General features: G+C 35.5%; 15 protein-coding genes across 36 annotated transcripts; 11 read left to right on the top strand and 4 right to left on the bottom strand.

Annotated features, from left to right (window-relative positions):
• The first annotated feature begins 35,750 nt into the window (after window positions 1–35,750).
• LOC120636632 lies at window positions 35,751–36,176 on the top strand. Its single transcript, XM_039908192.1, has one exon. It carries the CDS (start codon window positions 35,751–35,753, stop codon window positions 36,174–36,176), a length of 426 nt encoding a protein of 141 aa, XP_039764126.1.
• An 8,086-nt stretch (window positions 36,177–44,262) lies between these two features.
• LOC120636056 (sterol regulatory element-binding protein cleavage-activating protein) lies at window positions 44,263–76,058 on the top strand. Its single transcript, XM_039907325.1, has 22 exons — window positions 44,263–44,638; window positions 45,336–45,448; window positions 46,826–46,933; window positions 47,323–47,431; window positions 48,535–48,721; window positions 49,056–49,201; window positions 50,320–51,507; window positions 52,620–52,828; window positions 54,250–54,406; window positions 55,039–55,132; window positions 56,085–56,245; window positions 57,692–57,774; window positions 59,588–59,628; window positions 60,613–60,740; window positions 62,795–63,158; window positions 64,455–64,641; window positions 65,667–65,771; window positions 66,832–66,941; window positions 69,065–69,212; window positions 72,291–72,436; window positions 74,171–74,291; window positions 75,425–76,058. Exons 1-22 carry the CDS (start codon window positions 44,520–44,522, stop codon window positions 75,553–75,555), a joined length of 4,155 nt encoding a protein of 1,384 aa, XP_039763259.1. The 5' UTR covers window positions 44,263–44,519; the 3' UTR covers window positions 75,556–76,058.
• A 10,057-nt stretch (window positions 76,059–86,115) lies between these two features.
• On the bottom strand, window positions 86,116–90,643 carry LOC120636542. 5 transcript variants are annotated; one of them, XM_039908069.1, is made up of 3 exons: window positions 90,473–90,643; window positions 86,722–88,005; window positions 86,116–86,569 (listed from the first exon to the last, which is right to left on the bottom strand). In XM_039908069.1, exon 2 carries the CDS (start codon window positions 87,963–87,965, stop codon window positions 86,754–86,756), a length of 1,212 nt encoding a protein of 403 aa, XP_039764003.1. In that variant the 5' UTR covers window positions 87,966–88,005; window positions 90,473–90,643; the 3' UTR covers window positions 86,116–86,569; window positions 86,722–86,753. The 5 variants fall into 5 exon arrangements, with proteins under 5 accessions (XP_039764003.1, XP_039763998.1, XP_039763999.1 ...); XM_039908064.1 differs by having other exon boundaries at window positions 86,116–88,005; XM_039908065.1 differs by having other exon boundaries at window positions 86,116–88,005; window positions 90,477–90,643.
• A 2,874-nt stretch (window positions 90,644–93,517) lies between these two features.
• LOC120636407 (zinc finger homeobox protein 4-like) lies at window positions 93,518–122,005 on the top strand. 5 transcript variants are annotated; one of them, XM_039907876.1, is made up of 13 exons: window positions 93,837–94,012; window positions 94,107–94,245; window positions 97,491–98,115; window positions 99,476–99,536; window positions 100,253–100,344; window positions 101,493–101,574; window positions 103,190–103,352; window positions 105,425–105,478; window positions 106,324–106,401; window positions 109,973–110,132; window positions 114,377–114,643; window positions 119,554–119,684; window positions 121,381–122,005. In XM_039907876.1, exons 3-13 carry the CDS (start codon window positions 97,494–97,496, stop codon window positions 121,420–121,422), a joined length of 1,752 nt encoding a protein of 583 aa, XP_039763810.1. In that variant the 5' UTR covers window positions 93,837–94,012; window positions 94,107–94,245; window positions 97,491–97,493; the 3' UTR covers window positions 121,423–122,005. The 5 variants fall into 5 exon arrangements, with proteins under 5 accessions (XP_039763811.1, XP_039763810.1, XP_039763809.1 ...); XM_039907877.1 differs by lacking the exons at window positions 93,837–94,012; window positions 94,107–94,245 and adding an exon at window positions 93,518–93,801; XM_039907875.1 differs by having other exon boundaries at window positions 93,837–94,245.
• A 3,489-nt stretch (window positions 122,006–125,494) lies between these two features.
• LOC120636247 (actin cytoskeleton-regulatory complex protein pan-1-like) lies at window positions 125,495–152,281 on the top strand. 11 transcript variants are annotated; one of them, XM_039907627.1, is made up of 20 exons: window positions 125,495–125,691; window positions 131,771–132,011; window positions 132,615–133,245; window positions 133,564–133,618; window positions 134,928–135,028; window positions 136,897–136,975; window positions 137,638–137,800; window positions 139,374–139,430; window positions 139,518–139,595; window positions 140,346–140,402; window positions 140,662–140,715; window positions 141,379–141,435; window positions 142,171–142,227; window positions 142,505–142,561; window positions 142,829–142,885; window positions 143,297–143,353; window positions 143,816–143,966; window positions 144,673–144,957; window positions 148,319–148,510; window positions 149,289–152,281. In XM_039907627.1, the coding sequence occupies exons 3-19, from the start codon at window positions 132,618–132,620 to the stop codon at window positions 148,501–148,503; spliced, it is 2,178 nt and encodes a 725-aa protein (XP_039763561.1). In that variant the 5' UTR covers window positions 125,495–125,691; window positions 131,771–132,011; window positions 132,615–132,617; the 3' UTR covers window positions 148,504–148,510; window positions 149,289–152,281. The 11 variants fall into 11 exon arrangements, with proteins under 11 accessions (XP_039763561.1, XP_039763559.1, XP_039763565.1 ...); XM_039907625.1 differs by having other exon boundaries at window positions 131,771–132,024; XM_039907626.1 differs by lacking the exon at window positions 125,495–125,691 and adding an exon at window positions 130,465–130,796 and having other exon boundaries at window positions 131,771–132,024.
• Window positions 152,282–165,827: 13,546 nt separating this feature from the next.
• Window positions 165,828–197,377, top strand: LOC120636630. The gene is made up of 15 exons (XM_039908190.1): window positions 165,828–166,079; window positions 174,816–175,446; window positions 175,765–175,819; window positions 177,129–177,229; window positions 181,891–181,969; window positions 182,632–182,794; window positions 182,888–183,049; window positions 183,904–183,963; window positions 184,049–184,188; window positions 184,942–184,992; window positions 185,266–185,269; window positions 185,461–185,611; window positions 186,318–186,602; window positions 193,452–193,643; window positions 194,422–197,377. Exons 2-14 carry the CDS (start codon window positions 174,819–174,821, stop codon window positions 193,634–193,636), a joined length of 2,064 nt encoding a protein of 687 aa, XP_039764124.1. The 5' UTR covers window positions 165,828–166,079; window positions 174,816–174,818; the 3' UTR covers window positions 193,637–193,643; window positions 194,422–197,377.
• LOC120636631 (lysophospholipid acyltransferase 5-like) lies at window positions 170,250–171,810 on the top strand. The gene is made up of 2 exons (XM_039908191.1): window positions 170,250–170,604; window positions 171,221–171,810. The coding sequence occupies exons 1-2, from the start codon at window positions 170,250–170,252 to the stop codon at window positions 171,808–171,810; spliced, it is 945 nt and encodes a 314-aa protein (XP_039764125.1).
• Window positions 178,733–180,756, top strand: LOC120636249. Its single transcript, XM_039907637.1, has 2 exons — window positions 178,733–178,927; window positions 180,032–180,756. The coding sequence occupies exons 1-2, from the start codon at window positions 178,747–178,749 to the stop codon at window positions 180,736–180,738; spliced, it is 888 nt and encodes a 295-aa protein (XP_039763571.1). The 5' UTR covers window positions 178,733–178,746; the 3' UTR covers window positions 180,739–180,756.
• On the bottom strand, window positions 178,926–181,216 carry LOC120636248 (protein ALP1-like). Its single transcript, XM_039907636.1, has 2 exons — window positions 180,771–181,216; window positions 178,926–179,971 (listed from the first exon to the last, which is right to left on the bottom strand). Exons 1-2 carry the CDS (start codon window positions 181,067–181,069, stop codon window positions 179,086–179,088), a joined length of 1,185 nt encoding a protein of 394 aa, XP_039763570.1. The 5' UTR covers window positions 181,070–181,216; the 3' UTR covers window positions 178,926–179,085.
• A 2,295-nt stretch (window positions 197,378–199,672) lies between the features above and the next one.
• LOC120636191 lies at window positions 199,673–206,494 on the top strand. Its single transcript, XM_039907544.1, has 2 exons — window positions 199,673–200,807; window positions 206,356–206,494. The coding sequence occupies exon 1, from the start codon at window positions 199,887–199,889 to the stop codon at window positions 200,658–200,660; it is 774 nt and encodes a 257-aa protein (XP_039763478.1). The 5' UTR covers window positions 199,673–199,886; the 3' UTR covers window positions 200,661–200,807; window positions 206,356–206,494.
• A 5,239-nt stretch (window positions 206,495–211,733) lies between these two features.
• LOC120636695 (lysophospholipid acyltransferase 5-like) lies at window positions 211,734–224,283 on the top strand. Of its 4 annotated transcripts, none has more exons than XM_039908276.1 (5): window positions 211,734–212,037; window positions 215,746–215,876; window positions 216,301–217,014; window positions 217,169–217,303; window positions 217,631–224,283. In XM_039908276.1, the coding sequence occupies exons 3-5, from the start codon at window positions 216,306–216,308 to the stop codon at window positions 218,218–218,220; spliced, it is 1,434 nt and encodes a 477-aa protein (XP_039764210.1). In that variant the 5' UTR covers window positions 211,734–212,037; window positions 215,746–215,876; window positions 216,301–216,305; the 3' UTR covers window positions 218,221–224,283. The 4 variants fall into 4 exon arrangements, with proteins under 4 accessions (XP_039764210.1, XP_039764212.1, XP_039764211.1 ...); XM_039908277.1 differs by having other exon boundaries at window positions 211,735–211,904; window positions 215,746–215,872; XM_039908275.1 differs by having other exon boundaries at window positions 211,735–212,037; window positions 215,746–215,872.
• Window positions 224,284–233,774: 9,491 nt separating this feature from the next.
• LOC120636175 (alpha-enolase-like) lies at window positions 233,775–242,081 on the bottom strand. The gene is made up of 4 exons (XM_039907518.1): window positions 241,874–242,081; window positions 240,803–241,025; window positions 239,870–239,958; window positions 233,775–235,078 (listed from the first exon to the last, which is right to left on the bottom strand). Exons 1-4 carry the CDS (start codon window positions 242,041–242,043, stop codon window positions 233,797–233,799), a joined length of 1,764 nt encoding a protein of 587 aa, XP_039763452.1. The 5' UTR covers window positions 242,044–242,081; the 3' UTR covers window positions 233,775–233,796.
• Window positions 242,082–242,935: 854 nt separating this feature from the next.
• LOC120636645 lies at window positions 242,936–247,654 on the top strand. The gene is made up of 3 exons (XM_039908208.1): window positions 242,936–243,012; window positions 243,734–243,799; window positions 247,334–247,654. The coding sequence occupies exons 1-3, from the start codon at window positions 242,966–242,968 to the stop codon at window positions 247,602–247,604; spliced, it is 384 nt and encodes a 127-aa protein (XP_039764142.1). The 5' UTR covers window positions 242,936–242,965; the 3' UTR covers window positions 247,605–247,654.
• Window positions 247,655–248,659: 1,005 nt separating this feature from the next.
• Window positions 248,660–252,227, bottom strand: LOC120636173 (dephospho-CoA kinase). The gene is made up of 5 exons (XM_039907516.1): window positions 252,081–252,227; window positions 251,860–251,999; window positions 249,591–249,882; window positions 249,261–249,464; window positions 248,660–248,784 (listed from the first exon to the last, which is right to left on the bottom strand). Exons 2-5 carry the CDS (start codon window positions 251,969–251,971, stop codon window positions 248,694–248,696), a joined length of 699 nt encoding a protein of 232 aa, XP_039763450.1. The 5' UTR covers window positions 251,972–251,999; window positions 252,081–252,227; the 3' UTR covers window positions 248,660–248,693.
• Window positions 252,228–255,024: 2,797 nt separating this feature from the next.
• LOC120636565 (autophagy-related protein 9A) lies at window positions 255,025–282,928 on the top strand. Its single transcript, XM_039908101.1, has 15 exons — window positions 255,025–255,457; window positions 255,623–255,893; window positions 257,125–257,245; window positions 258,503–258,627; window positions 267,529–267,656; window positions 269,496–269,680; window positions 271,857–272,035; window positions 274,661–274,792; window positions 275,749–275,923; window positions 276,280–276,426; window positions 278,101–278,161; window positions 279,299–279,465; window positions 279,871–279,981; window positions 281,301–281,483; window positions 282,273–282,928. Exons 1-15 carry the CDS (start codon window positions 255,292–255,294, stop codon window positions 282,378–282,380), a joined length of 2,259 nt encoding a protein of 752 aa, XP_039764035.1. The 5' UTR covers window positions 255,025–255,291; the 3' UTR covers window positions 282,381–282,928.
• The last annotated feature ends 1,202 nt before the right edge of the window (window positions 282,929–284,130 follow it).

Here is a 284,130-nt window from a genome sequence, read left to right as displayed (position 1 = left end):
CATTCATGTTCATCACACAAACATTTTCCGAACCCACGGCATTGTACTCGGAAAGCACGGTCGCTGCCCACTGCGCCAATCGGCCGTCCATTATTAAATGACCTACAATTGCCTACTTAATTACTTTTGGTCGGAATCCGATTCATAAAATAGATTCTTTTAAAAATTAAGCTTCTTAAAATTGTTTTTTTTTTACAACCTCCCTTGCGTAACGGTGAGATTTTAAGTGGGAGGTCACTTATTCGTTTCCTGGCAGGGTAAGTATAGGAATTTATTATTTCTTAATTTTCTCTGGTCTGGTCTAATGAGAAGCTTCAGCCGTGGCTAGCTACCACCCTATCGATAAAAACGTTCCGGTACGATGTCGCGTATAGACCGATTAGGGAGGTTTAACATAAGTACAATACCCCTAATCTTAGACTACATCGTCGCTTACTAGCAGTCAAGGATTGTAGTCGAGGTCTGACTTGTTACCTTTTAACTTTTACTTCAGAACTAATTAAGTAAATTTACCGATACTTTCTTTTTTCGTTTTTATGTTTACTCCATGCTTCTGCAAAATTGATATTTCCACCCCTAAACTAATATAATCTTGTTACGGATTTTACTGTCAGCATGTGATATGTAAATTCCGCAGGAGTTAAAGGTTCGGAAAACGCTCATATTTATATTATCGGTGTTATTTATTTTCTCTGGTGAAGGATAAAATATAGCCGTATGGAAATGTGGGATTTGGCGGGTACGGTACTGTTTGACAAGATGACAGTTATAGGAGCGGGCGGCGAACGGTTATGAAAATGTAAGCCCGAGGTGAATATGTCCTGTTAACTTGTTTATTGCGATCTCGCTTTTTATGTTATGATGCTTTTAGATCTCTGGAGTGGCGTAAACGACTTGTTTTATGATAAACAACAATATCGGTACCCCTTAAATGCAATGCGACATCATTTAATTTATTTTATTACTAGCTGTTGCCCGCGACTTCGTCTGCGTTTGACTTTGTTTTTTGATGTGGCGATTAATTTAGTTGTAGTTGTAAAAAAAATTAAAGTATCCAGTAAGCCTTAAATGAGGGGTTTGCTGCTGTCCGCTGAGGAGTTCTGTCTTCTATCTCCAACCACAGTTTGGGCAAAATTAAACACATATTACAACCTCTATAGTGCAAAAATCATTATTTAAATGGGTTATAATTTGTCAGAGTTATGGTGTAAAATCGTCAAACACCTCCTCCCTCTCTCAAGGAACCGAGCTTAATGTCGGAATAAAAAGTATCCTCTATTACTTCTAACACTTCCAAGAATATGTGTACAAAGTTTCATGAGGATCGGTTGAGTAGTTTTTGCGTGAAAGCGTAACAAACAAACTTACATTGACATTTATAATATTAGTAGGGATAGGGATTGGGAGAGGGATTGGGATTATATTCGTGTGTAGCATGCGGTGGTAGCCTAGTGGTTAGTACTTCGGCTAACCTTTCGGGGTGCCGAGTTCGAATGCCAGCTTTTAACTCAAACTTTTTTAAGTAATTATTGTATTCCAAATACAGAAGTTGTGAATATAAATTAGCGTGTATTCATTATTTTAACTGTCAATTTCGACAGCCGGACAGCGCAGTGACCCGGCTTTCCGCGTACAAGGCCGTTGGTTCGATACCCACAACTGGAAATATGTTTGTGTGATGAACATGAATGTTTTTCAGTGTCTGGGTGTTTATCTGTATATTATAAGTATTTACGTGTATTATATTCATAAAAATATTCATTAGTAATCTTAGTACCCATAACATAAGCTACGCTTACTTTGAGGCTAGATAGCGATGTGTGTATTGTCGTTGTATATTTATTTATTTATTATTTATATCATCATCATCATATACTCCATTGCTGGACTATGTCTGTCGAAGTTCCATGATTTTGGACCGCTTGCTGGTTGGTGGGTTTTAACCATTATAACCACATGTTAGTATTATAAACTAAAATATTGATCAATAGCTAAACGTGCTCTCCCGGGCACGGTGACTAATGACCACCTACTTCCTAACTCCAGACTAGTACCTACAAAATGTTTTTGAAAGAAAAAAATCAATATTTAACTATCTACGCCCGACCTGTGCCCGAACTCAGTACCTCATGATCCGTATTTGAAGCTAGCCACTAGACTAACCACTAGACCATCGAGGCAGTTAGCAGTATCGAGTTTAAATATAAAGCGAATTATAAAATACATTTTAACGAGTTTTATTTGCCAAATGCAATATCAGAGAAAGAATGCAATACCGTTGAGGGGGTTGAATAGTTTTCTTTGTTCGCTCGCGCGTGTAATCGTATGCATGCTCAGATAAAACGTTTAACTGCCGAGCGTCATATTATAAGCTTAGGTTAGCTAGATAGGAACAACAAAAAGGTCGAAGAGTATTGCAATTTATACGTCGTAGATACGCTATTTTAAGTATAATATAGTATGTTTTATTTAGTAAGTAAAATCGAGGTACAAATTGTACCTTTCAACTTTCTGTACATTACATTTTCTGTACGAGGTTTTACACTGTATGAATTTGTATTCATTGTTTTTAGATTGAACTAGACACAACGGGCAACAATGTGGTAGTTCGACATACAGCAAGCAAAGAAAGGAAAAAAGAAAAAGAAAACACAGCTTTTGATTTTCAAATTCATAAAGTGTAAAACCTCGTTCAGAAAATTTAAAATACATTATTTAATAATATATCACTAATGACATAGCACTCCTTCTGTGGTGTCCGACGTCATCTGATAAGGTTTAATATCGACAATGATATATGCTAAAAATAGTTCTTAGCAAGCGAAAATAAACTTTACCTCCATAAAAACAAAGTGTTATCTGCATACACTACCAGCGTATTTACACACGTATGAATTGCACATTTGCTTGCGAGGGTGCGAAAACTTGTTGTTATCGCGAACAGGCCAATTTCACCAAATGGATACTAAGTTCTGAGTCGCCTATCTCTTTTATGTCGTGTGAGGCTGGCTTTCTTTTAAAATATCGACACACGGCATGTCGGGAGCTAGGCGACGCTCGACGTGTGAGTGCAAACAGGCAATTTAGAAGGGATTTGCTTTACGGCCGGGTTAAGTCGATCGTACAAGGTGGGATCAATTGGTAACTTTAAACATTATCCACATTTACGGATACGTGATTTTATGGTTTTATGATTGATGCTACGGCCTGGGATATAATATTGTAAGTATGATTAGCTACTTTGTAGCAAAAATTGTGGAGGAGGCCCGGACCCACAAAGGAGTCCCGCAGGATTAGATTGGATACGCTACTTTCAATGAATATTATTTAAAAATACAGCCGTACTCGTTGTTTACCGAAGATTTCTCCTCGTAGCTCTTTTTTTAAGTTAATTTTGTTATCATCTTCAAACTTTTATTTAGTTCACTTTACTAATAAATACTATCTACATATTTTTAATTAGGTCGCCGTCATACAGAGCAAAAAAATCACCATGTTTAATTTATAAACTCCATGTAAAAGTAATCCAAAGTGGAAATTTCCATCTATAATTACAATTTCCCTCTTGCTGCTGCAGTTCCATTAGGTTTTTACCAAAATTAATTAAATTACAATTCAATCAAATAATCATTTCATGACAAAATGCATTTGAGATTAATTAAATCGTAAAGATTTTGAAGACAAATTTACATTACATTAAAACTTTTTCAGCAAAATTCTAGTATAAAAATACAAAATCAATAAACACATTAACCTTATTACCACAATAACCTTATTTTTAATCCATGAATTTAAACTCAATATTGAACTTATATCAAATTAACCACATACATAATAATATTTTACTTAACTATTATATTATGCACATTTTCGCCGTAAAGCTCCTTATTCCGAGCAAGACTGGTAGTTACGTAAACCCCCATCTATCCGGAGGCCTCACAGTCCTGCCAGAACGAGACACATAATTATTCTCTATCGTACCTGTACGCATATTTTGAGTTTGGTAAGGTGCTACGTTAATATCTGTATTTAAGTCCATATCGTCATACTCAAACCCATAGTGAATCGTGTCTTGTCTTTCCGGCCTATCTACGTAATATGTCGCCTGTTACGAACGAATTTTGTGCCTTTTGAATTTGTAACTTCATACGATCTATTATTCAAAACGCGGGTTATTGTACCTGGTATCCATCTTTTAATATTTAAATCATAAATCCTTACTTTTTGTCCTACAATTAATTTTTTTAATTTTTTAGCATTCCGATCATAATAAAATTTTTGTTCGTCCTGTCTAGTTAATAATTTATGTCTTATGTTTTGGTGTACTTTTGGGTTTAACAATTTTTTTTGATATGGGCAAGATGCTTCTTAACTTCCTACTCTGTAGTAACTCTGCCGGCGAAGGTAACTCTAACGATAATGGTGTATTCAAATATTCCAATATAGCTTAACGGTAATCAGACCCCGTTTTAAGTTTTAATCATTATATTTTTTACCGTCTGAATAGTACGTTCTACTTGTCCATTCGATTGTGGATAGTGAGGCGAGGAAGTTACATGTTTGAATCCCCATTCCATAGCAAACTCTTTAAAGAAAGTTGAGTTATATTGGGGCCCGCAATCTGAAATCACCACAGTTGGAATTCCATAATGGCAAAAAATATTTTTTAAACATGTTATTATATGCATAGAATCAGTATACTGTAGTTCCACTATTTCAAAAAATTTACTATAGTAGTCTACTATAATTAAATAATTGACACCCTTTAGTTGGAACAGGTCAGTGCCAACTTTAACCCACGGACTATCTGGAATTTCATGAGGCTGCAATTTTTCTTTTTGATTCAATTTCTTATGCGCGAGACAAACATCAAAATCATTTATTACATTTACTATGTCGTTATTTATGCCTGGCCAAAATATCGTTTCTCTAGCCCTTAACTTAGTTTTTTCCAACCCCATATGAACAATATGTACTCTACTTAACATTTCTTTTCGTAACGATTTAGGTACCACAACCCTTTCATTTTTCAAATAAGACCATAAGCAAACGACAAATCCTCCTTATATTTCCAATATGGTTTCAATATATCCTACACAGCATTCTTTTCGACCGGCCAACCATTTTTAATGTACTTTGACAGCTGTTTTAATTCACTAACATTTTCAGTGGATTTTTGTAACGCAGCAAACTGTGCGTTTTCAAAATATTGCGTAAGCGCCGATGCCGCGTCCCGCGTGACGTCACACACCTCGTCATAAAGACTGTCTTGACTCGAGTGAACGGTCTCGGCAGGTTCATAAGCGCGCGATAATGCATCGGCAATATAAAGGTGCTTGCCAGGCTTGTAGACTAACTTAAATGTATAGCGTTGCAAGCGTAACAACATTCTTTGTAAACGGCCAGGAGCATCTGTAATTGGTTTCTTTATTATACTTATGAGTGGCTTATGATCGGTTTCAATAATAACATTCCTTTTACCATAAATGTACGCATAAAACTTCTAAAAATTTAAAACAACGCATGCAAACACACACGCAAACAGTTCTTTCTCAATTTGTGCATATCTCTGTTCAGCCTTAGTAAGCGCCTTGGACGCATAACATACCGGTAAATTATTTTGCATCAAGCACGCACCCAAGCCACTCTTACTCGCATCTACTGATATAACTATTGGTTTATTGACATCATAATATTGTAACACAGGGCGACTAATCAAACAATGCTTAATTTCCCTAAAACATTTCTCATGCCTTTCGTTCCAGTGCCAATCAGTTTCTTTTATTAATAACTCTCGTAATGGAAGTACCTTATCCGATAGATTAGGAATAAAATTACCTATGTAATTAACTAAACCTTTTAGGTTTAGTTAATTACATAGGTAATCTTTCCACCTCCTTTTTATCATTAGGGATCGCCATTTTTGTAATCTCCGTGATATGACTGTCATCAGGATACAGGCCATTTTTGTTATCCTGTGTCCTAAATATTTTATTTCTTCCAAACCAAACTTACATTTCTTTTCATTTAATTTTAAATTAATTTTCCTACATCTTTCTAACACTCTTCTTAACCTTTCATCATGTTCTTCTTTATTTCTACCATAAATTAGCAAGTCATCGATTTAGATGCACACTCCTTCTATGTCATCAAAATTTTCTATCATTTTTTTATGAAAGACTTCTGACGCTGAACAAATTCTATAAGGCATTCGCAAGAACTTGTATCTACCAAAAGGAGTGTTGAATGTGCAGTACAAACTACTCTGTGCATCTAAGGAGATATTCCAAAATCCTGAAGAAGCATCTAGCGTACTAAAATACCTAGCCCCTGATAGTCTCGATAGAATTTCATCCAAAGTCGGCAGTCTAAAATGTTCCTGTTTAATAACCATATTTAGTTCCTTGGTATCCAAGCATATACGCAGATCGCCATTAGGTTTTTTGACCACAGTAATACTGCTAACCCAGTCCGACGGCCCTTAGCAATAATTTTCTTAGTTTCCATTTCCTCTAACTTTTTCCTCACATCCTCCTTTAACCCACCCTCACAAATTGTATCTTTATTCACTGTTTTTTTATTCATAATCTAGATACTACAATTTGAGTATAGGTATATGAATCATCTAAGAGCAATAAAACTGTTACCTACATACAGTATCGCAATTAGGCGTAGCAGCGATGTACAATATCGCTTAACAAGTTTTATTGAATGTCATGACCGTTTGGCCGTCGATCGGGTGTTGAGGGCGAGTTCGCGCCTCAGTGACCGCCCTTTGAGGCCAAACCATGCGAGAAGTCATCCACTTATCGTCAGCGCGATCTCGTGCCGACGTTTTTCCCGTTTTTCCCCATCTTTTCGCCTCGGCGATTATACTCCAAACGTTAGGTAATTGAATCAGCCGACTCGGCCCGCCAGATTGTTATTAATTCATAATGACATACGTTAGGATGCGTTAACTTGAATCTGGGTAGACAGACGGTTGATTCCGATCGATCAGACAATTGCGTTCTAAACTTTTAAATTAAAAATTAATTAGATCTAAAATCTTTAGATGGCGGATTGAATTTAGTAGTGTTTTTGTTTTCTTACACTTACCCCGCAGATAGGGATAATAGCATTCCTTAATTTAATCGGCCAAATAGTCCTGAATACATGAGGAGACGTTGTGATCCCAAGGTACTGGAATGCACGCCACTGCCGCACCGGTATCCGCAGCGTTGGTAGTCCTCCAACTAGGTGGATCGACAACATCAACCGCTGGGAGTAGTGTTGCCCAAATTCAGTCTTGGTCTTGCAGTCTTGGTCTTGTTCTTGCGTTTTTGCAAGACCAAGACCAAGAACAAGACCGCGTATTTTTAGCAAGACCAAGACCAAGACTGACCGTGCAAGACTTGAGCAAGAACAAGACATAGCCTGCAAGACTCTTGCGTCTTGCAGCTAGGACTTAGCGCTATTTCACGGAGTAGTTAGGTGTAACAGTTCGGTGTATAGGTAGGTAGGTACGCTTAGGAATTCTATGAGACGCAAAAAACTATATCAAAGAATATGAAAAACTGGACCTATGCGCATTACGACTAATACCATAAACATAGCGAATAAAAAAATATCTATTAAAATCAAACTGAGTGCATGCATAGTTATGTTTTAACCATCGGCACTTTGATAATGCGGCATCAAAGGTTTTGTACTTATTTCTCAAAGAAATTTGCCGCTTTTCGGAAGTACATGGTTATGATACACGCGCCGGCGGCTTCTTTTGAAATCTAAAACAATCGTTGCCGCCGCGCCGAAATCATAACATTTGACACTATTCATGCAAAATAATTTCGAATTTTAAGAGTACCTACAGGTGTTCCAAAGAATAAATAAGTTTCAGAGTGCTTAGAATGAAAATGAATACATTATACTGATCACGCAAGTAGTATTATGATTAGGATAAAATGGTGAGGATAGGTAGTAGATGTCATAATAATTCATTCTAGTAAGTAATTATAATATTGATTACTTATATGGTTTTAAACTAATTACTTAGGTACTATTATTGTACATTTAGTCATTATATTTCTTAAGTTTTTACAAGAAAAAATAGCAAAAAAGTGTTCGAATATCTCTGAGAGAGATGATGAGAGTAAGTATTTACTAGCTGTGCCCGCGACTTCGTCCACGAGGAATAGTAACTTTGGAGGTATAGTGACGTTCAGGATTTATTTATTTATTTTAAAACTTCTGTCATCAAACATACAAACGAACTCTTCAGCTTTATTCAAATAAATGATAAATCGTAAAACTCTTTTATTAAATTTCTTATAAGTTGAGGGTTCAATCTCTTTCTAGACAGATAAGTATTGTTCTTTAAAATACAGTCAAGTTATTGTAATTAATTTGTTTTATTACATGTTTTAGCAAATGTAAGCTTATAAATCATAAATGTTTATTACAGTTACTTCCATGGAAAACGACATATAGGTCAGTTGATTTTTCGAATTTCTTATCAAATCTTCAGTTATTTATTAATCTGCTTGATCTTTACTATGGCTATGTTAATTCAAGCTCACAATGTTCCAATTCTAATACGTTTTTCTAAGATTTAAAGTAAACTTTAATAAATAGTAATAGACTAATAGGTAATTGCAAGACTTGCAAGACTCTTGCTGCAAGACCAAGACCAAGACCAAGACTGGGAGCGCAAGACCAAGACCAAGACCAAGACCAGGTGTATTGGCGCAAGACCAAGACCAAGACTGGCTAAGTCTCGTCTTGTTCTTGCATTTGGGCAACACTAGCTGGGAGCCGCTGGAAACAAAGTCCAACCATCTACGGAAATCGGTTTACGTGAGAATAATGATGATAAAATTATTCAAAATCTACCCTCAAAATCTTCTATGCTCTTAGGAATTCCTCGTAGTGCGAAGTTGTTGCCACAGTGTAACTTTATGTGGTATTACATGCCATTTTGGCTACTCTTTATTTTTAAATAGAAATAGCGTAATAATATTTTTTCTTTATTAAAAAAATAATAAAATATCACACAATAAAGAAATCTAGGTACGCAATCGAAATGCTGGCCGTTTGTATCGTCACAGTGCTGTCAATGATATAGTCCGGGCGCTCTGGCCTGGCTGGGGCCAGGCGGTATGACTATAGTACCGTGGTCGATGGGACGTGCGCTGGTGTGGGATGCGATCGGCGTTGATACGTCACTAACCGAGTACGTCCCAAAAAGCGCCAGCAACTGCCGAATCAGCTCAAATGCTTAAGCGCCGTAAATACTCCGTTATTTGTAATGACTACAAGAGCTGGCGCTCATTTAGCCCAACGGCTAAGTCTAGCAATTCAAAGGGGCAATAGGGTACCATGCCCATAAGTAAACAGTTAGACGACTTATATTTTTTGTAAATATTAATGTTAATTTGTGATTATTATCATGTGTTTCTAATTGGAATTTAATAATATAAATAAATAAATAAAACTAGGTACTTTTACTTTTACAACCAATGAATAGAAATGTTTGCCCTGTGTAGTATTAAATGCAGAGGACAGATGCTGTAATTACCTTTTCACAGCTACCTCGAGCAATAGGAAATAAAAAGGCCACAAGGCGTCACAGCTAAAGGAAAACGATTCAAGCGCTCGTTTCACGCCAACTGTAATTTAGTTTGAAGCTTACACGATTAGAAAGATTATTATAAAGAGAATAGATTCTCGAATAAAGAAACTATATTAGAGCAGTGAAAATAAATAGAACTAAAAGCTTTTTATGGATTTCTTATATTTTTAAAGTCTCAAAATAATATCACTGGAACTTTATAAAAGGCAGTTTTGTCGAAATCAGATACTTGTATATACGACTCTGAGAGGGCTTAGAGGCAAAACCCGCCACGCTGCTCCTGTGTAGTTTAGCGAGCATTAGCGAGTATAAATAATAAACGAGACCGAAAGCAGATTGCTTTTCGTATTTAAGATTATTAGCTGAGTTTAACCAAGAGAAAGCTTCTGCCGCAAAGTACAAACCTATCACATCAAATGACCTAATTTCATAAATTATCAATTTATGCCTATACCAATTATTGCTTAAATTGTTCTTATAATGATGATGTTTCTTACTAACGAAAAATTATTATAATTCTTCTTCATCGCAATATTTTCACTCCATAGTCACGTTATAAACAATTAAGATAGCAAAACGTCGCCTGAAAATACCCTTAACTGAAAATTGTTTGTTGAAAACAACAGAGCGCGTCAACCACAGTGACATTCCGAACAATATGTCCTGAAAATATAAAACGGGAAATTATTTTTGTCTATCTGCCGCAACTAATTGCGTAGTGGGTGCGATGGCGTCCGGTGCAGTTTGCGGTAAACTAGTGCAGGCGAGCCGACGCAACATTTTGTCAGGGTTTTTGCAGCAGTGGTCGACAGGGCTGCCAAACGTGTTGCCATTTTACATTTGCATTTTTGATTACCTCGTTGGCGCAGTGGAGGTGCTGTGATCTTACAAGCTTAGGTCTCTAGGCTGTGACAATTTGGAGATTTCATCATCATCATCATCATCATCACGCCAACCCATTACCGGCCCACTACAGGGTCTCCTCATTTTGGTATTTATGTATATCTATCAACACTCTTGGCACTATCCCGTTCTCTTGCTGTAAGTTCCATCTACAAAGGTTGCCTGTAAGAGATTGCTTGCAGCAATAAGGCCGCCTTTGTATGTCTACATTGTGTACTGTATACTCCTTACTGTTTCTTTTCCTATTATAACAGTTGAAGCAAGTGATATTTTAATTGCTTAAAACGCGCATAACTTAGAAAAGTAAGAGGTTCATGCTGGGATTCGAACTCGTCCCCTCGAAAGTAAAGTCGAAGTCCTACCCCCTGGACTATCACCGCTTCTCATTTGGAGATTTATTATATCTGAATATGAATTTCCTCTAGTCTGGACAGTCTACTCAGGCTTCTGCCGTTGCTAGATACTACATTAATGACTAAGACATGCCGCCAAGCTATTAAGCGTTCCAATACGGTACGGTGTAGCATCGTCTGATGAATCGTTGTTTAAAGCAAACATAATGATGGATTAATTGTCAAATGTGTCACGAAAGAGTTTGATGTGTGGGTATGTGTTTAATAAAACTGCCGTAGCGGCAACAGATTAGTCTGATACCCTCAAATTCAAATTCAAAATTTCTTTATTCACGTAGGTCTATCACAAGCAGTTATAAAGCGTTCATACATATATGTTTACATAATTGTAAGGGTATTGTGATAACTTCGTTCGCCAACTTAAACCTACGGCTTCCAAACCCGCCTGAACTAACAGGAGCCCACAACAAAAGCCGGGTATTTTTTTGTTATCACCATCTAACAGTAAATTAATATTAAGCAATGAAGTTAGATCAATTCATACCCAAGCTTTTTTATAGTTTAAGTAATCCTTAAGATTATAATCCTATTATCATTACTGGATTCATCTGGATGCTTACGTTTTATATTAACTTTGAACTTATGGAGAGATATCTCAAAGATTGCATTCGGTATTTTTTTACAAAATCCCTACTAATATTATAAATTTGAATGTTAGTTTGTTTGCTACGCTTTCACACGATACGTATTGAACCGATATTCATGATACCTTTTAAAAAAAATCTTGGAGGTATTAGAAATAAGATAGTATACTTTTCACTGAAAAAAAAATACGTAAGATAATTTTTTTTTGTGAAAAAATCTCAAAATCTCATAGTTTACTATAGGTGTAGATTATGAAGCAGTACTCTGCGTCCCAAAATTACGCGGGCGAAGCCGCAGGGCACATCTAGTAATGTATAATTGTCAATTGAATGAATTATATATAAAACATTAGCAATTTTATGAAGCCTAATAAACTGCGCAACGAGTTTATTTGTGCTTCTTATATTTATATTGTTACAGTCTATTTTCTTTTTAAATTTTGTTATATTTTTATTGATAAATTAAATTTTCAAATATGTACCTACTGACTATGCACCGTCATTATGTTAACTTTTTTAAATTGCTCCTTTAAGGGCATAGATATCTTAGACTCTTGTATTGCATATAAAGAAAAAATCATACTCAGCCTATTAATTAATCTTTACTGGGCACAGGGTTCGTATTATAGGAAAAATATTATTTAAACCAATAGCTACTCCGATGTGGGTTGGCAGATAAAACTAAACTATTAATATGACGAGTTATACTGGTAATACTTATCCGGGATGAACCGGTTATTCCTTTACAAAAACAAAACTTGTTGTGTATTGGGTATGCTTTATACTTTTTTCCCAAAATTGAAAACAAACCCAGTACAGTGTAAACCATAGTATAATGGCCGATACACGGCCGGTAGTACTTACAATCACTGGCTCACAAAAACACAGGCAGGGAGTGCAGGCGCACACAATCCACACCTTGTCCGTCAAAAGACTACTCGATTAACAGCTACCCCCTCCTACTTGTTTACGTGAAGTATGTATGTGTATCTGTTTAATAGATACAAACACTACACATCGTAAAACATGAAGTTTACAGTAAAGAAGATTTTAGCAAGAAGCCAGTTTAAGACTTAGGCAAAACTATTCCGCTCGAAATAAAAATGCATAGACCTATCCGAACTAAATCTGTTATCCCTGTAAGTCTAGGTAAACTAACAAAACGGGTTTTTTTCGGGGTTATTATTATATCGATCGAAATAATAGTATAACAGGTTGAAAAAGACCATTCATTTTGACTTGTGAAACTGACAGCCAATAATAAAACCAAGTTATGAAGTAACATTCCAGTTTAAACGTATAAACCGCAGATGTTTTTATGCAAAAATTGTCGTTATCGCTTTCTTAGTGATTCCTTCAGATACTAGTTTCAAGCATTTTGCATAACACAGCCGGGCTGGGTGTATGCCCAGGGGTACAATTATTGAAACACGATGCCTGCTATAGATATAGATCACTCAGTTCCAGTTGATCTGATAATTCCAATTGTTTATGTCAATTATATAATTCACAAAACAATGTTAATATTAAATAACTAAATGTTTTACATCCTGGATTCTGCCATTTTGTTGAGCTGTCAACCCTGCATGTCGCCCATATCCGCGCGGTATGTGGACAGCCGTCGCTAACCACGCCGTCCGCGTTCCCGGCGTACACTTGTCCCATGAATACATTTGGACCTGAAAACAAAGAGCACATACTCGTAGACCGACGTGCCACAAAGTTGTACCGAGTCATGAGTCGCTGACTGTACTTAATAGGGATGTCCACTGTACAGGTAGTAATGATTTATAATATACAATTTTTATCTTTATTAAAAAAAACTGCCTGATTGGTCTAGTGGTTCTTATATTCGACTGCAGATCACGAGGTCCTGGGTTTGATTCCCGGGTCAGGTCGATGAATAGTATTAGATTTTCCCATCAAGAAGTGTTTGGTACTTGGCTTGGTAATGTATACATACCCCCGTACCTAAAAGAGCACGTTAAGCTGACGCCTGATCTCGTCGGATCAATTATTGTCCTACCAGTCTATAAATGTGAAAAAACAGTGCACTATAACATTTCCCGCGTTGATGGAAAATCTCTCTGGAGATTGAGCACCGTGGCTGAAATCAGTACCTGAGTAGTAATATTAAAAAAAACTAATATTGAAACGTTATGGAAAGTTTCACTCTTGGAACCCTGCTAAATCTGTCGCTGTGACACCACCACCTGTGACACTCTATTTATCTAGACCATTGGGTTGGTTGGATAAAAAGGGTGTCACAGAATTAGTAGGTTCCAATGAACCTCCGGTACATCACACTAGCATAGAAGAAAAGTATTTATCTCCGGTAGTATGAATACAATTAAGAAATTGAGCACGAAGAGTGAAAATAAAATAAAATAAATACAAATAAATGTCCTACGACGATACACACATCGCCACCTAGCCCCAAAGTAAGCCTAGCTTGAGTTATGGGTACTAACATGACTGATGAATATTTTTATGAATAACATACATAAATACTTACAATATACATATAAACACCCAGACACTGAAAAAACATTCATGTTCATCACAAAAACATTTTCCAGTTGTGGGAATCGAACCCACGGCCTTGGACTTGGAAAGCAGGGTCGTTGCCCACATCGGCCGAAAATGTTTACTTTACAAAAGTTTTAAAATATTTAAAAAAAAATCCTTTCTTGGTGAGTGCTCGCAAACAGTGTATAAATTAAACATGCTACACTAAGTGCATATTAATTATACATCCTTCTGCTCATTAAAAGAATAAAACATCTAAAATATGTACAGCCTTGACGACAGTAAGTTATTTATTTGGATTTCTAAGAATTTCATGACAGAAAACCCATTATCCAACAATTGTTCGCCCGGCCCGGTAATCTGGAACTCCCTAGAAAATGCCCAATGTCATGCCCAGCAGTAGACATCTATCTATGATGATGTTGATGATACACCGAACGAAACAGGTATAATATAAAATATGTAATGATCCAAGCGCTATCAGAGGACAGGAAGTAGTGAGGTTGGTGAGACCACGCACCGGTTGTTAATCAATTACAGCATTGTATAAATATTAAGATTTCCTGCCATAATCTATTTCTTTTTATATTGGCTATATTTTGCGACAACTAAGACAAAACACCCGCTATAGCTGCTAAGAAGAGACTAAAAACACAGCCTACAATTTAGCTCAAATTGTATTTTATTAAGGCTTGCCAGCCGTCGGGCCGCCATTGTAATAAGCAACGCGTTTCGACGGGTAAGACAATATTATTTTCAATTTGAAATTTAACCTTTTTGCAATTAATGATTTGATATTTATTTATGGGATTTTAAAATAACTTCATTATTTCACGATTGTTTTAACTGGTCAACAAAAAGACCTTTATCTCGGTGAACGGTGATCTTATGGTTTGCCAAATACAACGATACATGAAAATTGAAATTTACCTGTTACATCTCTTTGAGCATAAAATACCTGAACGATGAACGCCCTGGCTTAGCGGTGAGTGCTGTGGTTTTAAGTTGGAGGTACCGGATTCGGTTCCCGGCATGGAATTTGGAAATTATTATTATACCCGGGTCTCTTTAGGAACCGAATCTCAGAATGACCATTAAATAAATTGGTCAACCACTGGTACAAATATATGGTCAACAACTGGAGTTTAGTGGTCAACAATGGGTACATTCACGTTTTTGGAATTCTATGTGTAATAACAAATTGACTTAAATAGATTAGACAATTTTTCTATTCGTTTATAACTTTCATTTAGAAAACAAATAATAAAAATTATAAAACAGTAGTAAACGTCGAAACTATTTTATAAAATGACACTATCCTTAAATGGTTTGAGACTGGCACATCCACCCTAGATACACTTGCAATTGATCGTAACTGGCATCGATTTGCAACTGGGTATAGAATTAATTATTTATTTAGTCACGGAAAGTAAGCTAACAATAGCCTAAACCTTTGGCTACTGAAATAAATCGATCAGACCATTAAATGGTAACTGATGCGAATTAATATCAAAATAATTCATCAGTAATATGCAAAAATTTGCATAAATATCGACAAGTTTTGAACTATTCCGGCTAGAGCCTGGTCCGGCGGTGACGTTATTACGTGTTTTGCGCCGGTGACACGTGACGGTGTAATTAGTGCGTGACCACCGCCCGCCCGCCCACGCCGCCGCCCTCACGTCGTCGACACATCGCGACATGACGCCGGCAACGGGCCTCTAATCAACACCAGCTCTGATTATAAAATTTAAAATTATTACAGTTAATAGTACAATTGCATCATCGTCATCAGCCAGCCATACTGCTGCGTACAAGCAAGCGTTAGGCATTTTTATTCTAAAGTACATGTCAGCCCCATCATTAACTTATCCTATCCTGTCCTATCCTATCCTACTTAATATTATAAATGTGAATGTAAGTTTGTTTGTTACGCTTTCACGCAAAAACTACTCAACCGTTTCTCATGAAACTTTGTACACATATTCTTGGAAGTGTTAGAAGTAATATAGGATACTTTTTATCCCGACATTAAGCTCAGTTCCTTTGGGAGAGGGAATGAGTGTTTGACGATTTTACACCATAACTCAGACAAATTATAACCGATTTAAATAATTATTTTTGTACATGATATATTTTAAGCTTGAATAAGTAGTACTAATAATTTATTCAAGCTTACACATTTTTGGTTAATTAACATAACGTTACAAACGCCAACAAAACATAGTAATAGAACTAAGAACAACGATATGAAACAAAAAACCTAAGTGCTAAAACGTATCCACCGTTACGCCACCACGTCCACCTACCTATATCACACTAGCATAGAAGAAAAGTATTAACTTATGCTAAAGTTTTCAAAAATAGCAGCCCCGGCGATGTCCGAACCCCGAACTCGCATGCCTCTCTCTAGAAGCCTTGACCAATGCAACACTCACTTCATCTCAGTCTCACTATTAATTTTCAACCACGTACGACCTGTTTCTATCGTACAATAAAGGTGAACCTAATTTGGCTCATTTTACGAATTGTATCAATTTTGAATTACAGCCTGTGCCAAAGAAATGATTAGTATTATAAAATGTTCCCCATCCCTGGTATACCTGGTATCAGAGTGAATTTTATTCCACCTAACTTTATATCTACTGGTAGTGATAAATGGAAATTCATTTACACTTATACTCGTACATACGGATGTCTGAACCCATTCTGGCAATAATAAGTATAGTTCTATTTCTTAATTTAAATTTCAAGGTTTGCTTTTTTGGGTGACAAAAACACCTGGAAGATACACCGGTACAGAAACAAGAAGTACATTATCCTCCTAATGATGCAGTCTATAGTAGTAGTAGTCTGTAAAAGTACTTTAACCTTCCCTCGATGTGGCAAAAGTATTTAAAATTCTAGAACGCACCTACTCCCTTAACCGTAAAGGTATCAGATGCGCCTCGCACAATCAATCCGCGGTAAATTATATAAAAAATACATTTCAAGCTTGAGCAGGCGGCGAGATGGTTTCTTTATTAGTTTTCCCGAAGGCAGCCGCGCTCGCGGGGGACGTGTGAAAAAATCTTGGGATTAAGGCCCGTTTATCGAGCTCGGAGGCGGACTTATTGCTGTAATACAATCTCTGTTATGTCGCGCTTGGATTATCCGTATCAGCGTGTTTTACGCGGAAACGTTTTTCTTTGATACGACGACGTAGTGTTAATATGATGTGTAAAATGTATGCCGTATGAGTAAAAATAAGTCTTTTGAAAAATTATGTTTTTGTTACCGTTGATAATAAAATGTTCAGTAATCTAGACAACCACAGATAAGTTGTGTGATGGAAGTTTGAGCGCTTGTGTCTGTTTGTCACATTGTAGCTTTTAAACAAAGGTAGTTATTTTAATTAAGTTTTTTACATGACGTGCTTATTTATGAATTAAAAATGTTATGGCGTCCGCTACTGAGATACTGAAAAACTTAACCAAGCCGCATTAACTAATGTTTGCCATAAATTTTACAAAAATAGAACTTTTACAATTTCACAATAACAATTCTGTAAAAAAATACAATGATCTGCTAATGTATTAATAAGGCAACAGCTAAAAATTAAAGTGGATGGTAAGAAATACTAAGTGGTCGAATTTTATACCAAACTTGCATTTAGGTAATTAAGAGTCGCCGTTTTCAAGAATTTTCACCGCCTCAATACGTTGGCTCATTTATTAATAAATAAATAAATAACGGACAATACACTCATGAGCATCTAGCCCTTAAGTAAGCGTAGCTTGGTATTATGGGTGCTAAGATGACTGATGTACCTTTATTTATAAATACTATTTATGTATACTTATAATACACAGATAAATACCCAGACACTGAAAAACATTCATTTTTATCAAACAAACATTTCTCAGTTGTGAGAACCTTACATCAAAAAAAAATTGTATTGTTGAAAACCATATTTAGCAATAACGATATCTTTAATACTCGCTCGTTAAATTCACATTACTATTCGTTCGTTTAAATACTACCTGTTATTAATCATAGGCAGCTTTTAATATATATTTTATGACTATACTGCTCACCTAGGTCGTTATAGTCTTATAATTTTAAAAAGAACCGCTACAAACAATTCTCTTGGAAATCGAATTACAAAGTATGATACTTTAAATCTTTTGAATCTACTATTGACTACCCAAATAACGCTGCAAATCCTTGCAAATTGAAAAGGCCATTATCGGGTGTAAGCAATTTGCACGCAGCTGGTGCGTAGCTCCGTTGCAACTTGAATGGAGCTCGGTGGTTGAGGAAATCAACAAAACTGATATTTAAAACTCGTTATAAAAGGCTTGTTGAAAAGGAGGTACAGTGCGGAAGAGGTATTACAGTGTTTATGATAATAATAACTTGCTACATAAAATAACCTACCCTACTACTAAAAAATAACTGTCCAATGTTGATGTGTTATGATACAGACATGTGTGTTATAACAATGACAGCTGTGTTATAAATATGGTTGACCATAACTGATACTGTGATTGTCACCGCCAACACGTAACCTCTCAAGAGAATCTTGAATGAAGCTACACTTAAGGTCAAATGGGGTCACGGATTACTATGGCGACAGTAAAAAGATAAAACCTTAGTAATACCAGAGGATATATATTAGTAATACCAGAGGATATATATTTTTCTGGTTCTTTGTAATTAGTTACTGTTAACAATTTTTGTAATATTTGTTCTTTTGGAGCGTTTTAAAAATCTTGAGTGAGTGAATTTTCCGAATCCAGTTATTTTTAGAGCTTTTGCAAATCTGCTTGAAAGCTCTATAGTACTCTAAAACACCTTCTACAGAGTAGAAGTAGTAAGAAAGTTGTAAAAAAATGTTTTTACCCATTTTACACGATAATTATATAATTATTGATAAATTATTTGAAAATATTGCTATGGAAAATTTAGATACAAATTTCGAGACAGTTTAAGGGCATAGACCCACCATGCTTCTCCAAAGCTACATGACGATTATCAAGCTGTTCAAATTTGTTGTATTAACGAATATATATATTCGTTGTTAGGAAGAACCAGATATCTATATATAAGCTATTTTTAATCATTAAAATAGATACTTTGAGAAAGTAATATTTTTCCTTTTCACATAACATTAGTCAGAGCGCACACCAGCTGAAGTCGTTAGGGTGCGAATCTCGTAAATAAGTGAGATGTTGACGAGCGTTTCGCGGGAAGAATTGAAATTAGGGTGCCCTACTACTTATGTCTGCTAGTTTCACTTACGTATCTATCTAATACTGCTATGATCCGTTTTTGTAAAAACTATTATTTTTACTTTATTTAATATATTACATGTTAGTACTTTTAATTCGTTTAGGCATTAGGTTCAGCCCACCAAACTGTATTCTCAATCTTATCCATTGAAAGACCAGGTTCGTGTCCAACAATGATACATTAATAAGAAAAGTTTGTTTTGGAAGATCTGTGTCTTGAGGGGTAAATATAAAAATACAAGGGAAGCGTTTGGCGACGATGACGCGTGTTCCATGATTTTTGTTCCTCCTTCTTGGGTTGTCCTAACGCGCCCAAAGAAGTTTTCACTTCAAGAAAGCTTGAAGAAATCATAAATTGCAAAGTGCAAATAAACTGCTTTCCCGGATTATAGCAAATTAAGCTAAATGCTCATTGGTGTCAGCTAAAAACTTAAACACCAACTTAGCACAATTCCATTGAATAGCTAACAAAATGTATGTTGGGATGTCGGTATTTTAAGTTATTAACGCATTACCGGCCCACTATAGGGCATGGGTATCCTCCCACAACGCAAAGGGGTTAAGGGGGGCCAGTGCATACTGGTGGACTTCACACACCTTTGAGAACATTATGGAAAAGTCTCAGGTATGCAGGTGTCCTCACAATGTTTTCCTTTACCATCGAAGCAAGTGACATTTTAATTGCTTAAAACATACATAACTTAGAAAAGTTAGAAATGCTTGTTGAGATTCGAACTCGCCTTTCCATACCGCTTTCGAAGTCCTACCCACTGGATTATTCCCGCTCCAACCTATAATGACGTAACAATTTTAAATAGGGCGTTTGTTTTGATATTTTACCGAGAAACTAAGTTATTTTCGTTTGTAATTTTTTTTTATTTTAATCTTTTATTTATGTATGGTATCATATCAGCTTTAGGCCTGTTCAGCAGCTAATAAATGTATAACATCTGTAAAACGAGCAGATTCTGTTAATGTTGTTTGGAAAGTTATGCGGGGAGAATTTGAGTTCACGTAAACCCGTAGTGTGGTGGCGGGAGACGATTAGTAACATCTGTCATAGCTCGCGAAATCATGTATTGACAAAATGTAGTGGTTACATGGTATTAATTTAAAAAAATCCCATGGGAATTTCTTGATTTCCCGAGAATATTATAAATTACTAGCGTACCCAGCCCGCTTCGCCGGGCTAGATTTTGCTTTATTTTATTTAAACAATAAACTTACATCATTAAATTTTTAATTTAAGTCTATATAATATAATATATTAAATCATTTATATATCTCATTCTATTCATTCTCTTCTATTCTCTTCTCGAGCGGGTGAAGATCGTTATCTACATTTCAGCAATAGATAAAAGCTGTAATTGACAGTTCAAAAATAGGAGTGCTCCGATCGTCACCAAACTTTACAGGATAACTTGCCAGGTCAATCCGGAGATTTCCTGAAAGTTTCATTGAAATCGGTCCAGCCGTTTCGGAGCCTATACGGAACATACCCACACATTTTCTCTTTTATATATATAGAAGATAGATGAATCTCACTATATTATTCCTCATTTCCAGCATTATCAACAGTTGTATGTTATATATTTTGTTACCGATAGGCTATTGCTTGACGACATTCATGCCTGATGGAAAGCAAATCTAGGCTGGAGCTCGCTGGCCTAGTTAACGCCATTCACTCTGACCTTTGAGGTACGCAAGTAATAAAAGCCAGAAGACACAATAAAAATAAACAGGACTAATCGTGCTCTTCGAAGTACAATGGAACAAATTTATGTCCAAATATGAACTTAAGTCTAAGAACAGAATGTATTTATATAAGTAAAATATACACCCAGTTACGGACTTAAACTTGGCTTTTCGAGCATATACAATCTATAGCACTATCGCGATAAAGCCAAATCACCCTCGCTCTACGCCTAGCACCATCATTAAATTAATAGGCAAGCGACAAAGTTCGTTGACTAATATTTGTAACAGCCGCGTCATCATAGCAAAATGCGTAGGCAGTCCGCGGCTGCACCTGTCAGAATATTAGATCGGCGACATTAATCTGCGGCCGTAACTGCTCGGCTGCCAGTTGCCGCCTGCCTCAGCTAGACAAACAATCAAAAAGCCCATTCTGGGGCAAAGTCGTGGTTTGCCATCAGTTTCATATCCGGCCGTAGACTAACATCCGGCGCTTGCATGTTGCTAAAGCAAGTTTGGTTGCAATATAGTGAGGCTACTCATCATTTATTGATTTTCAGTTCACACATGAACCACGATTTGTCTGCTAACATCGCGGTCATTATTTGACGACCACCATGGCGCACTGGTAAGCTCTGTCGTCGGATAAGTAGATTTCCCCAGCAGGGGCAATTTCAATTTTAGGTTTAGGTTAGGTAGTATTAGTGGGGGAATTCGGCCGTGGCAAGTAACCACCCGACCAGCAAAAACGTGCTACCAAGCGATCGTGCGCTCCGATACAATGCCACGTAGAAATCCATTATGAGTATAGGCATAATAAAACTGTCATAAATTGCCTACGTTCGACTACCACGAAATTTGGTACAGATATAGGTTGGATTCTGGAATCGAAAAAAGATTTTTTTTATCACTAGAAATCACCAAGAACCGATCGGGCGGGACTTATAAAATACGCAGAAAAAGTGGCGGGTAAAGTATATGACCCTGTTTGTCTGTCATCTTTTCACCCTTTAAATCACTGTAACTTACTCTGAATATTATTATATACTAAGAGATAGTCTGATCATCATCATCATCATCATATCGACCCATTACCGGCCCACGACAGGGCACGGATCTCCTACTACAATGGGGAGGGTTTAGGCCGTAGCCCACCACGCTGGCCCCGTGCGGATTGGTGGATTGGAAATAGTCTGATCCCGAATCTCATTGATAATATTGAATATGTCACTTTGTTCGTGTGTTCCTCACCGTATCATTTGAACTTGAGTGATAGTGCACACTATTTGGGTCTTTTTAATCTTTAACCGACTTACAAAAAAGGAGGAGGTTCATAATTTGGTTTTTTTTTCCATGTTGGTTAGCTCAGAACTCAATTATTTATAAACCGATGTTGAAATGCCAGGAGAACTCTTCAAGTATTTACACCACGTTTTCGGGAAAAGCAATATTTTCTAGAAGGTTATGAGCAGATGATATTCGGCTATTACAGCTTACTCGTATGTTTGAAAACCTACCTAATAAAAGGCGTGATTTTTTTTAGTTACAATTAATAGCCGACTTTTTGATACAACTAAATTTTTTTTTTAAGTTGGTGCTATGTAAATTTCTGGTAATGTCAGTGGTATAATATATTAAAAGGAATAAGAAGAATAGGATCTATACATAGTATCTTGAAAACATTTATCTCACTACCATTTAATTTCACTTTTGAGTCAGTTAATCGTCTTAAATAAATCCAACTGTAATATGGTTTCGAATCTGACAATGAATGGAATAAATAACATTGGCAGCACCTTTCAGAAGTCGGTTGAAAGAGCAAAAATAACATTGATGGATGGATTGTGCCTTTAGTTTTATATTCCCCGATGACGGGCATCTTAATACTTGGATAAACTTGGCTCGGCCTTCTTTTCGGGGGAACCAAGTTCGATTCCTGGCATACACCGAGTTGTGTGGGTTTTTAACTTACGCAATTAAATATTACCTACTTATAATTACTATTGCTTAAAGCAATAAAAAAAAAATAGGTGAAGAAAAACATTGTGTTTTTGACGTGATTAAAATTAAAATTCAGCCGTTCAAATTCAAATGTAGCCGGCTGCACGCACGAAAAAACATGACTTATGCGGCTTTACCTCGCTCTGAGGCGTTTCATTGAAGGTCGAGCGTAGCTATGATTTAAAAAAATTAAAACATAAATGTTAAAGTAATGCAAGTTGTAAATAAATGTTGTATAACAAAAATATATACATACATAATAAAAATAATAAATATTGCATTAACAAATAAATGTAACTGGATCAATTCAATTGTGTTTTCCATTTATCTCCTTCTCTTTATCCATACAAAAAATTTACGAAACAAATAAAATTAAAATTTTCTTTTAAGAAATACAACCATTCCATCAGTATTTTATTATGACGTTGTCACGTTCAACAATCGTCAGTAACAACCGATTTTTTTTTCTAATATAAAATATACCTCGATTATAATTTTACAGACTTGAGACACATCTTAGTATTTGTATAGGACACATCATCATCATCATCTACCGGCCCATTACAGGCTACGGGTCTTCTCTCAGAATCATAAGGATTTAGGTCGTAATCTAAAGTGGCCTTCCGCTGGCCAAGTGCGGATTGGTAGACTTCAAGCGCTGTTGAACATTATGGAGAACTCTCAGGCGTGCAGGTTTCTTCACGATGTTGATATATAAATTGGCAAGTGATCTATTAATTGGCTAAATTAAAAACGCACATAACTCCGAAAAATCAGTGGTGCGTTCCGGGGGTCGAATGCGGTCTCCACGATGGGAAAGCCGATGCCTTACCCACTAGGCTATCACCGCTTCACATATAGGACACATATTTCTTAAATTCTGTAACTACAACTTACTGCCAGCTCGTATATTTCATACACTTATCTAATATTTCTACTTTTATTGGCGACCAACTGGCGCAGTGGTTAGCGACCCTGCTTTCTGAGTCCAAAGCCGTGGGTTCGATTCCCACAACTGGAAAATGTTTGTGTGATGAACATTAATGTTTTTCAGTGTGTGTCTGTCTACTACGACTACGCACACATCGCCATCTAGCCCCAAAGTAAGCGTAGCCTGTGTTATGGGTACTGAGATGACTGATGAATATTTTTATAAATAATATACATAAATATTTATAAAATACATATAAACACCCAGACACTGAAAAACATTCATGCTCATCACACAAACATTTTCCAGTTGTGGGAATAGAACCCAAGGCCTTGGACTCAGAAAGCAGGGTCGCTGCAAACTGCGCCAATGGGCCGTTTATATGTATATTTTAAGTATTTATGTACCTATATTATTCATAAAAATATTTTTCAGTTCTTCATCTTAGTACCCATCAAACAAGCTACGCTTACTTTGGGGCTAGATGGCGATGTGTGTATTGTCATAGTATATTTATTAATTTAATTCTTTAACTACAACTTACCAACTCGTATATTTCATACTTTTATCTAATATTTCTACTTTTATTGGCTGTGACGCTTACAAAGAGAAGAATTTTGCAAACGGCCTTATAAAACTCGTAACGCGCAATATAAGATCTTTTTGTTATTTTGTGGGGTCGAAACTTATTCATCCCGCAAATCCGCTCATGTATGAACCAAATCCCGCCCGGTCACCGCTGATTGCATTGTCATGTCTAGTGGACGGTATCAAGAGAACCAATTCTGATCCTTTATAATATGGTAATAAAAGCTATAATAGAACGTCGATTTTGGCGAGTCACCGGAACCCACGTCGTATCGGTTTGTAAAACAAGCGAGCCAACGTGATTGGAATGTTTTATTTGGCCCTTAGAACATATGATGCCGGTATGATATATGTTTCTCTTTTGACGTGAAATTTATCGACAATATATTCGATAAAATTGTAATTACTTATAACATACTTGTATGAGATTTGTTTATATTTTACCAATTTTCGTTGCACGAGTTACCTCGATTTTTCCGGGTAACAACGATTGTATCTTAATGTGATGACAATGGGACCATCTTAAAAGTAAAACATTTAAAAAAAAGTGTGTGCGTGTAACTTTCACACGCGACTGAAGTAAAACTTTTATTATCATTTATTGATGAAAGAGTAAATTGTTCCTGGGACTCCGCCATTTCATTCAATATTCACTATTGCATTTTATATTCCATTTAAAATTCATTAATATCACTTTCACATTTTATAAATATTTTAATTTGTTAAATAGAATAATTTTGAGTAGAAAATTGAAGGTCATAGATCAGCACATAACCTTGTCATTGAATGAATACTTCATGAAATACAATACCGCAACCGTCAGAAAAATTATTAATAATTTATTTATACAAAAGCACTTAAATAAACAAGTATATTAGAGATTTTCAAAAAACATTGCAATTAAATTTTTTTGTAAACTGTTTTATTTTTCAAGCGTGGAGTTACATATATGACATATACTTACGACCAATCCACTTTATTATTTTTAAATAACGGAAACTACACAGAATAAAATCTGTGTGACTCCCTAGTCGCGCCTATAGAAGTTTTACTTGAAAAATATTTTTTTGGCTCCATTTATTAATGCGAGCGCGCGCGCTTGTGTGTTTGTGTGTGTGTGTGTGTGTACGGTTGTTTTTTAATTAAATGATAAAAGCAGACAATTATTTAACAGGTGGTACCATATGGAGAAGATAAATCTATAGGCAAATTATAATTTAAGGTTGGATTGTAAATGCATACAATTGGCATTTGTAGATAGTAAGCAATATAAGCGAAATATACTGACTACTGTATTAACTTGTATTGGTTACATAACATGTAGGGAAGGCACATCTATTGAATCGCGTGTTAATTATATAAGCCTCTTAACATGCTTGTTACTAATTAGTCTGTGATAATTCAAATATCCAATGCCTGTATAATTAACCGTGCCGTAAGTTAACCTCTGACACTTAATTGCGGTTAGTTAATAAATATCTTGAAAACCGCTATGTCCTGGCATTGGACATAGTTGTTTTTAACGATCTTTATTAACTTGAATATAAGCAGCAATTCCCTGTGATCCAAACAAACGAGACGCAGTTGTCCTGAGTATACTAGATCGTGTGAACACCTACATTAAGTAATGAAAGTAAATCTTACTCTGCAGTCTACCTCGAAATAATAACAAAAAGTACTATTAGAAAGATTTTCTTTAAATTTTTCTTAAATGTAGTTAATAAGGCATTAGAAAAAAAACTTCACCGGACGAGCTCTGGTTCAAAAAGCTCTACTCTACATAATATAGGTATACTATATCAATCCAAAATTTATAATTGATCACAAGTTTCCGATCGAGCTGATATTTTACGGATATTGGTGGTTCGTTTTTTTGTGGGCACTTAAAATACCTAGTAGATCAATCGTTTATTTTTTATATATTTCTTCACCTGCGTGACTTCGTCCGTGAATGAGTCAATTTCAAAAATAGTCATATGTTGTCACGGACTGTTTCATAGAACTTTAAAGAAACAATTTCGATATACTTACTACATATTTCCGTTGTTTGGCGTGACGCTTACCATTCACGCATCGCACGCCTAGGAAATACAGTCTTAATTGATACTACCAATTAATTTTCATCGCATTTCCCGGAGGAAACTAATTGTTTATCGGGGTAAAAAGTATCCTTTGTGTTGACCCGGATTATCAGCTACAACTACACAAAATTTTATTTGAATCCATCCAGTAGTTTTCACGTGATGCCCGGACAGACAGACAAACAGACAGACAGATAGACAGACACACAGACAAAAATTAAATAAAAATCTGTTTTGGACTCAGTATCGATTAATATATATATATCGATAAAGCATCCCCCGGTCAAAATTTTCAAAATATATTAAATATACAGAAATCTTCAAGTTAAAGATTTATTATTAGTATAGATTACTACCTGCCACAGTCTACCGAATACCTGAAATTTATTCGGCTATTTTGGTCTTCCAGTGAAAAATAAAATAATACAAGTTTCCCAATATTTTATAGGCACTTTTCTATAATAGACATAATGATAATTAGAGTATAATAGGTAAAAAGCTGTATATTTAAAAACTAAAGCTGTGAATTTAAAAACAATTCATCATCACCATCATCATCATCATCATATCAACCCATTACCAGCCTACTACAGGCCCCGGGTCTCCTCTCACAATGAAATTAATGCCTTAGTCCACCACGCTGGCTCAGTGCGTATAGGCGGTCTCCATACACCTTTGAGAACATTATGGAGAACTCTCAGATATGCAGGTTTCCTCACGATGTTTTCAATCACTGTTGAGCAAGTGATATTGTATTTGTTTTTAAAATGCACATAACTTAGAAATGTTAGTGGTGTGCTGGAATTCCAACTCGCCCCCACCCTGAAATGTAGTCAAAATTCCTCCCCATTGGGCTATCCACGCTTCCAAAAATATAAATTTTACCTAATATTATTATCACAAAGTCATTGAAACAAATATTATCTTATATTATTATCACAAAGTCATTAAAACAAATATCACCTTATATTATTATCAAAATGTCATTGGAACGAATATTACTGTATATTATTATCACAAAGTCATTGAGGTTTTACGATGTAGATACTTTATACATACAAAATCTGAATATCGGGATTTATTTATAGCTTTGTAGGGAGAGGATCAGCGGCGTTTCACCGGGCAAACATTTAAATTAATGTAATAAAGAGGCGTGAAATGCACGGCTTTCATGGATCAGGGGATTATGCGATTCGTAGCGCGCGCCGCGTAGCGGTTGACATGCTACGGTGGCGTAGCCCACTTGTAGTTTATACAAATTATCCCATTCTCGTTAATTAACTAAACTACTATTATTTATTTTACTGTTGTTAAATAGATATACTATCTCTTTTATTTATTTTTTTCTCATTGATACTAAATTTAAAAATTGAAACAAAGAAAGAAACTCCAAAAAAACTTTGCAGGTACTCTTACTTTTTGCGATGAACAGCAAAAAACTTACGTACACCAGACAAATCTGCACGGTGTAATTTGTGATTTCTTCATTCTTATACACCACACTGCACGGATGTTTCAAAATGCACAATAAACAATACACGATTGCTAAGCGATTAATCACTAGACTTATACTATTATTATAACAATTCAATCCAAAAATATAACAATCCAATCAAAATTTTCCAGATTCAAGAAGGCATTTTTAATGCGAACTTACTTTTAATTTCATAATTTTATTACATTTTAGTGACATGATAATGACAACTACATTCGTAAAGTTCGATATCTATGAGGCTTCTAAATACCCACCACCAACTTAGACGGCTAAATATAAGTATGGAAAAAATAATATTACAAAAATTAATATGCATATAAAAATTTCTGAACCATGCATTTTAAAGTTTATAAGTACGTACGACTACGTAGTAGTGCGCTTAAGAAGATGTTTACTACGTTTCGAAGTTTTTTTTTTTATATACGACAATACACACATCGCGATCTAGCCCCAAAGTAAGCGTTAGCTTGAGTTATGGGTACTGAGATGACTGATGAATATTTTTATGAATAACATACATAAATACTTGCAATATACATATAAACACCCAGACACTGGAAAACATTCATGCTCATCACACAAACATTTTCCAGTAGTGGGAATCGAACCCACGGCCTTGGACTCAGAAAGCAGGGTCGCTGCCCACTGCGCCAATCGGCCTTCGATGAAGATAAAAACAAACCAAACCAAACCAAACCGTATTGGCCAATTTAAACTACAAAACATTCAAAATATACTAATGACGCAATCTGCTGAATAGCCGCTGGTCAATAAGTGATCGGATAGGCATCGGCAAATTACACCGTCGCCATAAATCGAGCCCGCTCCGAGCTTAGCGTACTAAGCCGACCCGATAATAGGGTTAACACGTCCACGCCTCTTAAACGAGACTTTGCTTTGTTAATAGCCTGACACCACAATTAGTACCTTGAGTAAAATAATGGACCATTGCTTATATAAAATTATTGACTTTTACAAAACAATTCTTTTAAATCTTATGATACTTATTTGCACATATTTTAAGTAGCATAATTTTACAAGCCTTGACTTCCATAATATAAGGATTATGATTAGTTAATAAAAAGTAAGAAAAAAATTTTAAAATAGTGCTGCTTAAAACGATGATAGTAAGCCCACTTTGATAATTTAAAGTTATATTTTATCCGAAACACATTATATATTTTAATATGTATTCGAATAATAATGTAACGTCAATAGCAGATACCCTACCACCCAAGTCATACTTTATTACATATTCTAATTAATTTGCGATAATTATTGCTCGTCTTACAATTGATGGTGATCCGACGATATTTGAATCGGTTTGCAAAATTATCTTTTCCGTGTGGGTTTCTATTCGTATACGTACTTTAATATAACTTCGTGAACCATTACATAACAGGTAGCAGATGTCGCAAGAAGGCAGCGTGACGAGAAGAGTTCCATTATTGTGTAAGTTTCACGACGTGACGGTTTTCCCTCACGCGCTGTGAAAATCCGGCTACTTCTTATCAAACTTACGGATGTGTTTAGACTTTTCTATTATGATACCATAATAGAGGCTTTGATGCAAACATTTAGTAAAAATATGAACAATTCTTTAAATTTTAAAATTTTATATGGATAAACACCGCATGACTAATTCTATTATACTTATTTAGTTAAAGCATATAAAATCAATTGCTAGAAGGTGTCGTTGCAGAATGCTAAATCGCTTTTTGGTGACACAATTCGCACTGAGCCCTTCCACCAAATCATTGCTGAATTAGCTTATAATTTTTATTTTGGTCCACAGCCAAAATCACTTCGCATTAAGGTCAGGCAAACATATCTTTAATACGGTTTAAGTCTGTTATAAAATATAACCTCAACAACAGGACTGAACGCTTTAAAAACGCACACCAGTCGAAAAACAGCACAGTTTACCATTGCGGGCGATTTGCTGTTATCTGTTGAAAAATTGCGGCCACAATCTGCGAGTCTCCTTGTCAGATACATTTAGGACTGATTTGACAGGTTTTTCCATCTATTACAACCAGGTTATAAAAATAACCAGAACCCACGGCTTAAGCTGCTTTTCGAAGCAGGGTATGGCTACCGCTTATTTCCAAGCTACAGCTGTTTTTACGTTTTTACGTTTTAGTTCCAGCACTTAAATTTTGTGGCCCGATTCCAGGAATGGAACTCAGGCCCTTTAGATCCGTTGAACATGCCAAGTATAACATGACGTACCAGTTAAAGAGGCAAAAGACAAAACACACATACAAATAAAAAAGTAGAACCATCGGTTTAAAAAAATTCTAACCATTACGATGCATGGAAATGGTCTCAAAAGTAAATTGTAATATTTCAGTAAATATAGATAGGAAAAATAAAAAAATAATTACGTAGCGTGCTAAAAAGAATATATCTTCTTATTCACAACTCTTCTGTATTCTCTTCTATTTCCTCTGCTTAAAAATAATTTAATATTAAGAACTAATACGAATAAAATACTTCGCATAGATATTATAACAATCCTTAACAAGGTTTGTTATAATATCGGAAGATACCAATTAATTCCGACTATAGAACGTTGTGCCCATAACTGCCACAACAAGCTCCCGGTCGGATTACGTCTGTCAACGCACCTGTATTCACAACAAACGGCTCTAATTAGTCACGCTAAGCCATAGGGCCGCGGGCGAAAATATTTACTCGAATCGCAAGCGCTAAGTTATTGCACTATAATCTGATAAACAGAGATCACTCGCTCGAAAATTGTATTATCGACGCTCTAAAGCGTTCACAAGTCGCCGCTTTACGAGGGCAGGCGCCGGGAACCCGGCATGCAAACATAAAAATTCTCTATCGGGACTAATAGGAGCGAAACAAATAAAAGGATACGTAAATAGAAGCGTTGGATAAATTCCACTGGGGCTGGAGTGCGCGTAAATCCGCGCGATTTGTATCTGTGACAGGGGAGTGCGGGCCCCCCGGACCCCTCCGCCCGCATCGCTGTCCCCACTTTAACAATTAATTTGACAGATAATATTTCTACCGCAAACACAATAAGTGGACCAGCTCGCGCTGGTTTGATTTCTTTTCATGTCCTCTATTCTTTATAGTATTATTGCGGATATTTATTACGACCTGTAGGTAGACAAGTTTAACAGTTAAGTCAATAATTATTATAATTCTATACATATGTATACATTTATATATTTGCCTATATTTGTTTATATTTGCTTTATATATTTGTATATATTTGCCTTAACTCAATTTTTTTCACACTAGAAATATTGTTTTACCGCACTTAGCTGTAATCCCTTTTTACTAGAGTATTAATAGACTTTAGTTTTTAAACGTGTTTAACACCGGCAAGTCAAGTTAGTATCTGAAAACCACGGGGTAAAGTTTGCTCTTATGAACTACCGTGTACTAGGCAGCTTGTCGTTGATTACAAATTTAACCCGGCCGCCAATTTGATCGTGTAGTATCAAGTATGCAAATGATATTAAATTAGAAACGCTTAATACCAACTGTGGCACGCGGTTCTGTAAAGAGGTGCAATTACACCAATCAAAATGAAATTTCGCCGCACTAATTGCGCCCGACGTGTTTTATGAGTGCGATTCCTAATCCCGGCACAGGCTGACACTTGTGAGGGCAAACATCCATTTTACCCCATCGCTGAATGAGCCTTATGATATTGGGGTACCTAATGACAAATACTTTTGATAGAATAATGACTATTAGATTTATACAAGCTGACCGGCCATAGATATTTGATAGTTTATATTAGATATAAATTCGAAAAGAAAAGAGACAATTATATGTCTCTTACCCTTTAAATCCTAAGCCGCTAACCATATTGCACTTTAACATTTGGCACTTGCTACACATGCTTCAGATGTACCAACCCACGTGTCATAAAATCTTGACACTACACGTAAGTCAGAACGGAGTTTAATGTGAAACTTTTCAAATTCAAAAATTCATTCAATTCAATAAAAGTAAAAGAGAAACACAGGATATTATAACATGCTGCTGTATTGATTTGACAATTATACGAACGAAACATCCATACTTACACAATGCTGGAAATGCTGGTTGTTAAAATAATAGCTTTTGTTACCTTTGCGTAGCTTAATTGCTTGCATTGAAATAGTGGATGATACCCTAGACACGGCCATAGCATACCTTTTATCATTTATTTATCCAAGATAACCTCGCGAGCAACATCTAACGTTAAAAAAAAAAGAATGATAATTTGTCAAACAAATCTCCTTAAACCCAATCGGGGTCGTAAATCCGTGTAAGCTACATGGTATCAATAGTGGAGCTAAGTACACCGTGCACCTGCGACCACACGCTACCCGGCTCTCTCCAGCCTCTCACCACACTGGTGTACACAGTTAAAAGCTAAAAGCTCGTATTGGTTATTTAGGCTACTTTTGATACTTGAAGTTGATAACTCTAACCAATACGTTTTTTTATATACAATAACATTATGGACTCACACTTTTTTATTGTATTTTTTTTTATTGATAATGTAACAATTTACATTATTGATGAATAATACAATGTTAACGGCTGACTGGCGCAGTGGGCAGCGACCCTGCTTTCTGAGTCCAAGGCCGATTCCCACAACTGGAAAATGCTTGTGTGATGAACATGAATGTGTTTCATTGTCTGGGCGTTTTCTGTATATTATAAGTTATAAGTATTGATGTGTATTTTATTCATAAAAATATTCTTCAGCTATCTTAGTACCCATAACACAAGCAACGCTAACTTTACATTTATTGTTATTATTTTTCTTTTTTAATTTAATATTTACCTCAACTAACTACAGTACAAGTCATGCCCGCGTGGAATGGCGCAAGAATACCGGCTGCATTGCCGCGGTGAACAGCCAGCCTAATCCAAGATTTTTTTGCACTAAAACTCCATGGCACTCGTCCTCTACCTCCACCAAAAATCATACGAATGATTGATCGGAGGAATGTGTCCCCGAACACGAGAATTATAATATATTAGATTCGCCGCAGAGCTACGAGTAGGTTTGTTTATGAAAAATATATGATTGAAGTTAATTTTCATACCAGAACTTTCAAAAATTCGCTGCGTTTCGTTCCTTACAGATTTTTGTGCCATCACTCATCATTTAAATGTCCTAGTAAACAGAAATTTCTTAAAACTTCAACCCCATATTAAATGTATCGGCAGTGGGGTCATCTCTAGTTGGCCGCTAGGCCGAGCAGGGGGTACGGCCCACGAGGCATCGCCTCTTTACCCGGGTTGTATGAGACGAGTCTGGATTGCTATTTACGCAATATGATCACAGATGGCGTCTGGAGTTCATTGCGTCGCGCTATCGGTGTGTTCTCCTAAAATGTATAAGTTCGGTGCGAATTTTCGTACGGCCAAGCAATAATACTATGTAAGTCGTTTACCTAGTATGCACCATTATACGCTCAAACGTTCCCAATTTTTTGAAGGTGTGGATATAGATCACTCTATAACCCACCTTATTATTCCTAGCAGAAGGCTGGAAAATATATATGCTTAAATATATATTCACTAGAGCTCCCTCGCGACTTCGTCCGCGTGTGAGTACACCTTAAAAGATATCTATCTTTTAAGATGTACTCACAATGTTGTCGCGGACTGGTTTTTATAATTTTAAAGAGGAACAATTCCGTCATACTTACTTCAGTCGTTTTGGCGTAACGTTTACTGTTTAGGCATAGCACGCATCGGACTTTTCTCAAAAAGGATGTTTTCAGCTGTTTTTGCAACATTTCTTATTGAGTGGCGTGGTGGAGATGGTAAAATTACACAAGTTAAGCTGGATATTTTAAAATATTAATAATCAAACACTAAAGTATGAATTACGGAAAAAGGCGCGACGTCGACTCGATGAATGTTATTTACGCACGGATCAATAGAAGCGTTTGGTGATCCTAGAGCGGGCCGTTACCTTGGCCAACGAATTAGTTTGGCCATCCTAAGGGGCAATGCTGCCAGTATCGTAGGAACTGTGCCTCGCTGCGGTGGTTTTGAGGACGTTTTAGATTTTATTTAGTTTTAAATAGTTTATTTTAGGTTATATTTATATTTTATAGAAACAATATTACTATAATAAAATATTATAAACTAAACTAAATCATAGAAGTGTTTTAGAGTACCAATCCATCCATACATTATTTTCGTGTAGCTCCAACGGTTTATGCTCATTTAATTGGGCGCTCAAAAATAATATATAGTAGATAATTTATGCTCGTCATCACTGCGGCACTCCTCCCACAACTGCCACAGACCCATTGCCTGTGTGAGATGTGGGGGAAGTCACCCAGCTCGGGACTGCCCGTGTCCCTTGGAGGAGCCGCCGACGTGCGCCAACTGTGGGGAGGCGCACACGGCGAACAATGCAGCCTGCGCGGTCTTCCGTAAGGAGGCCCGCAACCGCCGAGCGGGTACCACTGCGCGCACTTTCACAGTTGCGCGCGCCACCACTGCTGCCACTCTGCGAGGAGAAGCTGACGCACCCGGCTCGCTGACGGCCGCTGCCAACCAACCAGGACAGCAGCAGGGTCGCAAGTGACGCCGCAAGCGTGGCGGCAAGCGCGTCAAAGCGCGCAAGCAGAGCGCGCCACCCACAACGGCGCCTCCCACCACGACATCCTCCGCAACGGTGCAGCCTCCAGCGCAACCCGCCGGACCGTCCAAGCCCACTGTGGTCGCTGCCCCCGAAAGGGGGACGAAGGCGAAGCGAGTGGTAGTACCGCAGTCGGCAGCTCAGCCGGCCCGCGGTCCTTTGGACCCAAGGACGACCCGGGTCATCGGTGCCCTGAACCAGGTCCTGATGGCGATCCAGGAGCAGCGCGACTCAGTCCCGCTTATCCTGGCCTGCATTATGGAGCTCTGCACTGGGTGAGCTCCATATTGCCCTCTGGAACGCCGATGGGCTTTCGAAGCACAAAGCCCATCTTCTCAAGGACCTACTCTCTTAGCGTCGAGTGGACATCGGCCTGATCAACGAGACCCACCTCAGACGAGTAGACAAGTTGAAGGTTCCTCCAGAGAACTCGCCGTCCTTTCGAGTGGAGAACCCCGCCGATGTCGAGCGTCTCGCCACAGACCTCAGCGCGATAATGTCCGCCGCGCTTCGAGAGTCCAGACGCCACTCGGCAACCGCTCGCAGACCACCCGCGCTCCCGGCCTACATCCCGGTCGTCGCGAGTCGTGGCACACCGTCATCGAGTGAGCCGGCGACGACTGTTCTGGCATCCACCGCCTCTGCCGCCGTCTCTCCGGGAAGCCTACTCCAATTAGGCCCCTCATGGCTTGTGATGGTACCCCCCGTTACCAAGCCGAGGAGCGAACGGAGATCTTCGCTGACTTCCTGGAGACGCAGTTTACACCGAACCCGACGTCACTCACGGGCCCACACGCTGCAATCAAGATGCAGCGAGCACTGGACGCACTTCCCACTTGACTAAAGGACTGGCGACTTAAGGTCAACGTGGCCAAAACTCAGGCGATCTCCATTGGACGGTCGGCATGGACCCCCGCACCCCCTCCGGTCTCGGTTCTGGGAGAAACCGTCGATTGGTCCCCCACGGCTAAATACCTGGAGTCACCATCGACAGGGGTCTCTCAATGCGAAACCATGTGAGGAATGTGATCGCGCAGTCGCGCACCGCACGCTACCTCCTCCGTCCCATGTTGGCATCCCACCTGCCTCTCCGTGCGAAGCTGTCCATCTACAAGATGTACGTTCGCACGCGACTCACGTACGCGGCCCCAGCGTGGTACGCGCTGGTCAGCGAGACGGGCCGCAAGTCGCTGCGAGCGCAGCAATCTTTAGCGCTCCGCACCATCTCCCGAGCACCACGCTTCGTACGGAACCAGGTCATCGCCAGGGACCTGTGCATGGAGAGCCTGGATGAGTTCATCCGCCGCCTGAGTGCCTCGATGTTCGCACGCGCCGATGGAGCGCGAGCCCAACACCTGCGGGGCATCGCGCCATACCATCGGCGCCCGCCGGACGTCAGAGGCCTGCCACCTGACCTCTTGGAATTCTAAAAGCTTCCTCGCCGCTGGCTGACGGGCGTTTGCCAACTCACATTGGCAAGCTCGACCTCGCTGAGCGGCGGGCGTAAGCCCCCCCACGGACATTCCAAGTCGCCGCAACACCGCTGATCGCCGAGTCATGACGCAGTTTTGATCGCGCTGCCGCTACTTTTCCCCGGACTTGACTCCTCGGACCCAACGGTCTCACCAAGTGACCCGTCTGTAATCGCAGACGGCGGTGAATACCACCGAAAAGGGCCATCGCCCTGAGCCCCAAACTTGGGACTCCGAGGAAGACTTCGTCATCACTACACCCCACATCATCTCATAATGAAGTGGGGGGGATGGGGAGGATATGATAAGTTGACATTTGACTATTATTACATTGATATAACTGTCAATCTAGCTACTAAAAAGCGTGGAAATATTCTAATGACAAAAAAATTTTTTTGCTAGTTTTTGTGCCCTGTCCCATAGTTTACTTCAAATATGTATCTACTCTAGTATTAAGTAACATAAAAGGTTTATCAGTAATGGTAATCGCAATAGCTACAATAAAACACCCGAATCCCTTTGAAAGTACGATCCAGTCGAAAACGAAGCAATTTAAAAACCAAAATAAGAATCGTATCAGCGCGTTTTTCTTAAAGGAGTCGGCAAGAAACTGCGTTAAAATGATTTAACTCCCCCTAGATAGCGTTACTGTAGAATCCTATTGAGAGCTGCTGGCCCCGAGCCTCCAGCTAATAAACGCTTATCAACGCCCTCATTATCACACCCTTAACATCGCTTTAATGTCTTGCTCTTGAACAAAACATATTTAATCACATTTTTCTCCGGCGAAAACTTTTTAAATTTCATAAATTCCTCGCGGGGCCGAAAGAAAGTGCCGCGCCGTCGCACAAGTGAGCGGATAGCAACTCGATTATCATCGTGCACAAATTATAAAAGGGCGCCAGCATTTTATTATAATCTGTCATTTTTATTACCTCTTTTGTCTGGTGGGAGGCATGGGCCCTGGCTAGTTACCACCCTACCAACAAAATCAAAGTCAAAAATATCTTTATTCAAGTAGGCCCATAGGTGGCACTTTTGATGCGTACATGAGAATTACACGGTAGTGAGATGATGGCGATAAACGCGAACGCGTTTGGAACCCTCGTAGCTTTAGTTTTGTCTGAAAAGAAGTTTGGTCTAAAAAGAAGGTCACAAAAAACTTAGCCGGGTGTTTTGTTTGTTTTCACTATCTCACATTGTCATTTAAAATTATTAGAAGAGCAACCTGGTTAGAGCATTTATTCACCCCCAATAATTCAGACGTGTCGCCAAGAGATTTAGCGTTCCGGAAGGTACCGCGTAGAACGCGGCTATGGGCTCAATAAAACTGCTGTACCCATAACAGCTTAGATCGCTTTCATCTTAAATTGCATCTACACTTACCGCCAGGTGAGATTTCAGTTAAGGGCTATCTGGTAGTGGAATAAGAAAAAAATGGAACCTGACACTTTAGTAGTAAACATTTCTAAGCCTGTGCATAGTGACTTTTCAATAAAGGTAAATTACGAGAATCTATTAACAAATTCTTTTTAAAATTCCTAGCCAGTGGTATTTTTTTTCTTTACTCGACCTGTTGATAAGTGTTGATGCAGTCATTTAACCTGTAATTGGTTTATATCGGGGATCGAACCCGGGACCTTTCATTTAAAACCATAGTACTTACCGCTGTGCCGTCAAATTTAATTACCAGCGGCAATCATAAAAGATCTATGATTAAAAATCTAAATTAATTGAAACACCTTTAGATGAAACTTAAAATGTAGTTAACATTTGCTTTTAAATTTTTTGGTCGCACAAGTACTTAATATTAAACCTATCAAGATAGCAAACGGCGTACCCCAAGTATGGGGTGGCGCAGTTTGCAATACACCACCCTGATCTTTTAAGCCAAACTTCACAAGCTCGTGACACTAAATTATAATATAACACGTCGTAAATTTCGCAAACTATCCGTTCTTGACTTGCGCTGCTTAAAGGTCTTTTGAACTTCGTATTAATAAAGCGAAATTACCTTTGTGTAACGAGGTATATATATATAGTTTAATACAAACTGAGTTTACCTAAATAAAAGATGCACTGTTTTTTTCTTATATTATTAAAAATCTAGCTAGTACATCTATGATTAAATACAATTTATATTACACTCAAAATATAATTTATATTATATTAAATACTGTTTGGTCTTTTATGATTCGCACTTAGTAATTCTCTGGCACGATGCCACAACTGTTCCATGCTATTTGTAAATGCATTAAAAGATTCCAGTCGAGGAAAATAATATATATAGTGATAAGGCCGTCTTTTGTATCCTGCTTCGTTCTTCATGTGTTTGTTCTTTTTTTTTGTCTCGTTTTTCTGAGTGGTGTACAAATAAAGAGTATAAATAAATAAATAAATAAATATATTTGTTTTATTAATCCAAAATTTCATTGCTTTTTATGCGAAAATAGACTAGGTATGTATTGGGTTTTATTTTCATTTAGCCTAAATGTTACTCTATAAAAAAAATATAACTTATTTTTTAGATGGGATATACCCATTTAAAAAATAAGTTAAGCTTAATAATGCTTATCTTTACTTGCTATTTTACTAATGCACACTAATATCACAACATACAAAATTAATTCATTAGACTGTGCTATAACATTTCTGTCCTACTAATTAACCTTTACAAAAATAAAATATAAGCGTACATCATTCTACCGTAAACATGTTAGAATCAACAGAATCTGGTATAAAGGTAGAGATTTACAAAAACGAATGTCCCAGGTGCTTGCATGTGTTGATACTAGGATTTGTGAAGTATTCTTTTGAGCTCATCTCCCCTATGTTTAAATTCAAAATTAAGAGGAAGCCAGCAAACAGTATCGTTGCTGCGGGGAAAAAAATAAAAGGGTGTCGGCGGCAAAGTATCTACTTGTTACCCGTTATACTCGAAGCTACGGCGAAAGAACGGAATTGAATATTAAATGAAATAATTTATGCCATATTTATCATTTTGCAAATGAACAGGCTCACCTTAATGAAACGTTTTATCAAATATTTTTTTATACGCGAAGTTAAAGCATAAACTTGTATAAATTACAATACGTTTCATTATGTTTAGAAACAAAAAGGCTTCAAATATTTTTAAGTTAAGACAAAGACATAAGACATAACATATAGCTTTAAATCTTAAAAGTAATTTATAAAGGTTATTTTCATACGCTTTAAATTTTAAAATACGAATCAATAAATCAAAATAAACAATAGTTTTCAGTAAAGCTAGCAGTAAATATGAATTATTGGAATTTTTGAACGTTTGGCGAGCCTTTAAATTAGAAAACTCCAATTTGCTGAGCTCCAAATTCAAGACTCACTCATTAAAGGGTTATGATGAGATAAAACGGGAATAAGTAGCTGAGATGCGTGTTTCTGCAATATGTAGTTATTTGTAGTTAAGAGTGTTAAAATTTGAATGCCATAGAGAATCAGGACCGTGTATTACAGGGCAATATGAAACGGTTTAGGCTGTGTTCACATTACCGCACGGCCGTCGTAAATCAAGTAGGATCAAGCGCGGGCTATCAGTGACGCCGACCTGCGTCAACAGCGTCCGATGACACGTCACCGCTTAATGAATTGCTGTTTGCACGCATCCACCGGCTCCATCTTTGTACATTTACCAGGTTGTTGTTTACCTTGCTGACACACATTATTTATTAATTTATTACTACAAAGGATCGCGAGGTCTTGGGTTCGATTCCTGGAAGTGGATAAACATTGTTAAGTATTGAGTTTTTCGGCCAAATAATAGAATCTTTGCTCTAATATTTTGTACTCCAGGTAACTTAATGGCGATTTTAATAAAGGTCAACCTGAAAACATTATTTGGTAGAATAGATTAGAAAATTAAATAAAACATCAGGCAGGTAAAAGTGCGGGCAGGGAGGGATCTTCGTTAAGGTTTAATTAAATCGTCCTCAACGGCCTCTCGCGTTTTAATTCCACCGTTATTAACGCTGTTAAAAAGTGAGCACCCAGAACATCGATAGGTATGGAGGGGCCATTAGTACTATAAAAAGTTTTTATACAGCCTTTTTTTCGTTAGGTAAGCTAGCTAAAGATTGTACAGGTTTGAATATTTTAGCGTGGTACCTACCTAGCAGTCCGATATTTTTTTTCTAAATCCATAAGGCTTTAGACTCATGGATAACAGGATGTACAGTTAAAACAAAGATATAATGCTATGAAGGCTTCAATTGGCTCTACAAACCAATTCAATAACGTATCTATATCTCTTGTAATTTTATTCTGATACTGTATGTAGGGGCTTTTATTTATTTATTTAAACATCTTTATCGCACAATACAGAAACACATTAATAAAAGGCGAGCTTATCACTAAAACTGATCTTTTCTTTAGAAATATAACCCAAAGGAAGTCAAGATATGTTATATATAAATTTAACTGACTGAAAAAATGACACTGACTATTTTTAACCAAGATAGTACATCCTTGGGTCTTAAGTAGTGTACTGACTCTGTATCTACTGTATTGCGGTTGTTAAAGAATGCCTACATTTACAGAATACATATTTTTTTACAATACCGACTCCATGGTTCGTCTTTGTCAAGTGACGGCGCAGACGAGTGGCCGCGGCGTTTCCGCAGAGGAACACTCGCGATAAGACGGCGCTCATCGTCCTCATCTCCCCTCGCCCGACTCACGATCCAACTGCATCCCAACTGTTTGGATTTTAATATTACACTTAAGTGTTGTTTCTAAAGACGTACCCGGTTAAGTACTAATTTGTCCAAACTTGAAACGGCCTTAACATTTCTACCTTTCCTTTACCGAAATTCTTAAATGATTTCATTACAGAGAGGAACTAGAAATTGTTGTTTGCTATTTAGGATAATGCAAACAGGTCCGATGACGACGATTATCGTCAGTTTAACTATTGAAGAGTTTTTTTATAATAATAATAATTGACGGATCCAACAGATGGCCAGTGGAAAAGTATCGCCTATAAACAGAGCAAACGTATCGCAGAACATGCAAGGACCACGTCCTGGATCGTGCTGCCCTATGTCCATCTCACCTGACTCCCCACACCTTTGAGAACATTGTGGCATGGAAAACTTCGTGCGGGTTTCCTAGCGATGTTTTCCATGCCTCAGAGAGTTAATAAGTTGAAAAGTTAGACGTGCTGGGATTCGAACTTGGCCCCCCGAAAGGCAAATTGAAGTCCTAAATTACTATGAATATTGTAATTGGCTACTACCTTTTCAAACTTCTTAAACCTTTAGAATTTATTCGGTTTTATAAACAGAACTATGTTACCTTTGTACGTTTGTAGCTAGTCTAAATATTACATATCTATCTACGATTAACGTATGTCGTGTGAGGGGAACATACCCCTTATAGTCTGAGAGCTGGCAAAGTTGCCACAGACAATGACTTTTTTATTACTACTAGTTAACCCTTAACTACAATCCCTATTTATGATACGTCATGATACAGTCTGAGATGGTAGCGGGCTCATCTGTAACGTTAACCAGTTATAAGCGGTGATAGCCTGGTGGGTAAGGCTTCTGCTTTCCCTAATGGGGATCGCGTTCGATCCCGGCACAAACCACTGACATTTCGGATTTTTGTTCGTTTTTAATTTAAGTAATTAAAATTCAACTTGCTTTAACAATGCGAGGAAACCTGCATGCATGTGAGCTCTCCATAATGTTCTCAACGGCGTGTCAAGTCTACTAATCTGCACTTGGCCAGAGAGACTGCAGCCTTAACCCCTCCCGTGCCCAATAGTGGGCCGTTATTGGCTTGATGATAATGATATAGATTATATAAAAACCATACCCCTAATCCGTTTCTACGCGATTTCGTACCAGAACGCTTAATCGCTTGGCAGCACGTCTTCGTTAGTAGACTAGAAACTAGCCACGGCTGAAGCCTCCCGCCGGACCAGACCTCCCCTCAGAATTGTCCCCGCCAGTGATCCAATCCGGTACCTCCCACTTATAAAGCATAGCGCTTATCACTGCGCCAGTAAGGTGAACGAAATTAACTAAGTTTTATTTAAAAACATACTTAGGATGTGTTTTAGGAGGGTATAATACATATATTCAATGAACTCGTCTGTGTGTACAGACGTCCTGTGCCTGTCTGTGTCGGTGTGTCACACCAAAATGGCTGAAGCTATTTGGATTTCGTTAGGTTTAGTTTTTTTTGTAAGGGTTGAATACTAACAGGTTGCCACCGAAAAATAAACGAAAATAAGTAAATAACGAATTAAATATGGTTTTCAGAACTGCTTCAATGTGGCTGGGCATCAAATAGTTTGATTAATAAAATAGTGTGCATAGTGTAGTTGGAAGGGAATGAGGACTTTGTATTGCTTTATGTGGGCCAACGAGCTTTGAAATTTTCAAATATGGTACTAACAACCAGTTTTAATTTATGCGTGTAATATTTGAACCTGATGATATTAAAGATTGTCTAAATGAAATTGGTAAATTGACGAAATTTCAGCTCCCGTACTATAAAGTCCAGTCTAGTTCGAAAACAATTTGACGCACCCTCCTAAAACACATGCAAGTATCGATCTATTATCCTAGATTACCTACGTACCTATTACAAAATGTAATGCAAGACGGGCGCGATATTGATTGAATAAATATAAATATTTCATTAATAGTTCTGCGATATTAAATACTTCGCGAAACGCTGTAAAAGTGTCCTCGTTATAATAAATGCACCTATTTGCAAAATGGTGGGTTACAATAATAGTAGACCAACTTTAGCTAATAAAGTAATTACCCACTTTTATATTAAAATTACTCGTTTAGACGATACAAGTTTTATTCAATTGAAGCAGAAATAATTCATGAAGATATCGATTGCTGCGTTCTTTATTAAATGAACGGTTTCGTTCAAATAGTTTGCGCGCTATAAAAGTCGCGTGGCACTGTCTAATGAAAACTAATGTTTCGGCTACTGCAAAGACTCGGCAGATTTTGTACACCCAAGGTTTATATTAGTACGTCGCGATTGGGACGATTAAGATAACTAATGTTAAGTATTATGATTTTAAATTTTGACCACTTCCCTAGCGCAAAGGTGAGCGCTGGTCTTATAAGCGGAATCGCGGGTTCGATACCCGGCGGATGAAATTTGGAATTTATAATTTCAGAATTTTCTCTGGTCGGGTCTGGTGGGCTTCGGCCGTGGCCTTTGTACCATTCTACCGACACTTAAATAAATATCCTACGACAATACACACAGCGCCATCTACGCCCAATCTAAGCGTAGCTTGTGTAGCTTGCGTTGTAAGATGAAAAAATACATAAATACTCATAATTTAAATACTCATAATCATCTAAACTAAACTAAACACTCAGACACTGAAAAACATTCATGTTCATCACACAAACATTTTTCAGTTTTGGGAATCGAACCCAAGGCCTTGGACTCAGAAAGCAGGGTCGCTGAGAAATCGGCCGACAAAAAAACGAAACAAAGACGTGCCACTAAGCGATTTAACGTTCCGGTAGGTACGATGAAGCATAATACCGATTATGGGGTATGGGTTTAACATTAAATAAAGCTATACCCGTAACAGGTTAGCCTGCTACCATCTTAGACTGCATGATCACTTACCACAAGGACTGTTTCTTTTCCTTACAACTGAAGTAAAAATTACCTATAGTGTATTAATGTAAGAAAGCGTGTTCTATGCATGTATTGTGCAATACAATGCACATTAGTTCAATGTATGTAGGTATATAACGTAGGTTTTGAGTTCAATAAATGACTTACTTTTGCATGTTTAATTAATTTCGCATTAGCCCACATCCCTGATAATTAAACTGCTAATCCACCCATACCGTGCTGGCAACACAAAAACAAATTGATACCAAAGACAATATTGATAATTGTTTGGTTTGTATCTTCGTTGAGTTTTGCAAAGGAATAATTTTGTGCACTCTTTTTTTACAACTGGCAATATATGACAAAACGTCGTAAAACATCAACAGAGAGCTGTCAAAATTGCGTGGTGGTTGTTCGTGTGACTGATGTAATATTTTTTAGTGCAAAGTTGATGTAGCGGTATGTCAATACATTATGAACAATACCCAAGTAATAGTTCTTATTGTAACTGGACATGCAATCATCCGTGATATTCGCTTCTGTAATAACCTAATTACGAATAAACATCGGTTGTACTTCGTGTGTGACGTTAACGAATGTGCAATGGGCTCATGAATTTCCTATTCTTACCGCGCAGTTTCTAAGACTTTATCAAAAATGGCAGGGTCCACTTTACCGGAAAGGGTAGCACAGATTTACTATACGTATGGTCTCTTCTGTTCCTCGTACCCTTATATAGCTATCAGTTTAGCACTCTCAGTTGTTCTATTATGTTGGTGAGTAGTGCTCTACTGTTTTATACGATTTAATGATCTATTTTTATATATATTATTATTACAACACATTTGTATCCAGTTTTTATAACTAGAATCCACCTTAAACGACGGCAATGTGACTACATTGCCGTCATTTAAGCGGTTTTCCTGCAGTAGTGAAATATTTTCATTAAGCAAAAAGTACTTAAACATGTCATCCATGATGCCAAATTTCATTCAAATCAGATCAGACATTTTGTATGATTGTGCAATTAACACAAATGTCCTAATCTCAACAAACTTTCACATTTACAATATTACTGTGATAACATTTAGTTAATCTTAGGACAGGTTTGTAAACACTTGGCTTTTAAACAATTAACAAAATAAACATTATTATTACCAGTGTTTAAAATAAGAAATCAACAAATTTACAAATCACATCCGTCTTTATAAATACATAAAAACTTGCATAAAATAAGCTGCAGATTTGTTGGGTGCTTATTTTAATGAAAAGACATATCAAGATTATTATAGCTAACTTTTGAAAATAAATTGTTTAAGACTTACCCAGTATGGGGCAGCTTGGTGTGTCTATGCTGTAAAAACCCTAATTCCCAAAAGTTCCTCTCTCATACCGCTGCATTAGTAGATTAAAAGACAGAAAGATTAATGATGTGTATTCCTTCTAAAACTACTATCTGTATTTATGTTACAGCTATCCACTACTGAATGTACCGTTACCTGGAAATATACCGACTGTTGTAAACATGCATCTAAATAATCCTCAAATGAACCCTGACTGTAATGGAAATAATTGTCCAATGACAGGTATGAATAATTTGATATTAAACTACTTTTAATATATAGGTTTGTGGTAACTACTAAGCTCTTAAACCTATAGACCCTAACTTAGGGATAAGTTATTTATTTATTTATTTATTTAACTCTTTATTTGTATACCACAACATTTAAAATATAACAAAAACAGAAACATCGAAAGAAGTAGTAATACAAAAGGCGGCCTTATCGCTTAATAGCGATCTCTGCCAGGCAACCTTAGAATTAGGAAAAAAAAAGAAGAGGAGAATAGACTGCTGGTGGTACAAATATTAAAATACATACATGCAAATAACTACATGCTAATACATAAACTAGTGTGCACAAATAGATAAAAAGTAAATAATATAATAAATAAATAAATATAAAAATAAACTAATATATATAATAACAACACTTACATAATTAAATACTTTAACATACAATAAATGAGTAAGTACATATATACATACTATTAAAAGTCGTTTACAATATAATGGGCCTTAACTGCTCTTTTAAATATCGCCAGTGATTTGGATTGTCGTATGCTCAATGGAAGCGCATTCCACAATTCTACAGCTCGTACGCTAAACGAACGCTTATAAAATTTTGTCCTATGATAAGGCATACACAGCGTCAGCGCACGGCACGATCTTACACCAGATTGCTCACCAAGAAAAGTGAACTTCTCTTTTAAATACGAGGGAGTATTTAGATGAAATAACACACAGTACAGAAGAGAAAGTACATGCATATCCCGGTGACGACGAATAGGAAGCCACTTGAGTTTTTGTCGAAATTCGGAAACATGGTCATATTTGCGAAGGCCAAATATGAACCGAATAGCAAGATTTTGAAGACGCTCAAGTTTATTAAGCTGATCCTTGGTCAGATTAAGAAAGCTTGCATCCAAGCTTGCAAGTTAATAGATAGTAAATTGCAATCTGTGTATAGCTTTTGTTAAGGTTCAGTTTGGGCATTCCTAGGATAAAAAGCCTGCTTGTCCTGTGACATATGGTAAAAATAATCACTTAGAGATCATTTACAACACCAAGTATTCAAATCTAATATTTTATTGCTCACAGATTTCAAATTACATGTTACTATAATTTATTTTCATCTATATATTATTACCTAATTTAAACATCAAATAAAATCGATTTCTACATTGTGTTTAGGTGCAAACAGGTATAACTTATAATTTTCTACTTGATTTTTTTATGCCAAATATTCATACATTTGTTTATACTCTTCATTTTATTCTGTTTGAATAATGAAATAACAACTTTAGTATTATTCAAAAAGTATCTTCGTAGATCTTTTAAATTATTTATTATTTTGCAGTCAGGTAAAGAAAATATAAAATTATAACAAAATATTTCATTGCAGGATTACCATTTCAGTTAGACCTATTACATAATGAAACACATAAACTTCCCTATGTTTGGGTGAAGGACAAACCATTGCTCTATATACATCAAATAATAATTAGAATCGGTAAGTATAATTTTAATATACCTCAAATTCATTCATTAATTAACCTTCTTTCATCTTTGTTGAATTTATGTTTTGAACAAATATACTTTTGCATGGTAAAGGTATGTTGTGTTCTTATCATAGCAACATATTCTGGTCAGAAAAGCTAGCTCTGTGCCAAATTTTATAAATATTGGTAAAGCTGCATAGCTGTTTAATGATAATAAACAGTCAAGCACATTAGAATTAGTAATGATTTTCAGTGTCACAATCATTCATTTTCATACATATACATATGTATATTGCAAAATGAATGATTGTGGATCATGGAATTATTATAAAAGTTTATTAAATTGTATACTCTTTTGTAGGTTCCTGTTTTTATTCACTTATTTAATTTGTTTTTCAAGGTGTCTCTCCGTGGAATAACAATCTTAAAATGTGGGATGCTTTTCGAGCCCCTCTCCAAGAAGTGTTTAGATTATTAGAAACTATTCGCAATCATGAAGATGCTGACACGTAAGTTAAAATTACCTTCAAACACATCTTTGTTTCCAATTTTGAGTTGAGTTTGAAATGTACATTGTAAAATCAGATTTGTTTACATTATTAATATGCAACTGCGCCTCTAACAATAAATTGATGAAGTATTTTTATTATGAATTTTGCACTTGCGAATCATGCGTATTATTAAGCATATGCATTAGACAGTCATTTCAATATGTGTTTTAGGTTGGCACTTGCAATAAATGATTATGAATATGTATGCCTTAAATGCAGTCTGTATTTTTTTTACTTGGAAGTGGCAGCAGCATCTCAAAAGTAACTAAAACATAAACTGCTTGTAAATAATCATATTCTCAATAATCATTTAATAAAAAAAAAAATTTTGTTTATTTTAATACTACAGGAATATTTGTTTAGTTGTGATAATGCTATTGAACCTTGTTAAAGCTAAAAATCGCTTAGTGGCAAGGTTTTGTCGGTAGGGTGAGCAAACATACCAGACAAGATCAAATTTAAAAATTATAATTTCTAATAATTTTAAATAGATTTTGGATTACAATTATATTATGATGTACTAATATAATTATTAAAACATTTTAGATTACACTTATTCAGTGTGTGTACCTAAAATTAATTGCTGCTGATTATTTTATCCAATAACTGAAATATTGGTTCTATTGCGAAACTTGTGATTGCAAAATTAAATATTGTATTATATTGTATAGACTTTAAATAAAATAGAAAGGTAACAGTGAAAAAGCATTGCGATCCCCTACTTATTATACATTTGGAAGTCAAATCGGTTAACTTTGTACATGCATATAAAACGGCGATCACGTTACGTTACCTACCCCCTGGTATGTTTTGGGTTTCGGTTGGAAACTCAATCAGCCAAATTTGAAACCAGCTTGGTCTGATAAAATCCAATTTTAAACCAGTGAATGCCTGAAAGAATTTATTGATGTATTTTTGATGTATCAATGTTGTATATAAATAAAGCTGATAATACCCAAGCACTATCAGCATTGTCCATCTTTCAGTCATGACTCAAACTATTTGTTCTACGCACCTTTATCCTAATATACGTTAGGTTTATGATGGCACCTTGTTGACAGAAAGGAAACCCTATTGCAACACTGTTACCAAATTGAAGGCATAAAGCGAAAGGACAGCAAGGCAAGTGTGGAACGTGTGTTGCCAGAATACAGCTGCCTTCTTCTCTCACCAGCTAACCTCTGGCAACAGAATCTTCAATCATTTTCATTAGATGCCAACATAGTCAACACCGTGTTTAATTACCAGGTTAGTTTGAAACAATTGGGTTTGATTTTATGTGGTAATCATACTTCTAATTTCTCTTATTCAAAACCAATCTATCTACAGCCAATCAAGTCAATGGTTAATTATGAGAGATTTATTTTTTTACATGATGTTATGATGACATCAGTATAGATTTATTTTTCATTATCATATGTTATTTCACACTGTATTGCTATCAAAGTATAATATGTACAATAAATATGAAATCTAATCAAATCATTTGACAATCAATTAAATATTTCTGAAGATGGCACGTTATTTATTAAATTATTTTATGAAACCTGTGTAAATAATTATAAGTTCTCGTATTACATAGAATCTCCAAAAAGGCAAAGTGTCCATAGCGGAAATGGCGTTCGGTATGCACCTGCGTGACACGGGAATTAAACGATATCCGCTACGTGCACGTCCCCGAGTCCTGCAATACGCCGTCACCATATTTTACCGACACGCGGACCAACGGTAAATTTTAACTTTTTTTTAATTCCACTATAAGTTAGCCTGCAATCTAACCTTGTGGTAAGCGACGATGCAGTCTAAGATGGTAGCGGACCAACCTGTTAGGGAGTATGGCAGTCCCAATCGGTTTCTATGCGATATCGTACCGGAACGCTCAATCGCTTAGCGGCACGTCTTTGTCGGTAAGGTGGTAACTAGCCACGGCCGATGCCTCCTACCAGACCAGACCAGAGAAAATTCAGAAATTGCCTCTGCCGGTAATAGAACTCGCGATCACCCACTTAAATTCACAGAGCTAACTGTTCCGCCAGGGAGGTCATCAAATCTATTTATAACAATATCTACATATTACAAGTTTATTTAACTCGAATTAATTTAAGGAACTCTGATATATATATTTACAGTATATAAGTAATATGCAGATGTTCTTTGATAGTTTTTTCTTTTGAATACGGTTGTTGTAAATTTTATAAGATTAAGGATATATATAAATTGCCCGATTTAATCGTCCGCGTTTATTGCTCTTCTTTACAAATCCCATAGGAACCGTTTGTTTTCTGGGATAAAGAGTAGCCTATGTTGCTATCCGACCGTTCAACTAACTCTGTGCCAAAAATCAAGTTGATTGCTTAGTTAGGGCGTAAAGGAAAAACAAACGAAAACATTTTCAGATTTATAATAATAGTAAGGATATCGTGCATTTTAAGCAATTAAAATATCACTTGCTTCAACGGTGAAGGAAAACATCGTGAAGAAACCTGCATGCCTGAGGGTTCTCGATAATTTTCTCGAAGATGTTTGGTGTCCACCAATCCGCACTGGGCCAGCATGGTTTACTACGGCCTTAACCCCTTCTCACTGTGAGAGGAGACCCGTGCATTGCAGTGATGAAGATGTATGATGATGATAATGATGATCACAATCGTCTCTCTTGTTTAAATGAGGAATAATTTTACACATTGACAAGTTAATTACACGTGTTGGATTATTTAGCGATTGAATAGTCGGCCCATAAACATATCGTGATTTAAAAACTATGAACTTTAAGAGGCTTTTTCTGATATTATCCCATTACCCATTCAAAAAATCTAATATTAATGTAATTTTATGCATTATTTCAGTTACATCAACTCACTGTCGAAAAAACTAAGGGAGATTTACCCACTGTATCAAGAAACATCTCAAGCACATTCGGAAGAAATGACTCTAGTTTATTACCCCGGACAGTTCAATTACCATGAGCTGATACCTCTAATGATTGCCTTTGTTGGATTATTTTTATACGTTTACTTCTCTGTGCGAAAAATTGAATACATAAAATCCAAACTTGGACTGGCTGCCTCGGCTGTACTGACAGTAGCTGGAAGTCTATCGATGTCTTTGGGACTGTGTTTTTACTTCGGATTCTCATTGAGTTTACAAGGAAAAGAAATATTTCCTTACCTAGTGATAATTGTGGGACTCGAAAACATCCTTGTATTGACGAAGAGTGTGACGTCAACCGACTCCAGGCTCGATGTTAAAATTCGACTCGCTCAAGGCCTAAGCAAAGAGGGTTGGTCGATTACCAAAAATTTACTCACGGAAATTACCATTCTAACAGTCGGTCTGTTTACATTTGTGCCGTTCATTCAAGAGTCTTCAATATTTATGATTGTCAGCCTCATTTCCGATTTCTTCATTCAGATGGCGTTCTTCGCCACAATATTAGGCATTGATGTGAGACGAATGGAATTCTTTCCCGATCAAAATTCAAAGTTTTATCTTAAAGACTACTTTAATGCAAACAATGCTTTCAACTGGCAATTCAATACGGGGTATTCAGAAGAGACAAATATTTCTCCGCAAAGAATGACGAAGTCCAAATCACATCCGAGATTGAATGGGTTGGCTCAGAATAGTCCCACGGATGTAGTAGCCAAGAGAAACTCTAGTCCGGGAGGACAAGACCAGAGAGTGCCCAAACGAATAAGGCTTGTCAATATGTGGGCAAGGACGAGGTTCTTTCAAAGAGCTTTTATGCTATGGAGACTTGTCTGGATTTCTATGATCGTTTATAATTCCGGTGTGGTGGACTACTTTATTGCGCCGGCGGAAAAATCTGATGTTAACGCGGAACACCGTCCGAGTAAAAACACAATAAGCGAATGGAGAGACAAACAGTCACTGAGTATGGTATACAACAACAGTGCCCGGCAGCCTTTAGTGTTCTCGCCCTTACTGGAAACTACCGCGTCGGATAAAACAGTTGTAGAAGCAAACGATACCATTTTCCTGAAGCATTCGCCTCATTACCGGACGTCATCACGGTAAGATTTTAGAATTAACTAGCTTTTTAACCAAATAAATTTACATAAATATATTTTACGTTTCTCTCCGTCTATGATCAAAAATCAAGTTTATTGGTTGCTCAGTTAGGGCGTGAATTAAAGACAAACAGACAAACTCACTTACGCATTTATAATTTTTCACCTCTTTAATGTTGTGACACTATTTGTGTTTTGTGCACAAATCAATAGTATCACTGCGTCTGGTCCAGTGCAGTAATAGCCCAGTAAGTACAGTGGCGGTACTACCATACAAGCCGAAAAGCCGGGCTTACGTTACAATAAATATATCTCGACTATTCCGAAATGAAATTAACAATATAATTGAAACTTGATAGTAATGAGGATATAAATACAACCCACTACAGCCGAACTATCACTATCGCGCTCTTCGCGTGTCTTCGTACGCGATCGGAGGTCCCGCTTTGTCTCGCTCAACACTCATTTGTCTATGTATTTAGCAGAGACAATCTAGATTATTTAATAATTTAGTATGGAGATCAAACGCCAGATTGCGTTAAAAAAAGTTAGTAAAGATGACAAGCGAGCGAATTGAAACAACTTCACGCGTGTTATTATTTGTTTTACAACTAGTAGACACTTGACAGATTCATGATTATTGATTAGTTAGGAGTTTATTATTGTTTTTTTGAGTTGAATAGTGCATTTTACTGGTTTGTTTTCTTATAAATTGGAGTAAATATTGTTAAATATGACCTCAAATTGGGTACAAATTGTTTCTGTGGCGAAATCAAAAAATAATTGACAAAGAAGAGGTAAATATTTTTAATTTATTAAAAAAAAAATACAGCTCACCCAGCTTCACCGAAACCTACGCCAGACTTGTGTCTTTCTCATACTAAGCTCATAAAATACATCCTAATTGATCTGTAGAACTCTGTTTGATGCTCCCATTCTAACAAATTGTTTGTTGGTATTGCAAAAAATCCAAACTTTCCATGTATGTTTATTGTTTTATAATTTAAAAAAAAATATCAAAGTGAAAGTAACGAAAAGATCATTAGAAATGTAAGAACAATGGATTTTGGTAGATAGATGTTTTGATGTAAAATCATTTTTCATATTCACGGTAGACTGTCGCCGTACCATTGGTCGTCGATTCTCTCGCAATACAACGAATCAGTTGCGGGGCGGTACGTGGTCGTACTTCCTCCGGTGTTGGTCAGCCATCGCGTTGGGCCGGAGCTAGCCACCGGGCTACGTCATCCGGACGAACGTGACCCGCCACCGTTACGTTGGCAAGCACTTGCTGCGGCTTTGGATCCTATTGATATATTGCCTGGTGAGCGAAAACTCTACTTCTTTAAAACTGACCTCTCATTATTTCCACAGGAAAAAGGACAGACTGTTGCCTGCCACTTAATGAAAATTAAGCTTAATTTGCTATACTCCGCGAAAAGATGGAGAATCCGCTTAATGTCATTTATAATCTTCAATCTTTACGCTCCACACGAAATAGATCTTAGGCAATGTACTATCTACACAGGTTTCGCCCCGACACCACAGCATCCTCTGTTGACTTTACAATCAATAATTGTTAGGTCAACCTCTCCTGAGGATGCTCCGGTTTCGTACCCTCTGTACATTGTCGAAGATCCGTTTGGTGTAGAGTATATAGATTGTACAAAATTATAAATTACACCATACAGATTCTCCTATATTTCGCGGAGTATTGCAAATTAAGCTTAATTTTCATAATATATCATAGAATTCCACAAAGTAACGCCTGCTTCTATCCAGTGATGTCACTTTGTTTTGGTCTCCAGTGACAATTTCCAATTTATCGCAAGTTCAATTTGTTTTCGCGGAGTATAGAAAATTTAGCCTAAAGTCCATTGGTTAAGCAATTGAGATAAACTAAATGTTCTATGCTACGCCAAAAAAAAGGAGCATCTGTACGGTAATAACACCGCACAGATTCTCCTTTTTTTATAATAGCTTCTAACTTTACACTCCACAGCAAACAGATATTCGGCAATGTACATTGACAAACCGGAGCATCCTCAGGAAATGTTGACTTATCAATTGTTTATTGTAAAGTCAGTAGAGTAGGCTCTGGTGTCGGAGCGAAACCCGAAAATAAAATATAGTATCTTCAAATTTTATTGTATTAGTATATATAATTTTGTTAGTATTTAGATATATTGAATATCCTTAGTAGTAATTATGTAGTATATTGTATCTTTATTTGACCTATACCACAATTAAATCATGTTACTCAAATCCTGGGGTAGCTGGAAGAGATCTCTTATAGAGATAAGCTTTCCTTTGCACTCTTCATGTATCTTATGTTCACAATCACAATTTATTGTACAAAAATAAAAAATAAATAAATAAATTTCCCTGCTTTAAGCGGAGTATAGAAGTTAAAATTCAACGATCGCAGGTTAACAAAATTGATGTTATAACTTAACATGTTCGGGCTACAATCGGCCATTCTATTAAATTCCATTTAAATAGTAATAATAAACATATGTCAGAAAAAAAGGTATCAAAATTGGGAAAATTAAGCTTAATGTTCAAGTAGGTAAGTGTATCAAGGAATTCGGATTTCCGCAAGTAAACCTTGCTTCTATCCAATATTTAAATCCAGAGCCTTGCTAACTAAAACTAAGTAACTAACTAAAAATCTAACAATCAAATGAATCGCGCCTTATAATACCATGTCAAAATATAGTTTAATCTTAATAATCAATTTTCCAGAGTTCGAATTGATCGATACGAAAAATCAAGCGCATCAATGGGGAAAAGGCCAGGAGCTTCCAATCTATCCCACAACCCCAATGGAGATATTGCTGCTCGCCATACTCTGCACCATCAGCATAGCTGTCATCGGTTACATGATGGTGGTTCTTTATAGGTAAAGCTATCTACGTTTATTAAAACTTCAAAAAATAAAATAGTGCACAAAAGGTTTATCGCAGATTAACCGTCGCTGATTCTTTTATACATCAAGGAAGTGTGAGGTATTCAGGCTTTGTTAGAATCTAATACATCTTGTATTTATCTATTATATAATATCAAAGCTCAGCTTATCCGAAATGTTCATGTTCTCTATATAGTGTCTATATTCTCTTTGGATTGATTATACTTGCATTTTCATGGAAAAAATTTCTGGCCCTAAAGTCATTCCCCATACTAATTTCTGGATAGAGCACAAAAGATCCTGGAGGGTCGAAGTGCATCCGCTGAAGCGGGCCTCATTACAAGTTAGATAATTTCTGGATATCTGACATACACACTTTTATGCATAAGAGGCATAAACAGCCGTTTTACTCTGCTTAAATTTCGCATATACCAACACTTATAGAGAAGTTAAATGTATTATTACCACCAAAGCTACGCTAGCTAAGTAAAGCTATGAAAATGAAGCGAATCAAATTAGTTCCTTTTCATCCATCTCTGGCTATATAATTAATTTAGGTTATCATAGTCTAGTTATAGAATCAAATTGAGATTTGGTACGTTAATAATTATTTAATATGAATACAGATGCATTTGTTCGAAACACTATGCGGAATGGCGCGCCTCGTGGAACGAAGATAGTGAATATAAGAGGATTATTGAAAATGAACCAGCTGTTCAGGTAAACATATACAGCTTACACGTGTTATTACCCAAGACGGATTGTAGACAGTGTAGTTTGGCAGTAGAGATTATGGTTTTTTTTTCTAAGTAACTGTAGTGTAGCTGGCGTATTATATGGGTCCCCGGACGAGCTCTGGACACAGGGTGGCACGTTGCAGGACGTGTTTCTCGCGTAAGTGTTTTCCTTATATAGTCGATGGTTTTCAACTTACCATCAGGTTTTCAACTTGCCATCCACCGTCAATTATAATATATATGTATATATATACTAGTTGTACCCTGCCACGCTTCGCTGTGGCACATTTTTATGGAATGTTTGAGAAATGAGAAACAAAACAAAGAATACATTACATATAAGTTTAATTTTGCAATATTTGTGGATATACAATTTTTTTTAATTTTCCACTGTCTGCGTAGATATAAAGACTCGCGGATATGTGACTGATGCAAAATATAGATAAAAACAATCCTTGATGCGGATTAAATATGCTAAAATTTCATATCGATTGGTGCAGAATTTTTTGAGTTTTTGAAACGTACACAAACCAACATAACATTTATATATATATAGAGATAAATAATGATAAATAAGATGAAATAAAATTAATATTTTAAGCAATTAAAATATCATTTGCTTCAACAATGAAGGAAAACATTGTAAGGAAACCTGCATACCTGAGAGTTGTCCATAATGTTCTCGAAGGTGTGTGAAGCCCACTAATACGCACTGGGCCAGCGTGGCGGACTACGGCCTTAACCCCTTCTCATTGTATGATGATGATCATGAGGAATAATTTCCGTGTGAGCTGAATTGCGCTTATACGCAATAACTTCTCTTATTATTGACAAAAAAAATAACTAATGTTTATATTAAAAAATTAAAACCTCGCCGTTTATACACACGACGCCTTATGGTTACATAATCTATTAAATAATTCTGTTATTTGCAGTTGGTAATGGAAGCAGTACCTTTAGTAGTGGCAGGTCACAGTCAAGAAGTGGAATGTCTTGTGACAGACGGTGAAAAAGTAGTCAGTTCGTGCCTTCAAGGTAACATCAAAGTGTGGGACTCGCTCAACGGAGAAATCATCACGAACATTGACCGCAGCGCGTAAGTGTGATTATTAAAACCTAGTGCGCATGAGGTTTCCTTAACGCAACGCGAGAATTATGGCCACGTTCAGGTTTCCGAGGTATCAAACTTTTGTACTGTTTTTGGTAACGTGTTAAGAACATATACATAACCTCTATTGGCGTGTTGCACATTGCTGAGGTGCTATGCGTTGCGTTCCGAAAGAAGCCGATTGACCTTTTTTTAATATCTCAACAAATTCCGAGCAAGTGGGAGAGAATATCATTAATATGTAAATGATTCTTCAATTACTTTTTAGTCTTTAGGAAACCAGGACGTGGCCGCCATTTTGGAAAAAAACAAAGTCGTTGGACTGTAGAAAAGCCAAGCTCCATAATAAAATCTTTAAATCCTTCACTGTTACGTCAGGCCATTACCAGTCCTCTACAGGGCACGGATCTCCTATAAATTGAGATGGACTTAGGCCGTAGTGCACCTCACTGGCCAAGTGCATATTTGTAAGCTTCATATGTTACATTAAAGCCTAGAATTTAGTAAATTATAGTGAAGTTCGAGAAAAGCCCCGGCCAAAATAGAAATTATTGGAAATCTTTTTGTTCAAAATAAGACTTTTTTTATCAGTAACTAGCTGTTGCCCGTGACTTCGTCTGCGTCTGATTTTGTTTTTTGATGTGGCGTTCAATTTAGTTGTAGTTCTAAAAAAATTTAAAGTATTCAGTATCGCTAAGCCTTAAATGAGGGGTTTGCTGCGGTCTGCATAAGAGTTCTGTCCTCTAGTACCAACCACATTCAGATCTACACAAAGTTTAGACACAATTAAACACATATTATAACCTTTGTAGTACAAAAATAATTATTTAAATCGGTTCTAATTTGTCGGAGTTATGGTGTAAAATCGGCAAACACTTTCATCCCCGCTCCCAAATTAACCGAGCTTAATGTCGGGATAAAAAGTATCCTATATTACTTCTAACACTTCCAAGAATATGTGTACAAAGTTTCATGAGTAGTTTTTGGGTGAAATCGTAACAAACGCGACATTTATAATATTAGTAGGGATTCGTAGGGATAATTAAGAGACCAATCAGATGGCCGATGGTAAATTGAAAACCATCGCCTAAAAACCGAGTCACAAATCGCAGGGCATGCAAGGAGCACGTCCTGTAACCTACCACGCTGTGTCCATCTACTTGAAGCCTGGGTTTTCAGCCCCATCGTTCCCTTTACGAAAATTAATACTTCCTACTTCTCTTATCTTTTGTAATTGTTAGAACTACTACTTCATGTCTATTTCGTATGCTATCTCTATTTTCGTTTCTCTGTCTACGTCTACTATTATAGGATATAATAACCTTTTATTCAACTTTGAACAATTATGATTAATATACACTTACAAGTGAATTTGAGTGTCAAAGACAAAGTTACCAGTGTCTAGGAGTTAAATACATGTGTTGAACTTTCCAGGTACTTTAAACTTCAAATGGACCTCTTTGAGAAGGTCACCTCCAGAAGAAACTCAACTAGTGATCAACAAATCACAATTCAGTGTAAGTTTCATTTATAGTGGTGTTACCCTGCTTTCTTAGTCAAGGCTGTAGGTTCGATTTCCACTACTGAAATATGTTTGTGTGTTGAACATAAATGTTTTTCAGTGTCTGCGTGTTTATCTGTATATTATAAGTATTTGTCTATATGATTCATAAATATATTCATCAGTGATATTAGTACCCATAATACAAGCTACGCATTTTGGGGCTAGATGGCGATGTGTGTCTTGTCATAGTATAATTATTTATTTATTTATAGACAGGTGTTTTTCTTTATTAAATAAGCATAATCCTGTAATACAGGTTTTTACCTAAATCCGGGACAGTAGATTTTAAATGGCACCATTACATACATTTATTACATACACACCAATATAATTTGTGAGGCACGCATTTGTTTGTATAAATATTATAATAACTACTTTACATTTTAAAAACTGTATGTACCTACATTCTTGTGAATAAATTATTATTATTATCCAAAGTAGTAGAGTATCAATAAAGCAGGTTAGACAGACCTTGTAGTGACCACTGTTGTTAAAAGTGATGTAAATTTGGGAATTTACAATTCCTGAATTTTCTCTGGTCTGGTAGAGCTTCGGCTGTAGTTAGTTACCATCCTACAGACAAAGTCGTGCCGCCACGTAAATAAGCGTTCCGTCACGATGTCGGGTTGAAAATTAAAAAGCATTCATATTCAAGCAACATGTATTTTTTGATCACATCAAACAATGCTCATATTATGTATAGTTTCATAAATTATGAATGAAACCAGTTTTATTTGTACTCCAAAGAAAAAGTAGATACAGAGACATTTAAAGCTAGATTTCATAGCATTTGCAAGTCCAACTTCGTAATTAGATGGTTTTCTTATTGTAACATAGAGCATAGTACAATTGTGGTTTTACTGTGCTTTGTGGTTTTTGTGGCACGTTAATATGGACTGATATGCACGTCAATGACAAGTGCACATAGCATTGACAAAGCGTCATGTAAACTTAATTTGACAAAAAAAATAACACAAAATTTAACTCACCGATAAGTGTTTTATGAGTTTTTTTCTAAAAGCTGTGGGTGAGTCATGGAAGATATCGATGCCAGGATATCTTTTTAGATAACTCGTTGTATTTTACACAAATACGTATAATAGGCGCTTGTTTTCCGAAATGGGATTCTTTAGTACATGGTATATGAAAAAAATTTGTGGATTTGCAACTTCTGGCGTACCGGCGCGGGACAGTCAGAGATATATTTGATTGGTTGATGCCAGTAGCGCCTTAATGGCTATACAAATGTATGTATTATGAGAATGGGTCAGACATAACCTTCAAATACATTAAGCGCTGACATCGAATAACAAAGAACTAATTACAATAATATAAAATTAATAAATTCAACATAGAGCCATTGTTTCACTGTGCTCTGTGGATTTTGTGGCATGTTGTAATACAATTATTTCATGTATATGTAGCGGCTTAATGGCTATACAAAGTTTTCTTTAATAACAATAACTAATTACAAGATGGCGGTGCAATTCCATTTGTGTAAGTTGACTATAAAATGATTTATTTTTTATACTGTCAGCTTATGTACAGTGTACACCTATTTGTAAACTCAGCTACATTATTGGCATGTATCATAATAATGCTGATCTATGTGTGTGTATAACAATGTTCTCTGCAACACTATTTTTACAGGTTTAATCTGGTTAAAGAATCTGAAAATTTGGTACCAGAATATACAAATTGTCTTGAAATTACATTACCGTCTGAATCACATCGCAAAATATTAAAACTTGTGTTTTTTGTTCCAGCATGCAACTGTCCAGATCTAGCAGCGCAACCGATATACGATGTAAGCTATACGAAATTTTTATTTTTATTATGCAATGATATCGGAGCTTGTTGGCTGCCGTACTGCCGCCATGCTTACTTTTACCGCCAAACGGCCCTGCTGTTTTCCGGTCTGAAGGGCGTGGTTGCCGGTGTAATTAAAGTCACTTGAGGCACCTACGCCTACGCCTCCTACGCCTCGGGTTTATGGAACAGGGTGGCTCTTTGTAGACGTGTTTCTTGCATGCGAAATGCTGCACTGGTTATCGGCGATGATTTTCCACTTACCGTCAATAGGACCATCTGCTTGGCCTGTCCCATATATCCCATAAAAATCACATTTACATTATTTTTTTAAGTTTCACACGAAGTGATAATTGGCCTTTTTAAACAAGCGAGTAAGGGGCCGTTTATAAAACACGTGAGATCTTTAAGGGGAGTGGGTCGAGTCATATCTCATCTAATCTTACGTTGCCGTGGGCTCGGCAAATATCACGCAATTTTTTTGTTCAATTTTTATCACACACAATTTTTTTGTTAAACTCAGCAATATTGATTACTAGACTAAACTAGTCGTAAGTAAAAGCACGCAGCAACTTCTTTTCTTCTTACAATAACAGTAACAATTAACAATCCATCACGTTTACGTAAGAATCCCACATCCCACAAGATTAGAGGATGGGGGAGGGGGTTAAAAAAATCTATCGACATCTCACCAGGGGACAGAAGATTAAAAAAACACCTCACTTAGTTTATAGACGCCCCCTAATGTAATGTATTAAAAAATTAAACTAATTTAATGATATATAATAACGACCGTAGCTTCTTCTGACTCAAAAAAATTTACAAAACCATATTTTTTTTATATATTTCGGCTTGTTACGAGATCTTTTAATATTTCTCTTTCACTATCTTAATTTTAAAATTTCCTTTCGATACCTTTCAACTGATAATTTTAAACTTGTAACAGCTTAAACTATATTCATTTGGTAAAAATACTTTACAGAACGTTCCGAGACTCCGAAGAGGGATAAGCAGTCACTTGAGCAATTTACGATTTCAATCTAACAATAGAGATTCATCGTATCTATCTCCAGAAGAAAACACTAGATATCAGTTTGCCAAGGCGTACAGGTAATTATAACCACAGTAAATACCTACCTTATGATGAAAGAAGATCACATGAATGAATGATTGATGCGTTTGAAAATAATGGAATCATAATAAAAACCCATCACCGGCCCACTACAGGGCCTGGGTCTCCTTCCGCAATGAGAAGGGGGTTAATGCCGTAGTCCACCACGCTGGCTCAGTGCGAATTGGTGGACTCCACACACCTTTGAGAACATCATGGAGAACTCTCGGGCATGCAGGTTTCCTCACGATCTTTGCTTCACCGTTAAATCGAGTCTTATTTTAAATTGCCACTAGGCTGGTGGCTGCTGGAATTAAATTTGTAGGGCTAGTATCGCCAATGTCAGAAAAGGTAAGGAGTAATATACTTCTATTTAATGTGTCGGAAAAGAAGTACTAATAAAGTAATAAATATATACATATATATATATTATATAAATATAATATATTCTACGACAATACACACAACGCCATCTAGCACCAAAGTAAGCGAAGCTTGTGTTATGGGTACTATAGTCGGAAAAATGTAATAGGCCCGTTTTGACATTTGTGCAAGACCATAGAAGGTAACTTGGAACGAAACTGAAAGAAACAAAAAAATAAAAATAAATTACATACAGTGTTTTAAAAAATACGTAAATTTTTTTGGGACGTTAAATAATATGAAAGAATATATCGCGAGTATTCTTTTTGCGCTTACTTCATAGTAGCATGCAATTTATAATTGTTGCGAAACGTTCCGAAAACAGTTACGTTCTCAGTCTTTTTTTTTTTATACTAGAGCTGTAACCATTTTTTTACTGAATATCGAAATTAAATATTGTGTAGTTATCTTTACTGCAAAGAATGAGCTTGGTTCTCAAAATGGGTTCTAAATAATGAGTCTGAGATGATGTATCTGACCAAGCGGCACATGACTGAAGCGTCCCCGCGCGCGCTGCGCAGTTTTTCGTTCCTCATCTTGTAAAGTTGACTGTGCGCTCGTTTAAGTTTGATATATATTGTTTAGTATTATGTTAACTGTGGCTCTTCTATTTTGGACATTAATTTAAACATAGTGATTTTACTCGATTTTTGTGTTTGTTGTTATATAGTACTAACTCTGTTTCAACATGTTGAAAAGTGGACGTATAATCAACAGCCAGTCACGCGTATTGGTTGTGAAGTTAAAGGAATACTTTGAACGAACGAACACTTTACAATACATAATAATATCAATCAAGTACTGATACAAACTTGAATTGATTTATCGTGAGTATCGAGTACAGAGTCTTATGGTTCCATAACTAGTTACGTCGCGATGACAAATGTCAAAACGGGCCTATTACATTTTTACGACTATAATATGACTGATAAATATCTTTATGAATAATATACATAAATATTTATAATAATTGTAAACATGTTGAATAGAAGCAGGCGTTACTTTGCGAAATTCGATAGAAAACCTTGAACCAGGCAAATTTGCCATTTATAATTTACTTAATATGTAATTATGCACCACTCAAAGCAGAGTGCAACGTGTGATATTTTACTACTACCTACTTTATATGGTATCGAAGGAACTTTTACAAGTTATGTGCGTTTTAGATAATTCAAATATCAGACGCTTCAACAGTTTAGAAAAATCGTGTGGTTAGCTGTATGCCTGAGAGTTCTGTATAATTTTCTTTAAGGCGCGTGCAGTCCAACCCTCACTTGACCGGTGTGGACTACGGCCTAAACCCTTTAGATCGTGGGAGGATTCCTGTAATGGGCCGGCAATGGGTTGATATGAACTTCGGCAATGTACCCCACTAAACAATTATTCATTGTAAAGTCAACATCTCCTGAGGATGCTCCGGTTTCGGAGCGAATCGTGCGTAGAGGGTATGTTGCCGAAGATCTGTTCGGTGTGGAGTATAAGGATTGAAGTAATTATAAATTACACCATACAGATTCTGCTGCTGTTCGCGGAGTATAGCAAATTAAGCTTAATTTTCATAATATATCATGGATTTCCGCAAAATAAAGCCTGCTTCTATCCAATATTTTACGATGTGACTTTGTTGCAGAGACCTCTATTACACCAACCAAAGTGAAGTGACCGAAAGGACGAATTCAGACTTAATGAATTTAAACGTAGGCAAACAAGACTCAAGTGCAACGAACGTTAAGGACAATAGTAGTGAAATAAGTGCAATTACATTAAATACGTGCACCAATTCTCTCGGTAGCTTGAGAAATAGAGGTGGTAGTAAGATAAGCAGTAGTAGAAATAATAATTGTGATATGGAAAGTGCTGCGAATTCAAACTGGCGAGCGAGAGCTATGAGTGAATCTCCTGTATGGTGTATGGATTTTTGTAACAATCTCATCATTTTGGGCTGCTCCGATGGTAGACTGGAGTTCTGGGAGGCGAACACTGGAAAACTTATTGTGAGTATATTTTAATATTTTTTTTAACTCACATCTCCTATTTTTAACCCCCGACGCAAAAACGACTGGGTGTTATAAGTTTGATGTGGCGACGACACCGAACGACCGATTTCAAAAAAAATAGGTCGGTATTTTTTCACAATTTCTTCAATATGTATATCAAATGAAAGGGCTTGACTATTTAAATAGTGCAAATTTTTAATCCAAGATGGCCGCCACTACAAAATGCCGCAGTATTTTTTTTTCACAACTCTCTCAATCAATTAGGTTTTTGAAATTATATTTGTATATAATACCACGTTTATAAGGTCAAATTAATATTTAAATGTATTAAATTGCTTCCTTTTTATTTATTTAGACTTAAAAAGTAGTGTCTAATATTCTAAAGGGCAATCTTTTTCATGTAAGTTATAATAAACAGGTCTTACTTGAATAATTTTTTTAAATAGTTTTGCTATGAAAGGAGTCGTGCAAGAGCTTCAATAATACTATGTAAGTTACATAATATTATTAAAAAAACCTTTAACGACTAAAAGTAGATGGCGGTACCGTAGTTTTTCAATGGGTCTATTTTGTTTTTACGTTATTCATTTGTCTAACAAACCGACTCCGCTAGTGATAGCACTGTGGTCTACGAATGGAAGGTACCGGGTTCAATGCTCGGTAAGGGAACTTTATATTAATTTTTTCAGATTTTCCTCTTGTCTGTTTTAGTCGCTCGTGGTAAGTAACCACCTTACCGGTAAAGACGTGCAATTAAATTATTTAGCATTAGTAAAGCAGTTATATTAAACCATAGTGTGTTAAGTATTCTTCTAACAGCCAATTTTGACAGCCAATTGGCGCAGTGGGCAGCGAACCTGCTTTCTGCGTCCAAGGCCGTGGATTCGATTCCTACAACTGGAAAAATGTTTGTGTTATAAACATGAATGTTTTTCAGTGTCTGGGTGTATATTATACGTGTATATTATTTTCATAAAAACATTCATCAGCTATCTTAGTACCCATAACACAAGCTACGCTTACTTTGGGGCTAGATAGGCGATGTGTGTATTGTCGTAGTTTATTTATATATATATTTATAAAAAAGGAAAAAAGGAACAGGTTAGCCAACTACCATCTTAGATACATCATCACTTACTTTACTCAGAACTTAGTAAAACGAACTCTATTAAAACTGTATAGCAGACATTTGGCTTAGTTGAAATAAGAAACTGTAAAGACATTAAAATAAAAAAATAAAAAGGAAAAAAACTCTTGCTAAGTGGGCCTTACTCTTTATTGATATGTTTCCAGTGTGTGTGGTGGTTCTCGGAGAGGCATTCGAGCGGTAGGGGCGTGACACACGTCCGGGCACTGTCGGGTGCGCGGAAAGTGTGCGCAGCATCCTTGTCCGGCCACCTCACGCTTTTAAGACTTGACGCATTCAACGCAAGGTCCGGCGCGCACGTCGACTGGCGATTCAGCACCGCCCACCGAAGAAGTAAATAGCATTATTTTTTTCAAACATGCTTGGAATTTAAGCATTATTTTAACTATCTTCGAGATAAATCATCAGCGGCTGGCGAAAGTAATATGAAAATACATATGTCAATATACTATTTTCATACAACAATAAAACAGTCGTGGTTTAACGGCCAAATAAATTAATATTAAACTTATATCTGGACAGCCGGTTGGCGCAGTGGGAAGCGACCCTGCTTTCTGCATCCAAGGCCGTGGGTTCGATTCCCACAACTGGAAAAATGTTTGTGTGATGAACATTAATGTTTTTCAGTGTCTGGGTGTTTATCTGTATAAGTATTTATGTATATTATATTCATAAAAATATTCATCAGCAATATTTAGTACCCACTCATACACATACGGTCTTCAGTACCCATAACACAAGCTCCGCTTACTTTGGGGATAGATGGCGATGTGTGTATTGTCGTAGTATATTTATTATTTATCTATCATCGTGTAATTAAAAAAATGGAACGATCTTTAACCTCGAAATTAGTTCATAAGCGAAATTAGCATGTAGCGTTTACCTTTAAATGGTTTTGCATAGTCTGTGTAATGTATATATGATAAGGAATATTATTACACATAGCAACCAAGGAGGTAACTTACCAAAGGTTTTATTTCAATTTCGAACTGGCCTTATAATAGAAAGGTGTTTATTGATTAAACAAAAAACATAGTACACACTTCGCGGAAAAAAATATTGTTCGTTGATTTTGACAAGTAATTGCAAAAATTATACATTCAACAACTAAATAACAAGTCTTTCGGATACTTAGTTTTAATTTCCGCGCATTATTTGAGAAAAGTACTAATAAGTCTTGGTTATAATTAAGCATTGATGGACCTACGTATATATTAATCAATTGGCCTCGGTACACATTTAAACCTTCGAACATCCATGCCTGTCTTGCTGGCCGCTGCAGTAACAAACAATAACCTCACTAGTTTCCACAATCCTTCTTTGCCTGGTTGACTAATTATACAACTTTGTGACGACAGCACACAAAAGGACAGGTTCTGCGGAGTCGTTGGGGATCACACACGGCTTGGAGGATCACAGAGGGCGGATGAGCTTCTCCTACGACGCAGACAGTGACAGCGATGGTAAGTACCAACCGCTATGGCGCGTCTCTCTCTTGATACTTTGGTTACTTTTTTGACAACTGGGGCCATTCAAATTAAAACGTAAGCAGATTTACTGCAATTATTTATTCCCCCCTCCCCCTCGTGAGCAAAATTAAGCAAGGCTTTTGCCCCCTCTCCCCCTACTTACATAAACATTGGTATATGCATTTTTCTTTTGCGATAATTTTATGAAAAAAAAAAAAAACTACTGCAAGGATCTATAAATACTGCTGAAGTTATCAGCATCTAGACTCCCACACCCTCATGTCATCAAAAATAAGCAAAACAACGACCCCCCATCCCCATATAGTGCTTACTTGAATGGGGGCCTACTTTACTTATAATTTTTCGCTACTACCAACAGTACAGGCGAGATTGATAATCTTGATGAAACTGGCTCCGAGAATGCTATGCCGAGGATGGAATGCCATCCATTCGAATTCATTCATTTTAACCACGTCTGTTTGGATGTATCTTCAGTGCTAGGTTTTACTCGTACCTATTATACGCTTCATGGCGAAGCGAATGAACCTATTTCGCTTTTTTTTTTCTAAAACACATTCGTTATCCTAGAACACTTAATACGCACTTCATTTATCTTTAGCAGAAATCTCTAGAACAATAACTGACAGCCGATTGGGTCAGTGACCCTGTTTTCTGAGGCTGTGCGTTCGATTTCCACAACTGAGAAATTTTTGTGACATGAATGTTTTTCAGCGTCTGGGTGTATATCTGTCTATAATAAGTATTCGTGTACCTATATCATACATAAAAATATTCCAGTCTTCTTAGTACCCAGAACACGAGCTACGCTTAATTTCGGGCTAGATGGCGATATGTATATTTATTAATTTTTTTATAATAACTTACATTTACTAATTGAGGTTATTACTCCTTTGTGCTTTAGAGAACCCGTAAAGTTTAGAGATCTGTTCTTATCACTTTCATTTTTGATGACCGTAATCGATGAGTTTACGTGCTCTCCAAGACAGGAAGCTAGACAGAACCTGTATCATAATTTAAGATAATAACTTTGCAGAAGTGGTTTGCGTTCCCACTGCACACTGCAGACCGCATCAGCAGCCCATCACAGAAATGCACTCAGATGGCGGCCGCATACTTACTGGTGGACAAGATCACGTATTAAAGGTACTTTAAACATCGGCACTAGTAATGAATTTGAATTTAATTAAGATTTTCTTCCGAGCACAATAGTCCATTTTATCTTATAGCGTGTTAACGTTATTCGATAAGCTTTCATTATCATTTTTCTTTTTATTTCGTCTTTCCCATTAAACCTTCAAATTCAAATTCATTTATTTGCTTAAAACATGACAAAATATTATACATGTTTAGTCGCAGTCTACGGCATGCAAATCTCAATTATCTCTACCACTCAATTGAAAATATATTAAAAATAATAAAAATTGTACAAATTGTGAAAGAAAGTCATATGTACACTACTATGATAGAATTATAAGGTGTATTAGCTGTATGTCATAATCAAAAATAAGAAAATAAAAAAAATAAAATGTCTGAATAAATGATTCGTGGCAAAGAATTATTTTACAGAATAATAACACTTATCCACCAACCAGTCGTGTTATTTAGCTTTGAACTTCAAGAACGGTAACTCTTTTAAAGTTGTTGCTAATTAATTACAAATGATTATCATACAATGATAACAACTTTTGGAACAGAGCGCTGTTTTGCATGGTGGATACTATATTTTATTTTGATATCGGGTATTAAATGATACTACATTTCCCCAAATCTCGAAAAACTTACTTCTGTACCTTTTTACGAAGCATGCGGATTCGAAGATGTATATACCCGGTAGCGTTAATAATTTTAGTGATTATAGATGGGTTTGCACGATTTCATTAAACTTCAACCTTGCAAATAGAATAAAATTTTGTTCTTAGAATCTCTGAAAACGAAATTGAATCGAATTGTAAACTTTTTTTTAGGCTTATGAGTCAATACACAAACGATTAACAACTATAAGGTTTATATGCACTGTACGTCGAAATTCAATCTTAATGAATTATGGTGAACGCTCAGTATTCAGTGCACAAAACTTTCTTCTTTCTATTTAATGAACCAAATAGTGTAACCGAAAAAGTATGTTTACATTTATTATCTTTTATTATTGAACTTTGTTTATAACAGTCCTATTTAAATAAAAAGAGGTAATAGGTTAGAGTTTCGTCGGTCTAGGCGATTACGACCCCACGCACCTCTCTTACTTAACGTAGCTATGTACATATTTATTTAGGAATTTCATAATAACTTGCTTTAACGGCAACAAAAACATCGTAAGGAAACCTGCATGCCTGAGAGTTCCGCATAAAGTTCTCAAAGGTGTGCGAATTCTACCAACCGCATTTGACCAGCGTAGTCTCATCATATCAATCCATTACCGGTCTACTACAGGGCACGTGTCTCCTCCCACAATAAGAAGGGTTTAGAAGGCCTTGGTCCAGCACGCTGGCCCAGTACGGTTTGGTGGACTCCACACACCTTTGAGAACATTATGCGAAACTCTCAGGCATGTAGTTTCCTCACGATGTTTTCCTTCGTCGTTGAAGCAAGTGATATTTAATTGCTTAAAACGCACATAACTTAGAATAGTTAGAGGTGCGTGCCATTCGAACTCCGCCCCCGAAAGGTAAGTCGAGCTGGTTGTGAGGTAAGCGACGATTTGCACAGGTAGACCAAAGCTTCGAGAGTTAATAAAGCAGTGGGAGTAGATAAAATTCTGTCCTTTCCCTGGCAAGATAAATATCTTCTTCCAATGTTTTGCCTATGGTGGTAGCTTTTTTATGTAATAGTAGATGGTTCAGTGTCTTAAGTTACGGGCGCTGGGATAAATCCCGGGCGTAGTGAGGGTATCGCATCTAGAATCCTGAGTTTAGCGAGGGTTTTAGGGGCGCTCAACTAAGGCAGTGTGAAAAGTAGAGTATTCAACGCAGGGTACGTTGAATACTCTTCTTTTCACACCTCGTGAGGCAAAAAAGTGAACTCTATGGTTCGTGCTTCACAGGCACTAGTGTGTGACAGGGACGCCATCATACGTTAGAGCGCGATAGCAATAATAGAATGAACAGATAAGCCGTTCGATGTTCCTTATTCAAATCATAAAAGCCAGCTTAAGCCTATAGAATGTGTTGACGTACTTGGCCTTTCAATACTAGACTATGTAATATAGACCTTTCCATTATAGGCATTGTCGAGCGAGTGGTGTGAAAAAAGAATTTACGTTCTTTCAGGTTTTCTCAAGTGCTGAGCTGACGCCGTTGTTTACTCTTCACGGCCATTGCGGACCTATTACGTCTTGCTTCATTGACCATGCCACGCCTACCATAGCGGGCAGCGGGTCACAAGATGGACTACTATGCGTCTGGGACTTACACACAGGTTTGTTATTCTTTACTATGGTATGGTGGTAACTTGCCACAGCCAAAACCTCGCACCTAACCAGACCAGAGTTAGTCCAGAAATTATAAAATACGAATTGCCCCTGCTTTCATTTCTTTCATTTAATACCAAAAAGCTCACGAAAGCCAGGGTGGTCGTCAAAAACGTTCTTAGAAAATTTACTACTAAACCGAGAAGGGAAGATAAGAAAAAAAAGAAGATTCAAAATTCATTTATTTCAAGTAGGCCTAAGCATAAGCACAAGCATAAGCACTTTTGAAACGTTAAGTCTTTCTGTGTGTAATGACTCTACCACCGGTTCGGAAGGCAGATTCTACCGAGAAGAAGCCGGCAAGAAACTACATTACATTACTACATTTTAAAATTCATTTTTCTACCTTGTAAGAGATGAAAGCGGAGCCGGATGCTTCCAAGCAACCTTGACATTGAGAACGGAAGAATTTTTAATAAGGCCTTGCGGTTTGTTCCGTTCTCATGGGCATGAATCTTATCTATGCTTTGTCTTAATAATTTTGACAGCTGGTAGTAGAGACGAAGTATTGTACGATCCTATTCGATTTTCGATTGTCCTTTACATAGAACTTGGAATCGATTGTTTCATGGCAATGGTGGTCAGATTATACACCCTGAAGTTAGCTATAAGGTTAGACAGTGTACACTTTGCTCATTGGCTCATTCCGGTGATTTAATTGATTCACAAATTTTAATGTTCAGTGAATGTTGGTGGACCCATAATGAGATAACTAAATAATGCGTTATAGTAAAACTTTCAATGTATTAAACGCCTTTTTTTATCGTTAGTGTCGTTTTCTCTACAAACGTAGAATAAGGCGAAAAATAAAAATTACTTCTAACGCGTTTACATAAGTACAAACACGCTTTTTTTCTTTTGTGGTAAATTAATTTCCATCTATGAATTTTTCATGCTACACGATTGGCAATAATCATATATAATTAATTATTTCTAATTTAAAATTAAAATAGTTTATATATAATAGTATTTTATTACAAATAAATGCGTGTAAAAAGCCTTAGTATTTACATAAAATTATAATATTTTGAGATACGAGTAATTAATTGTGTTGATTGAATAATCGATTTATTTTTGATTTTGATAGTCTGTAGTTGTTCGTAATGCGTTGCATTCACTAAGTGAGTGGGCGGTACCCATCAATCAAGTACGTCTTTATGTGTATTATATTATACCGGAAAAGAATATTAAACTTTTCGGGCATGCAACTGCCAAAATTATCATCCTAAATAAGACAGAGTGCATTTATCGTTTACTGCCACAATTTTGCTGACTAAGTATTAGTTGTTAGTTTTGTTTTATTGTGCATCTATTAACACTACTTTTTTCGTTTATTTATTAATAATATAATATTAATGTATGTAACGGACTTAGGTCCTAGTCCTTAGTTCCTACAGTCCTTAGTTCCTTAGTTTAAACTAGATGGCGCCACTCGTTCTTTGTCTCGCGCTATCGTTGTGTTCAACTCAAACTATATAGTCTGGAGTAAATTAATCTACTGCGTCGTATATCCCAATGTGACTGTGCACGTTTTAACGGGCCTATCACCAATTATTGGTTGCTACCTCTAACTGTTTTTATACAGGAAATAAGTGCTACTGATTAGATTGACGATCATTGTAATTGTTAAATAGTGTACGTTGCGGCAGGCGGACCCCCTTTGGGGCCCTTGCCGTGAACGGACCGTTAACAGAGATAAGCAAGTACTAATATACTGTGTTATTACCCCTTGATTTACGTGTTTCCTTTGACACATTCTGTTTTCCGCCTACCCACGACTACATGTATAGATATATTTTTTTTTTTCTCTAAAATTTACAGCTTATAATAATATATATTCATTTATTATTTTTATGTTTATTTCATACGTATTTTTTATGTTTTTGTTATTTATGTATTCGTATGTACACACACCGACATATTTAGCGGAACACAAAAAAAAGGTTTGATATCAGTATCATATAAGGTTGCTGGCTGGTTTATACGTCATTTAATTAAACATGATTTTTTTTTTAATTGCGTATATTTCTGGAGTTGAACACTGAATTATGCCTGACTTAGCCCCAACGGACACTGTCAGGGCACTCGAAATGCGAAGAAATGGTCAAACCTACAGAGTGATATCCAGAGATCTTCGTCGACCAGTTTCAACGATCCATCGCAGTATCCAACGGTTCAGGGAGACCGATACTTATGTGTGAAGAGCAGGACAAGGCTTTGTGTATCGGTGACAATTTCGTTTTAATGCAGGATAATGCTCGGCCGCATACCGCTCGGGTAACTCAAGCTTAGCTTAATGATATGAATATCACTGTTATGGAGTGTCCGGCGAGATCACCGGATATTAACCCAATAGAGCACGTATGGGACTTGCTGAAAAGAAAAGTTAAGTCTAGAATTCCAGCTCCTGCCAAAGTGGACGAACTGCGAATGGACGTAGTTGAGGGATGGCGGAGACTATCCCAGGAGACCATCGATAACATTATTCTCAGTAAACGGGTAGAAACTTAATAAGAGTACGTAGATGAAATACGCGATATTAATGACAATTTTCTAATTCAATTATTTATCATTTTAATATTAATTTTCACTTTTTCCGGTTACATGAAAAGTTCCATAATGTACCATTTTTCACAAATAGCCTTTACTCGCAAAATCTGTTCTTAATATGATTGATCTCATTTTAAGTAAAACAAATTAAACTTTAAATAACAAAAGAAGTGTAGTATTTTAAAATAAAGCCATATTGTTTTAATTATGGACCTTTTTTTTTGTGTTCCGCTAAATATGCCGGTGTGTATTTAAGTTATTTGAAGGTAGGTTTTTAATAAATATACACCAACTATTTGTTCTCGCTCTTTCTGTCCTAATCGTAAGGTTGCCTGGTAGAGATCGCTTCTTAGCGATAAGGCCGCCTTTTGTATTCTACTCCAGTCTTTGTGTTTCTCTCTATTCGTCCTTTATATTCAATGGTGATGTAGAAATATAGAGTTTACATAAAATAAACACTATACTGTTGTGTTCAGGTGCTTGCGTATACAGTATGCAAGCGCATGACGGTGCGGTGACGTCACTGGCGTACACAGCTTCGTACGTGGTGTCAGCCGGTGCTGATGAACGGTTATGCATTTGGGACCGTTTCCAGGGACATATGCTCAACTCCATACACATTGTAAGTGCAATAACCGTTTCCGCATATAGAACTGTACACTGACAAAGTTAAATGGGCCTAATGGGACACATATTAGAATTATGCTTAATTATGACTTAAATACATAGTTTTCGTTTATTCTTTCTATCTTGAGAATACATTGATTAACAACTTGTAACTATTTAATGATTTTATGGTTTTACTTAAATATCAACTTTATTATTTAATGTTTTTATAAATAAATAATTATTCTACCTATATACACACATCGCCACCTAGCTTTTGTTATGGGCACTTAGATGATTGATGAACACTTTTATGAATAATGTACATAAATACTTATAATATACAGATAAACACCCAGAAAATGAAAAACATTCATGCTAACAACACAAACATTTTCCATTAGTGCAAATCGAACAAAGGGCCTTGGACTCAGAGAACAGGGACACTTCGAGCTGCGCCAGTCGGCCGTCAAATTTTTTTAAATATTGTGGGGTGTATTCCTTTGCGGAGTGATGATAAATGATAGAGATTGATAAGTGTACTGTATTGTACTGATAATAATGGATAATGATATATATAAATGATATACTGATATTGATAATGAGTACGCGTCGAGTGGCGCCAGTAGTTATGGCCACGAGGTTCGACGATTCCGTAAACTGCTGATGGTGCAGTGTTCGATACACGCAGTGACCCGAACAAAAATATTATAGTATAATAACTTTTTCTTCCTTACAATACGAGTATTTATTAAGAAGTATCCTAATTACTAATTACCAAAGTCCATTCCGAAAAAATAAACGACTGTTAATGTTAACCATAACCATTAGCATTAATGTCATTATGCCAATGTACTGAGAAATTGAAGAATGTTGTAATTGTTTTTGTTGATAACATTTACGTGAATCTGTAACTTATTCAAATTGTGCGTTTTGATAAATTAAATATTACTCGCTAACTGTGAAGGAAAACACTGTGAGGAAACCTACTTGCCTTAGAGTCCTGAGTGAAGGCCACCAATCCGCACTCGGCCAGCGTGGTGGACTTCGGCCTTAACCCTTCTCATTTGACGGCTGATTGGCGCAGTGGGACGATCGCTGTGGGTTCGATTTCCACAACTGAAAAATGTATGTGTGATGAACATGAGTATTTTTCAGTGTCTGGGTGTTTTTTCTGTATACTATAATTATTTACGTATATCATCATATCAACCCATTACCGGCCCACTACAGTCCACGGGGCTCCTCCTACAATGAGAAGGGGTTAAGGCCGTAGTCCACCACGCTGGCTCAGCTCGAATTGGTAGACTCCACACACCTTTAAGAACATTATGTAGAACTCTCAGGCATGCAGGTTTCCTCACGATGTTTTCCTGAACCGTAGAAGCAAGTGATTATTTAATTACTTTAAACGCTATGTGCGTTAGCAACTCTAACTTAGAAAAGTTAGAGTTGCTAGCTGGGATTCTAAATCGGTCCCCTAAATCTGAAGTCGAGCTTCTACCCAATGCGCGATCACCGCTTCTTAAGTACGCTATTTGTAAAAATATTCATCAATCATTTTAGTACCCACAAGCTTACTTTGGGGCTAGATGGCGCTGTGTGTATTTTGTTGTTTATTTATTTATTTATTCTGGGAGGGGGTCGGTGTCCCGTAGTGGTCCGTTAATGGGTTGTTAATGATGAAGATGTGAAGATGTTCGTAATAAAAGGATTATAAAAATTAAAGAAGCCTAATGTTATTTCGTAGGGCCTCAACTACATGAGCCGAATGCTACCTCTGACGCATACTCTGCTTGTAATGGGCGACCGGAGTGGATTAACTGCGTACGACCTCAGCAGCGGTGACGTCATCCGGCGAGTGCTCTTTGGTGAGTTTATATTACCAAAACAACAACAACAACCCAGCGAAACTAACTTGGAGTGACATGGCTTTTTTTTGTTCCACAAATTAGCCCTTGACTGCAATCTCATCTGGTGGTGGTCAAGATTATGGTGGTAGTAGGAAGTATGGCAGTTATACAAAATCCATACCCCTAATCGGTTTGTACGTGACATCGTAACGGAACGCTAAATTGCTAGGGTGCTAACTAGCCACGGCCAAAGCCTCCCATTAATTCCCAAATTTTCCCTGCCTGGGAATCGAATACGGGACCACGAACCACATCGCTCACGGCTGCGCCAGGGTGGTCGTCAGAGAGGTTCTTACAATGTTCTACTAAAGTGATCTGACTCATTGCAGAGCAATTACAGCTTAGTATAACGTTGATAATTCCGATAAACATAAATAATTCTTAACTGTATATTTTGTAACAGTTCAACGTTTATCTCTCGTCATATGTAAATTTCTTTTAGGATATTCTCTTTACATTAGGCCACTCTTAATCAATATTCCTTCGTCTCCGCCGGACCATATCTTTGAATGAAATATAAGTTAATATAAACAACCGACTTACTCGAAATAGACATAAATTTGTGATAAGTAGATGTCACTAAATTATAACCATGTGGCAAAAGGTAAAAAAATTATTTGTACGATAGAGTTATAATAATACGATTTTGGATCTACCTATGCATTAGTTTAAACAATGTGTTAATGCAATTTCTTCTGATATAAATTTGATCTGGCTCTGCTTTCATATCACACAAGATATTCTTATTTAATAAATGTTAAATTGAAATTGTTGATGTTTGAAAAGAGCAACTGTCGAGTTTCTTGCCGGCTTCTTTCCGAACCGTTGGTAGAGTCACTACAAACTGACAGATTTGATGTTTCAAAAGTGCTTATCTCTAAAAGTGCTTATCTTTTTCCCCAACCTATTATAAGCATTATAGTTGTCAAGCGCAAGCCTATCTAGAATTTAAAAAAAAAATGACGGCGGTACACGTACAAGGCAGTTTTTTTTTTTAATTATTTAGTACCAATAGGCTCATGCCTCATCAACCAACCTCCAATTTCCAACAGGAAAGCAATATCTTATCTATAGATTTTACTATGTTTCAGGTCAAAGCGACGGGTGTATATTCGTACGGCAAATTTTACCACTAAAAGACGCTATAGTGTGCGATTACGCGAACCAACTGCGCATAGTGCGTTTCCCCTTCGTATCGAAATTCGATATGAAGAACGAATAACATCCACTTATTAGGCGCTTTTAAGCGCAATGTAAATCAGAACTAAATTCTTACCGTCATCACATTGGAAAGCTATTGTAGCACAATAGAATTATTAAAAGCAAGAAGATACGTTTAGTTATTTATTATTTTTTGTTTCTTATTCATTGTGTTGTTTTTTTTTAATAATATCCTATACTTTTTACCTTTAAATCACTGATACCTGCATTTGTAATAAATTGGTTCCAACCATAAATATTCAGTGTTATTATCGATGATTTTGTAAATATTACATGATTCTCAATGCAATTTATCAGAAATTCAGGTATAGTTTAAGTAACTGAGTAAGTTGTTTTTTTCTAAGTAAAGCTCTAAAAATTCAAGTTCAAAAATTCTTCATTCATGTGAGCCTATCGCAGGCGTTCATTCATAAATGTTTACATAATTGTAAGGGGATGGTGATAACTTCGTTCGCTAACTTAAGCCTAAAGCTGCGGGGGGTTCCAAACGCGAAGAGCCCACAACAAACTTAGCCGGGTATTTTATTTGTTATCACCATCTCACAGTTATTTATATTAAGCAATGAGGTTAGAAAATTAAGAAAACGCAGTATCACAAAAACAAAAATCTTATTATTGTTGCAGTGTAGCAAACATTGCAAAAGTTTTTGACATGAAGAGTACGGGGTTATAAGATGTATGTAACAAAATAAACTCCATTTAATTCCATAATAAGTCAGTAGGGAAAGCTATAAAGTCGCCCACAACCCAACACACAAGCGCAGCCTATTTTGCAATCTTGGTTGCTCTGAAAGCAGTTATAGATTATAGCTTTTCGCAAACTTCTTTATATATATTTTAAATTCAAACATAATAGCAACAGCGGATCGTCACATAAAACAAAGGTAGATGATTGTTATATTACCTTTTGGTCGGTCCAGAGTAAATAACATATATAAATATCCTACACTAATACACATATGCCTATGACCTAGCCCCAAAGTAAGCGTAGCTTGTAATATAGGTACTAAGATGGCTGATGAATATTTTTATGAGTGATATACAATATACATAAATACTTATACAGATAAAAAAGGTAGATGAGGAACCCAGTACTGAAAATCATTCATGTTTATCACAAACACAGAAACGTTCTCCAGTTGTGGGAATCGAACCCACTGCCTTGGACACAGAAAGCAGGGTCGCTGCTCACTGACGAGTAAGAACACGCCCGATAACAGAAATGTTCCATTTGGTTTCATTTCACATTCCTTATAACCCCTGTACTCTTTACTTATAAACAAACTCACAAAAAGTGGCATCATATTATTATTAAATAAATTTTTATTTTACAATTTAAATTGTAACTTTTATATTATAATACACTTTCTTATTATTTATTTGACATCTCAAATTACTAATTTATTAATATTTTTTATAATAAATTCGACAATTACACCATATAGTGTTTGTATGTTGTGCTCTTAGATCTTAATTAGAGAGTATTGTAAAAAAGGCATCAAGTATTGCAAGACCAGGAAAATTGGATATTAATCGATCGACAACGAAACACCGTTTATTCATGCCGGGTACTGGGATCTTTACATATCTATTATGTCAAGAGCAAAGGTAGGCAATGTTTCATTGCATGTATGACGTGCACGCATTCGATTGCGAATATCTAATTTTCGTGGGCTACATGGCCTATTATATTATTGAATATCATTAATAAACAGAAAGGGTCTCATTAATAAACGCGAAATAGTTACGTATTACGATATGTTTATCGAAAGATATCGATCACTTGATGACAAAACACTGATGCAGTTTAATTGTAAAATACCCTATGAACAATTTATTTTTGCATTGTTTTTTTTTTGTTTTGTTATTTATTCAACTAATCTGCCATTTAAGAGGAATAGTATATAGTATCCAGACAAGCCGAGATGCTTAAGAGTACTCAAGGTTACATATTAGTACCTAAAATACTATTTATGAATAAATAAAAAATAAATAAACTGCAAACTATTTTGATGTCATGCCACGTTTCTTAATAATGTTCTGAGCGTGCTTACTATGCAAATGCACATGTCAAATGCTGCATTTACTTTGTAAACATGCTTCATGCATATAGTAATTTGGTGGGCTACAAAATGTTATATTCGTTAATTCGTGACTTAAAAATTTAAAACATTTTATTTAAGTTGTTGGAAACTTGTGTTTGTCCATTTCAAGTTCATTTATGAAGCATAACCTGTACTAAAAGTTCTCTAAGTGCCTGTGAGAAGTGCAATCTAGTTTTAATACTAGGAAACTGTATTGTCAATAGATGGCGCTCTCGGTAACGTAGAAACTAGATATCTTTCACACGATTAAAAGTGAACTTTGGTAGGAATTCTCAAACTTGGCGTCCTGTAATTAATATTGTTCAAAAGTTACAGACTGGTTTATTGCTGAAGTTTAAAATCCTGAATACCACAAAACTATCCAGCGCCATCTGCATATCCGAACGCTAACTTTAATACAGCGTATTTAAACGCTACATTTATGTTGTTCGGCGATACGTCGCTGGGTAGCGCCAACATTGTCGCAAGTGGGGATAACATTAAAGCGCCGGGGGACGCTTGTGTCGATGTATCGAACTATCGACCCAATCATCGACCCAAGTCGTCTTTGCCTGTCAGACTCCGTACCGCGATTACCTCTTTTACCGCCGCGCTATTAAGTCGAGAAGAAAACATGTGTATCATGTGTCCAGCCTTCCCTTCACTGGAATCAAAGGTGAGTGTTATTTTATGTTAAAAGGCGTTGGATTATGGACAGGTATTTAGGATTTTAAATATTTTTGTAATAACATTAAACGCACCGCGTTTTTTTTCATTCGTGTTTAAACCAATGACTTTCCTATCATTTGTGATTAACTTTACATTAAAAATGAGTCAGAAGCCGAGAAACACAACCAATTAATAATTAAGTTCACTTTATTCAAGAAAATATGCAATCTATGCTAAGATAAACAGATTTTGACATTCAAACTCTTATTTAAATAACTATACAAAATTAACGTGTCTACCACTATCGTTCTTCAGATAACATCACAAAGTCACATAATATACATAATATTAATGTGAAATATAACATTTTTTATGTTCTTAATTATAAACTGCAAATATTTAAAGATATTTATTTACATTTATCAACATAAAGGTTGTACACGTGCTGTCGCTAAGCTGATTTCTTTTAGCTATACGTCGTATTCTATATAGACTCATGCATTACGTTTTAAGCTTCAATCTTGTAGCATTATAGTCGTGTCGTAACGTATCAAGTTAGAGTACTTTTTAAACAATTATAGGGGCTAAGAACAATATTTTCATTAATCTGCTAAATAATCTTTATTATTTAAGAACAATATTTTCAATAATCTTAAATAAAATAAAGCAGATAGGTATCTGCGTTATTTTATTCAAGACAATCATAATTTTAATTTAATCATAGTAACGACATACGTGGTATGGTAATGGTCGTGCCATTTGCAAATAATACCGCGTGAGTAATTTCTTAAATAAAGTACAGTGAATTTTAACTTCTTAATTAGTGTTATTATAACAAAATGATACCAAAGTCGTTAAAAAATTGGATTATAATGTTATTATTAAAAAAAATCGGGTATCGCTACCTGGCAAAAGCCATAAAGGTTATCCAGCGGGGCTTTATTAGGTACCTAGTATCGAGCCATTTACACAAAGCATGACGACAGCTGTCCAAGATTAAACCCCCGTCCTTTTTAAAAAATAATGGTTAGAACCTTAGTTAGGTATATTATCTACAAGAGGTCTATCAAGTCAGGTAAAAATTAAAATGGTTTGTTATGTGTTTGGTAGATATAAATATTAATACCTGAATAAACCCTTCGACTTGGACTAAACATAAGTTTGTATAGGAATGCATCTGAAGTTTATTTTAATTCATATAAACTAGTTTGCAAATTACTACCTATAGTGTGTGAAATTTTAAATATCTTCTATATCTTACTTTTTTTCTCAGAAGAAATGTAAATTGTAAAGTTATTGAACTGAGATTCTCGCCGTCTTCTTCTCGGCAGCATCTGCTTCCCGAACCGGTGGTAGAGTCACGACAAATAAAAAATATCGTCTCTCTTTTTGAGGAGTTTATAAAAGTTAACTTAAAGAGAAAAAAAAATAGAATTGATTTCAGAACAGATCATTTTATTATTATTAAAACTGAATGATATTACAATTTAGTCATATTATTTTATGACAAACTTTATCAAAACCCTTAAAAGGTAACAACATGGCCGACGATACGATAATAAAGGCTAAAAAATATGCTATGTGTTTATCAAACAATTTTGCATTCCAGAACGCTTAAATTATATTACAAGTAATATTTTCCATATCGTAAAATAAGTCAAGGTGATCGATTTTTTTGCAAACTAGTGAAATTGACTGAATTTTTGTAAAACTTATTTTAGAGAATATACCTATGTTAAATTGAGCCTAAACAATCTTTATTCTTTAGAAGAATATTGTATATAAAAAAAAAAAATTACGAATATTAAATACTGTAATATGTTTACATTTCTATTGCAATATATTACTCAAGTTTTAAAGATACCATGCAGCATGCGTACCAATCAATATGTAATGGTACAAGAAACAATTGTATAAATATATAAATAACATTAAATATGCAACGTTATTTCAATATTTCAAAATAAAGTTCTACAAATCTTGGTTACAGGCTGTATTCGTATAATAATTAAGATTAATGTTTACATTTATATTATGAATAATTGTGTATCGTGACTGTGTATCCCAATAATGTATTTACTAAGAACACAATATATCTTATACGCGTATCCTTCGATTAATTGAGATCCTACATTCTTAATTCGATGGAAATAGTTACAATTACTAATAATAATAATAATAATTAACGAGTTATTTTATGTATTGGGCCTTATATAATAAATTGTCCATTATGTGTTAATTAGTGGTCTAATGGGTCGCCCCATACACGTAGTAGTTTGCCCACATTTACAATTGTTAATCGAAGCTAGTGACCAAATATGAGTACATAGACGATGATAGAGTATTCCCATCTCAGGGGAATTGAGTTCAGCTTCGGCATTTCGGCTGACGTTTGTAGCTTCCGAAATAAAGACTTATCTTCATTGGTCATATGGAGGGTAGAGGTAAGGAGAGTCATCTGTGTATATGAAAAAGTGTCATCAAAATGTATTAAATTAGGATGGCGCCACATTTGCATCAGGGTAACTCTTAAAAGAAGCGCCAAATATAAATATTGTTAGAGTAGGCTTGAAAAATAAACAAGGAAGTATGGAGATACAAGGAAGTAAGGTTATATTTACCACAATATTTTGTACAACGTAAGTTGTTGAAATTCTCAATAATTAACTACTTTAGTCGATAATGACATTAAATTTTTTAAATCGGCATACTTCAATTCATCTACGATTGCTACATTCATACCATACCCTGTGCATCCACCAGCGCCATTGTGGAGGATTTTTGAACTGTTATTTAGCGCAACAACTGGACACTTTTTCAACTTTTCTCCCATATAAGATGACTCTCCTTACCTCTACCCTCCATAATTGGTCAATAAACAGTATCTTTACGAGTATCCCCATAGTAGTAATACTCAAAGAATTACCAGTTTATACGATATGTATATGTTTTCAAAATCTTTACCATGAATGGTTTTTGTATAGATAAACTAAGATCATGTCTCACAATTAGCAATACCCGAACTTGTCTTTAATTAAGTTTAAAATTAGTGCCTGAACCTGATTAAAGACAAGTTCTGTGTCCTACTACCAACGCTTATAAGATGTATTATTCTAAGTTCGTTAACGCTCTTTTTCTAGAATTTTAATGTATATTTTAGGGACATCAATGTATGTCATATAGGTTAATTGAAAATGATACTGCTTTAAGCGCTGTTGGTAAGTACCCAAGTACCCGGCAACGACTAAAGTAATCGCGCCAGCAACACTTAAACTATGAGTACCTTCGGCTCTCTTATTTCAACTTAATTAATATCAACGGTAGACTTCCTGAGTGTCTTATCAACTTTATAATGAAAAAAAATTTACAATACTATTAGTGTACTAAGTACTTACAGAATATATATTTTAACAATGACATATAATAAGCATAGTAAATAATTTTTTTTTTAATAATATTATCTGTTTGGTTTGGCTACAAGTTGTCGATATAGTTAATATTTTAATTTATTAAAGTAGATAATTAAGCAGTAGTTTTAAACTTAGAAAGAAATTTAGTAAACCAAATTGTTGGAGTTAAAAAAAAATTAAGGCTTAGCAAAGAATGGGTAATGTGTTTATATAGATATTCCACTGCTTCGCACTTATCCTCGTATTAGTCATAAGCTATATTATTTATTATATTTTTGTTACATTATTTATGACGTCATGCAAATTTAATGCAATGTGCTGGACATCACAAATAGATAAATATGTTAACTTTTATACTGTGAAAGGTCACATTGTGTTTGTTCCCTAAACTTCCTGTTATAACGTGGTCTTTTCCAAGGCGAGTTTTTGTTTAAACTTTATTTTGTTTTTCTGCCACCCATTCTTTATCATTCTTCACTAGATATTATAAGTATTATAATTAACATATTGCACATTCGGTCTGTATTATAAATGATATAGTTCGTTCGCTCAAATATAATTGGTGCTTTTGAAAAAGACCGCCGTCGGCTATTTCAAGGATTCAGCACGCACTATCCATCCGCATTGTATATTCAATATTGGTACGCTACGGTTAAAAAATATTTAAATACAGTAGGTACTTGACTTTCTGTTGTTTCGTTAATGTAATTAATTGAAAAAAAAATCTAATTGTACACAGATTCCAAAATAGCCTGTAAGTGTAATTCAAACAATTGGTACGAATGAACTATATCACTGATAACCATAATGTTATACGTACTGTATAGTTAGCACGATATTGACCAGTCTGAAGTTAGTTATATACGTTTTCATACAATTTACAATATCACTATAGGTACAATTCCTAAAAACTACATTTGCGTAATCACTTTTGGAACTTATTAAAAACCACCAGGCCAGACCAGACAAGAATAATATACATAGTTTGTAAAATATACCTTCCCTTATACACCAAATCTCATAAACTGTACTACGTTAACAGGTCTAAAAGCAATGTTGTGAATAGCACAAATTTTCCCGTGGAAAAGAAAGGCTTTGCTTATATCTGTCAAGTTAGTTTTACACTTCACAATCGTAAGTAGGTATATGTTTTTCGCCTTAGTCTATCTATCCATTTCATTCGAATTATTTCATCTTTAAAAGTATTATTATATCCAGAGTGCTTTGAAGCATTTCTTTCATACGATCGACTGACTAATCGTGAATGTGATGGTAGCTCTTAAGCGTCGTAGTTAATAAAAATGGCAGTGCCAGCTAGATCGCCTGCGAACTTGTGGCTCGATATTCTTATGTTCGCCAGGTGCATTCCTCTACACGTTTACTATACAGTAGTGTTACTACTTCTACTTCTTTCCGCATTGAAATTCTTCACTGCAATTTATTGCTATTAGTTCTGAAATCAACAATACTAAAAGTGAATACAATAAAAAGTTGATAATACTTTTGTATTATCACGACGACGATAAATTATGAAATCTATTCCCACGTAAGCAAATACAAAGCAATTTTAGACCCACATGCTCTCCTCCATACAAGCTTCTCCTAAATAAGGAAAGAACCCGTAATTATTCTAAAAAAATAGATAAAGGACACCGTATCCTTCCTAGAAGTCATACCTACTCGTAACAAGGGTTTTAAAAACAATAAAGGCCCGTCCTCCTAAGCAGAAAAGATAACACTGACAGTTTACTCAGAAGGTTTTGGAGTGAACTTAAATTATGCTATATTTATTTTAAACAAAACTAGTTTTATTTGAAGACATACAAAACTGTAAGAATTTTAGGAAAATATCAATTCTGCGCATATTTTACCTTATTACTTCTTATTATCTTGTTTAGAAAGCTAGATTTAAGCAGGTAACAAAGGATTATAAGAAATCCAGGTCTAAATCGCTTTATGGTTTTCAGAATATTGCAAATATTACTGTACACAAGTCTCAAAAGTAAATTACATTGAATTTTTATAGGGTAAAAAGTCAATGTTAGAGATTAGTGTAAAGTAATATTGGCACCATTGGTGCATATGTTTAAAACAATAAGAAATTTCACAAACGCTTTAACCTAAATTGACAGATTCTTTGTGAAATCCTAATCGTAGCAAGCTAAAGACAGTTTTTAAAATGAAACTTTACATAATTGTCTACCCATTATTTCGTCTTATATTATAGATAAAGAGACGAGAAAACAATAGTCAAAATTATCTCGGCTGGAATTACATGTATAAGTATTACCAATGAGTTATCCAATCATAATTTATAATACCACGTATAACGTACCAAAAGTTTTTCATGAGATCAATTTAAGAGAAATAACTTAAAAGTTAACATACGCAAACACTTATACGAGTAAATGCAATTTCAAGTTACAATTAGTTAAGGTTTCCATTCATTTCTGTGTTACTTTTATATGAAAGCCAATATCAATTATACGTTATTTCGAATTTTGAAACTGGTATTGGTGGTGGCAGATCATATACCTACCAGCTGCTTATTCACTACATCATCAAAGTGATACATGTTCATACTTATATATGTACGTGTCTTCCTATTATAAAATCCTTCCTATTAAAAAATATTTATCACGAAGCCTTTCGATCGATATGATAAGATAGAGATTATTTTATTATTCATATATTTATACAACGTGTAAGTGGAAACCGAAATTATACTTTACAGGCTTCAGATGCACATGTACTATAATAAATATAATAATGTTATTTATTATTATATTTATTATAGTTTTTACTGAATGAAATCAGATACAGCCTAACATCACATGCAAAATTAAAATCATGTGACTCCTGTCACTTTATTAGGTACGCGTCGCGTAGCGTAGGAACTATGCGCGTGTCGATCTTTTACCTTCATTAGGGTTGTCATAAGTAAACACTTATAATACTTTTAATTCGTTTGTATGGAAAAATAAATAAATATGCTTCTTTGGATTTAATATTTTTACAGGCTGATTTCTTGTGAAATATACCTATGCATCCTTCAATATTATTTATGTTATTCAGTTACACGTTGTATATATATTATAAATCTAAAAATGCAGTTTTTTTTATTATTTTAAGTTTTAGTAAAATGTTCCATCTATATTTATTTTTGTGTGTAAAATCAGACAACACTACGCTTAATCTATGTAAAACTCGGTAAACCTGGTGTTAATAAAAAACAAGATTATTTAACTTTGTTTTTATTTTGATTTTGAATGATACTTATTAAAAATTCATCTACATAGTATGATTATCCCCTGATATCGAACTTTATTTACGTTAAACATTTTAATTTGTGACAATTTTGTATTCAATAATATAATTTTATACTAGTTATAATTAAATTAACAGATCTTAAAAAAAATATAATATGAGCTTAAATTGACGATATTATAAAATGATATACCTCTCGTACAACGTATAGGTATATATCTCTCACTTGACAACAATACCTAAACTTAAAATTAAATACTTAATAAATTTCCATCTCGATCCATTAATAATATATAGCCAATAATTTCTTACATTTAAAGCACTACTAAGTGTTAAGTAAGAGCATTAATAACAACATCTATACGCAATTTTTCATTTTCAAGATTTATAGAAATATGATCGTATACTAATTAACTACTTGTGTAATGCCTATTTTATAATAAGTAATTTATTTTTTTATTTATAGTCAAGAATGAATGCGTGAAAAAATTAACAGCTATCAAGACAGCCTGTATCCAACTCTGATAATTTTAAATAAATTTTTGTTTAAATTGTGTCCTTTAATTTCAAGTAACATTCTTGACATTTAAAATTTCAAACAGACATCAAAGGAATGGATTTTAATTACCTCCGTAAATACAGTATTTATAACTACTAAGTTAAAACATATTATTTATTTTAAAGAGTTAAGTTATGTTTATTTTATTATAAGAATTACTCTTATTATTAAATAATCTGAAATATATCTATGCAAACTCACATTGATTTTTTTTGTAATATACTGAATTACCCAATAGTATAGGTGCAATAGAAATCTGTAGTTGAATTATAAATGTGAATGTGCTTTTTATTGTTGTTTGGTTACCTTTGTATTACTCAACTACTGTACCATGCTCGATGATATTTTGCATAGCTTGTATTCCTGGGTAAACTATGATAATTTCTCAAACATGCTTGGAAATTAGTGCATTATTTTGACAAGCTTCTTCTTCAAGATCGCAACTGGCCAAATACATGAGGGCAGCGGCCAGCAAAAGTTGTATGACAATCCTTATTTGTCGTAGTTTAGCCACCAAATTAATCACAACGTAAACTCATATCTATCGAGTAATTTAAAAATGAAACGACGAGGCCATTTCTCAAAAACTTTATTTAAATTAAGAGCTGGTTTGCGAGTCTGCATTGCTTGCAAGTGAAGACAATGAGTGGGATGAACTTCCTTTAATGCCACTTGAAAGTTAAGAGACTGCAATAGCCGTAATATAAATAAAATCCGCCAAAATAGAAAGTAAAATATTTGAAAATACTTCCTTATTTGGTACAATTATTTACACGTTCGCCGTTAATTGCCTTTTTTGCTGGCCGCTCGAGTAATGTATTAATATCTTACGTTTTCTTTTTAAGAAAAAGACATGAAATGATTAACACTAGAAATTAATAGAAAACCATCGCGCCAATTTGGCTAAACTTTCATTTTGTTCTACGGTGATGTAAATTGTCTAAGAGAACATAGCACTACTTTCAGGAACTTTCAACTTTCTATGGTACCACTAGGTAGCACCACCAGTGCTTATTCGATCTGAAACTAAAATTACAGTTCTAAATGTTCCAATCCTTACAACAGCAAGGAACTGAGGATGAGTGAACACTTGTATTAAGTTATGGCTTGTAAATTTAGTTAAAAAATTTGAGATGAAGCGATGCGTGCCACCAAGCATTTTTTAGTTTATTATTAACCTGTCAATTATATCCAGGGAATTTAATTTCCTTTAAAATCTTAGGTCGCCTCTATTAATGGTGTGGTTATCCAATGGAAATATTTCAACACTGTTGGGACATTCAAATTTACATCCCAAATGTTTAATTGTAATTAGAAACTCATATCCAGGAGTTAAAAATGTTTCCAAATCGGCTCCCCATTGATTACTTCTTCTGGCAGAACAAAAGATAGTGAGCACTGGCATTCTGAAAATTACTGATGGCATATATTTTAACATCGTGAAAGGATATTCTTCGTCTCTTCCCCAGTCCACCAACTGCACTATTGCTTTTTTTTCAGGCATATTAATCTTCTTAATGAAGCCCCGCTCATATACATCTCGTTCCTCATCTTTAGCACATACAGGAACACCTTCTACAATATTGTGATTGAAAAGTACAAATTCTCTTCTCGCATAAAATTGTATGATATCTATCTCTTTAAGATATTTTCTATAGTCACTGATAGATGATACATAGAACTCTCCAAATGACTTCCCTGATTGCATCCTAACATGTAGTGTCTGATTAACGTTAATTTCTTTAAACAGAAACTGTACCTGTCTGCTTATAATGGTTGGATTCCACTGTATTGTATCTTTAACGCCGCCCACTACAGAAAATGCACGTATGGCCATAAGCGTGGCAATATCATATGGATTTGAATTTACTAGCACTACAATAAGCTTCTTACCACTATGGCCTACTACATCAATCTTGGCAGGTTCATTGGCAACAAAAAATTTGAAAGCTTTTATAGCAGCAGCAGAAAACCTTCTGTTATTTGTTTCATCATGTATTGGGTAACAGTTTGAAAGCTGACAAATATAAACCAGTGGGGGCACTTGTGAAAATAACTGATTACATTGCCAAATGTGCTGTATTGGTACATCTTTTTCTGTATGGCCATAATCCACAGTCCATATATCACATTGAATGTTATTATTTCTCGTTTTCGCATTAGTGATCAGACCTCTGAGATACTTTTTAACTCTGCAAAAGTACCCCCAATTGAAAAGTATCAGTTTATTCTTTGTTATATTTTGGACCTTATCAGTAGGTTTGGTTGTTTCTACTATGTGCAAAAATTCACTACAGTTTTTTGGACGCACATAAAAGTTATGTGGATCCTTAATACATGTTACATCCATCCAGTGATACGAGTCCTTGTTGAACTTAGTTGCTGACACTTCAGCCATTACTTCTTTAATGATGTTTTCCATATTTTCTACAAACTAGACGGCCCAGTGTACTTTATACAACCTAAAATTGATATGATTGTAAGAACAAACCAGGTATTAAAAATTGAAGTAGTAGTTCCCATTCATCTGAAGCACGGCTAGCATGGGCAGGCATGGGAGACTATTCTTTCCCCGGGGAAAGGAACAAAAATTATCTTCTCTCACAGCCTTATCAACTCTCAGAGCACTGTCGCACAAGTGAAAATAATATCCAAATAATAAATAATAATAATAATAAATATACGACAATACACACATCGCCATCTAGTCCCAAAGTAAGCGTAGCTTGTGTTATGGGTACTAAGATAACTGATGAATAATTTTTATGAATAATATACATAAATACTTATAATATATAGATAAACACCCAGACACAGAAAAACATTCATGTTCATCACACAAATATTGTCCAGTTGTGGGAATCGAACCCACGGCCTTGGACTCAGAAAGCAGGGTCGCTGCCCACTGCGCCAATCGACCGTCGAAATAATTAATGAGTAGTAATAAACAGCCGTAAACGTCTCCTATTCCATTTTCCCGTGCTCTAGTAGTTGGAGATGTTAATAACATCCCTTGTTAGGTGATATAATATTTGACTCCTGCCTTTGCTAGCCATGCTGATTATAGTATGCCTGCATTGGTTGTATACTCATTGCGCTGAGATTAAATCGATGGTGTATACAGACAAACAGCAAAATTTTTATTTGAAATTTTGGATGCAATTGTACTTAGTATAACAAAATAGAAACTGCCTACTGGAATTCATTGAGAAAATATTAAACCATCCCAATGCTAAACACAATTCGTCGCTCCCATGACTATCTGTAGTATCTCGTTTTATGTGTGTTTTGAATACAACCACTAAGTTTATCTGCATGTTATTCATGTTTCACACTAACGGTTTTTTCTCTAACATATTTGGATAACGAGATATAGTTATTCATTTTGCGTATCTGATGATTACACACAAATGATTATTATTAAGTAGCGTAAGTCATTTATAAAACAAACAGTTGTACAAACACAGCGGCAAAACATAACGGTTACAAGGGTTACAGTTCCAATACTAAAAATGATTTGCCTGGAGGTTGATAGCGCCAACGCTAATAGTTTCTGTTGATGTTGAAAAAGAATTAAATAATTATGTAACTCACACAATATGTGAGAAAAATCAGTCATCAGTTTATATGTACAATACAAAATTTTGTTATGTGTGAATCATTAATCAATCTTTGATATCAATGCCACATATGCCACATCTTTTCATTACAGCAGACAAAAAGAAAAATACTAGATTAATGCAAGAAGAATTTATGGTTCCTGAGAAAATCTAATAAAAAAAAAAAAAGTGGAAACAAATATCCTTCTATCCTATTTTTTTTTTGTATGATGATTATGTTCAAAAATTCTTTAAATCATTCTGAGTTGTCGGAAGTGGTAGAGGTTCACCTTTTAGTAGTCACAAAAAGATGAACAGAAGGCAGAATACTATGTTGTATGTACATTAGAATGGGGAGAAGAAGAAAGTTTTTAGATTTTTATATAAACACTTTGTGTATTGGAGAGAGATACAACAGCCATAAAAAACTTCTGACAACTGGACAGATAAATGTGGAGGACGGAAACCAGCACTTAATAAAAAAGATGTGTTAAAGAGAACAAAACAAGTTACACGAGTTACACAAAACCTAAAGTGCTTTCCAAGAGAAGCCTCACTGCTGTTGAGTTTCAACTAAACCCAAATATTTGAATCAATACTTAACTAAAATTAAAACAAACCAAATGCTAGTTGAAGATTTGGAAACCTTAGCAGTCTTTCTTTTTTGACTTAAAATAAATTTTTTGTCAATTATTTAGCTTACTTTACCATTAACTCGCATTTTCTTAAAGTTGCAGTAAACAAATAATGCACATATGGAAAAAAACAAAGTTATCACAAAGTGATGTATTTGTTTTGATCAATGTTCATAAGTATTTACAATACAAAATGGTAAAAAGCAGATACTTAAAATTAAAGTAAAGACTATACATTACAATAACCAGTGCCTATGAAAATATAGATTTTACCTAAGACAAAAATGGTCCAACTGAAAAACGCTTGTTATCAAAAACTAATAAACTTAAGATTGATATAGGACAGTTAGCCATACGAGCGATGAATTTTGGAATTCAAGCCATTTCGATTATTAAATTATTCTGCCATTCTATGACAAGTACCCGTAGCTGAATAACACAGCAATTTGCACTTAGCTTGCCATTCATATCCATTATTTATCAACCAACAAAATCGTAAATCGAAGTAACAAAATGCATGGATACTCTGTTTTTTACATGACACTAAGTGGGAAATTGAAATTCAGAAAACAGATAAAATAATACACTATTGATGATATTAGCAATGCAAAAGCGTTTTAAAGAAACACTAGGAATAAGTCTGATAATAATATAAACGAAGCATGGGAAAGAGAATAAATACAAATATATTAAACCTTCCTCTGAAATTCGCCAACTCTTGAGCTATTCAAATGATGATGATTAATTCAAATTATTTCATTGAAATTTTTATAGCTGATGTAAATTTCATCAGTGTTAAGTTTTAACCTAATTACATAAACTGATTAACCACAATTCAATTCAATTCAATTCTTGTTTATGGCTTTTGTCTGTGCCAACTGGGCACAAGGTACTTCGCCAATGTCTTGTAGATGAAGAAGGCACGAAGGAGATTGATCGGTGAAACTAATGAAAAGTTAATTTTGAATTTGTACCAAGAAATAGTTGTTATTAGCTAGTTAGCTCTTTAACCTAAGGCAGATTAACCACAATAATCATGTTTGTTTTCAGCTTTGTTGACAATCATTGACATTGACAAGTGCTTTTTTTATATACCCACATTTAATCTAGATTCAAGCTCGTAGTGTCTATGCTATTTTTTGAGGTATGATAACTCCGTCCTATGATAATCGATTTATATAATTATTTTTGTAATATAGAGAGTGATACTGATCAGACAATTGTTTTTAGTTATTGTTTGTTTTGTAAAAATATGTTGCAAATGAGGTCGCGAGCAACAGCTAGTATATCTATACACTATTATTGATTGGTTATTATTAAATAACAAACAAGAAATCGTACTTAAAATTTCTGTGAGAGGTAACTTTGACATTCATTTCCATCGAGAAAATTTTACAGAATCGAGTAAAACCGCCGGCACTCGGCGAGCGTGCGGACGGCGCAATAAATAAATGCAGATTTTGATATCCAAAAACGAATTTAAAAGTTTATCCTGTTTTTTCCTCGCAAATGTCATCACACTTACGACATCGTCATTTGAAACGTGTATGGTACATTACCTGTTACACTCGGCGGTAATGCCACCGCGACAGTAAAATATAATATTATCATACTTGATTAGTATAGTCGTAAAAATGTAATAGGCCCGTTTTGACACTTGTCATCGCGACGTAACTAGTTATGCAACCATAAGACTCTGTACTCGATACTCACGATAAATCAATTCAAGTTTGTATCAGTACTTGATTGATATTATTATGTATTGTAAAGTGTTCGTTCGTTCAAAGTATTCCTTTAACTTCACAACCAATACGCGTGACTGGCTGTTGATTATACGTCCACTTTTCAACATGTTGAAACAGAGTTAGTACCTACTATATAACAACAAACACAAAAATCGAGTCAAATCACTATGTTTAAATTAATGTCCAAAATAGAAGAGCCATAGTTAACGTAATAGTAAACATTATATATCAAACTTAAACGAGCGCACAGTCAACTTTACAAGATGAGGAACGAAAAACTGCGCAGCGCGCGCGGGGACGCTTCAGTCATGTGCCGCTTGGTCAGATACATCATCTCAGACTCATTATTTAGAACCCATTTTGAGAACCAAGCTCATTCTTTGCAGTAAAGATAACTACACATTATTTAATTTCGATATTCAGTAAAAAAATGGTTACAGCTCTAGTATAAAAAAAAAAAGACTAAGAACGTAACTGTTTTCGGAACGTTTAGCAACAATTATAAATTGCATGCTACTATGAAGTAAGCGCAAAAAGAATACTCGCGATATATTCTTTCATATTATTTAACGTCCCAAAAAAATTTACGTATTTTTTAAAACACTGTATGTAATTGATTTTTATTTTTTTGATTCTTTCAGTTTTGTTCCAAGTTACATTCTATGGTCTTGCACAAATGTCAAAACGGGCCTATTACATTTTTCCGACTATAGTTTATCTACTTATATGAAAAATAAAATATTATATAGAGCATGATTATAAGATATGGTATCTAATATAAAAAAATGTGTGCGTGTACTAGTGTACACACGTAAAAAGTGAAACTTCTTTAAGACCTTATTTTTCGAAAAATGATCTACTGCAACTTTACAGAAACTGGTTAAATAAAGTTAAATTAGATTGAGTTTAACAAAAGGCTTTTATTATTATGGACATGAATACAAATAATACAATTATGTCATTTTACTTTATTACTACTAAGATTATTACAGCTTTAATTTAATTGTAATATTATTATTACGGCTTATGGTAACTGAAATATAGAATATAAATATAAATATACTACGACAATACACACATCGCCATCTAAAGTAAGCTTGTGTTATGCGTACTAAGATGACTGAAGAATGTTTTTATGAATAGGTAATATAAATAAAAAACTTATAATATACATATAAACACCCAGACACTGAAAAACACTTATGTTTATCACACAAACATTTTCCCGTTGTGGGAATCGAACCCACGGCCTTGGACTCAGAAAGCAGGGTCGCTGCCCACTGCGCGAGTCGGCCGTCAAATATTGTTTACATTCCATAAAAACTCCAGCAATTTTAGTGCCGGATCTTGTTGTTAATGTTTGAGGACTTTTTTTTAATAATATATAAAATTCAAATAATCTTTCAAAAATTCAACTAGCTTCAAAGATTTTTCCGATGCAGATCGGTTTTTTATCATTATTGCAACCAAGTAAAGAGGCACGAAGAGGGAGGAGGAAGAAAAAAATTAATAATATCGTCCAACTTCTGATTTGGAGATATATAAAGTGCAACAATCAAAATATTCATCCTATTTTCCAATTTGCATTGATCCACACATAAGTCAGGAGAAAGAACAGAAAAATCTATCGATGAAGTTACAATGTTAACAACATCATTAGTATTATGATATATGCTTACGTCTTTAGCCGTTGAATTTTGCAATGCATTTGAAGTTCGAATAAACTCGAATCAAACGTGGTTGGGACAATAAAAAGACGGCGCGTAACGAAAAAATGTGACGCGTAACTGAAAAATGTTACACAAAATTCTTTTCCAACCCCGATAAAGAAGTTTCACTTCAATAATTAAAATATTTTTTTTTTCTTTTGATTACAAGTAATTAAAATAAATCTAAATTTTGCCCCACAAACGTCACATTGACATTTAAAGGGACAAAAAATATAATTGTCATCTTTCTTTCTTAGACAAAGAAAGTTTAAGTAGTTACGGCAAGTACAATAGTACTTCGATACAGGACCTATAGGGTAATAACCCTGTATCTGTAAGGTCCTGTATCTGTGAACTTATGGGTAGAAAGTAGAAACATCAATCAGTGGGACCTGTGTTTGGGTTTTAAAGTCTTGGGTTCGTACGAAGTCCGATCGCGCCTGCGCCAATAATGTGTATTACTCAGTCTACGGATCGCGCTCATAGACTTGATGTAGACCCGCGCCCGGATGATGTGCTTGTCAGAAATCAGGGCCTTTGTAAGACTGTGTGTGAAGTGTCTAGAATCTGGTCGGTTTGAAATAGTACTTGAAAAGAAAATCGATAATTTTTGCAATAATCCATTGATTATTCATTTGATCGATTTGATTGATTTTATCTGTAAATGTTGGATCGCATGCCTATAGTAATGCTATTATCTCGCTGCAGACTCGGCCATAAATCATTCGAATGTGTTCGAATGTTTTGCTCTCCCACTCACGGGCCCTGTGGCAGGGCTCCTGTGCGTTATTGCAGAATGCAGTCGTATTATTTAAAACATTTTATTGTGACTCTCTTGTAATCTAAAATAGTAATGGTCTAATTTATTTTTGTAGCGATTTATATACTTAATAGCACAGCACAACAAAAATCGTTATACTAAATAGGCTAATGGCCGATTCTGCAGCGAGATAATAACACGACTATAGTGCATTTTAAAACTTATCATTTTACTTTCGAGTTCACTTTAAAAAAGTAAATACCTAAATAATTTACTATTGAGTATTGCAACGTACTACGACGCACCTGCGTTTTTGGTTTTGATCACTTGTGTACTGGTGTACAAATATGCAATGTAGCTACTAGCTTGTATTTTAGAATCGAGTGCTAAATACTAATTTAAAAATGTTGTGATACTTCAAGTACATCGGAGTTATGTTTCATGTGTTACGTTTTGATGTTTAATTCGTTGTTAACAACAATTTCGATTCTTATACGCATAATATTTATTGGTAAGTTTAATCAAAATTATTACCTAGGTATCTTCAATAATGTATGTAAAAAGTGCCCGACAAAATAACTAGTGTATAAATCTAAAATGGTGCCTTGCTAAAGTCAGTGGCATACACAGAACTCAATTACCCTAACAGGGGTGGCATGCACATGATAGTACTATTTGTTGGAAAACATTTGGGTGTCTGTTTTTTTTTTGTGATACCTTCCTAACAATTTTTTACCCTAACAATTTTTTTGTGATTCCTACCCAACATAATATTTACCAAAACAATTTTTTTGTGATACCTAACTTGGATCTTATGCTCTCCTATGGCCCAACATCACAGTATTCAGCAGGGGTAATTGCGTATCTCACAATCTTTGCTGTCAAACTACACTTTTGCATACAAAAAAAAAAGTTGTTTTACAATATCTGCTAGTCTTTATATAATTAATATTTATTTTCTGTAAACATTAAACTAACGTTTTCAAGGTTATGTAGTAAACATGAAATATTTAAAAAATTAAAAAAGGCAATAATTAAAAGAATTATACTGCCCTGATGAGCCGAAAAGCGCTAACTCAATCAGAGTAAGTTTTGAGAAAAACAACTTTTTGTGAATGGATTTTTCCCACCTTCAAACGGGGGTTAAAACTAATATTTTTAAAACTGTAAAAACTTATATAAATGTATTTTTGACCCTAGATATAACTGACATACCTAAATTATCCATAAAAGGCAAAATTATACCCATTTTGTGAGATACCGCTATTTTGATTAAAAAGAAAGGCTTCAAAAATTGAGATACTGCTTTTAGTCTTATTCTGCTCATAGAAAGTTCCATACAAATTGATTTTTTTTTCACATTTGATGAAAATACTGAATAAATTTGTAATAAAACTTCATTTAATTTTTTTTTAACAACTTTATTAAATGTAGCAGCAAATTACAAAAAAAGTTAAAGCAATTTATTTGCTTTCTGTGAAATAATATTAATCAAAAGTTGGTAGTCCCCGCCAAATAGACATTCTATTAGCGGGTATTAAACTAGAAAGAGATTTTAAAATATTATTTTTTTTTATTGACATATTCCTGTGTGATGCTAGCCGTAATAGGTTCATTATCGAAACCAGTTCTGTACCTAATGTCAAAACTGCCTCTGTTAACTTCCACTTCAACAATGTCACTAATGTAAGGTTGTGGTGAGAACCGGGAAAGTTTGTATTGGGTTGTATAGTCTTTTTGATATTTACATTTTTTCCAGCACTGTTTACAGCTTCGCAAAAGTCATCAAAGTCATTTATTTTATTTTTCATTCGCTTCATTGTTAATTTCGCTAATTCTACTCTATGGTGAAAAGAGTCTGCATACATAAATGTGTCCTATGAGAACAATTATCCACCCAAAGTACATATTTTCCATATCCCGATAGAACATTAATTAGATAATTCGCACTTATGATCTCATCTTTAGATTGTCCAAAAAATGCCAAAGTACAGGATAGATACTGGATTCTTCTGAACCTTTCCTAACTCCAATAGGCACGAAACTTTCATTATATACAACAATCCTGTGAGTGAAAACAGTCGACATAAACATATCGATTCTCGGTAGCATTATGACTTTTTGTAAGTCTGTGGAGTACATAATGGTAATTTAATTAAGTTTTGATTAACATTTTTAAGCGTTTCTAGCATATGTCAATAAAAGGCTATTTAGCTTCATAAAAAGACATGCCGTCAAATCTCTTAGTAGTTTAAGGAAAAATTGAGATATAAAAAAATTAGTGGTTTATTTTAATGTTTTAAATTAGATATCGCTATTTGGCTTATACCATTAGATGCGAAATTATTCTAGCTATTGAATGGTATAAAAAAAATTAAAAGGGCGTATCTCAGAGATAGCGCCTTACGGCTTAGCAGTAAAGTTTTGTGCACTTACATTGGAAACATCTACTAAACCTTACCAAATAGATTATTAATGGGCTACTCCAAAATGCCTCATATAAGTATATGTATATGTTGATCTCATGTGAAGCCAGGGTGGGTCACTATAGTTTATTAAAATAAAAACTTAAACATTGCAGCATTAAGTTTTTTTACAATGCTTTTATTTGTTTGTTTTTCATTATAAACATAAAAACAGTTAAACATAATAGAAAAAAGAGAAAATTTATTTTAATGTTTAAATTCCAGCATGTTCTAGGTTTGATATTTAAGTGGAGGATACAATGGGTTCTATGACTGAGTTACTTACTCTGCTTTTTACTTTAATTGTGAGAAAAAGTATAAGGATCGATTCCAAATTGGATTAATAGAAAAACCAATAAAATAAAATATCTTAACTAAAATAAATTATTTCTGAAGACAAAATAACTCATTTAGTACTTGTTTGTTTTCTTTAAGGTAATAAATTTTATAGGAAAAATATACTTACAATGTTTGTTAATTTTTATGATATCAAATACCTATTTGCATCAGATGTGTCGTTTAAAAAATATGCAAAGTACCTCATAATAAATAAACCTTAAAAAGATCCTATAGGCTCTTATAAAATTATTAAAAATTACTTAAAAAAATACTTATAACAGAATCTCAGATAAAAGTCCTTAGAATAGAATAGATTGAAATATAACAAATACATGGTTTCCCAGCAAATTCCTGCATACTACAAAGACAATGTGTGTTGTACAGACAACCTACATTTTATTTAATTGCACAAGTGCATAAAATTGGCTTTTAGTCTGCTTATACATAGCCTAAAGTACTACTTTAAGAGCATGAGAAGTCAAAAGGCTATTTTGTTTCTAATATATTTTTGATAGCTTTTGACATAAGTTATATTATTTATACTTAATGCACTTTTATTTTACTAAAAACCAAAAAAAAACATTTAGCATTTTGCTTTTCATTTCTAAAATCCCTTGCTAGTCCAAATACATCATAAATGAAATACTATCGTAAATTATTGGTGTGATTCTTATGAAATTTTCTTTGTTACACAGTCCATGAGCAGTATAACTGGTCCGCATGGCTCTCAGCAACCTATACCAGGACCATCTGGGTCAACTTGCGAAAATGTGAAGAAAGAGAAAGATTTCTGCCGGGACTTTATATGGGGGCAGTGTAACAAGGGTGCACAGTGCAAGTACCGCCACGAGCTTGTGTTCGAGGTTATGAAAAAGACTTTAAAGTTCTGTCGCGACTTTCAAAATACGGCTGGATGTTCTCGCGAACTGTGTACATATCTGCACGCCACTAAGGAGGAGCAGACTTTGTTCAAATCTAACGGGCAACTGCCGCGGATTTTAGCCGAGCGTCACGCCAACATGTCTGCAGCCGCTGCTGAGACTAACCCCCAGATTGCAATATACATACAAGAGATTTACGCGGGCCCACCTCCGCCGCCACCGCCACCACCTTTGCCAGCTGTGTCTGCGCCGGCTAGTGTTGCCCCCGCTGCAGCGTTCCCGCGACCGCCCGTCGTGTCGGTTGCGCCAATGTCCCCGCGTCCATTGATGCCTATTGGACAACTACCGCCGCCGCCGCCACCGCCGGTGCCGCCGCCGCCGCCGCCGCCACCGACGGTTTCAACTACTGCTGTTCAACAGCAGGCGCCTGTATTTACAGGTCATTTTCATTTATTTATATAGAAGTCACTGTGTCTTTATAAGAAATCAGAAAGACGCGAAAAAAAACTTAAGTAGCAACGCATTGCATAGCAAAAGCCGTCCTATTACTTTATTTGTTGGGCTAAGGCCGATTTCACCAATCAATATTTGTTACGGCGGCGCCTTAAACACAACACACAGGTATACACAAACATTTTTTTATGCCAATGTAAAGTTGTGTAAAAATTTGAAATCCCTCTATTAATTTATGAGTTAAGTGAACACTAAATAATAGATAGATATATGTAGTTATTAGTTTCTACTTTATTTGCTCTCAGCTTCGCAATATACCTATTCATGTACGGTTCTTCACTTTTCGCTTATGTAATAAATCTGATCCTTGCTGTGTGAAAGATGGATCATCATATGAACCCATTACCGACCCACTACAGGGCACGGGTCTCCTCCCACAATGAGAAGGGGTTAAGGCCATAGTCCACCATGCTAGCCCAGTGCGATTGGTGGACTCCACATACCTTTGAGAACGCTATGTAGAACTCACAGGCATGCAGGTTTCCTCACGATGTATTCCTTCACCGTCGAAGCTTTTCTAAGTTGCCGAGTTCGAAACCCAGCACGCACCTCTAGTGCGGGCACCCCGAAAGTGTAGTCGAGCTCCTACCTACCGCGTTATCACGGCTACCACCGAAGAATGGATACACCAATATAAATACATTAGCGGCATCACCCGTGCGGTACTTGGGTAAAGTGTTCCCTACCTTGCCGCAAGTTTATTGGTGAAATTGGCCCTAGGGCTTTTCCGCACCGACTAAAGTGTTCTATTCCTATGGTTCGTCAGTTATGGCAAATGAAAGTTATATGTTTGCATTTCATTCTCACTAACAACATACCAAGAAGGATTATGACAATGCAACGTTGCGACGCACCATCTCCTATGTAATACTAGCCCATAATTGGTTATTTTCTTATATTTAAACCACAATTGAAGAGTTCATTTCTAAAATGTACTAAGTATGTTTTTTTACATTTAATTAAACAATTTTTTGTCACGGGCAACAAACGGTTTCGAGTTGTGTGCTCTTTTTAAAATCCACCTATTCATATTTTCATTTAAGTAATTGGTTTTAGATTTTTATTCTTAAATGTGCTTGGTTATTGCCTTGGCACGGTAAGCCCATTTTGTAACTAATGAGTAATTTTAAACATTATAATATTATTTTTACAAGAAAGTTATTAATGTATTATAATTTTTCTTTTATTTTGTTATTATAAACTAATCACATTATTGAAAGGAACTCTTCAATTACTAGGTAAATATTAAACATTTTCCCTAAATATGTTTCTTTTATGTTTTCCAGCACCCCTACTTCCAGCAGCATTTCCTATGGCTCCTCAATCACCTCCACCTGTGATACCCCTGTAAGTATAATTTTCATTATGAATTTAATTATCATCTTAGCTTTGTAATTTTCTACGCCCGGGCACAGACCTAGCTTCACTGCTGATAGTGATTTGGAACTGTTTGACCCGCTGTGGCTAATCAAGTTATCTTAGTCTGTAATAATATATATTTTGTTGATGTTATATCAAGTTTTCTTTTTTAATTTGTGCAATAAAGATTTTTTTGTCTGTTTATGGAATTAACTAGCTGCTGTGATTTTACAAATCCCCTAGGAACCGTTTGTTTTTCTAGTATCAAAAGAAGCCTATGTTACTGTCCGTCCTTACAACTAACTCTATGCCAAAAATCAAACCGATTGGTTGTTTAATAAGGTAAGGACTTAACAAACAAACACACTTTCACTTTTACAACATTAGTATAGATTTCTGAGATAAATGCTTTCAATGGTACAAACTCTTCTGATATAACTAGCCGTTCAGGGGTAAAAAACTTTATCTTCACATAAAAAAAAGGTTTAGTAACTCAATAATCGTGTGAATTTTAATACTTTATTCCACAACAAGAAAAACGCTGCCTGTCATACGATATGTTCCTTTACGGTTGAAAAGCAAGTTATACTTGATTTCTTAAAAATTTGAGGGAATAGAACTCAGTATGGTCAAAAGGAAGCCCTACGGATTTTTGTTGGGTATGTAGTATACCTATTTAATATTTCTATCATTATCACTTTTAGATATGATGCCAGTATCCCACCTCCACCTTTAATGCCACTGCAACTACAAGGTGCACTAAGAAAAAGGAAAGCCTCCATTGGAAATGTTATTGGTAAGACAATCTTATTCTACTTAGCATGCCTATTACTATATAACTTTGATGCGATCAATGCGATAAACGCAATTAGATTGTCCAATATTTTCATTATTGGCGAAAACATAGTTCTAACAAGACTGCCATAAATGTCACAGTAAATATCATTTTTGGCAACCGTCAGTGTAGGTATCCATTGCACAAAATGCTCAGCGATATAAAATAAAGAAATATAGTTTATATGAAATAAGTTCATAGAGCTTAATGAGCAGGTGATATAAGATTTGATCAGTTCTGATTGTAACTTTTGTGTGGGGTAGTGAAGATTAACAGATGGGTTAACGGGACGTTTAATAGTATCTTGTCTTCCTAGTAGCCCGAGATATATTGTGTATAATTTTGTTAAAGTAGCTAACTGAAAGTATTAGCAGTGTATATTCAAGTACAAAAGAACTGATAAGATTTTTATACTTGTTGAATAAGGTTCTGATATTATTATGTTTGAAAATCTTTAATATAGTCAAGTGATTGGTGTCGTTCACTTGTCATGTCGTAAAACAACATGTCTTAAATAGGCCTTATTTTTGACGCAACTTTTTTTATTTTTTGTTGGTATACACTGATAGTTGCCGATATTACTGTTATTCGAAGCCGGAACTTACTTGCGTGGGTCTGGGACCGAATTCCAGTCAATTCGGGAATTTATAAGTGGTTTTTGACTCAGGTCTGGTCTGTGTAAAACGCCTCAATACCGACCGTTTGGGGAACTATTTACTAGCAAAGAAGTTCTGCCAAGTGATATACCGTTTAGAACTTTGAGATCCCTATTAATATAGCGTGGTTCTCTATCAAACTGCATCGTTTCTTTACCATGAGATCGCGGATAAGCGCTACTTGTCACTTGTTAAAAAAAAACGTAACCTTTTACAGGAATATATTTGACTATAGAAGGTTACGTTACTTAGGTAACGAAATTTTATCTACGGAACGAAGGTCACCTAAATAAAATGTTGATTACACTTTTCTTGTATTCTATAATTCAGTTTTATTTATCTACGTACGTTTATAATATTTTTCATATATAAATGTAACTTGCTATGTATTTTAATGTGTAATAAATCGACTCGACTATGCCAATGCTTTGCGATCATCTTTTTTGCTCTTAGCACGGCCAGGCAAAGTTAAGAAGAGAGAGGAGGCTACATTGGCAGACGCGCTTTGTGAGAGATGTGTGCAATGGGAGTTAAGGTTTGACGACATTATATCATATCATTATTAATGTTAATATATGTATCTTTACTGTCGCTAGGATTTACTTCCACTATATCCATTCAACACCAACTCGACTGAAATAAAAGCATTAAAATATGAGCTAATAATGCTATGCTATGAGCTATGAAAAAATAAGTTTATCTCATAAAACATAAATCTCACATCTCAGTGCATTTCGAGTCAACTTTGAGTAGATATGGTGTACAAGGGCCATTAAGTTGTTAAACGTTATTACAATATTTCAACCTATATACAATTTATTTTGTTCAAGTTTAAATTTGTGAGGGTGCGAAATTTTAATATTTTATGTAAAATTAATTTAACTACGCTATACGCGAATGTCAAAGTCTTGGTCACGTTAAAAAGCGGATGCGGTAGCGAAGGCGGACGCGGTCATGAAATCTCAAACATACCTATGGCACAAGTATCAAAGTGATCTATTAGAAACTAGTGCATACTAAATGCTTATTACAACTCTCATCATGTTATTACAGTCTTTCTTTAAGCGTTATATATATTTATCGAAACAGGTGCTATTTTTGATATAACACTGCTTAAACCTAGCATACTATCTCAGAGAAAGATGCATATACTATAGAGTAGAGTATGAAAAAGGGCCAGGACGCTTTGAAACCCTCCTAGCTTTATTTATCAGTTAATAAATGTAGCCAACTCACAATAATATAATCTTATATGTATAGACGTTTCATAAGTTATTTCATTTAAAAATTCGTTTTTCAGATTAAAATTCATAAGGATATGAATTTTAATCCAATTAGGTTCGCCAACTTAAACCTAAACCTAAGAAGAGCCACATTAAGTGTAACACACATTAAGAGTATTTAACTTAGTGGGAATTTATTTTTTTGTTATCACCATCTCACAGTTAATTAATAATTATCTATGAAGTTGACCAATTCATACCCATGCTTTTCTATCGTTTAAGAAGTCCTGAATTTAATTTCAAGTCACCATACTCTCATCAATTTTACTCCTCGTCACCTGCCATTTTAGTTAATAATTTCCCATTTAAAATAATGTATCGTCGTCCTTATTTACAACTACTGGTATACGTCATTTTTACGTAAACACCTGGTAGCCGATGCGAACATGAACTCGCGGATTCCATCGCGCATTCCGTCGTCCCGCGCCGCTGTGTAACGTGAACATAGCCTAATTTCTAAATCGCTGATCATTGATCAAGTTAGCTATTTCCATTAATTAGTGATTACTTCTGAATTGGTTCTACTAAGGCGCAATTAATAAGGTCTAAATGAATTTATACTGATGACTTGATCAGCATAGTGTAGAAACTAGGTTAAGTGGCTGTATGGAAAGTAAAATACATATTAAATAGAAAGTTTCATAAAATCTATAAAACTAAACATTATAGTTGAAACTGTCTTGAGTAAATTTCATAATAATATAAAGTAATAAAATGTATGAATCGGACTTATAGTAGTTAAGATTCTTTGCTGCTACCTAAATTCTTACTTTATCCTTATTTAAGAATACTACATATTGATTAATTTTTGATTTCACTAATAATAAGAGATAAGTATTTAATTTGACTGGACAAAAATTATTTTAGGATTGATTCAATTAGAAAAAAGTTGTATGCCATTTATGAAGAAGAAGAATATGAAAGTTTAATGTACAAAAAGAAGCTTGAGGAGTACGAGAACATGAAAAAAGTATTGCAATCCTTGATCACCAAAAAATTATTGCAAAAATTCGTTGATAAAAATACAGAGGTAATAACTGCACATGGTTTTAATACTAATTATTGAATATGCTTAGATATTGACCACTTTTTTACAATAGCTATTTTACTAGGTATTTTGATCTCAAAAATACTATATCTATCTATCTATATATATAAAAGAGAAAGTGTGTGGGTATGTTCCGTATAGGCTCCGAAACGGCTGGACCGATTTCAATGAAACTTTCAGGGAATCTCCGGATTGACCTGGCGAGTAATCCTGTGAAGTTTGGTGACGATCGGAGCACTCCTATTTTTGAACTGTCAAACTGTCAAGTATAGCTTTTATTTACTATGATGATATTCTATTTTTGGGTGGTACATGGTATATGGGTGTTGATAATGATCTTCACCCGCTCGAGAAGAGAATGAATACGGAGAGAAATAAATGATTTAATATATTATAAGATTTAATTTAAAAATTTAATGATATTTATCGTTTAAATAAAATAAATCAAAATCTAGCCCGGCGAAGCGGGCTGGGTACGCTAGTATAATATAAAACAGCGTGTTTTTAAATCGTCAGTTTGAACTGGCAAACTGGCAATAATCATGTGTAATGATTTCCAATTCCAAAACTAAAATAATGATCTAAGTTATATAATTTTGTTAATTGAAAGTCCGATTAATTTTATTTCAAAACCGATTTGCGATAATCCGTGGTTGTACGTTATGCGTTGCATTCACTTATGGGCGGTACCCTTTAATGAATTACGTTATTCATCATCATCGTCATCATTATTTTTAATAATGATGGGCCTGCTTGCTGAAGGGCAAAAGCTCCTCTCAGAGAAGGGTTTAGGCCGTAGTCCACCATACTGGCCAAATGCGGATTGGTAGACTTCACACGCCTTTGAGAACGTCATGGAGAACTCTCTGGCACGTAGATTTCCACGCGATGTTTTCTACAGCGTTAAAGCAAGTGATATTTTAATTTCTTAAGTTCAAAGCACACTCAGCAGTTAGGTGCGTGCCGGGCATAGAATTTGGACCCCCGAAAGGGTTCCTAAGCTCTAACCATTACGCTATCACCGCTGGTACCGAAAAACAAGTCATTTTACCGAATAAAAAACCTTAATATTAATTCAAAATTCATTTATTTCAAGTAGGCCTAATACAAGCACTTTTGAAACCTCAAATCTGTCCGTGTGTAGTGACTCTACCACCGGTTTGGAAGGCAGATTCTACCGAGAAGAAGCCGGCAAGAAACTCAGCAGTTGCTCTTTTCCAACATCAAAAATATACATTTTACATTTAACATTCATTTTTCTATCTTGTGAGACATGAAAGCGGAGTCGGATGCTTCCAAGCAACCTTGTCATTAAGAAACTCATCAATTGTATAATAACCTCGCTGTTATAAATGTGTTTTAACACATTCTTTAAACTTATGCATTGGTAGGTCCAAAATTACCTTAAGAATCATATTATAAAAGCGTATACTCAATCCCACAAATTACTTCTGCACCTTTCGCAGACGATATGCAGATGTCACTAATTTATGACCATTTCTTGCAAGTCGACTGTTTATATCCACTTTTTGTTTATAAAGACTAATATGTTCTCTTACAAATACTATATTGTTATAAATATATTGTGAGGCTACCGTAAGTATACCTATTTCTTTAAATTTTTCACGGAGGGAGTCACATGATTTAATTTTATATATTGACCGTACAGCTCTTTTCTGCAATATGAATATAGTTTCAAGCAGCAGCTTTCCCCATAATAAGATCCCGTAAGACATCACACTATGAAAGTGTTTGCTGTTTCTACGTCAGTAATCTGTCTAATTTTCCTGACGGCGTAGGGAGCCGAGCTTAGTTTACCTGCTAGTGTATCTATATGGGTACCCCACTGAAGCGTTACAGACGTTGCCTCTCAAAACTATCATCTTGAACTAGACAAAGCATAGTATTTCTGTGTTCCGTAGTTGACGCGGTTGGTTAGATGTAACAACATTTACATCTAACTGCGTCATCTATATATAGATAGTGTTTAAAAAAAAAACTTGTTTTTATTAGGGTCTAAAACGATAAACTAAGGAAGTTCTTACATGTTTCAGAGAGCATCTAAAAAACAATCCAATAATATATTCAACAAAGCACCGTTAACGACCGTAAGTATGTCTTAATTTTTTTTTATTTCATATGGTGGTGGGAAATGATGATGCAATCTGAGATGGTAGTGGGGTAACCTGTTAGGATTATGCTTAGCAACTATGTTAAACCACTACTCGGTTTTACGCGGCATCCTGCCAGAACGCTAACGCAGTGCTCGCTTTTTTCCCCCCTCTATATTTAAAGAGCTCAGTCACATAATCTGACTATGTCGCTCTGTTAGTTATGAACAGATATTTACTCTGTTAATCTTAAATATGTTCTAACTAATTAAAATAAAAAGCCGCCCAACATACCAGAGAATGTTTCCCTTGCCGCGGATCAAACCTGACTGACACCTTCCACTTAAAAGACCACAACGCTCGCGAATGCGCCAGGGAGGTCGCCAAAATTATAATCTAAGTTAATACGCTTTTATAATATGATTCCTTAGGTTTATTATGGACTATTTTAATTATTTTATATGAATTATTTTTTTACCAATGCATAAGTTTAAAAAATGTGTTAAAAGACATTTATTACAGCGAGGTTATTATACAATTGATGAATTTCTTAATGACAAGGTTGCTTGGAAGCATGCGGCTCCGCTTTCATCTCTCACAAGATAGAAAAATGAATTATAAAATGTAAATTGTTGATATTGGAAAAGAGTAACTGCTGAGTTTCTTGCCGGTTTCTTCTCGGTAAAATCTGCCTTCCTTACCGGTGGTAGAGTCACTACACACAGACAGACTTGACGTTTCAAAAGTGCTTATATTAGGCCTACTTGAAATAAATGAATTTTGAATTTAATAATATTGAGGTCCACATTCTTAATAATGCCCATGATGTTCTCTATTTGCAGGGTGTTTCGACCGTTTCAAATCAATTTTTAGAACAACTTATGGAATACGTAATGGACGACGCAAAGAGTGTTAATTCGGTAAGCGAATTTTAAATATCTATCTATATCTATATTTTCTTACGTGTCTTATAATATAAAGTATCTTTTTGCTACTTCTTAGAAGTTTATTATGAAATTGAAATGAAATGAAAAAATGCTTTATTGTCACACAACCACGAGTACTTGTTTGCCCAAGTACTCGTGGTTGTATTTGTTCGTGTCATAAGTGTCCATGTCACAATAAGTGTGTGTGTCATTGCGTGTGTGTGAGTGTGTGAGTTTGTATATTTGCGTGTGTGTGTGTTTGTGAATTGCTAAGATAATATTGAATACACTCTTTTTTTTTTATAAAGAAATCTCTTTATATTGTGTCTATTTAAAAGAAATACTTTACAATCCAAAGTTATAAATAGATACACAAAATGGAGTGTGATAAGTAAGCGAGTATTTATTACTCGCTTACTTATTTGTATTTTTAAACATTAATCTCCCATCAAGATTCTACATTAAGTCACGAACTAGTCTGAAATAGAATAGATTCGCATAACCGGCCCAATACAAGGCACGGGTCTACCCTCAGAATAGACGGGTTTATGTCGTAACCCACCACGCTCGCCAAATGCGCATTGGTAGACTTGAAACATCTTTGCGAAACTCTCAGGCATGCTGTTTGCCCCACGATATTTTCCGTCACCGTTCAAAAAATTTAAATTATTTCTTAAAACGCAGAAAAGTTAGAGATGCGAGCCCAAGTCCCAAGCACTATGCTATTACCACTTCCCAAAGGCGTACCCAGTGGCGTGCATAGAGGGTATGCACAGGGTATGCAGATGATATTAAATGAGAATATCTCCAGTATGAGTTTTAAAAAACCTAAGGATAGGCATTGTAAGAGTTTTAAAAAGTTACCCTTAAGTATTTATAACTCGTACTGGAGATTTTCTTCATTTTATATCATCTGCATACCCTGTGCAGTGTGGTACTACCATACAAGCCGAAAAGCCCGGCTTGCGTTTCAATAAATCTCCTATAATAATTCATACTTGATAGTAATGAGGAAATAAAAAAGTATGAACTTTGACTCAATAGTGTATTACAATGCGCGATTTCCGAACGCAGCGGTACACAAATTCCCGAACGCAGCAAACTTCCGAGTGGCGGCGATGGAATGACAAAATATCAAGATCGCGCATGAAGACCTCTAGCTTTGTCTCACTCACTCTCGTTGGCTTGCATGGGGCTTATTTTTTACTACTTTCACCTATAGAAATGTTAGTGTTTTTAGCAGAGACAATCTAAATTATTAAATAATTTATATGGACATAAAAAGCAACATTACGGGTTGAAGTTCGTCAGGATGTCAAATTTGAACAACTTCACACTTCTCCGATAGAGTGTTGTGATTCATAGTTTGAAGTTTATTAGTGTTTGCTTGAGTTCGAAAAAGTGCATTTCATTGGTTTTTTTTTCCATTATTAATTAATTAAAGTAAATTTTATTAACAATGAGTTCAAATTGTGTGGAAATTGTTTCTTGTGGCGGGCTCAGGTGTGTGCAAACGTTAATTGGTGAACAAAAGGTAAATTATTTAACTTTTTTGGAAAAAAAACAGCTAATAACATCACCGAAACTTTTTAAAACTAGTTAGAGGCAATTTAATAGATCGTTAAACAATACTCGTTGGGTTGTTTGATGCTCCCATTCTAGTAAATTATATTGTCGTTATTGCATATTTTTTTCATGAAAAGAACGTTTGGAACGTGGCTGGTTACAAAGATTTAAATAACTTTTCATATATAGATGATCGGTGCTATAAAAAGACACCAGATTTACACATAAACATTTGAGTGCTGTTATTATTTTTATATTTTCGGCAAACAGCGCATAGAACCTTCTTTATCCCACCAATTATCAATTGAAATTTCCAATCATAATTCGCGTGTTGACCATAATCGTAGTGATTTTCAAAGATTATTTGATATTGTTTGTCATTTGGCATAGCAAGAACTACCTTTTAGAGGTCATGACGAGTCAAATAGTTCATTAAATAAAGGAAATTTCTTTCTTTATTGAAATTTCTTTATTACTTGTATTGTTACTTTCAAAATAGGATCTTATTTTAGAAAAACATATGCAAAATCAACTAAGCGGCAAATCCGAGCCGAGTTATTTATCTAATAAAATTCAAAATGATATTATTCATTCCGTAGGTGATGTAATTAAGTCTCGCGTCGATTTTAAATTAATTTGACAGCATTTGTTTCGGTTATTATCGATGTAACTCCCGATGTTAGCAACAGTGAAGTCCGTTAATGTGTCTGAAAGTCGTACGTCGGACACACTTTAATATATTTTTTTAGGGCTTGCCCATCTTCAAAACCCTAGGAACGCCACTGACCCTGTGCATACCCTCTATGCACGCCACTGGGCATACCTACCCTTAATTGTTTTCAGCAGCATTTTTAGAACGATACATCGCTTAGCCATACGCGTTTCCCAGTTAAGTTAAGAAACTTGCCGATGGCGAAACCTACCAGACAAATAAATAATAATAGTTTAATATGAAGCTTCCAAATTCAAATTGCGTGTGCAAAAACGTTTTAAATATTGAATAGACGAAGGTTTTACTTTGCGGAATTCCATGATATACTAGTTAAGCTTAATTTGCTGTACTCCGTGAAAAGAATATAGTAAAATGACTTTTCGCGGCGTGTAGCAAATTAAGTTTAATATCAATAGTAACTCTGCATTGGATACAAAAAGTAGTGGATAGGCTACGAATGAGGAAACGGTGGTAGAGCAGTAGGTAGGACTTCGTCTTCACTTTCGAGTACGAATCCCAGCGCGCACTACTATCCCTACTCCCTACTAATATTATAAATGTCAATGTAAGTTTGTTTGTTACGCTTTCACGCAAAAACTACTTAACCGTTCCTCGTGAAACTTTGTACACATATTCTTGGAAGTGTTAGAAGTAATATAGGATACTTTTTATCCCGACATTAAGGTCTGTTCCTTTGGGAGAGGGGATGCAAGTGTCTGACGATTTTACACCATAACTCCGACAAATTATAACCGATTTAAATTATTATTTTTGTACTATAGAGGTATAATATGAGTAATTTTGCCCAAAGTTTGTGTATGTCTGATGAATGTGGTGGGAGATAGAGGACAGAGCTCCTCAACGGACAAAAGCAAACCCCTCATTTAAAGCTTAGCTATACTGTATACTTGAGATTTTTTTATAACTACAACTAAATTGAAGGCCACGTCAAAAAACAAAATCAAACGCGGACGAAGTCGCGGGCGCGTGTGTTTTAAGCAATTAAAATATCACTTGCTTGCTAAGAGTTCTCCATAATGTTTTCAAAGGTGTATGAAGTCCACCAATCCGCACTTGGCCAGCGTGGTGGACTACAGCCTCATTGTGGGAAGAGACCCGTGCTCTGTAGTGGCAGTTAATGGCTTGATATATATAATGAGGTTACAAATGTACCTCCTCTCACTTATTTCTGTTAGTTTCTCGAAATGAGAATAGTTTAAGGTTCATGATTAAAAAAAAAATGTTGTTTAAATGTTCATGTTATAAAACTGTTTTATTTTATTTTAGGCTCCATCTCAGCCATTCAGCTCCGATGAATCACTTCTGCAAGCTTTATCTTCGTTGCCTAGAAACACGAATCTGGTCAACATTACATATAATAATAATAGTTATACTAATAACGCACCTCCTGAGGTATTGCAGTCGCTTATGGATATTGGCCGACAAAGTAAGTAAAAAAAGTAATATTTTGACTATGCTCCATAACGTATATAGGTAATATTAGTAGGTTTTAAGGGATGAAATTTGTAATTATTTTCTAAAAACTCACAGATCTCATTACAAAATTTATAAATAAAGAGGCACACAGTTGTTGTGCTTTAGATCTACCACATAGACTTTTTTCTGGTATAGAAATTAGCCTCTTTTAGTTTTCGATCCGTTGTCGTGTGGCTGCGTCACTGCCTCCATTATCCTTACAAACCAACGAACACTTTTTCTTATTTTTATTATTACTAAGCATAATGTAAATAAAATTAAAGTAAACTGCGGTTTCACACTACTTAAAGGTACAATCGATTCGTTATTATCCGTCTGGATGATATATGCTACATTTTATATTTAAGAAATATACAATGTGTAACCGAATTACGAAATACTGTTGAAGGGTGCATAAGTATAATTTAATACTTTTTTAGAGTTTACTTTTGACAACCCTATTGAAGATAAAAAACCGACACGCACATAGTACCGGCGCTACGCGTACCTTTATAATAGAGTAAATAAATGACGAGAGTAATTTGATTTTAATTTTGAATGTGATGTTAGGGCTTTATCTGATTTTTTCTGGTACAATGTGCCTCTAAAGTCCGTGAAGTATTATTTCGGTTTTCATTAACAAGGTGTATATGAGAAGAAGTAATTTCCAAAAAATGAGTGGTTCCTAAGTATTGGTCCTGTAAGAAGGCTTATTCAGAGGGCGTTGGAAAAAGCTATGCTTGCAGTATCTTTACATAATCAAATCAAAAATGAGGTGATCCGTAGAAGAACTAAAGTCACCCGCTGGTAACTCTGTAAACTCTCACATAGCTTGGGTTGGGGCATATAGCTTTGAGAACCGATGGACGATGGGGTCCCAAGTTAATGGAGTTGTGACCCCCCAATGGAAAATGCAGTTTTGGTATATCTGAACAGCCGACTATGATGGATCTGTTACCCAACTCCAGTAATAGAATTAGTTTTAAGTCCCACGTAGTTGTAGTTGTGTTTAAAATGGAATGCGTATTCCAGTGTCGAAGTCAATATCATCATCATATCAACACATCATCGGCCCACTACAGGGCACGTTTCCCCTCCCACAATGAGAAGAGGTCCTAGTCCTCACGTTATGGAGAATTCTCAACTCATGCAGGTTTCCTCACGATGTTTTCCTTCACTGTTGAAAGCAAGTGATATTTAAATTTTTTAAAACGCACATAACTTAAAAAAGTTTGACCCCCGAAAGTGAAGCCGAAGTTATTCCCACCGAGCTATCACCGCTTGATGTCCATAAAGTCGATCAAAAATAACAGGGTCGTACTTTCGCTGTTATAAGTTGGAGATGCGAACAGAAAGTGCCAAATTCTTCAAACTTCCATAGTCGGTCACTAATCCATATTATGAATTGAGTCAACATAGCTTACCCAGGGCTATCAATCAATATCTAGTGTTGCTTCTAGGTTACACGTCTTTCGATTATTTGCAGTAATCTATATATATATAAGGCAAAGGTGACTGACTGACTGATCTATAAACGCACAGCTCTAACTACTTGACGGATCAGGCTGAAATTTTGCATACAGATAGTTATTTCAATGGCATCCGCTAAGGATTTTTTTTTAATTCCAACCCTAAGAGGGTTAAATGGGGGATGAAAGTTTGTAAAAAATCCTTCATTTAAAAACCTATTTTTCTCTAATTCCATAAAACTTTGATTTTAGGTTTTTGATTAAAAATAAAGAAATTCGAGTTTTAATTATTTAAAAAATACAAAGTCTGTATGCGCCAAGTTATATTAAGTTATTTAAGATTTTTATTTCAAATGAGTGGACTGTATTTTTTGCGGTAAATTGGTGTACAAAAGAAAGATACAAAATTCATGTAGGTACGCGGAAGTCAACATACGCTTATAATCGAACCTATTGACTCGTGTTTGTAAAATGAGCTGATAATTCTCAGCACACGGAGAAATTCCAGCGATTGCGCTTTTTGCCTTCCCTGTCAGCTTCGGTAACAGATAAAATAGCTTTTCGGCATCTGTGAGTGATGGATTATTATCTACTACTGACTTAAAGGTCGTATTAAACATTTGAAAAGATTTAATGTCACCATCGAATTCTAATATCGATATGGGAGCTAGTTTCGGCTTGGCTTTTAGTAGCGCGGAGGTCGCATTATGTATATTCTGGTGTCGTATTTAAAGTTGAGCATTTTGTATGAGTTCGTTTGACCCTATTATACAAAGTCTCAAAAGCATACAGACTTTTGTAATCAGTTTTTGCATCTGAATTTAAGTTTAATAAACGTGTATTATAATCGTCTACAATAGACTCGTACTTTAAACGCAATGAATCAATTTGTGAAGATTCGTCTAGAAAATGTTCTCTTTTTTTCAACGTTCGTATGAACATCGGGTTCACGAGATAAGTCAAAGACATTTTGCATGATACCGAATATAGCTTCACGTTTAGCAATTAAGATAGACAGTTTAGTATCCTGAATCTCCTTATCACTTTCGCTAGTTTTAGAATCTACTTTAGGAGGCATTTTACTAAAGTGTAAGTGAGACAATTATCTAACGATCACGAAATACCTATATTTTTATGTGAGTATGATAGGTTAATAGCCAATCATATACTGGTAAATTAAGTAGGTCGCGCGGAGTGCGGACAATATGCGCAAGCGCGCGCTTCATTCGATATTACGCGTGGTCGGGTTATATCGAATGTTCGATCGACCAGAGGTTCGTATAGACAAATCTCGACCTTATATGCTAGGTCTTACGACTCTTGAGTAAATGTTTCACAACCGAAGGTACTACAATAATTAATAATTGCAAGTTTTAAGATTTGTTTTAATTGTTAATTCAATTAAAATACACTAATATTTATCGAAATATACATAAATATGTGTAGATAATTAGTATGTCTAACTGGGGAAATAGCTAGCTCAATGCTATAGATGACGCAATGACCTATTTTATTTAAAATTATATTATTTCACTTATTAGAGCCTATAGAAGTATTCTAACAAGGAAACTAATGCTTCAATACGTCAATATGAAGGAAATTACTGTAAATTTCCGGCTCGAAAGAACCAAATAAATATGTATGCGCCAAGTTATATTAAGTTATTTTAAGTTTTTTATTTTTAAAAATGAGTGGACTGTATTTTTTGCGGTAAATTGGTGTACAAAAGAAAGATACAAAGGAATCAGAGCACAGAGGAAGACAGCACTTACTTGACCTTATTTTTCATGGGTATCCGGTAGGAGCACGCCGTCCGTTGATCCAAATATTCCTCACGAAGTCCTCTCTTCTCGAACACCACCATTTATGTTATATTTCGGCACACACATAAATATAGGAATTATGCTTAAAAGGATCTCATTGAAACTTCTAAGGTACATTATGATATTTTATGGCTTATTTTCAGGCAGCCAGTAAACTCGTATTGCCCGTTACTTTTCGCAATCGGAAAGCAAGTCGCCCGCAAACGTCTTAATCGTATGCTTCCGTTAATTTAAGTGACAGCTCTGGGTTCTAGTGTTTTTGAGGCGTATGAGGGCGCCAGTCTCTTCGACGAGAATCGTCGAGTGCTGTTTTAGGTTGGAAATGGGAGAATAGGAACACCAATTTTTATAATTTTTTTTTTATTTCAAAGTGTATACTAACTATCAACATGTATGGTCTTATTTTAATAAGGATCTGATAAATATTGTCGGAGATAAAGAACATAACTCTTCAGAAATAACTGTTAGTGGCAAGGCAGATAGGACGGCGATCGAATGCACACGTACGATTCTAAAGATAGTGAGGATGGATGTATGTACGTATGTATCAACTAAAATACCACGTAAAATAATAGAAGGTACATAGCTACCCACTATGATTATGATGTTAGCATTAGATATATTCTAGCTTCCCGATTGACTCATACGCGGACGAAGTCGCGGGGGTCCGCTAGTATCATTATATTAGAGATTTATTGTCGACAAACCTAAACTTTATATATGTATATATGCACCACCTACCTATTTTCTGTATTTTTTTTTGTGGTTGCCTGGAAGAAATCGCTATGAAGCGATAAGGCCACCAAATTATATACGTTGTTTTGTTATACTTTTCTTTTTATGTACTTTTGTGTCGTGCAAAAAATCGTAAGCCACGGTGCGTACATTCATAAATAATACAACGATATTTTGTTTGCCATTAGTTAACTCTGACAAATCGCCGCCTTCTGAAGTAAACGTGGATGCAAACGAAAACGCCGGCACAAGAAATAGCACCATAACTAGTTCCCAGCAATATTCGAGCATACAAGATATACTCGTGAATTCGAGCAGAGCACCCTCAACTGTGCCAGGGGATGCGACGTCTCCGGTTTTCGTGACGCCTAATGAGCCGCCACCTTACCAGCCTTATCAGCCTATGTCGCCTTCATGGATGAACTACCCGCCACCCTTTGCCGGATCTTCAACGGGTATATATATTCAAATTCAAAATTCATTTATTTCAAGTAGGCCTAATTAATAAGCACTTTTGAAACGTCAAGTCAGTCTGTTGTATTGTTGTCTGTAGTGACTTTCCACAGGTTCGGAAGGCAGATTCCGCTGAGAAGAGCCGACAAGAAACTCAGCAGATTGCTCTTTTCCAACATCATTTTAAAGTTAAACAATCTTAAGAAATTTTCTGTTTTGTGAGAGATGAGAGCGGAGTGGCCTGCTTCCAAGCAGCCTTGTCGTTAAGGAATTCATCAATCGTGTAGTAACCACGATTTGTTAAACGTGTTTTAATATATTGTTTAAACTTAGGTAAAGGTAATATTACCTTGGGTATCATGTTATACAAGCATATACCCATCCCCACAAAGGATTTCTGTACTTTTCTCAGACGATATGCAGATATCACTAATTTATGTCCGTTCCTAGTAAGTCAACTGTTTATATCGACTTTTTGTTTATAATTACTTATGTTTTGTTTAATAAAGATTATATTATTATAAATATATTGCGCGGCTACTGTAAGTATACCTATTTCTTTAAATTTGGTACGACACGCAGCTCTTTTCTGTAGTATAAATATAGTTTCTATATCAGCAGCTCTGCCCCATAACAAGATCCCATACAACATTACACTATGGAAGTATGCAAAATAAACAAGCCTAGCAGTTTCAACATCTGTTAACTGTCTAATTTTTCTGACAGCATAAGCAGCTGAGCTATCGATATGGGCACCCCACTGTGGCTTACAATCCAATATACCTTATAGTGACAGTGTTAATTTGCTATACTCCGCGAAAAGCAGAATCTGTATGGTGTAATTTATAATTTCATCATTCTTTATACTCCACACCAAAAAGATCTGCGCACGTTTCCTTCCGAAACCGGAGCATCCTTAGGTGATGTTGACTTTACAATGAATAGTTGTCAAAGGAGGTTGTGAAATCGCCATTTCACAATCCTCCTGTCCACTAGTGTTCTATACCCCTGCTGTGCGGTAAAACAACGAGATAAAAACATATCATAAGGGCTTTGAATATTACGTCCGTATGACACATGCTAGTAGTGGCGTTCCTAGGGTTTTGAATTTGAGCAAGCCCAGTTGCCTGAAGGACAAATTTAACTCGTCATGATCTAAGTCGTCATTCTTGTTGTGCTAAATGATAAACAATATCAACAATCTCTGAAAACACTACGATTAAGGTCAGCCCGCGAATTATGATTGAAAATTTCGACTGATAATTGGTTGGATAAAGAAGTTTCTATGCGCTGTTTGCTAAAATTAAAAAATAATCATAGAACTCCAAGTGTTTCTGTGAGTTCTGCTCTCTTTAATTTTTATGATGCCTGGTAATTTATGTCATAACCAACCGCCTTTTCATCAGAAAAAAAACATGCAATACCAACAAACAATTTATTAGAATGGGAGAATCAAACAGAGAGATCCTAATGGATATATTTTATGGGCTTAGTATGAGAAATACACAAGTCTGGCGTAGGTTTCGGTGAAGTAAAAAGCTGTATTTTTTTTTTTAAGAAATTAAAAAAAATTACCTGTTGTACGCGAATTATTTTTTGATTTCGCCACAGAAACAATTTGCACACAATTTGAGCTCATATTTAACAATATTTACCTTAATTTATGAGAAAACAAACCAGTAAAATGCACTATTCAACTCAAAAAAACAATAATAATAGAAGTTTATTAATTACTATAGTCGGAAAAATGTAATAGGCCCGTTTTGACATTTGTGCAAGACCATAGAATGTAACTTGGAACGAAATTGAAAGAAACAAAAAAATAAAAATCAATTACATACAGTGTTTTAAAAAATACGTAAATTTTTTTGGGACGTTAAATAATATGAAAGAATATATCGCGAGTATTCTTTTTGCGCTTACTTCATAGTAGCATGCAATTTATAATTGTTGCGAAACGTTTCGAAAACAGTTACGTTCTCAGTCTTTTTTTTTTTTATACTAGAGCTGTAACCATTTTTTTACTGAATATCGAAATTAAATATTGTGTAGTTATCTTTACTGCAAAGAATAAGCTTGGTTCTCAAAATGGGTTCTAAATAATGAGTCTGAGATGATGTATCTGACCAAGCGGCACATGACTGAAGCGTCCCCGCGCGCACTGCGCAATTTTTCGTTCCATATCTTGTAAAGTTGACTGTGCGCTCGTTTAAGTTTGATATATATTGTTTACTATTACGTTAACTATGGCTCTTCTAATTTGGACATTAATTTAAACATAGTGATTTGACTCGATTTTTGTGTTTGTTGTTATATAGTACTAACTCTGTTTCAACATGTTGAAAAGTGGACGTATAGTCAACAGCCAGTCACGCGTATTGGCTGTGAAGTTAAAGGAATACTTTGAACGAACGAACACTTTACAATACATAATAATATCAATCAAGTACTGATACAAACTTGAATTGATTTATCGTGAGTATCGAGTACAGAGTCTTATGGTTCCATAACTAGTTACGTCGCGATGACAAATGTCAAAACGGGCCTATTACATTTTTACGACTATAATCAATATTCATTAATCTGTCAAGTGTCAACTAAATCTAACGCAAACAATAACACGCATGAAGTTGATTCAATTCATCTTCACTAACTTCAACTCGCAATCTGGCATTCGTTCTCCATACTAAATTATTAAATAATCTAGATTGTCTCTGCTAAATCCATTGAAATTTCTATGAGAGAGAGCAGTAAAATTAAAGCCCCATATAATCAAATGAGTGTGAGCGAGACAAAGCGGGACCTCCGATCGTGAACGAAGACACGCGAAGAGCGCGATAGTGATAGTTCGGCGCGGCGCCGCGCCGTTCGGCTGGTTACTACCACAGAGTCTATCTACCAGAGTTACGTAGTGCTTGCAGTAACGTAGACAAAGAGTATATACATTATTGAGCAAAAGTTAAAACTTTATATTTATATCCTCATTGCTATCAAGTTTTAATTATTTTGTTAATTTCATTTCGGAATAGTCGAGAAAAATTTAAAAGAGATATTTATTTTAACGCAAGCCCGGCTATTCGGCTTGTATGGTAGTACCGCCACTGCATGCTAGCAGTTATATACCAACTGTACAAAAAAACAATTAGACGCTGAACCTAACGTAGCTATGTTAATTATGTGACTTCTGATTCCATGGCTCTTAGCTGGTTTTTTAGTGTCGTTTCCATAGTTTCGTAGTTTATCCCGTGGCCAGCACTTAAGTCTCGTAACCTCGCTGTAGCCTCGTTCAAGATTTGCGCTCTTGCATTCGAGATGTCAAACTCTGTATCGTCAAAGTAAAATAATAATAATAATAATAATATTTATTTCCAAAAATCTTAAGTCTAAACAATATAGTAAAAACAAATCTTATTTTATAGGATGGGGCATCCATGAAATCTTAAAAAATTATATTACTACAAGCTTCTGAAGCTAAACTAAGAAACCTTGTATTTCAGCTTCAGTGCCTTTACCCCCTAGGGTTTTTGATTATTTTTAGCTCAAATACTAAACATGCAGTTATAATTACTTAAAAATAATAGGAATATACTAACGGGCTAATTGATTTATAATTTTTGTAAATGGTTGATTATAAATATGTTATATACTACTTGTTCCTCTCTATAAAAAATTAATAAATATGAAGGTGTATGTCTGTTGTTTGTGTGTGTGTGTGTGTGATGGAGTGAAGAGAGGGTGTGTATTGCTGTATTCATTAATGAGAATGAATGTGTGTTAAGGGTACTTTGTAAATAAAGTTGTTAGTAAATAAATTAAATTTTAACAGAAAATGGGTGCCCTTTTTATTTTTAAATAGTAAGTAGGTTTTCAGTATCGTCATATGATAAACTCTTTAAATATACAGTTATGGCTTTTTTACAATTTATTTTGTTGAGAGGGTAGATGTTCGTTGACTCATTTATTTTGTTATACAAATGAGGTCCCAGGAAAGAAAAGATTTTTTTAATAAATGATGTGTTTGATAATTGTGATGTTTTTACTACGGTATGTTTTCTGCGTTTATAAAGATGGGCAGTATCATACGTAAGTTTAGCATGTTGCTTTAGTAAGACACTTAATATAAACAATTTCCTTACTGAGAGAACTTCACAGCTTTGATAAAGCAAAGATGTCGAAAACAAATAAGGGCGAAAAGTAGCAACCTTTAATAAAGCACGTTGTGCGATTTCAACTTTCTTTATAAAAGTTTTTGAGGCTCCACCCCACGAAGATATGCAATATGTAATTAGAGATTGACACAAAGCAAGGTAGATGCGTTTCATGATTGCAGGAGTTACGGCATGCCTGAGATTTTTAAAAATGTAAATCATTTTGTTTAATCTAGAACTCAATAACTCGATATGTTTCTTAAAATTTAAATTGCAGTCTAGAGTAACGCCTAAATATTTTATAGACTCAACTCGTTCCAAACTTCGGCAGGAGCAAGGGGCATTATTATAATCATAAGCACAAAAGAAAATACACCTAATGTCACTCTTTTTATTGTTGCTAATCCTTTACTTCGGATTTTCGAAAGAAAGTCGAAGCTAAACAATTGTAGGCTTCTTTGAGATTTAATAACATGCAAATATAATCAATTTTACTCCCATGTTCAAGTATTTTCATACTTGAAAGAAGGAAGAAAGAAAATATATTCATTACTAAAATAAGGCACACACTACAATATTTTAACGCTATGCCACCGAGCGTCTCCGCTTATTGAACAAAATAAACGCCAGGAAGCTTTCTGAATGGCTGGCTTGAATACGACTTCACGATTGCGAGCGCTCAATTATGTCCTAAGGCTACTTGTTTTGCTATAAGGCACTGTCGAGGAAGTGTTGTGAAAAATACTTATATTTTTTGTTAACAGGTATGCAAATGGGTCAAGACGCGTTCCAGTTGCAATGCCGCCGGCGCTACCACCGCCCGTACATCAGCCCAACCACTACGCGATGGGACGGTACCCGCCGCCCTGCTACCCCAGGCATCAGAAGCACTGCGGTAAGCCTCTTCATATCAACCGACACACGTTCACTGCTGGACATGGGTCTTTTGTAGGGAGTTCCAAATTCTACGGTTCTGTACATAAATTTTTTTTAATTTATAATAGTATTTATAAATTTAAAATACATATAAAAATTTTCGGAACCGACAGGATTTGAACCTGGGAAGCAATCGCGGCCCATACGCTTTGACCGCAAGTTACCGAAATGCCGAAATTAGTATTTTAGCTACTGTAAATTTTTATATGCTTTTTAAATTTGTAAACTAATACAATAATGTATAATGTTGCTACTAAAAGAAGTAACTGCAAAATTTCCTACTAGATGGCGCTACAGCCACTATAAGACTGATATGATTTCGGCATCGAGAGAGCCATAGCTTAGAAGAGTTAGAGTTGCAGTTTCAGATCCCATCCGTCCCGAAATTTTAAAGCACTGTAAAAAATATGCTCATAGTTGATTCTTATTTGTTTCGTTCTTCAAATTTGGACCACCTCCCTGGCGCAGCAGTGAGCGCAGAGCGAATTTAAGTAGGAGGTTCCGGGTTCGATTCCCGGCGGGAAAATTTGGTAATTTATTATTTATGAACGGATAATTTCTAGATTGGAAAGCTGAATGCTTATCTAAGTATCTATCATTAGGTGTGCAAAGGCTCCCGGACAACCTTTTTTTTTTTTTTTTGTAAATAACTTTATTACAATAGTTTAAAATTCTTTGTTCTTAAAATTCCTGTAGAAAGAAATATATAGATATTTCTTAGTTTCACAACTTGTTAGTACAGCAGGGCCACTTTCACTCACTAGATGGAACTTGTAGCACGGAACTTGTTATGTTTTATTACACGCTTTATATTAGCTACACTTGTATGTTTGTTTGTAACCGACTTCTTTGGGCGCGATTTTGACCCACTTTAAACGGTCAGATTTCTTTCATACTTTGTAGACATATCGAGGACCGATGAAAATACACTAATCTGAAAAGATTATTCCAATTTTCACTATAAAAAATAAGATTTTTTACTAATTACTACAGCGCCATCTAGACCCAAATGTAAAAAACCTATGGCGTTCGCGTACCTAACAAATTCCACAGAAAACATTAAGCTACTAGATGGTAGAGGGCGTTAGCTATTACTTTTTAATGGCCTGTTTTAAATAATGATTAGAACTTGCATTTCGAGAGACGGGCACACTGAATAAAAAAAAAAAAAAAATTTCTCTTTAATGGTGGATGGGTTACCGATTAATTTTGCTCTAATAAAAATAATAGATCAAGAAAAACTAAAAAAAAATCGCTATTATGAATAAACTAAAAGAAATAAATTAGTTTAGTTTTTTATACCAAGCGTGTTTTTTTAGTTTGTTTGAACTTTTTAATTATTATAAGATCAAATTTGTTAACCTGCAATCACGAAAATAAAGATTTGAATTAGAACTACATTATTTATGGATTATAACTATAAAACAGATGAATGAAAGATTATATAAAACGTTATAAAAGATATGATATTAATATAATGTACTATAGTGGTACTCTGCGTATATAGTTATAGAGGTCATTCAGCATTCTCAGAGTACCTCAACAACTCACGGTACCATGCTGTCCGACCGTCATGGTATCACCATTGAGCATTGCTGTCCAAGAGCGCATTGAATGACGACAATGAACGCTATAATTTCTCGTTTTTGTTTCAGGCTAACAGAGCTGCTGATCGTCGTCTAAATCATAACTTTTAAGTTGTCAAGGTGGTATGAATTTCAAAATGTATTAATGTGAAAGTAGTTTATTTCTCAAATAGTTATTAAGGCTGATGAGTTTAGTCCTTCAATAACATTGGATAGAAGCATTTAACCTTAACCTGTTTAAAAAGCTGTTATGCAATGTGTATTAAGATTTTCAACCACAGAATGTACAGATTTTACCTGTGAGAAGATTCAAACCAGCTTTTAAGAAATGGCTCTTAAAAAAAATAATTTTATTCAGTCAAGGCATTTTTAGTGCACAAAATATTTGACTAGTTTTATACAGGTGTCCCGTAATTCAACGTCAAGCTAAAGACTGGAATAAAATGCTCAGATCACAAAAAAACAGAGACCTAAATTTTTTAATTTTCTTTTTTCTGGGTAGTCATAAACACACCTACCTCCAGTCTTTAGCTTGACGTTGAATTACGGGACACCCTGTATACTTAATTACCTAAACTGACATTATACTTATATTATGCTTTTTAATTTATCTCAATATTTCGACGTGAACAACACATACGTGAAACATAAATGATAACATCTATATATATATAAATGTTTAGTACCTACCATATTTTTTCCAAATAAGGAATTTGAATTTGAATTTAAAATGCATGACTTTTTTATTTTTCTGAGTATGACCGCAATAATCTAAAAAATATTATTAATTTTTAGATTATTGCGGTCATACTCTTATAGTGTAAGCGAAAAGTGTTTATCAAAGGATAGAAAACTCTACTTTTTATAAGTATGCCACAACTACAATAAGTGTAAATATAACCTATATTTACATTTATTTACCTATTATTACATTATTTATTATGAGATAGTTGTGGCTTGTATTTAATTTTAAGTAAAAGTCATTATTAAATAAGGTAAAATAAGTAATTTTATAATTTATACACGACTGCACAAAGGGGTTTTTTTATTCTACCATAATTTCTAAATGCCTCAACGGATTTAGGCGTATGAAGTATTATTAGGATCCTCATCATCATTACTCATTGTTGACATTGGTTATGAAATAAATAAAATATATGTAGACAATATAACTTATAATTATTAATAAATATATGTAGAAAATATCCATTTGAAATGCGAAAAATTGTAAAGTGTTGGGCAGACATTTTTTTTTATATGTCAATGTCAATTACCAAGTATAGATTTACTGATCTATCTTTTGTGCTGCATTTTTTAATCAAATTGAACTTTTTGATGACTTTGTATAAAATTGACACTTAATATTACTAATAACTAATATTTTTAAATACTTCTAAAATACAATACGATTTATTACCAGCTATAACACAAACTTTCTAAGAAACCTAAGCACGAACGGTTTGAACGAACTAGGCAGCAACTCTGCTATTGCAATAATTATTTCTCAGTGTTACATTATACATTATAGTACTAATTTAAAAATTGAATTAAATTAAAAACTGTTTAACATAAAACAGTTTCTCAACAAATAACAATTTTCGTTTATACCCATACAAGGCGAAACTGTACCGTGCCTATTCAAGTTATGTTTATTGTGTACTAGCTAATGCCCGCGACTTCGTCTGCGTTTGATTTTGTTTTTTGATGTGGCATTCAATTTAGTTGTAGTTCTAAAAAAAAATTAGAGTATTCAGTTGCGCTAAGTCTTAAATGAGGGGTTTGCTGCTGTCCGTTAAGGAGTTCTGTCCTCTATTTCCTACCAAATTCATCAAAGTTGTCACCAAAGTTTGGGCAAAATTAAACATATTATAACCTCTATAGTACAAAAATAATTATTTAAATCGGTTATAATTTGTCAGAGATATGGTGTAAAATCGTCAAAAACTTTCATCCCCTCTCCCAAAGGAACCGAGCTTAATGTCGGGATAAAAAGTATCCTATATTACTTCTAACACTTCCAAGAATATGTGTACAAAGTTTCATGAGAATCGGTTAAGTAGTTTTTGTGAAAGCGTAACAAACAAACTTACATTGACATTTATAATATTAGTAGGGATAGGGATAACTAGAAAAATACTTTTGTGATATAACTTGTGAATAAAAAATTACCTGACCACTAACACAAGTGTAGTGATAACCACCAAATCCGGTCCAGAGCATTTCGAACCCATTTTCCATCAACCATCATTCCTCAAAGTATTCAAACCATCATATGCTATGCTTGATTACTTATACGTGGTCTACACTCTTAGGCGCATATTAATAAACCAACCTCGAGCTAAGGACAGATTCTCAAGCTCAGTCACTAAGCATGTACCGTCGTTACTCTTAAAACGATGTTTGTTTATTAATCCGGCCTTAAGACTGTGCACCGAAGGTGTTATTATGTTATTATCTATGTCATTTAAGAAGTATGTACATAATACATTTTAGCTTAGAATAACTGAAGTACCAGAATTCACGCTATTGTACATAACTTAACGATAGAAACATCTGTTTGGGACTCAAACAGTTTTTGTTTTGTCTGGGGTGGCTACCTACCATCACTTAAAGCAATATTAAGTCAAAATGACAGGTTTTTATAACATACCTTGTTATCCCTAAAATAATTATGATAGTTCTGAAACGAGAGCGTCAACAACATAATAATAATAATACTGCTTTAAGCTATGGCAGTTGGCCCGCTGTAATGTTCTTTTGTAATAAATCTAATAATGTAAATAATTTTAGTACCTGAATATTTTTTTTAAATACCTATTACTTAACCGTTAAGAGGATTTTAATCTTTTGATATGCTGCAAAAATCCAGTTGATATATTTTTGCGCTATGACTTGGTCTCGAATTTAGTGTGTGATGGTCAATTAATCATGATAATAGACATATTATAAAATCTTTTTTGGTTTGCCTTACTTTGCAACATGACACGCTCCAATTCACAAGGGATCATAAAAATGTATATATCTACTATTTATCTCTCCATCATTGTGATCACTATGGAGAGGTATTCATAGTTTTTTACCATACTTTATCAACTTTGCATTGTCATGCTATTTGTGAAATCCTACAAATTGATTTTATTTATATTTGCATTGTAAATGTCATTTAATTATTTATAATTTTAAAAAATTTCATTTTATTGAGTATTTTATGATCAAATTTATTTTAAGTTTAATTTAGTATTGAATTAATTGGGTATACATTTTTAGGAATGGTATGTAATTTGCTCCATTCTTATGATTTTTAAATAACCAACCAAATTCAGTTATATGCAGTACAACACAAACACAATAAATCATTTTTTTCTAGACTGCCAATGTTAAAATGAAAATCTATTACCTTATTTTATAAAATAATGTTTAATATAAATATTTTATGTGTCACTGTAATACCAACAAAAAGTATTCTTAAAAGTATTCTTAACCAATAAACAAAAAGTATTCTTAAAAGATTCTAGAAGTGTTTTATTTAACTAAGATATACCTTACTCTCCCGGGAGAGACCTTAAGTCCACAAGTTTAAGTCCAGTGAGGTGTTAATTGATATCATAATATATATATATATTATAATATATATATATTATAATATATATATATTATAATATATATATATTATAATATATATATATTATAATATATATATATTATTATTTACTGCGAGGCTTTGGACGTGGCTAGTGGCTACCCTTTAAGCCGTGCCGTTTAAGCGTTCCGGTACCATGTCACGTAGACACCGACTGGGGGTAAAAAATAAATAAATATACTACGACAATACACACACCGCCATCTAGTCCCAAAGTAAGGGTAGCTTGTATTTTGGGTACTAACATAACTGATGAATATTTTTAAGAATAATACTAATATACATTAATAATTATAATATACATATAAACTCCCAGACACTGAAAAACATTATGACTTTACTCCATGGTTATTACTTACCAACAGGTAAGATTGCAGTAAAGGGCTTGTAGTGGTACAGAAAAAAACAATTCGAATTTTTCTATCCTATTAACTAACACAAGGAATGTAATCTAACGATTGGTCACGATCACACACGATTCCGAACGTTCGCTAGCGCCACCTTCCTATCAAGTTTTATACGTCAGACGTCATACGCTTTCTGTCACGAATTTGAAACGCGGGGCTCTGTTGGCGCAGTGCACGCGTCCCCGTTAATTTGGGATTTTAACATTAAGTCCTCATATCCATTATAAAGCCAACGCCTATATTTGAAATCGCCGCTGATGAAACCTATGAAGCCAGGACACGGCGTACCCCGCGTAGAAGAATCCACGGCGTAGGTGAATCCTGCATCGGCCGGTAAGTGCCACACGTGCATTCTTACTTTTAGTGTTAGAACTTTAAATCGGTTACAAATATTCCATACATATTGTTCCTTTGAGCCGAATCTTTCAATAACCAAGGCTTTAAAGTGTTTATGCTGGCGCTATTTAACTAATTTCGTAATATTCCGTTGTTCAAAAGAGACAAAACTACCCACATGCCGACCGCTTTACATCGTTATTTCTCAAAAACTAAGAGTTATTTTTCGAATGTACTTATGCTTACAGTGTTATTTTGTCATATTCTAACAAATCTAATGGATATTTATACATATTATAACGTATTTTGGAATTTTCATTAATTTTTCAACACGTTGAATGCGATGCGTTCCGTCCGCCATTGCCGGGTTATAAAGGTGCATTAACATTGCCCTAGCAACTATTAATTAACTGAAGATGTTTTCATACGCTTGGCAAACAAAGGCAAAGAGCTAACACCAAACAATAAGCACACACGTGTGAATGGCTTTTTGCCTATTTTTGTTTGTGTTTGCTAGTGGCGGTGTTGGCGGTTTTTTTGTGCACGAATCCAAGGATGATCGAAAAACGCGTTCGCGATGCACCAGCAAGGCTAGCATTGGCAGGAGACAGTTATCTCCCCCGGGGAAAAAGATACGAATTAATCAACTCCCACACAAGTGGAAATAATATCCAAATAATATATAAGTACCTAATAACAAACTTCTCCTATTCCATGTTCCCGTGCTTTAGCACTCACACTCAACACTTATATCGGGGGATATAATTTTTGTCCCTTGCCTGAGCTAGCTAGCCCTGCAGGTGTGACTGGTTATGCAGATCTATAACAACTCACATCTAGACACTTTCTTATGGAGAAATATAATTTTACGGATCATAATCCAAATCATCTTGTTAGATGGCAAGTTATGCAACACTTTTGGAAGCGTATGAGTGTAGAGTACATAACCATTTCGAAGCCTTGAGTTAAATAAATAAGTAAATATGCTACGACAATACACACACCGCCATCTAGCCCTAAAGTAAGCGTAGCTTGTGTTATGGGTACTAAGATAACTGATGAATAATTTTATGAATAACATACGTAAATACTTATAATATACATATAAACACCCAGAACTGAAAAACATTCAGCCTCATCACACAAAAATTTTCCAGTAGTGGGAATCGAACCCACGGCCTTGGACTCAGAACGCAGGGTCGCTGCAAACTGCGCCAATCGGCCGTCGTATGTTTTCATGATAACACTAACACATCCCTCCGCGAGGGTTCTGTAATCCTGTTCATTCACAACAAACTACCGCCACCACAGTGGTGGCTACACGCTTGCATCAGCTGGACTTCAGTTGTTACTGTCCGCATGGTTATTCACTTTTACCAAACGACCGGTGGTCAAGTTCTATCCCTTGCCCATAGACTAACAACCAACTTCTTACCTAACTTTAATTAAAAAATTGTTGCACAATCAAGAACACCCTAAAATGAGAAACTAGCGTCCAATTACCAATACCAGTATGGGTATTATCTCGATTAACAAGTACGGGAAGTTACAAAAGATATAACATTACGTGTAAACAAATTTGACGTAAACGTATAAAAAAAGGATCAACGGCCAAGTCACATAACATTAACTACAATAATAAAGGAATCGCAGTACGACATTGTCACGACTTTGTCTCGATCTCATTTCTTTTTAGAGATAAACAAGCAGCTCCATCGAGACTTAGCTACTTTTTTACAAAATGATTTTGGTGCAATTTCACTTCTTTTTAAAATGAATTATCGAAAAGGGTTATCGAGTCTTCCGGTGATCCTAGAGCGGGCAGTTACCTTGGCCAACGAATTTTGGCCATCCAAAGGGGCAATGCTGCCAGCATCTTAGGAGCTGTGCCTCGCTGCGGTGGTTTCGAGGACGTTTTAGATTTTATTTAGTTTTAAATAGTTTATTTTAGGTTATATTTATGAAACAATTATTTTAAAGAATAAATAAATAGTCTTCTTTTTGTAGAAACATATAAAGTTAATCGTTCGGCTATTTCTTCTTGTAAATTTGTAAGTATTAGTATAAAAGCCAGTCTAGTCTTAGCCAGTGTTTTCCTTTAATTTTATTTATATGCTTATTAAAAGCAGGGGAGGCGAAGTCTTCATTGTCGCTTACTATCTAAAACCATACAGGGCAAAAAAGGAATAGTTATTTTTTTAATTGTAAGAATATGGTTATAATGAACTGCTAACAAATATCATTAAATTTAGTTATTAAAGAATTCTGTTTATGGGGGCTGAAGCACTTAAGATAACTTTGATAGATTTGTATAAGTTTTTCCACTAAATGAAAGTTTCGTAAACTGCTATCCTAGAATTTAGTGGCAACAGGCTGATCATTTGCGATTTATGCCTCGATTATTATTTTCTGTGGAATCAAATGTACTATTGCTAAGCTTTTCTACTTATACTGTATAATTTTAATTAATAAAAAGCTACCACAAAATCAAAATACTATCAAAATATGAACATAAAGTTCTTCTTTACATATGTATGTGTTACTGAATTCCTCCTAAAGGTCGATGTTTTGATGATTTTTTTTGGGTCCCTGCACAGTTTAAATTTGCAATTGGCCCCGGTTGGTTGTAGTGCGGTCAGATTGTAAATCTGTCTGTCTTATGTTGATTTTTGAAAGCGACTATCAAAACTATTATTTTAAACCATTTTACTTTTAACCTACATTTCAGCTATTAGAGGGATTTTTTAGAATACCTACCTACTCAAAGAGAATACAAAGTACTTTAGATTTAGGTTGTGCGTTGTCGTTCTTTCTGTTTGTTAGTGAGTCAGGTACTCTTATCATAGATTTAATAATAAAGATGCGAAAGAGTGTCTGCTTGTTTATTGCTTAGTTCTCCTTGCAACCTGCAAGTGAACAAGGAAGATCCTGGAATGGCGCGAATGTTTTATATTTGCGCGCCAAGACAGTGATGCGCAAAAGGCCGCGAACCTAGCCAACAGCCTATAATCAAAACATGTTAAGAAAATATTTTAAATTGACATTAAAAGAAACAGAAAATAAATTAAGTACAATCATAAAACTAATAAAATAAACACGAAAAAACTATTAAAATAAATATAAAATAATATTAGTAACAAAGACAAAATAATTTCATTCTGTTAGGTGTACTTAATAAAGTAAACATATTTTCAATTCATTTTGTTTACTTTTTATGATTTATCGGTTAGTCTGTTTTATTTTTGTACAAAATATTATCTTTTTACACGCTTCATATTAGCTTCACTTGTATGTTTGTTTGTAACCGACTTCTTTGGGCGCGATTTTGACCCACTTTAAACGGTCAGATTTCTTTCAAACTTTGTAGACATATCGAGGACCGATGATAATACACTAATCTGAAAAGATTATTCCAATTTTCACTATAAAAAATAAGATTTTTTACTAATTACTACCGCCATCTAGACCCAAATGTAAAAAACCTATGGCGTTCGCGTACCTAACAGATTCCACAGAAAACATTAAGCTACTAGATGGTAGAGGGCGTTAGCTATTACTTTTTAATGGCCTGTTTTAAATAATAATTAGAACTTTCATTTCGAGAGACGGGCACACTGAATAAAAAAAAATATTTTATTTCTTTAATGGTGGATGGGTTACCGATTAATTTTGCTCTAATAAAAATAATAGATCAAGAAAAACTAAAAAAAATCGCTATTATGAATAAACTAAAAGAAATAAATTAGTTTAGTTTTTTATACCAAGCGTGTTTTTTTAGTTTGTTTGAACTATTTAATTATTTTTACAGATCTTTTGATGACAGCTCTGCGTAATGTAGTCTAGTCGACAAGTCGAAAATGGTACAAAATAGAGATCTGATGATCTGAGACTGTAATGAGCTATCGCAGCTATCGCATGAGTTATCGCACATAATTTTAAGAGCAGTATCTCTATTTTGTATCATTTTCAACTTGTCGACTAGACTAAAGGGGATGGTAGATGATTCAAGTCGGGCTGGGTATCGTGGACATTACTTTGTAAAGTTGCCAGAGGTAAAATTGTTGTACTAAATCTGCTTTAGATCGTTTGTTTGCATCGTCCTTCAACCTAATCCCCGTTTCCTAAATCATCATTATCAAAATATCATTTACCTAGATATATAAACATTTAACAACTTAGTGAGACCTTGGCTTCTCTTTTTGAAGGACTGAGTTCGATCAACCGCAGGCATCTCTATCTTGTTGGAGTCCTTGCATTTAAATATTACTTGCTACAACATTGGTATAAAAATCGTCAAAATGTATTAAATTAGGATGGCGCCACATTTGCATCAGGGTAACTCTTAAAAGAAGCGCCAAATATAAATATTGTTAGAGTAGGCTTGAAAAATAAACAAGGAAGTATGGAGATACAAGGAAGTAAGGTTATATTTACCACAATATTTTGTACAACGTAAGTTGTTGAAATTCTCAATAATTAACTACTTTAGTCGATAATGACATTACATTTTTTAACTCGGCATACTTCAATTCATCTACGATTGCTACATTCATACCATACCCTGTGCATCCACCAGCGCCATTGTGGAGGATTTTTGAACTGTTATCTAGCGCAACAACTGGACACTTTTTCAACTTTTCTCCCATATAAGATGACTCTCCTTACCTCTACCTATGGAGGGTAGAGGTAAGGAGGATCATCTGTGCATTTTGACGACACTTTTTCATATACACAGATGACTCTCCTTACCTCTACCCTCCATAGATTGAATATTGAATCCATAGTCTATACGTAGTTACATAGTTGCGCATATGCGTAGGCCTGCATCTTTGTCTTTGATCTCTTGACGTAAGTACCAATTGCTAAACTGTAATAATTTTTGAAAGGCCTTAAAAGACTTGAATCCATGGCCGTAAAATATATTTAAAAAAAAAAACGTACAAATAATTATATCAATGTAAGCATTTGGGAATCGTGTGTTAATGTGAGAATTGTTTGTGATTCTTAAAGTACATTAGAGAGATTATGTTTGATGTGTTTCTTGAAGACGTTATTTCAGTTGTACACAACTATTTCGATTCTTAAACGCATACCATTTATCGGTAAGTTTGATGAGAATTATTTCCTAGGTATCTTCTAAATAATAAACAGCATGCCTCTGTTGTAAAACACTCCTAATATGAAGCTTTGATCAAGTACGGAATAAATAGAAATTTTTGCATAGTTCGAGTAGTAAAAGAGGAGTTAGTATATCATAGAAGTATTTTCACTGAGTAGTCATTGTAAAATATAGATGTAGAAGTTCATAGGACATTTTTAATATTGAAGTTAACGAATCAAAACATGTTTGTATTGAGGATATTGTTCTAAGACTATTTTATTCTCTACTATTATTTTATTCTCAAATGAATACCCATCTGTTATTTATATAACCTTGAAATATTTTATTCTCTACTATTATTTTATTCTCAAATGAATACCCATCTGTTATTTATTTAATCTTGAATGTGATGCATTAGCAAGGAATTTAAAATGTTTATTTTTATTTTACTCTTTGTTAACTAAAAGCATGACCCTTTAACATCGGAAATACTACATAATCTGTTTTAAACAAATTATAGCTGGTACAATGGCTACTCATATTTATAATATTACTAGCTGTTGCCCGCGACTTAGTCTGCGTTTGATTTTGTTTTTTGATGTGGCATTAAATTTAGTTGTAGATCTAAAAAAAAATAAAGTATGGAGTATTGCTAAGCCTTCAATAAGGGGTTTCCTGCTGTCCGCTGAGGAGTTCTGTCCTCTATCTCCAACCACAGTTTTGGCAAAATTAAACACATATTATAACCTCTATAGTACAAAAAGAATTATTTAAATCGGTTATAATTGTCAAAGAGTTGATGTCAATGCTAAAAACTTAATTAAAAAAGAAAATCTCAAAAACCATTGATTTAATATGTTAGTAATAAAACTATTAGATGCAGTAAGAAGATACGTTTGTGTCAGGTTAACTATTATTAGGCCTACACATTGATTAAATGTTATTGTGTATGTTTAATTAATGTTACTTATGCAGGCTCACTGGACCTATCTATAAAAAAAAAATCAACTGCCAAATTGCTGTCAGCAAAAGAAAACCAATATTATTAACAGTAAACTAATATTATAAACAAGAAAGATTTGGTTTTTTACTTATTGGTGTGAAATGGAGGAACTCAAATACATTCAAACATTAGAAGCAAAAATAAACTTGTAGTGCATTAGGCTACATAAAATTCTGTAATTCCATCGTACATCTTGGGGATTTCTCTTAAAAAGTAAGAGAGTAAAGTAAGTCTTATATTGAATATGTAATGTATGTTGATAAAAATATTATTAAATTGATCATAAAACGTGACTGCAATAATTTGACTAGTTAAAAAAAAAACTTGCATAAAATAAACTAGTCTACTAACGTCTCATATACAGGTCGTAAGTGTCAACCTGTATTTGAGATGTTATACAAGTTTAGTACTTCTCGTCCACTGGTCTTAAGTTTCCTTTATGCAAGTTTAATACGTCTCGTACATAGAAAGCTTGTCTTTTATATAAGTCTACGTCATGGGGGTATAGAAAAGTGTTGTTTTTAGACTTTAACAGGCAATTTTCATATTTGTCTCCGTAAGAACCATTGTACTTCAAGGAATATTTTAGAGTTTTAATTACTATAAAAGGCATTTTTGCTATATATACAAAACCATTGTTTTCTAGTTATATTGTTTCTAGTTTTGTATATTTATATCTAAATGCATTTTCACTAAAAACACACAATTAATATTTTGCCTTCAAATTCTAAAATTCCTTGCTAATCATGATGTAAATGAAACACTACCGTAAATTATTAATGGTGTGATTCTTATGAAATTTTCTTTACTACACAGTCCATGAGCAGTAGGACTGGTCCGAATGGCTGTCAGCCACCTTTACCAGGACAATCTGCGTCAACTTGCGAAAATGAGGATGTGACAAACACTGAAAATGTGGAGAAAGAGAAAGATTTCTGCCGGGACTTTATATGGGGGCAGTGTAACAAGGGTGCACAGTGCAAGTACCGCCACGAGCTTGTGTTCGAGGTTATGAAAAAGACTTTAAAGTTCTGTCACGACTTTCAAAATTCGGCTGGATGTTCTCGCGAACTGTGTACATATCTGCACGCCACTAAGGAGGAGCAGAGTTTGTTTAAATCTACCGGGCAACTGCCGCGGGTTTTAGCGGAGCGTCACGCCAACATGTCTGCAGCCGCAGCTGAGACTATCCCCCAGATTGCATTATACATACAAGAGAGTTACGCGGGCCCACCTCCGCCGCCACCGCCACCACCTTTGCCGGCTGTGTCTGCGCCGGCTAGTGTTGCCCCCGCTGCAGCGTTCCCGCGACCGCCCGTCGTGTCGGTTGCGCCAATCGCCCCGCGTCCCGTGATGCCTATTGGACAACCACCGCTGCCGCCGCCGCCGCCGCCGCCACCGACGGTTCCAACTACTTCAGTTCGGCAGCAGGCGCCTGTATTTACAGGTAATTTTCATTTATTTATTTAGTAGTCATTGTGCCTTTATTATTGAGATTGTAAGAAATATAAACCGTAGCTCAAGCAGCAACGCATTGCATAGCAAAAATCCTCTGTTTACGGTGCTCTCCCACTTCACTTAATGAACCTAAAATAAAATGTTTGAAGCAGTGGTGTATGCCTGTTTGTTGCTAGTAATAAATGAGCCACCCACTACAGACATCACATTACACCTTATGTCTGTTATGGCGAATATAACTTACCTTTGCGTATTAATTCGCATAAGTAAGTTATATTCGCCATAACAGTTATTTTTTCTGTTGCAGCACCCCCTCCAACGGCACCTTTTACAATGGCCCATCCACCTCCATCTATACCGGTGTAAGTATAATTGTCATTATGTTATGTAACCATAATCCATCAACTGACAACCTTAACCACTGAGATCTCCTAACTGATATTAGAGATAGGGTCTTGGCCCACCGCACTGTTCCGATGCGGGTTGGCGGGCTGTAAAGATACCATTGACGACCCACTACAAGGCAAGGGTCTCCTCCAAGTGCGGATTGGTACACGCCCTTGGGGAACTTATGGAGAACTTGGCATTCTAATTGCTTAAATTAAATCGCACAACTCCGAAAAGTTAAAGGCTTGTGCCGAGGTTCGAACTCTGTTCTCCCTGGAGGACAGCTGAAGTCTTACCAACAAGACATATGCAGATTTTATTTAAAAAGGTTTTAAATTTATAGGAACTTTAACCTTTTACGCAGCGGAAACTCTGAAGAGAGAAAAAAAACCCGTTATTTTGTGTTCATTGGTGCTGTGCTCTTTTTGATCTTAGCGTGATGCTGATGTAAAGCCTTGCCTTTTGCCTTCATCGAAATATGGGCTATCCAAACTGAAACAATATTTCAAATCGGACCAGCAGTTCCTGAGATCATCGTGTTTATTTATTTATTTATTTATTAGTAATCTAACAGCGATACAAATTTAAGGTTAAGGGTTTATCTTATTACTAAAATAATTCCAAATATAGATTACAAATATAAACAAACTAACTATATATACACTATAGAATAATAACACAATGATGAATAACCTGGCCCGAAGGCTTCTCAGTCACGCGGTTGTGTACAAAGCCTATTTCCTTTAATTTAATTTATTATTTAGCCTAAATCAGACCCTAATCAATCCATTGCCGGTCAACTACCGGGAGAGGGTCCTTACAGATTGAAAAGGTTTGTAGCCGTATTCCGCCACGCTGGCCAACTCTAAGCATGCAGAATTCCTCACGATGTATTCCTTCACTGTTCAAGTAAGTGATATTTAATTGCTTAAGGCTCACTTTACTACGAAAACTTCTCTCTTATGTCCTTTCCTATTTTTTAAAAGTTATAATTGAAAGACCAAAGACATGGCCCACCTGATGGTACAGATAAACCCTGCACAGGGCACCTCCTGCAATATGTGTCCATCAATTTCAGGCGTAGGTTGTTCCTGCCTGTAAGTACAACCAGTGTAGGCAACCACGCCCTTCAGACCGGCAGATATAAGCATGGCGATAGTACTTCCCCGGACGAGCTCTGGCACAAAAAGCTCTACTACTGCCAATTACTACTACTACTATAGTAGTATCACCGCTTTTTGAAACGTGAACGGTGTGGAATATTTCTGTCATTATTATTTTCAGATATGATTCCAGTAAACCACCACCGCCAATAATGCCAGCGCACGCTCAAATAAAAAGTAGCGAACCTACGAAAAGGAAAGCCTCGAATGACGATTCAAATGGTAAGACTATCTAACTATACTTAACATATTTCTTACCAAACACTTATAAGATATTGCGATAAGACGACTCGTTTTTATTATTTCCGACAATTCATTGTTTTTGTAAATAACTATAAATCTACCAATAAAAATTAAGTAAATAGTAATGTATCAATCACATTGAGCCCTCAAATGTATGCTCATCGGTATAAAAAAAAGATATCAAGTTAGAATTAAATAAGTTTTCGATCATTCACAGCATAAGACATCTTAGAATACTACCTGTTGCCCGCGACTTCGTAAGCGTTTGTTTTTAAATCAAATTTCTCGAAAAAAAAACTCGGGTGAACTTTATAAAAATAATTTCTTAAATTAAGTTTCAAAATCGGGTGTAATCCTTTTTGAATGGGGAACGGGTGAATTTTTCACATAATTTTGAGGTTATCTGAATAAAGTGTATTACAAAAGTTGTAGGTCCCTTTATTACCTACAACTATGTCATTTAAGTTTTTTCCATAGGACTTGTAGTTTTGCCGGAAATTGAGATACCCGTTACTAAAAACTCACCCCCTTCCACTTCCCGACCTCAGATCGCCCGTAAATTATTTTTCCTTTTATTTTTGTTATATTCTCGTTCTTTTTTAACGGGTTTCATCCTACTACATTTTTATTTCATTTTTTACCATTTTAAAAATTAGCGGCCCTGGTCTAATAACCCACTTGTTACATCGACCATGTAATAAAACTTTAGAACACAAAAGCTGCGATTGCGACTTAACTATGATAGTAAGATGGAGCTAATAATGAGAATTTTACTTAATTGTTATGTATCATCAATGGTTTTCTCAGTGCACGCCAATTAATAAATTTTATAGCATACTATTTTGCTACTTTGGGTTACATAATTGCAATTTTTGATTATATTTAAGTTGCAGTCTCAGATAGATAGTTTTGTCATAAATCAAATAACGATAACCTTTATTTTAAAACGAATCAACTCAGTCTTGTTCTTCTTTATGCCCCTTTCCATTTACTTTCCATAGTAAGTAAAGTGGTCGGCACAACATGTGTTCTTAAAGCTTGAAGACCAATTATTCGTTTTGGTTTTGGAATATTTTTTACGACCGAACAGCTAGCTGTCTGAACTTCCGGGTATGTTTATGTTGGTGGAATAACTTCTGCTTGAAGAGGTAAAGTTATAATTACCTTTTATTCGCAGTCACTAAGTCTCCATGAGAATCCCCATGATGCTTTCCTCGTACAACTTAAATAAATTGCAAATTTTTACTTTTGAATTTGAATTTTAAATTTGAATTTGACATTATTATTTGCTTACTTGGCCAGAAGCTAGCCGAAATAGGCTAAAAGTTATTTGCTATTAAAGATCATTAATGCCCGTGTACACTAAAACTAGGAAATGCTTAAATCGGATGCGTTGAGAAAATAAAACGATTCACCAACTCTTAGTTGATGATTAACGGTGTGAGGCGCCAAGTAAAGTTACGACACCGTTTCGGCGGCGAACTCGTAAAGTAACACACACACACAGTAACAGGTGAAAAGAAATATAAATTCAGGTTTTTCTAATAAAGGGAAAAATATGAAAATACAAAAACTAAATACCACTTACCACACCTTGTGACAAGGATCATAGACAAGTTAGGCTATGTGTGTTGCCGAGTGAAAATCGTTTGGTGAAAGATAAATTTATGCCTAGAAATCTGCTTTGGTTATTTATCTGCGTTAATTTAGGCAACTCATGCCTTGCTCGTCATTATACATTAACATTATTTTATGATTTTTATAGTTACAATGAATTGAATTTTTTGTTTGTTTGTGTAAATAAAGTATTCTATGCCATTGCTTTCCTATCATATTTTATTTTTCAGTGCGAATCAAAATGAAAAAGGGAGAGGATGAAACAATTGCAGACCAGCTGTGTGAAAATTGTGTGCAAAGGGAACTAAGGTTTGAATATTATTGTGTTTTTCTTCTATCTCACATATTTGAATGCTCTCGAAATCTACAATGAACAATTAATTGTTTGCGAATAATAACGGAAATTTATAAAATGAGACCAACAATTTCAATCTATCAAGTATAGTTTAAAATAACAGGCAAAATTATGTAAAATATAGATCTCTATCTCATGTTATATCTCATAATATTATAGTTATTTGAATAACACTCGCGCGAATGTCAGCGTATGTATAACGGGTATGGTTGAAAATCGATGCAATAAAAAAAATACAAGCGAATCGAGAACCTCCTTCTTTTTTTGTAAATCGTTTAAGAATCATAGAAACAACAATAACATCGTTAACGCCAATCAATTCTTATGACTACTGACCTAATTTCTAAAATGCCGATAATTGGTCTAGTTTCTTTTAAATTTGGTTACCTTAAAGGTGATTTCTTAAAAGCATATTAAATCATAACCTTTTAAGTAAATCACAGAAACTGAGTGAATGTGACTGTATGTTAACGTTTGATGAAATATTATTCATAAAATAGAACCGCCTATACAACAACCATTTATTTTTGTTTGATGTCAAATTTCATTGCCTTTAAATATTTATCAAAAGGCAATGAAAATTGAAATTAATTTTATTGGACAAAATCTTTTTTAGGATCGATGCGATAAAAAAACAATTAGAAGCTATTAATGAAGAGGAGGAATATGGGACTCTTGATTATAAAAAAAAGATTGAGGAGTACCAGAACTTGAAAGAAATATTGAAGTCACTAATCAGCACTGATTTGTTTCAAAAGTTCGTTGAAGAAAATGTAGAGGTAACATACTTCACATTGCTTTATTATTATTCAGAATGCTAAAGTTATTATTGTTATTTCTACTTAATAAGCACTTTACTAATTCTATTATAGGTTGGAGAAAACTCTTAATACATCAAGAATCACAATTTTTTTGCTTTACCAAAGCCATCCACTTATTCAAAATAGTCTTAAAATACTTGCTTGCAGTGGCGAGCATAGAGGGTATGCTCAGACTTAGTATGCACTAAGCGAGCCGATGATATAAATATATAATAAAGATAAAAAACTGAGGGGTACTGGGTAGGCATAGTGAGAGTTATAAAAAGCCTACCTTTGAGTTTTTATAACTCGTTCTGGAGATTTTCTTCATTTTACATTATCTGCATACCTTGAGCATACCCCCTATGCACGCCACTACTTGCTTGCCTATCGTCGCTTATAACCGATTTTGGTTACAAACTTAAAATCAACTCCCTGCTCCGTTTAACTTCTGTGCCACATACTGCAAGTTGATACTATTGCGTACCTATTATGCGGAGTTATAATGCAAAAATAAATAAACTTTTTATTAGACTGTATAAAATAAAGACCAATTCATGACAAATTGAGGTTATATGACTTACAAGATTATGAAGATTGATGACATTTGATTGATTGGTTTCAATTGATTGACAGCAATTAATTCAGTAATGTGCAATGCAAAAAAAAAAATTGAAAACTAGCATACGACTCCGATTCGCCGGGCGGTGCGTAATGTTTTGGGAAACTCGTAAACTGACACTTGACAGATGAAAAAAAAATTTAAAAATATGACAATACAAACACTAAATACCACACCTTGTGACCAGAATCATAGACAAGTTAGATTATTTGAGATACCCAGTGAAAATCGATTATTTAAACTGACACAAGACAGGTGATCCACAAGAGTAATGAAAAATTTGATAAAAATAGTCAGTAGTATGATTGGCCTCGAGAAAACGATTGGTAAGGTGAATGTATGCTAAAGAATCTTCGTTGTTACTTACCTAGGCATTGCCTTGTTTGTCGTTAGGGAAAACCGGCATTAGACACTTAAACTACGTTTACTTATTCGAAATATGTTTTAGAAAATCGTTATGGGTTTAGTACTGCCATAGCATAGTCAAGCCCTTTTATTTGACACCCATATTTAGGGAGTTGTGAGGAAATATTATGTAAATGTCATTTTGTGGCGGTGGCCATCTTGGACCGATTTTCATCAACAGCCAAGAAAACTCCGGATTAATACCGTTTCAAATTACGAAGTTTTATTCGGAGATACGATGCCACAGACCTCTAAATTATTTGTTTTCAAAATGATTTTTTTTTCTATATATTTCAGGGAATCTCTCAAAATCAATCCAATAATAATACTATATTTGATCAAGAACCGTTCAGTGCAGTAAGTATTTTCTTGAAAGTATTCCTATTAAATGAATGAAATTACGATCCTATTTCAGTAATAATTGTGGTTTTTTTATTTGTAGGGCGTTTCAACCGTGACCATGTTAATTAAATTTATAAATGGATATATCCGTTTTCTAAATGAATTTTTTGCTATATATTTCAGGGAATCCCTCAAAATCAATCCAATAATACTATATTTGATGAAGAACCGTCAAATGCAGTAAGTATTTTCTTGAAAGTATTCTTATTAAATTAATGAAATTACGATCCCATTTCAGTACTGATTGTGGTTTTTTTTTATTTGTAGGGTGTTTCAACCGTGCCTAATCAATTTTTATTACAACTCTTGGAATACATGATGGGCGACGCCAAGGGCGTCGATTTGGTAAGCAAAGTAAATAAGTAATTAGATTGTAAAAATATTTTATACCTACTGTTTGGAAACCCTTGGTTATAATGTTGCTGTGTTTATTTTTATAATTTTCCGATTTGGTTTGATTTTGTTACTGTCGACTTTTTCCCCTTAATAACCTAGCTTGTCGCCTTGTTATATCAACAGATAGGTTTAGAATGGATACGAAATTTTGGATAATTACTCCTAACCGGTTTCTATGTGACATTATATCGGACCGTTGGAACGGAGCAGTGAGCGCAGTGGCGTGCATAGAGGGTATGCACAGGGCATGCAGAAAATATAAAATGAAGAATATCCACAGTGGTAGTCCTACCGACAAAGACGTGCGGCCTAGTGATGTCACGTAGAAACTGATTAGGGATACGGGTTTAATATAACTGCCAGACCAGTTTAGCCCTTTTATTTGATACCCATATTGAGGGAGTTGTGAAGAAATATTATGTAAACGTCCTTATATGGCGGTGGCCATCTTGGACCGATTTTGCGGTGGCCATCTTGGACCGATTTTTATCAAACATAGCTAAGAATCTCAGAAATCAGAAAAAAAAAAACAAAATCAATATAGTTTCATTCATTCGGAAAAATGATGCCACAGACAGACACAGTCACGTCTAACTAATTTGCGCCGTTAGTTTGTAAGGCTATGTGTATTGCCATGTTTATTAAATAAATAAATGGATATAGCCATTTCTGAAAAAAAAAAATTTTTATATATTTCAGGGAGCACATAAAAATCAATCCAATAATACTATGTTCAATCCAGCTGCGTTAGCGTCAGTAAGTATTTCCTTGAAAGTATTATTATTAAATGAATTAAATTACCGTCTTGGACCGATTTTCATCAAGACTCCGTTTCCAACGAAAAAAAAAAAAATCAATATTGTTTCATTCATTCGGAAATATCATGCCATGACAGACACAGTCACGTCTAAATAATTTGCGCCTTTAGTTTGTAAGGCTCACTGTATTGCCATGTTTATTAAATTTTTAAATGGATATAGCCGTTACTTAATGATTTTTTTTTTATATATTTCAGGGAACCCCTAAAAATCAATCCAATAATATGTACAATCATGGAGCGTTAGCGTCCGTAAGTATTCTTATTAAATGAATTAAATTACCGTCTTGGACCGATTTTCATCAAACCTTTTAATCAAATAAAAAAAAAACATCGTATTTCCCGAATGGATAAAAGAAAATCGGTTTATCCGTAAATAATTTTGCTGTGTTTATTGTTCTAATTTCCCGATTTGGTTTGTTTTTGTTACTGTCTAGTTTTGTTCCCTCAATAATCTAGCTTGTCGCCTTGTTATATCAACAGATAGTTTTAGAATGGATACGAAATTTTGGATAATTACTCCTAACTGGTTTCTATGTGACATCATATCGGACCGCTGGAACGAAGCAGTGAGCGCAGTGGCGTGCATAGAGGGTATGCAGATTATATAAAATACAGAAAATTCCCAGTAAGAGTTATAAACACCTAAGAGTAGGCTTTTTATAACTCTTACAATGCCTATCCTTAAGTTTTTTATAACACGTACTTAAGATTTTCTTCATTTTATATCATCTGCATTCTCTGTGCATATCCTCTATGCACGCCATGGAGTGAGCGCTGTGGTTTTTAAGTGTGTCAATTTGGGAATTTCTAATTTTCGAACTGAGCTGGTCTAGAGGAAGTATTGCAATGTTTATTGAATTTATAAATGGGTATAGCCGTTTTCTAAATGAAATTTTTTACTATATATTTCAGGGAACATCTCAAAATCAATCCAATAATACTATGTACAATCAAGCAGCGTTAGCGTCAGTAAGTATTGCCTTGGACCGATTTTCGTTAAACCTTTTAAACAAATAAAAAAACGGTATGCACAGGGTATGCAAAAAATATAAAATGATAAAAATCTCCAGTACGAGTTATAAACACCTAAGAGTAGGCTTTTTATAACTCTTAAAATGCTTATCCTTAAGTTTTTTATAACACGAACTTAAGATTTTCTTATTTTATATCATCTGCATTCTCTGTGCATATCCTCTATGCACGCCACTGAGTGAGCGCTGTGGTTTTAAGTGTGTCAATTTGGGAATTTCTAATTTCCGAACTCAGCTGCTCTGGATTAAGGCTTGGGCCGTGGCTTGTGGTAGTCCTACCTACAAAGACGTGCGGCCAAGAGATGTCACGGAGAAACTGTTTAGGGATATGGGTTTAATATAACTGCCAGACCAGTTTAGCCCTTTTATTTGATACCCATATTGAGGGAGTTGTGGAGAAATATTATGTATGTAAACGTCATTATATGGCGGTGGCCATCTTGGACCGATTTTTATCAAACATAACTAAGAATCCTCCTGACTCCGTTTCCATTGAAATAAAACCAAAATCAATATAGTTTCATTCATTCGGAAAAATGATGCCACAGACAGACACAGTCACGTCTATCTAAGTTGCGCCGTTAGTTTGTAAGGCTGTGTGTATGGCCATGTTTATTAAATAAATAAATGGACATAGCCATTTCTTAATGATTTTTTTTTTTATATATTTCAGGGAGCACATAAAAATCAATCCAATAATACTATGTTCAATCCAGCTGCGTTAGCGTCAGTAAGTATTTCCTTGAAAGTATTCTTATTAAATGAATTAAATTACCGTCTTGGACCGATTTTCATAAAACATAGCTAAAAACACTCCTGACTCAGTTTCCAACGAAAAAAAAACTAAATCAATATCGTTTCTTCATTCGGAAATATGATGCCACAGACAGACACAGTCACGTGTAACTAATTTGCGCCGTTAGTTTGTAAGGCTGTGTGTATTGCCATGTTTATTAAATAAATAAATGGATATAGCCATTTCTTAATGAATTTTTTTTATATTTCAGGGAACACATAAAAATCAATCCAATAATACTATGTTCAATCCAGCTGCGTCAGCGTCTGTAAGTATTTTATTATTATTAAATGAATTAAATTACCGTCTTGGACCGATTTTCATCAAACATAGCTAAAACACTCCTGACTCAGTTTCCAACGAAAAAAAAACAAAATCAATATCGTTTCATTCATTTGGAAATATGATGCCACAGACAGAGTCACGTGTAACCAATTTGCGCCGTTAGTTTGTAAGGCTGTGTGTATTGCCATGTTTATTAAATTTTTAAATGGATATTGCCGTTTCTTATTGTTTTTTTTTTTATATATTTCAGGGAACCTCTCAAAATCAATCCAATAATACTATGTACAATCATGGAGCGTTAGCGTCCGTAAGTATTATTTTTAAATGAATTAAATTACCGTCTTGGACCGATGTTCATCAAACCTTTTAAACAAATAAACAAAACACATCGTATTTCCCGAATGGATAAGAGAAAATCGGTTTATCCGTATATAATTTTGCTGTTTTTATTATTATAATTTTCCGATTTGGTTTGATTTTGTTACTGACTACTTTTTTCTGACTGAGCTGCTCTGGAGGAAGGCTTGGGCCGTGGCTTGTGGTAGTCCTACCTACAAAATCAATATAGTTTCATTCATTCGGAAAAATGATGCCACAGACACAGTCACGGCTTACTAATTTGCGCCGTTAGTTTGTAAGGCTGTGTGTATTGCCATGATTATTAAATTTATAAATGGATATAGCCGTTTCTTAATGAATTTTTTTTTATATATTTCAGGGAGCCCTTAAAAATCAATCCAATAATACATTGTTCAATCAAGCAGCGTTAGCGTCAGTAAGTATTTCCTCGAAAGTATTCTTATTAAATGAATTAAATTACGGTACGTCAAACTTATAACAACCCTTAATTTTTTATGCGTCAGGGGGTTAAAAATATAAACATTGACAATATTATTTAGTGAACATTATTCTACCAGTCAAGCCCTATGTTATTCACATTTTGAAGTAGTTATAAGAAAATTTGTAATTGCCATTTTGTGGCGACGGCCATCATGGACTTATTTTCATTAAATTAACCTGTGACTTATTATGCCCTTTGCAGTTTGGTTGCTTGGCCGAAATCGCTAAAAAGCGATTAGGCCGCCAATTATACAACTTTAAATTAATTGTTTGTTGTTTCATGTCAAACCTTGTCGACAATCTCCCTCCCTCCTAACTTGTGACGTAATTTATGGATGGTCCCTTAGCAGAAATACACAGATATTACATTAATATAATATTTTTCTCTTCATTCTAGGTCACGGCACAACAAAAGAGCTTTGATGAATCACTTATTCAAGCTTTATCTTCTTTGGCTGGAGAAAGTAATCCTGTCAAAATAAAACACAATAATAAAAATAACGCATCTCCTGAGATATTGCAAACGTTTTTGGACATTTTACAACAAAGTAAGAGTTACAATAAATACTATTATTAGATTTAAATTGAATATGTTTCATTATCTGAAATCAGCATCATCCTCGTTAATTCCAATGCTAGCAATATATTACCATTCTTAGAACACTACGCTGATCCAGTTTAGTAGTAGTAGAACCTTTTGTGACAGAGCTCGTCCGGGGAAGTACTACCACCATGCTTATTTCTGCCGCTAAGCAGCATTGTAGCATTGCTGTGTTCTGGTCTGAAGCGTGCGGTTGCCGGTGTAATTACAGGCACACGAAACTTAACAATTTCGAATCTCCGCGTTGCGGTTTTGCGTTTTAAGCAAAATAATATTATAATGCTTAAAACGTTGCAACATTGTGAGGTAACCATCAAGCATGGGGGTACGCCATAATGTTTTCCAAGGGGTGTAGAGTCCACCACTCCGCACTGGGCTAGGACCTAAACCCTTTTCACTATGGGACCCATGCCCTGTAGTGGGCCGGTAATAGGTTTACATGATTATGATGATGAGGCTTAATATCTCCGCCTCAGATTGACGGACACAAGGCGGCATGTTGCGGGACGTGTTTATTGCATGCCCCGCGAAGTGTTGCACTGATAGTAGGCGACGGTTTTCCACTTACCATCAGGTGAGCCATCTGCTTGGTCCGTCAATTTGTTACTTTACAATTAAATTATTAACAAGTGCAAAATTATTTTGTCCAATAGTTAATTCAACTGACGAAACAGCGCCTGCAGAAGTGAATACAAGCAACAACGCAAGCTCAAATAATAGTAACATAAGTGACTCCCAACAATACTCGAATAGGCAAGATATACCCGTGTCATCAGTGAGTTCGAGTAGGTTCCCACCGCCGACTGCGCACGGAGTTGCGACATCTCCGGCGTTCTTGCAACCTCAAGTTGCGCCCGCGCCGCCGCCTTACCAGCACTATCAGCCAATGCCGCCAGCAGGGCTTTACTACCCTTCACCCTTCGCAGGCGCCCACACAGGTATGTCAGCTTTAGTATAAAAGTGTAAACGTAAAATCTAGTAGTAGCAGAGCTTTTTGTGACAGAGCTCCTCCGGGGAAGCACTACTGCCATGTCTGTACTGATGCTTCCCTTTTTTACCAGATACTAAGTTCTAATAAAAGTATTATTTTTGTTCATTTATTTGTACACCACAAAAAGAAAAAAAAATGGACACAAAGAGGAAACTTAAAAAGTAGGATACAAAAGGCGGCCTTATCGCTTTGTAGCGATCTCTTACGGGCAACCTTCATCATCTCAACCAATTGACGTCTACTGCTCGACATAGGTTTTTTGTAGGGAGTTCCACAATACACAATCCTGGGCCGTTTGCCTCCAGCGGCTCCCAGCTACTCGCCTGATGTCATCTGTCCACCTCGTTGGGGGCCGACCTACGCTGCGTTTATCGGTGCGGGGTCGCCATTCCAGCACCTTAAGACCCCAACGTCCATCGGTTCTCCGAGCTATGTGCCCCGCCCATTGCCACTTCAGCTTCTCTAGTTCTTCTACGGATCTCCTCATTTCTGATTTGATCACGTAGAGATACTCTTAATCACCATCCCTCTGGTGACTCTAAAACCAACAAATTTTCTTTAAAATAAAAATTACTACTCATAGATTTATGAAATTGTGAAATTCTATTTGGTAAATTCACTGAAGATGTCTTGTAGATAATTGTAGGAATTTAAACTGTATGACTAGTAAGACACACTAGTAAGACAGACTAGTAACACAGACCACCAGGCTGGCTCATTTTGGATTGGTAGACTTCACACTCCCTTGAGAAAATTATGGAGAACTCTCAGGCATGCAGGTTTCCTTACGATGTTTTCCTACAACGTCGAAGTATATCTAATTGCTTAAATTAAAAACTTTAAAATTTATTTGTTTCAAGTAGGCATAGTTTATAAGCACTTCTGAAACACAACAGATCAGCCTGTTGTAGTGACTCTAATACCAGTTAGAATCACTACCAAAAAGAGCAGGCAAGAAAGACAGCAGATTGCTCTTTTTCGACACTCATTTTACAGTTCACAATCTATAGAATTTTACGTATTTTGATAGATGAGAGTGAAGCATCCTTCTTCCAAGGAGCCTTGTCGTTAAGAAATTCATCAATCGTACAGCAACCACGATTTGTTTATATCCACTTTTCGTTCATAAAGAGCAATGTTTAGTAAAAGCGCACATTACTCCGAAAAGTTAGTGGCGGGGATCGAACTCGGTCCCCCCGAAATTGAAGCCAAAGTCTTACCCACCGATCTATCACTACATCACATCATCATATAAACTCGTTACCGGCCCGCTATAGTGCATGGGTCATAATGGAAAGGTATAGGCCGTAGCTCATCACTCTGGCCCAGTGTGGACAGGTGAGCTTCACACGAATTTTATAACATTGTTTTCCTTCACCTTTGAAGCGTAGAAAAGTTAGTGTATGAATGCGTTCTGGGATTCGCGCTCGGCTCCCCGAAATTTAAGCCGCCGAAGTACTTACCACTATACAGTGGCGTGCATAGCCCTTGGACCCAGGGTATGCATAAGGAGTTCAGCACAAACATAAAGTAAAATTTATATTTTAGATATGTCGGTTTATAATCAAATTACTTTACGAAAGTTATATTTTTGATTAATTTAATACTATCGTCTATCTACTGCTAATTGAATAAAAGTACATACCCTGATTTACGTCACAAAATTATGATATACCATTGGGCAGCATTTTCTGAAGACACTGAAGATGATAATATTTTTTTCCAACATGTTTTTAGCGTCTTGATGAAAATTATTAATATCACAATATCCTTTATCATTCCACACTTTACGTATATTGGACAATAAAACAAAAGGAAAGCAAAATAATCGATTGGTGTGTACAAAGCCGCTTAGTCAAGAATAGTTTTCGTAATATTTATTATTTAACATACGTTTTACTTTATCATCTTTTTTGCGGATATTTGTAACATTGGTACACATCTTCCTTTGCGAATGATTTCTAATTTTACGATATAGGGATAGAAATTAAAGTTGTCTCTAAGTACTTTTTCCAGGCACACTGAACCCAAACAAAGACCGCACGAATATGCTTTCATTATAAAATGAATGAATAAACTATAAAATAACGTTAACACATTAAACTATCACTACTCAAACTTTTATAAGTTGCTGAATTTATGCACTTTAACCGTTTATTTATCACCAACGCCATAGAGCATTGTTCGAAGGTAAACAATAATGGCGATTGAATATGCTAATGATAATATTGCAATCGAAATTAGTCAAAATATGTCTTTAATTTTTTTGTAAGTATGGGTACGAACGCTATTTTATTTTGATATGTCAACAATAAATAGAGACAATATTTATTGTTAACTTTCTCACTTTCCAATAATTCCTGGAATACTTTCATAAAAAAATCAAACACGTAATTGATTATCCACTTCCGTAAGCAGTGCTTATAGAAACCCATACTTAAAGAATTTATGAATGAAACTGTTCTTGTGTGAACCGATGCTAATCTTGTAAGTGCAAGCGCACGATTATAACATTACACGACACACACTACTAACTTGCACGCACACATCTAGCAGAACGATTCTTTCTTTGGGCGTGCTTATTTTATTTGATATTTCTATGCAACAGTAGAGGGCGTCATATGTCGATTGATTCATAATAATTGATTTACCCTGCAATCGATAAATTGAGATTTAAATAATAATATAGGTATATTTACGTGTTTTAAAAGGTAAATGTTTAGCATTTACGGTTAATAATTAAAATACGAAGTAGAAGATTTTATTTTGTAAGCTATACCTACGCCTTGCGAGCGTTGGTTGCGCTGTCGCCTGTCTAGCGACAATTGACCTAGAAGTTTGGCCGCTCATTACTAGATGGCGCTTTCATATATTTTTTACTTAGTGTTTTTTTAATTACAAAACTTTAATGGTCCTATCTGAAGGTTCTTTAAGAACCTGAGGGTAGGGTATGCACTGCTTATTTGCATATATGCAATGCACGCCACTGCCACTATAGGATAGAAGACCGGTGTTACTATGAGCAATTCCATGATATTGACTTAACTTAACAATTATTCATTGTAAAGTAAACATCTTCTGAGGATGCTCCGGTTTCGGAGCGAAACGTGCGGAACGTAACGTTCACAAGATCTGTTTTGCGACTAGTTTTAAGATTGAAGAAATTATAAATTACACCATACAGATTCTTCTGTTTTTCGCGGAGTATCTAAGACCAAATTAAGCTGTATTTTCACAATACTTACCACGAGGCTATCACCGGTTTACCGTAAGTGTAGAAAGTACTAAATATTCAATATTTTAATCAGCAGGTATGCAAATGGCTCAAGACAGCCAGGCAATGCGAGCACACGTTCCACTTGTGATGCCGCCCGCGCCCCCGCCGCCCGTCTCGTTCGCGCCGACCGCTGCGCCCGCGCCGCCTCCCGTACATCAGCCCAGCCACTACGCTATGGAACGGTACCCGCCGCCCTACTACCCCAGGCATCAGTAGTTCTGCGGTAAGCTATAACCTTAGACTAATAATAATAATTATTATTTTACTCTTTATTTGTACACAAAGTTAGAAAAATAAAAGAACAATAGAAATACAAAGACAGAAGTAGAATACAAAAGGCGTACTTATCGTTTAGTAGAGATCTCTGCCAGGCAACCTTTGGCTTAGGACAAGATGAGCGAGAGCGGACAGGTTGTGTAAAATTATTATAAACCTACATTCAAATAGCTAAATACAAATACATAAACAAAATTGCACAAATAAGATAAATAAATATAAAATAATAAACTAATATATGCTCAATCATACATAAATACTTAAGAACATATAGATAATAAAAATAAACATAAACTAGGTACTAAATCTTACTAATAATACCATAACTCACTGTCAAAGAGGGAGAATAGAGATATTAAGAACGTAGACCCTCCCAAACTGCTCTAGTGTGGGTTCAAAGATTAATTTTCGGTACATAACCACCGCTCAGGAGCGGCTGTTATTTGCTCTTTGAATCACTAATTTTAATAACCACAATTAGCTAACTCCGTCTTGGTACTGAGAATGTCTCAATTGTAATTCTCAGCGATAACAGGCCAGGATCCTCTGTTCTGTGGTAAAATGAAAACCACTGGACGATACAAGGTAGTTTCCTTATTTTTAGTCTATTAACTTCTTTAGTTTTTGTAAATTTTCTTTTCTACAATAGATTATACTTATATCTTTTAAATATACTGCGACAATCTTTTAAATATATATGTAGTTATCATTTTTTTTTGTTTCAGCCTTACTATAGCTGCTCATCGTAGTCTTAATTTTTGAAAAAGTCATTAAGGTAGTGGATTTGTAAAAGTAGTTCATCTACCAAATGAGTATTAAGGTCGAGGCTGCAAATAATTCTGAGCCATGGTACAGTCTGTTTATAGGACTGAAAATAAATAGTTTTTCTATACATTTGTGAGTACATGCGTGATAAAAATGATCTATGAAGCAAGTGTCGTAAATCGAATTTGTAATGACGACGACGACGACGTCGAATGAAACAGGTAATTAAACCTGTTTCATTCGACGTTTTGTATATTACAGTTGCGAGGAAAAAATCCAAACTTACATAAAAGTGACTGACCATTTTTGCAGTTTGTAGGCCGCGCTCTATTTTGGTGATTTATTGGTGGTTAAAGGGTTATTCACCGCCTCCGTGGCTCCGTTCGCGAAGGCTCGAATGTTATTTCCGGTGGACCAAATCTAGTTATGCTCTGCTTTTCAACTAAATCTGGACATTTTTAATCAACAATAATGACAGTGTGATGAAAAAATTCATCACACTTGCCGGTAACTAGGACCTTGTTACATCGATATAATCCAAGACATTAGACACGAGTGTTTTATTTAAAATGACCCTACTTGTGCTTTATTTATGATGTCCCGATTAAGTTAAGTTTGTACCTCACTGCAAGTTATATGTATGAAGATATTTTGTACCTACTCAATTATGAGAAATGAACGTTTAATATTATCAAATTATTAACAATTATTTTTGGGACATGTTTTAAATACGAAAATATCCTCTTAATTATATTTTAAACACGGGCCTTATACAGCGAACTATGCTGGCTGTATGTCGGTTTACCTTTGCCCGCGAAAAAAAACTCACGTCATTTTAAGTCATTAAGATTTTTTTTAATAAGTTCATAAACAGTAAAAATGGTCGGTTATTTCCTAAGAACGTACTGTAGCTTATTTTCTCTGGCAAGTGTGATGAAAATAGACGTATAAAACGCGCATGGTACATTGAATATTTCACCGACAATATAATAAGATAATTATTTCTTGAAAACTATTTATTTATCAAACAACAATGATTAGCACATTTGTTAAAAATTAAAATCTTAATCATTCGAAGCGTACTGTGTAATATTAGTTTTTGCGTGCATGTTTGAGAGTTGGTGAAGAGATGGAGAGAGCTAAGAATCATATTGGTCCCGTTAGGTGGTGCTACGATCAGAATTTTTTAACTTCAAAGGTAGGACAACGTACTTCGGGCAAGCGAGTTTTTTTATTTTATTTCACAACGTGACGAGCGAATGTTTTGAACATCGAATTAATGTATGAAACGTTATAATTTGAAAACAGTGACATGTATTTTGACATTGATTTAAAAAATATTATATATGATTAATATTACTTTCATATTCATACTAAAAATGGTATATTATTTTTAATTATATTATAAGAGTAATACAATTTGTAAAGTTTAAGTGAAAAGTGTTTATAAAGGGAAAGACAACCCTACTTTTTTATATGTGCGAGACTTTAAATTAGTACAAGTAGTATTTCGATTTGTACATGAAGCCCATATATATTATAAATATATAAATATTTATTTAGTGATGGGCGCCTGCCATTGCCAGACGGGTGATCAGTCCTCTGTAAAGACTATTCCACCCTATTCCCCATGTTTGAGTCCCCAGGTTTACTGGTGCCCCGGCAGCATCCCCCCATGAAACCTAACAGTCTCTTTTTACTTGAAGCCCATGCTTTAGTTTTTATTTTTCTTATTCCTTCTCAGGTTAGCGCTTGTCTTAAATCTCACCTTCTGCTTAGTTAAGATTTAGTCTAAGATGGTTACAATGTAAAATATATGACGCTAATTTAGTGAATATTGGTTTTGGTCATTAATCAATTTTTTATACATTATTTTATTAAATGACATCTAACAAATTTCATGCCAAGTACTTTTACCCGCAACAAAACGAAGACGGTATATTGTCGTTGATTCTGTAAAACTAATATGTTTTAATAATTTTTTTTAAAGTGTACCTTAACTTAACGCATGTACAAATTACAGAACTGGCGACTGCAATCGCGGCCTTCACCATACATGGTTGCCATACCGCCAATGCGAGAGATTTGCCGTTTCTAATCCTGTCGGTCCTAAATTTGTTTGTGCATTCTAATAAAAACATAAATTTAATAACTAATATTGCCATCACTTCAAGCAACATTATTTTGAATAACAGTTTTTTTATTACATTGACTTTTACATTTGCATCCCTAAAATAAAAATGATAATTTCAGAGAATAATTACAGAAATATTAGAATCAATTAAATATGTTTAGTACCTGTATAAGATGGAGTCTTTTTATGCGCCGCAAAAATGCTGTAGCTATATTATGGTGTATTGTGGTGGTATAGATAGTATGTTTGAAAGGTTAATACCCTAAATAATAAAGGTTAATATCATCCATCTGTAAAAAATAATTTTTATGAAGACATTTTATTTACCATTTGTATAAACTTCCAAAAAATACATAATTTGCATTGTCTCAAAACATGTAGGACATACGATACTCGAAAACTAGCTACATCCTTTTGAAAATTGTGTATTTGCATTGTAAAAGTCATTTAATTTGAAAATTTACATTTGATATAAATACTTTGTTATTAAATTTATTATTAGCATATTACTTAAGTTAAGAATTAAATTTGATTTTAATGTTACCTTGATACTCAATAAGGAATAGTATATTATTTGCTTCCTTCCTGATTTTTTAATAACTATAGTACCAGCTAGGTATAGTACTAGACCAACAAAAACCCCATTTTTTCAATTAAAATTAGATTCTGTTACCCTACTTAATAATATAATGTTTGAATAAATATTCTCTGTCACTAAATGCTGATTCATTGTCTATTGATTTACTATAAATAATTACTTTCTGTAGAAAAACAATTGTGTTCATATTTTTCTGACCAACAAATAAAGTATTCTTAAGATTTTAGTGTTTTATTGTAATTTTAGTTATAGTTTTGACGAACTGCCCATATTAGTGGCGAGGGCTGTGGTCCTGTAAGTAGGAGGTCCCAGCATGTCCATCCTCAACAGGAGCAATTCGTGGATTTACTCTGGTTTGGTGCGAGGATTTGGCTACGGGTCGCCAAGTGATTTAGTGTCCGATTAGGCGTATGGTTTAGCTGCACTACCCCTAACAGCTTAGCCCGCTACCATCTTGAACTTTATTATATACACCATTTTATCACTTGCCACTGGTGAGATTGCAGTCAAGGGCTAACTGGTGGTGGAATTAAAAAACTACCTACCTTTTTAAGGTCCCACACTAGCATAATAAAACTGAAAACTTTATGGTGGACTTTGTTCGTCTGTTATAGCTTAAAAACAAATAAGCATAGTTTTGTTTCTCACACCGCGGTTAGGTACTAACCAAGATTTAAGTTCTGCATTCTGCTCAGATTTATTTAGAAGTGTCCATATCTTCGATTTAAAAAATTGCCTAGAGTTTATATCCTCTTTGATTATTTCTTCCTGGCCTGTGCCGAGGAGTTTATGTACCGTATATTGAAATAAATACTACCATTCACCTGTATCTCATCTGTAATATCCTAGCTATCTCCTTGTTTTGCTTTGTTTGGTATCTGCAAACGCTCCAAAAAATTACATTTTGTTTAATTTGTGAATTGCGAGTGTCTCTGGAAATAATAGTGTTTTAAGCTGTATCTGAGAACCAAATGCATTATTGTGTATTGTCGATATGGAGGGTAGAGGTAAGGAGAGTCATCTTATATGGGAGAAAAGTTGAAAAAGTGTCCAGTTGTATGCGCTAAATAACAGTTCAAAAATCCTCCACAATGGCGCTGGTGGATGCACAGGGTATGGTATGAATGTAGCAATCGTAGATGAATTGAAGTATGCCGAGTTAAAAAATTTAATGTCATTATCGACTAAAGTAGTTAATTATTGAGAATTTCAACAACTTTCGTTGTACAAAATATTGTGGTAAATATAACCTTACTTCCTTGTTTATTTTTCAAGCCTACTCTAACAATATTTATATTTGGCGCTTCTTTTAAGAGTTACCTTGATGCAAAGGTGGCGCCATCCTAATTTAATACATTTTGACGACACTTTTTCATATACACAGATGATCCTCCTTACCTCTACCCTCCATAATTGTCGAGAAAAAGTAGCCATAAAACCCTCCGTTTTATCGATTCCATAAAAAGACTATACTAGAGACCCCTTAGTACTCTGTGGTCAGTTATTGTCTATGGTATTACATAAAATTTTGATGTTTTTGTTCCAACCAAACCAACAACTTCCAGTTTTCTACTACTTTCTTGATTCCTTCGGGTTCGGCGGGAAACTTCGTACATGGCGGACGCGGTTTTTTCAAATTTTTCTTTGATTTTATTGTAAACTCGTCTTGAAAAGGATTTGGTGTTGTTTATATTGAACTGTAACTTGGCCTGTCAATTTGTGCACACGTGTTAGTGAGATTCCGGTGTAATTTCGGTGTTTTATGTGAATTTACACAGCAGCAGAAATAGTTGTCATTGGTGATATTCGTATAAATCTAACGGTATTTAGTGTTGGTTAAATATTTATTATGTGTCTGTAGTTATAGTGTTTCCAGTAAAATGGATCTAGATACACCTCCTGAGCCGCCCGACCCGGGGGCATCAGCCTCGTCTCGCAAACGACAAGGAGAGGATACCAACGTATATACGGCCAAAAAAACTATAACTGATCCTACTCAGGTAAACCCATCCGTTCAAAGCCTTTACATACATCCTTCCTTCACCGAAGGCGCCAAGTCATACTCTGACGATGATAATGGGCCTTTTATCGTCCAAGTCTCACGGGAAGTGGAGGACCCATCCTCTGGAGCGTCATTACGGGCTATAAATTTCGGTCAATTCTTGCACAAACACAAAATTGGTTCAATTATCCACGACGGCGTCAAAAATATAGGCCGCAACAAAATTACTGTAGAGTTTACTTCTGCCCAAGCTGCCAACAACTTTCTGGTTAGTCCAGTTTTGAAGTTATGCAAATATAGAGCTATAATTCCCACATACAACATAACCAGAATGGGGCTGGTGAAAGGAGTTCCCGTGGACTGGTCGATGGACGAGCTTGTTGATTCGCTAGAGCTCCCGCCTGGCTGTGGTGAGGTTCTGAAATCAAGGCGACTGAACAGAAAATCTGTCACAGAGGGTGTCATCACTTGGGTGCCTACCCAATCTGTTGTCCTAACCTTCAGGGGGCAAATGCTTCCTGCTAAGGTATATTCATACCACACCTCACTGCCAGTTGAAACATATAAACTTCCAACAATACAGTGCCAGAACTGCTGCCGTTTTGGCCACATTAAAACAATCTGCAGATCTAAGCCCAGATGCTACAGATGTGCTCAGCCCCATACAGGTGACTCATGTTTGGTCATCAAGGAATTATCTACATGTTTACACTGCTCTGGTAGTCATTTTGCTACTGATAAAGACTGCCCAGAATTCTCCAGGCAGCAATCTATCAAAATGGTCATGTCTCAGAATAATAAATCTTACATTGAAGCATCATCTCAGTTTCCTCCTGTCCGCAGGTCCTATGCTGAGATAACAAAAGAAATGTTTACTCCTACTAATGTAACTTCCACCAAAACCTCCTACCGGCAAACAGTTTTCCGCTCTCCTCGTCCCCGAGCTCCTCTAGCAAAGGGCTACGATAAAAAAGCTGTTCAGACTATTGTCGGTGATTACTCAACATCCCTTCCTAATGGATGCGCTCTCAACAACAATGTTGAGAGCCCTCCCTCCCAAGGTAAAATGCTTGAGTTTATCTCCGAATTTCTACTTAGTATTGTCGCTCCATGTAGTGAAATTCCCTTACCGCCCAACGTTGCCAAAAACTTAAGCCAACTTTTTAAACTACTCCAAAATGGGCCCAATAACCCTGCTACAGTGGAACTGTAAAAGTTTACGTCCCAAGAAACATGAGTTAATCTCTCTGATTAACCTTCATAATCCCACCATTCTTGCCATCTCGGAGACATGGTTGAGGCCTGGTTCACGATTACGGGTGCCGGGCTTCTCCTGTTTGAGGGATGACAGGAGTGATGGGTATGCAGGCAGTGCTGTATTTCTACGGCACTCCCTCCCCTACACCCAAATCGCTCTTCCTTCCCACAGTCAACAGATCAATGCTGTTGCTGTCCGTACCCTAGACATATCTTTTGTATCTCTGTATATTCCTCATCCCTCATCTTCTATTATTCCCGAATTACAAGCAATCTTGTCGTCCCTTCCCAGCCCTATCATAGCCATGGGTGATTTTAACACCCACCACACGATGTGGGGGTGCCATGCTAGTGACGGGTTTTCTCCATTGCTGATTGATTTACTTGATGATGTCAGTCTTTGCATCCTCAATGACGGTTCTCCTACTCGAAGGGTATACCCCAATCAGAACCCTAAATCAGCGGTTGATCTCACCCTATGTTCGGCTAACCTAGCATCGCGCCTGACTTGGAACGTGCTACAGTCAACCTGTGGCAGTGATCATTTTCCTATAATTGTTACATTAAATAATAAATCCTTACCTACCCCTAACTATGATCCCCTTTTAAAGTATAAACTTAAAAAAGCAAATTGGGAAGATTATGCCCTATCAGTTGATTGCATTGTAGACACTCTGCCCGATTTGGAAAGTGATGGAAACATTCTGGTATGCTATGATCTCTTTTTAAAATCTCTTATATCTTCGGCCGATTCCCATATTCCAAAAAAACACCCTGTGAAAAATCCGCTGCCTTCCTCTCCTTGGTGGGATGATGAATGCAGCGATTTATTTGGTAAAAGATCTGCTGCAGAAGAATTATACTCAGCCTGCATGACTCAGGATAACTTTAATAGTTACCAAAAACTAGATGCTAAAATTAAAAGATTAGTCTTCAAAAAGAAAAGAGCAAGTTGGACGCAGTTCTGTGAATCGCTTAGCCCTCGTTCACCCTCCACCATTGTGTGGGAAAATATGAGGAGATTCCGTCGCTCCCTGAGCCACGTTGATCCTTCCTCAAATAATCCTTCTGACTGGCTTAACAACTTTGCAGACAAATTAGCTCCACCTTATGTTCCCTATGTGGACTCATTTCTAACTACTACGCCAGCTCCAGCTACGGATGAAATGGATGCCCCCTTTTCCTTTTCTGAGCTTCAAATTGCTCTCAATGGTCTAAAAGATACAGCTCCAGGGGAAGATGGCGTTCCATATTCATTCCTGGTTAACTTAAATGACAAAGCTAAAATTTATTACCTTAAAATAATCAATAAATGTTTGGAAACTGGTTCTATCCCAAACTCCTGGAAATCTCAAATTGTTATTCCTATCCTTAAACCTTATAAAAATCCCCTTAATTCAAATTCATATAGACCCATAGCTTTGTCATCTACTTTAGCTAAAGTTACAGAACATCTCCTTAAAAACCGACTGGAATGGTTAATGGAAAGTAGAAATATTCTCCCCTCCTCCCAATTTGGGTTTCGGAAGGGTATGAGTACAACAGACAGTCTCAGTGTATTAACAACAGATATAAGATTAGCCTTTACAAAAGGAGAGTACCTTGTGGGTGCTTTTCTTGATATTGCTTCTGCATATGATAATGTCCTACTTCCGGTGCTCAGGCAGAAACTACTTAAGCTGAGTGTTCCCTCGAGGATGGTTCATTTCATATGTAATCTGCTGTTTTGCAGATATGTTCTGGTAAAGCATCAGAATAATTCTCTTCCCCCCAGATTAATCTGGAAAGGCCTCCCTCAAGGCTCTGTTCTCAGTCCTCTGCTCTATAGCATATATACCCACGACCTCGAATTGTCTGTTTCTAGTTTTTGTACCATTTTACAATATGCTGATGATATTGTCCTCTATCACAGCTCAGGCAGTATAGAGGAAGTATCCTGTCGTATCAATTCTGCTTTGTATTATCTAGGCCAGTGGCTGTCTGACCATGGCTTGTCCCTATCAGTGGGCAAATGTCAGGCAGTGGTATATACAAGGAAGAGATACCTCCCGAACCTCAACATCTCATTTGAAGGTCAAGCAATCAATCTTGCAGTTAAAGCTAAATTTTTAGGTGTTTATTTAGACACACGACTGAATGGAATTGCTCATTCTGAACACATTATCAAAAAATGTGAAAAAGGCATCAATGTACTACGAGCAATAGCGGGAGTTTGGTGGGGTGCTCACCCCTATACTTTAAAATTATTATATAATGCCTTAGTACGTAGCCACATGGATTACTGTATGTTTGTTTTAGAGCCTTTTAATAAATCAGCTGCTGAAAAGTTGAATAAAATTCAGTATAGATGCCTTAGAATTATTCTAGGTGCAATGAAATCCTCCCCCACTAATGCTTTGCAGGTAGAATGCGTTGACCCTCCTCTATCCATCCGTCGACAATATCTATGTGACCGCTTTATCAGCAAGATGTTACAGCTGTCATCCCATCCTCTTTGGCACCGACTAAGTCAACTATCACACGCACCTTGCTCCCGTAACTCGTCTTCCTACTTGCTAGATAGTTTCCTAAAGTATACCAGCCTTCCTAATCCCCTGACATCTTTCACAATCAACCCACTATATTCAACCCCATTTAAAGCATTAATATACAACCCTTCCATCATCACAGATCTAGGTCTGAGTAAAGGATCCCCAGATACCAATATCAAACTAGAAAAGCATATTAGTCAAAATTGGTCAAATCATCTTATTATATATACTGATGCTTCAAAGCTGTCTCCAGAAGGTTGTGTTGGTGCTGCATGTTGGGTTCCTGTTTACAGAATTGTTTTAAAATTTAAATGCCCTCCCGAGTCTTCTGTGTTTACCGGAGAGGCCATTGCTCTTTTGGAAGCAATCCTGTTTGCACTGTCCCATAACGTACAACAGACGGTTATTCTGACTGACTCTTTATGCTGTTTAATGTCTATTAAAGAAAACCCCTTTCGCAGCAAATCACGATTTCCCATTATCTTAAAAATCCGGAAGGCTCTGCTCTCTTGCAATCAAAAAGGACTATTCATCTTACTGGTTTGGATTCCAAGCCACTCAGGTATTCCAGGAAACGAGACTGCTGACTCATGTGCCAAAACAGCTGTTGAGTCAGGTTCTCTAGATCATTTTAAAAATTCATCGCAGGACCTATGTACTCTTGCCAAAACATATATGGAAACAGCCTGGAAAATTTTTTGGAATGATTCCAAATTGGTTAAGGGTAAGTTTTACGCTACCATCCAACAAAACATACCAAGACAACCCTGGTTTTGTCACTCTCGAAGTACAAATCGCTGGACTTCATCCACAATTTCCCGATTGCGTCTTGGTCATGCTAGCACACCTGTACATCTGGCCAAACTCCGGATAAGGGACAACTCCATCTGTGAGTGTGGCTTGGATGAGGGCACTATAACTCATATTATTTTTAACTGTCCCAAACTTACCTATCCCCTCTATGACGTTCTTCCTCCCAAAGTCCCCCGTCCTTTGAGTGTTAAATGTTTTTTAATGTTTGTTTTCAGTCCTTATTGTAGATTTTTATGTAAATATATAGTAAGTAATAAAATTAAAGTATAATGTACAAAAAATATCCGTGTTAGATATATATGCATGTGTTGTCTGTGCTGCCTTAGGTTAAAGAGCTAACTAGCTAATAACAACTATTTCTTGGTACAAATTCAAAATTAACTTTTCATTAGTTTCACCGATCAATCTCCTTCGTGCCTTCTTCATCTACAAGACATTGGCGAAGTACCTTGTGCCCAGTTGGCACAGACAAAAGCCATAAACAAGAATTGAATTGAATTGATTCCTTCATTTCTTGAAAACCGGGTAAAAACACTATGTACGTTAAAATTAATGTCCAATAAAATTTAATTGATTCACAATATTTCGTGTTCGAAGTGTGATGACTTGTGTACGTGACTTAATAATGGTTTTTGACCTTAATCCCGCTAATTTTTGTTAAAGAGTACGAGGTAGTTATTTTAGGTTTAATCTTATTTTTTTTTAATTTATAATTACCGTTAAATAAAAATGCTTTTTAAACTTAACATTATAAATAATATTTGTGAATGTATAGGTTGTATTGCTGGTTCCCTAACAACTACAAAGGTCTTCTTCTTCATTCTCTAGTTAACATTGTCTTTGCGTTTGCGTGTGTCCATTTTTATTCTTTTTAATACAGGGAAATTTCCCCGCGCATACCACCCACCATATACACTGTGTCCATCGATAGATCCACAAGTGAGAGTACGGGATTCACCCGCGTATTGACCGAACTAGGTTCTAAATCCTTTACCATCTAAATTTTACGTTGTCTTTGCGTTCGCGTGTGACCATGGTGTATGCAAAAAAGGTAGATATCTAATTATGTATCTTGTGAAAGTTCTCAACCTTTATTTAAGATAAAACTGAATTATATTCAAAATATGTTTTGAATATTCATATTGGCCTGATGGTTTTCGAGATTAACCGTATCAATTGACTTTCTGATTATAATACAGATCAAAACTGACTATCTTGTAAATTCAGGGAAATTATACTATTTATTTTATGATTTAGCTTATTTCGTTTGCATAGATTATTGATTTCACATGAGATTACTTAATTTTTCTCAGAATCCCATGTCATGTAGGGCCTGATGAAATGTCTTTGTCATTCAGTGGCTTAGGTGTGAAAATTTAACACAAACAGATTCCCTCACAGATTGTGTGAAGATATGATTCTTTCCTTCAACCAAGTGGAAAGTTTTTGTTATAAGAATATGGTTTGTGAGCAAGAGCAAGTATACAATTCTGATAGTAAAAACACAACAATATAAGTTTTTGCACACTCAAAGAAATTATCCAAAGGCTTTTATGTAAAAGTATATTCCGAAAGGAAAAATTTAAAGTACTCAGCTTCGAATTGTAGTATTTTGGTAATAACCTGTAATAGCAACTTAGTGCTTACGATTTAAAATGTAACTACTTCATTTTTCTCACATAATTATCTTAAATCTCTTTAAATATTTATTCTCTAATTTAGACATAGTTAATCACATAATAAGAGCTTGTTAGAAGAGCTGTTAGAATGAGTTTGATTATGTTAGTCAACTGGTGGTAGCAACTTTGCATATGAGTCAACCTTTTATAGACTTTTTTTTTAACTTTTAAAAAGTAAGAATAGTAACACCACCCATAGCAGCAGCTGAGTTTCTGAGGTCACTGGTGCTGAATCACTATGTTCACCTCATATAATAAATCATCTCTTAGACTATGCAACTAAATAACTTACTGTAAAAAAGAATGAAATTTAAAATAATTCCTTGGTGATAAAGCAAATTGTTACTAGATTGTTTTATGGAAAAAACTGTCTAATGGGGATGATTGCAGCTTTGCACCGTTGTTGTATTATTTCTTTAGCCGTTGGTCCCAAATATATGCAGCAAAAGGGAAGCCTTTTATTTTAAAAACTTGAGATAATAAGTTTCATTAATGAGATTATAATCATTGTGAATATGACTGATAAATATGATATAATTATAAAAAAACTACCTTCCGTGACTTAAATATGAATGTTATACATATGCAGTAGCTTAATTTTGTCCACATTATCAAGCTCTAGAAGTTTTCTCAAGAACTCCCTCATATTATATCACTCATTGTTAAGGCAGAGGTATGAAACCTGTTAGGTCCTGGCTCACCTGTTCTTTTCAGACTGACTTTTCAAAGCTGACTACCACAAAAATGTCCTTTAATTTCTATTAATAAAATAATTTGTATAATCGGTTTAATAGATCCAGAGATTACCCCCCCTACTGCCGCACCAACTCACAAGCTCACAAACTTTACCTCTTTATATTATTAGTATACATAGTATTGATAAACATTCTACTTATTGACATATGAAACTGTTATTTTACTAGTGTTATAATTGTAAAAGTGTGTTTGTTTGTTTGTCCTTTCTTTACACCATTACTAAGCAATCAACCAACATAATTTTTGGTATTAAGTTTGTTGAAAGGATGTTACTGCACATCCTTTTTATTTTAGGAAAACTGACAGTTCCCACAGTAGTTGTGAATTTAATAAACACAGACAAAGAATGTGGCCAATAGCTATTTCTTTCATAATATTTTTTATATGATGTAGGGCTGACAAAGGGCCTTTCTACCTTTACCATTTTACTTTGTTTGTAAGTTATACTTTGTTATACAAACTACCAAACTTCCAGTTTGCCTTTTAGTAAAAATAAAAATTCTTTCAAAATCATAGTATAATATGCAATGTTTTTTTAATATGAAGTAGCTATAAATGTTTATAATTTAAATTAGCTAGTCCAAAAATATTTATTATTAGATATTAGGGCACATGACCAGTCATGTGAGAAATTTATGATTATTTATCTGGTGAAAAGCAATCTAGTGATATTAAGGTAAAACAACTCACTCTTGTTTTAAACAGCAATATTTGGTATAAATTTCAAGCCAGTACTATGTATATCTACTTTAAGAGTTTTGTGAAAGTGGACGTAATGTATAATCAAGTCATATTATATCACATAGATAAACATTGTGTGATACTATATGATTGTAGGTATATAAAGATTCTACCTAACAGGATTTCATTCCATGTATAGAAATAGTACTAGTGAGTAATGTTGTGTTGTATATGAAGCATCAGAAGTTCTTTTAGCTCTGTAAGTTAATTTTATAGCCTGCACAAGAACCAAGATATTGCTCCTGTTCATAAAATTTATAGTTTGATAAAGAACAAATAAAACTTAAAATTGTAGTGTATGGAAAATACGACGTGATTAAGGGAATATAACAAAGACCCAGCAACATCATTTTCAGTTCTTCCACTACTATCAACTGTGATTAAGAACTTGCCAGCCCAGTGAGTAGTTATGGAAAATCCCATCCATTGAGAGTGGTCTTTTAGTTCAGAATTGGACTGTGTGGGCAACTGTTGATAATTGTAATCTATTCATTCATTCTTGATGCATTCTGAAAATTAAATACATGTGAGGGAGAGGACTGTGGTAACTTTAACTATAAACTTAAAAACTAAAGCTATGAGGGCAAAGAAGCCATGAACAGACTTAGCTAGGTGTTTGTTATTATTGTATGATTGTAACAAGAGGAACTTTGTTGCAGTAATAATTCATACCCAAGCTTTTGTAGTGGTCTCTTGATAACCTCCAAGCCAAAGCTTGTATTAGGAAGCCCAGTTATGTCAAAATGCATAAATAGTTTCTGACCTCATTGCTTTTATAACATTAAGTTAACACTAATAATTATTAAGATTAAAATAATATTCAAAAACTCAGTCTAAGATGGTAGTGGGCTAACCTGTTGGGGGTATGGCAGTTGTATTAGCCATATTGCTATGCAGTTACTAGGAAGCACTGCACCATAATATTAAAATCTTTTGTTTGCAAGTGTTATTCAATAGGGTGGTAACTGGCCATGGCCAAATCCTTCGACCCGACAAGAACAAATAATAAATAAATTATCCAAATGCCCCTGCCAGGGTCAAACACAAGACTTCCGACTTATGAGACCATTGAGACAAAGTTATTGAATTTTTTTTTTCAGACTGAAAAATTGCTACAGTAACAGCATTTGAGACAACATTATGTCTTTTGCAGTACAAGGGATAACCAAAGATTAACAATAAACAAGAACGAATATTTTGATAGACTTTTTAATCAAATTGAACTTTTTGATGACTTTGTATAAAATTGACACTTATTATAATAACTAATATTTTTAAATACTTCTAAAATACAAACCGATTTATTTCCAGCTATAACACAAACTTTCTAAGAAACCTAAGCACGAACGGTTTGAACGAACTAGGCAGCAACTCTGCTATTGCAATAATTATTTCTCAGTGTTACATTATACATTATAGTACTAATTTAAAAATTGAATTAAATTAAAAACTGTTTAACATAAAACAGTTTCTCAACAAATAACAATTTTCGTTTATACCCATACAAGGCGAAACTGTACCGTGCCTATTCAAGTTATGTTTATTGTGTACTAGCTAATGCCCGCGACTTCGTCTGCGTTTGATTTTGTTTTTTGATGTGGCATTCAATTTAGTTGTAGTTCTAAAAAAAAATTAGAGTATTCAGTTGCGCTAAGCCTTAAATGAGGGGTTTGCTGCTGTCCGTTAAGGAGTTCTGTCCTCTATTTCCTACCAAATTCATCAAAGTTGTCACCAAAGTTTGGGCAAAATTAAACATATTATAACCTCTATAGTACAAAAATAATTATTTAAATCGGTTATAATTTGTCAGAGATATGGTGTAAAATCGTCAAAAACTTTCATCCCCTCTCCCAAAGGAACCGAGCTTAATGTCGGGATAAAAAAAGTATCCTATATTACTTCTAACACTTCCAAGAATATGTGTACAAAGTTTCATAAGAATCGGTTAAGTAGTTTTTGTGAAAGCGTAACAAACAAACTTACATTGACATTTATAATATTAGTAGGGATAGGGATAACTAGAAAAATACTTTTGTGATATAACTTGTGAATAAAAAATTACCTGACCACTAACACAAGTGTAGTGATAACCACCAAATCCGGTCCAGAGCATTTCGAACCCATTTTCCATCAACCATCATACCTCAAAGTATTCAAACCATCATATGCTATGCTTGATTACTTATACGTGGTCTACACTCTTAGGCGCATATTAATAAACCAACCTCGAGCTAAGGACAGATTCTCAAGCTCAGTCACTAAGCATGTACCGTCGTTACTCTTAAAACGATGTTTGGTTATTAATCCGGCCTTAAGACTGTGCACCGAAGGTGTTATTATGTTATTATCTATGTCATTTAAGAAGTATGTACATAATACATTTTAGCTTAGAATAACTGAAGTACCAGAATTCACGCTATTGTACATAACTTAACGATAGAAACATCTGTTTGGGACTCAAACAGTTTTTGTTTTGTCTGGGGTGGCTACCTACCATCACTTAAAGCAATATTAAGTCAAAATGACAGGTTTTTATAACATACCTTGTTATCCCTAAAATAATTATGATAGTTCTGAAACGAGAGCGTCAACAACATAATAATAATAATACTGCTTTAAGCTATGGCAGTTGGCCCGCTGTAATGTTCTTTTGTAATAAATCTAATAATGTAAATAATTTTAGTACCTGAATATTTTTTTTAAATACCTATTACTTAACCGTTAAGAGGATTTTAATCTTTTGATATGCTGCAAAAATCCAGTTGATATATTTTTGCGCTATGACTTGGTCTCGAATTTAGTGTGTGATGGTCAATTAATCATGATAATAGACATATTATAAAATCTTTTTTGGTTTGCCTTACTTTGCAACATGACACGCTCCAATTCACAAGGGATCATAAAAATGTATATATCTACTATTTATCTCTCCATCATTGTGATCACTATGGAGAGGTATTCATAGTTTTTTACCATACTTTATCAACTTTGCATTGTCATGCTATTTGTGAAATCCTACAAATTGATTTTATATATATATGCATTGTAAATGTCATTTAATTATTTATAATTTTAAAAAATTTCATTTTATTATGAGTATTTTATGATCAAATTTATTTTAAGTTTAATTTAGTATTGAATTAATTGGGTATCCATTTTTAGGAATGGTATGTAATTTGCTCCATTCTTATGATTTTTAAATAACCAACCAAATTCAGTTATATGCATTACAACACAAACACAATAAATCCATTTTTTTCTAGACTGCCAATGTTAAAATGAAAATCTATTACCTTATTTTATAAAATAATGTTTAATATAAATATTTTATGTGTCACTGTAATACCAACAAAAAGTATTCTTAAAAGTATTCTTAACCAATAAACAAAAAGTATTCTTAAAAGATTCTAGAAGTGTTTTATTTAACTAAGATATACCTTACTCTCCCGGGAGAGACCTTAAGTCCACAAGTTTAAGTCCAGTGAGGTGTTAATTGATATCATAATATATATATATTATTATTTACTGCGAGGCTTTGGACGTGGCTAGTGGCTACCCTTTAAGCCGTGCCGTTTAAGCGTTCCGGTACCATGTCACGTAGACACCGACTGGGGGTAAAAAATAAATAAATATACTACGACAATACACACACCGCCATCTAGTCCCAAAGTAAGGGTAGCTTGTATTTTGGGTACTAAGATAACTGATGAATATTTTTAAGAATAATACTAATATACATTAATAATTATAATATACATATAAACTCCCAGACACTGAAAAACATTATGACTTTACTCCATGGTTATTACTTACCAACAGGTAAGATTGCAGTAAAGGGCTTGTAGTGTTACAGAAAAAAACAATTCGAATTTTTCTATCCTATTAACTAACACAAGGAATGTAATCTAACGATTGGTCACGATCACACACGATTCCGAACGTTCGCTAGCGCCACCTTCCTATCAAGTTTCATACGTCAGACGTCATACGCTTTCTGTCAATTCTCGCCAAAGCACTATGTCTACATAGTGCTTTGGCGAGAATTGAATTTGAAACGCGGGGCTCTGTTGGCGCGCAGTGCACGCGTCCCCGTTAATTTGGGATTTTAACATTAAGTCCTCATATCCATTATAAAGCCAACGCCTATATTTGAAATCGCCGCTGATGAAACCTATGAAGCCAGGACACGGCGTACCCCGCGTAGAAGAATCCACGGCGTAGGTGAATCCTGCATCGGCCGGTAAGTGCCACACGTGCATTCTTACTTTTAGTGTTAGAACTTTAAATCGGTTACAAATATTCCATACATATTGTTCCTTTGAGCCGAATCTTTCAATAACCAAGGCTTTAAAGTGTTTATGCTGGCGCTATTTAACTAATTTCGTAATATTCCGTTGTTCAAAAGAGACAAAACTACCCACATGCCGACCGCTTTACATCGTTATTTCTCAAAAACTAAGAGTTATTTTTCGAATGTACTTATGCTTACAGTGTTATTTTGTCATATTCTAACAAATCTAATGGATATTTATACATATTATAACGTATTTTGGAATTTTCATTAATTTTTCAACACGTTGAATGCGATGCGTTCCGTCCGCCATTGCCGGGTTATAAAGGTGCATTAACATTGCCCTAGCAACTATTAATTAACTGAAGATGTTTTCATGCGCTTGGCAAACAAAGGCAAAGAGCTAACACCAAACAATAAGCACACACGTGTGAATGGCTTTTTGCCTATTTTTGTTTGTGTTTGCTAGTGGCGGTGTTGGCGGTTTTTTTGTGCACGAATCCAAGGATGATCGAAAAACGCGTTCGCGATGCACCAGCAAGGCTAGCATTGGCAGGAGACAGTTATCTCCCCCGGGGAAAAAGATACGAATTAATCTTCTCCCACAGCTTTATCAACTCCCACACAAGTGGAAATAATATCCAAATAATATATATGTACCTAATAACAAACTTCTCCTATTCCATGTTCCCGTGCTTTAGCACTCACACTCAACACTTATATCGGGGGATATAATTTTTGTCCCTTGCCTGAGCTAGCTAGCCCTGCAGGTGTGACTGGTTATGCAGATCTATAACAACTCACATCTAGACACTTTCTTATGGAGAAACCAATAACTACCTTACCATAATATAATTTTACGGATCATAATCCAGATCATCTTGTTAGATGGCAAGTTATGCAACACTTTTGGAAGCGTATGAGTGTAGAGTACATAACCATTTCGAAGCCTTGAGTTAAATAAATAAATAAATATGCTACGACAATACACACACCGCCATCTAGCCCTAAAGTAAGCGTAGCTTGTGTTATGGGTACTAAGATAACTGATGAATAATTTTATGAATAATATACGTAAATACTTATAATATACATATAAACACCCAGAACTGAAAAACATTCAGCCTCATCACACAAAATTTTCCAGTAGTGGGAATCGAACCCACGGCCTTGGACTCAGAACGCAGGGACGCTGCAAACTGCGCCAATCGGCCGTCGTATGTTTTCATGATAACACTAACACATCCCTCCGCGAGGGTTCTGTAATCCTGTTCATTCACAACAAACTACCGCCACCACAGTGGTGGCTACACGCTTGCATCCGCTGGACTTCAGTTGTTACTGTCCACATGGTTATTTACTTTTACCAAACGACCTGTGGTCAAGTTCTATCCCTTGCCCATAGACTAACAACCAACTTCTTACCTAACTGTAATTAAAAAATTGTTGCACAATCAAGAACACCCTAAAATGAGAAACTAGCGTCCAATTACCAATACCAGTATGGGTATTATCTCAATTAACAAGTACGGGTAGTTACAAAATATATAACATTACGTGTAAACAAATTTGACGTAATATTACTAAGCAATCAACCAACATAATTTTTGGCATTAAGTTTGTTGAAAGGATGTTACTGCACATCCTTTTTATCCTAGGAAAACTGACAGTTCCCACAGTAGTTGTGAATTTAATAAACACAGACAAAGAATGTGGCCAATAGCTATTTCTTTCAAAATATTTTTTATATGATGTAGGGCTGACAAAGGGCCTTTCTACCTTTACCATTTTACTTTATTTGTAAGTTATACTTTGTTATACAAACTACCAAACTTCCAGTTTGCCTTTTAGTAAAAATAAAAATTCTTTCAAAATCATAGTATAATATGCAATGTTTTTTTAATATGAAGTAGCTATAAATGTTTATAATTTAAATTAGCTAGTCCAAAAATATTTATTATTAGATATTAGGGCACATGACCAGTCATGTGAGAAATTTATGATTATTTATCTGGTGAAAAGCAATCTAGTGATATTAAGGTAAAACAACTCACTCTTGTTTTAAACAGCAATATTTGGTATAAATTTCAAGCCAGTACTATGTATATCTACTTTAAGAGTTTTGTGAAAGTGGACGTAATGTATAATCAAGTCATATTATATCACATAGATAAACATTGTGTGATACTATATGATTGTAGGTATATAAAGATTCTACCTAACAGGATTTCATTCCATGTATAGAAATAGTACTAGTGAGTAATGTTGTGTTGTATATGAAGCATCAGAAGTTCTTTTAGCTCTGTAAGTTAATTTTATAGCCTGCACAAGAACCAAGATATTGCTCCTGTTCATAAAATTTATAGTTTGATAAAGAACAAATAAAACTTAAAATTGTAGTGTATGGAAAATACGACGTGATTAAGGGAATATAACAAAGACCCAGCAACATCATTTTCAGTTCTTCCACTACTATCAACTGTGATTAAGAACTTGCCAGCCCAGTGAGTAGTTATGGAAAATCCCATCCATTGAGAGTGGTCTTTTAGTTCAGAATTGGACTGTGTGGGCAACTGTTGATAATTGTAATCTATTCATTCATTCTTGATGCATTCTGAAAATTAAATACATGTGATGGAGAGGACTGTGGTAACTTTAACTATAAACTTAAAAACTAAAGCTATGAGGGCAAAGAAGCCATGAACAGACTTAGCTAGGTGTTTGTTATTATTGTATGATTGTAACAAGAGGAACTTTGTTGCAGTAATAATTCATACCCAAGCTTTTGTAGTGGTCTCTTGATAACCTCCAAGCCAAAGCTTGTATTAGGAAGCCCAGTTATGTCAAAATGCATAAATAGTTTCTGACCTCATTGCTTTTATAACATTAAGTTAACACTAATAATTATTAAGATTAAAATAATATTCAAAAACTCAGTCTAAGATGGTAGTGGGCTAACCTGTTGGGGGTATGGCAGTTGTATTAGCCATATTGCTATGCAGTTACTAGGAAGCACTGCACCATAATATTAAAATCTTTTGTTTGCAAGTGTTATTCAATAGGGTGGTAACTGGCCATGGCCAAATCCTTCAACCCGACAAGAACAAATAATAAATAAATTATCCAAATGCCCCTGCCAGGGTCAAACACAAGACTTCCGACTTATGAGACCATTGAGACAAAGTTAATGAATTTTTTTTTTCAGACTGAAAAATTGTTACAGTAACAGCATTTGAGACAACATTATGTCTTTTGCAGTACAAGGGAGAACCAAAAATTAACAAAAAACAAGAACGAATATTTTGATAGACAAGAATAAATTACTAACTTGCGTAGGTGTACTATCAAATTCAATCTAATTATGAGCTATTATAATTTAAATGAAAGATTTTATATTGGTTAAAGGATGTACATGAGTATACAAAAGTGAATAAGTTGATAGTTATTTAGTTAGAATAGCTACTACAACTACAATAAAAGTGGAGACAGTGTTGATAGCTTATTTATTACCAAATTTCAACCGTAGAGTCTGCAGCCTGTCTTAATAGCTACATTTCTCTAATTATATTGCATCACAGTAGTTAATTTTTAGTAATGAATATGACAATATCTGTAGACATTCCTTATATCCTCTACGACTATTACTTACTTCCTTTGGTGCTACGTTAAATTATTTTTTTCAATTACAATAAAAAAAAATTAACTCCTCTTAGATTATTATAGTTATAAAATAGTTTGTACTTTATGATGTTTGTTTCAGACAAGATGATTGGTCTATTCCTATCCCTGCTGGGCTGGATAGGACTGAGCCCTGTGCCTTATGCAGCATACCTTATTGGTACAACGGAACCTGCATTAAAACTGTTAATATCAATTCTGCTGGGCTACCCTTTGGGAATTGTGTATAACAAATATTTCAAAAAATACACAAAATACCGAAACAAGTTTTTCATCGTCACTGGCTTAGATATTGCAATCTACAACTTCGGATGGTCCCTCTACCACAACCTCATACCAGGGCTTGTAATTTATTTTTCAACAAAAGTATTTGGACCCACAAGTGTAAATGCAATTTTTACTCTCATTTTCAACATGACATACCTTTTGGTGGGTTATGTAATGACGGAGTCCGAAGACTATGATATAACCTGGACAATGCCACACTGTGTCCTAACATTGAAGCTGATTGCTCTTGCATTTGATTTATGGGATGGAAAGAAAATGTTAAGAGGACTGCCACTTTCAGAAAACAATAGATTAACAGCTCTTATAGATACACCGACATTGGAAGAGTTAATCGGATTTATATACTTCCCTGCCTGTTTCTTGGTGGGTCCGATATTTTCATTCAGAAGATACCTTGATTTCATAACAGACAAATTCCCTGTTAACTTAGATCGCGAAATCATAGCAAGTCGAGCCATGAAACGACTCTTGCAGGGCTTGGGCTACTTGATTGCATTCCAAGTTGGAAGTAAGCATATAATTTTTAATTAAGATTTTATTTTAACATTTATGTGTTAAACATGCATTTGATGTGGTCTAAATTAGTGTCGCATTATTTTATCTCGATGTTGCATGCAAAATACTAAAGTCTACAAATTAATTAACTTGAAATTCTCTTTCAGTATCAGTGTTTAGTATGAAATACATGATGTCCGATGAGTTCTGGGAAACCTCCATAATATACAGGCACTTTTACAGTGGTCTATGGGCACACTTTGCACTATACAAATATATTTCCTGTTGGCTGCTTACTGAAGGTAGCCCATTAATTATATTCTTTCATATAATATGATGTCAAGCGGAATTTCGATTTTGAATTGTCCATAAAAGTCGTTCTTAAAGATACTTTTACATTTCGAACATCTTTTGCGAAGAACCTCTTTATAACGAAGTTTCAACTATAAAAATAATTGTAAACACCGCTTACTTACTTACTACTCGCTACTAAGCGATAAGGCCGCTTTTAGTATCCTAATTGTTACGTTTCTTCTTTTCCTGCTTCGTTTCGTCTTTTTCTTTTCGTGGTGTTAAAACAATCACGTTTACAGTACTGACTTGACTTTAATTTTTTTTTCTTTTTTTAGCCTCCTGCATTCGCTTCGGCCTTTCATTCAACGGCTACGTGAAGAAGTCTCCTGAAGATAACCTGGTATCAACGTGGGACGGCTGTAGCAACATTAAGCTGATGCGGTTTGAGGGTGCCACCAAGTTCCAGCACTACATTGACAGCTTCAACTGCAATACCAACTATTTTGCCGCTGAGTATGTCTACAAACGGCTGAAATTCCTCGGTAACCGTAACCTAAGTCAATTTTTCACGTTGCTATTCCTCGCCCTCTGGCACGGAACACGGTCTGGCTACTACATGACCTTTTTCAACGAGTTCATTATCATATACATGGACAAGGAGTTCGAAAGCATAATATCTAAGACCAATCTCTATAAAAAACTTTGGGCCTCGAAAGCCAAGTACTTGCTGTACGCGTTCCTTAAAACGTACACAATTGTTTTCATGGGATGGAGTTTGATACCGTTTGATCTTAAAGTGTTCTCGAAATGGTGGCAGCTTTATGCGACTCTGTATTTCTCCGGCTTCATAGTGTTCCTTCCATGGGCTTATGTTTACAAGCCGGCTCTCAATAAACTAGTGAAATGGTACACACCATCCCAATAATTTCAAAGAGTTTGGATATGGGGTGCGTATATTAATTAGTGATTTTGTATGAAACATGTGAACTGAAAACTGCCGCTTGACGAAGACCAAAGCCTTGACCCTAGGATCTAAACCTTGGCTGTTATTTCTTAGGGCTTTTTTCTTGCCCCGATTTCTTTATAAATAATATTTCGGTATATTTCGTTAAATATGTTATTATTGCCTCCCACGGTTGCCTAGTGGTCAACTACGGGTCACGAGGCCGAATCCATCGAGTAAGGCCAAAAATTGTTAGGTATTGTGTTGTTTCTATAAATGTTTAAAGAATAATCAGTCACAGCCTTCAATTAGGAAAATGGCATTGTCAATCTCTGTGCTTCGGAGAGTACGTTTAACCGTCTTTCCCGGTTATTATCACTAACTTGTGGCAATAGACATTAAAGCCCACCAATCCATATTTGAGCAGCGTGGTGGGTCTATGCTCTTCAACCGTCTCTCCTATGAGAGAGGAAACTTGTGCCCACCAGCTGGACGTAAATTGGCTGCGGATGAGGATGATTATTGGTTAAACTTTGGTACATCTTTGTATAAGTCATGTAATTGTTTCTACCTATACAAGTTAGACTGCATAAAGTTTCAGTATAGCTGAAGGTTATCTATTCAAAAAGTGTATTTACAAGTATTTAAATCATTTAATTTGGCAGGTATTTTATAAAACTTTGGGGCTCATTATACGGGAATACGGAAAAAACACAATTTCAGAGTATCGGTTGATACTGGCTACACACTGTCAGGTATTTATAGAACAACGGGGCTGGTCGTCGATCTGTCTGTGTTAAGTGATAGAGATTAGAAATCATAATTTAAACCCATTATTTCAAAATCTGTAATTTTTTCAAGGGAAGGGAAGTACTATCGCTATGTCGTTATTTCTGCCGCTAAGCAGCATTTTTGCAATGCTGTGTTCCTCGTGTCGGCCTGAGTCGGGGGGGTTCCCGGTAGAATGGGAAGTACTATCGCTATGACGTTATTTCTGCCGCTAAGTAGCATTTTTGCAATGCTGTGTTCCTTGTGTCGGCCCGAGTCGGGGGTTTCCCGGTAGAATGGGAAGTACTATCGCTATTTCGTCATTTCTGCCGCTAAGCAGCATTTTTGCAATGCTTTGTTGGCCTGAAAGGTTGCCTGTAGAATTACAGGTACATGATGCTGAACACCTAAGCCCCGGGGACTAGACACAGGGCGGCATGTTTCAGGACGTGCTCCTTGCATGCCCTGTGAAGTTTTCCACTTCTGCTTGGTCCATCCATGTTTTATCCCAATAAATTGACATTCGAAAGAAAAAGACAGAAAGAAGTGTAACTATGCAACCGCTTCATAACGTTAATGAGTAAGGGGGAGAGTGTCTAGTCAAGTAAATAACCCCTTTTAGAATTCCCCTTTTAGTTTTTTAATTCATTATTGTTGTTCTCTTTAATAGCTGGCCATAGTATGCTGGGGTAAAGGAATACAAAGCTTATGAGTCTTAGCTGCGGTCTGCTTCAATGCGGCAGTTTGAGTAGTCCATCTAATCGGCACTAATAAACTTCACGTTATCATCATATTTGTCGCTAACTCCCATTTACTTGTCAATAGAGTCGACTAATAACATAATTTGTTATGGTCGATATACTTTGGTGTACATATGCATATTATTATTAATTCATTTTTAAAATTCTACTAAGTGTGAAATTAGTACAGTTACAACAACCAAGTTATTTATTAGGACGGTGTGTTGTCTGTCAGGTATAGAAATGTCTCGACGGACGTAATTAGTGTTTAGCATATTAGATTCTATTGTCTTATTATTGTGTCCTAGATATGTATAGGTAAACAACCCAAATTCGTACTGTGTAGCTGTGTATAGTAATTAACACACAATAGATGTACACAATAGAGTTGTGTTAAGTAATAGTTGTCAAACAGTTTATACATTAACTTTAAAACAATGAACAATTAAATATTTACCTTTGCACTCTTTAGCATAAATAATATTAAAGAAAATGAAGTTTAAAATAATTTCATGCAATAATGCTATGCGAATGCATATGTAATTATTTACGTGGACTTATATTATTTTCTTTTTTCGATCGGTGAAATTTAATCATTGTTAATTATGCACGTATTATTATCGCAGACTGTTACAAGATCCGCTTAAGAATAACTGCGCGTTTGTTATTTTTTATTTGCATATACATCGCGTGCGGATCTAACGGCTTTTTATTTATATAGATTGTTACTTTTTTTTTTGATGCGCTTAAAGTATATAAGACAATTTTAGTAACAATTATAAATGAGACGATATTTAACGTATCCAGTATTCTTAAAACACTATAACTTTCTCTCATGTAGTCAAAAAGTCAAACGTCCATGACTGTTAAGATGTAACAAATACAGTTACACAATACTACTGGTATTGTCTAAATAATGATATAAGACTAAATACCTAATATTGTGTATGGTATTGAGACGAGATTAAAAATTATAATTTAACAAGGGGTTACAATAAATCTAGAGTATATAATATTCTCTTCTTCTTTGACTGAAGAGCTTAGCTCTTTTCGGTGTAGCCCTCTCCCATCTTTTCTGCAAATTTTTTCTCTTGGCCTTTACTCTCTATTTCGTTTAACTACAGAATAATCTATATAACTTTCTATCTCCTTTGATTTAATAATCATAATGGTAAAAGAGCCAGAACTTTTATTTAGTTATCGTTTCAAATTAATATATATGAAAATAAACAAGGATTTTATTATTAGGTATATTAAGTTATTGTGAAATATGCAAAAGTTTAAAGCATACAAAACCATTGTTTTCTAGTTATATTGTTTCTAGTTTTGTATATTTATATCTCAATGCATTTTCACTAAAAACACACAATTAATATTTTGCCTTCAAATTCTAAAATTCCTTGCTAATCATGATGTAAATGAAACACTACCGTAAATTATTAATGGTGTGATTCTTATGAAATTTTCTTTACTACACAGTCCATGAGCAGTAGGACTGGTCCGAATGGCTGTCAGCCACCTTTACCAGGACAATCTGCGTCAACTTGCGAAAATGAGGATGTGACAAACACTGAAAATGTGGAGAAAGAGAAAGATTTCTGCCGGGACTTTATATGGGGGCAGTGTAACAAGGGTGCACAGTGCAAGTACCGCCACGAGCTTGTGTTCGAGGTTATGAAAAAGACTTTAAAGTTCTGTCACGACTTTCAAAATTCGGCTGGATGTTCTCGCGAACTGTGTACATATCTGCACGCCACTAAGGAGGAGCAGAGTTTGTTTAAATCTACCGGGCAACTGCCGCGGGTTTTAGCGGAGCGTCACGCCAACATGTCTGCAGCCGCAGCTGAGACTATCCCCCAGATTGCATTATACATACAAGAGAGTTACGCGGGCCCACCTCCGCCGCCACCGCCACCACCTTTGCCGGCTGTGTCTGCGCCGGCTAGTGTTGCCCCCGCTGCAGCGTTCCCGCGACCGCCCGTCGTGTCGGTTGCGCCAATCGCCCCGCGTCCCGTGATGCCTATTGGACAACCACCGCTGCCGCCGCCGCCGCCGCCGCCACCGACGGTTCCAACTACTTCAGTTCGGCAGCAGGCGCCTGTATTTACAGGTAATTTTCATTTATTTATTTAGTAGTCATTGTGCCTTTATTATTGAGATTGTAAGAAATATAAACCGTAGCTCAAGCAGCAACGCATTGCATAGCAAAAATCCTCTGTTTACGGTGCTCTCCCACTTCACTTAATGAACCTAAAATAAAATGTTTGAAGCAGTGGTGTATGCCTGTTTGTTGCTAGTAATAAATGAGCCACCCACTACAGACATCACATTACACCTTATGTCTGTTATGGCGAATATAACTTACCTTTGCGTATTAATTCGCATAAGTAAGTTATATTCGCCATAACAGTTATTTTTTCTGTTGCAGCACCCCCTCCAACGGCACCTTTTACAATGGCCCATCCACCTCCATCTATACCGGTGTAAGTATAATTGTCATTATGTTATGTAACCATAATCCATCAACTGACAACCTTAACCACTGAGATCTCCTAACTGATATTAGAGATAGGGTCTTGGCCCACCGCACTGTTCCGATGCGGGTTGGCGGGCTGTAAAGATACCATTGACGACCCACTACAAGGCAAGGGTCTCCTCCAAGTGCGGATTGGTACACGCCCTTGGGGAACTTATGGAGAACTTGGCATTCTAATTGCTTAAATTAAATCGCACAACTCCGAAAAGTTAAAGGCTTGTGCCGAGGTTCGAACTCTGTTCTCCCTGGAGGACAGCTGAAGTCTTACCAACAAGACATATGCAGATTTTATTTAAAAAGGTTTTAAATTTATAGGAACTTTAACCTTTTACGCAGCGGAAACTCTGAAGAGAGAAAAAAAACCCGTTATTTTGTGTTCATTGGTGCTGTGCTCTTTTTGATCTTAGCGTGATGCTGATGTAAAGCCTTGCCTTTTGCCTTCATCGAAATATGGGCTATCCAAACTGAAACAATATTTCAAATCGGACCAGCAGTTCCTGAGATCATCGTGTTTATTTATTTATTTATTTATTAGTAATCTAACAGCGATACAAATTTAAGGTTAAGGGTTTATCTTATTACTAAAATAATTCCAAATATAGATTACAAATATAAACAAACTAACTATATATACACTATAGAATAATAACACAATGATGAATAACCTGGCCCGAAGGCTTCTCAGTCACGCGGTTGTGTACAAAGCCTATTTCCTTTAATTTAATTTATTATTTAGCCTAAATCAGACCCTAATCAATCCATTGCCGGTCAACTACCGGGAGAGGGTCCTTACAGATTGAAAAGGTTTGTAGCCGTATTCCGCCACGCTGGCCAACTCTAAGCATGCAGAATTCCTCACGATGTATTCCTTCACTGTTCAAGTAAGTGATATTTAATTGCTTAAGGCTCACTTTACTACGAAAACTTCTCTCTTATGTCCTTTCCTATTTTTTAAAAGTTATAATTGAAAGACCAAAGACATGGCCCACCTGATGGTACAGATAAACCCTGCACAGGGCACCTCCTGCAATATGTGTCCATCAATTTCAGGCGTAGGTTGTTCCTGCCTGTAAGTACAACCAGTGTAGGCAACCACGCCCTTCAGACCGGCAGATATAAGCATGGCGATAGTACTTCCCCGGACGAGCTCTGGCACAAAAAGCTCTACTACTGCCAATTACTACTACTACTATAGTAGTATCACCGCTTTTTGAAACGTGAACGGTGTGGAATATTTCTGTCATTATTATTTTCAGATATGATTCCAGTAAACCACCACCGCCAATAATGCCAGCGCACGCTCAAATAAAAAGTAGCGAACCTACGAAAAGGAAAGCCTCGAATGACGATTCAAATGGTAAGACTATCTAACTATACTTAACATATTTCTTACCAAACACTTATAAGATATTGCGATAAGACGACTCGTTTTTATTATTTCCGACAATTCATTGTTTTTGTAAATAACTATAAATCTACCAATAAAAATTAAGTAAATAGTAATGTATCAATCACATTGAGCCCTCAAATGTATGCTCATCGGTATAAAAAAAAGATATCAAGTTAGAATTAAATAAGTTTTCGATCATTCACAGCATAAGACATCTTAGAATACTACCTGTTGCCCGCGACTTCGTAAGCGTTTGTTTTTAAATCAAATTTCTCGAAAAAAAAACTCGGGTGAACTTTATAAAAATAATTTCTTAAATTAAGTTTCAAAATCGGGTGTAATCCTTTTTGAATGGGGAACGGGTGAATTTTTCACATAATTTTGAGGTTATCTGAATAAAGTGTATTACAAAAGTTGTAGGTCCCTTTATTACCTACAACTATGTCATTTAAGTTTTTTCCATAGGACTTGTAGTTTTGCCGGAAATTGAGATACCCGTTACTAAAAACTCACCCCCTTCCACTTCCCGACCTCAGATCGCCCGTAAATTATTTTTCCTTTTATTTTTGTTATATTCTCGTTCTTTTTTAACGGGTTTCATCCTACTACATTTTTATTTCATTTTTTACCATTTTAAAAATTAGCGGCCCTGGTCTAATAACCCACTTGTTACATCGACCATGTAATAAAACTTTAGAACACAAAAGCTGCGATTGCGACTTAACTATGATAGTAAGATGGAGCTAATAATGAGAATTTTACTTAATTGTTATGTATCATCAATGGTTTTCTCAGTGCACGCCAATTAATAAATTTTATAGCATACTATTTTGCTACTTTGGGTTACATAATTGCAATTTTTGATTATATTTAAGTTGCAGTCTCAGATAGATAGTTTTGTCATAAATCAAATAACGATAACCTTTATTTTAAAACGAATCAACTCAGTCTTGTTCTTCTTTATGCCCCTTTCCATTTACTTTCCATAGTAAGTAAAGTGGTCGGCACAACATGTGTTCTTAAAGCTTGAAGACCAATTATTCGTTTTGGTTTTGGAATATTTTTTACGACCGAACAGCTAGCTGTCTGAACTTCCGGGTATGTTTATGTTGGTGGAATAACTTCTGCTTGAAGAGGTAAAGTTATAATTACCTTTTATTCGCAGTCACTAAGGGCCGCCGTACACGGACTGCTTCAAGCAGTTGAGACCGACTGCTTAAAGCCGCGACCGCGCAGTGAACTATAGTCATTCATTCGCTGCCGTACACACGACTGCTCGAGCAGTCGCGACCGCTTCAAGCCGTCAACTGCATGATGAAATTCCATCGTGCCGTCGACCGCTCGCGAGCGGTTGCGAGGCATACACCGACTGCTCGAGCCGTTGACTGCGCTAGAGCAGTCGACAGCTCTCCGACTTCCCTCTCCCCCCCGCCCTTTGCGGCCTCGCGGCGTCTGTTTTCTCATTTGCCGGCTGTTTTTTGAACATGGAGGGCGTGTGCGATAGTGATGCCCTTATTAGCGCAATTAAAACGCAAGAACTTATTTGGAACTATAAACTTAAGGAACACAGCGACAAAATAAAGAAGAACAATGCATGGGCAATTATTTGTGCCCAAGTAATTGAGAACTTTGATGAAAAACCAGTTGAAGAAAAAAATCAAATCGGTAAGTAAAAAAGTCAGTCATTTAACACACACATTTATTATTTTATTTATTATTAAAAAACAGACTGGTAACAATATAATAGTTGTTTTGCTTCTTATTATATTTTTAATATTTAAAAGAATACAGAGGCTATGTTATACGGACGGCGCCCTTTTGATTTATATCATATTCCATTGCCAATCTAGTTTGCCTTCTTCGCTCACAAAGTAATTAGCAAATTCTTCACGGATTGTTGTTAACATAGGTCCACCTGGACGAACTTGCTGGGTTGAATGTATTATAGAATAAGGAAGACCCTCAAACGTATCCTCAAATTTATTTCCATCTCGTTGTTTTACGTAGTTGTGAAGAACACACGATGATTTTACTATATCCACTGCGAAATCAACGTTGACGTTGAGTGGTCTATGAAAGATCCGCCATTTATTAGCTAATATGCCAAACGTGCATTCAATATATCGCCTCGCACGTGATAACCGATAGTTAAAAATTTTTTTTTTCTCTGGTAAATTCTTGCCACCATATGGACGCATTAAATTTTCCTGCAAGCTAAACGCTTCATCCCCAATAAACACATTCGGTAATAACGGTCCATTTTGTGATATTGCAGAAGGTGGAGGTATATTTAACTTTTTTTCTTGTAACATTTTATATAGACAACTCTCTTCGAAAATAGTCGAGTCAGCGTGCCTTCCATATGAGCCTATATCCACGAAAGTGAACATATGATTACTATCACATACTGCTAGAAGTATTATCGAAAAATAATTTTTATAGTTATAATATGACGATCCACTTTGCGCGGGTTGTATTATTCTAATATGTTTGCCATCAACGGCACCGAGGCAGTTCGGAAACTGAGCATTTTTTTTGAAACCATTTATTATGTCTTTCCATTTATCTTTAGTTAGTTGTTCCATACACATATCCTTCATATGTATCCATATATTTCTGCAAACATCCCTCACTATCTTACCTATTGTTGTTGATGCTATTCTAAAACTATATTGCAAATCCATAAATGTACATCCAGTTGCCAAATACCTGTAAAACATATTTATAAATCAATCAATTATACTAACTTATATTTTTTTGTTGTTACAGCCATGTTAATACAGAAAAAATGGAAAACATTAAGAGATGGATACACCAGATATGCTAAAAAAATTAAACCAAAGAGTGGTTCAGCAGCCCTCAACATTCGGCCATATGCATATTATCAGCAGATGTCTTTTTTAAAGGCAATAATAGAAGATAGACCCGACAAAACAAATAGTTTACAAGAGAGTGAGCACACTGAAATTACGTCCGGAGAAACCGAAAATGGTCAAAATAAAATACCCAGAGAAAGAAACAAAAGAAAATTAACTACTAAAATCACAGATGAGAACGTCTTAATTGAAAAATTATCCAAACGTTTAGATGAAAAAACGCAGAATTCGCGCATTGATAATGAAGATGAAGATAAATTGTTTTTACTATCATTAGTTGGCGAATTCAAAAAAATTAATGAGCATTATAAATTAGATGCTAAGACCGAAATACTTAACGTAGTGAAATACTTTAAAGGGATGACAAATCACACATATCCTTCGAGTTATGGTGACAGGGGATATTCATCGTTTAATGATTATCGTGGACCATGGGGTTATAATACTGGCCCCTCTACCTCTACATCAGTGCCTGGTCCCTCTAGATCAGCAACCGGCCCCTCTACATCAATGGCTGATGACCAAAATTCTCAATTTGAAGACCTTTCATCATGTTCTGTAATGTCCGATGATGTAATTTCCAATATTTTTAATGAATAAAAATTTTAATAATTACTATATATTTTTCTTACCTCAATGTTACTGCTAGTCTTTCTTCAGGTTCGATACTTCTCCTCATAATTGTGTCTTCCCGTTTAATGTGAGACTTTAGTATATTATACAATTCATCAAACGAAGACTTTGACATTCTAAAATAGTTGAAAAATTTTTCTTCATCACTTCTAAGTTCCATAAACAAATGATGGAATTGTCCACGTTGTTCTCTTAATTGCAAAATTGGATGAACCCAAAATTTTCTCTTTTGACGTCGCCGCCGTCGTCTCCGCCTGAGCAGGAGCAGCAAAAGCAGTGCTTCCTCGTCAGAATCCATGACTCGACTGTGGTAGAAAATCAACTGCTCGAGCAGTTGAGTCGTAGCTCGAGCAGTCAACAACCGACAGCTCAAGCAGTCGACGCCGACCGCTCGAGCGGTCCGTGTATTTCACTCAGCCGCTAACTGCTCGAGCAGTCCGTGTACGGCGGCCCTAAGTCTCCATGAGAATCCCCATGATGCTTTCCTCGTACAACTTAAATAAATTGCAAATTTTTACTTTTGAATTTGAATTTTAAATTTGAATTTGACATTATTATTTGCTTACTTGGCCAGAAGCTAGCCGAAATAGGCTAAAAGTTATTTGCTATTAAAGATCATTAATGCCCGTGTACACTAAAACTAGGAAATGCTTAAATCGGATGCGTTGAGAAAATAAAACGATTCACCAACTCTTAGTTGATGATTAACGGTGTGAGGCGCCAAGTAAAGTTACGACACCGTTTCGGCGGCGAACTCGTAAAGTAACACACACACACAGTAACAGGTGAAAAGAAATATAAATTCAGGTTTTTCTAATAAAGGGAAAAATATGAAAATACAAAAACTAAATACCACTTACCACACCTTGTGACAAGGATCATAGACAAGTTAGGCTATGTGTGTTGCCGAGTGAAAATCGTTTGGTGAAAGATAAATTTATGCCTAGAAATCTGCTTTGGTTATTTATCTGCGTTAATTTAGGCAACTCATGCCTTGCTCGTCATTATACATTAACATTATTTTATGATTTTTATAGTTACAATGAATTGAATTTTTTGTTTGTTTGTGTAAATAAAGTATTCTATGCCATTGCTTTCCTATCATATTTTATTTTTCAGTGCGAATCAAAATGAAAAAGGGAGAGGATGAAACAATTGCAGACCAGCTGTGTGAAAATTGTGTGCAAAGGGAACTAAGGTTTGAATATTATTGTGTTTTTCTTCTATCTCACATATTTGAATGCTCTCGAAATCTACAATGAACAATTAATTGTTTGCGAATAATAACGGAAATTTATAAAATGAGACCAACAATTTCAATCTATCAAGTATAGTTTAAAATAACAGGCAAAATTATGTAAAATATAGATCTCTATCTCATGTTATATCTCATAATATTATAGTTATTTGAATAACACTCGCGCGAATGTCAGCGTATGTATAACGGGTATGGTTGAAAATCGATGCAATAAAAAAAATACAAGCGAATCGAGAACCTCCTTCTTTTTTTGTAAATCGTTTAAGAATCATAGAAACAACAATAACATCGTTAACGCCAATCAATTCTTATGACTACTGACCTAATTTCTAAAATGCCGATAATTGGTCTAGTTTCTTTTAAATTTGGTTACCTTAAAGGTGATTTCTTAAAAGCATATTAAATCATAACCTTTTAAGTAAATCACAGAAACTGAGTGAATGTGACTGTATGTTAACGTTTGATGAAATATTATTCATAAAATAGAACCGCCTATACAACAACCATTTATTTTTGTTTGATGTCAAATTTCATTGCCTTTAAATATTTATCAAAAGGCAATGAAAATTGAAATTAATTTTATTGGACAAAATCTTTTTTAGGATCGATGCGATAAAAAAACAATTAGAAGCTATTAATGAAGAGGAGGAATATGGGACTCTTGATTATAAAAAAAAGATTGAGGAGTACCAGAACTTGAAAGAAATATTGAAGTCACTAATCAGCACTGATTTGGTTCAAAAGTTCGTTGAAGAAAATGTAGAGGTAACATACTTCACATTGCTTTATTATTATTCAGAATGCTAAAGTTATTATTGTTATTTCTACTTAATAAGCACTTTACTAATTCTATTATAGGTTGGAGAAAACTCTTACTACATCAAGAGGTACATCAAGGACATAGGACATAGGACGTGCATATGCACGCCACTACTTGCTTGCCTATCGTCGCTTATAACCGATTTTGGTTACAAACTCAAAATCGACTCCCTGCTCCGTTTAACTTCTGTGCCACATACTGCAAGTTGATACTATTGCGTACCTATAGGAGTTATAATGCAAAAATAAATAAACTTTTTATTAGACTGTATAAAATAAAGACCAATTCATGACAAATTGAGGTTATATGACTTACAAGATTATGAAGATTGATAACATTTGATTGATTGGTTTCAATTGATTGACACCAATTAATTCAGTAATGTGCAATGCAAAAAAAAAATTGAAAACTAGCATACGACTCCGATTCGCCGGGCGGTGTGTAATGTTTTGGGAAACTCGTAAACTGACACTTGACAGATGAAAAAAAAAATTTAAAATATGACAATACAAACACTAAATACCACACCTTGTGACCAGAATCATAGACAAGTTAGATTATTTGAGATACCCAGTGAAAATCGATTATTTAAACTGACACAAGACAGGTGATCCACAAGAGTAATGAAAAATTTGATAAAAATAGTCAGTAGTATGATTGGCCTCGAGAAAACGATTTGTAAGGTGAATGTATGCTAAAGAATCTTCGTTGTTACTTACCTAGGCATTGCCTTGTTTGTCGTTAGGGAAAACCGGCATTAGACACTTAAACTACGTTTACTTATTCGAAATCTGTTTTAGAAAATGGTTATGGGTTTAGTACTGCCATAGCATAGTCAAGCCCTTTTATTTGATACCCATATTTAGGGAGTTGTGAGGAAATATTATGTAAATGTCATTTTGTGGCGGTGGCCATCTTGGACCGATTTTCATCAACAGCCAAGAAAACTCCGGATTAATACCGTTTCAAATTACGAAGTTTTATTCGGAGATACGATGCCACAGACCTCTAAATTATTTGTTTTCAAAATGATTTTTTTTTCTATATATTTCAGGGAATCTCTCAAAATCAATCCAATAATAATACTATATTTGATCAAGAACCGTTCAATGCAGTAAGTATTTTCTTGAAAGTATTCTTATTAAATGAATGAAATTACGATCCTATTTCAGTAATAATTGTGGTTTTTTTATTTGTAGGGTGTTTCAACCGTGACCATGTTAATTAAATTTATAAATGGATATATCCGTTTTCTAAATGAATTTTTTGCTATATATTTCAGGGAATCCCTCAAAATCAATCCAATAATACTATATTTGATGAAGAACCGTCAAATGCAGTAAGTATTTTCTTGAAAGTATTCTTATTAAATTAATGAAATTACGATCCCATTTCAGTACTGATTGTGGTTTTTTTTTATTCAATCCAATAATACTATGTACAATCATGGAGCGTTAGCGTCCGTAAGTATTATTTTTAAATGAATTAAATTACCGTCTTGGACCGATGTTCATCAAACCTTTTAAACAAATAAACAAAACACATCGTATTTCCCGAATGGATAAGAGAAAATCGGTTTATCCGTATATAATTTTGCTGTTTTTATTATTATAATTTTCCGATTTGGTTTGATTTTGTTACTGACTACTTTTTTCTGACTGAGCTGCTCTGGAGGAAGGCTTGGGCCGTGGCTTGTGGTAGTCCTACCTACAAAGACGTGCGGCTAAGTGATGTCACGGAGAAACTGTTTAGGGATATGGGTTTAATATAACTGCCAGACCAGTTTAGCCCTTTTATTTGATACTCATATTGAGGGAGTTGTGGAGAAATATTATGTAAACGTCATTATATGGCGGTGGCCATCTTGGACCGATTTTTATCAAACATAGCTAAGAATCCTCCTGACTCCGTTTCCATTGAAATAAAACCAAAATCAATATAGTTTCATTCATTCGGAAAAATGATGCCACAGACACAGTCACGGCTTACTAATTTGCGCCGTTAGTTTGTAAGGCTGTGTGTATTGCCATGTTTATTAAATTTATAAATGGATGTAGCCGTTTCTTAATGAATTTTTTTTTATATATTTCAGGGAGCCCATTAAAATCAATCCAATAATACATTGTTCAATCAAGCAGCGTTAGCGTCAGTAAGTATTTCCTCGAAAGTATTCTTATTAAATGAATTAAATTACGGTACGTCAAACTTATAACAACCCTTAATTTTTTATGCGTCAGGGGGTTAAAAATATAAACATTGACAATATTATTTAGTGAACATTATTCTACCAGTCAAGCCCTATGTTATTCACATTTTGAAGTAGTTATAAGAAAATTTGTAATTGCCATTTTGTGGCGACGGCCATCATGGACTTATTTTCATTAAATTAACCTGTGACTTATTATGCCCTTTGCAGTTTGGTTGCTTGGCCGAAATCGCTAAAAAGCGATTAGGCCGCCAATTATACAACTTTAAATTAATTGTTTGTTGTTTCATGTCAAACCTTGTCGACAATCTCCCTCCCTCCTAACTTGTGACGTAATTTATGGATGGTCCCTTAGCAGAAATACACAGATATTACATTAATATACTATTTTTCTCTTCATTCTAGGTCACGGCACAACAAAAGAGCTTTGATGAATCACTTATTCAAGCTTTATCTTCTTTGGCTGGAGAAAGTAATCCTGTCAAAATAAAACACAATAATAAAAATAACGCATCTCCTGAGATATTGCAAACGTTTTTGGACATTTTACAACAAAGTAAGAGTTACAATAAATACTATTATTAGATTTAAATTGAATATGTTTCATTATCTGAAATCAGCATCATCCTCGTTAATTCCAATGCTAGCAATATATTACCATTCTTAGAACACTACGCTGATCCAGTTTAGTAGTAGTAGAACCTTTTGTGACAGAGCTCGTCCGGGGAAGTACTACCACCATGCTTATTTCTGCCGCTAAGCAGCATTGTAGCATTGCTGTGTTCTGGTCTGAAGCGTGCGGTTGCCGGTGTAATTACAGGCACACGAAACTTAACAATTTCGAATCTCCGCGTTGCGGTTTTGCGTTTTAAGCAAAATAATATTATAATGCTTAAAACGTTGCAACATTGTGAGGTAACCATCAAGCATGGGGGTACGCCATAATGTTTTCCAAGGGGTGTAGAGTCCACCACTCCGCACTGGGCTAGGACCTAAACCCTTTTCACTATGGGACCCATGCCCTGTAGTGGGCCGGTAATAGGTTTACATGATTATGATGATGAGGCTTAATATCTCCGCCTCAGATTGACGGACACAAGGCGGCATGTTGCGGGACGTGTTTATTGCATGCCCCGCGAAGTGTTGCACTGATAGTAGGCGACGGTTTTCCACTTACCATCAGGTGAGCCATCTGCTTGGTCCGTCAATTTGTTACTTTACAATTAAATTATTAACAAGTGAAAAATTATTTTGTCCAATAGTTAATTCAACTGACGAAACAGCGCCTGCAGAAGTGAATACAAGCAACAACGCAAGCTCAAATAATAGTAACATAAGTGACTCCCAACAATACTCGAATAGGCAAGATATACCCGTGTCATCAGTGAGTTCGAGTAGGTTCCCACCGCCGACTGCGCACGGAGTTGCGACATCTCCGGCGTTCTTGCAACCTCAAGTTGCGCCCGCGCCGCCGCCTTACCAGCACTATCAGCCAATGCCGCCAGCAGGGCTTTACTACCCTTCACCCTTCGCAGGCGCCCACACAGGTATGTCAGCTTTAGTATAAAAGTGTAAACGTAAAATCTAGTAGTAGCAGAGCTTTTTGTGACAGAGCTCCTCCGGGGAAGCACTACTGCCATGTCTGTACTGATGCTTCCCTTTTTTACCAGATACTAAGTTCTAATAAAAGTATTATTTTTGTTCATTTATTTGTACACCACAAAAAGAAAAAAAAATGGACACAAAGAGGAAACTTAAAAAGTAGGATACAAAAGGCGGCCTTATCGCTTTGTAGCGATCTCTTACGGGCAACCTTCATCATCTCAACCAATTGACGTCTACTGCTCGACATAGGTTTTTTGTAGGGAGTTCCACAATACACAATCCTGGGCCGTTTGCCTCCAGCGGCTCCCAGCTACTCGCCTGATGTCATCTGTCCACCTCGTTGGGGGCCGACCTACGCTGCGTTTATCGGTGCGGGGTCGCCATTCCAGCACCTTAAGACCCCAACGTCCATCGGTTCTCCGAGCTATGTGCCCCGCCCATTGCCACTTCAGCTTCTCTAGTTCTTCTACGGATCTCCTCATTTCTGATTTGATCACGTAGAGATACTCTTAATCACCATCCCTCTGGTGACTCTAAAACCAACAAATTTTCTTTAAAATAAAAATTACTACTCATAGATTTATGAAATTGTGAAATTCTATTTGGTAAATTCACTGAAGATGTCTTGTAGATAATTGTAGGAATTTAAACTGTATGACTAGTAAGACACACTAGTAAGACAGACTAGTAACACAGACCACCAGGCTGGCTCATTTTGGATTGGTAGACTTCACACTCCCTTGAGAAAATTATGGAGAACTCTCAGGCATGCAGGTTTCCTTACGATGTTTTCCTACAACGTCGAAGTATATCTAATTGCTTAAATTAAAAACTTTAAAATTTATTTGTTTCAAGTAGGCATAGTTTATAAGCACTTCTGAAACACAACAGATCAGCCTGTTGTAGTGACTCTAATACCAGTTAGAATCACTACCAAAAAGAGCAGGCAAGAAAGACAGCAGATTGCTCTTTTTCGACACTCATTTTACAGTTCACAATCTATAGAATTTTACGTATTTTGATAGATGAGAGTGAAGCATCCTTCTTCCAAGGAGCCTTGTCGTTAAGAAATTCATCAATCGTACAGCAACCACGATTTGTTTATATCCACTTTTCGTTCATAAAGAGCAATGTTTAGTAAAAGCGCACATTACTCCGAAAAGTTAGTGGCGGGGATCGAACTCGGTCCCCCCGAAATTGAAGCCAAAGTCTTACCCACCGATCTATCACTACATCACATCATCATATAAACTCGTTACCGGCCCGCTATAGTGCATGGGTCATAATGGAAAGGTATAGGCCGTAGCTCATCACTCTGGCCCAGTGTGGACAGGTGAGCTTCACACGAATTTTATAACATTGTTTTCCTTCACCTTTGAAGCGTAGAAAAGTTAGTGTATGAATGCGTTCTGGGATTCGCGCTCGGCTCCCCGAAATTTAAGCCGCCGAAGTACTTACCACTATACAGTGGCGTGCATAGCCCTTGGACCCAGGGTATGCATAAGGAGTTCAGCACAAACATAAAGTAAAATTTATATTTTAGATATGTCGGTTTATAATCAAATTACTTTACGAAAGTTATATTTTTGATTAATTTAATACTATCGTCTATCTACTGCTAATTGAATAAAAGTACATACCCTGATTTACGTCACAAAATTATGATATACCATTGGGCAGCATTTTCTGAAGACACTGAAGATGATAATATTTTTTTCCAACATGTCTTTAGCGTCTTGATGAAAATTATTAATATCACAATATCCTTTATCATTCCACACTTTACGTATATTGGACAATAAAACAAAAGGAAAGCAAAATAATCGATTGGTGTGTACAAAGCCGCTTAGTCAAGAATAGTTTTCGTAATATTTATTATTTAACATACGTTTTACTTTATCATCTTTTTTGCGGATATTTGTAACATTGGTACACATCTTCCTTTGCGAATGATTTCTAATTTTACGATATAGGGATAGAAATTAAAGTTGTCTCTAAGTACTTTTTCCAGGCACACTGAACCCAAACAAAGACCGCACGAATATGCTTTCATTATAAAATGAATGAATAAACTATAAAATAACGTTAACACATTAAACTATCACTACTCAAACTTTTATAAGTTGCTGAATTTATGCACTTTAACCGTTTATTTATCACCAACGCCATAGAGCATTGTTCGAAGGTAAACAATAATGGCGATTGAATATGCTAATGATAATATTGCACTTTCCAATAATTCCTGCAGGGCTAGCACGGGCAGGAGATATAAATTATATCCCCCGATTATATCCTCTATCAAGGGATATAATTATCTTTTCCCCTTGCCAGAGCACGGCAACAGGGGAGAGGATAAATTTATCCCCGTTTGACATTTCTCGTGGATATATATCCCCCGCCCATAGCATGGGAAGAAATGAAAGGGGAAAGACTATCCTTTTTTGACATTTGAAAGAGACAATTTTATCCCCGTCCTTAGACGTGGGTTTAAAATCCTGTTAACGAATTAAAGTCGAAAAAAACATGTCTCGTGCTTTCTGGGGCTCTTATTATTCAAGTGAAATGGAGAAATCTGAACGAAAATTACACCGGCGATCTATACGTGACGCCAGTAATCCGTTCGAATTTCCCGATGCAGAGTTCCAACACTTGTTTCGGATGGGTAAAAATTATGTGCTGTACTCGTGCGAGGACCTTAAAGAGGCACTAACCACTAAATGCTGTCGATGGACTACCAGTGCACATAAAAGTAAGTTGTTATTAAGTACCTAAAATCACCTTGTGCAAAGACATCATCTATATATGAACATAGGTTTAAAAAAAAGCATGGCTAATCACTTTTTGTCTAGGTTCTCACATCTTTAAGGCTTTTAGCGGACGGTAGTTATCAGCGGGGACAGGTCAAGACCATGGCTGTTGCTCAAACCACAGTCAGCAAATAACTGACCCAAATTACTGGAGCTATTGTCAGTATGTGAGTATATATAGGTACTTACTTCCTAATAATTCTCATTAGTAAATATAAATCCCATCCTGTTCAAAGTGCAGTGATGTGATAACTAGTTTTCACTTTATAGCCGAGTGCCCCTTGTACGTGTTGGTAAGATGGGAACTACAAGGTAAGGATAGAATAAGTGAAGAAGACCTAGCAAACCTCACCTTAGGGGATATTGTTAGGTTCACCACAGAGACTGGTAGGTTTCAGGGGGGACCCTGCCGGGACACCAGTAAAACCTGTGTCTCAAACATGGGGAATAGGGTGGAATGGTCCTTACATAGGACTGATCACCCGTCTGGCAATGGCAGACATCCCCTCATCAAATATAGATATACTTACTTTAATAATAAAATTATTAGTCAGTACTTAGTACTTCAGTATAAGTACATAGCAAAGATATTCAATGCTAGGTACTTTAATTATTTTTCATTTCATTTTAGACTAATGCCAAAGTAGATATTATTCCCGGGAACAGACTCTGGAGATCCACGATAGATGTTCAACTGGTAAAGACAAATTATTTAGATCTAGAGTTTATCAAAAACTTAAACAATCAAGTAAGTTAATAATTTTAAAATATGTTTTACAGATTGTGGTGTGTGTCCATGACCAATTCATATTTATTAACTCTAAAGTAAAATATGAAAAGATACAGCTGTATGAAAGTAGAATCGGACAGTACTACATCTTATGTATGTTTTAAATAAAATGTGCAAACTTTCAAAACTTTACTTATTGTTGCCATTTACTAGTATAAAAGGGAAACAATGCAAATCAAAAAAAGTTACACACCTACCTATATCATTATATTATACTCCTCATAATTACCTAGAAATTACATGCCTAGGATTCTGCTGCATATGTTGTATACGACTAGTCTGGTAAATTATTTATATGAATATACAAAAAACAATGTCTCATTATAAAAAAATTGTTTATTTGAGGAATTAGTACAAAAACTTGGCAGTAGATACTGTATTTAGTAATGAAATATAAGAAAATACAAAAAAAAATGTCTGATAAATTATTTAACATGGGCATGGGTTAGTCATCACGTCGAAATTACAATGTTACAAGGATTGTGCATATATTTCTATTCAACATTTTATTAAAATCTTGGAGAAAATCTGAAAAAGCAAAACAAGTAGGAATTAATTTACATGTTTAAATAACAAAGTAGAATTTATTGGGGACTCAGGCTATGCTCTAGGGCCTTGGATGATGACTCCGGATTTAGAAGCTGCACCAAATAGTTCTGCAGAGAAGTACACAAACTGGCACTGCCAAGTAAGAAACTGTGTGGAAAGGGCCAATAGGTACCTCAAAGACACATTTCGCAGCTTGGGGATTGACTGGGTGCTTCATTACAGTCCCGAAAAAGCATCTCCACTTATATATGCCTGCATAACACTTTATAATATTATGCATCATTATAGGCGTGTATTGTAAATATATACTTTAAATAATATTTAAGTTCCCATAACTTATTATTATTGGGCACATTAATGTTTGGTAATATTATAAAATTATATCTTATAATAATGGTTCCTTATAAATCATTGATCCTGCATTTTCACATACAATTTGCCCTACTAATTTGGGTCAACAGTATTGAGCATAATATAATTTGTATATTTCAGAACTCTAATGGAGCAAATGACAGTAAATTTTGTAAATACGAGCGAAGAACGACATCGGTCATCAAATATGGATCAAACAAGATTGTTAACAGTTGCTCGACAAAAAAGAGAAAGATTTATAAATACATATTTTAATTAATAAAATTTCTAAATTAACCTTTTCATCCTTTTTAATTTATTTTTGTGTGATAAATGAGCATCCTACATTCTTCCATCTATACCTACTCTGGAAAATAAATAAATTCTTCACTTGGTTGACTTTACAGCAACATGTATACTATGTATATGTTGCCTGTGGTGCTGCGTCCCCGTGCTGTTGCAGCTTTTTTAATGTCCTGCCACGTCTGCAAATAAAAGAAAAATTATGCAAGACTTGTTTGATGCCAACAACACTAATAAATAATTTAAATTTTTTGCACTTGCTTACTTTACCGCAAAATTGACTTAACTGTTTCCAATGATTGACCGTCCCGTCTGGCCCATGCTCCTTCAGTAATGACTAAGATTTGCCACTGGGAGTCTGCCCTTTTGGCTCCTAAGAGTTCCTGTGAATTCCCCAGTGGCAAGGTGGTTGTGGGTTGGCATGAAATCTACCAACATTTGCAATTGTATTTTATTACTTCTTGATCTGAATAAACACAAATTTGTCAACTAATGGGCCATAGAAAAAGGCAAGCACAACTTTAAATAAAATAGTACAAGATCAATAATTTGATATGTAAACAGGATTGGATCTTGATGATTAACGTCTCTGTTTACTTTCACTGTAAAACATTCATTCATTAGGTACGCTTCTAAATCAATAGGTAGTCACTTTTTCAAACATTTTATAAAAGAAGACTTACTTTTTAGCACTCATTTTATTTTCTCGAAAGGTAGGTTTTATACCACTTTGAAAAATCCAGAATAAATAATATAAACAAACAGCCGCAGACGAGGAACATTTATAGATAAAAAAAACAATAAAAAACTTAGACAACTAAAACAAAACAGAAAACGAAATATTTATTTGTCAAAACCATGAGCACAGATTAGAATAATTAATTTGTGACATTTACCGGGGGTTCGTCTTTCCCCTATTATATCCACCGTGGATATATTGTCCACCCGTGTGCCCATGCTCGGGGGGTGGATATAAATGCGTGAGGGGATAAACGTTATATCCTTTCCCCGTGGAGAAGTGTCCCCCGCCCATGCTAGCCCTGCTGGAATACTTTCATAAAAAAATCAAACACGTAATTGATTATCCACTTCCGTAAGCAGTGCTTATAGAAACCCATACTTAAAGAATTTATGAATGAAACTGTTCTTGTGTGAACCGATGCTAATCTTGTAAGTACAAGCGCACGATTATAACATTACACGACACACACTACTAACTTGCACGCACACATCTAGCAGAACGATTCTTTCTTTGGGCGTGCTTATTTTATTTGATATTTCTATGCAACAGTAGAGGGCGTCATATGTCGATTGATTCATAATAATTGATTTACCCTGCAATCGATAAATTGAGATTTAAATAATAATATAGGTATATTTACGTGTTTTAAAAGGTAAATGTTTAGCATTTACGGTTAATAATTAAAATACGAAGTAGAAGATTTTATTTTGTAAGCTATACCTACGCCTTGCGAGCGTTGGTTGCGCTGTCGCCTGTCTAGCGACAATTGACCTAGAAGTTTGGCCGCTCATTACTAGATGGCGCTTTCATATATTTTTTACTTAGTGTTTTTTTAATTACAAAACTTTAATGGTCCTATCTGAAGGTTCTTTAAGACCCTGAGGGTAGGGTATGCACTGCTTATTTGCATATATGCAATGCACGCCACTGCCACTATAGGATAGAAGACCGGTGTTACTATGAGCAATTCCATGATATTGACTTAACTTAACAATTATTCATTGTAAAGTAAACATCTTCTGAGGATGCTCCGGTTTCGGAGCGAAACGTGCGGAACGTAACGTTCACAAGATCTGTTTTGCGACTAGTTTTAAGATTGAAGAAATTATAAATTACACCATACAGATTCTTCTGTTTTTCGCGGAGTATCTAAGACCAAATTAAGCTGTATTTTCACAATACTTACCACGAGGCTATCACCGGTTTACCGTAAGTGTAGAAAGTACTAAATATTCAATATTTTAATCAGCAGGTATGCAAATGGCTCAAGACAGCCAGGCAATGCGAGCACACGTTCCACTTGTGATGCCGCCCGCGCCCCCGCCGCCCGTCTCGTTCGCGCCGACCGCTGCGCCCGCGCCGCCTCCCGTACATCAGCCCAGCCACTACGCTATGGAACGGTACCCGCCGCCCTACTACCCCAGGCATCAGTAGTTCTGCGGTAAGCTATAACCTTAGACTAATAATAATAATTATTATTTTACTCTTTATTTGTACACAAAGTTAGAAAAATAAAAGAACAATAGAAATACAAAGACAGAAGTAGAATACAAAAGGCGTACTTATCGTTTAGTAGAGATCTCTGCCAGGCAACCTTTGGCTTAGGACAAGATGAGCGAGAGCGGACAGGTTGTGTAAAATTATTATAAACCTACATTCAAATAGCTAAATACAAATACATAAACAAAATTGTACAAATAAGATAAATAAATATAAAATAATAAACTAATATATGCTCAATCATACATAAATACTTAAGAACATATAGATAATAAAAATAAACATAAACTAGGTACTAAATCTTACTAATAATACCATAACTCACTGTCAAAGAGGGAGAATAGAGATATTAAGAACGTAGACCCTCCCAAACTGCTCTAGTGTGGGTTCAAAGATTAATTTTCGGTACATAACCACCGCTCAGGAGCGGCTGTTATTTGCTCTTTGAATCACTAATTTTAATAACCACAATTTGCTAACTCCGTCTTGGTACTGAGAATGTCTCAATTGTAATTCTCAGCGATAACAGGCCAGGATCCTCTGTTCTGTGGTAAAATGAAAACCACTGGACGATACAAGGTAGTTTCCTTATTTTTAGTCTATTAACTTCTTTAGTTTTTGTAAATTTTCTTTTCTACAATAGATTATACTTATATCTTTTAAATATACTGCGACAATCTTTTAAATATATATGAAGTTATCATTTTTTTTTGTTTCAGCCTTACTATAGCTGCTCATCGTAGTCTTAATTTTTGAAAAAGTCATTAAGGTAGTGGATTTGTAAAAGTAGTTCATCTACCAAATTAGTATTAAGGTCGAGGCTGCAAATAATTCTGAGCCATGGTACAGTCTGTTTATAGGACTGAAAATAAATAGTTTTTCTATACATTTGTGAGTACATACTTGATAAAAATGATCTATGAAGCAAGTGTCGTAAATCGAATTTGTAATGATCAATTACCTGTTTCATTCGACGTTTTGTATATTACAGTTGCGAGGAAAAAATCCAAACTTACATAAAAGTGACTGACCATTTTTGCAGTTTGTAGGCCACGCTCTATTTTGGTGATTTATTGGTGGTTAAAGGGTTATTCACCGCCTCCGTGGCTCCGTTCGCCAAGGCTCGAATGTTATTTCCGGTGGACCAAATCTAGTTATGCTCTGCTTTTCAACTAAATCTGGACATTTTTAATCAACAATAATGACAGTGTGATGAAAAAATTCATCACACTTGCCGGTAACTAGGATCTTGTTACATCGATATAATCCAAGACATTAGACACGAGTGTTTTATTTAAAATGACCCTACTTGTGCTTTATTTATGATGTCCCGATTAAGTTAAGTTTGTACCTCACTGCAAGTTATATGTATGAAGATATTTTGTACCTACTCAATTATGAGAAATGAACGTTTAATATTATCAAATTATTAACAATTATTTTTGGGACATGTTTTAAATACGAAAATATCCTCTTAATTATATTTTAAACACGGGCCTTATACAGCGAACTATGCTGGCTGTATGTCGGTTTACCTTTGCCCGCGAAAAAAACTCACGTCATTTTAAGTCATTAAGATTTTTTTTAATAAGTTCATAAACAGTAAAAATGGTCGGTTATTTCCTAAGAACGTACTGTAGCTTATTTTCTCTGGCAAGTGTGATGAAAATAGACGTATAAAACGCGCATGGTACATTGATTATTTCACCGACAATATAAAAAGATAATTATTTCTTGAAAACTATTTATTTATCAAACAACAATGATTAGCACATTTGTTAAAAATTAAAATCTTAATCATTCGAAGCGTACTGTGTAATATTAGTTTTTGCGTGCATGTTTGAGAGTTGGTGAAGAGATGGAGAGAGCTAAGAATCATATTGGTCCCATTAGGTGGTGCTACGATCAGAATTTTTTAACTTCAAAGGTAGGACAACGTACTTCGGGCAAGCGAGTTTTTTTATTTTATTTCACAACGTGACGAGCGAATGTTTTGAACATCGAATTAATGTATGAAACGTTATAATTTGAAAACAGTGACATGTATTTTGACATTGATTTAAAAAATATTATATATGATTAATATTACTTTCAAATTCATACTAAAAATGGTATATTATTTTTAATTATATTATAAGAGTAATAAAATTTGTAAAGTTTAAGTGAAAAGTGTTTATAAAGGGAAAGACAACCCTACTTTTTTATATGTGCGAGACTTTAAATTAGTACAAGTAGTAATTCGATTTGTACATGAAGCCCATATAATATATTATAAATATATAAATATTTATTTAGTGATGGGCGCCTGCCATTGCCAGATGGGTCCTCTGTAAGGACTATTCCACCCTATTCCCCATGTTTGAGTCCCCAGGTTTACTGGTGCCCCGGCAGCATCCCCCCATGAAACCTAACAGTCTCTTTTTACTTGAAGCCCATGCTTTAGTTTTTATTTTTCTTATTCCTTCTCAGGTTAGCGCTTGTCTTAAATCTCATCTTCTGCTTAGTTAAGATTTAGTCTAAGATGGTTACAATGTAAAATATATGACGCTAATTTAGTGAATATTGGTTTTGGTCATTAATCAATTTCTTATACATTATTTTATTAAATGACATCTAACAAATTTCATACCAAGTACTTTTACCCGCAACAAAACGAAGACGGTATATTGTCGTTGATTCTGTAAAACTAATATGTTTTAATATTTTTTTTTAAAGTGTACCTAAACTTAACGCATGTACAAATAACAGAACTGGCGACTGCAATCGCGGCCTTCACATACATGGTTGTCATACCGCCAATGCGAGAGATTTGCCTTTTCTAATCCTGTCGGTCCTAAATTTGTTTGTGCATTCTAATAAAAACATAAATTTAATAACTAATATTGCCATCACTTCAAGCAACATTATTTTGAATAAAAGTTTTTTTATTACATTGACTTTTACATTTGCGTCCCTAAAATAAAAATGATAATTTCAGAGAATAATTACAGAAATATTAGAATCAATTAAATATGTTTAGTACCTGTATAAGATGGAGTCTTTTGATGCGCCGCAAAAATGCTGTAGCTATATTATGGTGTATTGTGGTGGTATAGATAGTATGTTTGAAAGGTTAATACCCTAAATAATAAAGGTTAATATCATCCATCTGTAAAAAATAATTTTTATGAAGACATTTTTTTACCAAGTTGTATAAACTTCCAAAAAATACATAATTTGCATTGTCTCGAAACATGTAGGACATACGATACTCGAAAACTAGCTACATCCTTTTGAAAATTGTGTATTTGCATTGTAAAAGTCATTTAATTTGAAAACTTACATTTGATATAAATACTTTGTTATTAAATTTATTATTAGCATATTACTTAAGTTAAGAATTTAATTTAATTTTAATGTTACCTTGATACTCAATAAGGAATAGTATATTATTTGCTTCCTTCCTGATTTTTTAATAACTATATTACCAGCTAGGTATAGTACTAGACCAACAAAAACCCCATTTTTTCAATTAAAATTAGATTCTGTTACCCTACTTAATAATATAATGTTTGAATAAATATTCTCTGTCACTAAATGCTGATTCATTGTCTATTGATTTACTATAAATAATTACTTTCTGTAGAAAAACAATTGTGTTCATATTTTTCTGACCAACAAATAAAGTATTCTTAACATTTTAGTGTTTTATTGTAATTTTAGTTATAGTTTTGACGAACTGCCCATATTAGTGGCGAGCGCTGTGGTCCTGTAAGTAGGAGGTCCCAGCATGTCCATCCTCAACAGGAGCAATTCGTGGATTTACTCTGGTTTGGTGCGAGGATTTGGCTACGGGTCGCCAAGTGATTTAGTGTCCCGGTACCGTGTCCGATTCCACGAAGAAACCGATTAGGCTTATGGTTTAGCTGCACTACCCCTAACAGCTTAGCCCGCTACAGTACGCGCGGCGAGAGTTTGGCTTTGACCGTTATTGCGCAGAAATCAGAAATTGGGTATCAACGGGCAATTAGCGGGGTGGGGGGCGGGTGTGTAGGCGCACGCGGTGCTCTGATTGGCGCTCCAGTCGTTCCCTGCCTCTCGCATCGATACGACGTACCGCGCACTCCTGTTGTACAATCACGTTCACAAGTGAATTGCTATTTTCGTTAATTGTTTATTGTTGTCGATTGTTATTATTTGTTGAGTTTGTTTGTTTAAGTTTTTCAGTTAAGTTTTTTTTGTTAAATATTAAAAAGTGATTTGAAAATGCGTAAAAAAAACATTGTTTTAAAAAGGCAAGCACGGAAAATGATATATGACGTGAATTGCTTTTTAAAGAAAGAAGCTGACGAATGTGTCGATTCATTGAAGCAAATTCGAAGTCAGATTGAGGAAGTTGCTTCTTTACTCAGTCAGTCGGAGAATAACCAAACTATACAGACTATGCAGGTAATGAAAACGGAAACTGTTTCTAAATTAAATTGTGTAGTCAGTAAATTAGCTAAAATTCAAAAACGGACATCGGAGGCCACTAAGACTTCAATTGGAACTGTAAAAAATATCGCAAATCAAGCCAAGAGTTCCGATTTGCTAATTACTTTCAGAACACCTGGAAAAAAACGTCCCAGAGCTAAACCAGTTACGAATATTGATAATTTTGACCAAGGTATTATAAAAAGATGTATACACAATTTTCACAAGACGAATAATGAACTTCCCACCATTGGGAAACTAAAAAAGAAACTTGAGGAAGATATAAACTTTTAAGGGTCAGAAACAAGTCTTCGTGTAATTGTAAAGGAGTTAGGATTTCGCTGGGAAAAAACAGAAAACAACCGTAAATTACTAATAGAAACATCGAATATCCGATTACAACGCATTGAATATTTAAGTAAAATAAGAAAATATCGACAAGAAGGAAGACCCATTGTTTACACAGATGAATCCTACGTAGATTCATCGCACTCAACAACCAAAGCCTGGAGCGATGGCCCTACGGAAGGACTAAAAAAACCCATTTCTAAAGGACAACGAGTCGTGATAGTCCACGCAGGATCTGAAGCTGGGTTTATACCAAATGCTTTATTAACTTTTAAAGCCGGCACCAAAACAGGGGACTATCACGACAACATGAATTACGAGAATTATGAAAAATGGCTTAGGACACAATTAATTCCCAACCTACCACCCAATTCTGTAGTGGTTGTCGACAACGCTTCATACCACAATAAACAATGGGATTTAGCACCGTCCTCCAATACCAAAAAAGCCGATATGCAGAATTGGCTAACTGATAAAGGCATACAATATGATTCAACAATGCTCAAGCCACAATTGTACAACTTGATAAAAGCTAATAAAGAAAGATTTAAAACTTTTTCAATAGATCAAATTTTAGCAGAAGCAAACCATAGCATATTGAGATTACCGCCTTACCATCCAGACCTCAACCCCATAGAAATGGCATGGGCTACTATTAAACAATATGTAGCTAGCAAAAATGTTAAATGGAATTTACAAGAATGTACCAAACTTATCAAAGAAAAAGTATCCTTAATGGGTGCCCAGGAATGGGGAAAAATATGTAAAAAGGTAAAAGATATAGAAGAAGAGTACGTCAAGAGTGACCATGTAGTTGATTTACTTACCGAGCAATTTATAATTCGCGTCGATGATAGTTCCGAAGACGATGATTCTGATGATGGTTATGATGATGATGATGATGATGACAACTGCAACCGAGGAAGCCCTGAACCCGGACCCTCAACAAGCAAAAGACGTTGCACAATTTCGTGTCGCGGCAGCACCACTGGACCATGCGGTGATTTCATAGAAGGCGTTAAACCTTTAACTGATTCAGAATCTGAATAGCACTGCTGCTAAGACTTTTTTTTAATGTTAACTTTTGTATTTAATAATTATTTTAAGTTTTCTTTTGTTTGTATGTACCAATTTTTTTTTTTTTTTTTGGTGGGTAGGCGCATAAGTGTTGTGACATATTAAAACCTAGCTCTTATTTTATTTGTTTAATAATAGTAAAAATCATAAATATACTATTACAAATGTACCTGTAAGAACTTAAGAACCACCAGCATTGACTCCAGTAATTGTTTTATAACACTCTTCTCAATTTAAACTTTTGCCACATCATTGCCTTTCTGTCACTGACTACACATAAACCTACTTTAAATTGCACAATTAAACCATGGAATTACTGAAGAAGTCAGTGGAGGAGCTAGCTGTAACTTTCACTGCAAGGATGGATGAGTTCCAGAGGGAAGTCAGGACATCTATCCCCGCGGCAAGTCCTTCCTCCAATATTAATTCGCAGTTTAGTGTGTTCCGGTCATTTGTAATGACAGCTTTGGAAAATCTACAGCTTCAACTCCAACTACTCTGTAGACAGCAGGAAGCAATGGAGGTTAGGTCCAGGCGTAAAATGCTTCTTGTACATGGGATGCCTGAAGTCCGCAATGAGGATCCAGCGCAGAGGATTGTCCAATTACTGTCTGAGCGGCTTGATATGCCTGATGCTACTGGGAGTTCCATAAGCCGGTGTCATCGATTGGGTCGCCCTGTTAGTGACAAGCCTCGGGCAATACTTGTGAAGTTTAAGGACCATGGCCTACGGGATAAAGTGTGGTTTGCCAAAACCAGTCTTAAAGGCAGTGGTATTACTCTGTCTGAGTTTTTGACTAAAGGTCGACATGATGCATTTGTTGAGGCTAGGAAGCGATTTGGGGTGACTCGGTGTTGGACAAGGGACGGCTGTGTTGTGGTGCTTGGTGCGGACGGAACCCGGCACCGGTTGGTATCCGTGGCTGAGGTAAGCGCTATCCCTGCCCCCGTTGGCGGTGCAGCTGGAACCTCTGTGACGGCGTCTACTGCGGCAACGGGGCCATCTCTGCCTATGCCGACCTCCGCAGCAACCCCGAAGCCCCATGTAACAGTTAGAGCCCGAAAGCCTATTAGGAAATAACTCTGTTAAAGTTTTCTGTTAATTTCACTTGTGTCGCACTTAGTTTGTTATTTCGCCGTCTTCATATATGTTTATAACAGCTTTATATTTCTATTTGTATACAGTACTTGCGCTTGCTAATACTTAAGCAGGTAGTTTTTCAGTAAGGTTATTTAATTCAATTCAATTCTTGTTTATGGCTTTTGTCTGTGCCAACTGGGCACAAGGTACTTCGCCAATGTCTTGTAGATGAAGAAGGCACGAAGGAGATTGATCGGTGAAACTAATGAAAAGTTAATTTTGAATTTGTACCAAGAAATAGTTGTTATTAGCTAGTTAGCTCTTTAACCTAAGGCAGCACAGACAACACATGCATATATATCTAACACAACACATGCATATATATCTAACACGGATATTTTTTGTACATTATACTTTAATTTTATTACTTACTATATATTTACATAAAAATCTACAATAAGGACTGAAAACAAACATTAAAAAACATTTAACACTCAAAGGACGGGGGACTTTGGGAGGAAGAACGTCATAGAGGGGATAGGTAAGTTTGGGACAGTTAAAAATAATATGAGTTATAGTGCCTTCATCCAAGCCACACTCACAGATGGAGTTGTCCCTTATCCGGAGTTTGGCCAGATGTACAGGTGTGCTAGCATGACCAAGACGCAATCGGGAAATTGTGGATGAAGTCCAGCGATTTGTACTCCGAGAGTGACAAAACCAGGGTTGTCTTGGTATGTTTTGTTGGATGGTAGCGTAAAACTTACCCTTAACCAATTTGGAATCATTCCAAAAAATTTTCCAGGCTGTTTCCATATATGTTTTGGCAAGAGTACATAGGTCCTGCGATGAATTTTTAAAATGATCTAGAGAACCTGACTCAACAGCTGTTTTGGCACATGAGTCAGCAGTCTCGTTTCCTGGAATACCTGAGTGGCTTGGAATCCAAACCAGTAAGATGAATAGTCCTTTTTGATTGCAAGAGAGCAGAGCCTTCCGGATTTTTAAGATAATGGGAAATCGTGATTTGCTGCGAAAGGGGTTTTCTTTAATAGACATTAAACAGCTTAAAGAGTCAGTCAGAATAACCGTCTGTTGTACGTTATGGGACAGTGCAAACAGGATTGCTTCCAAAAGAGCAATGGCCTCTCCGGTAAACACAGAAGACTCGGGAGGGCATTTAAATTTTAAAACAATTCTGTAAACAGGAACCCAACATGCAGCACCAACACAACCTTCTGGAGACAGCTTTGAAGCATCAGTATATATAATAAGATGATTTGACCAATTTTGACTAATATGCTTTTGTAGTTTGATATTGGTATCTGGGGATCCTTTACTCAGACCTAGATCTGTGATGATGGAAGGGTTGTATATTAATGCTTTAAATGGGGTTGAATATAGTGGGTTGATTGTGAAAGATGTCAGGGGATTAGGAAGGCTGGTATACTTTAGGAAACTATCTAGCAAGTAGGAAGACGAGTTACGGGAGCAAGGTGCGTGTGATAGTTGGCTTAGTCGGTGCCAAAGAGGATGGGATGACAGCTGTAACATCTTGCTGATAAAGCGGTCACATAGATATTGTCGACGGATGGATAGAGGAGGGTCAACGCATTCTACCTGCAAAGCATTAGTGGGGGAGGATTTCATTGCACCTAGAATAATTCTAAGGCATCTATACTGAATTTTGTTTAACTTTTCAGCAGCTGATTTATTAAAAGGCTCTAAAACAAACATACAGTAATCCATGTGGCTACGTACTAAGGCATTATATAATAATTTTAAAGTATAGGGGTGAGCACCCCACCAAACTCCCGCTATTGCTCGTAGTACATTGATGCCTTTTTCACATTTTTTGATAATGTGTTCAGAATGAGCAATTCCATTCAGTCGTGTGTCTAAATAAACACCTAAAAATTTAGCTTTAACTGCAAGGTTGATTGCTTGACCTTCAAATGAGATGTTGAGGTTCGGGAGGTATCTCTTCCTTGTAAATACCACTGCCTGACATTTTCCCACTGATAGGGACAAGCCATGGTCAGACAGCCACTGGCCTAGATAATACAAAGCAGAATTGATACGACAGGATACTTCCTCTATACTGCCTGAACTGTGATAGAGGACAATATCATCAGCATATTGTAAAATGGTACAAAAACTAGAAACAGACAATTCGAGGTCGTGGGTATATATGCTATAGAGCAGAGGACTGAGAACAGAGCCTTGAGGGAGGCCTTTCCAGATTAATCTGGGGGGAAGAGAATTATTCTGATGCTTTACCAGAACATATCTGCAAAACAGCAGATTACATATGAAATGAACCATCCTCGAGGGAACACTCAGCTTAAGTAGTTTCTGCCTGAGCACCGGAAGTAGGACATTATCATATGCAGAAGCAATATCAAGAAAAGCACCCACAAGGTACTCTCCTTTTGTAAAGGCTAATCTAATATCTGTTGTTAATACACTGAGACTGTCTGTTGTACTCATACCCTTCCGAAACCCAAATTGGGAGGAGGGGAGAATATTTCTACTTTCCATTAACCATTCCAGTCGGTTTTTAAGGAGATGTTCTGTAACTTTAGCTAAAGTAGATGACAAAGCTATGGGTCTATATGAATTTGAATTAAGGGGATTTTTATAAGGTTTAAGGATAGGAATAACAATTTGAGATTTCCAGGAGTTTGGGATAGAACCAGTTTCCAAACATTTATTGATTATTTTAAGGTAATAAATTTTAGCTTTGTCATTTAAGTTAGCCAGGAAAGAATATGGAACGCCATCTTCCCCTGGAGCTGTATCTTTTAGACCATTGAGAGCAATTTGAAGCTCAGAAAAGGAAAAGGGGGCATCCATTTCATCCGTAGCTGGAGCTGGCGTAGTAGTTAGAAATGAGTCCACATAGGGAACATAAGGTGGAGCTAATTTGTCTGCAAAGTTGTTAAGCCAGTCAGAAAGATTATTTGAGGAAGGATCAACGTGGCTCAGGGAGCGACGGAATCTCCTCATATTTTCCCACACAATGGTGGAGGGTGAACGAGGGCTAAGCGATTCACAGAACTGCGTCCAACTTGCTCTTTTCTTTTTGAAGACTAATCTTTTAATTTTAGCATCTAGTTTTTGGTAACTATTAAAGTTATCCTGAGTCATGCAGGCTGAGTATAATTCTTCTGCAGCAGATCTTTTACCAAATAAATCGCTGCATTCATCATCCCACCAAGGAGAGGAAAGCAGCGGATTTTTCACAGGGTGTTTTTTTGGAATATGGGAATCGGCCGAAGATATAAGAGATTTTAAAAAGAGATCATAGCATACCAGAATGTTTCCATCACTTTCCAAATCGGGCAGAGTGTCTACAATGCAATCAACGGATAGGGCATAATCTTCCCAATTTGCTTTTTTAAGTTTATACTTTAAAAGGGGATCATAGTTAGGGGTAGGTAAGGATTTATTATTTAATGTAACAATTATAGGAAAATGATCACTGCCACAGGTTGACTGTAGCACGTTCCAAGTCAGGCGCGATGCTAGGTTAGCCGAACATAGGGTGAGATCAACCGCTGATTTAGGGTTCTGATTGGGGTATACCCTTCGAGTAGGAGAACCGTCATTGAGGATGCAAAGACTGACATCATCAAGTAAATCAATCAGCAATGGAGAAAACCCGTCACTAGCATGGCACCCCCACATCGTGTGGTGGGTGTTAAAATCACCCATGGCTATGATAGGGCTGGGAAGGGACGAAAAGATTGCTTGTAATTCGGGAATAATAGAAGATGAGGGATGAGGAATATACAGAGATACAAAAGATATGTCTAGGGTACGGACAGCAACAGCATTGATCTGTTGACTGTGGGAAGGAAGAGCGATTTGGGTGTAGGGGAGGGAGTGCCGTAGAAATACAGCACTGCCTGCATACCCATCACTCCTGTCATCCCTCAAACAGGAGAAGCCCGGCACCCGTAATCGTGAACCAGGCCTCAACCATGTCTCCGAGATGGCAAGAATGGTGGGATTATGAAGGTTAATCAGAGAGATTAACTCATGTTTCTTGGGACGTAAACTTTTACAGTTCCACTGTAGCAGGGTTATTGGGCCCATTTTGGAGTAGTTTAAAAAGTTGGCTTAAGTTTTTGGCAACGTTGGGCGGTAAGGGAATTTCACTACATGGAGCGACAATACTAAGTAGAAATTCGGAGATAAACTCAAGCATTTTACCTTGGGAGGGAGGGTTCTCAACATTGTTGTTGAGAGCGCATCCATTAGGAAGGGATGAGGAGTAATCACCGACAATAGTCTGAACAGCTTTTTTATCGTAGCCCTTTGCTAGAGGAGCTCGGGGACGAGGAGAGCGGAAAACTGTTTGCCGGTAGGAGGTTTTGGTGGAAGTTACATTAGTAGGAGTAATCATTTCTTTTGTTATCTCAGCATAGGACCTGCGGACAGGAGGAAACTGAGATGATGCTTCAATGTAAGATTTATTATTCTGAGACATGACCATTTTAATGGATTGCTGCCTGGAGAATTCTGGGCAGTCTTTATCAGTAGCAAAATGACTACCAGAGCAGTGTAAACATGTAGATAATTCCTTGATGACCAAACATGAGTCACCTGTATGGGGCTGAGCACATCTGTAGCATCTGGGCTTAGATCTGCAGATTGTTTTAATGTGGCCAAAACGGCAGCAGTTCTGGCACTGTATTGTTGGAAGTTTATATGTTTCAACTGGCAGTGAGGTGTGGTATGAATATACCTTAGCAGGAAGCATTTGCCCCCTGAAGGTTAGGACAACAGATTGGGTAGGCACCCAAGTGATGACACCCTCTGTGACAGATTTTCTGTTCAGTCGCCTTGATTTCAGAACCTCACCACAGCCAGGCGGGAGCTCTAGCGAATCAACAAGCTCGTCCATCGACCAGTCCACGGGAACTCCTTTCACCAGCCCCATTCTGGTTATGTTGTATGTGGGAATTATAGCTCTATATTTGCATAACTTCAAAACTGGACTAACCAGAAAGTTGTTGGCAGCTTGGGCAGAAGTAAACTCTACAGTAATTTTGTTGCGGCCTATATTTTTGACGCCGTCGTGGATAATTGAACCAATTTTGTGTTTGTGCAAGAATTGACCGAAATTTATAGCCCGTAATGACGCTCCAGAGGATGGGTCCTCCACTTCCCGTGAGACTTGGACGATAAAAGGCCCATTATCATCGTCAGAGTATGACTTGGCGCCTTCGGTGAAGGAAGGGTGTATGTAAAGGCTTTGAACGGATGGGTTTACCTGAGTAGGATCAGTTATAGTTTTTTTGGCCGCATATACGTTGGTATCCTCTCCTTGTCGTTTGCGAGACGAGGCTGATGCCCCCGGGTCGGGCGGCTCAGGAGGTGTATCTAGATCCATTTTACTGGAAACACTATAACTACAGACACATAATAAATATTTAACCAACACCAAATACGGTTAGATTTATACGAATATCACCAATGACAACTATTTCTGCTGCTGTGTAAATTCACATAAAACACCGAAATTACACCGGAATCTCACTAACACGTGTGCACAAATTGACAGGCCAAGTTACAGTTCAATATAAACAACACCAAATCCTTTTCAAGACGAGTTTACAATAAAATCAAAGAAAAATTTGAAAAAACCGCGTCCGCCATGTACGAAGTTTCCCGCCGAACCCCTAAGGTTATTTAATTTAGTTCTGTCGGATTTATCTGACAGACAAATGACAATTGGTATCTGACGCGTCACTTACTTTATTGACTATGTTATGTGTTCTGTCAATTGGAATTTAAATTGTTTGGTTTTTGTAAATCTGTAAAAGTTATTGAGAATGCAAAAATAAATAAATCCAAAGACAGCGCTCTTTGCTTTTATTTATTTATTTATTTATTTTTTTTTTTTATTATTATTATATATCTATTTTTAGCGTTGTGTTTCTGTCCTCTTTGTAATCGACCTAGCATATATTATAGAGCGTGGTGTATTAAGCATGAAACATACGAGCGCTCCGTTGGATATTGTAGTCAAAGTGTGTGTGTGCGTCGTGTTTGCATTCTCATAGTATTGCTTAAGCTTCGTAATATATTTTGAGCCTTGTTTTTTTTTTTTTTTTTTTTTTTTAGCAAGGAATGTAAAAATTTGGTTATATCTTGTTGTAAACAATTATTTTACTTTTGTGTCTCAGTTCTTTTATTTGTTATTTTTTAAAGAAGCTGGTGGTTTGATGTTTGGGTACATTTTGCATATTTTATATTTTGGTACTTTTTTTTTTTTTTTTTTTGTTTTTTTACTATTTATATAAGTATATATATAGGTAAGTTTATATTTATTATTGTATTATATAATTTAGTATATATATATTATTGTTATTATTCTTATTTTTACAAGGTATTTATCTCTTATTTATATGTCATCCTCAGATACTAATGCAGATAGTGATCTATTTCTGTCATTGTCCTCCGTTGATGAGTCACTAAGTGGTTCAAGTTTCCACAGTGCTACAGCAGCCTCATTTCCACTCAATGTCACTCTAAATTCCCATTTCTCTGACTGTGTGAAAAACTTTAATGTTATTCACATTAATGCCCAAAGCATTCCGGCTCATTATCTTGATTTGCTTGCGTCAATTGAGTCCCAAAATATTCATGCCGTTTTAATTTCGGAGTCCTGGTTGAAACCCTGTTTGCCTTCGACGTCATATTCATTGCCTGGGTTTCATCTGATTCGCAATGATCGCATGAGCAAGGGTGGTGGTGGTGTGGCGATCTATCTTAGATCTTATATTCCTTTTAAAATTATTAGTTCGTCATGCCAGCCGCCGCCTATTGATTCTGCTGAGCATCTTCTGGTAGAAATATCATTAGCCAAGACTAAAACCCTGTTAGGGGTTTTCTATAGCCCTTCTCTCTTAATAAATTATTTCTCTTCTTTCGAAGCTTTACTTGAATCATTTGTGCCGAATTATAGCCAGACTATTATAATGGGCGATTTTAATACTTGTCTGCTTAAAGGCGATAGTCGAGCTAGAAAATTTGTCTCCATTATCGAATCTAGTAATATGCATATTCTTCCTTTATCAGCTACTCACAAACTTCCGAACTGTTCTCCTTCTCTTCTTGACTTAATAATAGTCTCGTCTCCGGATCTTATTTCAAAGTATGGCCAGTGTTCTGCCGATGCTTTTTCTTATCATGACTTGATTTTTCTTTCATATAAACTACGTCCTCCTAAAATTAAACCTAAAACACTTCTGCGGCGTAATTTTGGTGGAATGGATATCGATCGATTGTGTGATGATGCTTGCAAAATAGACTGGTCAGTGGTTGAAAATGCACCATGCATTGAAGATAAGGTTGCTGTTTTTAACTCTTTTTTAACTCAACTTTATGATACTCATGCACCCATAAAGATAGTAAAGCTAAAACATTTGCCTGCTCCCTGGCTAACTGACGACCTGAAAAGTCTTATATTAAAGAAAAACGTTGCAAAGTCCAGACTCAAGGCAAAGCAATCTGATGAAAACCAGAGAAAGTATATTAAAATCAGGAATCGCTGCAATACATTGTGTAGAGATGCACAACGACGCCATATTCATACTTCAGTCGAGGACGGCGACTCATCCCGGGTCTGGAAATTTCTTGAAACTGTTGGAGTTGGTAAATCATCCCATAATTCATCCCCTTCTAGTGTTGATATTGAACATTTGAATCAATATTTCTCATCTCCTCTTAACTCTTTTAATAGTTCAGATAAAGCTAATACTCTTCATTCTCTTTCCGTAACTCCAACTCCCGCTTATCCTCCGTTCACTTTTAGTCAATTCTCTGAATGTGATGTTAAGAAGAGCATATTGTCAGTCTCTTCGAATGCAGTTGGTAGCGACGACGTTAGCCGTAATATGATTATTCCTCTCATAAGTATTATTTCGCCTATTATCACTCACATTTTAAATGAGTCCATCTCTTCTTGCAAGTTTCCTGAAGCTTGGAAGAGTGCGCATGTTGTTCCTCTCCCTAAAAAGGCTAATCCTACTAAGTTCTGCGATTTCCGTCCTATCTCTATCTTACCGTTTCTTTCTAAAGTCCTTGAAAAACTTACTTACCAACAACTAAACCTTTTCCTTAATAGGCAGTGCTTACTTAATCCTCTCCAATCTGGTTTCCGTTCCGGTCATAGTACGGCTACTGCTCTGATGAAAGTTACTGACGACATTCGTTGGGGCATGGATAATAAACAACTAACTGTGTTGACCTTGCTGGATTTTAGCAATGCTTTTAACACTGTAGATTTCGATGTACTGTTGGCTATTTTACGTTCTCTTAACATATCTCCATCTGTGATTGACTGGTTTCGTAGTTACCTTCAGGGACGTCGGCAGCGTATTCGCGTTGAAGAGACTTATTCATCTTGGTGTGATATCTCTGCCGGCGTGCCTCAAGGGGGCGTGTTGTCACCATTACTCTTTTCTGTTTTCATTAATTCTATTACTCAAAAACTCTCTTCTCTCTATCACATGTATGCGGATGATGTTCAAATTTATACTCAAACATCTCTTGAGAATCTTCCGACAGCCGTTTCAAGGATGAATAAAGATTTAAGTGTTATCCTGGAATGGAGTAGATCCTATGGCCTCACTGTAAATCCTAAAAAATCTCAGGTGATTATTATCGGTAGTCGGAACCTAATCTCAAGAGTTGACTGGTTTTCCTTGCCGCCCATAGAATTCAATAGCTTCATAGTTCCGTACTCTGACAGCGTTAGAAATCTGGGTGTAACTATGGATTCCACTCTAAGTTGGACTAATCACTTAAAGGAAGTCAGCAGGAAAACTTTTGCATCTCTAGGTTCTTTGCGTCGCCTTCAATTTTTCCTTCCGATTCCTACCAAGATTATGTTAGCACAGACTCTCCTTCTTCCTATTCTGGATTACGCTGACGCAAGCTTTGTTAACCTAACTGACGATCAGTTAAATAAACTTGAGAGACTTCAAAACATTAGCATTCGGTTCATATTTGGGTTACGTAAATATGACCATGTATCACAATTTCGCTCTCGTCTCAAGTGGTTACCTATTCGACTTCGCCGGAATTTGCACATTCTTTCTATTCTCTACTGTGTGTTGTTTTTTCCTTCTTCTCCACCTTATTTAAAGGAAAAATTTGAATTCGTTGGTCGCCCTGGTGAAGTTCTCCGTACTGCAAGGAAATTGATCTTAAGGGTGCCTTCACATAATTCATCTTTCTTCCACCGATCTTTCACTGTTCAGGCTGTTAAGCTTTGGAATGCCTTGCCTCTTGAAATCCGAGAGGCACAGTCTATTACCATTTTTAAAAAACTTGTCAAAGATCATTTTCTGTCTGCATCTGCGGATCTTTAACTTGCCTATTCCCTTCTGTTTTATTTGTGGTTTGACAATATTGTATATATTTATTTATTATTGATATTAATTATATAGGTATATATTAATTATTATCACTATCTATATATTTTATTGTAAGTTTGTTATATGTACATATTATATTTGTATATATAGGTTTATGCATGTTTATTTGCAACACAGTACAGTTAAATGCACCACCTACCTCTCTTCTTGAGCTGTTTTTAGAGCCTTTGGTTGCCTGGAAGAGATCGCTATGTAGCGATAAGGCCGCCAAATTGTATACCTTTTGTTAAATTTTTACTGTTAATTTGTTGTGTTTATGTGGTGTACAATAAAAGTGTATTCATTCATTCATTCATTCAATTTTACATGGAATAAATAATTTTATTAAAAAACAATTATTTAGAATTTTCATCGCTGTCTCTGTAAACTTTAAAAGGAAATAAACATTTTATATAAGTAAAATAACTATCAATAGTTTTAATAAATGAAGAAGTTTATCTATTTCGTATTATTTTCTAGCATTATTACCACTGTACATGAATTTTGACCCACTCAAATATCCAACCTGGTACATAAAAAAGGAAAAGTATTGTGTGCGTGACAGTACCCATGCGCAGTAATCCCCTCCACCCGAAGGTCAAAGCCAAACTCTCGCCGCGCGTACTGTACCATCTTGAACTTTATTATATACACCATTTTATCACTTGCCACTGGTGAGATTGCAGTCAAGGGCTAACTGGTAGTGGAATTAAAAAACTACCTACCTTTTTAAGGTCCCACACTAGCATAATAAAACTGAAAACTTTATAGTGGACTTTGTTCGTCTGTTATAGCTTAAAAACAAATAAGCATAGTTTTGTTTCTCACACCGCGGTTAGGTACTAACCAAGATTTAAGTTCTGCATTCTGCTCAGATTTATTTAGAAGTGTCCATATCTTCGATTTAAAAAATTGCCTAGAGTTTATATCCTCTTTGATTATTTCTTCCTGGCCTGTGCCGAGGAGTTTATGTACCGTATATTGAAATAAATACTACCATTCACCTGTATCTGATCTGTAATATCCTAGCTATCTCCTTGTTTTGCTTTTTTTGGTTCTGTTTGGTATCTGCAAACGCTCCAAAAAATTACATTTTGTTTAATTTGTGAATTGCGAGTGTCTCTGGAAATAATAGTGTTTTAAGCTGTATCTGAGAACCAAATGCATTATTGTGTATTGTCGATATGGAGGGTAGAGGTAAGGAGAGTCATCTTATATGGGAGAAAAGTTGAAAAAGTGTCCAGTTGTATGCGCTAAATAACAGTTCAAAAATCCTCCACAATGGCGCTGGTGGATGCACAGGGTATGGTATGAATGTAGCAATCGTAGATGAATTGAAGTATGCCGAGTTAAAAAATTTAATGTCATTATCGACTAAAGTAGTTAATTATTGAGAATTTCAACAACTTACGTTGTACAAAATATTGTGGTAAATATAACCTTACTTCCTTGTTTATTTTTCAAGCCTACTCTAACAATATTTATATTTGGCGCTTCTTTTAAGAGTTACCTTGATGCAAATGTGGCGCCATCCTAATTTAATACATTTTGACGACACTTTTTCATATACACAGATGATCCTCCTTACCTCTACCCTCCATAATTGTCGAGAAAAAGTAGCCATAAAACCCTCCGTTTTATCGATTCCATAAAAAGACTATACTAGAGACCCCTTAGTACTCTGTGGTCAGTTATTGTCTATGGTATTACATAAAATTTTGATGTTTTTGTTCCAACCAAACCAACAACTTCCAGTTTTCTACTACTTTCTTGATTCCTTCATTTCTTGAAAACCGGGTAAAAACACTATGTACGTTAAAATTAATGTCCAATAAAATTTAATTGATTCACAATATTTCGTGTTCGAAGTGTGATGACTTGTGTACGTGACTTAATAATGGTTTTTGACCTTAATCCCGCTGATTTTTGTTAAAGAGTACGAGGTAGTTATTTTAGGTTTAATCTTATTTTTTTTTAATTTATAATTACCGTTAAATAAAAATGCTTTTTAAACTTAACATTATAAATAATATTTGTGAATGTTTCTCCCTACTTACGATTTGTCCCTCCCTACTTAGACTTATGATTACTTACGATTAGTCTAGGATTCTAGCATGTATAGGTTGTAGCATGTATAGCATGTATAGGCTGGTTCCCTAACAACTACAAAGGTCTTCTTCTTCATTCTCTAGTTAACATTGTCTTTGCGTTTGCGTGTGTCCATTTTTATTCTTTTTAATACAGGGAAATTTCCCCGCGCATACCACCCACCATATAGTCTGTGTGTCCATCGAGATTCACCCGCGTATTGACCGAACTAGGTTCTAAATCCTTTACCATCTAAATTTTACGTTGTCTTTGCGTTCGCGTGTGACCATGGTGTATGCAAAAAAGGTACATATCTAATTATGTATCTTGTGAAAGTTCTCAACCTTTATTTAAGATAAAACTGAATTATATTCAAAATATGTTTTGAATATTCATATTGGCCTGATGGTTTTCGAGATTAACCGTATCAATTGACTTTCTGATTATAATACAGATCAAAACTGACTTATCTTGTAAATTCAGGGAAATTATACTATTTATTTTATGATTTAGCTTATTTCGTTTGCATAGATTATTGATTTCACATGAGATTACTTAATTTTTCTCAGAATCCCATGTCATGTAGGGCCTGATGCAATGTCTTTGTCAAATGTAAATTCATTCAGTGGCTTAGGTGTGAAAATTTAACACAAACAGATTCCCTCACAGATTGTGTGAAGATATGATTCTTTCCTTCAACCAAGTGGAAAGTTTTTGTTATAAGAATATGGTTTGTGAGCAAGAGCAAGTATACAATTCTGATAGTAAAAACACAACAATACAAGTTTTTGCACACTCAAAGAAATTATCCAAAGGCTTTTATGTAAAAGTATATTCCGAAAGGAAAAATTTAAAGTACTCAGCTTCGAATTGTAGTATTTTGGTAATAACCTGTAATAGCAACTTAGTGCTTACGATTTAAAATGTAACTACTTCATTTTTCTCACATAATTATCTTAAATCTCTTTAAATATTTATTCTCTAATTTAGACATAGTTAATCACATAATAAGAGCTTGTTAGAAGAGCTGTTAGAATGAGTTTGATTATGTTAGTCAACTGGTGGTAGCAACTTTGCATATGAGTCAACCTTTTATAGACTTTTTTTTAACTTTTAAAAAGTAAGAATAGTAACACCACCCATAGCAGCAGCTGAGTTTCTGAGGTCACTGGTGCTGAATCACTATGTTCACCTCATATAATAAATCATCTCTTAGACTATGCAACTAAATAACTTACTGTGAAAAAGAATGAAATTTAAAATAATTCCTTGGTGATAAAGCAAATTGTTACTAGATTGTTTTATGGAAAAAACTGTCTAATGGGGATGATTGCAGCTTTGCACCGTTGTTGTATTATTTCTTTAGCCGTTGGTCCCAAATATATGCAGCAAAAGGGAAGCCTTTTATTTTAAAAACTTGAGATAATAAGTTTCATTAATGAGATTATAATCATTGTGAATATGACTGATAAATATGATATAATTATAAAAAAAACTACCTTCCGTGACTTAAATATGAATGTTATACATATGCAGTAGCTTAATTTTGTCCACATTATCAAGCTCTAGAAGTTTTCTCAAGAACTCCCTCATATTATATCACTCATTGTTAAGGCAGAGGTGTGAAACCTGTTAGGTCCTGGCTCACCTGTTCTTTTCAGACTGACTTTTCAAAGCTGACTACCACAAAAATGTCCTTTAATTTCTATTAATAAAATAATTTGTATAATCGGTTTAATAGATCCAGAGATTACCCCCCCTACTGCCGCACCAACTCACAAGCTCACAAACTTTACCTCTTTATATTATTAGTATACATAGTATTGATAAACATTCTACTTATTGACATATGAAACTGTTATTTTACTAGTGTTATAATTGTAAAAGTGTGTTTGTTTGTTTGTCCTTTCTTTACACCATTACTAAGCAATCAACCAACATAATTTTTGGCATTAAGTTTGTTGAAAGGATGTTACTGCACATCCTTTTTATCCTAGGAAAACTGACAGTTCCCACAGTAGTTGTGAATTTAATAAACACAGACAAAGAATGTGGCCAATAGCTATTTCTTTCATAATATTTTTTATATGATGTAGGGCTGACAAAGGGCCTTTCTACCTTTACCATTTTACTTTGTTTGTAAGTTATACTTTGTTATACAAACTACCAAACTTCCAGTTTTCCTTTTAGTAAAAATAAAAATTCTTTCAAAATCATAGTATAATATGCAATGTTTTTTTAATATGAAGTAGCTATAAATGTTTATAATTTAAATTAGCTAGTCCAAAAATATTTATTATTAGATATTAGGGCACATGACCAGTCATGTGAGAAATTTATGATTATTTATCTGGTGAAAAGCAATCTAGTGATATTAAGGTAAAACAACTCACTCTTGTTTTAAACAGCAATATTTGGTATAAATTTCAAGCCAGTACTATGTATATCTACTTTAAGAGTTTTGTGAAAGTGGACGTAATGTATAATCAAGTCATATTATATCACATAGATAAACATTGTGTGATACTATATGATTGTAGGTATATAAAGATTCTACCTAACAGGATTTCATTCCATGTATAGAAATAGTACTAGTGAGTAATGTTGTGTTGTATATGAAGCATCAGAAGTTCTTTTAGCTCTGTAAGTTAATTTTATAGCCTGCACAAGAACCAAGATATTGCTCCTGTTCATAAAATTTATAGTTTGATAAAGAACAAATAAAACTTAAAATTGTAGTGTATGGAAAATACGACGTGATTAAGGGAATATAACAAAGACCCAGCAACATCATTTTCAGTTCTTCCACTACTATCAACTGTGATTAAGAACTTGCCAGCCCAGTGAGTAGTTATGGAAAATCCCATCCATTGAGAGTGGTCTTTTAGTTCAGAATTGGACTGTGTGGGCAACTGTTGATAATTGTAATCTATTCATTCATTCTTGATGCATTCTGAAAATTAAATACATGTGAGGGAGAGGACTGTGGTAACTTTAACTATAAACTTAAAAACTAAAGCTATGAGGGCAAAGAAGCCATGAACAGACTTAGCTAGGTGTTTGTTATTATTGTATGATTGTAACAAGAGGAACTTTGTTTGAATTATTACTGCAGTAATAATTCATACCCAAGCTTTAGTAGTGGTCTCTTGATAACCTCCAAGCCAAGGCTAGTATTAGGAAGCCCAGTTATGTCAAAATGCATAAATAGTTTCTGACCTCATTGCTTTTATAACATTAAGTTAACACTAATAATTATTAAGATTAAAATAATATTCAAAAACTCAGTCTAAGATGGTAGTGGGCTAACCTGTTGGGGGTATGGGGTATGGCAGTTGTATTAGCCATATTGCTATGCAGTTACTAGGAAGCACTGCACCATAATATTAAAATCTTTTGTTTGCAAGTGTTATTCAATAGGGTGGTAACTGGCCATGGCCAAATCCTTCGACCCGACAAGAACAAATAATAAATAAATTATCCAAATGCCCCTGCCAGGGTCAAACACAAGACTTCCGACTTATGAGACCATTGAGACAAAGTTAATGAATTTTTTTTTTCAGACTTAAAAATTGCTACAGTAACAGCATTTGAGACAACATTATGTCTTTTGCAGTACAAGGGAGAACCAAAGATTAACAATAAACAAGAACGAATATTTTGATAGACAAGAATAAATTACTAACTTGCGTAGGTGTACTATCAAATTCAATCTAATTATGAGCTATTATAATTTAAATGAAAGATTTTATATTGGTTAAAGGATGTACATGAGTATACAAAAGTGAATAAGTTGATAGTTATTTAGTTAGAATAGCTACTACAACTACAATAAAAGTGGAGACAGTGTTGATAGCTTATTTATTACCAAATTTAAACCGTAGAGTCTGCAGCCTGTCTTAATAGCTACATTTCTCTACTTATATTGCATCACAGTAGTTAATTTTTAGTAATGAATATGACAATATCTGTAGACATTCCTTATATCCTCTACGACTATTACTTACTTCCTTTGGTGCTACGTTAAATTATTTTTTTCAATTACAATAAAAAAAAATTAACTCCTCTTAGACTATTATAGTTATAAAATAGTTTGTACTTTATGATGTTTGTTTCAGACAAGATGATTGGTCTATTCCTATCCCTGCTGGGCTGGATAGGACTGAGCCCTGTGCCTTATGCAGCATACCTTATTGGTACAACGGAACCTGCATTAAAACTGTTAATATCAATTCTGCTGGGCTACCCTTTGGGAATTGTGTATAACAAATATTTCAAAAAATACACAAAATACCGAAACAAGTTTTTCATCGTCACTGGCTTAGATATTGCAATCTACAACTTCGGATGGTCCCTCTACCACAACCTCATACCAGGGCTTGTAATTTATTTTTCAACAAAAGTATTTGGACCCACAAGTGTAAATGCAATTTTTACTCTCATTTTCAACATGACATACCTTTTGGTGGGTTATGTAATGACGGAGTCCGAAGACTATGATATAACCTGGACAATGCCACACTGTGTCCTAACATTGAAGCTGATTGCTCTTGCATTTGATTTATGGGATGGAAAGAAAATGTTAAGAGGACTGCCACTTTCAGAAAACAATAGATTAACAGCTCTTATAGATACACCGACATTGGAAGAGTTAATCGGATTTATATACTTCCCTGCCTGTTTCTTGGTGGGTCCGATATTTTCATTCAGAAGATACCTTGATTTCATAACAGACAAATTCCCTGTTAACTTAGATCGCGAAATCATAGCAAGTCGAGCCATGAAACGACTCTTGCAGGGCTTGGGCTACTTGATTGCATTCCAAGTTGGAAGTAAGCATATAATTTTTAATTAAGATTTTATTTTAACATTTATGTGTTAAACATGCATTTGATGTGGTCTAAATTAGTGTCGCATTATTTTATCTCGATGTTGCATGCAAAATACTAAAGTCTACAAATTAATTAACTTGAAATTCTCTTTCAGTATCAGTGTTTAGTATGAAATACATGATGTCCGATGAGTTCTGGGAAACCTCCATAATATACAGGCACTTTTACAGTGGTCTATGGGCACACTTTGCACTATACAAATATATTTCCTGTTGGCTGCTTACTGAAGGTAGCCCATTAATTATATTCTTTCATATAATATGATGTCAAGCGGAATTTCGATTTTGAATTGTCCATAAAAGTCGTTCTTAAAGATACTTTTACATTTCGAACATCTTTTGCGAAGAACCTCTTTATAACGAAGTTTCAACTATAAAAATAATTGTAAACACCGCTTACTTACTTACTACTCGCTACTAAGCGATAAGGCCGCTTTTAGTATCCTAATTGTTACGTTTCTTCTTTTCCTGCTTCGTTTCGTCTTTTTCTTTTCGTGGTGTTAAAACAATCACGTTTACAGTACTGACTTGACTTTAATTTTTTTTTCTTTTTTTAGCCTCCTGCATTCGCTTCGGCCTTTCATTCAACGGCTACGTGAAGAAGTCTCCTGAAGATAACCTGGTATCAACGTGGGACGGCTGTAGCAACATTAAGCTGATGCGGTTTGAGGGTGCCACCAAGTTCCAGCACTACATTGACAGCTTCAACTGCAATACCAACTATTTTGCCGCTGAGTATGTCTACAAACGGCTGAAATTCCTCGGTAACCGTAACCTAAGTCAATTTTTCACGTTGCTATTCCTCGCCCTCTGGCACGGAACACGGTCTGGCTACTACATGACCTTTTTCAACGAGTTCATTATCATATACATGGAGAAGGAGTTCGAAAGCATAATATCTAAGACCAATCTCTATAAAAAACTTTGGGCCTCGAAAGCCAAGTACTTGCTGTACGCGTTCCTTAAAACGTACACAATTGTTTTCATGGGATGGAGTTTGATACCGTTTGATCTTAAAGTGTTCTCGAAATGGTGGCAGCTTTATGCGACTCTGTATTTCTCCGGCTTCATAGTGTTCCTTCCATGGGCTTATGTTTACAAGCCGGCTCTCAATAAACTAGTGAAATGGTACACACCATCCCAATAATTTCAAAGAGTTTGGATATGGGGTGCGTATATTAATTAGTGATTTTGTATGAAACATGTGAACTGAAAACTGCCGCTTGACGAAGACCAAAGCCTTGACCCTAGGATCTAAACCTTGGCTGTTATTTCTTAGGGCTTTTTTCTTGCCCCGATTTCTTTATAAATAATATTTCGGTATATTTCGTTAAATATGTTATTATTGCCTCCCACGGTTGCCTAGTGGTCAACTACGGGTCACGAGGCCGAATCCATCGAGTAAGGCCAAAAATTGTTAGGTATTGTGTTGTTTCTATAAATGTTTAAAGAATAATCAGTTACAGCCTTCAATTAGGAAAATGGCATTGTCAATCTCTGTGCTTCGGAGAGTACGTTTAACCGTCTTTCCCGGTTATTATCACTAACTTGTGGCAATAGACATTAAAGCCCACCAATCCATATTGGAGCAGCGTGGTGGGTCTATGCTCTTCAACCGTCTCTCCTATGAGAGAGGAAACTTGTGCCCACAAGCTGGACGTAAATAGGCTGCGGATGAGGATGATTATTGGTTAAACTTTGGTACATCTTTGTATAAGTCATGTAATTGTTTCTACCTATACAAGTTAGACTGCATAAAGTTTCAGTATAGCTGAAGGTTATCTATTCAAAAAGTGTATTTACAAGTATTTAAATCATTTAATTTGGCAGGTATTTTATAAAACTTTGGGGCTCATTATACGGGAATACGGAAAAAACACAATTTCAGAGTATCGGTTGATACTGGCTACACACTGTCAGGTATTTATAGAACAACGGGGCTGGTCGTCGATCTGTCTGTGTTAAGTGATAGAGATTAGAAATCATAATTTAAACCCATTATTTCAAAATCTGTAATTTTTTCAAGGGAAGGGAAGTACTATCGCTATGTCGTTATTTCTGCCGCTAAGCAGCATTTTTGCAATGCTGTGTTCCTCGTGTCGGCCTGAGTCGGGGGGGTTCCCGGTAGAATGGGAAGTACTATCGCTATGACGTTATTTCTGCCGCTAAGTAGCATTTTTGCAATGCTGTGTTCCTTGTGTCGGCCCGAGTCGGGGGTTTCCCGGTAGAATGGGAAGTACTATCGCTATTTCGTCATTTCTGCCGCTAAGCAGCATTTTTGCAATGCTTTGTTGGCCTGAAAGGTTGCCTGTAGAATTACAGGTACATGATGCTGAACACCTAAGCCCCGGGGACTAGACACAGGGCGGCATGTTTCAGGACGTGCTCCTTGCATGCCCTGTGAAGTTTTCCACTTCTGCTTGGTCCATCCATGTTTTATCCCAATAAATTGACATTCGAAAGAAAAAGACAGAAAGAAGTGTAACTATGCAACCGCTTCATAACGTTAATGAGTAAGGGGGAGAGTGTCTAGTCAAGTAAATAACCCCTTTTAGAATTCCCCTTTTAGTTTTTCAATTCATTATCGTTGTTCTCTTTAATGTCCCACAGCTGGCCATAGTATGCTGGGGTAAAGGAATACAAAGCTTATGAGTCTTAGCTGCGGTCTGCTTCAATGCGGCAGTTTGAGTAGTCCATCTAATCGGCACTAATAAACTTCACGTTATCATCATATTTGTCGCTAACTCCCATTTACTTGTCAATAGAGTCGACTAATAACATAATTTGTTATGGTCGATATACTTTGGTGTACATATGCATATTATTATTAATTCATTTTTAAAATTCTACTAAGTTTGAAATTAGTACAGTTACAACCACCAAGTTATTTATTAGGACGGTGTGTTGTCTGTTAGGTATAGAAATGTCTCGACGGACGTAATTAGTGTTTAGCATATTAGATTCTATTGTCTTATTATTGTGTCCTAGATATGTATAGGTAAACAACCCAAATTCGTACTGTGTAGCTGTGTATAGTAATTAACACACAATAGATGTACACAATAGAGTTGTGTTAAGTATTAGTTGTCAAACAGTTTATACATAAACTTTAAAACAATGAACAATTAAATATTTACCTTTGCACTCTTTAGCATAAATAATATTAAAGAAAAGGAAGTTTAAAATAATTTCATGCAATAATGCTATGCGAATGCATATGTAATTATTTACGTGGACTTATATTATTTTCTTTTTACGATCGGTGAAATTTAATAATTGTTAATTATGCACGTATTATTATCGCAGACTGTTACAAGATCCGCTTAAGAATAACTGCGCATTTGTTATTTTTTATTTGCATATGCATCGCGTGCGGATCTTACGGCTTTTTATTAATGTAGATTGTTACTTTTTTTTTTGATTAATTTTATTGCATTATTTTTGTAAGTATGGTAGTAGTTATTTATATTTCTACGCTACTATTTTATCTATTGCTTAGTAGAACGTTGGGCTTAAAGTATATAAGACAATTTTAATAACAATTATAAATGAGACGATATTTAACGTATCCAGTATTCTTAAAACACTATAACTTTCTCTCATGTAGTCAAAAAGTCAAACGTCCATGACTACTGTTAAGATGTAACAAATACAGTTACACAATACTACTGGTATTGTGTAAATAATGATATAAGACTAAATACCTAATATTGTGTATGGTATTGAGACGAGATTAAAAATTATAATTTAACAAGGGGTTACAATAAATCTAGAGTATATAATATTCTCTTCTTCTTTGACTGAAGAGCTTAGCTCTTTTCGGTGTAGCCCTCTCCCATCTTTCCTGCAAATTTTTTCTCTTGGCCTTTACTCTCTATTTCGTTTAACTACAGAATAATCTATATAACTTTCTATCTCCTTTGTTTTAATAATCATAACGGTTAAAGAGCCTTTATTTAGTTATCGTTTCAAATTAATATATATGAAAATAAACAAGGATTTTATTATTAGGTATATTAAGTTATTGTGAAATATGCAAAAGTTTAAAGCATTTAAAAAAAAAAGTCGAAAACTTATGAATTTTTAAATTGATTTTATGTAGATAGAACCTTATAAGTTCTAGGACAAACACTTACCAGTTAGTTGAGTGGATTGATAGATTGTGTGGATTATATTGATACGGTCTATTCGAAAATCTGAGATACAATAGGTAGCTGAACGTTCAACGGAATACACATAGTTATAAAATTGAAATGCAAAAGAAAGGTTTTCTTCCCGAGTAAAACTAGGTTGTATACTAAAACTAACCTTAAACTTTCTTGGTCTCCGCCATTTCAGCCAGACGAATTCTTTCACTATCCACCATTTCACCTCTGATAAGAAAGGCATATGAGATGCTAAAAACATAGAGAGCTTCTTCATCATTACAGCTTATGCTATATCTTATTGGAAAGCTGTTTATGTTATTTGCTTCAATTTTGGCTTAGCTCAATTAGTAACCCATACTTAAACTAAAATAATTAAAAAAATCTAACATATGTATAAGATTTATAAGAATACACAATAAAAAAAGGGAAATTAAAAAATGAAGATTAACTAAATAATAACTTTGATCTTGAGTTATTGCGATTATAATAGAAGACTAACTAGACTATAAATACCTAATGACTTGGTATTATATGATAGAACTGATTTTAGGTTTAGTGCTATTTAGAAGGTTATCACTTGTGCAAAAGTATTGTATCTATCCTTTCACACTGTATAAACATATTGCTTATAAAGTAATAGTGTTATTGTTATTATTATTAGGTACTTTGTGATATAATTCGGCTACCTAGGTCTGGAATATACTTTGTAGCTAGAGTGGGACATACCAACAATATGCATGATGCCTAATTTTTAAAAAAATTCTCTATGATGTACGGAAGTATCTTCTATGTCCAAAAAATATCTTATTTTTGCAGAAATTCAATGTTTTGTTGCTATAAAAGACTGGTATTTATAGTCTCGATTTTGCATTTTTTTTGTTAATAAACTGGGCGATGTAAACAGTGAAACTAAATAACTATAGAATTAATTGCACTCAGATCCTAAACTGAATTGACATTTTGATAATTATGCTATACCTTTTAGCTTTTGAATTGTCAATTTCGTTTAGAATTTGTGTGCAATTGTGGTACACAAATTCTAATTTGACAGCTTAAAAAAGTAATATAACCCTCCGATTAATATGTTAAAACACATTTAATAAATCTTGGTTACTATACGATTGATGAATTTCTTGACGACAAGGCTGCTGAGAAGCAGGATCTGCTCTCATCTCTCACTAGCAAGAAGAAATAAATTATAATATAATTTTTTTTTCATTGTAATCTGTAAAATGATTTTGAAAAAGAGCAATATGCTGAGTTTCTTGCCAGCTTTTCTCGGTGGAATCTTCCTTCCGAACCGGTGGTAGAGTCACTACAAACTGACTGACTTGACGTTTCAAAAGTGCTTATAAACTGGGCCTACTTGAAATAAATGAGATTTTAATTGGAATTCGAAACGAGGCAAATTAAGAAAAGATTCGCACTATTTTCATTTTTTAAAGAATCATTAAATACGATTATTTTTTGTAAAACTACAAAATGCCTCTTATTGATTAAACGTTTGGGTAGATACTCATTTATTGTAAACAATACAATCAACAATATAGAATAGGATTTGCTAATCTACTGATTAGAAAATCATATTCTATATTGTTGTTGATGTTAATTTACAGAATAGTTATATCATTGTATTATTTTAAGTACCTATTACTAATTGAATACCTACCTAAAAGAAATCAATCAAAACCTAAATAAATACATATTTAATTAGGCCGATCACCCACAATAACTTTATCAGCAATTCAGCAGCGCGATTATCTACATTTAAGCGTTGGACGCATTTGCAACGTGTAGCAGAAGTTTCAGTGGGCAAAGAAATATAAAAAAAATTACGACAGCATCGCAACGTCTATCGGGGTATTATTGCAGTTGAATCGCTACTTAATCGCTGTGAAAAGTCGTGGATGACGGTTCCTGCTGCTATATTATAATTTATTGTCTCCCTAGTTACAATATAATCTGTGGTATTTAAATCGTGTAACATTATTAATTCACGTTTAAATTAACCGTAGCCTTTCGACCGCGAAGTTCTTTTGTTTATATCACCGTTAACTACTTTTGATAAATATTATGTTATACTTTCAATCGAACAACGTTAACTTTATTTCTGGGTTTGAATAATTTATTATCTGCACGTATATGCAGTATATTTTGAGATTATCAACTCGTAGCTCCTACCTACTCGGTCGCGATCTGTCATCCCTAATAAAAACCTTAATTCCTACAGTGAGTTTAATGTTCGAATTAACCGAAAGTATGATTATAACATTTCGAATACTATACTGTTCGTTGTGATTGTGTTGTACCGAATTGGTGTTTCAATTAAGGCAAGAATAGTATAAATTTAGCCTATATTAACAATTAAGATCAATAATCTCGATTTTCAAAGTTAATTCCAGGTTACACTAACAAAATAACAGATTGTAGGTGATATATTATATTATTAGTTGATCCATCCTAGACTTTCATGTTAAACACCAATGAGTCATTTAATAATATATAGCATATCTTCTTACAAAAGAGTGTCGTCATTCCGTTGCATCAATGCCGGCTATAACTGTTTGTATTTTTCTTCGCTGTTTTTTAGTATTTAGTCAAGTAGGTATCTAAAAGAATGTCACAGGATTATGCAAAAAAATAATGCATTGTATACGTATGTACGTACGAATTGTATAAAAATATTTGACGTGAAATAAGTATTAATAAATTGTCTCGCACAAAATTGTAAGTTAATTCAAAATTACATAAGCTTTCAACATTATAATCCTGCGGCATAAATCATTAAATACATAATGGTGGCAATTATGTTGTACATATATCTTTAGGCTGAACCAAATTGGCAGGTCTGGAAATGGTTCTATCCTTTTCCAGGAGACACAATGTGAAGATTACCACGAAATTTACATATGTCAAATTAATTTAGTCTACAGATTTATTTCAAACATGATTGGTACCAACTACCATACCGTCTGAATAAACCAGGCGGTAATCTTATAATAGTACCTAAGTGATAAGTTGCTTAAATGGGAGATGAATAGAAATAAATCAATTTAAACATTGTTAGTTTTTTCTTGACTATGGAATGCTTTCAACATTTCATCGTTTTAAAATGTGTGCGACCTTATTGTCAGTTGGTAACTTTTCTAACTGGCTGCCTTCTTACAATAGATATAAGTACCTACTTGTGATTTGACGACGGCAGTTTTGTATTCATCGCATTATGTAAGATCACAAAAATTACTAAATATGTAACTTTGTGAAATGAGTAGCCACTACTTTGACAACTGTCAATTTAGTGCAAGCCAACAGAATTAGCTTCAGCTGAAGGAAGCCTAAGTTTTATATAAATTTATTGATATATTAGTTTTTGCAGGGTAGAGGAGTAAGAAGTCTAGACAACAATTATGTTAAATGCTTAAAGTAACAAACCGTGGAAAAAACGAGATTTCGCGGCACCCATACGGAATTTTAATTGCTGTAAGTTTACTAGCAGTTGAGGGTGAGTAGTCCGCAGATCGGGGTGAGGCAACATTTCCATAGGAAAGGTGTCCATATTGCTTATAAGTGTCATTAGGACATTTCAAGTTCGTAAGCAATTAAAATTCCGGACTAATATTCAACAAATATACCTTTACTATAAACCAGGGTAAGAAAACCATGTTTGGCGCACCAAAATGACTGCACACGAATTCGTCATTCAAATTTCATAGGAAATACATAGAAATAAGATTCATTTAAAAAATAAAATTTGCGTGAATAAGTCGTTCGTCTTTCGTCTACGGTATAGGTATGTCAAATATAGGCAAGTAGGTAGCGGTTCGAGCCTCGTTAATTCAATGTTGCTTGCGCTTTAGATTAGTCCGTACATGGTCTGGATCTACGATGACGCAGGTAGGTAGCTACCTACACTAAATAGGCAAACAAAGTGGTGCAAGATAAATGGCACCTCTTGCGTCGGGAGTTAAAAATATCTTGATTGGCCTCGAAGGTCGGGGACATCTTATCTCTCTTTCCTACTGATAATAGCTTGAACATACAAAGGAAATGAACCTCAAAGGCCTGGAAGGATATCTCTGTTTCCTTGTCCTATCTACTTTAATCCATTTTGTTCTAACCTAAGTACAATCGATCGATACAACCATCTGATTACTGTTGTGTTTCAAAAATTAAAAATAGACTATTTACTACATCCTTCACGGATTTAGTTGAAATATTAATGTTAACTTATGGTGTTACTTATGGAAGCGGTGATAGCCCAGTGGGAAGGACTTCGACTTCACTTATGGGGTCCGAGTTCTAATCCCAGCACTCATTTCTAACTTTTCTATATGTTATGTGCGTTTTAAGCAATTAAAATAACACTTGCCTGGTGTAGGAAAACATCGTTAGGAAACCTGCATGCCTGAGAGTTCTCTTGCTGTCCAAGGTTTGTGGAGTCCACCAATCCGTACTGGGCCAGCTACGGCCTTAACCCCTTCTGATTGTGGGACCCTTGCCCTATAGTGGGCCGGTAATGGGTTGACATGATGATGACGGTGTATTTACAAAGGTATAATAGGATTTTTGGAAGTATAAAACCGATTAAGTAAATAATGCAAATCGTTCATCTGTCATCATTATTATCAACCGTTTAGGTAGGTACCGGGCCACTACAGGGCTGCGAGCTCCTCTGAGAATGAGGCGAGTTTAGGCCGTACCTTGTCCCACCACGATCGCCAATTGCGGATTAGTAGACTTCAAAAGTGTATACACCTTTTAGAACATTATGAAGATCTCCCGGGCATGCTGGTTACCTTATGATATTTTTCTTGAGCCGTTAAAGCATTTAATTAAGCTTACTTGAAATTCGCATATCCACTCCGAAAAAGGTAGATACCAGGTGCGCCCCAGTGATCAATCTCAGACCCTGCTAGTGAGGGCTAAATCTTAGGTAAGATATGGCCCTCTCTATTAGGTATCTTCGCTTCCATGGTAGCTTTTCATCTATATTTAAAACGTGGCGAGTCGAAGGTAGATAGCTGGCACGGCGTAGTGGGACTGATGACAAAGCCGAGAACGTCGTCCGTCCACTCCGCAGGTCCTCGGGAGTCTACCAACGTTGCGTTTACTTACCGGTGCGACGCCGCCACTCCTTGAGAAATATAGGTATATTTCTAACATAGACATTTTATTTATTTTGCCAAAATATTCAAGAGGGTCATCAACCTTAAATTATTTGTGTCACACTTTCTCACCTAATACACTGATAAATGCGAGGTACAACGATTTATTATTTTCACACACTGTCAGCTTAACGTATCTGGAAGCCAAACCCTGGACCTGGTGATCCATAGTGTAATTTAAAACCCAAAATAATTCCTAGCTCGAGAAAACCATAAGACAGAATATTGTATAAAAGCAGTGTTAGGTACTTTACATTTATTGTGTCAATATCATGGAATTCATGATATTGACACAATAAATCTGTACCGGAAGTACAGTAAGTACCTCAGGAGATGTTGATTTTACAATAAACAATTGGTAAGTTAAAAATTTACCAATTGGGGGATGATCCGGTGTCGGAGGGAAACGGCCGTAGAGTACATTGCCGAAGGTCTGTTTGGTTGGAAATTTTAAATTACGCACTGCTTTAGCCCTAGTACAAAATTTGCTCGTTCGCAATGGAGTTGTTTTCTCATAAGTATCAAACTTATGTATCGTCAAAGTAATATTGACCTAATGTCACTCGTTTTAAACTCGCAAATCCTGTTCCTCTGATGTCTGTTTTACAAAAGTCCTGGCAAAAGCCCGAGCTAAAGAATTGTAGAGAAAATTGAGCTTTGAACAGTACGTATAAAATCCATTTTACTCCGATGTACAAGAATTCCGTACTCTAAAACGACTGCTCGATTGCGATCGAGCAAATCTTGTACTAAGGCTTCTTGTTTGCCTCGATTAGGGAGGCTTTTAGTGCGCGGGGGGGCGGTGGGAACGAGCACCTGCAGCCAATCCGCACCAATTCTTCATATTGATCCGATACCGCCCAGGCATCCAGTTTTCAGTTTATTTTCATGCTATGACATGAATATACCCACTTATACGTAATATATAAATACTACGCTTTTATTAAATATATATCTGTCGCCTGGTATTAACATCTTAAATATTCGTTGGAAATAAGTATGCTTTACCCAAAAAACCTCAGGAGGGGTTGTGTTGCTGACAGACAGACAAAAATGAGTAAAAATCAACGGATTTTTGGATCAACGCTACTGGTGGGAATGGATCAGTTGAGTTAAAGGAGCAGTAATTTACAAAATTACAAGCATACTATAATAGTAGGTACTTATTTAAAAGTGCCAAAAGTGCCATCTATGTGCCTACTTGAATAAAGAAATATTTGACAAATAATGAATGTAAAATGGCTATAAATAGGTTAATAAAACAAATAAAAAACCCGTGGGAAAAACGATCATGAAAATAAAAACGATGTAGCTACCTAGGTAATAATAAAGAAGCTCCAAATCACAAGTAAAAACTGTCCCAATTTTATTCCCTGTTATTTAGCAATTTTATTTATCCACCTAAGGTTAATTCTGCCAGTGAGCTTACAAATACAAATTAAATCATTTGAAATAGCCTATTAGAACAGTCCCTGTAAAGTCCTCTATTAGTTTGAATAAGCACCGTCAAAATCGGTACAGCCGTTTAATGAATACCTAATGATAAGTCCGGAGGCTGGGATTTTTTTTTTAAATAACTTGAATTTGAAAAGAGGTAAATATACAAAATTACATAGAAGATACTCCAAATGATGTAATGGTGAATCCCAAGTTCATTCATACTCCATAGCTAGCCCACTAGCCCGCTTCCCCTTTGGGAACTTTTACACCTGGGCCTTCATTCTCTGTAATATTGAAATCGTATCATACTAATGCAATTTGTGACGTCGAACTAGACATATCTTCCATTAAGAGGTTCCAAAGGATATCATTCCAAGGTTAATAATGTTAGGCAAATCATTTTCATTTCGTAGATACTATCTCCGCATACCATATCGACGCAACATCACCTCGAATCAAATTAACGCATTGTTGTGCAAATTTTAACTTTATTTCACTTTAGATTCAGCCGAGTCGGTGTGAAGTTGATACGTTGTGCGAAGGCTTTTATAAGTAGGTACCTACCTTAACCTCCTAAATCATCGCTATAAGAAAATCAATACGACGCTAAGATTTCTAAGCCATTAATGGTAAAATTATAGGACCTACAAGTAGCAGAAACTAGTTTTATTTATGATTGGTTATCAATTTTATTAACATCCTGAAAACATCCATCTATATAGATAGTTACCTACGTTACAACATAATTATTTAGTGCCTAGATACAGGTACCTGTTTATATGGTACGATTAAAGCCGGCAGGGTGTGAAAATACTGCTAGAACGATTTCCGAATTGCGAACATTCCTTTCGCATTCAAAATAACCAACTGTTGTATATAACCGTAAGTGTATTTATACTGTACGTACATGTACACGCAAGGGAAATAAAACTTTTCTTGTTAAAGAAAGTAAAAGTATTAAGTAAGTTAAAGTATTTCTTGTTGAAATTTTTTCTTTACATCATACTCAAAACATTATCATTACCTATATATTATCATTTACCTAACATTCTTTACCGCATCTTCAAAAGTTATCCAATCTTCAAAACCTATGTCACATAATAAACTTTTTCATTAATATTTCGATTTTGTTTATAAATTCTTCCTATACCTCTCCCATCCACGAAGTAACCGATTGGACCAAGGGGATTTTAAATACTTTAGTAGTCCAACATAAACCCCCTGTCTCCCTATGCCGTGAAGTATCCATTATTCCCTGTAGATTCCACCCGATTAGATAGAAGCAATCCTTATAGATACATTAAAATTGACATACCTTCTTAAAAAAAAGTTAAATGACTAGATTTAAGTGAAAAATATAGTATGACTAGTAACTTATTGCTCTGAGTTTGTTGCTGATTCACGTTAGTCTACATTGAGTAAGCATAGAGTTAAACTAAAGTAAAACCGTACTTTGATTAAACCTATAAGTATTTATAACCTTTACTTATTCATCTATTTTATTTTATAGTGTACGTAAGTTCGGTACATATAAGTTCAGATGGGGAGTAGTTTAAGCAGAGTACACACTAGCGAGCTGTAGCGGTATGAATCCAGTTATGAGGTTTTAATGGTTAAGCGATGACGACACTCATTGGACCGTGATATGCCAGCCTGACCTATAACAGCGGTTCTGTATAAGGATTCTACTAGGTGCTCTTATCCTATAATAATGAGATCAATAGTTAACATAACAGTGCTAAAGTAGATTTTATCTCAGTTCTTCTTTCTCTATAACGTTCGTAGAGCGCGTGGCCATCCGAGGATCCTCTGGAACCCATATTTTGGCGTGCAGTGTCCCCCCAGAAGGCCGTTCTCCTCGTCGCGACCAAGACAATGAATGGCTTTGATAGTTGCTTCCTAGAACAAAAAAATAAAGATTTGAATGACAATGAAATACACTGACCTATTTGAAACAGCGATTGATTGCGTCATCTGATGACATAGCTAATTTTTTTGCGCAAAGGATAAGAAATACGATTCTACGCGGGCATGACTTATACAATAATTGTTTTAGATTTATTTATTTAGAACCAGAAAATTAAAATTAATTAAAAAGGGCATAACGTGCACAAAGACAACTTATATCCAAAGAGATGCACAAATATATTATTATAATTACCAAATAAGAACTATAATGTATAAATATATATATATACATATATATATACTCATTTGTTCGTGGTGGTGGTATTTTAAATGGTTGTTTACGAGTAGTCTCTAGTACTCTAGGACTAAAATAGACAAAAAAAATTCGTATACATTTAATTCATAGTTTATTTTGCTTGCGAATTTAAATCGCATGTGCGGGTATTTCGATTGGATTGTAAGTGTAACAAAAATTACGCGGATTTTTCTCGCTTGCTCTAATGGTCCGCCATATTACGTTGTTTGTTACGCCACAAATCTAAAAAATCTATCGACCATTTTGACTGTTTTTAAATTGCCTTACAGATAATGCTAGTTATCTGTAAGGCAATTTAAAAACGAAAACGCACGCGTCACGCAAGCAAAAAGGTGATGAAGATTTTAAGACCTTTAACCACATTGTAAGAATATTAACATTCTGCGAAGACGAATAGGGAGCCACTTCAATTGACGTTTAAACTCTGTGATATGGTAGAATTTGTGTTATCTAAATAAAACGGATGCACAAATTCTGAAGCCGTTCTAATTTGTCGAGTAGCTCCTACTTTGCATCTAGGCAGCATACGTCCATGAGAGGAAGGAGAAGAAATTGCGGTGTGTTTGTTGGTCTGTTCGCGTTTATTTATATTCGGGATAGACGATAAAAGTTTCTGTCGATTTTACTCAATAACTCTGCCATTGCTTAACAGTTTTTAATATTTTTTCTTTTATTTCTCCGAAAAGTTTTTTATACCTCATAGCTTAGTCGATTATAAAGGTGCATCGCTATCTATAACATCCACACTAAAACTTAACAGTTTGTATGTCTGGAACTTTAAATCCGAATGAAAAAATCAGAGCTTGGTAGGCTATACTTATTGCGGAAATTGTAGACTATGTTCTGATCCGTAGTTGAAGCGGGTTAAACCGCTGCTAGTTATCTGTAAGGCAATTTAAAAACAGGCAAAATGGTCAATAGATTTTTTAGATGTGTGGCGTAATAAACAACGTAATATGGCGGACCATTAGAGCAAGCGAGAAAAATCCGCGTAATTTTTGTTACACTTGCAATCAAATCCAAATACCCGCACTTGCGATTTTAATTCGCAAGCAAAATAGACTATGGATTTAATGTGTACGAATATTTTTTGTCTATTTTAGTCCTAGAGTACTAGAAACTACTCGTAAACAACCATTTAAAATATACCACCACGAACAAATGAGTACGATTATAGATAAGGCCATTTAAACATTTTGAATTTTATTATAATGTAAAACCGAGAATCGAACCCACAACCCCCCATTTATAAAGCCACAACGAACTTTTGTACCTATTTACTCGTTTAGCATATTTATTTGATAACGCGTTCATGGATCGATATCGGTTTTTAAATAGTTTAAAGTCCCTAAAAGTCAAATATGTTTTATTCAAATTCACTTTTGATATGTATGTTCATATATGTACATCGAAGTAATAACACATTCGTAAACTTAAAACTAAAGCTACAAGGGTTCGATCAATTTTCCAAGGACTCACGAATCCTTGGTCTTCGTTACTAATAGAGCTGCTTAGAAATGGAACATAAAATAAAAGGGTAATACAATAAGTTATTATTATCCACGCTTAATGATTACACTTGCCCTAAGCAAGCGTAAACTTGAGTTTTATTTATCCACAATTATTCAGAAGATAGTAAGTATAATACAATCCCCGGGGGCTAACTAAACTTCGCGAATGTGGTATAAATGGGGTGCCGTTGTGCGGAGGGTCGCACACGTGCGCGCTGTTACAGCCCTTGGCCTTAGTTTACACCAAACGATAGGGCTGACCTGTGCCATTTGATTATTTTATGATACTATCCGTTTTAATAGCAGTTTATGGGGACAAGGTAACTCATTAATAGGTTTAAGATCCTTTGTTATGTTTATGCACATTATTTTGGCAATTAATATAGTGTTGAGCGTACATATTTCCAAATAGAAGTTTGTTTGTAAGGAAACCATAATATTACAAAGCAAAATCGACATATTTTTTGCCGGATATGCATAATATACCTTATAAGTTACAAATAATCAGAAACGAAAATAATTAATTTAATTTCCCGTGAATATATTTTAAAAACCAATCTTACTTATTTTATTTCTTCTTACACCAAATCGTGCCAATATACTAAGAACATACGTTTAGTACGTAATCTTGTTAAGTTTATATTAATAGAGCAGTAGCAATTTGAAACATTGCAAATAAATATCTAGGTACCTAAAAGTTTTTCTAAATAACCATTGTTACCTTACATCGAAAATCAGTACAAGTAATTATAGCCTATTATTTCCCTTCGTACTACGAAAGTTGTTATAATAGGTAGTAATTATATTTCAATGCGACATATTACTTCCGGTAATTTGACCACTTGCCGTTTCTATGCCGTATTGTAGGACCGTGATAGATAAAAGGTAATCAAGTTTTTATGAATTCCTTGTACCATTTAACTACCTGAATACCGATAGTGAATCTTTATGTAAGTAGATATTTCAGCCTTAAATCCTCTTTGATATTAGGTATAAAAGAATCATATTTTGCTGTCTCGATTTGTGGGCCCTGATAGTGATTATCCTTCATTATTGCATTATAAGACTAGCTGACCCGCGCAACTTCGTCTGCATCAAATTGTTATCGGTTTTAATATCTTAAAAAAGCCCAAAACCTAATTCACCTACCGGTTCTAGTTTTATGTCCGAACTATATAATACCAGGCCGAGCGGCCTGCTGCATTTTTCTTGCTTTTAGCATTTCTATGCCCGTCGTAACTTCTTACCGATAGGTCCAATTTGAAGAGCAATTTGCAGGTACATAATCAATTTTAATTATAAAACTATTTATTTGGATAAGGATATCATGATAGGAATCTCACCATCTTTAGATTGTACCCTTGTAATTATTGACAAATTATACCAAAAAGCGGTTATTGTGACTTAAAAGTTAGGCATATAGTCTCCCGGACCTTTTTGTAGGTAATAATGATTTAGCACTTTAAACATGTAGTACATTATTTTTATGTATTATCAATCATTTTCGCGGCGAACGCCAGTAAAGCTCCAAGTCGGTATGACCTCTTCAACAAACACCGTTATATTTTATCCAATTTACAGAAAACCTTAATAAAATACACTAAAACCGTCCGCATGAGAAACTCAGTTCATTAAAAAAATCCATTTGGTAGTCTTGTCACTTTTCAAGTCCTAACTATACCTATTCAAAAAACCACGTCCATCTAAAACGCTAACTGCGCGGATTTTGAAAGACAAATGCGGAAAAAAGACAATACATGCTTGATAGTTAAAATGAAAAAGAATTATGAACATCGGTTCAAATTTAACGGAGCTATAAAGTAAAAATGATAAAAAAATTCTTCCCATTTCCCGGAGGAAAGTTATTGTATATCGGGATAAAAATTATCCTATATGTTGACCCGGAATATCAGCTACCACTTTACCAAATTTTATTCAAATCCGTTCAGTAGTTTTCACGTGATGCCCGGACAGACAGACAGACAGACAGACAGACAGACAAAAATTAAATTAAAATCTAATTTGGACTCAGTATCGATTATACAGCATACCGCGGTCAAAATTTTCAGAATATATTAAATGTACAGAAATCTTCCAATTACAGTTTTGTTATAAGTATAGATTTTGTGAAGCAAAATCAAAATACAAAACTCATTGCAAACTTTCCTATTTTTAACCTTCTAAAATATTTATAACGAAATAATATGCAGGAATATTTAATAATTTGTATATTAACTACAATTGGCCGCGATAATTTTTTCCAGCATACTTCGACAGTGCTCCTAATTCTTCTTCGATTCTAATGATTTGATTGTACTTGCCAACGCGTTCACCTCGTACTGGTCCGCCACATCTAACCTGACCTGCTGATAGCCCTACCGCCAGGTCGGCTAGGAACAAATCATCCGTATCTCCCCATCTATCGCATATAGCTATACCAAATCCGTTTGATTTCAACAATTTGTACGACTCAAGAATTTCGTTGAGGGTTCCTGCTTGATTTAATCTTAAAGCGATGGCATTTCCCGCTTTCTTTTCTACAGCCAATCCAACTCTGCGTACGTTTGTCTGAGTTAAATCGTTACCGAGTAATTGACCTGTGGTACGCAATGTTAAAGTGGACCAAGCCGCCCAGTCATCAAACTCGAAACCATCTTCTATTGAACACACTGGAAACTCCTTCATATTATCTAAATACACTTCAGCTAACTTATCAGAGGACATATAATCCTGGGGATTCGAATTAGGATTTTTGAACTCTAAATCATAAGCTCCATCTTTGTACAGGTCACTAGCAGACGCGTTTATAGAAATTTCAGCCTTTCCAATATACCCACATTGTTTTATAGCATCAGTTAGCAGCAATAGGGCATCCCTGTGACTTTCTAGTGGTATCGACATGCCACCGGTGTGACTAACAAAACAGGTTTGTGGACCGTACTTTGCTGTGACAGTATTTTTTACATAATGATATATTTCACTTCCTATACGCATTGCTTCTGCGAAAGTCGAAGCTCCTGTGGGCATTATCATATATTCCTGAAACGGTAAACCATTATTGCTAAGCGTTCCGCCAGCTATAATGGTAATGTGAGGCACTGGTAATATAATACTGGCGACATTGGCCATGTCGGATATATGCCTATAAAGAGGAACTCCTTTCTTGGCTGCTCCTGCTTTAGCTACAACCAGAGACACACACATGATAGCGTTTGCACCCAACCTTGATTTGTTTTCAGTACCGTCCAAGGCTATCATAAATTGGTCGATCTCCTTTTGCATAGTGACTTCGAGATTTTGCTTAATGAGTTCGGGAGCAATGATGGTGTTAATATTCTTGATAGCTTTAGCTACTCCCATGCCTGCATATTCGGAAGGATTATTGTCACGGAGCTGAACTGCTTCAGCGAGCTTTTTCATGTCCGTCGATGGTACACCGACTCGAAATAACCCGAGTTCTGTTACCATATCTACTTCGACAGTCGGTACGCCGGTTGCATCGTATATTTGTCGAGCCAATAGAATTTTTATGGGCATTTTTATGATTTGTAAAATAAATAAAGCAAATACTTTAAACAACAGTTTAAAGTGAAAACGTTAAATATGTCAAAGTGTCAGTTTTATGTATCGTATTAAAAATCAACAATTTAAAAAATAAATTCTTTAGTGCCAGTTTTCTAAGCGACAAGTGTTTTAGTGCGATGTTTTACGCAAACAAAACGTTGAAGTGGCACAGGGGTTGCGTGCTCGGCACTTCGCACGTGCACGATAATCTTTATGTAAATCCTACATTACATTTCGATAAGGTGTTTTTATTAATTGAAAAAAAGATTACTCGGTGCACATTCAGCCCCCTATGGGAGTTGTGGTCTTTTTATAGCCTATGTACCGCTTTCATACCTGTGTTTGATATATATATTTTATAGATTAATCAACTATAGATAACTGTCGAGATTGCCTTGCTTTAATAGAGTTCGGCGACGTTAACAAACGAGTAGATAAAAAATAGAAATGCGTTAGCATGGTGTTTTACGATTGATAAGTGGGTAGTGGGTAAAATGCTGTATGTTGGATGTCCACTAATACCGTGATTTCCGGTGCTGTAATAAGTTTTAAATTATTAGGTTCTAGCTTCGCGGATTTTTTAAAGGTAAATACTGACTACTTTAATCATGCTCTACATATTTTTTATGTATTATCAATAGTTTTCCCAGCACACGCCAAGTACCTAATTAATTTTATAGGCAAAATAATGCTACTTTGAGTTACACAGTTGCAATTTTTTTTGGCTCTCCATATTTTTTGAAAATAGCTTAGCTTCCTCTTGGCGCAAAAATGGTTAAAATCGATCCAGTACTTTTGGAAACTATTGGGTAAAAGCAAACAAACAAAACAATCTTTCCGCTTTATAACATTATTATAGGTAGGCCATATCGTACGTACCTACGTACGATATGGCCTACCTTCTTTTGTACCAAAATTTTATAAAGATTTCAATTGTAACAGCCTCTTAAACTAAGTGTTCATAATAGTACTATAGTATTACAATCAATGAGGGGGTGAAGAGTAATAATTGCTTTCTAATACACTCCCCGTTAACAGAGAGTCCCCTCAATTTGCTATGGTGTGATTCGCAAATGCAATACAGCTGACACCCTTGTTTATATTTCTGTCAACGCATCTACCCAGCTCAGCTAATTTCTGTATGTTATTTTAGCTGCCTCGGTAGTCTAGTGGTTAACAAGGCCCTGGGTTTGATTTCCGGGACTTCTTAAAAATTTGTAGGTACCTATTTGGTTTGTGTTGATGTTTCTGACATGAGACAGAAATCGTTAAAGCCTGCAAACCCGCATTGGCGGAGCGTGGTGGGAATGAGCTATATAATCCCCGTTCTTACGTGTCATCTGCTCACGAGAGGGTCATAAATGGCACATGATTGTTAAAACGTAAATCAGAAATTCACTATATCTCCAAGTTTCCTTTAAATTTTAGTATGAAATTTTTTAAATGTGTTGTGTTGCCATAAGCGTTTTATTTGATAATATACGTTATTTGCATTGAGAACACCCAAATCACACACACACTTGTGTGTACTAATTCAGAAGACTTTTTCCTTATTGTTAGGATTGTAATAAAAGAACCCAACGAAAAGTAAGATTTGTTAAAATCATGTGTAAAATAATGAAGTTAATTATCCAAGAAAATTTAGGGAAACTGTGTAGGTACTTACCTACATAAAGAAAATATACGCATTAAATTGAGAACCTCTCCCATTTTGGAATTTGGGTAAAAATAATTCACATGTTATCCTAAAACATCTGTTATCTGCGACGCATCATTAAATGCCGGGAGAGGAATGTTCAATTAGTGCCACAATTGTTTCCGCACGGTGTTGGACTCTATTGGTTGCAGTCGTCACGCGATGCCCTCGTGGGAAAGCCGTGGGGATGACACCTGGATGGACCGCGTCGATGTGATAAGGACTACGTATTATCATAATGATACACAGAACACGCAATGTTGTACGTCATAAATAGGACACTCGCCAAGAGCGATCCAGGCTCGCGTACGAGGACACGTTTAAATAGTTTACTTTACTTACTCACTAGCTGTGTACTCGTGCTTTGTTCCATTCTGAACGCCGTGGTAGCCGGTGTATTTAAGGCTTAAAACCTCGTCACAGTTTGTAGGCCACCAAGTAGGAATTTGTAGGACGTGTCCTTTGCTTGCCCTGCGAAGTGTTTCTCTGTCTATGGGCGATGGGTTTCCACTTAACATCAGGTTGGCTATGTGCTTGGCTTGGCAATTTTTGCTACTAATTGAAAAATATGTACGTAATATTATGTGGAATCATACATTTTTACGAATTTCACAGCAACAACGAGAATAGGTAACTAAGAGAAATTCGAAGAAAGATCTTACTACTCGCTATATCAATCTTATATATATTTGATATTGCACAAGAATTAATATTGATATCGGTTTAAGTACCTATTAAGTTTTCAAGTTGTTAGTACGAGTAGATATTTGGATACTTAGGTAGTTTAGTCATTATGTATTATTTTTTTCAAATTTCAACAAATTTAGTTGTACTTACTTACACTAGAAAACACTACCTCATTTAAAATCATATCCTATAACATTATTATATATTATGGACACCCTGTATATAATATGCTTTATCATGCTGTATAATTACAGTTTAAGCTTCATATATCTATTGCAACTCATTGAGTTATTTTGACCACTAGGTACTATCTTAAAAGTGAATAGGTATTTTAGAAGTTAGAAAACTACAAGAATGTTCACCTTCGTGTTACGCAATACAGGATGTTTACCTACTAGATGCATACTTTTTAGAGTTTTGCTGTTATTGTATTTCGTCGATATTATTATCTAAGACGATTCCAAATTTATTTGCATTCATGCACATGTATAGAATAGTCATGAGGCAAATTCAGGGCGTGGCAATATAATAGGTTTGATCAATACACAATAAGTGTACATAATTTGATTTATTTAAGTTTTAAGATTTTTTTGTTGTAGGTACATAATTGGCCCATGGTACATGGAAACAATCGCTTATAAATACAGCAACTCTTCGCATGTCGCGTTAGGATCACGTATAAAGTGCCAAACTGCACCCATCAACCTGAGGCGTAGTCGTTAAGCCTTATATGGTTCTATAGACCATACCACATACAGTAATGCTTCGGCGGCTGGCGGTACTACTTCCCCGTCACAAAACGCTCTACAACTACTAACAAATTAATGTCAATAAGTATAAAAGTGTCTGTAACGTTCTTTTTGTTATGAAACTGGATCGTCAGTCCACCACCTGATATTGCCAAAAACCTCTAACATGTCGTCACTCAAAATAAAATAAAGTTATAATAATGAAGGCACCAGCTGATACGTAAGTAATCTACAGCACGCAATTTGGACTGCAAGGTGCATAAACACAAATAAATCGATTCGTACCGTGCAGGGGTCATGGCCTGGCACTATCTGGCGCGATAGAACGTTTATTATCTATTTCTATAAATCGAACGAATCGAATCGAAATGCAAAGGCGCATTAGGAAAGAGGATATTTGTTTTAAAATAAACGAGAACTCGTTAAAAACAAAACATGCCAGTCTCTTTTTGACGTTACTTAGAACTTTAAAAAGAGACTGGCATGTCACCAAATTTCGATTTTGCCTTGGTATGACATTTAAAAGCCAATTCGTCCTAATCATTGACTAGGAATCAAGAAATCTCCTGTCATAGATTGGAAGGTTTGTTCTAAGACAGGGATAGCGATTAGATTATCTAGTTAATAAATATCAATAGATAGAATGGAAATTTGTAAACAGAAAATGGTTTTTACGCGATAGTAGCAGGCACACACAGGTACACACTAAATCATTTTGTAACCGAATACTGTAAAGACTATTGATAACATGATATTCTAGTAGGTAAACTGAAACAAATGTAACGCGGACTTTTAAATATTATGACGCTTTTAAATACGTGATATTTTTTTCATAATCAAAATAGCTTGGCTTGATTAGTGACATTTGCTGTAACGTTAAGGGGTCACAGAGTATCGGTCAGTACCTACAGGAGTTACTTAAAGATTTCTCATGACTTCACAGATCACACGTGTAAATCATACATGCGAAATACTTCCTACACTAACATTTCCATGTAACTGGCAACAGAGGCGGTTTTTGATATTTTATGCCAATTTACTGCTTTATGCTTACCTTGGTCCAAATTCCAAATAATTATATCATAACGATACTATTTTATACAATACAAGGAACGCTAAGATTAAGCCAACTTGGAATACACACTAACTTCGTTGAAAAGGGAGTAAGGTATAGGCATAATTTTCCACAATTTATATCGTAGTATTCATAATAATGAAAATCTTTTATATCATAACGATTTTAACTAAGTATAGAAATAATATTATTTTCAAAATATACTACGTTAAAAACAGCAGTCTCTACAGTTAAAGTAAAAGGGGTCGCTATGGCAGCGGTAAAAGTTATAGGATCCTACAAAATAAAACTTTGAAAATATAACAATAATTTACACACACACAGACACGTCATGGTGACAATAATAAATTATTATTATAAGTTAGTGTTTCCAATATTTTTTAGGGTACTTGTTTATATGAACTGAAATACACGTTACTAGTAATTATAATTATTTCATTAAAAAGGACTTGATAAAGGTATCCTAAGCATTTATTTTCCACCTGAATTTATAGTTAAGATCATAATCACGTATAAGGTCAAGCTAAGTACCTACCTCTAATGATGATTTTCTTTTGTTCGTGACTTGATTTCAGGTTGTTGGAGATCCTAGACGGCAACGTGTCTCCATTTTTGTCCACACTAACCTGTTAGGTAATTTATGTTAACTTCAGTATATTAATAAAATTTAAATTATATAATACACACGCATATAACTGTTTAAGGTTACGCAAACTAAGGGGTCCAAGTTGTTTCTAGGGTGGCAAGCTTAGTTGCATACTACAGATGCAATCACAACTTGGTCGCGCCAACTGTCTTGCATTTGATCCATTATAATAATCTGCTGTCTATAAATGTCCCACGGCAGTGTACAGATCTACTCTCTCGTGGAAGAGGGGGAATTAGATCATAGACCCACTAAGCTACTAAGATGCGGGTTGGCGGGCTTAACAATTATTTGCACACGTTAGTGATGTAACCAAGATTGGCACAGGGTTGGATCACGCCATTTTCCAAATTCCAAGCGAGTTCTCACTTTTGAACAGAAAAACCAATATCCTGAGAATTTTAGTCCGACCCAGGTATCAAACCTAACCAAACTCTGTCATTTGCTCCTTTAATCCAGTGGCTCCCTGCGACACCAAAGTAATAATTACAAGAAGTCTTCCGTTTCCCTCAATCCTATTAATTGTTATTATAAAAACTAATATCTAGTACTAAGATCTATTAACCGCGCCATTAAAGAATAGATTTATAAAACGCAGCCGATCTCATTCGCACAATATACGAGCTTACTCCTTTTGTGGGAATCGGTAGCAGGATGCCCCGCACACGGGTTACTGGCCACAACCAAAAAACTCCGACCCCGCCACTGACATATTTTCTGTAGTGTTATGGTCTCGCTGTTGTGCTCGTGAGCGGGGACTCTCAGAAACGGACAAGCATTGCGCTTTACTACGTGCCCAAGAGATATGAACTATATTATCTTACCAGTTCTCCGAGAAAGCTTATATATCCGATCGCAAGTTTGAGTGTGTCCACTTTAGATAAACGTTTCTCGTAGGGCAATGTAGGGATGTGCGCGCGGAGGCCTTCAAAAGCATCGTTGATGGACTGCATGCGACGCCTTTCGCGCAGGTTTGCCGCCTGCCGCTGTTGGAGCTGCTGTTGGGTGCAGCACGCATGGCGCTTGTGGTGCCGTCGGTACTCCGATCTTATAACAAAGGCTTACTTTAAAGCGTCGATAGCCTAGTGGTCAAACCTTCGGCGTCCATTTCGGGTAGACAGAGCCACCCATCTCCTTTAAAAGTTAAAGGAGATTTTTACTTACTTATGTGCATTAATTTACACATATTAAATATTACATGTTTTAACGACGAAGGAAAACTTAATGTGAGGTAACTTGCACGCTTAAGAGTTCTCTGTGTGTGGTCTTTATTTAAGCATGTCGTAAGTCAGAGACTTTAATTTAAATCTTTAATAAATAGTATATAAGGAAGATTTACAGTCGCAGGTAGTAAACTGCGTTGTAGCCTTCGCATTTTTTGAGATCACGTAGCGAAATACTCAAAGCGTAGCACTCAATCGCCCCTTGAATAAGGAAGCCTTCTGTTGAGTCCTATAACTATCACTACCCAGTTCCACACACTGTTTCTAGACTGCTCTTCAGGCACAGTCGTAATTTATCACGAAATCATCACGCATGTTTATGTGAGTAAGTGAGCAAGCGGAAAACCTGTAGGTAGGTACATATGTATCCAAATATCGCAATGCTAACAGAAATGTTATTTCTGTTTTATCTTACCAGCTCTACTTTAAAGTGTAAAGTAAAAATGAGAAATGAGCCAAGGTAATTTAAATTTTTAAAACAACAATATCGTAGAGGCCTACCAAAAATTAAGTAATTTATAAAGTTTTTAGGTACTTTACTAGCTTTTTTTGTGAGCTTTTTGTGTAAGTAAAATTGTGAGCATGAAATTATAATTTTTGGTTTGATTTCGCAATGCAACAAAAAACTTAAAATAGATAAGCCCACAAAGTTCTGTGCTGAGAAAAACTTACTTTTTTCTTGGCGCTGAGAGATTTTCTTGGTCGCTAGCATACAGGCTGCCGTCGGACATTGACGAGTCATCATACAAGTACATATTTTCAGAACTCTTTGGGGATCCAACGACAGTGAGAGGTACAGAACTTGTGTCCAACGGAGTGCAGTTACCATCACTCGTATCCATTTTATAGGTTCACACTAAACTGTCAGTTAAATAGAACGTACGTCGAAGTTCTTCTTTTTTCACACCAACTCAATAAAGTATGTGTTAATAGCACTCATTATTTTACGCGGGACACCACTGTGTTGATGGAAGGACACTCTGTAGCGTATTGAAGCTTACGTCAAGGGCTGATGTACCTATATAAGACCCGCCCACACTGTACACCGCCCATATCGTTAACCACTCTAAATAGATCTCTACCCCTTCGCCAGTGTTCGTAGTTGCCATCGATCCGCTGTTCACAGTAATACTGAATATGAAAAGCTCTGCAGTTCCTTCGTAAATTGTTAACCCGTTTTGTAGTTTCTCGTGAACGATATAAATTTCTAATCCACTGTTAAGTGCTATAAAAAGTTAAATCCTCGACAAGCTTAAAAAAAAAGTTGATTTTGAAAATTAAAGTGTTGTTAAGGTAATTTCAGTAAACAACACCGTCCGTATATAATAATATAATACATTATAAAGAGCAAAGATTTCATAGTTTGGTTGTTTATTTATAATTGGAAATTTCTGTTTTTCAATAAAACTTTACTTAAGTAAATAAAAAACGCCATATACAATTTTTAATAAATTCACATTTTTACGTCGAACAAAATTAAAAATTGAATAAACGAAATCTTATTCCTAAAAATTTAATAATGTATTCAAAGGAATGCCAGTAATATGAACAATTTGGTTTTATATAAACAGTAGTTTTAATACAATAAAGTGGTAAAATTTAGGTATTATATTATGTACCTACAGATTTTACAATATATAACCCATAAAAATATACATAATATTAAAATTCTGAATTGTAATATACTAACCTTGATAAAACAGTTTTACGATCACGTTCCATAGGTAGGCAACTTTATAAGTGATAGTAACCTGAGGTCATAAAATGACATTTTCCGGATTTCTACTTTGTATTAGTGTTATATTGTTTAAGTAAGCAGCCTTTTTATTCTTTATAATGCAAAATGATTTAAAACAGTTTTTATTTGTGTTTGGTAATGTTTATGATTTGAAAAATTCAAAAATTTATTTATTTGAAAAATAAATAATAGATGCAAATAAATCTTCATAGCCTAATTATTCTCGAGGACTGTAATAGTTCCTAGGGGTCGAAGAAACTTGTTTGAGACAAAGATACTTTTACTTCTGATTAAGAAGCAAGCGAACGAAGTTGCGTGGAACTTCTATAGTATGTACTAGTAGGGCCAGTTAACAGTCGCTTTTTATTAGGCAACGTTTTGAAATATAAATGCTCATGTTACTCTCTTAAAGGTTTCCCATTATTTCATTTATCTGCATAAAGCATTTTTTTGACTCCACACGCCTTTTGAGAACATTAAGAAGAGCTCTCAGGCATGCAGGTTTCCTACCGATGTCTTCTTTCACCGTTTAAGTAAATAATATCTAATTGTCTAAAACGACCATAGCTTCGAAAAGATAGAGGTGCGTGCGCCGGTTTGAACTCGACCCTCCGAACGTGTAATCGAAGTCCTAACCACTAAGTTTCACCACTTACTATGTTATTCTAAAAAGTACAGTAAACTCAGGAAGTAGGTATGTACGTAGGAAAAATTGTCTTTAATCTAGTTTCATATTTTACGACAAAAAAAATCATAATCAATAATACATTTCTTATTTATATTTGCATTCTTAGTCATTGTATGGCCCATGGAAGCAGGACAAAACTTCCACGTTTCGCATTTGACCCAGACTTTAAACCGTAAGTCACGGCATAAAATTTTTTGTTTTTTAATCCATTACCCGTCAACCCTAGACTGCAATCTCACCTGGTGGTAAGTTATGATGCAGTCTAAAATGGTAGCCTGTTTAGGGCATTTAACCACAATCGACTTCTACGCGTCGTCGTAACGGAACGCCTTGTCGGTGGGATGGTAACTATGTATACTTTCGCCGAAGCCACACCACTCCAGACCACCGAAAATTCTGCGATCGAACCCGGAAGGTCGTTATATATTCCATCATCGTTACATATCCATGACGGGTGCGTCGTACCCATGTTCCACCTCTGCAGACTGCACCGTGGATTTTGGGTGGCAATACACGCAGAGTGCGTGTGCAGTAGGAGCTGTGGGTGTACGTTGCTGACACACACACGTGCGCTAGACGCATTTGGTGTACAGTACGCAGCAGCTTCAAATGTAAATGCGCCCCTGAAGTTTGCGCACGACGTTGCGCACCACACACATTTTGAGTGTCCAGTGTAGCGGGGAGGGTAACAGCGCACGTCTGCTAACTTCACACAGGCGCATTTAAGTTTTAATCGTACTGTACTTTGCTCTTCATTCAATAGAAGGCAGACATAACCAGCCTTCCTAACTTGTCGCAATCCTGTGAGGATTTCGAAAAAAAGGTGGGTAATAAAAGTTTTCTTGCCAGAGAAACATCAAATTGATGGCCGATTGGCGCAGTTTGCAGCGACCCTGCTTTCTGAGTCCAAGGCCGTGGGTTCGATTCCCACTAGTGGAAAATGTTTGTGTGATGAGCATGAATGTTTTTCAGTGTCTGGGTGTTTATATGTATATTCTAAGTATTTAAGTATATTATTCATAATAATATTCATCAGTCATCGTAGTACCCATAACACAAGCTACGCTTACTTTGGGGCGGAGACTCAATAGCTTCTACAAGTCCAAAACTGGACTAAAGGCCTCTTCTAATGGTAGGGTTTGCCCATAATCACCACGCTGGGCAGATGGGTTGGTGATCGAACTAGGATGGTGGGTATCAGCTGTATTTAGAGACCATTGGATATTACCTTAAATTTGATTGGCTGACAGACTGCGTTTTTATGTATATTGTATTTAATATTTTTCCTAACCTAACCTAACCTAAGTTTATTTTCATATAGGCTCTTTTTAGGCGGATTTTATCTTTGCTGCCTATTAAAATCATCATCAGTAGCGTACTCAGGGACTTTGACCAGGGTATGCATAAATAAGGAGATGGCATAAAATGGAAAAGTCCTTCGCCTTTATGAGTTATACAAAAATTTTAGAGTAATCATTGCTTCAGTGCATCTATGAAGTGCACGCCACTGATAATCATCATCATCATATCAACCCATTACCCGCCTACTAAAGGGCATGGGTCTCCTTCCATAATGAGAAGGGGGTAAGGCCGTAGTCCACCACGCTGGCCTAGTGCGGCTTGGTGGACTCCACACACCTTCGAGAAGATTATTTAGAACTCTCAGCCGTGCAGGTTACCTCACGATGTTTTCCTTATATATATATACTAGCCGTTTCCAGCCCGCATCGCTGGGCGAATTGAAAAAGGAAATAAATTACATTTTATGTTTCATTTTTATTTATTTTTTTCATATTTTTATTATTCTTCTTTTTTTTATTTTTGTATGAACATAAATAGGCCCCGCGGATAGAACTGTAAGCATCGATATTGTTTAGACTTACTCAAATTCCAAATTCCATCGATTTAGCCTGTATCTTTCATCCAGGTGATTTTTCTCACTAATATTCATTGTAACTTTCAATGTGCAATCATTATAACATTTCCGTGCCTTTCTTCCAAAAATTAATAATAATTGACATGAAGAAAAAAATTTGAAATGAGCATTGAAAGTTTAAGTTTAAGTCATTGCAAGTCTCATATGTGAAGTTGAAATCTGTCTAGGTTCAAGTGCGACGAATTTTCTGTTAACTAAAATTTTCTCCGTGACATCAATTTTTTATATAAAATTAATTGTGCATGTTTTTTATGAATTCTATTGGAATAAGTAACTAAATTTCTTTTCCACATCTCATGTGCTTGGAAAATGCATTCATTTTAATCTGTTACATTTCCGCGATCCCGCAATAAAAGAATTCGTCGGTTATGTAGTCTGCAAAAGTAAAATGAATGTAAAATTCTTAGTCCGTTGATTGGATAGCTACATGTAAAGTTAAGTTTTTGAAACCTCTCAATGACTTTTTCTCCGCTGCCAAAAAGACGATTGTTGTAAGGAAATACACGAATATCCCTACATACACGAAGATCCCCACCAAATTTGGAGTCTGTAGAAGTTACAGGTTAGAAATAAAAATTTTAGATTTTAAAACCCACCCCCGCAATTCCTGTCGGAAGTAGACTTTATTGAAATCCATTTTGAGATGTTCTTTATGTGAATAATAAAAGATTCCTACCATATTTAGAATTTTTAGAAGCTATATTTCGAAATTGAAATTTTTTATTGTTAACACCCACCCCCGCGAACCTTATTGGAGGTGATTCATTGTAAAATCCGCTCGAAGATCATTTTTATATTACATATAGAACACTCTCACTAAATTTGGAGTCTATAGGAGCTATAGCTTGGAAATTGAAAATTTTCATTGTTAACGCCCCCGCAATCTTCTTTGGGGTGGGATATCGTAAAATTTGTTCATAAATCATTTTTACATCACTTATAGAAAATTCCTACAAAATTTGGAGCTTGTAGGAGCTTTAGCTGGAAAATTAAAAATATTAATTGTTAATACCCACCCCCGCAACCCCCTGTGGGGTGAGCTATCGTAAAATTCGTTCATAGCCTATTTCTACACCTCTTACAGAAGATTCCTACCAAATTTGAAGTCTATAGGAGCTATAGTTTAAAAACGGGAATTGTTCATTGTTAACGCCCCCGCAATCCCCTTTGGGGAATGAATTTCTTAAAATCTATTCATAGCTGACCTCTACATAGCAAAAGTAATATTCCTACCAAGTTTCACGTTTCTAAGTCTTATGGTTCCCGAGATTTCGTGGTGAGTGACTATATAGATGGGAATTCTTCGATTGTCATCGAAATTTTTAACTTTTTATCGGGCTTTTTTAAAATTTTCTTACATACAAAACTTTCTCCTGACAATTCTGAAGATAAAAAAAAGCCCAATTGGTCCAGCCGTTCTCCACTACCGTGAGTAGATTCTTAGCTGAATGTAAAAAACCATAATCCGTTTAATACACTCTGTTGAAATCCATGAAAACAAAAGAATCAAGAGAAAATGCTTATCTTTTGTTTTTATTAGCGGGATAAATGTTCATAAAAGTAAAACAGCAATAAAAAAATGAAGGAATGTTGGAATTCAAAAAATAGATAGCCATAAACCATCTAGGAAAAATTTCGCATCGAATGGTGGTAGTTTCATGTCGATACGATCAGTGGTTTAGGCGTGATTGAGCCTCAAACGAAGACCATTTTCATTATATATATATATAGAGATAGAGAAAGATTAATTTTAATATTTTTTAATTCCAGGGCAATTGTTGGGTCATATAGTTACGATATAGTAAAGGGAGAATTTGTAGTACCCGAGGCAAACAATTCGACAACTGAGATCAATATAACCGATATAATTCTTAGTAGTTCGACCAGCAGTCCTATTACCCAGGAAGATGTTATTAGGAAAAACGTGGGAAAGTCATTTAACTGGTGGTCACGCTCAAGACCGTCATCGAGGAATTTAACTAATCCTTTATTATTCATGGGAAATAAAGTTCCAAATCGTAGCACTGCAATAACCGAATAGTTATATATCCAGAACTTAATAATAATAAAACTTTTGTTTGTTGCCTTTCATTTAAGCGAGAACTCACTTAATACTATTAAATAAATCTATATATATAAAAGAAAGTTGTGTTAGTTACACCATTTATAACTGAAGAACGGCTGGAGCAATTTTTATGATATTTGATTTTTTGGATTCCTCTAAGACCGGAATAGGATAATAAGTATTAAAATATAACATTTATCAAAAAAAAATAACGATCCCCGGTACGGAGTTCGCCGGGACAGTTAGTAAATAAATAAATATACTACGACAATACACACATCGCCATCTAGCCCCAAAGTAAGCGTAGCTTGTGTTATGGGTACTACGATGACTGATGAATATTTTTATGAATATATACATAATTAGAATATACATGTAAACACCCAGACACTAAAAAACATTATTGCTCGTCACACAAACATTTTCCAGCAGTGGAAATCGAACCCACGGCCTTGGGCTCAGAAAGCAGGGTCGCTGCAAACTGCGCCAATCGGCCGTCAAGGAGTATTGTAATTATTCATCAATCCATTATCAGCTTACTATAGGGGACGGTACTGCTTTCAGAATGAATCTTTTAGGCCGTAGATCACTAAGTGCGGATTGGTAAATATTCGTCATCACCATCAACCAATTACCAGCCCACTACAGTGCACGGTTCTCCTTCCAGAATGAAGGGTTTAGGCCGTTCACCTCGGTGGCCCAGTGCGTAATAGTAGACTGCACACGCCTTGAGAACATTATGAACAACTCTCAGGTATGCAGGATCCCTCACGATGTTTTCCTTTACTGTTAAAGCAAGTGATATTTAATTTGTAAAATTAGAACGCACATATCTCCAAAAGTTAAAGGTGTGTGCCGGGGATCGAACTCGGTCCCCGGAAAAGGAAACCTTTCGCCACTGCACGGCTAGCATATGCAGGAGATAAAAATTATATCCCATGAGAAGGGATCAAATTTACGTGTCCACCTGCCAAAGCACGGCAACATGGTATAGGAGAAGAGTCAAGTATCCAGAAATAATACTACAAATATGCGATTATCAATAAATTACTTTTATTTGCCAAATCAGGTTGTATTTCCGATCAAGTTTCCAACTAAATAGGTAACTCCGAAACCACAAGCCATAATTGTAATCAAAAATATTACACGAAAGTACCTGAAAAAAATAAAAATAATGTGATCAGAATTGTGCTTCTTTTCTATTTTATGTAGACATTTTAATCATAACTATTCAACCATTACCATACGGCGAAAAAAGATTGTAAAATTTATTTAGTTTTTTTTCTGTAGATTCTGGATAAAATAAAAGGAAAACACAAAATACGAGTGTGATAATTTAAACTAAAAAGACTCGCGTGTTTAATATGTATAAGCCTAAAAGCGTTGTATCATATTACAACACTTAATTAAGGCTTATAATCCAACATATTAAATCAATTGAATCAAATCATATCTTAGGCAATTGTGATGAACAGTACTGTACGAGTTTAGTGTCTCAACAGGTGTAACTGTCGGCACTTTAGTGCGGAAACCAGCCCATTTGTAGCTTAAAAAAGCGAGTAAGGTCGCAAACAATTTCAAAAAAGATTCTACCATCAACCAAACCAAATCAAGTATTATGGTTAAACCCACCAAGTGAACTTAGATCGCCTTAGCACCTTTATTATGCTTTCTGTTTGTCGTCTAGTGTTGGCAAAGTCCCCAGAGTTGTCGATAACAAAATGTGAATTGGCAACCTTTTGCTCCAAAGGCATCTGACAACTTATTCTCTTCTTAGCAACCTTTTCTGAGAAGTCGCTTCTTTTACAAAGTCGCTCAAGTTGTTGATGGTCTTCACTGAAACAAATACAAAATACTAAATCATATTTTCAAATTATAGTCCATTTTTACTAACTTGTCTTATTATGTAAACAATGTTTTCATTAATAAGTAAGCCAAATTCAAATATAGTTTATAGCTCACCATACAACAGTAATGATTTTGTGCATAAAATTCAGCATCTTTCCAGTTTCGAAGAGCAATGGCACTTCCATGACAATGTAATTGTAGCCTGAGAAAAAATACACGATGGCCATTTTCATCATGGCAGTTTGTATTCTTGGGTGTGTGATCGCATTTAGCTTTTTTCGTTTCTCTATATCATTGAAGATCAGTTCTCCCAACTTCAATCTGTTGACTCTTCCATCAGCATATAAAACCTCTTTACCAAAGTAGTCTCTCAACTCTTTCCATGCTTTTGTACCAGGTTCTAAAACTAATAAAATAAATGGAAATAGAGCTGTAATCAATTTTATTTTAATATTAATTATATACATATTGTAACAAGGAAAGTTTTTTTGCTTCTTTGTACCTACTGAATAGGCTCAGAAAGTACTTGACCGATTTTAATCTTTTCGTCACCAAAAGAAAGCTTAAATCTCGAAATAACAAAGGATATAGTTTATTTACAAAAATTTGGAGATTTTTAAGAGAATTGCAATTATGTAACTCAAATTAGCAAAATATTGACAAAAAAATTCATTACTTTGCTTGCGTTGAGAAAACTATAGGTGATAAATTAAAATGATGTACTACATGAAGAACTCATTATAACCTACAAAGAAGTCAGCGAGGGAATATTTCATAGTTAAGACGCAACTGCAGCTTTTGTTTTCTTAAATTTTATTTGATGGAGTGTGTTACATTTGTATCCCAGAATTAGTGCTTATTCAAGTAAATAGTTTTATCATCAAGGATATCTATGTAGCTGTAATATAATTTATATTTCATTCAAATCAAACATTTAATTTAAAGATACTGTGAGTTTTAAAAATTAGGGGCTACAGCTAAGTAAAAGAGCTATGTTGTATGTATGTCTAGCTATGTTTAGAGATATACTTAATTATTTTTAAAAAGGTTAACTACACCTGATTCTTGTTTAAGAAACTTAAAAATATCTGTCAAACTACACATAAATGGAATGATATCTACAGAATAAGTATATCATCGTAAAACTATAAAATGATGTTGGAAAAGAGCAATCGCAGTGGAACCTGCCTTCTGAACCGGTGGTAGAGTCACTACAAACAGACTGACAAGATGTCTCAAAAGTGCTTATTAATTAGGCCTACTTGAAATAAATGAATTTTGAATTTTTTTATATCTTTTCCCTTAATTTAAAGGTTAAAAGCTGAAACTGATGTGCACTGAATTCTCCAAATTTGATCCTATTCCTTTACTGACTCCAGTTAATGTTGCTTACCCAGTGGAATCTAATGCTACTGCCACATATCTCTCAAATAATCTGTTCCTATGGGATGCTTTAAAAACAAGAACAAACACAGACAAAGTTATAGAAAACAGCTAGTATTGGTTAGTTATAACTTTGGAGCAGCAGCTTAACCCTCTACTATTCACTGATTCTTTTTACCTGTCCTGCATGGCTAGAGTAGGCAGTAGACAGATATAGAAATTATATCCCCCACTTATGTCCCCTGACATGGGATAAAGTTTACAAGTCCAAATTATGTCAAAGCATGTCATGCACAGAGAAGTTTAGCCCTGTTTATAATTAGATCTATATTTGATATTATTTCAACTGGTTTGTCAATACTCTTAAATTTGATTTGATAAAAATGTTGTCTTTGTCCATGGGAGAAAAATGTCTTATGCCTATGTTCATGTTATAAAAAATGGGAATAGCAATTATTGTGTTCTCACTAAGCAATGTGCAGATGACAAAACCATCATCCTCATATGTACAAAACAAGAAAACATAAAGTGGAATAATGCAAAAGGGTCTTAAAGTAATTGAATAGCATAGTAAACTCAAAGACAATATACAAGAAAAAATATTTGAGGAAGCTTCTTATCGAACAACAGTAACCAAAACTCTAACACTGGTTTAATACAGTGCATACCAGAATGGCTGTTTCTGGCAGACATAAGGAGCTCCTAATGCTTCAGGGTGCTTCCCATAAAACGCTCAGCGACTGAGGTGGCTTGCTAAGTTTTAGTACCTTGGCTGCCTGGAGTGACAGCAGGGAACTGCACCAATGGCCCTGCATCAAGGCCAAGGAACAGAAAAAGAATAACAGTGGATTACCTATTTATTTCTTACAAACAGGATAAGTTTTAATTAAATCTTGGTGGGTGTGGCACCTCAAGTCCTAGTGTTCTTTGAAAACTGTTTATATCATATTTGGACTATTCTATATATTATGCTATAATAAATATGAAAAATAATATTAACCTTGTCTGGCCACTTCATCCGCATCTATTACTGCAACACCGTTTTCGCGAAATATTGAGAGGACGGTGCTCTTTCCAGTTGCAAGACCTCCAGTTAGGCCGACAATAAACATTGCTCTATCAGTTTATTTGCTTTTATAACTAAATATTAGAAAAATACCAAAAATTACAGTATTTATAGAAATACCGGAACGCGACACCTACACTTATCAGAAACCCTACCATTTAACTCATTATCATATTTAACTCCATTCTAATGTTAATATTATTGCACTATTCATGCCTTAATCGATTCATTTTCTATTCACTTTTTATATTTTTATACGTCCGTTGATCATTGATAAAAATTATTAATGCAATCAAAAAAATAAACGGCCCATACACAGATAAGCCAAGAAGGTATACATTCAATTCAATTCTTGTTTATGGCTTTTGTCTGTGCCAACTGGGCACAAGGTACTTCGCCAATGTCTTGTAGGTGAAGAAGGCACGAAGGAGATTGATCGGTGAAACTAATGAAAAGTTAATTTTGAATTTGTACCAAGAAATAGTTGTTATTAGCTAGTTAGCTCTTTAACCTAAGGCAGCACAGACAACACATGCATATATATCTAACACGGATATTTTTTGTACATTATACTTTAATTTTATTACTTACTATATATTTACATAAAAATCTACCATAAGGACTGAAAACAAACATTAAAAAACATTTAACACTCAAAGGACGGGGGACTTTGGGAGGAAGAACGTCATAGAGGGGATAGGTAAGTTTGGGACAGTTAAAAATAATATGAGTTATAGTGCCCTCATCCAAGCCACACTCACAGATGGAGTTGTCCCTTATCCGGAGTTTGGCCAGATGTACAGGTGTGCTAGCATGACCAAGACGCAATCGGGAAATTGTGGATGAAGTCCAGCGATTTGTACTTCGAGAGTGACAAAACCAGGGTTGTCTTGGTATGTTTTGTTGGATGGTAGCGTAAAACTTACCCTTAACCAATTTGGAATCATTCCAAAAAATTTTCCAGGCTGTTTCCATATATGTTTTGGCAAGAGTACATAGGTCCTGCGATGAATTTTTAAAATGATCTAGAGAACCTGACTCAACAGCTGTTTTGGCACATGAGTCAGCAGTCTCGTTTCCTGGAATACCTGAGTGGCTTGGAATCCAAACCAGTAAGATGAATAGTCCTTTTTGATTGCAAGAGAGCAGAGCCTTCCGGATTTTTAAGATAATGGGAAATCGTGATTTGCTGCGAAAGGGGTTTTCTTTAATAGACATTAAACAGCTTAAAGAGTCAGTCAGAATAACCGTCTGTTGTACGTTATGGGACAGTGCAAACAGGATTGCTTCCAAAAGAGCAATGGCCTCTCCGGTAAACACAGAAGACTCGGGAGGGCATTTAAATTTTAAAACAATTCTGTAAACAGGAACCCAACATGCAGCACCAACACAACCTTCTGGAGACAGCTTTGAAGCATCAGTATATATAATAAGATGATTTGACCAATTTTGACTAATATGCTTTTCTAGTTTGATATTGGTATCTGGGGATCCTTTACTCAGACCTAGATCTGTGATGATGGAAGGGTTGTATATTAATGCTTTAAATGGGGTTGAATATAGTGGGTTGATTGTGAAAGATGTCAGGGGATTAGGAAGGCTGGTATACTTTAGGAAACTATCTAGCAAGTAGGAAGACGAGTTACGGGAGCAAGGTGCGTGTGATAGTTGACTTAGTCGGTGCCAAAGAGGATGGGATGACAGCTGTAACATCTTGCTGATAAAGCGGTCACATAGATATTGTCGACGGATGGATAGAGGAGGGTCAACGCATTCTACCTGCAAAGCATTAGTGGGGGAGGATTTCATTGCACCTAGAATAATTCTAAGGCATCTATACTGAATTTTATTAAACTTTTCAGCAGCTGATTTATTAAAAGGCTCTAAAACAAACATACAGTAATCCATGTGGCTACGTACTAAGGCATTATATAATAATTTTAAAGTATAGGGGTGAGCACCCCACCAAACTCCCGCTATTGCTCGTAGTACATTGATGCCTTTTTCACATTTTTTGATAATGTATTCAGAATGAGCAATTCCATTCAGTCGTGTGTCTAAATAAACACCTAAAAATTTAGCTTTAACTGCAAGATTGATTGCTTGACCTTCAAATGAGATGTTGAGGTTCGGGAGGTATCTCTTCCTTGTATATACCACTGCCTGACATTTGCCCACTGATAGGGACAAGCCATGGTCAGACAGCCACTGGCCTAGATAATACAAAGCAGAATTGATACGGAAGGTATACATAATTGCAAATTTGCAGAGCAAATCTGTCATATGTAAACAGTGTAATTATTGATTTGATTGACATTTGGCAGTATTTACAGAACAGAAAAATCATTTCATGTAGTTTCATATTGTATTGCACGGCAAAAAAGAGTAGAAATTAATAGGAGCGCCACTATCGCAAACTTATCGTGAATCTGACTGATACTTTTTTACATTTAGGGATCTAATTAATAAGCTGGATGTATATCTTATTACCAGATAAGCTTTACCACCAACTAGAAGAATAGCATATAATTGAGTAGGAAGTCTATAACTTTTATTTTTGGTAAACAAAACAAAAGTTTACAAATTTAAATAAACACAAGTGTACCTACAAATGTATAATTTGAAATAACTTTAAAAATAACTATGAAGGTCAAATATTATAACAATCATTTAATCATTTAATAATTAGAGCCCTAGATACATAGCTATGTATCAAAAGTATTCTGTCGAACTATTTTCTTGAAGTTAGCCACTCAAAGTTGCTAGATTCAAAAAATGGTTGCGATAGTGACGTCTCTACTCTTTTTTTTTGCCAGTTTCAATAAAGTTATGAATACTTAGCCATCTCGTTCACTCTTACAGTTATGTTATAGAAGGGAAAAAGAGTTAACGCTATATTTAAAACTTCGAACTTTATTTCATGGCAGATTTGCACAATTAATGTATAACTAGATTTTGTATAGAATTATGTTTCCTCTCTATGTTTATATAACTCAATACCTATATACTCTTTGCCCTTCATTTTATAGGTATCTGTTTATTTTGGAGTTTACGTTCTACATTTGGTTAAAAATAGTGAAGTTAAACATACATATTTTTTATCTTACAAAATTCATCGTATCCTTGAACTAATTCTATATTAATAAATACAAAGAAACGCATTTTTTTTGTTACAAATGATTTCAATAACATTAAATTTTATAGTGATGAATATCCTTTGTATAAATTCACGAAGTCATTTCTCATGAAAGTTTTTTACGTTTCTGGGCCAAAGTCAAGAATGTGTAGGCAAGAAGTAGTCTCTATATAGAATATTAAGACGTAGAAACATAAAGCAATAATTAATTTTAAAGATATTGTGTAAAAATGACACACTACAGGCGTGATATTACATATAGTGCTCTGGATAATGAGTTGACACCACCACTAGCCAGATCTGCGGAAAACACCAATTCTCCGACGATGATAACTCTCGACCAAGAGCACGATGATACGACTAATGTTATCATACACAAAGTACCTCAAACTAAAGGTAAACTCATTTGAAAATAACTCTAATTATTCAGTCTTTGTTTCAAAATATTATGTTTTTAAATTTTAAATCAAAACAAAGAGAATATTGATGGTGTCATCGCAGAAGTAAAGAATAATTGCACTTTTTAACATTTATTCATATTATAATTTTTTTTTGTTTTAGGGGGATGGACACATATTAAGGATCTGGACTCATTTTTTACAAGAATGTATAGATATTATGTGAGAGGTGGATTCTACCCCATGATTATGGCAGACTTATTTTACTTGATACAGTTTATTTTTATTGTGTGGTTCTCAACATTCTTAATACACTGTGTAGACTATCCAAGGTTATTTAGGAATGATCCAAAAGCAAATAGAAGTGAAAAACTAAGTTTGAATGATGTAATTTTTCCTACATCTGTATGCGTGAGCCGTATATCTTGGACTTGGTAAGAATTAGCATCTTATAAATTTTAAAATTAATTATTTCCTGCATCTATTTAGACTTTTGTTATATAATCCAAATACATATGGTTCAGAAATTAGTTTATCCTCTAGCCAAATTTATTTAAGAGAAGAGTACCTGTGGAAAGGTAACAGACAGATTAACATACTTATCTGTGGATAAGGATGTTAATCTGTCTGTTACCTTAAGAGTCACATTTACTCCTGATATTAAAAATAAAGAATTATGTGTCCCTCAGTTTTTGTAAATTCTACCTTTAAAAGGGTTAAATCCCTACTAATATTATAAATGTGAATGTAAGTTTGTTTGTAACGCTTTCATGCAAAAACTACTAAACGATCATCACAAAACTTTGTACACATATTCCTGAAGGTATTAAAAGTAATATAGGATGCTTTTTATCCTGAAATTAAGCTCACTTCGCTTGGAAGAGGGGATGAAGGTGTTTGACGATTTTACACCAGGCTTAGCTATCCTAAATACATAAGTGCTGCCACATTTATGAGGCACATGTCTTTCGAAAAACAAAAACAAAAGCAAACAAAGTCGTCGCCAACAGCTAGTAAGGGATAAAAGATTATAATAAAATCCTGCATTTTGCAATATGTATCCATGGTATGCTTGTTTCGTGGGCTATTGGCTTAAAATAAAGAAATACATTTTTCACAATAATGTTCTGTTTCAAAACGGCTGGGCTGAACTTGATGAAATTTTTTGTGTTTGCAAGAGTGAATTCTTGGATGGTCTAGATCAGGATTGGACCCAGCCGATATACAAAAGCAGATACAGGATTTTATTATATTTTTGGGGCAGGACAATGGCAAACCTGTCTATCATTATCATCATATAAACCCATTACTGGCCTACTACAGGGCAAAAGTCTCTTCCCACAATGAGAAGGGGAAAGGCTAGAGTCCACCATGCTGCCCAGTGTGCATTGGTGGACTTCACAAGCCATTGAGAACATTATGGAGAACTCTCATGCATGTAGTTTACCTCACAATGTATGTCTTAACTGTTAAAGCAAGTGATATTTTAGTGGTACTTTAATTCCTTATAACACACATAACTTAGGATAACTAGTGGTGTCTGCTAAGGTTTAAACTCAAAACTGAAGCGGGAGTAGGCCCAATGGGCACTCACTGGTACTATCCTGCCCATAGTAGATTATATTATGTAACAATAAGGCTATTATATGTTTTGTTTATTTACAGGTGGTGTCTTATAACACTCTGCTCAATAATTTGGTTAATGAGATTAGCCATATCATTTTATCATTTATTTTATGCATATGACACAAAGTTATTTTATAATAATGCATTAAAAATTAAAGAGGTATGTTCAAGGTTTCTGGCCTTCTATGCTACATGAAATCTTTTTTGCATGTTAACTCAACCAATATACTTTAATTACGTGCAGTGTACTTTTGCACTAACTCATGACTCATTTTAATTGATGCATATTCAGCAATATGGTCTTATTTATATTTACGGCGAAAAAAAGACGTCAGCACATATATAAGAGTATGTTACTAGCTGACTAACTTCTTACTTCTTTGACAGCGTTTAGTAAGGTTTTAACTAATCTTGTGGTAACTTTTCGGTTTCCTGGGTGAAACAGTAGCCTATGTCATCACAACTATATGCCAAAAAAAAAGTTGGCTGTAAGTTAAGGTGTAGAAGAACGACAAACGAACAAACTCTTTCGCATTAACAAAATTAGTGAGGTTTATGTGTCTTTGAAAATAGGAGATGAATGAGTGAATCCTCTTTCATAGGAGAGAAGGATCAGGGATTTAAGGGCTGAGACCATTAAATAAATAGCCTTTAGTAGTCTACTGCTGGACTAAAAGCCTTTCCCAATGGAAGGGTTTGCCCGTAATCACTACGCTTTTTTTGATTGATTGATTGCTTGATTGCTTGGATGTTGATAGTAGCATAGAGGCTCCCGTAGAGTGGCCTCTTGCGACACCCACAGTAACTTGACCTTAGACTATTCACTTGTGTTCCGATGCAGATTTTGTTTTTTGTTTGTTTGGAAATTTCTGGAAGATAACCCCAATACCTCATACCTAATAATGCTAACTACTAGATCATTGAAGTTGTTATCTTAGGTTACTCACATGGGTATATTTATTTATTGTCAAAACTAGTTATAACATTTATAACAACAGTCCAGAGAAATTCCCGTGTAAGGTACGTTTTTAGGGATCCCCTCAATAATACTGTGTCTATCCGTCTGCCTGTCTGTCTGTCTCACCAGGCTGTATGTCATGAACTTCATGAATATGTGATAGTTTTAACAAATGATGTATTTCTGTTGCCGCTATGACGACAAATACGATGAAACAGAATGAAATAAATGTTTGAGGTTTTTCCATTAAAACAGACAGAGGTTTTATAGATAACGGTACAGAACCCTTTGTGCGCGAGTCCGACTCGCACTTGGCCGGTTTTTATCATTATTTATTGTTGATTTGTTAAACAAATCGTATTAAATAGCTGTAAAATTTTTAGCACTGTTTCTACCGCCACTATATCTCGTGTTGTTTGGCTATTTAATTACATATTACAATTATGTAATTTTTCGCAGTGCGATTTAGCGTGGGTCAACTGGTCGGCAGTACAGGAAAAAGTAAGAGAAGCCCAGGCGGAACATCACATGTGTGTCCACAAGCAGGAAATCAATGAATTAGATATTTACCACCGAATACTCAGGTATTTATATTAGCATTTACTGACCATTTGCGAATTATTCAATCAAATGTTTGATGCTTATACAACATCTAACGGAATACCGAAATACTGTTGAATGAGTTGGTGCATAAGTATATTTCACCTCAATCACCCTGTAAAATTACTAAATCAAAAGAAGCATATTTATTTTTACATACAAACTAATTCAAAACATTCTCGGTGTTTACTTATGACAACCCTATTGAAGATAAAAGACCGACACGTGCATAGTATACGCTACGCAACGCGTACCTAATAAAGTGACCGGAGTCACTTGATTTTAATTTTGCATGCGATGTTAGGGCTGTATCTAGTTTCTTACAGTGAATACTATGGCAATGGTTTACTCAAAAACTGAGCGTTTCGGCTCTTGTCTTAAATACGGTAAATAATGTACCTCTATAGCTCCTGAAGTATTATTTCGGTTTTCATTTACACGTTGTATAAATAAAATTGCTCTGGCGAATTTACTATTGTCTTTGTAAGATGTTACATCCAATATTACAGCAATAACTTTTGTTCTTTAAAAATGTATTTTCCAATAAGACCACTATTACCACTTAATATTCAAACGATGTGGTCTAAAGTGTCTGCACACCAGTCCTGGAATGCAGAAATGAATGGTGAGGCTTGGGGATATATTTTATTACATTATGTAACATGAGTAAAAAGATACATATTCAGAGATGTTCTTTTACTAAGGTACTTGTATTGGCTAAAGATCTGAATCGTTAATAACAAACCAGATATTTCTCTGCGAAAACCCTTTATTTTTATAATTCATTAATTTTTCTTCGTCAGTACAACAAAAAAAAAAGTTGGAATGAAACATATTTATTTACAACCTTTTAAATTTTACGCACCTTGCACTAGTAACTCTATGATTACGATGCCTCTAGCCCTTTGGCAATGTGTTTTTTTCAATCTCAATAAAACATCGGTCAAACATTATCATTAAAGATGTTTATTAAACTAAGACTTTATAATCTAAGGCTAATCAATTATTTGAATTTGTGGATTTCACATATTATCTCAAAAACATTTCCATGTGCGTATCGTAATCAAATAGTTATGTAAATTCTAATCATATTATTATTTATATGCCACTTGCCTTGCCCAGTTTCGCATGACTTACACTACTCAACCAATCTACAGGTTAAAAATTTATCTGGTGTGTACTATTTGTATATTATAATATACATAATATTATTCATAAAAATATTCATCAGTAATCTTAGTACCCATACCAAAAGCTATGTTTACTTTGGGGCAATGGCGATGTGTGTCGTATTATAAGGTAAGGTTTTTACGAACCTCGTGTACCAGAAAACAGTGGCACATGAATTTCCCAACAATGCTTATCGTCAGTCATCATCATCATGACCATATCATACTATTACCGGCCCACTACAGGGCTCGGGTCTCCTCCCACGATGAAAAGGGGTTTAGCCTGTAGTCCACCTCGCTGGCCTAGTGCGGATTAGTGGATGCGCAACATGGTCACTCGAAAGGCTAAAGTACTTAACCGCCAAATTGGGAATCTTTGAATCAGACATTTTTTCTAAATCGATGTATCCAGTATTAGTACCATTGCAATCTAAGCAGTTTTATGGCGATTTTGTAACACATTTCGGTATTTTTTACTCATAAATATTATTATTATTACTAACTCTATTGATTTACCACCAATTCGCACTGTGCCAGCGTGGTGGTCTACGGCTTTAACCCCTTCTCATTGTGGGAGGAGACCCGAGCCCTGTTGGGACCGGTAAGGTGTTGATATGATGATGATGATGATATTGATTTAAAAATTTGCTTTTGTGCCGTTTGTCAAAAAAATTTATATTCTGGGAATTCAAGGATGCAGTGGGTGGTTTTTATTGCGTATATAAAAATAAAATAAATTTTTGTAATTGTGACTCTTATTGAGTAGTCGGCGGGCTATCACCATATTAGCTTTCTGCGAAAAGCACATAAGTATTCCTAGTAAACATTATGGACTGTAAGTGATCAATCGACAGTTTATTTTTGTTGTGGATGCTGCAAAGTGACATTAAGTGAATGTTGCTTTGCCACGCAAAAATGTTTTTTTAAGTAAATAAGTAAGATAATATTGTCCCCATTGATTATCATCAATCAATTACTTTATAAGATTTTATAGCTCATACGGCTGAATCTGGAAAGTATAAACTTTGTGAGTATATATTTTGAGCTACCTGCAGATGTAAAAATAATAAGTTAAGTTAAAAATTTGTATGAAAGTCCGACATTATTCATGTTATATCATTGATATTTGTTTGTCTATCTTCCTTTCTGCATACGTGTTTGAACGGGCTTATCTTTTTAAACGGTTACACTATATGGAACTAAAGCCATTTCAGCACTTCTAGCCCCTTTCTATAAACTAGTTGCGCTCAAAATGTGCTCTAGTACCTTATACCAAATTCATACTCGACGGCAGGTTATACAGAAGATCGAAGAGAGAACCGCTCACGTTGGAGATTGTCGATTAAGAGAAAGTCTTTGGTACGGCGGTATCTTGGCCACCGCTGAGTTGTTAGTACGAAAAACTCGGTCTTCAAGTACAAGGCCAAAAGAGCTGCAGCGAGGAATACAACAGAGGTATTTAATATCCCCAAAGATGTTTTTTCACGGCGTTGGAAAACGGCGGGACACTTATAGTGGATCATGTCAGATAGATTTTCAATTTCCAGAAAGGGGTCAACCGTCAAATTCTATGCAGTTAGGGAATGTTTAGGATACGTCGTGACATCCAGTGCCTGAAACCAGTAAACATTGCGTGTTAACAGCGATGACTTATGACTATGAAATGTAGTCGCTAACTATGGGTTTCAAGAAGATCAGAGCTAATTAGTGAGTGATGAATTAAGCTAAGCTTGAAGTATCTCTAAGACATAAAATTGGAAATAACGAGATCTGAATTACGAGATGTGTAGAAAAACCAAAGTTATCGCCAAGAATAGTTCAGTTAAAATTGCAATGGGGAAGCCACGGAGCTCGGATAACAAAAATTGCTGGAATGGCGACCCCGCACCGGTTATGCAGCGTAGGTAGATGCACAGACTGACTGGGTGAACAGATGAAATCAAACGAACTACTGAAAGCAAGCGACACAAGACCGTGGAACTTGGTAAATGTCCATGTGGTTATATTATAATTTTGATGAACACAGCCGTTAAATCTGAAAATCCTAAAGGGAGTTGGATGATTATATGAGAGTTCAATTTTTGAGAAGTTGGGGGCTTTAGAGTTCAGAAGGTTTTAGAGGGTTGTTAACTGCTACCAAAGGGAGTCACTAAAATCCACATAAATGGGGTTTGGAAGAACATAAAAATTCCACGTTTTCGAAGTCTTACTATTTTAGTTTCAATTGTTTTGGCATTCAAATCTGCTGTTAGATTATTTTTAAATAAAGTATTTTTTAGAAAAAAACAATCTTTAAGGGTGCAGAATAAGGGATGCAAGTTGCGCAATGGCTTGATTTTTTTAACGTCTTGGAAAGTGTACTTCGATGAAATCGCGGGCGATCATTGGTTGTAGTAGTAACGTTATTTCCATATATCTAATGATTAATTTTAGATCTTTTTGTGTAATGGATAATTAAGTACATAATGTATTATTGATTTTTACGTCGTCTACTCTATGAATACGCATCGAGTTATTGGGCTAAAATCCGATCACAAATTAAAAAGATACGTATTTTTTTCTTTAAAAAAAACTTGAAATGTGGCATCTCGAAATAGTGTATTTTCCAGTGACGCTATACTTTTTATGCTAGAATAGATTTTACACTAGCATACTACACATAATAGGTGCAGAACTGAGATATTTCCAACAGTTTTAAGTAGATCATTGGTTCTAGATCCTAAAATAAACCAGATAACACTTAATTTTAGCATTACCCATGTCTTAAGCCAAAAAAACATTTATAAAATCACTTTTATCTGGAAGCTGTGCACCATGAATCATTTTAGTTATAGAGCAAATTTTAGAGCAACTTAGTGTAAATAAACCATAAAAGAAGTAAATAAATCCATCCACTTGCATGGTTTATTATACTATTATTATTTACAAATAATTTTATTTTGATCAAATATTTTTATTCGTCTTTGCGTAAAAAAGTACAGCCAAAGGTTGATTAAACAGGATGACTATGCAGTTTATTTCAATTAAAAAATTGGTTCTTTCTTCTATCGTACAAACGCTGCGCGGATCCGGGATATGAGTGCAGAGCCTAGCTGAATGAAAAAAAGTCGTGTGAAGTTTTGTAGGAGGGCGTTGTATCTTTCTTCTGTTACGTTGCGTTTTTTGATTTGCTATGTATATCAAAAGTCTTGTCCGTCAACCCTCAGTGAAGAGGCCTCAGCCTAGCAGTATGCCTCAATAGTATGCTAATAACAACTAAACCACAATGCATTTTATTGATAAGAATGATCTGATTCTACACCTAGGACTGGCTTAAAACGAAGGAATTCAACAGGAAAAGAGCAGGAACTGTCAACGGTATAGACACATTCAATTGTAATAGTTTTAGCAACGGCTTTCAGCACATATACGTAATTATGTATTCTGCTTTTTATAGCCTATTTGGTTCGCTTTTAAATATTTTATTTTTTGTGCGCGTTCTAGGATTCTGTGTGTTATTATTCTAAGTCTACTTATAATATTTAAGGTTTAAGTTCTTTACTCGGTTACTGGAATGATCTTTCTCTATATTTAGGTTTTTTTTGTGATTATTTACTTTTACATTACTACTTAAATGAAATATATGATGTATATTGTTTTTTTTTGTTATTATAGCTATTAACTTTTACTAAATAATATACATATATATTTATTTTGATTTGAAACCATACATCATTTGTTTGACGATAGGTTTATCCACATTATTTTTTTTATTCTCAGCAGCTGCTTTACTAACAACATTTTATAATTAACAATCATTTTTCTATCTTGGGAGATGAGAGCGAAGCTTTCTAGTGGGAGGCTTCGGCCGTGGCTAGTTACCCTACTGATAAAGTCGTGCCTGGCACGTGCCGCGTAGAAACCGATTACATGCCATCATACCGGGTATGATGTAGCCATCTCAGACTGTAACATAACTTTTTACTAGGTGATAGCAGTCAAGTGGCTAACTTGTAGTGGCATAAATAGAAGCTGACTGCGTCATTCCTTCTAATATAAGTATCTTTAATCATAAATTTAAAACCAGCTTACAGTACAAAGTGTGACATTGCTGCTGATATTGTGTGGTACATCATTTACATACACCAAAAATAGATACTGTTTGGCCCTCTATTGATCTACTAGATAATATTCAAATTGCGTTTCCAATGCAACATAATAACAACTGAGTATTATGTATGTACTAAATAAGGTCAACCTGTATGCGGCGATATTGCAAAATTGATAATTAAATGACAATTGATCCAATTTCATGACAGTAATGCACATATAAATTTCCGATATCTTATTTTATTTTATACACATCCCCAGGTCATAATATTTTTACATATTTATTTTATGTGTAACTGACGTAATAAGTATTTAATTAATTAGATTAGCTTCTATTTCCTTTAACAACATGAACTTTTAAGTCGTTTGCGTACTACCGGAAAACCCGCAAAGACCTGCGAAAGTTGGAATCGCGTGCTATTCATTTTTCACATACAAAAAAATTGCATAACGCTAGCTTTAGCATTAGCATTAGCATTTTCCATAGCTCACTGTTGCCCGTCCCTCCGGTGGCTTTGCGGCTCTTGCGGTAGTCTGCGATAAATTTGACTGTGCTATTTTTTTAAATTAATGAATGTTATAACTAAGCATAACAAGCATAATGCGATATGATATGTGTTTCCTTCCTATTTTCCTCCGACATGATAGGAGACTGTTCTAAGTCAGTACTTCCTATTTAGATCAGTTATTGTTTTTGCTCTGCGTTGTTTATTCTCATCTCCAACTGCCCCTCGTTGGTCTAGTGGTCAGAATGTTCGACTGCAGATCACAAGGGTCCTGGGTTCGATTCTCGGGTCGGGCCAGTTAAAAGATTTTCTATCTAGAAATTCTTAGTACCAGTTCTGATTTGGGAAATTGGCGGTAATTCGCCGCCGTGCCTCGAAGAGCACGTTAACCTGTCAGGCCTGGCTTGATCTTTGTCCGAATTGAAATGCGTAGTAGCCATTATTTATACCTAATATTATGATAAACATAATACTTATTTTACTGTGACTACGTGTTAGTTATATTTTATTATAATTATTTTTTGGTTTTCTGTTTTTTATGCTTATAGTTAATAATTTTTTTTTATTATTTTTTATGATGATTACTCATGGATTTTATTTCATAATCATGACTTCTATTTTCAGGTGTTATTCTTAATCTCATCGCTATCTCTAGGTATTATTTTTCCCTTCCGAACCTCGGTAAATTTTTTTGCAAGTGTTTTGATCTTCGTTAGTATTTAGATCATATTTCCATTTAGGACGGTCTTGATACTGAAGGTAATTAAAGACACCTCTTGTGTCCTGTTAAAATTTGTACAGCAGTGGACGTTGGTTTGACGTTTCGAATTATTTTTTAGTCTACTCTAAAGTCGGGCAGAAATATTTATTCTAGCTATTTATCCTGTGTTTTGTCGGGTAACTCGTTTGGCGTATGAAAGTGGGCGTTATATGTAATCTGTCGCTGTTCTTTTGTTAAGAGCTGCTGTCTTTGTGAGTTCTTCAGCTCCTTGATTTCCTTCTATACCCGAGTGGAATTTTATCTAAAACATTTCTAGTTCTATTTCCTGGTTATGAATTTGCGATATGTTATCCCTAAATAATGCGACGATTTTGCAAGCGTTGGGCACAATTTAATCGCAAAGTACAATTTAAAGTAACAATTGATTATTTGTGAATTGTAAAATATAAATTGAAAATTCATTAATTAACTCATTAATTAATTGTTAGTTGTTCCTGCAATTAAACTTTCATTAAATTTAAATAGAATAGAAGATGGAGGAGTGGCATAGGGTAGTGCTTTGTTTTCATCGTTGCAGTTATTAGGGATGACTTATGTCCAGCGGCCGACGTGATTACGCCCATATGATGTTGTGCATACTGCAAAGCAAAATGATTATTAATTATTACTTTTTATAGTTTCCTGCAACTATTATATTCAAATATTACGTGCATTATTTTAATTCTATCTTACAATTAACATAACTAAATTTAAATAGATAAATTTCAATTAAATTAATTTTGCAATTATGTTTTTAGTCAATCAATACGATGATTAAAATATTAATTGATTAATGCCCTAATAAATCATTGCTTTGCAGTATCTACCTGCCCAACGTCAACTGTATTGATCTCGGTTTCTCTCCTTCCATTCACACTAAAATTGCTGCTGCTATCTGTCCTAAATCTTAATTACTTGTACTTGTAGATACTTTTCCACTGTTTGAGGTACCAAGTCTTCAAAGCAGAAGAAACCAATGCCAATATTTCTGTTCGATTCATACAAGAGAGCTTGTTCGGTACTCTAAGATCTGAAGGAATGGGGCGAGCCAGGAGTAGTGACACTATTCTCTCCCTCTTTTAATCGTATTTAAGTGCTTTAGCCAACGCCGTCTTTTATTCAGCTGGTGTCCTTTTTCTCTTTGATTTTGTCTTTATTAGTCTTATAGTGCATCCATAGTACAAAGTCGTATAGCATCAGATTTAGTTTAGGTATTAAATACTATTTTAATTTCGATGCGAGAATTTTTCTTGGATTTTACCTAGCACATACAAAAGTTATTCCTCGGTCCAGTTTCTCTTCCCCGGTTTTTCTAAGCACTCAGACTTCTGCTATTTTTTCTTTCAGCAACTTTCTGGCCCGACCAAGGAATCTATATTATACTTAATATTTATATCGTTGTTTGCAATTTTTATAAAGTAATTTGAAATAACCAGTTTTAATGAGGTGTTATGCTGAGTCTTTTGTTCTAATAAAATATGATATATGTACTTATTGTAATCTAGGACAAGATACTTAAATATGTTTAGCATTTTGTTGTGTAATAGTACGGAAATTTTGTCAATTGTACGTAATTAAACTGCACTACGATTTATAATTTGAAGGTCTTACGGCGCGAAAGACCTTCAAATTATAATATATTCGGGTTTAGATGTTTTATTTATTTTAGGTTCTCCGTAGTTCAAGCTTTGGAGAAATATACAATCAACAAGATGGGCCACATTTTACTGAAAAGATTGGCGAAGTGCGAGTCGCTCTCTCGCTCATCAAGGATTCCGTATCATTGAGAAATTTATTAACATTAATTTAATAAATATTTATACCTCCGTCTCAAAAATATATATACTATTGCAATAATATTCCATGACATTGCTAAGTTTGTTTGTAAAAGATTTATATAAAAATATTGTGCTAGGTAAAAAAAAAATAGTTTTAATTTTTCTGTAAATTATATTACATACCCTTTGTATGAACTTAATTCATTTCCAATTTTTCGCTTTGTAAACTTTGGCAAAAGTGTTAATGGTAATTTTAAATGTCCATAATAAATAATGAACAATTTAAAAATAAATTCAGTTTGTAATAATAAATAAAATAAAATTTTGAAAAATATGTATCAAGGCATTTACTGCATCTCAGTTCTTTTCCTTGGTGGTTAGCTCACTTAGGTAGGTCGAAGGTATATATATTTATAAAGAACCATCTATATCATCAAAATAGATAGATGATGATAGCATCATCTATCTATTTTGAAGAGATCATTGTAGAAAATGATGGTTTTGTATGCAAAGAAATTCTATAATATAAGCTCAGCGATTAAATTAAGTAAACGAATTTATAAAAGCACACATTTGTTTTTAGATTTAACAATTATATGGTGGCAATGGTCAACAAGAATTTAATACCACTGCAAATACAAGTGCCATTCATTGGAGATTTTCATTATCTGTCAAGGGGATTGAAGTGGAATTTGGAGTTCCTGTTATTTTGTAAGTAGATTTTCCTTTTTCTTGTTTGGTATGTAGTATGTAGATCTGTTTTATTACTATTCAGTTTTTATTAAATCTTGTACGGTCTTGTTCAAGCTTACTTGGATAAGCTTTTGTTTAATTTTCATAACAAATAGATGATGCGATCTTAGATGGTAGAAGGTGTCCTGTGAAGATCATAGCATTTATATTAAACACATACCCTTAATCGGTTTATTTCCTTTTTCTTTTATTACATTTCCAATTTGACGGCCGGGCATAGAACCTGGGACCTCTTACTTATAAGACCACAGCTTTCACCATTGTGCCGGGGAGGTAAAAAAGTAGGTGAGACCGAGATACAAAATATAGGAATGAATTAGCTAGGACCCTTTAAAGAAGATATATCTATAATTAAGAGTCATTTTTCAGTTTTTTTTAAAGATATATGTTTATGTTTATGTATATATTATGTTTTAGTTATAGCTCTACACCACAATTTTGGCACGTGCAGCTAGCACGTGCTAAAATTTATATCGAGTGTCATAATTCTTATGTATCATATTTGTCGCTTTCTAATTGTGTTGTAGTGGAATGAACAACAATTGCGCACTTGAGCAAATGCGTTGCACATATACATGTTAGATTTCTAAAAAAAAGATAACATGAAATATTAATCATCATCATCATCATCATATTAGCCCACTACCGGCCCACTACAGGGCACAGGTCGCCTCCCACAATGAGAGAAGTTAAGGCCGTAGCCCACGCGGGCCCAGTGCGGATTGGTGAACTGCATACGCCTTTGGTTTAGGATTGAATGTACAGTTAGACTTTGGTTGTTATATTGTATTACAGTAAAGTGTTTTAGGAATTTTACATACATTTATTATATACACACCATTATAAGATAGGTACGCATTTGTTTTATGATTATTTTAATTACTTTACGTTACTTTACTTGTACATGTACCTGCATTCATGCATGGATTAAATTTATTTATGATAAATAAATAAATAAATTTAATGAATGCATCTAAATATAAACAGTACTGTAACATTCTACAGTGACATGACTCTTAGTCAAAAGAAGTTATGTGGATTCTTTGTTGAATATATTTTATTGGGTATTTCATTGGCCCAACTAAATAACCGTTATATAATATATCAGTAAATTGGTAAATTAAAAAAAATATATATAAATTGCGGGATGTGACGGCGGTTACCGAATTTTGAAGTGATTACCGCCGAAGTTCTGCACCAAAGTTTCCATCAGTGTATTGGTTGGTTCAGGGGCCTTACTCCCATCGCTTTTAACAGTATTATTATAAAATTGCTGACGTCTAAATACAATCCATATTTCTATGATGTCAAGGAATGATAAATAAACTTTTAAAGCTATGATAGAAGGGCCCTTGAACAGTAGGTATTAACAGCTTACGTTAATAACACGTATTTGTAGAAGATAACCTCTGCAAATACGTCAAACACATTCACACGTCGTGTTGATAATGTGAATGCGATTTGCTTGGAAAGCTAGATTTATGCCAACATACAATAATTTTCGTGCTATTAATGTGAAGCGGTGATATCCTAGTAAGCTTTCCTAAGACACATTGGCACTTATCCTAGAAACATTGGCTTTACTTTCGGGGGGCTAAGTTCGAATCCCGGCACGTTTTCTAAAGTAAAACCTCTTGAGGAAACCTGCATGCCTGAGAGTTCTATATAATGTTCGCAAAGACGTGTGAAGTCGATCAATTCACATTTCGGCCAGCATGGTAGACAACGGCCAAATCCTTATAGTGGGCAGGTAACGGGTTGCTGATGACGATGATAATTGTGAGTGTGTTCTAACAGATAGTCCGTGGAGCCCTTGGGAAAATTGTTGGCAGCTTCGTACGGCTTATAAGGATCACTCGAAACGTATGCTCCTCGCTAAGCAACTGGAAAGGCAGATTGTGCTGCTGGCCTTGATCAATTTAGTCCTTGCACCGCTCATACAGGCTTGGCAGATTCTGTATTTCTTCTTCAACTATGCTGAGGTTTGTTAAATTAATTAACGTAATGTTATCGTGTTTATAGCTGTAGATTCGGGGGCTTCATTCACCGCATCGCTAGAATGGTTATGAGGCATGTTTCACTCTGTGGAAAGGACAAAACTCTATCTCCCCTCTTTCTTTACCAACTCTCCGAGCATTGGCAAACGTGTGGAAACAATATCCAAATAATATAATATAAGTTTTTTATCACTAATATTTGACGACCTCCCCGGCGCAAGGGTGAGCGCTGTGAATTTAAGTAGGAGGTCTCAGGTTCAATTCCAGGTAGGGGCAATTTGGGAATTTATAATTTCTGAATTTTCCCTGGTTTGGTATGGTGGGAGGCTTTGGCCGTGACTAGTTACCATCCTACCGACAAAGAAGTGCCGCTAAGGGATTTAGTGTTCCGGCGCGATTAGGGGTATGACCATCATACTGCTTAACAGGTTCGCCCGCTACCATCTTAGACTGCAACACCACCTACCAGCAGGTGTGGTTGCAGTCAAGGGCTAACTTGTAGTGGAATAAAATAAAAAAAAAAAACAAAAGTGTAAAAAAACGGGGGTAAACATCACATTCACATATAGGTGGATACGTAAATATTAACCTTTGACAGGGAATATAATTTTTATCTCATGCCTATATTAGCTCTGCTGAGTGACGTAATCTTGCGATAGAAACCTGTCCTCCTTGAATATAATATAAACATTTAACGAGCGAGCAAGGTCTAACCAAAAAAAATCAACAACTCATTCATAAGAAATGACCAAACGATTGATCGTTCGACGTTAAAATAAGTGTACATTTTTATTTTCCTTTTTAGTATTAATTTAGAACTGTGCGATGTTACTTGACGGCGTGGTTTATACAAAATGTTGTATTACACCAAATGGAGCAACCATCGATAAAAAAAAATTAAGCTTACAAATGTTACGCTAATCATACATACAGCACTTACTACATAAGAATATTGTTTGATTTTCCAATCTTGAAGCCAAGCTTAGATTTTAAGATTGGAAAATCCAAAATATTTGAATTATGCGCTTAAAATAAGAACTGCGTGACGACTTACTTTATTATTTATTTACTTGAATACGTCATTGATTACCTTTATTATGCGACGTTTACTACGCGTCAAGGTATTAACGCCACAAATATAATAGCACTATCGCCTATCTCAATACACCTACTAGGCAATGATAAAACGTTTCTAACCTACTTAATTTTTAGGATTTTATATGATAACAATTAATCGTTTTATATGTTTTTTAAAATTAGCATCGGAATTGTGTATCTTTAAATCTGCATTTAATAGAGCATTTTCACGTAAATAACACAAACGGGTTTAATTTTGTATATTGAAGATATTTTAAAACTTCACTATATAATCGAACTAAAGCTACATTCTTCGTTAAGCTTCTCTATCTGAGTGTCTATATCAGAGACGCGCATCATTACGGAACTACTGAATCAATTCAAAGGAAACTTGACGTGATTTGGTAGGATTTCTAGAGTTCACGCTGAATTAAAAAAAAAAAAGCAAAGTAGTGGGTGCTCGTTAACCCCTTATGATTATAGGGTCCCCGTCGTAAAGTATGATTACGCAGCGTTTGCTCACGTCGGTCAAGCTCCAAAGAGAATTTCCAACCACCCGGGAGATATAACTTTGTATTCCCCCACTCTAATATTCCGATGTGACGGCAGATCCGACACGACCGGAAAGAGATTAAGCACGGGTCCGACCGCATAAATGAGGGTGTAGCACCGTCAAATTCCAAACTCCGAGCTTGTGCAAAGAATTTCTTGATAGAAAAACCCAAAACTATTTAGTTCAACTAATAGCATCTTTTAAATGCCATAGCGTGATAAAACACTCCAACTTACTCTTGTTTTTTATAGCATAGTCAGTGACTTGAAATACAAAATTCAAATTTTTTTATTCATGTAGACCTTATTACAGGCACTTATGCAGCGTTCATACATTTAACATGTTACACTAATGTTAGTGATGGTGATAACTGCATTCGTTAACTTAAAACTAAAGCTAGGAGGGTTCTAAACGCGCCCTGGTCTAAGAAGAGCCCACCAACTTAGCCAGGTTTTTTCTTTTGTTATCACCATCTCTTGTGACTTCATAGCTAGCTTTCATTGTGTTACGGAGTATTATTTGTTGTTACAGCTAATAAAACGTTCGCCTGGATCGCTAGGGCTCCGAACTTGGTCGCTATACGCGCGTGTTACGTTGCGTCATTTCAACGAGCTGGAACATGAACTAAGGGACCGACTTAACCGCGCCCACAAGCCCGCCACCAAATATCTAGCCAGCTTCAGTTCACCCATCACCGCAGTCATTGCCAAGTAAGTAGTTTATAGTGTCATTATAGTTCATCATATCAACCCATTACTAGGTCTCCTCCCACGATGTGAAAGGGTTAAGGGGGAAGTAGTTTTGTTACTTTAGCGGCCCGTTTAGTAGGTACAAACATTATTTTATGGCAATGTAAAGTTGTGTAAAAATTAGAAATCAATCCCACTATAAATTTAAGAGTTTAGTGAACACTAACATACAAAACTTGCATACTAAAAGATATATATGTGTAGTTATTAGTTTTTATTTTATTAGCTGGCAGCTTCGCAATATACGCATACATGTACGGTTCTTTACTTTTCACCAGTGTAATAAATGTGATCCTTGCTGTTTGAAAGATGGATCATCACATCGACCCATTACCGACCCACTACAGGGCACGGGTCTCCTTCCACAATGAAAAGGGGTTAAGGCCATAGTCCACCACGTTGGCCCAGTGCGGATTGGTGGACTCCACACACCTTTGAGAACATTATCGAAAACTCTCAGGCATGCAGGTTTCCTCACGATGTTTTCCTACAGCGTTGAAGCAAGTGATATTATAATTACTTAAAAAAAACAAAAAGTTAGTTTGTCTCTAACAATTCTCATTCCTGGATAAATACAAAATTATCAGCTTCTTATCACTATTCGCTAGATGGTGATGTGTGTATTGTCGTAGTATATTTATTTATATTTATTTATTTACTGCAAAGTAAGAAGCGCTAGGTTCAATTCACCCATCACTGTCAAATGTAGAGTATGTACATAATAACAGTTTATTTTCGCATATCAATTATAAATAATGCCAATTTAAATCAGTAGGTAATAGAAACAGATTCAATTCATTCGTCACCACTATTATTGTCGAGTCAGTAGTAAATTGTTTCAGCTTTTTTCCCCCCCATCTACTTTTACAACTCTCAAGTAAATAGTGCTAGAAACCATTACCATTACCGGCTCTCTACAGAGCACGGGTAATCTCCTACAATGAGAAGGGGTTAAGTCCACCACGCTGGCCCATTGCAGATTGGTGGACATAAGTGGTATACAACAGTTTATATCCGCCCATCACTTATAAACACTGCCAATGTGATTTTAATAAGCTTCAATTCACCTAGCATTGGAGAAATTGTTCATTTTATTTTATTACTTATCAATACTGCCATTGTCAAATAAGTAGTATTCTACCTGCTTCAATGTACCCGTCACTAATCATTTCTTGAGTCAGTAGTAAAAAGTGACATCTTATATTTGCCCATAACCCTTTATTACTAAGTAGTAAATATTGCTAGCTCCAATTCACTCATCACTGTCAGGAAAGCAGTAAATAATGACATTATTTACTACGTTATATATAGTCAATGTGCAACTTTCTGCAACATGACATAACTTAAGCCACATTTCGAATAGTGGCGAGCTATAAAGAATAGTTAAATCCACCTCACTGCTCCCATGCTGTTTGGCGGGTAATTCAATATGGGCTCAATGCTTCTTCATCATGTGGAATTGTGATCTGAAGATATTGTACTAGACAATCAAAGAAAATTTTGTCTTAATGTGTTCTCTGCCATAGCTATATTAAGAATCGGGATAAATGCCAAATCGTTTTTGCATAGAAAAAGAGTTACACTGAAGGGCATTCATTACAATGATGAAATCAAGATAAAAATAACTGCATTTAAAAAAAAGCTATTTTGGTTGCCAAATGTTACTATTTAGTAAATAAAGTCCATTTTATGACCAGCTTTTTGACTAAACAAACTAATTGTAATAATTGATTGCTAATACGTAATATTACACTTTTATTTTTGATTTAAAAATAAAATAAATTATTATTATTATTAAAATAATAATTGTGAAGTTGTTTTTCTATAGCTTAGTAGGCAAGTAATACGAAAATATATTTGGAATATCAAATATACTTTTATGATCCACAATCCCATATCGATAGTCAGTTTTTGTTTAAATGTAAATGTACATCTTTATTATGTAAGAACAAAATCAACCGCTTAACAATATACGTGAGTCCAAACGAGCATAATTGTTTTGGATGTGAGTCGAGTAATTTTGGCTGCGTCTGATTTCATATTTTATAAGTCCTACACTACTAAACCCCGACTCAGAATGAGTTTGACCCTTGACTTTTGCGTTGTAAGTCCGACTGAATTACTGTCAGGCATTGAGATGAGCTGAGGAGCTACTATTTTTTAATTTTACAATTTTTTATTGAATTCGATGAAACATATACTCATTACAAACTTTGAGTTGAGTGAGACTAACTTAATATGTGGGGACAGAAAAAAGGAATTTGTTTATGTGTCTATTATTTTTTGTCTATCTTTCTGGCCCAGGAGACGTAAGTAAGGAGCGTTGAGCATGGTCAGTCCTCTGAAGTCTTAGGACTTTTATGAGTTAAACAATGTGTGAACCAAATTTCGAACTACGAACTTACGAAAAAAACAGTTCTGTGTGCCTAAGAAATGTCCTGCAACAATGCGATAAGAGTCCGATGCTAATCTAGTGGTTTCGGATAGACAGAAGTTGTTCACCACCTGAAAGATTGTAATAGCATGCTGGTAAACCGACCATCTTAATCGGGCGTCCTAAAAAATAATGTATTTGTGTTCTTACAGAAACATAGTGTTCTTATCGGCTAGCGTGCTAGGCGTGCTGGTACTGCTGTCGGTGTACGACGAGGAGGTGCTTACAGTGGAACATGTGCTGACGATCATCACGATACTGGGCTGTGTTCTGGCTGCGGCAAGGTCACATAGTTATTCATTTATTTTACGTCTTGTGAGAACTGAAGGGCCACTTACACTTACTATAATATAATAATTTATTGGATCGAAAAGTTTACACAGAATATCAATACAACTGTAAAAAGAAAAAAAAATAGGACACGACACAAGAAGTAAAACTATTTCACATGATTTGGTAAACATATTTGTAATGCTGAATGCACATTATATTAATATTTGCCTCTTATTATTATTAACATGTGGAAACCACACTAGGCGACCTGTACCGTGGGGCCCAGGAATTATAGAACTACATTATTTATCGTTTCTTTTATCACTTTTGCGCCGACGTAACGTTTGTCTGAGTATTATGAACACCTTGTTTTTACCGGTATCCACGAAAATAAAGTTTCCGTTTTGCATTTATAAATTTCCAGATAGCTAACTCTTATATAGGGCTAGTAGCAATTTATTTAAGGACAAAAAGAAAGATCTGAATGCTGGATCATCTTTCTGGTCTACGTCAAAATACTACCGCTATTTTTACTTCTTGCATTTCTGTGATTCGACCTAAAGGGTTTCTTGCCGATGTGATTACAGGTTTATCGAATGCTCAAATAAATGTCATACCAACTAAAAAGTAAATAGATTATTGTTTAATTCTACTAGCTACCAGTGCAGAAAAAATTGCAACTACAACTAACTTTGAAAGAAAATGTGGGTGTACCCCGATATACTGAATACATCTGCGTAATCCTATCAAGTGTACAGACGTGATGTTTTGTTGTGAAATTGCACACACAATGCATACTTATGCCATAGCAGCAATCGCGATTAATTTTCAGTAATTTTTTGAAGACTTCCTTTGTCTGTCTCCGAAACTGAATCTTATCTATATTAAATTTAAATGGGACCTTATTGGAATAAAAAAAGAAAATTTCGAGTGATAAAATGACTCAATTTTAAAAAGTTATTTGCAGGGCTCTGATAGGGGAAGAAGAGAGGTTAGGCGGAGCTTGCACCGGTCCGGCTAGAGGTGAAGAGTATCTCGTGCAAGTTTTGGGTCACGTCCATTACTTGCCGGCTGCGTGGAGAGGCCGGGCGCACACCAAAGACGTCGCCGCACATTTCCAACATCTATTCCAGTTCCGAGCGGTAACCTATATATTTTTTTAAACTATTCTAATAATATTTATAAGCCAGTGATAGCCTGGTAGCTATAACTACGACTTCCTTTTCGGGAAGATCTAGTTTGATCCTTGGCATATACTTCTAACGTTTCCAAGTTATGTGAGTTTTGATGCGTGCTAACCTGTTAGGGGACTTATATTAAATTCCTACTCGGTTCCTACGCGACATCGTAACGGAACTTTGAAACGCTTGGCTGAAACCTGCATGCTCGAGAGTTCTCCATAATGTTTTGAACGCGTGAAGTCAATTTAAAACCAACTGCACATTTTTTTTTTGTGTCAATGTCGAAAAAGTTTTAATGCATTTCCTTTTTGTTCTAGATATACATACTATATGAGCTGCTGAGTCCACTGCTATGCCCTATAGTCCTCCTTTCCATTCGAACACGTGCGCTTGATATCGTCGACTTCTACAGGAACTTCACTGTGACCGTACTTGGCATCGGGGACGTCTGCTCTTTTGCTCAGGTACATATTCCCACTACACATAATACATTAAGAGATACATAGACGTATCATAATAATGCATATGGACCAGTTGAACAAATATATGGAACCATACTGGAACTGTAGAAAATATTAGTTTTTTACTCTTACGTTGGTTACTCTCAGTTAATATTGTACCCTTTAGGGTACAATATTAACTGACTCTGAGACCTTATTTGTGTAACTGTACCTGTAATAGTTTTTGGGTAAGCCACTGCAATACTTTTAACTGAAAGAAATCAGATGCAAATTTTAAATCAAGTGACTCCTGTCTCTTTATTAGGCCCGCGTCGCGCTAGGCGCATAGGTAGCGTAGGTACTATGCACGTGTCGGTCTTTTATCTTCAATAGGGTTGTCATAAGTAAACACTTCGAATGTTTTGAATTAGTATGTATGGAAAAATAAATGTGCTTCTTTTGGTTTAATATTTTTACAGGGCGATTCCTTATGAAATATAATAATGCACCTTTCAACAGTAGTTTGTCATTCAGTTACACGTTGTGATTTTTTTTTCCTTTTATGCTTTTTTCTGTATTTTTGCCTCGGCCAACAGTGAACTGCTCATAAACTTTTATAAAATATTGCTTTTCCCGATGCAAGGACATTAATAGTTGAGGAGTTCTCCTGGTACTTAACCATCAGCTCCTTTGTTTTGATGACTTTAAATTGATACGAATCGATTACTTTAATAAGGTTTAAAGTAATCGAATTGCAACTCGTGATTATTATGTTCACTCTGTAGCCATCCGTACTCTTTATAACCCGTTTTGTTTGATTAAATGATGCATTTTTTATGAAAAGAAGGAATTATTAAAATCGGTTAGGACAGTTACAGTGGCGTGCACTTCATACATGCGCAAAAGCACTGCTTACCCTAAAATTTATATATAGCTATTAGCTCGTATAGGAAGAGGATTTTGCTGTTTTACGCAATTTTTCTACCGTATGCATACCCTGGTAAGAAACCCACTACACGCCACTGGACATTTATGTATATATATGCAGTAACACCGCCATAAATTTTAGTTTTACTATCTTCTGAGAACCTTCAAGAAACATACTGTTTATTAAGGAATTTTTCATCTTCATCTTCCTATGAACACTATTCATACGATGTTAAACAAATTTATATGGGACCGCTTCTTAGATAATACATAAATAAGGATTATCACATTCGGTTTATAATTGGCTGTGTAATCGCGTAACAAACATACAAAAAAATATATCTGTTGGTCTATTCAGTGCAATTTATTCGTTCGCAGAACCATAACTATTTACTATCGGTTACATAAATATTATTAAAATATATGAATTTTAAAATATCTATGTTTTCTTATTAAATTCATAACATTAAAACCGAAAACAATTTAATTTAACAAAACACGTAAGCTTAACGTGATAACAGCTTAATGTGTTCTCTGAATAACAAAATGGAACCTGCCAAAGTCGTAGAAACGACCAGTTGATCAAAGTTGCGTACACAACGCAATCGATCGATCGTCGTAGAGAAGTTCTTATAGATAAAAGTGTTTAGTCGATTTTTTCTTATTTGTCTTATTTTATCTAAACAATTATCTCAATACTTGTACATCATAAGACAAGTAAGAAAATATAGAGTATATATTTAAATGCCATAAAATAGTAAAATGTTGTAGCTCGATATACGACGCCACGGACACCCCGATTGGCAGACCCCTGGAAAACGTGGAGATAAAGGTACGAAATCATCATCATCGTCTACAGTAAACCAAGTTATTGTAAAACATCTGAGTGGAATTTTCCATTAATTTCATATTAAAATAACAAAACATCGTTATATCGGTTTAAGTTCCGAAAACATGATTGTACTTTATGAAATTTTATTGTGCTTCTACTTTTTTTCCATTGGACTCTTATTCCAGAGGTTTCAGTCTGACCTTGACAACATGTTATTTGGTCGCATCGTTTAGGATTAAATGAAATAATATTACGGGACGTACGGTAGGGGCTGGCTGTGAGTTAAGTATCTGCCTATAAAACGCTCCGCGGGGAACAGCTAGTGTTTTTTATAAATAGAAAAAAAACAAGTTCATATTCATAAATTCTCTTTTCGAAGGCCTATTGCCGGCCTATATATTCATAGATCATCATATCAACCCTTTCCTTTCTGGCACACTAAAGGGCACTGGTCTCCTCTCACAATGAGAAGTGTTAAGTTCGTAGTCCACCGCGCTAGCCCATTGCGGATTGGTGGACTTCACACGCCGTTGTGAACATTGTGTAGAACTCTTAGGCATGCAGATTTCCTCACGATATTTTCTTTCACCGTTGAAGCATGTGATATTTTAATAAGTTGAAAAATGCACATAACTTAGAAAAGTTAGAGGTGCGTAGTAAAGTAGAATCCCAGATACGAACTCGGTCCCTCGAAAGTGAAGCCGCTGTAACCACTGCGTAACACATATCAGCGTTCATACGTAATATAGTACGTACGTATAAGTTTCCATTATTGTCAGGTGATTGTGATAACTTCATTCGCTAACTTAAAACTAAAACTAGGAAAGTACTAAACGCGCCCTGAGTGCAAATTGTGGGTTTCTCTACCTACGTTTATTTCTTCAATCGCGCAAAGGTTAACTACGACTTATATGGTATCGAAAGAGCTTATCTGACGATTTCTCAGTAATATGACTAGGTGGCGCTCCTTTAATACCAAAAACATCGAAGTTCACTTTCACGCCGTGGAATAATTAAACGTAGGTATCACACACTTGGCACTCTGGTCCAAGAAGAGACCACGACGAATTTACCCGGGGTAATTTTTAATTATCACAACTATATAGTCAATTAATATGTAGCTATCCTCATCCCCAGGGTCCAACACCCAGTACAATCAAGGCGAGGGTGGTAAAACAGAGTTGTCCCTGGTGGCTTTCTCTTGCCGGCACCCTGGCTGGATGCCCGCTGAGCCTACACAGCGTCAGTTCCTGCGTTCATTACGTCAGAGCATGCACCACGCGATACCTAACCAGAATGGGCTGGTGAGTGCTATTTGCGCAACCCTATTTTGATTCTTGCAGATGGGTCGGTGAACCCGCGGAAAAGCTACAAAAAACATATCCTTATTGATTTCTTTGACAGATGTACCTGACAATTTTATGCCCAACACTAATTCGAATCGGACCTCGTGATCTGTAGTTGGACATTCTTACTATAAGACACCTATAACTATGGTCTATGTAATATGTCAATGTGTGGCTGTTAGTTTCTTTAATTGTAAGTAATCTAGGTGAATTTGGCACAAGGTTGAGTACCGGGAATTTCTTGAAATAAGGACTATGGTCAGTTTTTGTCTGAACCCGGAAACCAGGACCTCGGGATGTACAGTCGAACATGCTAACACCTACCCAAACGAGAAATTTGAAAATGAATCATTTTTATTTCAGAACAAAACAATGTTGGGTTCATATATTCAACAGAGTATATTTGGTACCAACACGCCACTGCCAGCAGTTCTGTCTTATTACCAGCAGCAACGTCAGCATTACAGACTTCCGGTAAGTAAATATAAATAAATATACTACGACAATACACATCGCCATCTAGCCCCAAACTAAGCTTAGCTTGTTCTTTAGCTATTTATTTATTTTCTTTAGTTATTACAACGAGATTGTGATGTCAGTATTTGCTATACTTACTAATAATGTATGGCTAGAAAGTTGCATATATATTGTTATAATTATGAATTCAGGGTGCTGCTGCTAAACCTTGGTTCTGTAGTGATTCAGCTACATTTGCTAAAGCGTGATGTTTGATGCCATCTTAACACCTACATCGCAGGTTGATGGACTCACGGTGGCACTTTTTAGGACGTGTTCCTTGTTCTGGAAAGTATTGCTCTGTTTGCAGGCGATGCTTTTCCACTTACAATCTGGTGGGGACACCTGCTTGGTCCGGCAAAACTTATTTTATTATGATAACTTACCAAAGGGACTAGATTGCTTTCGCTTCAGGTGTCCCTGGGGATGCAGGAATATCGTTTTCCGGTGTACTTTTATGGTGGATTGATATACAGATTTTTTACAAGTAATTAAAAATGTCACTTGCAAAACTACATGCCTGAGAGTTCTATATAATGTTCTCAAAGGTATGTTGAGTACACCGATCCGCACTGGGCCAGCGTTGTGGACAACGGCCTACACCCCTGGATGTGGTGGTGTTATGATGATATACTGAATTTACGCTAGTTTTTTTTTGTTTTTAAGAATAATCAATTATCAGAGATGTTACTAATTAGTAATCTTCGTGTTGTTTTGTACGGGAGCTATAGTGATGCACTCGACGGTAACAATGGGAAGATCTTCTAGTACTTGTGTTGTGCTCGGGGCGCAAGGTCCAACTTTCCGAGACCAAGGACAATACTTTTTGGATGTTGTATATATATCGCTCATGTTTGAAAACTTCGATAACGCGATATAGATTTTTGTGGCCCCATCGGGTTTGTTAGCGTGGAGAGTGCCACAGGTAATACAAAGTATCAGATTGACGATTGGCAGATATAGCATACCAGTGTATTAGTTTATCAAACCTTCACAATAATGAACACTAATAGGATGAATATAAACTTGGTGTACTCAAAATTCACGGTAAAAATATCATAAACATAATAGTTTCCCAAACCGATTTCGCCCACGGCGATCAATCCCCAGAGCGTTTTTCCAACTACACGGGAGATATTACAGTGTACAACTGTGGGCGCAAACACAGGTGCACTCACTATTACCTCATTAACAGTCTCATAGTCACACAAATACGACCGGAAATAAGTTGCCTAAATAGCTATTATAATGTATATTGTAACGCGATCCTTCTCCAGGAAATGGACGAAATAAGTGACGAGGAGGAAGGTGACGCTTCGAGGATTCCGGTGGGATTGGCGGGCAGTAGCAGTGCGCTGGGGCCCAGTGCAATGGGGCTGGAAGCACCGCCTGAGTTGCCGGATGAGACGCGTGATATGTCCGTCAGCACCCTGCATTTGTACGACTTGCATCTTTCGCAGGTAATATTTTAATGCCATTTTACTTTTAACGAAAAGTTAGTTGTTAAGCACGCACCACTAACTTCGCGGAGAAGGAAAACATCGCGAAGAAACCTGCATGCCTGAGAGTTCTCCATGACGTTCTCAAGGTCGTATGAACTCTACTAATCCACACTTGGCTGGCACTTCTCATTGTGTGAGACCCGTGCCCTGTAGTGGGCGGGTAATAGGTTGATCATGATAACTCTTATATAAAGCATTTCATGCCGTGTGGTGCCCGCAGATCGGAATACAACTCTCCCGTGATATTCGTACGAGGCGATTAAGGGAATATTACGGAGGATGGGCAACATCGTTGTCTGTATTACTACTGCCATTTATTGCGATCACCAACCAGTCTGCAAATCGTGGTGATTGAGGGGGAACTCTCTCGTTGGGGGAGGCCTTCTGCCGCCGAGCAGTATTGTTGTGTTCCGGTCTCAACAGGGATATAAGGGTTAGCATCAACGTCTCGGGTTGATGGACGGTTTAAAATTGTATGATGTGTTCCTATCACGCCCTGCGAAGTGTTGCTTTGTTTATAGCCGAAGGGTTTTCCATTTACAACCACATTGGCCATCCGCTAGCTCCGTCAGTTATAACTAAAATTAAGCAAACGAGAACAGTTGTAGCGGGATTTTAAAAAAATGACTGACAGTTAAACTAAGCTGTTACATAGGTTAATTTCGTAGCGCAAAACAAATCGTTCCCGCAGGATCTCTAAAAAACCAAAACAAATGAATAAAGCTAAAGATATTTGTGTGATTTCAGGCGGTTCCTAATGTGTCAGCGTGCTGTACTAACAACTGTAGCGAGCGAAACCGTGGGGAGAGCCGATGGGAGAGCGGCGAGAATACACCTTTGCTCCATCACCCTTAACAGTGGCTGGTCGCGCCCATACCACATGCTGAGTGGGTGTAGCTCCGTATGTGATCTTGATGTACCTTTCTTACATAGACTTCTAAATTAACTATCGCCTTATAAAACTTTCTACAAACGATAAAACGGACATGCCATTTGTCTCGCTCGCACTCATAGAAATTTTTAAGCAAGACAAACATATTTTTAATACATCTTGAGGCCCTAGTGTGTGAAGATCATGTGATCGTACTGTCTCATAGACCCACACCTTCTTTCCTTTATCTTTGACTATTTAAACCTTCTGTAAATTCTTAGTAACTGAAGGTGCGTTTCGATTGATGCTTATCAATTAATGTATCAAGTAATTAGAGCCTGCCTGAGTGAAAATAACAATTTATCTTAAATTGTTGTTGAAAATGCATGATGCTGCCTTATAATCCGTGATTGGATACGCTTTGTGTTTAATAATGTGTGAAGTTTGTATTTTATCATAGTTTAGGACCGTATACTATTCACTAGTATGCTTCATCGCTTTTATGTTAGCGACAAAAAAAAAACCAGTTGAATATGTTCAAAGGAAATATTGTTTTATTATTTATTTATTATTTTTAATATTTTAACTAAAAATAGATTAGTGATTTTTGGTTTGACATATAAATCAGGGAGTATAATATATATTAAATAATATTATTATATTATGATTTAATGATGTTTAATACATAATATTATTTTACATAAAGAGTACTATAATTTTATGCTTGCAATTTTCAATGTGTAATGTATTTTAATATCTACCAACTTAAATTACTATCGCTGACAATTTTCAAAATCCCATTTGAAATTTTTGCATCTTAATAAAACCGTAGTATTTTTGTATTCGCGTATTTCAATATTGATTTATCACATTAGCTTATTAATAATCATTACAAATAATTCTAATACCTTCGACCAATCGGATAGTAGGGAGTGGAACATGTTAAAGAAAACTAGGTGGAGAAGTGACGCTAATTCCAAAACTAAAATTACGAATACTATTTACGTCGAAAATTATGGGTAACCGATTTTGTAATTATTGAGTACGCAGTGTACCGCGAATAATGCAATTAGTTGTAATTGCATTATTCGCGATACATTTGCTCCGTGATCTAGGTACACATCGATCAGCGTACCTCACTAGATATCTACGTTGTCGCATATGCGCTTTATGTCAGAACATGCATTCCTTCCATCTGTTACCAACTTCTGTTATTTTAAATAAAGTGGTAACAGTCTTACTTTAAACAGAGTCGTCAATAAATAATGTTTTTATAAATACATTTTAATAAGGCAAATGAGATAAATCGATTTTGAAGTGCATAAATATGAATGTTATTTAGAAAGAAGTGTTACTAACATTGTATTCAATGTTTAACTGTTGAATATTTGGTTCAAAAACAGTAATTTATGAAAAGTTTGCGAATTAGAGTGACATTTTAAAAAGGAGAGACAGATGGTGTTTGATGACGTAAAAATCGGAATACTTTATACAACTTAGTCGGTTTTTAGGTATCACCTGCAATACATGTCATGGGTTAAAACGTTTGTTAATATTTGTGCGTTTTTATGTGATGTAATGTGGTGTTGTCCGGAAGATGCGTTTGATTGGTATTTCTATTACGAAAATCAGAAAACCGTTAAGCTAATAGTTAAAATGTTACTTTGGACCTTTGTCCAAAGTAACATTTTAACTATTAGTAGTATTAGTAATTATATCTACACAAAGGTGTAG

This window comes from Pararge aegeria, chromosome Z, assembly GCF_905163445.1.
Source record: "Pararge aegeria chromosome Z, ilParAegt1.1, whole genome shotgun sequence".
Lineage (NCBI taxonomy): Eukaryota > Metazoa > Arthropoda > Insecta > Lepidoptera > Nymphalidae > Pararge > Pararge aegeria.
Note: the sequence above shows the minus strand (reverse complement) of the source record. Positions and strands in the feature narration are given on the sequence as shown.

What these genes read in the sequence shown, in the direction of transcription:
- LOC120636565 (XM_039908101.1), top strand. Translation starts at nt 255,292, where the DNA reads ATGACACACTACAGGCGTGATATTACATATAGTGCTCTGGATAATGAG. An exon ending in ATCACCGCAGTCATTGCCAA is followed by an intron (nt 272,036 to 274,660) that starts GTAAGTAGTTTA and finishes GTGTTCTTACAG; the next exon opens with AAACATAGTGTTCTTATCGG. An exon ending in TGGAAAACGTGGAGATAAAG is followed by an intron (nt 278,162 to 279,298) that starts GTACGAAATCAT and finishes CCTCATCCCCAG; the next exon opens with GGTCCAACACCCAGTACAAT.
- LOC120636695 (XM_039908278.1), top strand. Translation starts at nt 216,306, where the DNA reads ATGATTGGTCTATTCCTATCCCTGCTGGGCTGGATAGGACTGAGCCCT. An exon ending in GATTGCATTCCAAGTTGGAA is followed by an intron (nt 217,015 to 217,168) that starts GTAAGCATATAA and finishes ATTCTCTTTCAG; the next exon opens with TATCAGTGTTTAGTATGAAA. An exon ending in CTGTTGGCTGCTTACTGAAG is followed by an intron (nt 217,304 to 217,630) that starts GTAGCCCATTAA and finishes TTCTTTTTTTAG; the next exon opens with CCTCCTGCATTCGCTTCGGC.
- LOC120636175 (XM_039907518.1), bottom strand. Translation starts at nt 242,043, where the DNA reads ATGGATACGAGTGATGGTAACTGCACTCCGTTGGACACAAGTTCTGTA. An exon ending in TAAGCTTTCTCGGAGAACTG is followed by an intron (nt 239,959 to 240,802) that starts GTAAGATAATAT and finishes ATTACCTAACAG; the next exon opens with GTTAGTGTGGACAAAAATGG. An exon ending in CAAAAGAAAATCATCATTAG is followed by an intron (nt 235,079 to 239,869) that starts AGGTAGGTACTT and finishes AAAAATTCTATT; the next exon opens with GGCTCGACAAATATACGATG.
- LOC120636247 (XM_039907630.1), top strand. Translation starts at nt 132,618, where the DNA reads ATGAGCAGTAGGACTGGTCCGAATGGCTGTCAGCCACCTTTACCAGGA. An exon ending in ATCCAGCTGCGTCAGCGTCT is followed by an intron (nt 142,562 to 142,828) that starts GTAAGTATTTTA and finishes TATATATTTCAG; the next exon opens with GGAACCTCTCAAAATCAATC. An exon ending in ATCAAGCAGCGTTAGCGTCA is followed by an intron (nt 143,354 to 143,815) that starts GTAAGTATTTCC and finishes TCTTCATTCTAG; the next exon opens with GTCACGGCACAACAAAAGAG.
- LOC120636249 (XM_039907637.1), top strand. Translation starts at nt 178,747, where the DNA reads ATGGAGGGCGTGTGCGATAGTGATGCCCTTATTAGCGCAATTAAAACG. An exon ending in TGAAGAAAAAAATCAAATCG is followed by an intron (nt 178,928 to 180,031) that starts GTAAGTAAAAAA and finishes TTGTTGTTACAG; the next exon opens with CCATGTTAATACAGAAAAAA.
- LOC120636191 (XM_039907544.1), top strand. Translation starts at nt 199,887, where the DNA reads ATGGAATTACTGAAGAAGTCAGTGGAGGAGCTAGCTGTAACTTTCACT.
- LOC120636645 (XM_039908208.1), top strand. Translation starts at nt 242,966, where the DNA reads ATGACATTTTCCGGATTTCTACTTTGTATTAGTGTTATATTGTTTAA. An exon ending in ATTAGTGTTATATTGTTTAA is followed by an intron (nt 243,013 to 243,733) that starts GTAAGCAGCCTT and finishes TTGCATTCTTAG; the next exon opens with TCATTGTATGGCCCATGGAA. An exon ending in TTTGACCCAGACTTTAAACC is followed by an intron (nt 243,800 to 247,333) that starts GTAAGTCACGGC and finishes TTTTAATTCCAG; the next exon opens with GGCAATTGTTGGGTCATATA.
- LOC120636630 (XM_039908190.1), top strand. Translation starts at nt 174,819, where the DNA reads ATGAGCAGTAGGACTGGTCCGAATGGCTGTCAGCCACCTTTACCAGGA. An exon ending in CCACCTCCATCTATACCGGT is followed by an intron (nt 175,820 to 177,128) that starts GTAAGTATAATT and finishes TATTATTTTCAG; the next exon opens with ATATGATTCCAGTAAACCAC. An exon ending in CTTCGCAGGCGCCCACACAG is followed by an intron (nt 186,603 to 193,451) that starts GTATGTCAGCTT and finishes TATTTTAATCAG; the next exon opens with CAGGTATGCAAATGGCTCAA.
- LOC120636173 (XM_039907516.1), bottom strand. Translation starts at nt 251,971, where the DNA reads ATGTTTATTGTCGGCCTAACTGGAGGTCTTGCAACTGGAAAGAGCACC. An exon ending in GGATGAAGTGGCCAGACAAG is followed by an intron (nt 249,883 to 251,859) that starts GTTAATATTATT and finishes TTATTTTATTAG; the next exon opens with TTTTAGAACCTGGTACAAAA. An exon ending in AAAATCATTACTGTTGTATG is followed by an intron (nt 249,465 to 249,590) that starts GTGAGCTATAAA and finishes TATTTGTTTCAG; the next exon opens with TGAAGACCATCAACAACTTG.
- LOC120636632 (XM_039908192.1), top strand. Translation starts at nt 35,751, where the DNA reads ATGCGAAACCATGTGAGGAATGTGATCGCGCAGTCGCGCACCGCACGC.
- LOC120636248 (XM_039907636.1), bottom strand. Translation starts at nt 181,069, where the DNA reads ATGGATTCTGACGAGGAAGCACTGCTTTTGCTGCTCCTGCTCAGGCGG. An exon ending in AGACTAGCAGTAACATTGAG is followed by an intron (nt 179,972 to 180,770) that starts GTAAGAAAAATA and finishes TATGTTTTACAG; the next exon opens with GTATTTGGCAACTGGATGTA.
- LOC120636407 (XM_039907877.1), top strand. Translation starts at nt 97,494, where the DNA reads ATGAGCAGTATAACTGGTCCGCATGGCTCTCAGCAACCTATACCAGGA. An exon ending in GCAGGCGCCTGTATTTACAG is followed by an intron (nt 98,116 to 99,475) that starts GTCATTTTCATT and finishes TATGTTTTCCAG; the next exon opens with CACCCCTACTTCCAGCAGCA. An exon ending in ACGCAAAGAGTGTTAATTCG is followed by an intron (nt 106,402 to 109,972) that starts GTAAGCGAATTT and finishes ATTTTATTTTAG; the next exon opens with GCTCCATCTCAGCCATTCAG.
- LOC120636631 (XM_039908191.1), top strand. Translation starts at nt 170,250, where the DNA reads ATGACGGAGTCCGAAGACTATGATATAACCTGGACAATGCCACACTGT. An exon ending in GATTGCATTCCAAGTTGGAA is followed by an intron (nt 170,605 to 171,220) that starts GTAAGCATATAA and finishes TTCTTTTTTTAG; the next exon opens with CCTCCTGCATTCGCTTCGGC.
- LOC120636542 (XM_039908064.1), bottom strand. Translation starts at nt 87,965, where the DNA reads ATGGAAAACATCATTAAAGAAGTAATGGCTGAAGTGTCAGCAACTAAG.
- LOC120636056 (XM_039907325.1), top strand. Translation starts at nt 44,520, where the DNA reads ATGGCAGGGTCCACTTTACCGGAAAGGGTAGCACAGATTTACTATACG. An exon ending in TACCGACACGCGGACCAACG is followed by an intron (nt 49,202 to 50,319) that starts GTAAATTTTAAC and finishes GCATTATTTCAG; the next exon opens with TTACATCAACTCACTGTCGA. An exon ending in CAGCGCAACCGATATACGAT is followed by an intron (nt 59,629 to 60,612) that starts GTAAGCTATACG and finishes AATACTTTACAG; the next exon opens with AACGTTCCGAGACTCCGAAG.